Consider the following 221,508-nt stretch of genomic DNA (forward strand, 5'->3'; position numbering starts at 1 on the left):
AGGGCGCTGACTTTTTTAGAATGGGCGAAGGCAGCTGTCTCCCAGTGACCAGAACGATTACTGCCTTTAAAAAGTCGTGAAAATGATCGTGAACTGTACCCCACACCGAGAGCGCCTCTGCCCCCCAAGACGGCGGAGACGCCCCCAGCTTCCACCGCCAGCTCGCGGGGCAAGAGGGGTGCGAGCGACTCTGGCCAGGCCCCAGGGATGGGGACCGGGTGGCGAGGCCCTGACCGACGGGAACCCAGGAACTCACGTGGCGGGGGCGCCCGGGGCTTCAGCACGAAGACCCATCCCGTCTGCCCCTGGACTCCCGCGAGCCCCGCGGGCCTCTCCGCTCGCCCCGCCGCCCACCTGCCAGGGGAAGGAGCGCAGTGCGCGCGCCGCCAGGAAGCGGCGCTCGAAACTCTGCAGCAAGAGTTCGGTCCCCGCGTTCTCCTCGGGCGCCATGACGTAGGCGGGACCACAGGGTTTTCGGGAGACCGGGCGGAAGCCGGGCCTGGACTGAAGAGGGGCGGGCGCAGGGCAGTGCGCGAGGGCAGAGAGTGGGCGGGGCCCGGGGGTAGGGTCAGGAGGAGCGTCCTGGGGGCGGACTCTAGGGCGCGGCCAGGATGAGCGTTATGAGGGCGGGGCCTGGGGTTGGGCCAGGATGAGCGTCATGAGGGCGAGGCCTGGGGTAGGGCCAGGATAAGCGTCGTTGGGGAGGGTCCTGGGGAGAGTCCCGGTTGGCGGGTCCTGGGGCGGGTCCAGGATAAGGCGATCCTGGAAGCGGAGCTTCGGAAGCGTCCAGGTTGGTGGCGTCCTGGAGGCGGGGCCTTGCGTGGTGGCAGGATGAGTCCTGGAGGCGGGCATTAGGGCGGGGATAAACGCCATTGGGTTCAGGAGGCGGGACTCGGAGCAGAGCCCAGGAGACAGGTCTTAGGGCGGGGCTAAGGCCAGACCCAGAGAAGGGCTCAGAAGGCGGGGCCGGGGCGGGGCGTTGACTATGTCGTAGACATGGCCAGGCGCTGCTCGGACTCTGGGAGGCGGAGCTTAGTACACGCCGTCGTGGGGAGGGTCCCAGCGTCTGGGAGGCGTGGCCGAGTCGGGGCTGCGGGCTGCGCTCAGGAGGCGGGCCCTGGGAGGCGGAGCTTAGGGAGGGGCCGGTGTCGGGAGGGACCCAGGGACTCGGAGGCCGGTCGGGGCTGAGCTCAGGGGCCGAGACGGAGCTGGGTTTGGGGCGGGGCCGAGATGGAGCGAGGGGTCCAGGATGTGGGAAACGGGAAGGGGTTTGAGGAGGGGATCGGAGTGTGGCTCAAGTTCGGGACGCGTTACCTGCGGAGGGTTTGTGGCGGGCCCAGGAGCGACGCCACGGTCTGCCGACGCGGGGCCAGGGGCGGGCCCCAGGATCCGGAGCTTCGGGCGGGGCCGAGTCCGGGTTTGGGGCCCGGGAGGCAGGTCCGGTTAGGGCTAGGGTCCCTGGGATTGTCGGGTCAGGCCTTGGGCCAACTTAGGCACTCTCGCAGTTCCTCCGCCTTCAGGAAGGTGTTTTTGGCAGGGGCCTTACGGGTGCGCGCTTCGGTCCTGGAGGCCTTAACCTAGCCTCCTCTCCATCAGCGCCACCCGTCTGGGGCCCAACAGGAGGGAGCTTTCCCTCTGTCTCCCAGCCTTTGGACTGTCACCAAACAAGCCATTCGTTCACCAAATACTTATTAAGCGCCTAGCATGTGCCTGACAAGGGAGATGTAACGGTGAGAAAAACTAGGTGTGGTCCAGGCCCTCCAGGGGCTCAGGGGCTCGTGGAAGAAGTGGACATTGAAGTACTTATCACACAAATGGGTATAAAAGTACAATAGCGGTATCTGCCACGAAGGCGAGCAGACAGCTAGCGGGGCTTCCAGGAGGAGTTTTGATCTTGCAGGGACAGGAAGGAGTTAGCTCCTGTAGGGTGGGATTGGGGGTGGTGGTGATACAGACGTGGGGACAGAGTGGAAAACAAAAATATAATTATTTTAGTTCAAAGTTATTGTGTCTTGAGTTGAAAGGCAGGGCAGTTAGCAACACAGTTCAGATTTCAGTACTGCCCCTGAAATCTGAACTGTGTTCAAAGTCTAAAACGTTTACCTTAGCAAATGCCTCAGAAAACTCCATTTGGAAGAGTCCCGAGAGCTAATTTGTTAAGTATACTTGCAGAAGGTAGATGAGGAGACAGGTTAAATCTTATTATCCCTTTCAGATGAGAGGCACTTGAGCCCTGCTCAGCTGTGAGAATAAGAGAGGGGCATTAATTCTAATTGAATACACTTGTTCTCTCATAGCTGTTGTTCCCCACCAGAACCAAATGAGCGCAAGATCTGAGAAAAAAAAGGGGTTCATCTTTTATTCCCCCAAACACTTTCATTTAAATCGAGAGGGTGGGATGTGGTTCTTGCTGTGTTTTTAGACAGAATCAACGGTTTCTGGGTCTGAGATGTTGCATACACCCTCTCAGTCCCCGTATCCTGAGATGGAGTCGCCTGAGAATCCACAGCAAGTCCTAACCAGGGATGGGTCTGGGTGATTAAGGAAGGTTGGCTTCAGAACTGGGCCAGGGACCCTGCTTTGCTTTTGCTGTTTTGATCACCTCTCTGCCTGCAGGAGACAAGGAAAACCAATGGGAACAGGTTAGTTATAAATCCTGGGCTTATTTTATTAACTCACATAATAGCTATTAATTGCCTTTCCTCCAAGCAGCAAAAGGGCATATATGGTCAATGCTATAATAAGTAACACTGTATTATGTTATACTAAAATATTAATAAATCTAGGTTGGTTCAGTCTTTCCTGAGTCCATAGATTGGAAGCAGATTGAGGAAGGACCCTAGCGGACCACAGAGTTGAGCCATGCACACAGAAGAAATCTTTTTTTCTTTCTTTTTTTTTTTTTTTTGAGACGGAGTTTTGCTCTCTTGTTGCCCATGCTGGAGAGCAACGGCGCGATCTTGGCTCACTGCAACCTCCATCTCCCAGGTTCAAGCGATTCTCCTGCCTCAGCCTCCCGAGTAGCTGGGATTACAGGCATGAGCCACCATGCCGGGCCATTTTTGTATCTTTAGCAGAGACAGGGTTTGAACACGTTGGCCAGGCTGGTCTCAAATTCCTGACCTCAGGTGATCTACTCACCTTTGCCTCCCAAAGTGCTGGGATTACAGGTGTGAGCCACCGCGCCTGGCCAGAAGAAATCTTTATCTTGGTGCGCGGGCTCTGATGAGGGACAAATGTCATCTATCTTGGATCTGAATCTGGAAGGATCAAGGCACTGAAGGGATTTTTTTTTGTTTCAGACAGTCTCCCTCTGTTGCCAGGCTGGAGTGCAGTGACACGATCTCGGCTCACTGCAACCTCTGCCTCCCGGGCTCAAGCTATTCTCCTGCCTCAGCCTCCTGAGTAGCTGGGACTACAGTCATGCGTCACCATGCCCAGCTAATTTTGGTATTTTTACTAGAGACAGGGTTTCACCATGTTGGCCAGGATTGTCTCAGTCTCTTGACCTCATGATCCACCTGCCTTGGCCTCCCAAAGCGCTGGGATTACAGGTGTGAGCCACCATCCCCGGACTCACTGAAGGGATTTTTTTTAATGTCACGGGGCTCTCACAGGTGCGGTGTGTTCGGACGCAAGTGAAGATTAGGACTGATGCTTACAACCAAACGTAAAATTCCAGGTGGTGTTGCTATGGGGAGCAGCATTAGGACAATCTGAGTGGTTTCAGTTGCAAGAGTGTGTGTGTACATGCAAGAACTACAGTCAAGATTCAACTTCTGGCTTTGAGGGTCTCTTTAATAACAGCAATAACAACCTAAGGCAGTTTAACAGTATGGAATGGTTGCCTTTTAGAAGTTAAGCTATGGGCATGGAAGTTCAATCAGTACATTGAAGTTTTTCCTTTATCTCTCCTATGGTTAATGGTTTGTGCAGAAAAGGACCAATTGATTTCTTTCTAAAACGTTGCTTCAGGGTGTAGAGACCTTTATAGGTCATGTTTCAACTTACAGAAAATTTTATAGTTCAAATATAAATTACGTTCAGTGTGGACTTTGTAATAGGATTTAAGGTTAAGTAAAGTTTCCACTTTCCTTAGGCTGTTTGCAGTGCCCAGCAGGCCCCATGATATCGAGATGGAAGTTATGTTAAAGAAGGAGATTGGTCAGGGATGGGCAGAATGAGGAATATGGGCAGCTCAGGCTAATGATACAATGATTGAGATGCAGAAAGTGGTCCAGGCACGGGATAATGCCTGTAATCCCAGTGCTTTGGGAGGCCAAGGCAAGAGGATCGCTTGATGTCAGGAGACCAGCCTGGTCAACAGAGTGAGACCTAACCTGTACAAAAAAAAATAATAATAATAATTAGTTGTGCATGGTGGTGTGCACCTGTAGTCTCAGCCACTTGGAAGGCTGAGGTCAGGGGACCCCTTGAGCCCAGGAGTTTGAGGCTGCAGTGAGCTATAATCACAGAACTGTACTCCAGCCTGGGTGACACGGTGAGGCCCTGACTCAAAAAAAATTGAGTCAGGGAAAAAATTGGAAATCTTAATCCTCCATACCCAGGAATGTGACCTTATCAGGAAATAGGGTATTTGTAGATGTAATCAAGTAACGATGAGTCATACTGGATTGGGGGCTGGTGGTGAGGGGGCAGATGCAATGACTTGTGTCCTTATAAAAGAAGAGAATGAGGGCCGGGCATGGTGGCTCATGCCTGTAATCTCAGCACACTTTGGGAGGGTGAGGTGGGCGGATCACTTGAGGTCAGGAGTTCGAGACCAGCCTGGCCAACATGGTGAAACTCCATCTCTACTAAAAATACAAAATTAGCACTGCGTGGTGGCTGGTGCCTGTAACCCCAGCTACTCAGGAGGCTGAGGTGGGAGAATCACCGGAACCTAGGAGGCGGAGGTTGCAGTGAGCCAAGATTGTGCCACTGCATTTCAGCCTGGGTGACAGAGGGAAACTCCGTCTCAAAAAAATAAAAGAGGAGAATGTGAGGTGAAGACAGAGACACAGGGAGGAGGCAGCCATGTGACGAGGGAGGAGAGATTGGAGCGATGCATCTAAAAGGAACACCAAGCATGGCCGGCAGCCACCAGAAAGCAGAAGAGGCAGGAAGGATTCTGTGTTACATGTTTCAGAGGAAGCGAAGCCCGGCTGACACCTTGATTTTGGGCTTCTAGCATCTAGGCCTGTGAGACAATACATTTCTGTTGTTTTCAGCCACGTTGTTGTTGTGGTTTTTTTTTTTTTTTTTTTTTGGAAACGGATTTTCATTCTTGTGTCCCAGGCCGGAGTGCAATGGTGTGACCTCGGCTCTCTGCAACCTCCTCCTCCCAGGTTCAAGCAATTCTCCTGCCTCAGCCTCCTGAATAGCTGGGATTACAGGCTTGCGCCACCTTGTCCAGCTAATTTTTGTATTTTTAGTAGAGGTGGGGTTTCACCATGTTGGCCGGGCTAGTCTCAAAATCCCGACTTCAAGCGATCCGCCCGCCTCAGCCTCCCAAAGTGCTGGGATTACAGGCATGAGCCACTGCGCCTGGTCTTGTGGTTATTTTTTTAGGCAAGATCCCGCTGTGTCTTCCAGGCTGGAGTGCAGTGGGACAATCTCAGCTCCTGCAGCCTCGACCTCCCTGGGCTCAGGTAATTTTCCCATCTCAGCCTCCAAGTAGCTGGGACTACACGCTTGGCTAATTTTTGTATTTTCTGTAGAGATGGGGTCTTGCTATATTGCCCAGGCTGGCCTCAAACTCCTTGGGCTCAAGCCATCTGCCTGCCTTGGCTTCCCAAAGTGCTAGGACTACAGGCATGAGCCACTATCCCTGGCCACCCTTGTTAAAAAATAAAGAATTTCAAATGGTGATGGCAGATTATGAAACCACAGTGGGGACTCTTCTGTGTGCCTGTGGGGCTGTCCATGTTGCAAGCCCATGAAGCCGGCCCTGGCTGCTGGGTTCTTGGAGTGCTGGACCTCCCGTGGCATGTAGCAAGGAGGTGTCATGGGTTATCACAACATATGATGATGAACTACAGGAGACCCAAAGACCACTCAGTCCTTTTTCCGACGAATGGCTGTGTATGTCACACTAGCAACAAACAGAACTGCAAGAGCTCCTGTGACAATGCTGAGCCCGATCACTGCGCCTTGCAGAGCAGCTGCCCTCTGTACCTACGCTCCTGTTAAGAAGCCAGAGGGTTTTTAATTACCTGATTATTAAGAGGCTGTTCTGGCTGCTCCTGGTTCCCTGGGAAGTTTCCCATCTAGCCACTAGTGAGTATTAATTATGGAAATGAAATGTACATTTAACCCGAGAAAATGCTCACTCTAGAGAAATCTCATAGGGCAAGTCATTGAAAGCCGATTTACTAAATGACCTCTTCGCCAAATGACCCATTTGCCTAATGACCACTTTGTCAAATGATCAATTTGCTGAAAGCCAATTCGCTGAAAATCTGTTTGTGGGATGTCCTGCTTATCAGTAACTGACAGTCAGACGCAGCTTATCCCAGGCTCCCAGTGGGATGTGAGACAGGGGAGGGGCTACAAAATAGTTGTAGCAAAACTTCAAAACTTAAAAAGAAGAAAAATCCTCCATAATTTGGTGAATTGGTCATTCATTTAGTTAGTTTTCTACAAAACAGACTGCTTCCTGTATGTTCACAAGGAGATCATGGGCAGTGGCTTACAAGAAGAGAAAGGATGTGTATCACCCCTGCCCTCCCCTCTTTTCCTTTTTTTTTTTTTAAGGCAGGAATCGGAGTGCCGTAGCACAATCACAGCTCACTGCAGCCTCAAACTCCTGGGTTCCAGCAATCCTCCCACCACAGCCTCCCCAGTAGCTGGGACTACAGGCATGTGACACCACACCCAGCTAATTTATTGTAGAGACAGGGTCTCACTATGTTGTCCAGGCTGGTCTCAAGCTCCTGGCCCCAAGTGATCCTCCTACCTCGTCCTCCCAAAGTCCTGGGATTACAAGTATGAGCCACTGTGGCCAGCCCATTACTTCTTCTTGCATGTAATTGCTTTAAGCCCTCGTTAGATCACTGGACAGTATCCAAGTCTCTCCTGGCAAAAGGAAAGATAGCCAGTGTGCGTAAACAACCCACAAAAGAAGGCAACAGCAAATTCTGAGATGATTTTATTCTTCCTTTGTGTCACCCAGATTGAAGGGGTTTGAAGACTTGAGAATTTGCAGTCTCGTTTCAGACTCTCCCCTCTCCTTTTTTCAGCATCGAGTGAACAGCAGGGTTTTGCTCCTCCCCTATGAAGAGCTTTCTGTGCTATTGAAGGAGGGCTGATTTCCGTATCTGGAAGGGGCATCTTGGGAGCAGACTGTACACAGTGATTTCCTGAGGACTGGAAGGATTACAGCCTGACTTTCTCTAAAAAGCACCTTCCCTCTGCCTAAAAGGCACTATGTAAAATGTTACCAGCAGGTCGAGGGATTCCCTACCTCCCGTGCTATCTGTTTGGAGCTGTTGGCATCTTGTTCCTGCGGCTCCAAAGCTGCTGGGAAACAGGATTGTTCTGCTTGAATTCCCTCCTCCCCACCATGAGACCCCTTTTTGATTCTTTTCTATCTCAGGACAAAGCAGACTATGTTGACAGTTTTCTGGCAGCTGCTTTTGTATCTCACCTGGCTGCTGGTCATAAGAGTTCACGAGCATTTCCTGGGTGACTGCCAGGGAGCCGTTGTGGGTTTGGGGGTGACTCCCAGGAGCTTACACATGAATGGGTAGATGTGGGTGCTGTTAAAAGGCTCGGCCAGGCGATTCCTCTTGAAATCTAGCCCAAAAGCTCTGAATATGGCCTTCGTATCCATGAGGACACTATCAAAGCCATGGCTGCCTTTGTTGAAACACATTATAATTCTCTGAAAAATAATAACGATAAAAAAGCCATTTTAGATTCCAATCCCCTGAAAGAAAACTGTCCCTTAGTTAATGTCATGCTTGTTAGATCCATGAAGTCTTTGAGAATTTAAACTACAAGGACACTGCTCTCTGTGGTGGTGGAGAGAATACCAAGGATTTAAAGGTCTTTAAGAAAGAGAATGTAGAAAGCATAGCCATTGGAAGCAGCAAGATGATGATAATCGTACTGACAGTAATAATAAGCTCAAATATATAGAGCTTTCTATGTATCATGAATTGTTCTGAATGCTTCATAAATATACGTTACCTCCTTTACCCTCATGGCAGCCCAGTAAAGGCGCCATTCCCCATTTTACAGCAGGGGAAACTGAGTTACAGAGCTTGTCTGCACTGAGTCAACAGGAACAAATTCTAGATCAGGTCACTGAAGCCAAGCAATCTGGTTCCAGAGCCAAATAGATGTATTTTTTATGGTATACATACACATGCATACATTTTTAGGGGAAGAGTGGGGGTAGGATGGGATGAGGATTCTGGGTAATTGCTTGGTAAATGCCAAATACCTTTCTTGTCTGTCCCTCTTTTCAAATGATAAAGTAATGTCAATTGCAACACTTTTTTTTTTTTTTGTGACAACGTCTAGCTGGAGTACAGTGATGCAGTCATAGCCCACTGGAGCCTCAAATTCCTGGGCTCAAGCAATCCACCCACATCAGCTTCCCAAGTAGTTGGGACTACAGGCCCACACTACTATGACCAGCTAATTATTTTAATTTTTGTAGAGATAGCAGGTGGTGCTGGGGGTGTCTCGCTATGTTGCCCAGGGTGGTCTCGAACTCTTGACCTCAAGTGAACCTCCTGCCTCAGCCCCACAAAGCTCTGGAATTATAGGTGTGAGCCACTGTGGCTGGCTACAATACTATATATTTTAGACCAACAGATATTCTAGCATATAAGAAATGTGATGCTCTCTGTACATTGAATAGTTGGTCTAATATTTGGCCTGGTGGATACAGAAATTTCCTGTCTGCTCCGCTCTGGTTGAAGAAACCAGTCCGACTGTCTCTGAGGCTATGGAGCAGTCCATCAGGAATGAAAGCCCTCGGCCAGGCACGTTGGCTCACACCTGTAATACCAGCACTTTGGGAGGGCGAGGCAGGTGGATTACTTGAAGTCAGGAGTTGGACACCAGCATGGCCAACATGGTGAAACCCTGTCTCTACAAAAAGTAGAAAAATTAGCTGGGCCTGGTGATGCATGCCTGTAATTCCAGCTACTCAGGAGGCTGAGGCAGGAGAATCACTTGAACCTGGGAGGTTCAGAGGTTGCAGTGGGGGGCTGAGATCACACCACTGCATTCTAGCCTGGGCGACAGAGCGAGACTCTCTCAAAAAAAAAAGAAAAGAATGAATGTCCTCATGATGGCCTCAAGCACGTTGGTCCCTGAAGAGACTCAAGGAAGGCCCACTTTACTCTGCACTGCAAAGCAGGCAGGTGGACAGGAATCTCAGAAGTGGATTCAGTGAGAGGCATTGACCCAAAGGATTTTCTGTCTAATGGTCGGTTCAGCAGAAGATTAAACTGAGCACAGCATCCTGTTCCCTGAAACTATCTGGTTGGCCAGTGGGGAATGTTCTTGTCTCGTTAAATGTCCTCATGCTACTGTCAAGATATCCTGTTACAAAACGTCATAAACCAGGTTTAGAAATAGCCAAGTGACTGTGGAATTTCTCCTTGGCAAGGCCTTAGCTATGGGCGTGCGATTGGTGTGCAGTAATCACAGTGTTCTGGGCCACTTGAAGGATAAAATATACCTTAGATGATAAACTGTTGTATTTTAATGTGAATATTTCCACCAACATTAAACAGTAACCCCATGAGTTTTCTTATACCTGTTACACTCTGGAGTTGCAACAAGCTAACATGAAGCAAGTTGCCAACATAATTATCGCATTTGTCTCCTATTCACAGCAAGGGTTCTTCAAGCTGTACCTGGTGCAGTCTTCCCTCACATGAGGTTTATAGCATCATTTATTTAATTATTTATTTATTTTTTGAGACGGAGTTTCACTCTGTTGCCCAGGCTGGAGTGCAATGGTGCGATCTTGGCTGACTGCAACCTCCACCCCGCCGGGGTTCAAGCGATACTGCTGCCTCAGCCTCCCGAGAAGCTGGGGTTATAGGCGCCTGCTACCATGCCCGGCTAATGTTTGTATTTTTAGTAGAGACGGGGTTTCACCGTGTTGACCGGGCTGGTCTCAAACTCCTGACCTCAGGTGATCCACCTGCCTCAGCCTCCCAAACTGTTGGGATTACTGGCGTGAGCCACGGCCTCTGGCTATAGCATCATTTAAACTTTGTTTCTGCCATGAATTTTTAGTTGGTAGTTAACAAAAAATAGACCACCTCATTTATGTCTCACAGTTAGCATTGGTTTTTGTGTTTTCTTTAGGCTTGTTTTTTAATTGTTTTTAAAATTGTGAAACAGGGTCTTGTTCTGTTGCTGAGGCCAGAGTGCAGTGATACAATCTTGGCTCACTGCAGCCTCAACCTCCTGGGCTCAAGCAATCCTCCCACTTTAGCCTCCTGAGTAGCTGGGACTACAGACACGAGCCACCACCGCTGGCTAATTTTTAATTTTTAATTTTTTTTTTTTTTGAAATGGAGTTTTGCTCTCTCGCCCAGCAGGTTGGAGTGCAGTGATGTAATCTCGGCTCAGTGCAACCTCCACCTCTCGGGTTCAAGCAATTCTCCTGCCTCTGCCTCGGCACTCACCACCATGCCTGGCTAATTTTTAAAAAATTTTTTTAGTAGCGACAGGGTTTCATCATGTTGGCCAGGCTGGTCTTGAACTCCTGACCTCAAGTGATCCACCCACCTCGGCCTCCCAAAGTGCTGGGATTACAGGTGTGAGCCTCCACGCCAAGCCTAATTTTTAAATTTTTTGTAGAGACCAGGTTTTGCCATGTTGTCTAGGCTGGTCTTGAACTCCTGGGCTCAAGTGATCCTCCTGCCTTGGCCTCTCAAAGTGCTGGGGTTACAGGCATGGCACTTATGCCTGGCCCTTAAAGCTGCTTTTAATAACAGCTTTATTGAAAGGTAATTCACATACCGTGCAATTTACCCATTTAAAGTGTACAATTTGGCCGGGCATCGTGGCTCACACTTGTAATCCCAGCACTTTGGGAGGCTGAGGTGGGAGGATCGCTTGAACCCAAGAGTTTGAGATGAGCCCGAGCAAGATGGCAAAACTCTGTCTCGACCAAAAATACAAAAAAAGTTAGCTGGCCATGGTAGTGTGTGTCTGTAGTCCCAGCTACTCAGGAGGCTGAAGTGGGAGGATGCTTTGAGCCCGGGAGGTGGAGGGTGCAGTGAGTTGAGATTGCACCACTGCACTCCAGCCTCGGCAACAGAGCCAGACCCTGTCTCTAAATAAATAGATAAAGTGTATAATTCAGTGGTTTTTAATATATTCACAGAGTTGTGCAGCCATCACCACCATCAATTTTGGAAATTTTAATTATCCCAGAAGAAACCCTGTATCCATTAGCAGTCACCCCTTATTTCCCCCTGACTATCCCCACCCCGGCTCCTGGCAACCATTAATCTACTTTCTGTTTCTTTGGATTTTCATATTCTGGGCATATATATATATATATATATATATATATAATCATCTAATATTTGTCTGGCTTCTTTCACTTAGCCTAATGGTTTCAAGGTGTATCCAGGTTGTAACATGAATCAGCCCTTCATTCCATATTTTGGCTGATTAATATTCCATCCCACGGGTAGACTGTACTTGTTTGCCCATTTATCTGTTGTTGATAGGCATTTGTGTTGTTGCCACCTTTTGACAATTATGAATAATTTTGCTACGAGCATCTGTGTGTGTCTTTGTATGAACAGGCTTGCATATTTTTTGATATGGGCAAGTGAGAACCAGTGGCGGGGGGTCTTTGTGGTGAATTTTTTGGTGATCTTTGTGTACTCTGTATAATGATCAGCCACGCAGGCTTGGGGACAGCACTTAACCTTACATTTCTTTCTTTTTTTAAAGATAGGGTCTGTCTCTCTTTGCCACCCAGGCCAGAGTGCAGTTGATGCAGGGCAGGGGAGCCCCGCAGTGGAGCATAGTGTGTCCGCAGCTGGTGGGTTCTTAGTCTCACTGACTTCAAGAATGAAGCCGCGGACTCTCGCGGAGTCACAGTTCTTAAATGCGGCGTGTCTGGTGTTTCTTCCTTCTGATGCTCGGGTGTGTTCGGTTTCTTCCTTCTGTTGGGTTTGTGGTCGCGCTGGCTTCAGGAGTGAAGCTGCAGACCTTCAAGGTGTGTGTTACAGCTCTTAAGGCTGTGCGTCTGGAGTTGTTTCTTTCTCCCGGTGAGTTCATAGTCTCGCTGGCTTCAGGAGTGAAGCTGCAGACCTTCGTGGTGAGTGTCACAGCTCATAAAGGCAGTGTGGACCCAAAGAGTCATCAGCAGCAAGGTTTATTGCAAAGAGCAAAAGTACAAAGCTTCCACATTGTTGAAAGGCACCCCAACGGGTTGCCACTGCTGGCTGGGGCAGCCTGCTTTTATTCTCTTATCTGGCACCACCCACATCCTGCTGATTGGTCCATTTTACAGAGAGCCGATTGGTCTGTTTTACAGAGAGCTGATTGGTCCGTTTTGACAGGGTGCTGACTGGTGCATTTATAATCCCTGAGCTAGACACAAAATTTCTCCAAGTCCCTACTAGATTAGCTAGATACAGAGTGTCCATTGGTGCATTCACAAACCCTGAGCTAGACACAGGGTGCTGACTGGTGTGTTTACAAACCTTGAGCTAGATACAGAGTGCCCATTGGTGTATTTACAATCCCTTAGCTAGACATAAAGGTTCTCCAAGTCCCCACAAGACTCAGGAGCCCAGTGGTCTTCACCAAGTGGATCCCGCACCAGGGCGGCAGGTGGAGCTGCCGGCCAGTCCCACCCAGCACGCTGGTACTCCTCAGCCCTTGGGTGGTCGATGGGACTGGGCGCCGTGGAGCAGGCTGCGGCACTCATCGGGGGGGCTCGGGCTGAGCAGGAGCCCATGGCGGGTGGGGAGGAGGCTCAGGCATGGCGGGCTGCAGGTCCGGAGCCCTGCCCTGTGGGGAGGCAGCTAAGGCCAGGTGAGAAATTGGGGCCCACCCCGCCCGTGCCCACCCAGAACTGGCACTGGCCCGCAAGGGCTGCGCCCAGCCCCGGTTCCCGCCCATACCTCTCCCTCTACACCACCCTGCAAGCTGAGGGAGCCAGCTCCAGCCTCCGCCAGCCCAGAAAGGGGCTCCCACAGTGCAGCGGCTGGCTGAAGGGTTCCTCAACTCCCACCAAAGTGGGAGCCCAGGCAGAGGAGGTGCCGAGAGTGAGCTCGAGGGCTGCCAGCACGCTGTCACCTCTCAATAGCACTTGAGGGTTCTTGCCTTTGCCCAGGAAAGAATTCAAGGGCAAGCTGGAGGTATAGAAGAAAACAGCTTTATTGAAGAGGCAGTGTTACAGCCCTGTGATTGCTCCTGTTGGTCAGGGTTACCCTGGAGGCAGAGAGTAGCGGCAGAGAGTTTGCAATCACATTTATACCCACTTTTAATTGCATGCAGATTAAAAGGCAGTTTATGCAGGAATTTCTAGAAAATTTGTAGTAACTTTTGAGTCATTGGGTCATTGCCATGGAAAGGGGCAGTAACCCCCGGGTGTTGCCATGGCAATAGTAGACTCACATGGCACACTGGTGGGCATCTCTGATGGAAAGCTTCTTCTGCCCCAGCCCGGTTTTAGCTAGTCCTCAATTTGTTCTGGTGTCCAAGCCCTGCCTGTGGAGTCAAGCCCTGCTTCCTGTCTCACAGTGGCATGATCATGGCTCACTGCAGTCTCGACACCCCCGGGGCTCAAGCAATTCTCCCACCTCAGCCTCCTGAGTTGCTGGGACCACAGGCACGTGCCACTACGCCCAGCTACATTTTTTTTTTGCATTTTTTGTAGAGATGGTGTTTCACTGTGTTGCCTAGGCTGGTCTCAAACTCCTGGGCTGAAGCAATCTACCTACCTTAGCCTTCTAAAGTGCTAGGATTACAGGTGTGAGCCACTGCACCCAGCCCAACCTTACATTTTTAATCTCAAGTCACTTCTGTCTAGGTTTTGATTTCTTCTTTAAAATGGTGGAACTAATAGCATCTATTTTGTAGGGTTGTTGGAAAGGCGAAAATGAAAGAACTGCTATTCAATGTTTAGTGAAGTGCTATGCACAATTTTGAATAATGAAGGTGGTGTTTATTTTTTATTATTTGTTAATTTTTTAGAGACGGGGTCTTGCTCTGTTGCTCAAGCTGGAGTGCAGTGGTGCAATCACAGCTTACTGCAGCCTTGACCTCCTGGGCTCAAGAAATCCTGCCACCTCAGTCTCCTGTGTAGCTGGGACTACAGGCATGTATCGCCGTGTCTGGCTATTTATTTATTTGTTTGTTTTTGTAGAGATGGGGTCTCCCTATGTTGCCCGGGCTTGTCTTGAACTCCTGGCCTTAAGCAATCCTCCTGTCTTGGCCTCCCAAAGCACAGAGATTGCAGGCATGAACCACCATGGCCAGCCTTATTTTTATTTTTAAATCAGCCTTGTCAAGTTGAATTGGTCATTACTTTTGTATAACGGTAATTTGGGGCAGCATTGGTTGGTCGCGGGGTGGGGAACATTTAGGACCCTGTGGGCTACAACTCTTAGTGTGTGCACTTATTTTATTTTGTTTTGTTTTGTTTTATTATATTATATTATATTTTTTTGAGACAGGGTCTCACTCTGTTGCCCAGACTGGAGTGCAGTAGCATGATCTTGGCTCACTGCAACCTCTGCCTCCCAGATTCAAGCGATTCTCCTGCCTCAGCCTCCAGAGTAGCTGGAACTACAGATGCGTGCCACCAGGCTCGGCTAATTTTTGTATTTTTAGTAGAGATGGGGTTTCACCATGTTGGCCAGGCTGGTGTCAAACTCCTGACCTCAGGTGATACACCTGCCTCAGCCTCCCAAAGTCCTGGGATTATAGGCGTGAGCCACCGTGCCCGGCTGTGTACTTATGTTTGATTTTTGCAGAACCACCCTTCCCTAATGGTTGTCTCCTAGATCCAAGGTGACTTTATTCATTTTAGAATGAACTTACCCCATTGATACTGTAACCAGAGTTGGCATACATCATGATTAGTAGAACCTGGTCATGTTTAGAGAGATGGAAGTGTTCTGGAATCTCCTCCTTCTTGTAGCCGTGGAGGTGAGCGTACACATTCTTCATTGCCTGGTAAAGGTCTTCCTCTTGTCCCAGTTTGGGCAGGGGCATCCCAAAGCCACCGTAGCCCACAATATCAAACTTGACCAAGTCCCTGAACTTGATGTAATTGGACAAGGGGATCTTGTTGACATTGGGTCTCTTCTTCACGGTGGTCATCCCATGGTGTCATGTGATGATGACACTGAGGTGCTCTGCAGGCTGTGCTTCTCAGTGGCTCCCACCAGATACCCGATGGTCCTGTCGATTTGCTGAATCATCAACTTCCTGTTCGCTGCCTCTGGCCCAAATCGATGTCCCACGTTATCTGGCTCTCTGTAGTACAGCGTCACAAAGTCAAAGTCTTCCTTGGTGAACCAGTTCACGACAGTATCGATGTTCTCCCTCCGCTCTCTCTCATTGCTGTTTGGGTGAGTGTAGGACTCCACCAGGGACCGCTTGACAGCCTCACCCTCGTATTTAGCACCTCCTCTGGAATAGTGGAATGATGCCACTTTGTTCCCCTGCAAGTACAAGAAGAAAATTCCATCAGGGCTATTTCTCATACCTTTCTCACAATCAGCAAAGCTCGAGTTGTCTACATCTGTGCCCCAGTCCAAAGGCATAAAAAATATGTGGTCTTTGGAGTCAGACAGGGTGGAGCTAGGATTCTGGGCTTCCCCAGGATCTCATAGCATCTACAACACTGTTAGTTACAAGATGTGCTATTATTTTATGGGCTACTGAGCAGAAAAATGCTGCCAACGAGACCGTGACATTCCAGTGATTGTAAGGTGTATTCCAACTTCAGACATGGCAAAATGAAAAATAATTCCTTAGAATAGAGGGAGACAGTAATTTCTGAGTTGTTGGTGGTGAATCTGTGCATGTGTGTTTTTTATATATATATAAACACATATATATACACATATATGTATACACATATATATACACATATATGTATACACATATATACACATATATGTATACACATATATATACACATATATGTATACACATATATATACACATATATGTATACACATATATATACACATATATGTATACACATATATATACACACATGTTTATATAAACACACATATATACACACATATATATACATACATATATATATACACATATATATATGTATATATAGTGATGCATTGGTACAATCATAGCTCATTGCACCCTTGAACTCCTGGGCTTAAGCGATCCTCCCACCTCAGCCCCTTGAGTAGCTGGGGCCACAGGCATGTGCCACCATACCTTTTTTTTTTTTTTTGAGACACGGTCTCACTCTGTCACCTAGGCTGGAGTGCAGTGGCACGATCTCAGCTCACTGCAAACTCTGACTCCTGGGTTCAAGCAATTCTCATGCCTCAGCCTCCCAAGTAGCTGGGATTATAGACACATGCCACTGTGCCCAGCTAAGTTTTGTACTTTTAGTGGAGATAGAGTTTTGTCGTGTTGGCCAGGCTGGTTTCAAACTCCTGAGCTGAAGTGATCCACCTGCCTTGGCCTCCCAAAGTGCTGAGATTACATGTGTAAGCCACGGCGCCTAGCCCTAAGTTTAAAAAAAAAAAAAATTTGTAGAGATGAGGTCTTGCTAATTTGCCCAGGCTGGTCCTGAACTCCTGGGTTCAAGTAATTCTCCTGCCTCAGCCTCTCAAAGTGCTGGGATTACAGGCGTGAGACACCGCACCCGGCTGGTGGTGAGTTGTAAAATCTCCCAGTGTCTCAGTGTTTCTACCTGTAGAATGCCAAAAAGTAGATGGCATCTTTGTGAGGATTAAGCCAGCTAGCTTTTTTTTGGTTTGTTTGTTTGTTTGTTTGTTGAGACAGAATTTCTCTCTTGTCATCCAGGCTGGAGTGCAATGGCATGATCTTGGCTCACTGCAACCTCCGACCCCTGGATTCAAGTGATTCTCCTGCCTCAGCCTCCCAAGTAGCTGGGATTACAAAGTCAGCTAGCTTTAAGATAAAGTGTTGGGCATCACATTTTGGCACGGAGCAGGCACTCTTTTCTTTGCCCGCAGGTGGGACTAAGTCACCACAGGCCTTCCCTGGTGTGTGCAGTGGGTGATGAATGCTTGCCTGCTCAGCACCCACTTCCTGGTGGGCTGGATCACATTACTCTGACTCCCCCTCGAGCTTCAGTCCGCTGCTGGTTCAAGATGTATTGACTCAACCCGAGGATCCAGAGGTGGGATGTGGCTCTGGCCTGGCCAGAGGACCGAGGCTGCTGTATGCCATGGCTACAGCAACTGGTTCAGCTTTGGGCTCATGGGGATGTTTGGAAGAAGGGGAGACTGATGTCTCCTTCTCTCTACAGACATCTGATGAGCTACAGAGCTTGACTAACTTACCCAGAGGCAGAATGATATGGTGGTTAAAAGTGTGCTCTGGGCCGAGATCTTGCCACTGCACTCCAGCCTGGGCGACAGAGTGAGACTCCGTCTCAAAAAAAAAAAAAAAAGTGTGCTCTGGGCTGGGCGCGGGGGCTCACGACTGTAATCCCAGCACTTTGGGAAGCTGAGACAGGAGGATCGCTTGAAGTCAGGAGCTTGGGATCGGACCCTATGTCTAGAAAAATGTTTTTTAAAAATTAGCTGGGTTGGTGGTGAATGCCTGTAGTGCCAGCTACTCGGGAGGCTGAGGCGTGAAGATTGCTGGAGCCTGGGAGTTCAAGGCTGCAGTGAGCTATGATCAGGCCACTGCACTCCAGTTTGAGGGATAGAGAGAGACCCCATCTCCCTAAAGAACAAAAAAGTGTGCTCTGGTGCCGCACTGCCTGGTTAGATCCTTTGTCCACCACTTAGATGCATGTTATATAAATGCTCTCCTCAATTTCCTCGTCTGTAACTTGGGGATGATAATGCTGCCCCATGAAGTGGTTGTGGGGACTAAATGCATGTGGGCACATTGGTAAGTATTCAACAAGCTTGATTTTTCCTGGAGAGGGAGAAAGAGCATGCAGTGAGGTGACATGCTCAGGTGCACTGGGGCAAGGATTATTTCCTCTGGCTTCTGCCTCCTGGGAGGTACTAAGGATGGATCTGAAATGTGTCTGCAGAGCCCAGAGTTGGGGAATGCAGAGGGAAATTGAGATCAGGGACCCCAGTCTGACAGAAATGGCTGTAGCATGGGGCATTGGGTTCCTTCCATCAGAGGCATGGGGTGTGTTGCAGACAGTCATGAAATGTGGCTGAATCTTAAAAGGGAGCCGTGGTCCTAGGGTTGCTGCTTGAGACAAAGACCCCTGTCAGTGGAACCTGGTGACCTTCACCCTTCTGTGTCAGGCTGCAAACAGCAAGAGATGGCAGCAGATTACACCCAACAGGAAAAGGGCCATTGCCATCCCACATGTTGCCATGGGAGGAGATGACATCTCTTCCCTCTACTCCTCCAGCAGTGTCAGCTGGGGAAGAGGTGGGTGGGTGTGCACAAAAGAGTAGACTGCAGACCATGCTCCTTCTCCTCCTGTCTGCTGGGGCCCCGAGAGAGTCTGCAGCCCTTGGCCAGGGACTGGCTGACACAGGAGAACAAAAGACCTTAGGCTGGGATAACATGGTGGTGCAGTTCATCCTCTGGAGCTCCCTGTGAGATCAGACAGGAGCCCGTCTCCAGCTGAGACCACATCTCACTTAGCTCCTTCCCTGCCATATCCTGTTTTCCTTACTCCTATCTCCTGAGGGATCTTCCTGAATGAATTACATGCACTCAATCCCTGCCTCAGGCTCTGCTTTTAGGGAACTTGACCTAAGACAGAGATCTTAGTACTAAATACTTCGCAAGGCCTCAGAAACTCTGCTATCCACAGGCATGTGGGATATTACCTTCCCTACCACCTGGCAGTCATAGTCTATGATGCGATTCAGCTTTGTGGAAGTGCTTCTCTAAAGAACATCCCCCAATTTAAGATGATCTTAATTTACTTACTTGTTTACTGTCCATTTATCTGCTCTAAAATGTGACCTGCAAATCAGGGGGTATGTCTGGTTGGTAACCCATTTCCTGGGACTTAGGCCTAGCTCAGAGCAGGTGTTCACTATTGATGGAATGCATGTTGAAAGACTGCATGAATCTCATCTCCTTTTGTGGGTGAAAAACTCATCCTATTCTCACTCCTGATTAACTTTATTTCTTTTTTTTTTCAAAATGGAGCCGTGATCTGTCACCCAGGCTAGAGTGCAATGGTGCGATCTCAGCTCACTGCAACCTCTGCCTTCTGGATTAAAGCAATTCTCCTGCCTCAGCCTCCCAGGTAGCTCGGATTACAGGTGCACGCCACCATGCCAGGCTAATTTTTTGTATTTTTAATAGAGACAGGGTTTCACCATGTTGGCCAGGCTGGTCTCGAACTCCTGACCTCGTGATCCACCCGCTTTGGCCTCCCAAATTCTGGGATTACAGGCATGAGCCACTGTACCCAGCCACTCTTGATTAACTTAATGGAAATATTTACAGAGATCCTTTCTCTTCTGGGTTCTAGCGTCTTATCTGTAACCTCTGCAGGTAATACATTTTCCTTCCTGATAATAGCATTTCTATGGTTGCTTTAACTTGCAAATCCTCTAATACTTATTTATTTCATTTCTGATTGGCATTAGACATAATTCTCAATTTTTGGTGACAGCACTTTGTTTAACTTACATATAAATTGACTTTGCCTTGAAATGTGACATTGACTAGAAGGATGAAACTTCTAACATGCTGTAGAACACAGTTTGACTGGCTAATTTATTATTTAGAAGAAGCTAATATTGCCATTATGAGGGACTTATGTGGCTCTGAAGAACCAGTTGTTTTTCTGATGTTTGCAATGTTAAATCTCAGATATTGCCAATGTGAAATAGTTTCCGTAGGCTGTGTTCTCAATACACACCTTTTCCAAAGATATCCCAAGCTGTATTCTTAGGAAACTGTGATTTTTCTTATTTGGTCTCATAGGAAGTTGGGGAGTGATGTGGGATATCCATAAAATGAGCTCCAGAAAGACACATGTGTGTACACACACACACTCACACAGGTACCACACCACACTTGACTCTGTTTATTTGGAACCCATGATTATCAGAAGTGCTATTTTCCACAGATAGTTCTGAGAAATAATCTGAACACTTAATTGGATGCAAAAGAGTGGGTATTTACTATTCTACCCTTTAATTAGCATAATCAGTGTTTCCAACAGCAAAAGCAATTGGAAAATCGCTAGTTTTATTAGGTTCATTATTCTCCCTTAGCGTAGTGTGGCATCAGCATGGCTATTGTTCTTCAATAGCCTCTTTTAAACAAGGGCTGGTGCTTCTTACAGGCAATTCCTAACTCTTGGGTTTTGTAGAGAGTCCAAAACTCTTTAGAACCTATAATTCAAGGAAAAGCTACACTTTGGTTTTGCATTTTGTCTGGTCTCTTTGGGTGACAGAATTTATGTCACAAGGTGCACATGTTTGGGGGAGGCTCATGGACAGCCCATCGCGCTTGTGCTTTGGTAGGAAGTATGTGCAGTTAAGGGGAAGGAGTTAGTTACTGATTCTAGGGAACAATTGGGTAGAAAGAGATGGACTCCCTGTATTTGAAATTCAGATCTCAAGCTTGGCTCTAAGTGTTTCCTTGCTTTGCTGTGCTCCAGGAGAGTCACTGAGCAGAAGGAAGCGAGTTGCCTGAGATTCTGCAAAGCCCCAGCCCTTTGGGAGGTTAGATTGTTATTCTCAGAGCCTTTATGATGCATAATAAAGACCTAGCTTGGACCAGTGTTAGGGTGAGTTATCTTGCTATTAACATTCTTTTAGGTAGAAGTTGCTGGTCCCATCTTGCTCACAATCCTCCAAAGTTTGAAAGTTATTTTCCAGGAGACTTGGCTTGCACTGAGAGTTGCCCTCCCACCCCCCCTCCAAATTTCCTCTTGGGGTTAGCCTAACAAGGTGCTGTCACAGACCCTTGCCAGCCACGATGACCCCACCCAGACCATCCCTCTGCTGTTTCACTCTTTGATACTCTCTGGAGCTCTCTGGGGAGGGGTGAGACCTGCCATCTGGTTTGTATGGTTTGCCCAGGTCTTACAGTCATGGCTGGCTGCCTCTCTCTGAGAACTGGGACTCCTGAACTTGGTGAAATACCTCAGCCATCGATCATGTTGAATTATCGGGGACACTCATTTAAAATCCGAGCTTGTTCCAGATGGACTCTCTCTCTTTCTGCCCTGACTGTGAGAGAAGCCCTGCTGGAAGGTGGAGACACTCGTGGGCTGTGAGCAAGGGATGCAAAGACTGCCGGGAATCCTGTCTTTCCAGCATCATCTGCCAAGGCACATCAGTTCCTGGGTATCTTGATGGGTTCTGGCAGCATTACTGTCATCGAAAGAAAACATTTTAGCCATATTAAAGGTTAATGCAGCAATCTCCACACAGCCTGCCTGGAAGGGACACGGGACAAAGGTAGATTTTCCCTGTGATGGACAGGAGGCAGGCGGCCCTCCCACAGCCCTGCCTGGCAATGCAGATGTGTCCCCAAAAGGCACTGAGGGCCAGCTGGAGTGCTGTGCTGAGGCGAGCTGACCCGGGCCGTGGGTTCACTCTGATTGCAGCGGTTTCCTGCCAGCTCCCTGGAGAGCTGACAGATGGCCCAGCCCCACAGCAGGAACCTCGAATGGCAGAACGACATACAACAATTTGATATCCACGTGCCAGAAGAGCCGGGTGTCGTCAGTCGCCTGGCTCTGCGCCCAACCTCTTTTTGCATAAACACTTATGAATTCAGCCAAGAGGAAAAGCACTCTGATTATGAATTGAGCAGAAGGAAACAAAGTTCTGCAGATAAACACCAATGAGACAAAAAACCACGAATAAGAAAAATGATGGAAAAGGAGAACCTTCCCAGAAGCCTCCTGCCAGTGAACGGCCACCATAGCAAGAGCATGGAGGCCCTGGGTTTTGAACTGTGAGATAAGGAAGATGATGAAAACCTCCCTAGCAGCCAGGCAAGCACAAGATTCCTGTGAAATCCGGTCTAAGTGTTTTGACCACAGAAGTAATATTATGTCATAGGTGAGAGCTGTGAGTTGCTGAACCCAAAGTGAGTTCAAATCCGAGTTCTGCCTCCTGCTACCTGTGTGACTTTGAGAAGTTCCAGCACCGCTTTGTGCCTCAGTTTTCTCATCTGTTAAATGGGCATAATCACAGCTCCTGCCTCAGAGTTGCTGTAAATTAATACATGTAAAGCAGTGAAATCAGCCTGGTATACAGTAAGTGTTATGAACGTTATTTTCTTGGAAGGACAGAGCTGATTTTCATGGTCTAAGCCTGAAAATCTAAAAAGTGTGAGAGAAGAGGAAAGAATCTAGAGTCTCACCATGAGGGGGAAAAGTCAACTTGAAGCAGGACAGGGTCATTGACAATTTCCTGTGATTCTGCTGCTGCCTTCTACACTATGGTAGCTCCTAGTCACTTGTGGTTTAGATTTTGTGATTTAGAAATGAATTAAGGCCGGGCATAGTGGCTCACGCCTGTAATCCCAGTACTTTGGGAGGCCAAGGTGGGCAGACAACCTGAGGTCAGGAGTTCAAGATCAGCCTGGCCAGCATGGTGGAATCCAGTCTCTACAAAAATACAAAAATTAGCTGGACATGATGGCGGGTTGCTGTAATCCCAGGTACTCAGGAGGCTGAGGCAGGAGAATTGCTTGAACCTGGGAGATGGAGGTTGCAGTGAGATGAGATTGTGCCACTGCACTCCAGCCTGGGGGATAGAGTGAGACTCTGTCTCAAAAAAAAAAAAAAATTATTTAAAATAAGAGAAAATTGAAAATTCACCTCTACATTCTCACCAGCCACATTTCAAGGGCTCAACAGCCCATGTGGGTGGCGAGCAGCTGCCATGTTGGACAGTGCAGAGTAGAGTAACCTTCCATGGCAGAATGTTTGATTGGACCGGGACTGAATAGTCTATTGCAGTGGTCCCCAATTTTTATTAGCACCAAGGACCAGTTTCCATGGATTTGTGGGGGGAAGTTTTGGGATGATGCAAGTGCATTACATTTATTGTGTACTTTTATTTCTATTATTATTAACATTATAATATATAATGAAATCCTTATACAACTCACCCTAATGCAGAATCAATGGGAGCCCTGAGCTTGTTTTCCTGCAACTAGATAATCCCATCTCAGGGTGGTGGGAGACAGTGACAGATCATCAGGCATTAGATTCTCATAAGGAGCACACAACCTAGATCCCTTCCATATGCAGTTCACAATAGGGTTGGTGCTCCTATGAGAATCTAATGCCACTGCTGATCTGACAGGAGACAGAGCTCAGCCGGGAGATCAGCTGTAAATACAGATGAAGCTTCACTTGCTAGCCTGCTGCTCACCTCCTTCTGTGCAACCCAGTTCCTAACAGGCCACAGACCACTACTGGTCGATGGTTTGGGAGCTGGGGACGTCTGGTCTATTGGATAATACTGGATTGTAGTGTACTGATCAGCCAAAGAAGCACTGAGATGATTTGGCCTCCATTAATAAGAATGATGGACTTTTTTTTTTTTTTTTTGAGACAGAGTTTCACTCTTGTTGCCCAGGCTGGAATGCAGTGGCAGCATCTTGGCTCACTGCAACCTCTGCCTCCCAGGTTGAAGCAATTCTCATGCCTCAGCCTCCCAAGTAGCTGGGATTACAGGTGCCTGCCACCATGCCTGCCTAATTTTTGTATTTTTAGTAGAGTCGGGGTTTTGCCGTGTTGACCAGTCTGGTCTTGAATTCCTGACCTCAAGTGATCCACCTGCCTTAGTCTCCCAAAGTGCTGGGATTACAGGCGTGAGACACCGCACCTGGCCAGATAGACTTTTTGAGCATTTAGTTCCAAGCACCTTCCCTGCATTTTCTCAGTTAATCCTCCCAGTGACTCTTTGAAGCAGGGACTATGACAATCTTCATTTCACAGATGCAGCAACTCAGGCACAGAGAGCAAGTCATTGGCCATGTTCGCCCAGCTGAGGAAGGATGGAGCCGGCTGAGATCCTGTTCTGGGGATCTAACTCTGCAGCCTGCATTCTGGGCTGCTGTATTCTCCCATGTTGCTATCTGATGAGCACAGCATGGGCTCAGAGTACAGAGAGGAGGAACCAGGTAATAAGGATAGGTCTGGGGCGAAGGCTGGTGCCTTGGGGAAGAAGAGAGAGGCCCCATTCTAAAGGGATGCCATTGGAAGCTCATAGTGATAAAGCAAAGCCAGGTTTTGGGTCTGGGAGTTAAACACACAGCTCTGGTTTCTGCCTTTTCACAGTGGTGATGAATGGGCACTGAGACCCTCTCGAGCTAAAGTCTTCATCATTGCTCTTCATAGTCTGAAGGTACATGAAATGGTCAACTCTCTTCCAAAGGGCTTTTATGCCTAAGTCTGTGGTTAGTGTATAAACAGATATTTACTGAAGTCCTGCTGGGTGCAGACACTGTGGCCAGCCCTGAGGCTACAGTCAAGATGAAGCCAGTCTCTGTCCTCATGGAGACCTGTCTATTGATAAGAAAAGAGAAAGCTCCCTGAGCATCGACTCTGTGCCCACTGTTTTGATGCATCTCTCATTTAATCCTTCTATCAAATCTGTGAAATAAACACATCACCATCATCCCTATTTCACATTTAGGGAAACATATGCCTAGAGAGGGTAAGTAACTTGTTCAAGGTTGCACAGCTTCGAACTCTCATCCCACAGGTGCAGGAATGAGAGGCAGCAGCCAGGGAAGCCAGGGTCTCCGGCAGTCCTTGTCTCTGGGCGGTGATCCAGAGAGAGAGAGAACACGATTGTCTCAGCACTGGGTGGTCTTCTGAGTCTTGAAGGAGCACCTCCAGAGCATCTCGGTGTTAAACATCATGTTGCGAATGACCCCGTGAGCTCTGACCCAGTGACCTTGGGGATAAAGGAGGGGAGGTACGGAGAACCTCTTCGAATGGATGTTGCCAGTGTGTCAGTGTTCTTTGAGGGCACAGACTATGTGTCAACAAAGAAAGAGTTCAGTGCCTTTTCTCATTGCTCAAGAGATTGAAGGCATAGGAAGAAAAGATGTTAAGTTATAAACATGTTTCAATTTTGGTACCACTTGAACCAACTTACGTTTTGAAGAGGAAAGAGTCTTGCCTACAAAGTCAGCCCCTGGGTTTTCCTTCTGCTTATGGAATCCAGGCAATGGGCAAAGAGAAAAAGAAAACTAAGCAATCAGCCAGGTGCAGTGGCTCATGCTTGTAATCTTGGCACTTTGAGAGGCTGAGGCAGGTGGACTTCTTGAGTCCAGGAGTTCAAGACCAGCCTGGCCAACATAGTGAGACCCCGTTTGTACAAAAAGTACAGTGAGCGAGGGTGGTCTTGGGAAATGCAACATTTGGGCAGGAAAAGAAAAATGCCTGTCCTCACCTAGTTCCGTGGGCGCAGGCCCTTGGGTGGAGCCCTAGCCAAGGACCGCACCCTCCTCTACCCAGTACTTCCCTTCCTCACTTCCATATCATTTAAAGGGACCACATTCTTCCCTTCTGAGCACTTCCCTTCTGTATCAGAAAGTGCTGGGATTATAGGCATGAGCCACTGGTCCCAGCCAATTCCATTCTTTTAATGCAAACTAGAAAATAGGTGTTCAGAAAGGCCTGCCCTACCCACCTCAGGGAGTTGCTATGAAAATCAAATTAGATTATGTGCAACAGAAGTTTAGAAAAGATTCCAAAAGCACTGCACAATGGGAATGTATTTTTAAACTCCACTGAGTGGACTTAAAACTATGATTTTTTTCTTTCTTTCTTTCTTTTTTTTGTTTGAGACAGTTTCACTCTTGTTGCCTAGGCTGGAGTGCAATGACACCATCTTGGCTCACTGCAACCTCCGCCTCCCAGGTTCAAGTGATTCTCTGCCTCAGCCTCCCGAGTAGCTGGGTTTACAGGCACCCGCCACCATGCCTGGCTAATTTCTTTCTTTCTTTTTTTTTGTCTTTTTAGTAGAGATGGGGTTTCACAGTCAGTGTTGGCCAGGCTGGTCTCAAACTCCTGACCTCAGGTGATCTACCCACCTTGGCCTCCCAAAGTGCTGTGATTACAGGGGTGAGCCACCCTGCCCGGCCAAGACAGTGCTTATTAATGCCTGAGATGCATTCAGGAGCACGTGACCTGGCTGTGACTGTTCTAACAAGGTTCCCCAAATGGGTGGCTCAGGACAACAGAAAGTCATTCTCTCCAGTTCCGGAAGCTTGATGTCTGAAACGGGCAGGGCCGTGCTCCCTCTGAAGCCTCTAGGGATGAATCCCTCCTTGCCTCTTCTGGCTTCTGGTGGTTGTTGGCAATCCTTGGCTTGTGGCCACATCATTCCATTCTCTTCCTTCATTCTCATGTGTGTGTCTCTCCCCTGTGTGTCTCTGTCTCTTCTTCTCTTCCCATGGGGATGCCATTATTACTCCATTTCAGGTCCACACTATTCCAATATGACCTCTTTGTAATTAGATCTGCAGTGACCCTATTTTCTTTTCTTTTTTTTGAGATGGAGTGTTTCTCTGTTGCCCAGGCTGGAGTTCAGTGGCACAATCTCAGCTCGCTGCAACTCTGCCTCCTGGGTTCAAGTGATTCTTCAGCCTCAGCCTCCAAAGTAGCTGGGATTACAGGTGCACACCACCATGCCTAATTTTTGTGTTTTTAGTAGAGACAGGGTTTTGCCATGCTAGCCAGGTTGGTCGCCAACTCCTGACCTCAAGTGATCCTCCTGCCTCAGCCTCCCAAAGTGCTAAGATCACAGGCATGAGCCACCAAGCCCCGCCCCTATTTTCTAATAAGGTCACATTCTGGGACTCCTGGTGAATGTGAATTTTTGGAAGACAGTATTGTGTCTAGCAAAAGGCAGGACACCCTCATTTTGTCCCTAACTCAGAAATAAGGAAGTTATCCTCGACCCCTCTGAGAGAGAGAGGCTTCCTGAGCTCCCAGCAATCAATTATCCAAATATTAGTCACAGAAGAGCACTAAGGGTTGTGCACAGCACATGGCCAGCCCGTTTTCAGAGTCTGTCAAGTTTAAGGTGAACGCTAATCCTGAATGAGTTTTAAAATGTATTTGGCATTTCCTTGTCATTGTAAAATGTTCTCACAACGTGATGGCTGGGGCTTCCCTCTCAGGTGTAATCTGCAAAGTCAGACGTGACACAGCCGGGTTGAGGTGGGCCAAGCTGGGAACTGGGTTAGGAGGGAAGCTGGGGAATGACCTCTAAGGTCTCAGATTCCAAACTGGCTTTAGCCTGATTCACCCAGAGGGACCTCGTAAAAAATGCACATTCCAGGGCCCACCCCAGACCTAATGAATCAGAATTACTTGGGGAAGAGCCTGGGGAGCTCTGTTTTCAAAAGCAGCCCAGCAGAATCCTACCGTCAGAAAGGGCTAGGAAACCGAGCTCAGTCTAAGGTGGTAGTTCCCAAACTTGTCTGTGCTTCAAAAAATACCGATGCTGATGGCCAGGCGTGGTGGCTCATGCGTATAATCCCAGCACTTTGGGAGGCTCAGGTGGGAGGATCGCTTGAGCCCAGGAGTTTGAGACCAGCCTGGAGAACATAGGGAGATACTGTCTCCATAAAAAATTTAAAAATTAGCCAGGCGTGGTGATGCCCGCCTGTGATCCCAGCTACCCTGGAGGTTGAAGTGGGAGGGTTGGTTGAGCCCAGGAGTTGGGGGCTGTAGTGAGTTATGATTTTGCCACTGCACTCCAGCCTGGGTAACAGAGCGACGCTCTGTCCCAAAAACAAAACAAAACAAAAAACCGATGCTATGTCTCATTCCAGAAGTTGAGGTTTAATTGTTCTGGGGAAATGCCAAATACATTTGGCCTGGGTTTTGGAAGATTTAAAAATAACCCCAGGTGACCTTAAAGTGTAGATGCGTTTGGAAACCACACATCTAAGGCACATTTGAGTGGGGGAGCTGTGAGGTGGCGTGGGCTAGCTGGCCAGAACCCAGGGGTGGGGCAGTAGGAACCAGCATTGCAGAGGCCATGAAGGCTGCGAAGCATAGTGTCTGGAGCCCATAACAATGCTTGGACATGAATGCTTTAGACCTAAGACAGTTGGCTCCTAAATATGAAAACTGCAAGGTGGAAATGAATGCATGTTTAATGCTTTGCAACATTGTCAAGTGGTCGGCTGCAACTCCGTTCCGAGGGCATGATGCCTGAGATATGCCTGTAATGGGGGTTGATTTTAATGAATTTAATATGGTGTGGAGTGGGGCCTTCAAGAGTAAAAATGTCAGTTCTAAGTTGGTTGTGGGGGTCTGGGCAAAGGTCTTAAAACCCCATGGTGAGCAGATGGCCAATCCTAAACAACCCAATTTGAAAACAGGGCCTTTTTTCCAAGAGGATTTTGAAAATAGCTCCTATTTTGAGGGGAGGAACCCTGGCGGGAGAGAGCCAGAGTCAAGCCCAGCTGAGAGGGGGTTGGCAGACAGGGGCCTGCCTGGTCCTCACTGAAGCTTGCTACTCAGGGTGAGCTTCCTAAACCAATGCAGATTTGCTGGCCCACTGAGCATCCCAGATGAGAACCTGCATTTCAGCAAGGTCCTCAGTTCAGCAAAGTTTGAGATATACTGGGCTAGAACACCCAGGGGACACAAAGGTTCTCTGAAAACTAAGGAAAATAAGCAGGGTGTGGTGGCTCACACCTGTAATCCTTGTATTTTGGGAAGCCAAGGTGGGCGGATCACTTGATGTCAGGATCTCAAGACCAGCCTGGTCCAACATGGTGAAACACCATCTCTACAAAAAATACAAAAATTAGCTGGGTGTGGCCGGGCACAGTGGCTCATGTCTGTAATCCCAGCAGTTTGGGAGGCCAAGGCAGGCAGACCATGAGGTCAGGAGATCGAGACCATCCTGGCTAACACGGTGAAACCCCGTCTCTACTAAAAATACAAAAAAATCAATCAGGTGTGGTGGCAGGTGCCTGTAGTCCCAGCTACTCGGGAGGCTGAGACAGGAGAATGGCATGAACCTGGGAGGTGGAGCTTGCAGTGAGCCGAGATTGCACCACTGCACACCAGCCTGGGCAACAGAGCCAGACTGTGTCTCAAAAAAAAAAAATTATCTGGGTGAAGTGGCAGGTACCTGTAGTCCCAACTACTAGGGGGGCTGAGGCAGTATAATCACTTGAACCTGGGACCTGGAAGTTGCAGTGAGCTGAGATCACACCACTTCACTCCAGTCTGGTGACAGAGTGAGACTCCATCTCAAAATAAATAAATAAATAAACAAAAAATAAAAATAAATACTGGGCCAGAAGACCCAGGAGACCTGAAGATTCTCTCAAAACGAAGGAAAATAACCTAGGTCACAAATATATTCTCTTTCTCCTTCTCCCCATTGCCCCCCTCGGCCAGCAATCTTTATAGACTCAAATAGAATTGATATTCTACAATCAATTTTAGTCACTTTTATTTATATTTATTTATTTTAGAGATGGGGTCTCACTATGTTGCTCAGGTTGGTCTCAAACTCCTGGGCTCAGTGATGCACCCACCTCGGTCTCCCAAAGTGCTGGGATTAGAGGCATCAGCCGCTGCACCTGGCCGTTACTTTTATTTTTGATGTTCAAATTATCCCTAACACGGCCAGTGGGAGCTCATGCCTGTGAGACATAGATTCTTTTTGTGCACCCAATACACTTTCATTTTTACCTTACATTTTTATTATGGAAAATATTCCGTTTTCTCCACTTGTTTCTATTTGATAATGAACCCCTCCGTGCCTATCTCCAGCCTCAGCCGCCATCGTCTCATTACCAAGCTGGGTTATTTTGAAGCAAATATCTTCTAATATTCAGCCCGTGTTCAAATTTGCCTAATCATTCCAAATGAGTGTTTAGAGTAGTTGTTTCCTTGGAAACAAGGTGAAAACAAGTACATTTTACATTTTTAGGTCAGTCTTGAAAGTAAGTGTAAAATCATATGTGGGGTAGGAGGTGGGACTAGCCTCTCAAGGTGGGGCCTGGATACCAGACCCGATTGAGGACTAGCTAAGACAGATTCCACAATGAATAATACCAGGAGGTGGGAATATTAAGGTCCATTGTGAAGATTGGCTACCACAATTATTTGATCAGCTAGTTATCAACCCTGACTGCAGCTGAGAGATTTGTTTTTGTTTTTGTTTTCAGAGACAGGGTCTTGCTATGTTGTCCAGCTGGACTCAAACTCCTGGGCTCAAGTGATTCTTCTGCTTCAGCCTCCCGAGTAGCTGAGACTACAGGTGTGTGCCACTGTGCCCAGCAAGATTTTAAAAAATACGTATGCCCAGACACCACTCTAAACCAACTAAATCAGAATCAGATATAGTGAAGTCATTAATCATTTTGCTCCTGGGTCTTTATGACAGATTTGCTCCTGGGAAACTTTTGGGAATGTGGTAGAGAGAGAGAAAGAGATGGGAAAATAAGATTTTAGGAAGTGTTGCTATGCATTTTGAAAATAATTTTTCTTTGGTGTTTGTCTTGAGGGACGGCGGTAAACATTTCAGTTGCCTTTAAGTATGCTTGGATGCTGGAATGATGGTTCTTTGAATGTAGCATCGAACTGGGATTGGGCCACATGGCAGCCGGTGTGAGCCTTTATGCCACATTTATAAAACATGAATGTCATGAGCCCCCTCTCAGGGACCTTACAATTTAGAGGGTTAAGTCAGATCCACAAATCTCTTCTATCTCACGGTAAAGGAAACCTGGTGTGTAGCAGGAGATGGCGTGATAACCATAACATATTTCATGATCAATATTTGTATTCTTCTTAGCAATATTAAACTTTTTGACCCCCTCCATTGTGTCATCAATTTGCTTAATATAGTTTCTGCCTCAGCGTTGGTTTTTAGGCCTGGCATAAGCTGTTTGAAACCCAGGCACCTACACCGCCCGTTGTCTTTGGCCTAGTTAACCCCTCCCCTCCCTGCGTGGTGGTTTGGAGAACCTGCTTTTTCCTCATCCCACTGATCCCAAACCCAGTACACCCCACAGCTGCTGACCATGATTAAACCTAATGGAGATTTAATGCCTTTCTTTTGATTCTCAGGGAGTGACATTCATTCAATTAAATACTTGCAGAGTCGGCCAGGTGTGGTGGCTCACACCTGTAATCCCAGCACTTTGGGAGGCCGAGGTGGGTGGATCACGAGGTCAATAGTTTGAGACCAGCCTGGCCAACATGGTGAAACCCCGTCTCTGCTAAAAATACAAAAATTAACTGATATGGCGGTGCGTTCCTGTAATGCCAGCTACTCAGGAGGCTGAGGCAGGGGATTTGCTTGAACCTGGGAGGCGGAGGTTCAGTGAGCCAAGATTATGCCATTGCACTCCAGCCTGGGCAGCAGAGTGAGACTCTGTCTCAAAAAACAAATAAAAAACACAAAAACTTGCAGAGTGAATTTAGGAAACCATGAAGTCCAGAGTTTGATCCTATCCCTTCCTTTTTCTCTTTCTCAAATATTTTGAGCCAGGTATTATCCTAGATTGTCTTGTGATGTTTACAATCTAGGAGAAGGCAGGAGAGAGAATTAAGAACAGAGAGCATGTTCTGAGATGTCTGCTGTATTTGTAGGTACCTTCCCTCAATTTACCTACTCACTGGCCATACTGGAAAGCAGGTCTTGGCGCCATATTTGTACCATGGTACTTCCCTCCCTATACTCTATTGGTTGACCAGAAGCCCAATTGTCATTCTCTCTCTCTCTCTCTCTCCCTCTCTCCCTCCTTCCATCCCTCCCTCTCCAAGATATCCAGCAACTAACAGATCAGCTGGTAGTGGGCTCTGCTGGCTGCCGTGATGGGCCACCAGCAAAAAGGGAAAATTGGTTGTGAGTGAGAGAAGCAGAGATAAGAAAGTGCACAGGGCTGATAAGAAAGACCAGGGGCTGCCAGGCGCAGTGGCTCACACCTGCAATCCCAGAACTTTGGGAGGCCAAGACGGGTGGATCATGAGGTCAGGAGATGGAGACCGTCCTGGCTCACATGGTGAAACCCCATGTCTACTAAAAATACAAAAAATTAGCCAGGTGTGGTGGTGGGTGCCTGTAGTCTCAGCTAATCAGGAGGCTAAGGCAGGAGAATGGCATGAACCCCGGGAGGAGGAGCTTGCAGTGAGCTGAGATCACACCACTGCACTGCAGCCTGGGTGACAGCGAGACTGCGTCTCCAAAAAAAAAAAAAAAGAAAAAAAAAGAGACCATGGGCTTCTGAGAGTCAGAAAGAGGAATTTTGGTTTCTGTAACTGCAGTTTCCGTTCTCTCATGGCCTCTCATTTGTTTCCCATGTCCATGAGTTTGCCTGTTAGAGATAAGGTGTGCTCCTTTCCCTCCAGCTCATGCAAATGGGTTTCTGTTTCTTACAATCATTGTTCCCAGGTACGGATGGTGACTGATGCTCTGCTAAATGCTTAAAAAAAGGCAGAGTGGAAACACAGAAATGAGGGCTTCTCTGAGGAGGTGATGTTAACGGCCAGTTGGAAGGCAGGAGTAAATGTGCACCATGATTTCTTAGGATTAAAGCCAAGTATCTCACTGCTTGGGCACGTGTAGATAGAGGTGATTTAACAGTAAACTGTCCCAGTTGTATCCATTGTCAGTTACCTCACCACAGGGATTATGTAGCCCTGAGTTTGCTTAGTGCTTATTTATTTTTGGTTGTTTTTTATCCAAATCTCCTAAATGATACACGTTTGGAACAAGTGACAGCAGCGTTCATTGATGTTGTGGACAACCCACTATTTTATTACTCACGACTGGGTAATTTTTAAAGAAAAAGAGGTTTAATGGGCTCACAGTTCCATGTGGCTGAAGAAGCCTCAAAATCATGGTGGAAGGCAAAAGACACGTCTTACATGGTGGCAGAAAACTGTGATGAGAGCTATTTTGGTCATTGTTCACTGGCCATAGAATTTCCTTCTGTATTTTGAACTAAGACGAGAGCCAGGCACACAAGACGGTTACAAGTCTGTCTTTTGTTTTTGATGATGATGATGATGATGATGATGATGATGATGATGATGATGATGAAATGACTGACATGTTCATGACTTGCTTTTTCTCATTGTCTCAGGCCTAGATTTTTGGCTGGACTCTTGGCTTGGCATAGATGAAAATCATTCCTTGTATCCCCTGATCTTAAAGTCAAGACTGAACCAGCCTCCAGATGCAAGCCTTCATGGGGCTTCAGATACCATGAGGAATGGGCATCCCTGCAATATTGTTATGGCTGTCAAAAGTGTTATTGGAGCTGGGCAAGTGGGTGCTCTCCTGCCATTCCATCCTGCTTAGATTTCCCATTCAACACCAATCTTATTTCCTTTTTTTTTTTTTGACAGAGTCTCGCTCTGTCTCCTAGGCTGGAGTGCAGTGGTGGGATCTCAGCTCACTACAGTCTCCACCTCCAGGGTTGAAGTGATTCTTGTGCCTCAGCCTCCCATGTAGCTGGGATTGCAGGTGCACAGCATCAAGCCTGGCTCATTTTTTTTGTGTGTGTATTTTTAGTAGAGACAGGTTTCGCCATGTTGGCCAGGCTGGTCTTGAGCCCCCGACCTCAAGTGATGCACCTACCTCGGCCTCCCAAAGTGCTGGGATTACAGGTGTGAGTCACCGCACCTGGCCCCGTTTCCTCTTATACCATAAGTCATTGCCTGCAGATGTGTTTTCTCCATTAGTTTGCAAAAGCTTCCTGAGGGTAGGTCTGTGCCTCATTTATTCTGGAATCTCCCTGGCACAAAGCACAGGGCTTTATCCTCAGTAGGCATTCAACAAATGTTTAATTTCATTCAACAGCTCCTCTTACTGCTGCCCCCACCTTATTTTCAGGTGGCTAAGTACAATCAGAACAAGTAGGTATCATAAGATATAGTCCAGAGTCAATTTGGGAAGAAATTACTTCAGTGATATGAAAAGAAACCATGCTGTTTAGTCAGAATACTTCTGAGAGTATCCCCTGTCCAAGCATTTGCTGAATTTCTATCTACTAATTTTCAGGTGGAACAGTATGGCTGCAGAGAGTCCATTTGGACTAGATACACTTTCATGCCTTCATGTCTTTAACAATAATGTGTGGCCCTACTGTGTTTGTTCACTAACTCCTTCAAACCTATCATATTAGCTATATCTTTATTTTCCTTGTAATGTGGGAGGTCCAATGCTTCATTAAGTTCACACGCCTGAAACTAATGAAGAAAATATCTCGTTAACCAGCTAGTATAAAAGTAGCCACCAAAACAAGTCAATCACCTGCCTTAAATCAGCCCAGTACTCCCATCTTCAGTGGAGAAGCCCATTCTGAATCATAGTCAAGACACTGATGGAAAAGCAACTCTCTCTGGTGATCAAAACCACACTCGCCCCAAATCCTCCTCCCCAGAGTTCTACTCATTGCTCACCCACTGAACCCAGAACAAACCAGAAGTGCTTGAAATGAGGACGGGTAGCTCCGTGTACCAATCGGAATTTAAAACTGTATCAATTCCTGCTATAGACGTGAGGCTTCTCCCCAGGACCAGCATTCCACGAAGGCAGCCCTTTTCTAGATGGAGAAAACAGAACCTGAAGGCACCCGTTTCCCTAAACTGCTCTTGCTCATGTGTAAGTACAAATGAAAAATGCTGATGCTGCTTCTGTTGGCATTGCTTTTTAATTACGGCCATCAAAAAATCATTTTATTCTTGAACAAGACTTGAGAATGGCTCAAAGGCAGAGGCACGATTCCTTAGGAATTAGGCCAACAGAGAATGGGCTATCTCTCTTCCCAGCTCTTCTCTTACTCTGCTGTCAGAAACAGAAACGTTCTCTGTGAGTAGCTGGGAGCAGACGGCCGCACTTGGGTTCCATCTGGGGGTTCTGTTAACACAGTTTTACCCCAGCCTGCCTTCATGGCCACTGCCACACAAGCTGCATCTGTTCTTTCTTCTGCGCCTTTTTGTTACTTCATTGTTTTTCCTCTTTCTAGTGTAGTGAGCTGAATGGTGGCTTTGCACAAGATATATCCAGATCCTTGTGCCTAGAATCTGTGGAGGTGGCATTATTTGGAAAAAGGGTCTTTGCAGATGTAATTAAGTTAAGGATCTTGAGATGAGATTATCCTGGAGTATTTTAGGTAGGCTGTACATCTAAAGACAAGTGTCCCTATAAGAGGACACTTTTATCCGGGCACAGTGGCTCATGCTTGTAATCCCAGCAATTTGGGAGGCCGAGGCGGGTGGAGCACCTGAGGTCAGGAGTTCGAGACCAGCCTGACCAACATGGAGAAACCCCATCTGTACTAAAAATACAAAATTAGCCGGGCATGGTGGCGCATGCTTGCAATCCCAGCTACTGGGAAGGCTGAGGCAAGAGAGTGTCTTGAACCCAGGAGGAGGAGGTGGCAGTGAGCTGAGATCATGCCATTGCACTCCAGCCTGGGCAACAAGAGTGAAACTCCATCTTAAAAAAAAAAAAGGACACACATTTTCATGCGCATCCGTGTGAAGAGACCACCAAACAGGCTTTGTGTGAGCAATAAAGCTGTTTATTTCACCTGGGTGCAGGCGGGCTGAGTCCAATAAGAGAGTCAGCGAAGGGAGATAGGGGTGGGGCTGTTTTATAGGATTTGGTTAGGTAAAGAAAAAAGGGGGTGTTCTCTGGCAGGCAGGAGTGGGGTTCACAAGGTGCTCAGTAGGGGAGCTTTCGAGCCAGGATGAGTCAGGAGAAGGAATTTCACAAGACAATGTCATCAGTTAAGGCAGGAACCGGCCATCTGGATGTGTACGTGCAGGTCACAGGGGATATGATGGCTTAGCTTGGGCTCAGAGGCCTGACGTTCCTGTCTTCTTATATTAATAAGAAAAATAAAATGAAATAGTGGTAAAGTGTTGGGACGGTGAAAATTTTTTTGGGGTGGTATGGAGAGACAATGGGCGATGTTTCTCAGGGCTGCTTCGAGCAGGATTACGGGCGGCGTGGGAACCTAGAGTGGGAGAGATTAAGCTGAAGGAAGATTTTGTGGTAAGGGGTGATATTGTGGGGTTGTTAGAAGGAACATTTGTCATTTAGAATTATTGGTGATGGCTTGGCTACAGTTTTGTATGAATTGAAAAACTAAACGGAATAAGGGAAGGAGAAAAACAGGTATTAAAGGACTACGAATTGGGAGGACCTAGGACATCTAATTAGAGAGTGCCTAAGGAGGTTCAGCATAGCCTTGCCAGCAAAGATTATTTATTTAAGAGTTAAGAGTGGCGGTTTGGGAATAGCACCAGGAGATATCAGCTGTGATGGCTTGGAGAAACAGTGTAAACTGGCAGTGTAAATAAGAGCAGGGCATGTATGAGTAGTTGAGAACAGTGAATAGGAGTATGAGTAGACTGAAGACAGTAGGGATGACAAGTTTTTTGGGGGCACAGTCCAAGTTGGTCTGGTGTCTGGAATGAGACTGGGGCCTAATAAAAAGGAGCGTCTATACAGGAGCTCAAATGGGCTGTACCTTGTAGCATTCCGAGGACAGGCCTGAATTCTGAGAAGGGAAAGTAGTAAAAGTATTGTCCAGTCCTTTTTAAGTTGGTGGCTGAGCTTGGTGAGGTGTGTTTTTAAAAGACCATTAGTCTGTTCTACCTTTCCTGAAGACTGAGGACTGTAAGGGATATAAAGGCTTCACTGAATACTAAGAGCCTGAAAAAATGCTTGGCCGATTTGACTAATAAAGGCCAGTCTGCTATTGGACTGTATAGAGGTGGGAAGGCCAAACTGAGGAATTATGTCTGACAGAAGGGAAGAAATGACAATGGTGGCCTTCTTAGACCCTGCGGGAAAGGCCTTTATCTATCCAGTGAAAGTGTCTACCTAGAACAAGAAGTATTTTAGTTTCCTGACCCAGGGCACGTTGGGTAAAGCTAATTTGCCAGTCCTGGGTGGGTGAGCTTGACGTGTAGGGAAGGGAGGGGGCCTGAATAATCCCTGAAGAGTAGCAGAATAGCAGATGGAACACTGAGAAGTTATTTCCTTGAGGATAGGTTTCCACGATGGAAAGGAAATGAGAGGTTCTAAGAGGCGGGCTAGTGGCTTGTACTATAGCATAGCCTGCCTTTGCTGGTGTGTGGTGATTAGGCCTGGTGGAACTGCCATCAATAAACTAAGTGTGATCAGGGTGAGAAACAGGGAAGAAGGAAATGTGGGGAAATGGGGTGAACGTCAGGTGGATCAGAAAGATGCAGTCATGAGGGCCAGGTGTGGTATTAGGAATAATATGGGAGGCTGGATTGAAGTCTGGGCCAGGAACAATGGTAATTGTGGGAGACTCAACAAAGAGTGAGTACAGCCGAAGGAGCCGGGGAGCAGAGAGTATACACAGCAGGTGTGAGGAAGAAAATAGATTTTGGAAATTATGAGAGCTGTAGAGAGTGAGTTGAGCATAGTTCGTGATTTTAAGGGCCTCTAAAAGTATTAAGGCAGCAGCAGCTGCTGCACGGAGACATAATGGCCAGCCTAAAACAGTAAGGTCAAGTTGTTTGGACAAAAAGGCTACAGGACGCGATCCTGGCCCTTGTGTAAGAATTTCGACTGCACAGCCCTGTACTTCATCTGTGTGTAATGAAAAGGGTTGGGATGAGTCAGGGAGACCTAGGGTTGGGGCAGTCTTTAAAGCTGTCTTCAAGGAACAGAAAGAGGCTTGGGGAAAGGGTTTAGGATCTATGGGGTCAGCTAGGTTTCCTTTTGTGAGTTTATAGAATGGTTTTGTTAGGATGGCAAAACCAGGTATCTAAAGGTGAAAGTATCCAACCATGGCCAGGAAGGAAAGGAGTTGTTGTTTTGTAGAAGGCGTTGGGGTTCGAGAGATTAGTCAGACACAATCGGCAGGGAGAGCACGTGTGATTTTATGAGAATTATGCTGAGATAGGTAACAGATAAGGAAGAAATGTGGGCTTGACTGAAGTAATGGGGTCTGTCTGTGAAGTTTGCGGCAGTACAGCCCGGGTAATTTGCTGAGCCTGATGGGTGTCAGGGTCAGCCCAAGTGAAAGCAAAGAGAGGCTGGGATGAAGGGTGCAAAGGAATAGTAAAGAAAGCATGTTTGAGATCCAGAGCAGAATAATGGTTTGTGGAGGGAGGAATTGAGGATAGGAGAGTATAAACGTTTGCCACCACGGGGTGGATAGGCAAAACAATTTGGTTGATAAGGCGCAGATCCTGAACTAACTTGTAAGGCTTGTCTGGTTTTAGGACAGGTAAAATGGAATTGTAAGGAGAGTTTATAGGCTTTAAAAGGCCATGCTTTAGCAGGCGAGTGATAACAGGCTTTAATCCTTTCAAAGCATGCTGTGGGATGGGATATTGGCATTGAGCGGGGTAAGGGTGATTAGGATTTAATGAGATGGTAAGGGGTGCATGATAGGTCGCCAAGGAGGGAGTAGAGGTATCTCCTACTTGTAGGTTAAGGTGGGTGGCAATGAGATGTAGCTGTAGTCCAGAAATAGTCAGGGAAGCAGATAACTTAGTTAAAGTGCCTCAGCCTAATAAGGGCACTGGGCAGGTGGGGATAACTAAAAAGGGGTGCTTAAAAGACTATGGTCTAAGTTGGCACCAGATTTGGGGAGTTTTAAGAGGTTTAGAAGCCTGGCTATCAATACCCACAACAGTTATGGAGGCAAGGGAAACAGGCCCTTGGAAAGAATGTAATGTGGAGTGGGTAGCCTCCGTATTGATTAAGAAGGGGACGGACTTACCCTCCACTGTGAGAGTTACCTAGAGCATCTGTGATGGTCCTGTAGGCTTCCGAGGCGATTGATCGGGCAGTGTCAGTCTTCAGCTGCTATACCAAGAAGATCTGGGAAGGAGTCAGTCAGAGAGCCTTGGGCCAGAGTTCCAGGGGCTCTGGGAGTGGCTGTCAGGTGAGTTGAACCTTCCGATTTCTAGTGGATCCCCGCACAGATGGGACATGTCTTAGGAGGAATCCCGGGCTGCAGGCATTCCTTGTCCTCGTGGCCAGATTTGTGGCACTTGTAGCAAGCTCCTGGGGGAGGTAGTTCTGGAGGAACACCTGGCCACTGTACTTTAGGTGTTTGGAAGTCCTTGTGTGCTGGAGATGTGGCTGGGGTTTGTCTCACAGTGGAGGCAAGGAATTGCAACTCAGAAATATGTTGCTACTTGGCTGCCTCTACTCTATTATTGTACACCTTGAAGGCGAGGATAATTAAGTCCTGTTGTGGCGTTTGAGGGCCGGAATTTAATATTTGGAATTTTATTTAATGTCGGGAGCAGATTGGGTAATAAAATGTATATTGAGAATAAGACGGCCTTTTGACTTTTCAGGGTCTAGGGCTGAAAAGCATCTCAGGGTTGCTGCCAAATGAGCCATGAACTGGGCTGGATTTTTATATTTGATGAAGAAGAGCTTAAACGCTATCTGATTTGGGATAAAGAAAAAAGAGCATTAACCTTGACTATGCCTTTAGCTCCAGCCATCTTTTTAAGAGGAAATTGCTGGGCAGGTAGGGGAGGGCTAGTCATGAATGAAACTGTAAGCCAGACCTGGTGTGAGGAGGGGAGGTGGTAAAATGAATATAGGGTGGAGGAGCAGAGGCTGAGGAAGAATTGGGACCCAGCTAGGCCTGGCAAGGAGGGGAGAGGTCAGATGGGTGTGTAGAAAAGGAAGATTAGACAGACTCAGTGATGCTTGGGGTTGGGACTGGGGGGACAGGCGGGAGGGAAAGGAGGAAGATTTGGGACAAGTTGCATTGGGAACAGATAGTAGGGAGGGACTGATGTGTAAAAGAATGCCTGGACATCAGGCATCTCAGACCGTTTGCCCATTTTATGACAAGAATTATCTAGATCTTGTAGGATGGAAAAATTGAAAGTGCCATTTTCTGGCTATTTGGAACTACTGTTGAGTATGTATTGGGGTCAAGCAGCATTGTAAAAGAAAATAAGGCATTTAGGTTTTAGGTCAGGTGTGAGTTGAAGAGGTTTTAGGTTTTTAAAAACACAGGCTAAGGGAGAAGAAGGGGGAATGGAGGGTGGAAGCTTGCCCATAGTGAAGGAGGCAAGCCTACAGAAAAGAGAGAGTAGAGACACAGAGAGAAGGGGTGGGGGGTTCTTGCCTTCCAGAAAAGCGGGAAAGGGGTCAGGGTGCAGGAGTAAAGGGTTGTGGTGCAGAGATAAGAGGTTGGGGCACAGAAATAAGGGGTTGGGATGCAGAGATAAGAGGTCAGGTCACGGAAATAAGGGATCGGGTCACAGAGATGAGAGATCGGGGCATGGAAATAAGGGATTGGGGCACAGAGATAACAGGTTGGGGTGCAGAAATGAGGCATCAGGGCACAGAGATAAGAGGGGGTTCCTGCCCCTCCCCCAGAAAAGTGGGACTTGCTGCTAAGTGTGAAGGAGAAGGGGTTGAGGGGTTCTTGCCCCTTCCCCCAGAAAAGCGGGACTTGCTGCTAAGGGTGAAGGACCAAGGCAGGTGTCCCTGCATGGTCTGACAACTCTGAAACCTGGTTGAATAGTCAGAGAGGAGTCCCTGCAATGATTAAACACCAAGAAAAGGCTGCTTTCCATAGTCCGTGACAAGCACTGGAGTTTTGGGTCCATGGATAAAACATGTCTCCTTTGTCTCTACCAGAAAGTGAAAGCAATTGAAATTAAGAGAAGGGAGAGATTGAAGTGTGGTGCCAAGATTGAAAGGATAGAGAGGTTGAGGGATAGTGAGGGACGTTGAAGAAGAGAGTAAAAAGAAGCCACTTACCAGATTTGAAATTGGTGAGATGTTTCTTGGGCTGGTCAGTCTGAGGACCTGAGGTCATAGGTGGATCTTTCTCACAGAGTAAAGAGCAGGAGGACAGGGGATTGACCTCCCAAGGGAGGTCCCCCAGTCTGAGTCATGGCACCAAATTTCACATGCGCCCATGTGAAGAGACCACCAAACAGGCTTTGTGTGAGCAATAAAGCTGTTTATTTCACCTGGGTGCCGGTGGGCTGAGTCTGAAAACAGAGTCAGTGAAGGGAGATGGGGTGGGGCCATTTTATAGGATTTGGGTAGGTAAAGGAAAAAGGGGGGTTGTTCTCTGGCAGGCAGGAGTGGGGGTCACAAGGTGCTCAGTAGGGGAGCTTTTGAGCCAGGATGATCCAGGAGAAGGAATTTTACAAGATAATGTCATCAGTTAAGGCAGGAACTGGCCATCTGGATGTGTACGTGCAGGTCACAGGGGATATAATGGCTTAGCATGGGCTCAGAGGCCTGACACTCTTCCTCAAGAGGAGGAGACCCAGACAGAAGAGGAGAAGAGGAGGAGGCAAGGTGATCACAGAGGCAGAGATTGGATCATGCAGCCACAAGTTGAGGAATTCTAGTAGCCTCTACAAGCTGGAAGAGGCAAGGAATGGATTCTCCCCTAGAACCTCTGAAGGAGCATGGTCCTGCTGACATGTGATTGATTTTGGACTTCTGGCCTCCAGACAGTTTTTTTTTTTTTTAAACAGAGCCTTGTTCTGTTGCCCAGTCTGGAGTGCAACATGATCTCAGTTCACTGCAACCTCCACCTCCCAGGCTGAAGCCATTCTCTTCCCTCAGCCTCCCAAGTAGCTGGGCTACAGGTGCCTGCCACCATGCATGGCTAATTTTTGTATTTTTAGTAGAGACGAGGTTTTGCCATATTGGCCAGGCTGGTCTCGAATTCCTGGCCTCAAGTGATCCACCCACCTCAGCCTCCCAAAGTGCTGAGATTATTTAGGTGTGAGCCACGGCACCCGGCCCAGACATTGTTTGAAGCCAGCCATTTCATGGTTCTTTGCTGCAGTGGTTGTGGAATATGAACGCACTCGTGCTGTTGGTTGGACTTTGCTGACCTTGTGTCTGTTATTCACTGGCAGTTCTACAGGGCCTGGAGCTGGTATGAAAAACGTCCCTTCTTTCCCAAATGGCCCCCAGCTTCCCCGTTCACTGAAGGCCCTGCAGTCAGGAACAGTCAGGACTTTGCACCCAGTTGTTGTGGGTGTTTGGCTGACCCTTCCTCTTGTGTGATTCGTGGACTTGCAGCATTGCATCACCTCTGAGCTTTTGGAATTGAAGACTCAGGGCTCAGCTGGGAGGACCTGCTGGGCCAGAATCTGCACTTTAACAAGATTCCTGGGTGATTTGCGTACACCTTCAGATCTGAGAAGTTCTAGTAAGAGAGGCTTTAAGGTGGTAATTAGATCTTTTCTCCACCTGCAAGAATCTTAGTTTCTCCATGTTAAATCTATTAACTATGGCAATGGCATAGGGGTTATAAAACAAAAAAAATCCTTACATCAAGAATGCACCCTGGTATGTTATGGATGTGGGTGAAATGAAATGTCTGGAATTTGCTTTAAAATATTCTAAAATAGCAAGAAGGAAAAGAAAAGTGGGAACTGGAATGAGATTGGCGAAATGTTGACAAATTCTTGCAGTGGGATGATGGATGCATGGGGGTTCATGGTGCAATTATCTCCCTACTTTTTGTGCATATGGGAAATTTCCATAATGAAAAGTTAGAGGTCGGGCACGGTGGCTCATGCCTGTAATCTCAGCATTTTGGGAGGCTGAGGTGTGTAGATTGCTTGAACCAAGGAGTTCAAGACCATCCTGGACAACATGGCAAAACCCCATCCCTACTAAAAATGCAAAAATTAGCCAGGCATGGTGACAACATGCCTGTAGTCATGTTGAGGCACGAGGTTGAGACATGAGAATCACTTTAATCCAGGAAGTGGAGGTTGCAGTGAGCCGAGATCGCACCATTACACTCCAGCCTGGGTGACAGAGAGAGACTTGGTCTCAAAAAAATTTTTAATTTTCTTTTTTTTTTTTGAGATGGAGTCTTACTGTTTTGCCCAGGCTGGAATGCAGTGGCATGATCTTGGCTCACTGCAAACTCCACCTCCTGAGTTCACTCTATTCCTCTGCCTCAGCCTCCAGAGTAGCTGGGACTACAGGCACCTACCACCATGTCCGGCTAATTGTTTGTATTTTTAGTAGAGATGGGGTTTCACCGTGTTAGCCAGGATGGTCTCGATCTCCTGACCCCCTGATCTGCCCACCTTGGCCTCCCAAAGTGCTGGGATTACAGGCATGAGCCATCGTGCCCGGCCTTAATTTTGTTTAATTTTTTTTCTTTTTTGAGACAGGATCTCACTCTGTAGCCCAGGCTGGAGTGCAGTGGCGTGATCCCGGCTCACTGCAGCCTCTATCTCCTGGGCTTAAGCGATCCTCCCACCTCAGCCTCCCAAGTAGCTGAGACCACAGGCATGTATCACCACACCTGGATAATTTTTTCCCTTTTTCTAGAGGCAATGTCTTGCTGTGTTGCCCAGGCTGGTCTTGAACTCCTGAGCTCAAGCAGTCTTCCTGTCTCAGCCTGGGAGTAATCCCAAAGTGCTGGGATTACAGGTGTGAGTCACTCTACCCAGTCTCAACAGTTTTACGTGACTCCACTTTTTCTCCCCTCTTGGAAATGAGTAGTCTTTGAGGGAATGTCTTTTTTGTCTCAATCTCTGGTTTCTTAGCCCCAAACACAGGTGCACTGAGCATTGTTGATCTCCAGGCCTTTTTCAGCAGCGTCGTCTCTGGAGAGCAGGATGGGAGCTGATGGCTTCTCAGCATCTTTTAACTCAGTTTAAACATGACTATCAACAACATCTAGTCAGCATCTGTTGCTCTCGGCAGCTGGGACTTCATTTCCTTTCTGTTTCTCTACCTCTCTAACCTCTTTAAGACTGTCTTTGTCATGAGTACAGCATCACCTGTGTGGTCCTTAGGCTCTCTTACTTACATGTGATCTGCATATTATGTCTTTACTTGAGAGCTTCTCAAACATGGGGTGATTTTGCCCCCCAGAGAACATGTGCCCATGTCTGGAGACAGTTTTGGTTGTTGCAGCTGGAGGAGGCGGTGCTACTGGCATCTAATGGGTAAAGGCCAGGGATGCTGCTGAACATCCTACAATGCCCCGGACAACTCCCACTAAGACAAAATAATGATGCAGCCCCAAATGTCAATAGTGCTGAAAGTGAGAGACCCTGATTCCATCTTAGAGATCATCCAAGCACACTTGGCCAAATTGTTTTTGCTACTGTCCCATGACGAAAAGGCAGACTCATGACTGATGGCAACATTGATGGGAATTTTGTTTACCTCTTCTTTGTGGACTTTGGGATACGATGACTTACCATTTGTGCAAGTTGTGCATTGCACATCTCCAGGGGGCGCCACCCACATATTTATGAAAATGCCACCCCAGGAATTGCACAGTATATAGTCTACATAGCTATAAGCAGCTGCTCTGGTTTTGGGGTTGCGCTGGTGTGCTCTGGAACCGGGAGGAACTTTATTTCTGGCCATTAGAGGCCCTGAGCATGACACTGAGTATCCTTTCAAGAAAGCAGAAATGTTGAACACAGAGGATCTCATTTTTATAACTCTTGACCATCATCTAGTTACGGAGCATCCACTTTTCAGCCCTGGGCCGTATCCATTTGACGGATGTAAAATCATCAAATTACATCATGGCTTACACTTTTGATAGCTTCTGCCCGGAACATGGTGGTAAGAGCTTCTCATTTTCAATTGATTCATTGGGGGAGAAAATATACACGGCTGCCATAAGACTTTCTATTACACACCATTTTCTTGACAGGATTTCTTTAGTTTCTGTAGCATAACTTATTCTAACTGGTCCTCAATCACTTTGCAATAAAAACTGAGATTGTGAAAATGTTCATTGTCATTACCAGTGACAGAGCAGAAAGTACAGAGTTTTGGAGAGGAAGGGAATCGAGAGATTTAAACTAGCAGAATGAGCCGCTCACCCTCAGAATTGCTTTTAATCTTGGTGAGAACTGAGGGGAACTTCAACAAGGTTCAGGGGACTGCGTGGATGGGGCTGGGAAGTGGCTGTTTGCACATGTGGTCAGCAAATCAAGTTGGGGGTCCATGTACTGTGGGCAGCCCCACAGATGGAGTTGGGATTGACCTGGACTGAGTACTGGGTCATCAGACTGCAAACCCCCATTCTCAAGACATCGAGGCCCAGGCTGGTGCAGGAGATACATTGCAGTGTGTCAGCCTTTCTTCCATCACTCCTCTCCAATGACAGTCCCCGATTTTCCACCGACGAGTCACTAGTCCCCAACGGCATGTGTGCGACTGGCCACTCCCCACCCTGATCTGGGGCTGGGGCATGTGGTCCCAGCCTGGATGTCAGTATCCTTCCACAACCCTGGCCACAGTGATTGGGTCTGAGAAGCAGATTAGCCAAAGGAGAGACAATCCTGGGAATTTCATGTTCATGTTTAAGAAAGTAAAATGGAAAGCAGGGGGAGGGGGAGGGGCCATTCTGATGATATAATTTGAGGACCTGGATGTAGCCACACCTGTAGCTGTCAACTCTGTGCCATAGTAGTGCTTTTTTTTTCTTCCTTCAAATTTAAATACTTTCCAGAGGCAAGGTCTTGCTATGTTGCTTAGGCTGGTTTTGAAAAGTCCCTTTTGGGGGGATGCTTTCACTGCTTCATTTCCTTTCTATGACAGCTCAGGGAATCAGAAGACAAGGGAGATGACTTTTTTTTTTTTTTTTTGAGACAGGGCTTGCTCTATTGCCCAGGCTGGAGTGCATTGGTACAATCACAGCTCGCCACAGCCTTGATCTTCTGGACTCAAGCGACCCTCCTGCTTCAGCCTCCTGAGTAGCTGGGAGTGTAGGCGGGTACCACCATGCCCAGCTAATTAAATTTTTTTTTTTTTTTTTTTTTTTTAAGAAATGAGATCTCTCTATGTCACCCAGGCTGGCCTCAAACTCCTGGGCTCAAGTGATTGCCCTGCTTTAGCTTCCCAAACTTACAGGTGTGAACCCCCACACCAGTCAATGCTGTGGTCTTGTGTACCTGGTGTCCCCCTAGGCCCTGAGCAATGATCCTCCTGCTTCAACCTCCCAAAGTGCTGGGATAACAGATGTGAAGCACCATGTGTGGCCCACATGGTATTCTTATGGGTTAAATTGAGTCCTCCTCAAAAGATGTTGAAATCCTAAATTCTAGTAGCTCAGAATGTGACCTTATTTAGAAATAGAGTTATTGCAGGCCAGGTATGGTGGCTCATGCCTGTAATCCCAGCTCTTTGGGAGGCCGAGGTGGGTTGATCACCTGAGGTCAGGAGTTAGAGACCAGGCTGACCAACATGGAGAAACCCCATCGCTACTAAAAATACAAAATTATCTGGGTGTGGTGGCGCATACCTGTAATCCCAGCTACTCGGGAGGCTGAGGCAGGAGAATCTCTTGAACCCAGGAGGCGGAGGTTGCATTGAGCTGAGATCGCGCCATTGCACTCCAGCCTGGGCAACAAGAGTGAAACTCCATCTCAAAAAAAAGAAAGAAAGAAATAGGGTTATTGTAGATGCTATTGATTAGGATGAAGTCATCCTGGAGCAGGGAGGGCCCTAAGTCAATGACTGGTGTCCTTATAAAAGAGGAGAGGACATGCTGAGTCAGGGAGTCACAGGGAAGAAGGCCATGGATCGGACGGAAGATTGGATTGATGCGTCTGCAAACCAAGGAACACTGAAGACTGCCAGGAGACCACAGGAAGCTAGGACGAGGCAAGGCAGGACTCCCTGACAAGTGCAGGAGGAAGTGTGGCCCTGCTGGAACCTCCATTTCAGATTGCTGGCACCAGAGCCACAAGACAATCAATTTCTCTTGTTTCAAGTCACCCAGCTTGTGGTACTTGGTTGTGGCAGCACTAGGGAATGAATATAATTACTTTCTTTTTTTGAGACGGAGTCTCACTCTGTCGCCCAGGCTGGACTGCAGTGGTACGATCTCGGCTCACTGCAAGCTCTGCCTCCCGGGTTCATGCCATTCTCCTGCCTCAGCCTCCCCAGTAGCTGGGACTACAGGCACCTGCCACCAAGCCCAGCTAATTTTTTGTATTTTTAATAGAGACGGGGTTTCACTGTGTTAGCCAGGATGGTCTCCATCTCCTGACCTCGTGATCCACCTGTTTCAGCCTCCCAAAGTGCTGGGATTACAGGCGTGAGCCACTGCACCCGGCCAAATATAAGTACTTTTAAATTAACTCTCCTCTGCATCTTCTTCTAAATCATCATTTTTGCCTAAGCAACAGCTAGGGTCTAATACGCATGTGATGACTCACTTCAAAGTGGGGGAAGCCAGTCCCCATGTGCGCCGAAAGCTCCTGCTGCCTTGGCCCTGGGCTCAGAGACTGGACCATCATTCTGGGGGCTTGCTGAAGATCTGAGCCAGGGCACCATTCCCTGTTGCCTTTAAACAAAGGCTGGTGCTCGCCCAGGCATGTGAGCTCCACAGAGGATCTATTTGGAAGGCAGAATTCTGAGATGACCCCTTAGGTTCTTGCCCTGGATAAATGCCAGGTGTAATCTCCTCTCCCCTGGAGTGTAGGCAGGACCCGTGGATTGCTTGTAATATATACCTATGGAAAAGTTGAAGGGATTTTGCAGATGTAAATAAGCCCCTAATCCATTCCCTTTGAGTTAATCAAAAGGGAGATTATTTAGGGTGGGCCTGACATCTTCAGGTGAGATCTTCAATGAGGGTCTGGAGGAGAGAGACTCCTCCCTCCTGGTTTTTGGTTTTTGTTTGTTTGTTTTTGAGATGGAGTCTCACTCTGATGCCCAGGCTGGAGTGTAGTGGCACGATCTCGGCTTACTGCAACCTCTGCCTCCCGGGTTCAAGTGATTCTCCTGCCTCAGCCTCCCAAGTAGCTGGGATTACAGGCATGCGCCATCATGCCTGGCTAAGTTTTATATTTTTAGTAGAGACGGGGTTTCACCATATTGGCCAGACTGGTCTCGAACTCCTGACCTCAGGTGATCCACCTGCCTCAGCCTCCGAAAGTGCTGGGATTACAGGCGGGAGCCAACACACCCGGCTGGTTTTGAAGAAGCCAGCTACATGAGTTCCACAGTTGCATGGAAATAAATTCTGCCAACAACCATGTGAGGTTGGGAGAAGACCCCAAGCCTCATATGAGACACTAATTCCAGCCGACACCTTGATCACAACCGTGTAAGAACCTGAGCAGAGGATCCAGCTAAAGCTGCACCCCCAGACTCCTGACCCACAGGAAAGGAGAGGTAATAGATGCGTGTTTCAAGCTGCTAAATTTGTGTTGATTTGTTATGCAGCTTAGAAAATGAATACATCATTCCATTTTTAAAAAATCATAAGCTAATCACACCATTCGATTTTTTTTTTTTTTTTTTTTTTGAGACAGAGTCTCAGTCTGTCGTCCAGGCTGGAGTGCAATGCCACAATCTCAGCTGTCTGTAACCTCTGCCTCCTGGGTTGAAGTGATTCCCTTGCCTCAGCCCCCCAAGTAGCTGGGACTACAGGCATGCATCACCACACGGAGCTAATTTTTGTATTTTTAGTAGAGTTGCAGTTTAACCATCTTGGCCAGGCTGGTCTCGATCTCCTGACCTCAAGTGACCTGCCTGCCTCAGCCTTCCAAATTGCTGGGGTTACTGACATGAGCCACCGCACCTGGCCCAACACACCATTCAATTTTAAGGAACTTCCAGGTGCTGTGGTCAAGCCCCTCTTGTGTGGCATGGTGCTGGGGAGAGATGAGTTGGAAGATGACTGGATGGGGGCATGGAGCTAGGTGGAAAGAGGAAAAGTGTCTTGAAGGAAGTAAGTCCCTTCAGATAAGGGAGGGAGAAGCTTGATCAATATGCAGACTTGCACAGTCCTTCAGTCCTGGGGATACTGGAGGAGAGACAGGTCTTGCCTTGTATTTGAGAGTTACCATCCCAGACAGAGGCCCTACTTCCACCTTCTTGCAGGTGGGGCTGGGGAGCAAATACTTAGAGGAGAAATGAACACCCTTTGTAAGCATGTGAAAAGTTTCTGGAGGGAGAGATGATGAAGCAGGATATTTGGAGTCAACAGCCAATGTTTTTATTTTGTTTTTTATTTTTTATTATACTTTAAGTTTTAGGGTACACGTGCACAACGTGCAGGTTTGTTACATATGTATACATGTGTCATGTTGGTGTGCTGCAACCATTAACTCATCACTTAACATTAGGTATATCTCCTAATGCTATCCCTCCCCCCTCCCCCCACCCCACAACAGGCCCCCGTGTGTGATGTTCCCCTTCCTGTGTCCATGTGTTCTCTTTGTTTAATTCCCAGCTATGAGTTAGCACATGCGGTGTTTGTTTTTTTGTCCTTGTGATAGTTGGCTGAGAATGATGGTTTCCAGCCTCATCCATGTCCCTACAAAGGACATGAAGTCATCATTTTTTATGGCTGCCTAGTATTCTGTGGTGTATATGTGCCAAATTTTGTTGATCCAGTCTATCATTGTTGGACATTTGGGTTGGTTCCAAGTCTTTGCTATTGTGAATAGTGCTGCAATAAACATACGTGTGCATGTGTCTTTATAGCAGCATGATTTGTAATCCTTTGGGTATATACCCAGTAATGGGATGGCTGGGTCAAATGGTGTTTCTAGTTCTAGATCCCTGAGGAATTGCCACAGTGACTTCCACAATGGTTGAACTAGTTTACAGTCCCAACAACAGTGTAAAAGTGTTCCTATTTCTCCACATCCTCTCCAGCACCTGTTGTTTCCTGACTTGTTAATGATCGTCTTTCTAACTGGTGTGAGATGGTATCTCACTGTGATTTTGATTTGCATTTCTCTGATGGCCAGTGATGATGAGCATTTTTTCATGTGTCTTTTGGCTGCATAAATGTCTTCTTTTGAGAAGTGTCTGTTCATATCCTTCGCCCACTTGTTGATAGGTTTGTTTTTTTCTTGTAAATTTGTTTGTGTTCATTGTAGATTCTGGATATTAGCCCTTTGTCAGATGAGTAGATTGGAAAAATTTTCTCCAATTCTGTAGGTTACCTGTTCAATCTGATGGTAGTTTCTTTTGCTGTGCAGAAGCTCTTGAGTTTAATTAGATCCCATTTGTCAATTTTGGCTTCTGTTGCCATTGCTTTTGGTGTTTTAGACATGAAGTCCTTGCCCATGCCGATGTCCTGAATGGTATTGCCTTGGTTCTCTTCTAGGGTTTTTATGGTCTCAGGTCTAACATGTAAGTCTTTAATCCATCTTGAATTAATTTTTGTATAAGGTGTAAGGAAGGGATCCAGTTTCAGCTTTCTACATATGGCTAGCCAGTTTTCCCAGCACCATTTATTAAATAGGGAATCCTTTCCCCGTTGCTTGTTTTTCTCAGGTTTGTCAAAGATCAGATAGTTGTAGATATGTGGCATTATTTCTGAGGGCTCTATTCTGTTCCATTGGTCTATATCTCTGTTTTGGTACCAGTACCATGCTATTTTGGTTACTGTAGACTTGTAGTATAGTTTGAAGTCAGGTAGTGTGATGCCTCCAGCTTTGTTCTTTTGGCTTAGGATTGACTTCACAATGTGGGCTCTTTTTTGGTTGCATATGAACTTTAAAGTAGTTTTTTCCAATTCTGTGAAGAAAGTCATTGGTAACTTGATGGGGATGGCATTGAATCTATAAATTACCTTCTGCCGTATGGCCATTTTCACGATATTGATTCTTCCTACCAATGAGCATGGAATGTTCTTCCGTTTGTTTGTATCCTCTTATTTCATTGAGCAGTGGTTTACAGTTCTCCTTGAAGAGGTCCTTCACGTTCCTTGTAAGTTGGATTCCTAGGTATTTTATTCTCTTTGAAGCAATTGTGAATGGGAGTTCACTCATGATTTGGCTCTCTGTTTGTCTGTTATTGGTGTATTAGAATGCTTGTGATTTTTGCACATTGATTTTGTATCCCGAGACTTTGCTGAAGTTGCCTATCAGCTTAAGGAGATTTTGGGCTGAGATGATGGGGTTTTCTAGATATACAATCATGTCATCTGCAAACAGGGACAATTTGACTTCCTCCTTTCCTAATTGAATGCCATTTATTTCCTTCCCCTGCCTGAGTGCCCTCGCCAGAACTTCCAACACTATGTTGAATAGGAGTGGTGAGAGAGGGCATCCCTGTCTTTTGCCAGTTTTGAAAGGGAATGCTTCCAGTTTTTGCCCATTCAGCATGATATTGGCTGTGTGTTTGTCATAGTTAGCTCTTATTATTTTGAGATACGTCCCATCAATACCTAATTTATTGAGAGTTTTTAGCATGAAGCATTGTTGAATTTTGTCACAGGCCTTTTCTGGATCTAATGAGATAATCATATGGTTTTTGTCAGTGGTTCTGTTTATATGCTGGATTATGTTTATTGATTTGTGTATGTTGAACCAGCCTTGCATCCCAGGGATGAAGCGTACTTGATCATGGTGGATAAGCTTTTTGATGTGCTGCTGGATTCAGTTTGCCGGTATTTTATTGAGGATTTTTGCATCAATTTTCATCAGGGATATTGGTCTAAAATTCTCCTTTTTTGTTTTGTCTCTGCCAGGCTTTGGTATCAGGATGATGCTGGCCTCCTAAAATGAGTTAGGGAGGATTCCCTCTTTTTCTATTGTTTGGAATAGTTTCAGAAGGAATGATAAGAGCTCCTCCTTGTACCTCTGGTAGAATTCGGCTGTGAATCCATCTGGCCTGGACTTTTTTTGGCTGGTAAGCTATTAATTATTGCCTTAATTTCAGAGCCTGTTATTGGTCTATTCAGAGATTCAACTTCTTCCTGGTTTAGTCTTGGGAGGGTGTATGTGTCAAGGAATTTATCCATTTCTTCTAGATTTTCGAGTTCATTTGCGTAGAGGTGTTTATAGTACTCTCTGATGGTAGTTTGTATTTCTGTGGGATTGGTGGTGATATCCCCTTTGTCATTTTTTATTGTGTCTGTTTGATTCTTGTCTCTTTTCTTCTTTATTAGTCTTGCTAGCGGTATATCAATTTTGTTGATCTTTTCAAAAAACCAGCTCCTGGATTCATTGATTTTTTGAAGGGTTTTTTGTGTCTCTATTTCCTTCAGTTCTGCTCAGATCTTAGTTATTTCTTGCCTTCTGCCAGCTTTTGAATGTGTTTGCTCTTTGCTTCTCTAGTTCTTTTAATTGTGATGTTAGGGTGTCAATTTTAGATCTTTCCTGCTTTCTCTTGTGGGCATTTAGTGCTATAAATTTCCCTCTACACACTGCTTTGAATGTGTCCCAGAGATTCTGGTATGTTGTGTCTTTGTTCTCATTGGTTTCAAAGAACTTTATTTCTGCCTTCATTTCGTTATGTACCCAGTAGTCATTCAGGAGCAGGTTGTTCAGTTTCCATGTAGTTGTGTGGTTTTGAGTGAGTCTCTGAATCCTGAGTTCTAGTTTGATTGCGCTGTGGTCTGAGAGACAGTTTGTTATAATTTCCGTTGTTTTACATTTGGTGAGGAGTGCTTCACTTCCAAATATGTGGTCAATTTTGGAATAAGTGTGGTGTGGTGCTGAGAAGAATGTATATTCTGTTGATTGGGGGTGGAGAGTTCTGTAGATGTCTATTAGGTCTGCTTGGTGAAGAGTTGAGTTCAATCCCTGGATATCCTTGTTAACTTTCTGTCTCATTGATCTGTCTAATTTTGACAGTAGGGTGTTAAAATCTCCCATTATTATTGTGTGGGAGTCTAAGTCTCTTTGTAGGTCTCTAAGGACTTGCTTTATGATTCTGGGTGCTCCCGTATTGGGTGCGTATATATTTAGGATAGTTAGCTCTTCTTGTTGAATTGATCCTTTTACCATTATGTAATGGCCTTCTTTGTCTCTTTTGTTCCTTATTGGTTTAAAGTCTGTTTTATCAGAGACTAGGACTGCAACACCTGCCTTTTTTTGTTTTCCATTTGCTTGGTAGATCTTCCTCCATCCCTTTATTTGGAGCCTATGTGTGTCTCTGCACATGAGATGGGTTTCCTGAATAGAGGACATTGATGGGTCTTGACTCTTTATCCAGTTTGCCAGTCTGTGTCTTTTAATCAGAGAATTTAGCCCATTGACATTTAAGGTTAATATTGTTATGTGTGAATTTGATCCTGTCCTTATGATGTTAGCTGGTTGTTTTGCTCGTTAGTTGATGCAGTTTCTTCCAAGCCTCGATGGTCTTTACAATTTGTCATGTTTTTGCAGTGGCTGGTACCAGTTGTTCCTTTCCATGTTTAGTGCTTCCTTCAGGAGCTCTTGTAGGGCAGGCCTGGTGGTGACAAAATCTCTCGGCATTTGCTTGTCTGTTAAGTATTTTATTTCTCCTTCCATTATGAAGCTTAGTTTGGCTGGATATGAGATTCTGGGTTGAAAATTCTTTTCTTTAAGAATGTTGAATATCGGTCGCCACTCTCTTCTGGCTTGTAGAGTTTCTGCTGAGAGATCAGCTGTTAGTCTGATGGGCTTCCCTTTGTTGGTAACCCGACCTTTCTCTCTGGCTGCCCTGAACATTTTTTCCTTCATTTTAACTGACAATTATGTGTCTTGGAGTTGCTCTTCTCGAGGAGTATCTTTGTGGTGTTCTCTGTATTTCCTGAATCTGAATGTTGGCCTGCCTTGCTCGATTGGGGAAGTTCTCCTGCATAATATCCTGCAGTGTTTTCTAACTTGGTTCCATTCTCCCCGTCACCTTCAGGTACACCAATCAGACGTAGATTTGGTCTTTTCACATAGTCCCATATTTCTTGGGTCTTTGTTCTTTTTATTCTTTTTTCTCTAAACTTCTCTTCTCGCTTCATTTCATTCATTTCATCTTCCATCACTGATACCCTTTCTTCCAGTTGTTCAAATCGGCTACTGAGGCTTGTGCATTCATCACATAGTTCTTGTGTCTTGGTTTTCAGCTCTATCAGGTCCTTTAAGGACTTCTCTGCATTGGTTATTCTAGTTAGCCATTCGTCTAATTTTTTTCAGGTTTTTAACTTCTTTGCCATGGGTTTGATCTTCCTCCTTTAGCTCGGAATAGTTTGATGGTCTGAAGCCTTCTTCTCTCAACTCGTCAAAGTCATTCGCTGTCCAGCTTTGCTCCATTGCTGGTGAGGAGCTGCATTCCTTTGGAGGAAGAGAGGCACTCTGATTTTTAGAGCTTCCAGTTTTTCTGCTCCATTTTTTCCCCATCTTTGCGATTTTATCTACCTTTGGTCTTTGATGATGGTGATGTACAGACGGGGTTTTGGTGTTGATGTCCTTTCTGTTTGTTAGTTTTCCTTCTAACAGTCAGGACCCTCAGCTGCAGGTCTGTTGGAGTTTGCTAGAGGTCCACCACTCCAGACTCTGTTTGCCTGGGTATCAGCAGCAGAGGCTGCAGAACAGCGGATATTGGTGAGCGGCAAATGTTGCTGCCTGATCGTTCCTTTGGAAGTTTGGTCTCAGAGGATTACCTGGCCATGTGAGGTGTCAGTCTCCCCCTACTGGGGGGTGCCTCCCAGTTAGGCTACTCGGGGGTCAGGGACCCACTTGAGGAGGCAGTCTGTCCGTTCTTAGATCTCCAGCTGTGTGCTGGGAGAACCACTAATCTCTTCAAAGCTGTCAGACAGGGACATTTAAGTCTGCAGAGGATTCTGCTGCCTTTTGTTTGGCAATGCCATGCCTCCAGAGGTGGAGTGTACAGAGGCCGGCAGGCCTCCTTGAGCTGCGATGGGCTCCACCCAGTTCGAGCTTCCCAGCTGCTATGTTTACCTACTGAAGACTAGGCAATGGTGGGCGCCCCTCCCGCAGCCTTGCTGCCACCTTGCAGTTTGATCTCAGACTGCTGTGCTAGCAATGAGTGAGGCTCTGTGGGCGTAGGACCCTCTGAGCCAGGCACGGGATATAATCTCCTGTTGTGTCGTTTGCTAAGACCATTGGAAAAGTGCAGTATTAGGGTGGGAGTGACCCGATTTTCCAGGTGCCGTCTGTCACCCCTTTCTTTGACTAAGAAAGGGAATTCTCTGACCCCTTGCACTTCCCAGGTGAGGCAATGACTTGCCCTGCTTGGGCTCATGCTTGGTGCACTGCACCCACTGTCCTTCACCCACTTTCTGACACTCCCCAGTGAGATGAACCCAGTACCTCAGTTGGAAATGCAGAAATCACCCGTCTTCTGCGTCGCTCATGCTGGGAGCTGTAGACTGGAGCTGTTCCTATTTGGCAATCTTGGCTTCACCCCTGCTATTATGATTCTTACACAGAGTCCTTTGCTTTCCAGCAGCCTCCTCTCCCTCCTTTTTAGGTCAGAACCCGTCTATTTTAGTGGCCACTGGGATTCTGAAATGACCAGGTCTTTGTCTCAGAGACCTCACACATGCTGTTCCCTCTGCCTGGAACACTTTTCCTTGCTCTGGTCCCCTGAGATATCTTTCAGCTCAGCTGCCCCATGCTCAGAGAGCCCCTTTCTCCCTCCCTAGTTTGAAGCCAGTTTACCCCTGTAGTCTGTGCCTGGAAAACTCATTGTCCTCCTTGGTGCCTCCCGAGTTGTCATGGGAGTATGTGCCTGTTAGGGTGTCTGGTGTTTGCCTCCCCGACTGGACTGCATGCTCCTGGTGAGCTGGAGGGACTAGAATAGCACAGGCCAAGGCCCTGGGGCTGGAGAGAGCAGGGAAGAAGGCATAGGCAAAAGGCCTTTGTGATCTAGAGGGAAGTGAAGGAGAGGGAGAGAGATGAGAGAGGCTGGCAGAAGATGGGCCAGGGGCCAGGCTGCGTGGGATCTTCTGGGCCAGAGAAAGACATTTGAATTCTCATGTAAGAGAACCAGGACACCATTAGAGGGTATGAGTCACCTCATCTAACTGAGCTCTGTAAATGTTAATGTTTTATTATTTTTATACAATTCTTTAAAAGTGATTTTAATTATTTACCTTTTTATTTTTATTACTTTTATTTTTTTTTTGGAGACAAAATCTTGCTCTGTTGCCCAAACTGGAGCGCAATGGCACTTGATCTCAGCTCACTTCAACTTCCACCACCTGGGTTCAAGTGATTCTCCTGTATCAGACTCCCGAGTAGTTGGGGTTACAGGCGTCTGCCACCACGCCTGGCTTATTTTTGTATTTTTAGGAGAGACGACGTTTCACCATGTTGGCGAGGCTGGTCTTGAACTCCTGACCTCAGGTGATCCACCCATCTCAGCCTTCCAAAGTGCTGGGATTGCAGGGGTGAGCCACCATGCCCGGCCTTATTTACTTTTTTAAAAATGATCAGGCCAGGCTCGGTAGCTCATGTCTCTAATCTCAGCACTTTGGGAGGCTGAGGCGGGTTGATCACTTGAGGCCAGGGTTCAAAACCAGCCTAGGAAACATAGTGAGACACCCCCTGCCCCAATCTCTAAAAAAAATGAGAAAATTAGGCACGGTGTCTTGTCTGTATCCCCAGCTACTGGGGAGGCTGAGGTAGGCAGGACTGCTTGAGACCAGGAATTTGAGGCTCCACTGAGCTGTGACTATGTCATTGAGCTACAGCCTGGGCAACAGAGTGAGACCCCAGAGCCGCCTCAGCCTCCGTAGAGCTGACCAAGCTTTTGCTTCTTATTCTGGGGAATGACGGGTGCTGGGGCTTTGATGGGCATCGGGTGAAATGGGCAGAGTGGCGCTTACCCAGGATGGCAGTGAAGTGGGACGGGGAGGTCATCGTGAGAAAGGGTGGCATGAGGTACTTGGCCTTGACGCCCTCCCCGGCCAGACAGTCCAGGTTGGGGAGGTGCACATCCTGATCCTAGTCCCAGCGGAAGCCCTGGAAGGAGATCAGCAGCAGTTGTGAGTGCTCTTCCTCCCTGGGACGGGGTGGCCACCCAGCAGGACAGGCGGCAGCAGCAGCAGCAGCTGGAGGGCCCCGAACCCTGTCATCCCACCAGCACCTGTCATGCATTCCTCACAGTGTTCATGGGCTTCTCCCTCTTTAGTCGATTGTTGAACAAAGTCCACATTAATAATTCAGCCCAGCTCTGTTGTGGGACAAACAACCCGGAGTGTAGCAAGGTGCTGCATGTTTGCAGGACAGGATGAAAGCATTCTGGAGATGGATGGGGGACATGGCTGTACAACGTGGTGGATGCACTTAACACCACTGAAGTTTTCCTTTGAAAATGGCTAAAATAATAGATTTTGTATGTATTTTACCACAATAAAAAAATCAAACTGGCCGGGCGTGGTGGCTTACACCTGTAATCCCAGCACTTTGGAAGGCCGAGGCGGGTAGATCATTTGAGGTCAGGAGCTGAAGACCAGCCTGGCAAACACGGAGAAACCCCATCTCTACTAAAAATGCAAAAATTAGCCTGGCGTGGGTGGTACATGTCTGTAATCCAGCTACTCGGGAGGTTGAGGCAGGAGAATTGCTTGAACCCGGGAGGCAGAGGTTGTAGTGAGCCGAGGTCACACCACTGCACTCCAGCCTGGACAACAGAACCAGACTCTTTCCCCCACCCCTCAAAAAAAAAGTTACTAAGCTAAAGAGAAATGTCAAGCTGGGAACTGCTTAGGGCAAACCTGCCTCCCATTCTATTCAAAGTCACCCCTTTGCTCACTGAGATAAATGTGTATCTAATTGCCTCATTTGGAGAGGCTAATCAGGAACTCAAAAGAATGCAACCATTTGTCTCTTAACTACCTATGACCTGGAAGCACCCTCTCCGCTTCCAGTTGTCTCACCTTCACCTGGCGTTTTCCCACCTTTCCAGACTGGACCAATGTACATCTTTCACATATTGATTGATGTCTCATGTCTCTCTAAAATGTATCAAACCAAGCTGTGTCCCTACCACCTTAGGCACATGTTGTCAGGACCTCCTGAGGCTGTATCACAGGCGTGCGTCCTCAAACTTGGCAAAATAAACTTTCTGAATTAACTGAGACCTCAGATTTTTGGGGTGCATATAGTCTTAGGCCTTGAGAGCCCTCTCGTAGTTTCCATATTTTTGTCCTCTTTGATGCTGGTACCAAGCAAGCCTTGGCTATCCTGCTTAAAGGGCCATTTGGAGAGGGGCTCTGGAGGGCGAGGGGCCACATGGAGGAAAACAAGGTTCCCCGGCTGACAGCCAGCACCAACTGCCAGGAACATGCCTGAGGCTGTCCTGGATGTTCCACCCAGCTGGCCGTCCAGCTGCAGGTAGCCACACAAATGAGGCCAGGTTAAACCAGCCAGGAAGTCCCCATGCAACTCACAGGGTCATGAGCAATAATGACTTGTGGTGGTTTAAAGTTTCTAATTTTAGGTGCAATAGGTAACTGAAATAGCCCACACGGGTGTGAGCCTGTGGAGGGTGCATTTCCCACCTGCTGAAGCTTCTCAATTCCAAGGATCCAATCTGGATAAGACTCTTGTTCTCAGTGTCCTTGATGGAAAGGGCGATGAACTTTTTGCAGATTGGACCATCTCAGGGGAATCCCAAAGATCGGAAACTATTTTCTTTCTTAGAAACTTCCACACAGCATTGAGCCTTAGGAATTTCTCAGAAGGATCTGGAATGAAAAAAATCTTTTGAAAAGGTATTTGTATAGCTTCACTTCAGCAAGATTCATGGTGGGTGTTAGACTAAGTGCTGGTGTTAAGCCAAACCATGTTTCTCAAAGACTCATCTGGCCTCAAGGTTGGCAGGATCAGAGTGGCCTCTCAGGATCTATCACATCCTCAGAAGAGTTGGTTCAACTGGCATGTACCCAGATCTCTTTGAGCTAATATGATACTCCCTTGAGTCAAAGGCTGCCACATCACATCTCCTTTAAGTCCCCCTAAGTACGACTCCAGAAGCGTTGACAAAATGTGCTATTACTGAAGATTTCAGGAGGACATAAATGAAGAGATTGAACTGCAAGCTACCAAAACTTCCGTCTTTGCTAAAGACCCTCATCCAGGCTGGGCGCGGTGGCTCACGCCTGTAATCCCAGCACTTTGGGAGGACAAGGCGGGCAGATCACCTGAGGTCGCGAGTTCAAGACCATTCTGATCAACATGGAGAAACCCCGTCTCTACTAAAAATACAAAATTAGTGGGGCGTGGTGGCACATGCCTGTAATCCCAGCTACTAGGGAGGCTGAGGCAGGAGAATCGCTTGAACCTGGGAGGCATAGGTTGCGGTGAGCTGAGATCATGCCATTGCACTCCAGCCTGGGCAACAAGAGCAAAACTCCATCTCAAAAACAAACAAAAAACCCTTATCCAATGGTCATGCCCCTCTACCTGGCCATGTAATTTCTCCTCCTGGCTTTCTGTAGCAACAGCCTTCTGAGGAACCTCACTCTGCCGTTCGAAAGCCTTTCAACTTGTACCCTTCATCTGCAAAGTATTTAGCTCAACATGTATGCCTCTGGGGAAACTCATCCACATGCCATTTAAAGATATTTCCAGCAACATCATCTTCACTACCCCAGGACAGCGTTTTAGAGTAGATTACACGCCTGGTGGAAGTGTTGTACTTGAGCAAGTTAGAGAAAACGCTACACTTTGAGACAAATTAAGAGTCTGTTTATTTAGTCGGTGGCTAAGAAACGGCTAACGTAGAAGGGGCTAGATTTTCTTTTATACTTTAGTTTAGAAAGGGGAGGGGGATCTAGTTAAAACAATTTTACAGAAGTAAAGTAGGCAAAAAAGTTAAAAGGATAAATTGTTACAGGGAAGTAAACAGTTCTAGGTCTAGAGGCTTTAAGACTATTACAAGGTGATAGACGCGGGGCTTTGGGCGTTATCAATCGGATGAATTCCTGGGAACTGTGGATATTGCTCGCCACAGTATCTTATCAGTTAATTGCATTCTTGGATGTGCTGGGAGTCAGCTTGCACAAGTTAAGTCCTTGAGGAAGGGGCTGCCAGTGAAAGAGCCAAGATGGAGTCTGTGTGGCTCTGTTAGCTAAGGGAGAGTCAATTCAGGTGGAAACAAGGCTAGGTGATTAAAAGAAAGGGAGAGTCTAAGGACAGGGTTAGTAAAAACAAGGTTGGGCATTACATTCCTCAGTTGTGTTTTTGAGCAATGAAATCGTTGATTCTTCAGTTATAAAAACGGGGTTATATTGAGTCTTAAGATACATAAATTTGACAGAAGCTAAGCGTTGTTTTACAAAATTAGGAACCTAATTTAATATACAAGTCCCCAAAATTAGACTTATTAGTAGGATGGGGAGGGGGTCCAGCTAACTTAGTAATTAGAGTAGTTAGCTGTGGGTTCTAGTTGAACATGCTTTGATACTAGGGGATGTTATTTTCTTGTTCTTATTGGCGCTTATCTAGATTTTCTTGCACTTTTTGGAGTGTATCTTTTACGACTAAGAATGGTGGAGGAAGAGTTAAATCAACTTTGTCAGGGTGTTTCTGGAACATAGGGTTACTTAGATCAGTTAAAGGCCTGATTGCCTTGGGTGGGCTTTACGAGACTAGGGTTTTTTTGGATGATGAACATAGTCTTAACATTAAATCCTGGGATACAAAATCTTAATCTTCATGGCATGCCATGATACTATTGAGTTGAATTAAGGTCATGGACGGTTATAGTAAGAGGATTACAATTTTTTCTAGTACATAATTTAGGATGAGAAGCATGACTTATGGAAAGAGTTGAAGATCTGGTTGATCTTTTAGAGTAGGTGGCTAAAGTTACACATGTCTAATCAGGGCAGAAAAACTGAAAAGTATCTTGACAGCTAGCGTCAGGGTGATTTCTTGGACAGAGGTAAAAGTCAATATTTTGGAGTCTTTTTTCTGCACTTTTGGAGCTTCTACACTTAGTTTGGCTCTTTTAGTGTCTGAATCTTGCTGCAAAGTTGACACTTCCTGCACCTGCGACTGGCAGATTGTGTTGCTTTTCGTGGGTGCGGGCTGGATTTGGGAACAGTACACATAAATCAACTGCAAAGGAGACTTCCTTGGAGGTACTGGCCTTCTAGGTGGTGTTTGCAAATACACGTCCTGTTGTGAAAGAGGTGAGGAGAAAGGAGTAGGAAGGCACAGAGGATGTAACGGACAAAAACAAATCAGTGAGGTAGATAAAAAGAATCTAATGGCTTCACCTGTCTTAGGCGCAGTTTTAAGGGGCCTGACTTAGGCCTGGGGACTTATGTTTTTAGCTGGGCTCTGTTGGCCTTTTTGATGTGGGAGTGATGAATCTGAGCAGGAATACCATCTACTTTCAGAGCCGTTGGCGTCGTGAGCATGACGGTGTGAGGTCTTTTCTAAGCAGGAGTGAGTCTTTTTGGAACTTTTTAACAAACACTAGGTCTCCTGGCTGGAATGAATGGCAGGACTTTGTTCAGGAATTGGATTGGGATGGGCTCCTTGAACAAGTGGCAGGATGATCTCTTGTACCTGTTGGAGAGACTATAGGTACTGTAATAAATTAGTTTGTGATATTTCTGCTAATTTGGCATCTCTTAGCTTAGGCAAGATAGGCGGCGCCTTCTTATACATGATTTCAAAAAGTGAGAACTAAGCCTGGTAAGGGGTGTACCTTACTTTAAGTAGAGCTAAAGGAAGGAGACTTACTTAATTTACACTGGTTTTTAAGATTAATTTTTTAAGGGTGTTTTTTACGGTGTGGTTCATGCGTTCTACTTGCCTGGAGCTCTGGGGTTGATAGGCACAATGGAGCTTCTATTGAATGTTTAACGCCTTACTGACTGACTGAGCTACAGGTGAGGTGAACGCTGTTCTATTATCAGACTTTATGGCAGCAGGCAGCCCATATTGAGGGATGATTTCATTGAATAAAAACTTAACTACTGTGTTGGTGGTTTGGTTTTTGGTAGCAAATGCCTTAGTCTATCTGGAGAAGGTGTCTACTAGTACTAGAAGGTATTTGTACTTAGCCTGGTGTGGTTTTACTTCTGTAAAGTCAATTTCTTACTTTTTTCTTGGCGAGTTTTTTCAGAGACAGCGGCCTGGATGGGTTTAGGACTTTGTTTGGCATTTACCTGGGCGCAGGCTGTGCACTTGAGAGCTGCTTAATGTGTTAGGCTTTGAAGATGGGGGATCTTAAAATGGCTCCAGAGGAGCTGAGGTAGCTTTGCTCTTCCTAAATGGGTGGTAGACTGTAGGTGACTGATTAAAGTTTCTTTAAGAGTTCAGGGTTTGAAGATTCTAGAGTCAGGAAGAATCTACTAACTTTTCTGATTTTTATTAGCTCTGAGATCTGAAGCCAGTTTTTTTTGTTGTTGTTGAGTATATTGGATTGTCAGGCAGATCTGGCTGTGGAAAGGAGACTGTGGGCAGCAAGTTTAGAGGTGTGACTGAAAGTCGTGCTGTGACCTGAGCTGCTGAATCAGCTTTCTGGTTACTATGGGCAATGGCCGTGTTTTCTTTTTGGTGTCCTTTACAGTGGATCACAGCTACCTGCTGAGGTGAGTAGCCTGCTTTCCTGGTAGATGGCTTTATGTACATGCACAGTAGCAAAGGTGTACTTGCTGTCAGTGTAAATGTTAATACATTTATTCTTAGTTTATCGGAGAGCCTGAGTGAGGGCGATCAATTCAGACTTTTGTACTGAGGTGTTCGCTGGTAAAGCTTGAGCTTACAACACATCTGTCTCTGTGGTAACAGCTGCACTGGCTTTTCATTCTTCTTGCTTGAGGAAGCTGCTACTGTCTGTGAACACGGTGGCATCTGCCTTTTCTAGGGGCACATCTTGAAGATCAGATCGGCCAGTTTCGATAGTTTCTAACAGTTCTTGACGGTCATGAACAGGAATAGTGGAGTCTGAGTCAAGAAGTAGTGTAGCTGGATTAAAACACTTTGTGGGAGAGAAAGTCAAACGAGGCTGATCTAACAGTAAACTCTGATACTGCAAGATGGGAGCATTTGACATCTATTTGCCAGAAGCACTTCGTAGTAAGGTCTTTACGGCACGAGGAGCTGTAAGGGTTAAATTTTGGCTTAGAGTTAACTTATCATCTTCTTGGACTAGGCTTGCTGTAGCCGCTACGGCTCACAGACAACTTGGCCATCTAGAGGCCACAGGATCTAGCCTCTTAGATAAATAGGCCACTGCGTGTCTTTAGGGTCTTAGAGTCTGAGTAAGCACCTCTTTAGCAACTCCTTGGCTTTTATGGAGCTATTAGGGAGGGCTAAAGCAGGGGCTTCAGTTAATGCTAAATTAACGGGCTATTTCATTCTGCACTTCTTAGATAGCCGCCACTAAGATTTTTGTTTGTCTTTTGAATGCTTTATCAGCGGCCTTTTCAGCTGCCTGTGCCTTGCTTTTTGTTTTTTAAACTTTTGACTGTCAAAAGCTTTTTGGGCTATTTCTAAAAGCTGACTGATATTTATTCTAGCAAATTTTTCTAGTTTTTGGAGTTTCTTTTTAATATCCGGGGCTGCCTGAGCCACAAATGCTAAATTAACAGCACGGCTATTTTCAGGAGCTGCCGAGTCAACAGGGGTGTGAATCCGATAAGCCTCCTGGAGGCGCTCTAAAAACGTTCTTGGTGAATTATCGGGCGCTCTAAAAACGTTCTTGGTGACTTATCGGGCCTTTGGACAACTTCGGTCATCTTAGACAAGTTTATGGGTTTCTGAGCGGCTCTTTTAATACTTGCGAGGAGACACCAGTGAAAATCGTCTAAAGCTCTCTTTCTACTTGAGGAATTTGGGTACCAGTTAGGCCGGGTAGAGGGAAAGACCTCCTCAAGGAGGTCTCTAGATTCTTCTTCTGGTCTATTGGCTGATGTGAGGAAGTATTTTTTGGCTTCTTTTCGGATATGTTCTTTCTTTTCAGAGGTGAAAAGGGTTAAAAGGAGCTGTTGGCAATCATCTTAGGTGGGCGGGTGAGTCCGGAGTATGGACTCTATCAGAGAGGTCAAAGCCTGGGGCTTTTCAGAGAAGGGAGGATTATGGGTTTTCCAATTATATAAGTCAGAAGTAGAAAAAAGGACATAAACTAAGAAGGGGGCTGAGCGCTCGTCACCTGGAGGGACTTGTGCCTCTCTCAGTGGTGGTAGAGGGGCTAGTTCTTCCTGCCAAGGTCGCGACTGAGAGGCAATGGGTGGCGAGCCTACAGGGGACGTCGTCCAGGAGACACGGGCTCACTTTAAGGGAGCAGGCTGGTTGTAAGGCGGCGGGACTGGGTGAGGGAGACTCTCCTCCTCTTCAGAGGGAGGCAGTAAGGGGGAGCCGAACCGGCTGAGGGTCGAGGCGGTAACGCGGTCTGGCTTAGGAGGACCTTGCAGGTGGAATTATGAATGGCGCATGAGTGGAGCCATGGAGGGGGCTCCTCACTAAATTCAGCTATTGATCAATGTAGGGAAACTGATCAGGGTGGCGAGGAGTTTTAGTAACAACCTGCCACACAGCTTGAACAACTGTGAGGTTCAATGACCCTTCAGGGTGCCACTTGACTTTAAACTTTGGCCATTTTATTTCGCAGAGTGTCTGGAGCTTGCCTTTTTAAAGGCAGACTTTATAATCCTCTCAGAAACTGAGAGAAAAATTCTGCAGCATACATTGGAGAGGGCTTTAACTTTTACAAGGCTGGGAGGAAGTGTTTCTTTTTTTTTTTTTTTTGAAGGCAATTTAATAAAATTTGAGCATCGATATTAAACTTAGCATGGACAGAGAAACTTATTTCTTGGGGGACTGGAGCATTGAAAGAACAGAATCAATGTGACTAGAAAGAGCAGAAAAACTACAACAGCTACTACTACTTGCTACATTACTATAGCTTTAAGATTGAGGGAGGAGGATTAGAGCCAGCCTGAGATCTTCTGGGTCAGTTTGATCTAGGCATTCTTCTTCTTCTAGATCTGTACTTTAAATATTTTTGGTGTCTTTATGACTTAAAGGCAAATAGCTTAAATTTAGCTTTTTCTTTTAAGGGTTTACGGAGTGAGAGCAGAGCCAAGTCCTGGAGACACTGAACTTGCTGTCGCACCAGAAAATGAGATGGGTGGGGTAGGGGGCAGGGATACGGCAGAAAAGGACTACTCGGATGATTTTTAAGATGGAAGAGTAGCCACAGAGGAACACAGAATCCAAACGAAGTAAAGCATCTAAACGAAGTAAAGCATCTAAACGAAGTAAAGCATCTAAAGTAAGAATCTAAACGAAGTAAAGCAGTACGGGCATACATTTCTTTACACGGTGTTCTAATTAAGGGCACAGGAAAAGTTACAGAATGACAAAAAAGGTGAGCAAGGAAATCTGCAGGTTGGCTGTTTTGAACTTACTACTGGTTTAGTTTAGAGGAGGTCTAATCACTTGGACGTGGGGTAAGACAATCTAACTACTTACAACTTCCATGGTGCTAGAAATCTTAATGAGGCAAATGTTTTTCTCACTTGTTCTTGTAACAACACTTGACTTGCTTCTGGCAGAAAATACAGGACTGTGGTGGCCAGCCTAAATGACTGATGATAAATTTAACCTCCTGTGACAAAAAATCAGCACTAAGTACTTTGAAGAAGTTTTTACTTAGACGTCTTGGGCAATATCTACGACTTGACATGCAAAACTTTGACAACTACTAACAAGAACAATAGACACTGAACAGAACAATAAACATAAACAAACAATTGACTTTAGGGCATGTAAACAGTTATGACAGTTTCTTCCTTTTTTTTTTTTTTTTAAGACAGACAAGGGGAGGGGGTCCTGTGATGGGATCAGTCAGATGCCTGCCTGGCCGCTCCCCCTGAGGGGACTTCGGCTCCTCTTAGCATTGGCAGGCCGGTATAACCTTCCGTCTCAGATCGAGCTATGCCTGATGCTGCCTTAAGCCTTATGAGGTCACCACGGAACCGCAGGTGAGGGCCCACTTGAACCCTGTAGCTTTCGCCATGGAGCTTCAAACTGGAGGACAAGCGCAAGCCCTTGTCCTCCTTTATTCATTCATTATTCACACAGAGTTTATAACACTTTTTTTTTTCTTTCTTGGAGATTCTTCAAGAAACTTGAAGAAGAGAAAGATGAGAGATGAGAGATAGAAAAAGAGAGAGAGAGAGAAACCGGTCTGCCAGAAACCAGGACTCAGTCCTCCAGCATCCTGGGATGTGGACTGAGTCAAGGGAGGGCCCCTGTCAGGGCCACTTCCTTCCTAGACAGAGACACAGAGGTGCTTGACAGAAAACCAGGGCTCTACCTTCTAGCATCCTAGAGAAACAGACAGAGTCAAAAGAGGGACGCCCTCGTCAGGGCCGCTTCTCTCTTACTAGATCTGAAGTCAAATCTGACCTACCTGACCTCGGGGTCAGAAGCTGAGGATTCAGAGGTAGAATTTTTATGGGCACCCACATGGTAGTCGATCCGCTCTCCTCTGGAAGACGGTCAACTTTCGGGGACCTGAAAATTTTTTTTCAGGTGGCACCCCCCAGAAGCTGGCCATCCTTCCGGGGGAGCCCGGAGTGAGCCTGGATCTCACCTGGTGGCGTTTCTCGCTGCGGTCTCCAAATGTTGTGCTTGAGCGAGTTAGAGAAAATGCCTCACTTTGAGACAAATTAAGAGTCTGTTTATTTAGCCAGCAGCCAAGATACGGCTAACGCTTAAAGTTCTCTCGGCCCCGAAGAACGGGCTAGATTTTCTTTTATACTTTAGTTTAGAAAGGGGAAAGGGGTCTAGTGAAAACAATTTTACAGAAGTAAAGTAAGCAAAAAGTTAAAAGGATAAATTGTTACAGGAAAGTAAACTGTTCTAGGTCTAAGGGCTTTAAGACTATTACAAAGTGATAGACGCGGGCTTTAGACATTATCAATCGGACGAATTCCTAGGAACTGCGGATATTGCTCGCCACAGTATCTTATCAGTTAATTGCATTCTTAGATGTGCTAAGAGTCAGCTTGCACAAGTTAAGTCCTTGAGGAAGGGGCTGCCAGTGAAAAAGCCAAGATAAAGTCTGTCTAGCTCTCTTAGCTAAAAGAAAGACAATTCAGGTAGAAACAAGGCTAAGTGATTCAAAGAAAAGGAAAGTCTAAGAACAAAGTTAATAAAAACAAGGTTAGGCATTACAGATGGTGTCATCTTTATATTCAGCACAGTGTTTCTCCTGAAACTTCAATGGAATGCTCCTACTTTGATAACTTGGGCCGTGCCAAATAAATTGAATTTCTCTTTCTTAACAACAGACATTTGAATACAGCCCCGTGTCCCTCTCTGCTCCTTCCTGCCTTCTTCCTCTCCTCTTCCTTCCCTTCCTTTTCAAGAGCAGGGTTTTCAAACATTTTCTCGAAGGCATCAGATAGTAAATATTTTAGAATTCGTGGGCCATACAGTCTTTTGTAGTAGTTACTCAACTCTGCCACCCATAGCATGAAAGCAGCTGATATAGGTTGAATATGTGTCTCCGCCCAAATCTCATGTTGCAATGTAATCCCCAGTGTTAGAGGTGGGGCTGGTGGCAAGAGATTGGATCATGGGGGTGGATTTCTCATGAATGATTTTGCATCATCCCTTTGGTCCTGTCCTTGCAATAGTGAGTGAGTTCTTGCAAGATCTGGTTGTTTACGAGTGTGTAGCACCTCCCTCCTCACTCTCTTGCCCCCGCTTCCCCTTCTGCCATGATTGTAAGTTTCCTGAGGCCTCCACAGCTCACCAGATGTCAGCATCATGCTCCCTGTACAGCCTGCAAAACTGTGAGCCAATTCAACCTCTTTTCTTTATACATTACCCAGCCTCAGGTATTTCTTTATAGCATGAGAGAAGAGCCTAATCCAGCAGCCAGAGACAGTATGTAGCAAATGGGCATGGCTGTGTTTCAATAAAACTTTATTGACAAAAACATGTGCAGGCAGGTCAGATTTGGCCCATGGGCCATAGTGTTCCAACACCTGCTCTGGAATATTCTCTTCAGCCTGGATGGACATCTGTACATTTTTTTTTTTTTTTTGAGACAAAGTCTCACTGTCTCTCAGGCTGGATTGCAGTGGTGCAATCTTTGCATGCTGCAACCTCTGCCTCCTGGGTTCAAGCAATTCTCCTGCCTCAGCCTCCCAAGAAGCTGGGATTGCAGGCACCTGCCACCACAGCTGGTAATTTTTGTGTTTTTAAATAGAAATAGGGTTTTACCATGTTGGCCAGGCTGGTCTCAAATTCCTGACATCAGGTGATCCACCCAACTCAGCCTCACAAAACGCTGAGATTACAGGTGCCCACCACCACACCTGGCTAATTTTTGTATTTTTAGTAGAGATGTGATTTCACTGTGTTGCCCAGGCTGGTCTCGAACTCCTGATCTCAAGTGATCCACCTGCCTCGGCCTCCCAAAGTGCTGGGATTACAGGTGTGAGCCACTGCAGCTGCCCTCTAGATTTTTTTTTTTTTTTGACCATTGCTTATTTGCTTTGAGTTTCATTTTCTCCCCCATTGTGGTAGCCATTTTCTGAATGCCTGTTAGTTTGCCCGTCTCCCTCCTCTGCAGTCCCTAGAGTCAGATGAACTCCTCTGCAGGTGAAATGGTGTAACACTCTCTAGTGCTGAATTTTGAGCAGGAGAAAGAGAGCAAGAGTGACCAGCACTCTTGGAAATTCTGGCCTCCTGGGAATTTGGTGTCTCCTCTGCAAAGGTTGCAAACCTGTTAACCCACAGGCCAGAGAGAGACAGAGAAGCCAGAAGCATGATCTGTTAAGCTTGAGTTTAATATTTGATGCACAGAGATCACTGAGTTTTTTGATAAGAATTAGAGGGGAAGACACAGCCACAGAGAACAATTTCTATCCCCAGGTGAGGATTCAGGAGATAATTCTGCAAACAGAACTTCCTGAGAACTGAGATGGGGGAAATCGCTGGTATTAGAAGGGTGAAAAGGTCACTAATTAATGCTACGACTATGCTCTGAGAGGCAAAAGAAAATGAGACTGCCAGGCATGAATAATGAGAAATCTTTGATGGAATTAGCCGTGCAGAACAGATACTAAATGCATCCTCATTCTTCTCACAGTCAAAAGTTTTTGCTTAAGCTGGATGGGAAAAAGAGAATCCCATTTCACTAAGTATAAAAGAGGGGATTTTAGAGAAGGTCTCAGAAGAAAGAGATGTGGGGGTTTAGTGGAACTCACCAGAGGCTGAACCCTCTCCAGCATAACACAGGGATTGGGAGGAGGGGGTTGGCATTAGGCCAGGTGCATGGCCCAGTGCTGCTCTCTCTGGACTTTCTGCTCTCTCTGGACTTGTTTGCTAGCTGAACTCATCCATTTGCATAATTTTCGGTGCCATTTCTCAGCTGATGAGTCCTGAACTTTTGTCTTGAGGCTAGACTTCTCCTTCAAACAGCAGTCTTATACACTCAACTTCTTTCTTCTTTTTTCCACTTGTCAACTCATGAACACCTCAGCCTTGTTACATCCAAAGCCAAACTCATGGCTTGGAGTGGTAGGTGATGGCTGTAATCCCAGTGCTATGGGAGGCCGAGGTGGGAGGATTACTTGAGGCCAGGATTTTGAAGCCAGCCTGGAAAACACAGTGAGACTCCCTATCTACAAAAGAAAAAAAAAAAAATAGCTAGGCATGGTGATGTGCATCTGTAGGATCTGTAAGCCTGCTACTTGGGAGGCTGAGGTAGGAGGATCGCTTGAGCCCAGGAGTTTGAGGCTGCAAAGGGCTATGATTGCACCAATGCACCCCAGCCTGGGTGACAGAGCAAGAGACCCTGTCTTAAAAGAAGCCCAAAGCCAAACTCTCTTTTTCCTCCTCCTTCTCCATGGGCTTTGTCCATGCCATCTCTGTTCTGTAAATGGCACCACCCCCTGCTGAGCTGCTCAAGGTGGTCATAACTCATGTGTTGTGCTAACTCTGCTTTTGCCCTCTTCTCCAGTCAGCAAGTCCTGTGATTATAAACTTTATCCAACTTGTCCACTCTCTCTATCTTCACTGTCATTATCTTTGCCTAGGACAGTGCTATCCCAGATGGGCTACAGCAGCAGCCTCCTAACTAGTCTTAGCTGGCCCTCTGCACCTGCTCTCCATGCTCAGCAATCCATTTCCCATCTGGCACCTTCAGTGATCTTAAGGTGTCCATTGAGTTTCATCCCTGCCTTTCCTGCCCATGGCACATAGAATAAAATCGAGACCCCGAGTCTTCTGCCTGTTCCTGCCACGTCTCCAGCCCTCTCCCATCTCCTCCCTTTGGCCTACTCTATTTCAGCCACTCTGGCCTCCTTCTGTCTTCTTGGACTTTCAAACCTTTTTCCACAACAGGGCATTTGCACTTGCTGCTTCAGCCTGGAATGATTTTCCTCTGCACCTCCCCAAATTAGACAATCCTTTAGGCCTCAGCTAAAATGGTGCCCAAATTAGACAATCCTTTAGGCCTCAGCTAAAATGATGCTTCCACAGAGAGCTCTTTCCTGACCCCTTTATAAAGTGGACTTCCCTGCTCTTCTCCACCTTAACCTCTTATTACTTCTTGTTGTGGGAAGTCAGGGACCCCAAATGGAGGGACTGGCCTGAGCCGCAGCAGACGAACATAAATTGTGAAGATTTCATGGACATTTATCAGTTCCCGAATAATACTTTTATAATTTCTTATGCCTGTCTTTAATCTCTTAATCCTGTCATATTCAGAAGCTGAGGATGTACATCACCTCAGGACCACTGTGATAATTGTGTTAAGTGTACAAATTGATTGTAAAACATGTGTGTTTCAACAATATGAAATCAGTGCACCTTGAAAAAGAAGAGAATAAAAGTGATTTTTAGGGAACAAGGGAAGACAACCATAAGGTCTGACTGTCTGCAGGGTCAGACAAAAAGAGCCATATGTTTCTTCTTGCAGAGAGCCTATAAATGGACGTGCAAGTAGGAGAGATACCACTAAATTCTTTTCCTACCAAGGAATATTAATATCCTGGGAAAGGAATGCATTCCTGGGAGGAGGTCTATAAGTGGCCGCTCTGGGAATGTCTGTCTTATGCAGTTGAGATAAGGACTGAGATACGCCCTAGTCTCCTGCAGTACCCAAAGGCTTACTAGGCTGGAGAAAAACTCTGCCCTGGTAAATTTGTGGTCAGACTGGTTCTCTGCTCTCAAACCTGGTTTTCTGTTGTTTAAGATGTTCATCAAGACAATATGTGCACCAATGAACATAGACCCTTATCAGTGGTTCTGCTTTTGCCCTTTGCTTTGTGATCTTTGCTGGACCCTTATCAGTAGTTCTGCTTTTGCCCTTTGTCGTGTTCCCTCAGAAGCATGTGATCTTTGTTAGACCCTTAGTAGTAGTTCTGCTTTTTGCCCTTTGAAACATGTGATCTTTGTACCTACTCCCTGTTCTTACACCCCCTCCCCTTTTGAAACCCTTAATAAAAACTTGCTGGTCTGAGACTCAGGGGGCATCACAGTCCTACTGATATGTAATATCACCCTCAGCTGCCCAGCTGTAAAATTCCTCTCTTTGTAGTGTCTCTCTTTATTTCTCAGCTGGCTGACCCTTATGGAAAATGGAAAGAACCTACATTGAAATACTGGGGACAGGGTCCACCAATAATTCTTTCATGGATTTACTTCTTTTTTGTTTGTCTCCCTCCATATCCTAGAAACTCCTGGAGGGCAGAGCCATGCCTGCCATCTTCATCACTGCATTACCACCACCCAACACAGTGCCTGGCACAAAAGAGTTGCTCAATAAATAAATCAGGATGAATGGATAAATACACGGATAGGCACTTTGAACTACAGATGAGCTTAAATACTTTGTGTTTTTCTTAGTCAAACATGTGTAATGAAGCATGTGATAAATGACCAACCTGTGTTTTTCCTGATGTTCTTTGCAATCACTAAATGAAGTCAATTGTGCCTGTTTTGACAGTTCTGTTTTCAACCTAATGATCTGCTTCTTTTAACTTCTGGCTGTTGGCTTTGTTTGGGTTTGTTAGCCTGACAAAGTGGCAGATATTGGTATTTGCTCTTTTGTTTAAATGTCACGAACTTTAAAAATGCCTTTGCTTTTGGTAAGAAACCCTAGTTAGGACAGTCTAGTGGTCAGGATGATTTGGGTTCTGGTGCAGTAACAACAATCCCCAAATCTCAGTGGCTCCATACAATTAGGTATTTGTTTGTTTGTTTTTGAGACAGGGTCTCACTCTGTCACCCAGAGTAGAGTGCAGTGGCACAATCTCAGCTCACTGCAACCTCTGCCTCTCAGACTCAAGCGATTCTCCTGCCTTCTGAGTAGCTGGGATTACAAGCCTGTGCCACTACTGTCTGGCTAATTTTTGTACTTTGTAGAGACAGGATTTCACCATGTGAGCCAGGCTGGTCTTGAACTCCTGACCTCAAATGATCCACCCACCTTGGCCTCCCAAAGTGCTGGGATGACAGGCATGAGCCACTGTGCCTGGCCACAGTGAGGCTTATTCTTGGTCACGTTGCATGTCTGGGCTGTTAGGGCATTGTGGGGTGGTCTGTTCATTGTGTTCACTCAGGGATCCAGGCTGACAAAAGCCCCATCTCTGCATGTATCCTTGATCACCACTTCAGGGGAAAGGGAACATGGTGGATCACAGAGCCTCTTAACACTTCCTCCTGGAGGTGACTCAAGTTGCTCCTGCTCATGATTCATTGGACAAAACGGATCACAGAGTCATGGGCAACTTCTCTGTGCCTGGAAGGGGAACCAAAATATGAATAGCTACATTGATTTTCCCTAGCTATTACACAGAAGGCCTCATTTAAACACAGTTACTTATTTGTGTTTTGAAGCTAATTGTAGTCCATCAACCTTCCCAGAAGATATGTGCACTTCCAAGATATTATTAAGCACAATTTTTTTTTTTGAGACAGAGTCTCACTGTCTTGCCCAGGCTGGAGTGCAGTGGCATGATCATGGATCACTGCAACATATGCCTCCTGGGTTCAAGTGATTTTCATGCCTCAGCCTCCCAAAATGCTGGGATTACAGAGCCACCACTGTGCCTGGCTAAGTTTTGTATTTTTAGTAGAGACAGGGTTTCACCATGTTGGCCTGGCTGGTCTGGAACTCCTGACCTCAGGTAATCCACCTGCCTCGGTCTCCCAAAGTGCTGAGATGACAGGCGTGAGCCACTGTGCCTGGCCTTGAGTATGATTTTTGATTCGGATTGTCAGAGTTAGGGTTTTAGTCTGAGGACAATGTGATGTGAAGGTGAAAAGCAGAGCTTGGCTGTGAGTTTGCTGGGATTCCTGTGCTGCTTCTACAGCTCTGGCTGTGTGACCGTCACCTTTGGCAAGTCCCTTTACCTTTCTATGTGTCGGTTTCCTCATCAATAAAATGGAAAAAATAATCATAATCATAATATCTCTTGGTGTTGGCATAGCCCAGTGGTTGACACATAAGTACTCAAAGATGGTTTTTTTTTTTTTGAGACGGAGTCTTGCTCAGTTGCCAGGCTGGAGTGCAGTGGTGCAATCTTGGCTCACTGCAACCTCTGCCTCCTGTGTTCAAGTGATTCTCCTGCCTCAGCCTCCCGAGTAGCTGGGATTACAGACGACTGCCACCACTGCCAGGTAATTTTTGTATTTTTAGGAGAGATGGGGTTTCACCATATTGGCTGGGATGCTCTCGAACTCTTGATCTCATGATCCACCCACCACAGCCTCCCAAAATTTTGGGATTACAGGCATGAACCACTGTGCCCGGCTCAAAAATACTATTATTAATTTTGGGGGGTAGTTACTATATTTTGTGAAAATCAGAGTTCAGTACCTTGTAACACTGGGTTGGGATCTATCCCTGAAGGAACAGGCTTCTAAAGAGGAAGGCGTGGAGAGAGGGGCAAAATTTTTGTGGATGTTGTAATGACTTTAGGTATATTGACCTGGGGCTGAGTTCTAGCTGGGGCCACCAGGTAGCAAGGTGGACTTTGCTGAATTCTGTCACTTTCCTGGGCCTCAGACTCAATTGTTACAAATGGGGTTAAAGCATCCCTCTTTCAGGGCTAAGATAGAGATGATTAAGTAAGAGGAAATGAAAGCAACTTCCATCAATGGTCAAAAGTATTCATTTAACTTCATTTTTTTTTTTTTTTTTGAGACAGAGTCTCTTTCTGTTGCCCAGGTTGGAGTGCAGTGGCACGGTCCCAAGTCACTGCAACTTCCACCTCCTGGGTTCAAATGATTCTCCTGCCTCAGCCTCCTGAGTAGCTGGGACTACAGATGAATGCCACCATGCCTGGCTAATTTTTGTATTTTTAGTAGCGACACGGTTTTACCATGTTGTCCAGGATGGTCTCGATCTCTTGACCTTGTGATCCACGCTCCTTAGCCTCTCAAAGTCTTGGGATTACAGGCATGAGCCACCACATCTGGCCAATTTAACTTCTATATTACTTTCCTGTTGGTGGATTTACCAGTGCAAACTGAGCAGCTTAAAACACCACCCAGTTATCTGTTTTCATGAGCCAAGGGCCTGGGCAGGGTTTAACTGGGTCTTCTATTCAGGGTCACAATACTGCAACCAGAGTGTCAGCTGGAGCTGGGGTCTCATTGGATGCTCACTGTCCTCTTCCAAGCTTATTCAGTTTGTGGACTGGATTCAATTTCTTGCAATTGCTGAACGAAGGACCTCAGCTCCTAGAGCTGCCACCTCCAAAGACAGCTCCCAGCATGACCATTTGTTTCTCCTTGGAGGCTAAGGGTTGACTCTCTGAAACTTCACCTTGAAAAGGCTCACCTGATTAGGTCTGTCCCACCTAAGATCATCCTGCTTTGGATGAACTCAAAGTCAGGTGAGCAAATGTGCTTAACAAAGCAAGTGTGACCATAATCACATTTGCAAAATTCCTTCCCCTTGGCCAAATCACAAGCTCTGCACACACTCAAGAAGAGATGATACAAGGAGCAGATATAAGGGAGTGGGTCTCTTGGGGGCTGTCCTAGAATTCTGCCCATTACAACTTCCTTTCTCGAGGAACAGCAGGCCTGGGGAGAGATTATCAGGGATGAGCGCAGCCCACAGGAGGTGAGTGCATGGTGCTGGGGTAGGATGCAGAAGGCTGAGAAGCAAGTATGAAAAGCCTTCTCTGGGCCAGGTGCAGTGGCTCATACCTGTAATCCCAGCACTTTGGGAGGCCGAGGTGGGTGGATCAGGAGGTCAAGAGATCAAGACTATCCTGGCCATCCAACATAGTGAAACCCGGTCTCTACTGAAAATACAAAAATTAGCTGGGCATGATGGCACATGTCTCTAACAACCCAGCTCCCCAAGTGAGCAATTCCTGTCACTTTTAAGGGCTCACAACTCTAAGGGGGTCCATGTGAGAGGGTCGTGATTGTGAGAGGGTCGTGATCGATTGACCAAGCAGGGGGTACGTGACTTGGGGCTGCATTCAGCAAACCCCATCTCTACTAAAAATACCAAAATTCAGCAAAGTCTCAGGATAAAAAATCAATGTGCAAAAATCACAACCACTCTTATACACCAATAACAGACAAACAGAGAGCCAAATCATGAGTGAACTCCCATTCACAATTGCTTCAAAGAATAAAATACCTAAGAATCCAACTTACAAGGGACGTGAAGGACCTCTTCAAGGAGAACTACAAACCACTGATCAACGAAATAAAAGAGGATACAAACAAAAGGAAGAACATTCCATGCTGATGGGTAGGAAGAATCAATATCGTGAAAATGACCATACTGCCCAAGGTAATTTGTAGATTCAATGCCACACCCATCAAGTTACCAATGACTTTCTTCACAGAATTGGAAAAAACTACTTTAACGTCCATATGGAACCGAAAAAGAGCCCGCATTACCAAGTCAATTCTAAGCCAAAAGAAGAAAGCTGGAGGCATGATGCTAGCTGACTTCAAACTATACTGCAAGGCTACAGTAACCAAAACAGCATTGTACTGGTAGAAAAACAGAGATATAGACCCATGGAACAGAACAGAGCCCTCAGAAATAATGCCACACATCTACAACTATCTGATCTTTGACAAACCTGACAAAAACAAGAAATGGGGAAAGGATTCCCTATTTAATAAATGGTGCTGGGAAAACTGGCTTAGCCTTATGGAGAAAGCTGAAACTGGATCCCTTCCTTACACCTTATACAAAAATTAATTCAAAATGGATTAAAGACTTAAATATTAGACCTAAAACCATAAAAACTAGAAGAAAACCTAGGCAATACCATTCAGGACATAGGCATGGGCAAGGACTTCATGTCTAAAACACCAAAAGCAATGGCAACAAAAGCCAAAATTGAGAAATGGGATCTAATTAAACTCAAGAGCTTCTGCACAGCAAAAGAAACTACCATCAGAGTGAACAGGCAACCTACAGAATGGGAGAAAACTTTTGCAATCTACTCATCTGACAAAGGGACCTATGACTTTCTTATAACCAAGAGAATATGGCAGAGGTGAAGGGGATGTAGTGATTATGTTAGATAGGATGTTAAGTTGTCTTGCTAGGAGGCTGTCTGTCTTGCTGGCTTTGAAGATGCGAGCTGCCATGTCATGAGTGGCCTATGTGGCAAGAAGCTGAGGGCAGCAAGAAACTGGGGCCCTGAGTCCCGCAGCCTGCAAGGAACTGAATGCTGCCAACAAACAGATGAACCGGGAAGCAGATCAATCACCAGTCAAGCCTCCAGATGAGAACCGAGCCCTGGCTGACACTATGGCTACAGCCTTGCACTGAACCCAGCTGAGTCACGCCTGGATTCCTGACCCACAGAAACCGTGTAGTGATAACTGTGTGCTGTCTCAAGTCACAAAGTTTGCAGTAATATTGTTGTACAGCAATAGATAACTAATATAAAAACTTTCTTAAATCGTGTACATTACTGAGGGAAATGTAGAACTTGGATTTAAGCTCTGATTTTAGAGTTGTGGTCTCAGTCTCCCCAGGGAGACCTGTCCTGGGAGACAGTTATGCCGGGGTGTGATGCTGTGATGACTGTTCTCTTCCTACCCAGAAGCTTTCAATAGGCATATCAAGCATGTGACCCCAGCTACATATACCAAATGTATTTCTGACAAATGCCAGGACATCGTGAGGTTTCTTGTTTTACTGAGAGCTCCATAGAGGAAGGACCATCTCTGTCTTTTTTTTTTTTTTAAGAGTCTCACTCTGTCACCAAGGCTGGAGTGCAATTGTGCGATCTCAGCTCATTGCAGTCTCTGCCTCCTGGGCTCAAGGGATTCTCCAGCCTCAGCCTCCTGAGTAGCTGGGATCAAAGGCATGCATCGCCACACCCAGCTAATTTCGTATTTTTGGTAGAGACGGGGTTTTGTTATGTTGGCCAGGCAGATCTTGAACTCCTGGTCTCAAGTGATTCGCCTACCTCGGCCTCTCAAAGTGCTGGGATTACAGGCAAGAGCCACTGCTCCTGGCCTGTCTTTTTTATGGTATGTCCACGTGCAACAACCCAGTGGTCAGCACACAAAGGGGTCCTAATGTGAAAGGAAAGGGCAAACACAGGGGAAACATAGGGGTGTTCAGAAATAGTTCCCCGGTCACTGCCTGTTTCAATATGTACAGTCCTGGGCCCCACCCACAAGATTCTGACTTGGCAGGTCAGAGTTGGAGATGGGGAACTACCTGGTTAAGAGGGATCCCAGTGCATCTTGAGGCAGCTGGTTGTTACACTGCATTGTAAAAATTACACCCCAAAGATGTGAAGGGAAACAGAAAGGCATAGGCAGGCTAGAAAAGAACACAAGTAAAACATGAACAAGTTCATTCCAGAAGGAGATTCTCAACCACAGCTGCATGTCAGAATCAGCTGGGGAGATTTTAAAACCAGTACCCAGGCTCTGCAGAAACAGTATTTTTTGTTTGTGTGTGTGTGTGTGGTTTTTTTTTTTTTTTTTTTGAGACGGAATCTTGTTCTGTCACCCAGGCTGGAGTGCAGTGGTGCGATCTCAGCTCACTGCAACTCTGCCTCTCAGGTTCAACCCATTTTCCTAACTCAGCCTCCTGAGTAGCTGGGATTACAGGCGTGCACCACCACGCCTGGCTAATTTTTGTATTTTTCATAGAGATAGGGTTTCACCATGTTGTCCAGGCAGGTCTCGAATTCCCAGCCTCAGGTGATCCACCCGCCTTGGTCTCCCAAAAGGCTGGGATTACAGGCATGAGCCATTGCTCCTAGCAGTATTTTTTTAATGAGGCAAAATTCACATAACATACAAGTCCCTGTATGAAACCATAGACTTCAGTATCATTAAATACATTCACAATGTTTAACAATCATGATCTCTGTCTAGTTCTAAAACATTTTCATTAACACCCCCGCCCCCCCAAAAAATAACCCTGTATCCTCAAGCACTCTCCATCCCCTCCCCTTTCCCCCAGCTCCTGGCAACCACTTACCTGCTTTCTGCCTCTAAAGATTTGCCTATTCTGGACCTTTCACATAAATGGAATCATGTAATATATATAATAACTAAAAGGTAGCAACAACCAAGATGGCCATTTGGTTGATGAATGAATAAACGAAATGTGCTGTATCCATACAATGGAAGTACTGGTGCCTACTACATGTGGATGGACCTTGGAAACATCATGCTGAGTGAGAGGGAGACTTGGTATTGTCTCATCTCCCCAGGAGATTCCAAGGTGCAGCCAAGGTTGAGACCCACTGACAAGCAATGGATATGGTTGGGTGCAGATGAAATAAGGCAGCCAGGGGCAGGAGGGCTGTCTCATTGAAGATGACTATTTGTGGATGCCTAGCAGGGGTGGGGATGAGGTGTAATAAGAGCAACCCCAATCTCAACACAGCGTGACCTATGTTATCTTCAGCCAGCTGATACGCTTCATGGGGTTTGGACACATGACACCTCTGCCTCCCAGGTTCAAGCGATAACTCCTGCCTCAGCCTCCCAAGTAGCTGGGGTGACAGGCATGTACCACCACGCCTGGCTAATTTTTGTATTTTTAGAAGAAACGAGGTCTCGTCATGTTGCCCAGGTTGGTCTCGAACTTCTGGCCTCAAATGATCCACCCACCTCAGCCTCCCAAAGTACTGGGATTACAGGCATGAGCCACAGTGCCCAGCCTCCAAATTGTACTTAAAGTTTGACCTTCCACCTCCAGAAAATCCAAACCTTTGCCCAACTCACAGTGGGACACCCCGGAATTAATTGGAGAGAAATGTGCTTTTAAAAACAACTCCGGGCCAGGCGCAGTGGCTCACGCCTATAATGCTAGCACTTTGGGAGGCCGAGACGGACAGATCACGGGGTGAGGAGATCAAGACCATCCTGGCTAACACGGTGAAACCCCGTCTCTACTAAAAATACAAAAAATTAGCCGGGCGTGGTGGCACATGTCTGTAAGCCCAGCTACTCGGAAGGCTGAGGTAGGAGAATCGGTTGAACCAGGGAGTCAGGGGTTGCAGTGAGCCGAGATCGCGCCACTGCACTCCAGCCTGGTGACAGAGAGAGATTCTGTCTCAGAATAAATAAATAAATAAAACCCTCCGATATGGACACCAAACTAGAATCACTCCATTGACTTCCCTCTTTCAATCTGGGGGAGTGATGGTGATGGTGCATGAGTGTGTATTTGCATTGAGTCTTAATGGAAAATAAGGTTGTGTCACTCAAAGGAAAAGCAAATCACAGCCCAGACTGGAGCTGTGGATTAATAACATGGCTGAGTGTTGGTACAGGCTTTCCACAGCAATATTAAAACTGAAAAAATCAGCAGTGAAGCTCCCAGCCACATTTCTGCCAAATGATTTGGGGGAAAACAACAGAGGCACTCCTCAACTTTTCCTTCGCTGACAAAGTTGGTTTGGCTGGAAATGCCAAATGTGCTTGTTGCTGAGATCTTTCCAATGAAAGCAAGCTGGGAGTCAACCTCCTGCAACCGCAGGCCAGAAATGGGTTTAGACCAAACTATTAAAGTAACACTGGTGCACATCTAAACAGATTTAACTCCCTCACAGCAATCCAGATTAATTTAATATGCTTTCTTAATGGAATTCTGCATTTCTCATTAAAGCAAATGAACGTCCATCCCTCTGTGATAAATTAGGGCAAAGAAAATTCATATGTTTAGGGCATAGGGAAGGAGGAGTTGTTGGCTGTTAAAAAGAAAAAAAAGTACTACAAATGGCCTTTGAAAGTTTGGACATCTTCATCATAAACACAAACATTCCTCTTCACAAAGGGACCTCAAGTAACCTTAAGCTGGAGGGCCCACTTGAGTATTTTTCTTCTCATTCTTTCTTACCTTCCCTCCAGCCCACCCAACCCACATTCAGTGACCAAGTCACGTGGGTTTTACCTCCTAAATCTTTCTCAGATCCGTTCACTGCTCAGCCACTCTCCTGACACCACCATAAAGCCAGCCACCATCACCTCCAGCTGTTTGCAAATGCCTCCTGACTGGCCTCTGCCTTCCCCTGGCCCTGTGACAATCTGCACTCCTCACAGGGACCAAAGCAATCACTTCAGAAGGTGCATCCAAACTGATCAGTCACTTTCAATGGCTCTCACTGCTCTGTGGGTTAACAATGATAAAAGCTCAGCCGGGCGCGGGGGCTCACGCCTGTAATCCCAGCACTTTGGGAGGCCGAGGCGGGTGGACCACGACGTTAGGAGATCCAGACCATTCTCGCTAGCACGGTGAAACCCCGTCTCTACCAAAAATATAAAAAAATTAGCCAGGCGTGGTGGCGGGTGCCTGTAGTCCCTGCTACTCGGGAGGCTGAGGCAGGAGAACGGCGTGAACCCGGGAGGTGGAGGTTGCAGTGAGCCGAGATCGCGCCACTGTACTCCAGCCCGGGCGACAGAGTGAGACTCCATCTCAAAACACACAAACAAACAAACAAACAATAAACGATGATAAAAGCTCACCTTTACTGAGCACACACTATCTCAGTCCATCCCTACATCAGCCCTTGATTTCACCAGTGGGGAAGCTGGGACATAGAGTAGTTACGTGGGATGCCCAAGGTGGGACCACTCGTGTGAAGTTTCCACACCCTAATGTGAGACCCTCCATGACCTAGCCCCTCTCTTTCTCCAGCCTCATTTCCTGATTCTCTCGCTTGCCCTGCAGGCTTCAGCCACACAAACTTCTTGAAAGTCCCTTAAATCTGGCTGAGCACAGTGGCTCACGCCTGTAATCCCCGCACTTTGGGATGTTGTGGCGGGTTGATCACGTGAGATCAGGAGTTCGAGACCAGCCTGGTCAACATGGTGAAACCTCATCTCTACTAAATATCCAAAAATTAGCCAGGTGTGGTGGAGGGCGCCTGTAATCCCAGCTACTCGGGAGACTGAGGCAGGAAAATCGCTTGAAGTCAGGAGGCAGAGGTTGCCGTGAGCCAAGATCACACCACTCCACTCCAGCCTGGGCATCAAGAGCGAAAGTCTGTCTCAAAAAAAAAAAGTCTCTTAAATCTGCTCTATGCCCATCAACCTCAGGGACTTCACTATGTTGTTCCTCACCCTGAAATGCTGTCCCTCATTTCTCCACCTAGCGAACTCATCCCACCCCCTAGGCCTCTCCTGAAGTGTCATCTCTTCAAGGAAGATTTTACTTTTTAAATGTAACTATTAAAATATAATTCAGGTACCATATGATATGCCCATTTAAAGTGAAGAAATCCATAGTTTCAGTGCATTCACAGACCTTGGCAGCCACCATCATCAATTTTAATACATTTTCATCACCCCAAGAAGAAACCCTGTATCCATTAGCAGGTACCTGCCACTTCCTCTTCCCACTAAGCCCTGACAATCTACTTTTTTCAGATAGAGTCTATCACAGGCTGGAGTGCAGTGGCACAATCTCGGCTCACAGCAACCTCCGCCTCACGGGTTCAAGCAATTCTCCTGCCTCCTGAGTAGCTGGGATTACAGGCATGTGCCACCACGCCCATCTAATTTTGTATTTTTAGTAGAGACAGGGTTTCTGTCTTCATAGATTTGCGTGTTCTGGACATTTCATATAAATGAAATCTTATAATATGTGACGTTTTGTGACTGGTTTCTTCCACTTAGCTTAATATTCTCATGATTCACCCATGTTGTAGCACGTGTTAGTACTTCATTCCTTTTGATGACTGAATAATATTCCATTGCATGGTCAAACCATGTTCTGTTTCTCCACTCATCAGTAGACAAGCACTTGTGTTGTTTTCACTTTGGCACTATTATGAATAATGCTGCTATGAGCATTTGTGTGCAAGTTTCTGCACGGACATATATTTTCATTTCTTTCATAAACTGGAGTGGAAGTGCTGGGTCATAGAACTTGCATTTAAGCTTTTGAAGAAGTGCCAGACTGTGTAAGAAAGAAAGCCTTTCCTCGCCCTGTGAGACTGAGCTCCCTCTCTCCATTTATACGTTCTCTTTATGCCCTTTGCTACTCTTTCAGAGCAATTCAGGCTGACCTGGGTCACCCTCAACTTAAGGCTCACAACTCCCTTAGACCCTCAGGGTCTACACTAAATGTGATGAAATATGATGCCAGACACATATTTTGCATTTTGTAGTAACCACATTTTAAAAGGTAAAACAAAAGAAGTGAAGGTAATTGGAATAATATCAGAGATTTAAACAAATCTATCCAAAATACCAGGTCTACATGTAGAAAATATTTTAACATTAACAAAATACTTTGTTGTCTTTTTATATTAACGCTTCACAATCTAATGTGTATTTGACACTTCTCACACATCTCAGTATGATGGTAGCACGCCATATGGGGGACCTTCCCATCATGCCATTGATAGGCCCTCCTCCTCCTGGGATGACGCCAGTGGGACCTGCTCCTGGAATGACGCCGCCAATGGGAGGCCACATGCCCATGATGTCTGGGTGCCCAATGAAGAGACCTCCTGCCCGTCTCATGATGGTGCCCAGTCAGCCCAGAATGACTCGACCAGACAGATAAAGATAGAGGGGAGGCCTCATTACATCAGTGTTGTTTTTTTGTTATTGTTATGTGTTTTTTGTTTTGTTTTGTTTTGTTTTTGAGACAGAGTCTTCCTCTGTTGCCCAGGCTGGAGGGCAGTGGCATGATCTCAGCTCACTGAAACCTCCACTTCCTGGGTTCAAGTGATTCCCCTTCCTCAGCCTCCTGAGTAGCTGAGACTACCGGCGTGCGCACCATGCCTGGCTAATTTTTTTTATTTTAGTAGAGACAGGGTTTCACCATGTTAGCCGGGATGGTCTCAATCTCCTGACCTCGTGACCCGCTTGCCTCAGCCTCCCAAAGTGCTGGGATTACAGGCCTGAGCCACTGCGCCCGGCCTGTATGAGTTTTATATTTACCTGCTCCCTTCACCAGGAGATCATGCTGCTGTGATGCTGGCTTTTCCTAGCAGCATAATGAAGACTTGCCCCCTTAACCTATCAAAGACAATAGTTTTGGAGGGGAGAAGTGGGACCAAATAAGATGCAGTTTTCATTTGTATTGGGAAATGTGAAAATAAAATAGTCAACTCTTTTAGTTAAAAACAAAAAAGAAAAGGAAACAAGATGTGGGGCTGCCATATGCATTACCGTGGATTACAAGGATCTTCTACTCTGGAGGCAAATATTATCTTTGCTGAAGCCAGACCAACCTGACACAAAGACCTTTTGTTTTTTTAATATGACTGTGTTTTATTTTACAATGTGTAATTCACTTTAGAAGGGCAAAGTACCTGTCTGGGGAAGACTATTTGATTTCCTGCATTTATTTAGAATGTTGGCTGATGTTATTATGAAGGGAAACAGCTGTAACAAGTGAGTGCCCCCCACATAGACACAGCTCATGAGTTCACAGGGCAAAGGAATTTAACAGCAGCCTCCTAATAGCTGGCCACCTTTGTGGTATGGAAATAATTATCAGCATGTAAAAGACTATATATATATTCAACAATTCTGACCCCCTGCAAAATTCAAATCTACAACTGATTTGCTTCCTGGGCTCCTGAAAACAACTTAGTCAAAACTGTTCAGAAATGAAATCAGCCAATCGTTGCCCCTTGGGGACGCAGGACAAAGCAAGTCAGCCATGACCAATGTGGAGTCGGCCGTACACAATTACATGCAGACCTGCAGGACATCGAGTCCCTGCTATGGTCCCTCCCCAGTCAGGCCCCCATTGCCTGGGCTGCAGCCAGAAGCATTCAGGCACAAGTGCATTCAACAAATACTTATTTAATTGTATTGGTGGTTAGAGGGTTGCGGTTGATGAAGGTACATTAATGGATCCATGTCCTCCCTGGATCCAAGACTCTGCCATTTGTCTCTGCAGTTCCTCCCACTGAAGAATCGGAGTATATTTCTCCAGCCCCTAATGTTGGGTTTAGTCATGTGTCTAGCTTTGGTCACTGGAATTTTAATCTGCATGACCAAAAACTTAGAAAGTGTGCATTCATTTGTGCTCGCTCACTCTTGCTATCACCATGACAACAAGCCCAGGCCAGACTGCTGCTTCCATCAGAAGATAAGAGACAGCAACAGCAAAGTCAAGCTTCCCAGACATGCTCATGTCAGGTTAACCAATCCTCAGCTGACCCATAGATCCATGAAAATAAACGATTGTTGTATTAAGCCACTGAGATTTGGAGTGATTTGTTATGCAACATTTTTTGACAACAACTAACTGATAAAAGGGTCACCGTCCTTTATCTCTGTAGAATTTAACCAATTTTTAATAGCTAGATGGAGATCTTCTAGTTGTCTTTATTTATAATGAATAAGACTGTAGGGCTAGTTTGGCCTGACACTACCAGTTACCTACCCAGAAATTCAGAAATACTTTCTTTTCCAACCCGCCCCAACCAACTTTTGTTTCTGTTTTTTGTTTGTTTTTGGGGTCTCCCTCTTTGCCTAGGCTAGAATACAAGTGGTACAGTCAGAGCTCACTGTAACCTCAAAATCCTGGGCTCAAGTGATCTTCCCCTTCAGCCTCCTATGTAGCTAAGACTACAGACATGTGCCAGCATGCCTGGCTAATTTTTTTATTCTTTGCAAGACAGGGTCTCACTGTATTGCCCAAGTTGGTTTCAAGCTCCTGACCTCAAGCAGTCCTCCTGCCTCATCCTCCCAAAGTGCTAGGATTATAGGCATGAGCCACCACACCCAGCCTCTTCTTCTTTTTAAATAGAAACCCTATTTTATTCTGACAGTGGGTTGCTTTCTTTTTTTTTTTTTAAGAAAATGTTGGCCCAGCCCCAGGGAATAAATTGTGACTGGTCTAAACAGGGTTGGCAAACTATAGACCACGGGCTAAATTTGGCCCTCTGACTGTATAAATTAAGTTTTATTGGAATAAAACCAGGTCCATTGATTTATGCATTGTCTACATATGCTTTTAGGCTACAATGGCACCACTGCATCACTGCAACAGAGGTTATCTAGACCAAAAGCCTAAAATATTACCGTTTGCCTCTTTATGGAAAAAGTTTGCCATTCCCCAGTCTAAGGTTTAGATTCTGAGCTTATCATTTTAGCCTACCCCCCCTTACGAGTGACTGGCTCAAAACAAGTCTGTGATTCCATTCTGACTGTTCTACTGAGGGAATTCCCCCTTCTTCTCATGCAGAGCTGATGAGGGTAAGTTGTGTTAATAGGACATATGCTCAGGTTTTCTGAAAAATACTTTTTTCTAGAAATACATAGGAATATGCTGGTGCCTGAATGTACCATCTGGGGGCCTGCAGATTGACTCATCCTGCCTCCAGAGCTAGTGCTCACACTTACTATTGAGAGGCCTGAGGAAATGCCTGCCTACCCACCACCAGAACCTGCACACATCACCTAGAGAACTAGAGATCAGACTGCCACACACACCACCCAGGAGCCCAGTGGTGCACCTGCACACCTGGCCCAGTGCTGCCACTGCCAGCAACCAAAGAAGCCACCTGGAGGCCCAGGGATTGGCCCATACAGACAGGCTATCTTCAGTGCCCACATACACTGCCCATGGTCCCTAGTATTGACACACCTGTTCCACCACCACTACCACTGATGCTGAAAGACAAGACTTTCTGGCATCCCCATCCTCAGCAAAGCCTCACTACAGCCTCCAATAACAACTGCAGTCTGGCCAGGCATTGTGGCTCACGCCTGTAATCCCAGCACTTTGAGAGGCCGAGGCAGGTACATCATGAGGTTAGGAGTTCAAGACCAGCCTGGCCAACATGGTGAAACCCCGTCTCTACTAAAAATACAAAAATTAGCTGGGCATGGTTGCACGTGCCTATAGTCCCAGCTACCCAGGAGGCTGAGGCAGGAGAATTGCTTGAACCCAGGAGGCAGAGGTTGCAGTGAGCTGAGATTGTGTCACTGCACTCCAGCCTGTTGACAGAGCTAGACTCCATCTCAACAACCACACACACACACACAAAAAAACAAAAAAACCCCACTGCAGTCTAAGCCACTGAATGACTCAAAGACACCACTCATGTTAATTACAGCTGAAGGAATCATATGCAGAATATACCACTGTACCCACCCAGAATCAAAGCTAAAGTGTGATATCCAATGAATATTGTAGACACAGCTATAAGAAAAGGTCTTTCCCATATAAAAGCCAATCCATAAAATTGGAAGAAATGACTGTTATGTCAGAGGCACAGATAGTCACATAAGGATGGAAGAAATATGAAAAAGGAAACATGACATCTCCAAAGAAACACAATAATTCTCCAGCAACAGATTCCAATGAAAAGAAAATCTATGAAATGCCTGAAAAAAATTCAGAATAATGTTATTAAAGAAACTCAGGGAGATACAAGAGAACACAGATAATGAATACAAAAAAATCAGGAAATCAATTCATGATCTGAATGAGAAATTCAACAGAGAGTGACAGCATAACAAAGAACCGAACACAAATCCTGGAAGAGAAGAAATCATTGAAAGAAATACAGAAGATAATTGACAGCTTTAACAATAGACTAGATCAAGCAAAACAAAGAATTTCTGAACCTGAAGACTAGTCTTTTAAAATAATCCAGTCAGACAAAAAGAAAGAAAAAAGATTGAAACAAGGCTACATGACATATGGGACACATAGGTGACCAAAAACTGAAATTCTGGGAGTTCTGGATGGAAGTGAGATGGGTAAAGGCATAGAAAACCTATTTAATGAAATAATAACTGAAAACTTCCTGAAAGCTTCCTAATACAGGAAGCTCAAAGATTACCAAATTGATACAACTCAAAAAGGTCTTCTCCAAGGCACATTATGGTAAAATTGTCAAAAGACAAAGAGAAAATGCTAAAAATAGCAAGAGAAAAGCATCAAATCACTTATAAGAGAATCTCCATCAGACTAACAGGGGATTTCTCAGCAGAAACCTTACAGGCTAGGAGAAAAGGGGATGTATACTACAAGTTAAAAAAAAAAAAAGCCAAAAATACTATACCCAGCAAAGCTATCCTTCACACATGAAGGAGCCTGGCACAGTGGCTCACATCTGCAATTCCAGAGACTCAGAAGGCTGAGGCAGGAGGTTCATTTGAGCCCAGGAGTTCAAGGCTGCAGTGAGCTATGATCATGCCACTGTACTCCAGCCTGGGTGAGAGAGTGAGACTCCATTGCTAAAAAAAAATAATAATAATAATAAAAGAGAAAAAAGTATTTCCCAGATAAGCAAAAGACTGTTTGTTTGTGTCTTGTTTGTTGTGGTCCTACAAGAAATGCTTAAGGGTGTCCTACGTTGGGAAGCAAAAGAACAATATGTACCATCATGAAAATACATGAAAGTATAAAACTCACTGGTAGCGCAGACACACAAAGAAGAAAGGATTCAAACATCACCTCTAAAGAAAACCACCAAACTGCAACCATAAATAATGAGAGAAAAAAGGAACAATGGTGTATTAGTCTGTTTTCACACTGCTGATAAAGACATACCTGACTGAGACTGGGCAATTTACAAAAGAAAGAGGTTTAATGGACTTACACTTCCACATAACTGAGGAAGCCTCACAATCACGTCGGAAGGCAAGAAAAAGCAAGTCATGTCACACATGGATGGCAGCAGGCAAAGAGAGAACTTCTGCAGAGAAACTACCCTTTTTAAAACCATCAGACCTTGTGAGACATATTCACTATCATGAGAACAGCATGGGAAAGACCTGCCCCCATGACTCAATTACTTCCCACCAAGTCCCTCCCACAATATGTGGGAATTCAAGATGAGATTTGGGTGGGGACACAACCAAACCATAGCATTCTGCCCCTGTCCCTTCCCAAATCTCATATCCTCACATTTCAAAACCAATCATGCCTTCCCAACAGTCCCCCAAAGTCTTCACTAAGTTCAGCATTAACTCAAAAATCCACAGTCCAAAGTCTCATGTGAGACAAGGCAAATCCCTTCTGTCTATGAGGATGTAAAATCAAAAACAAGTTAGTTACTTCCTAGATACAATGGGGGTATAGGCATTAGGTAAACACAGTCATTCCAAATGGCAGAAAATTGCCAAAACAAAGGGGCTACAGGCCCCATGCAAGCCCAAAATCCAGTGGGGCAGTCAAATCTCAAAGCTCCAAAATGATCTCTTTTGACTCCATGTCTCACATGCAGCTCATGCTGATGTAACAGGTGGGCTCCCATGGCCTTGGGAGAAAAAAGGCCACAGCTCCACTCCTGTGGCTTTGTAGGGTACAAACCCCCTCCTGGCTCCTTTTATGGGCTGGCATTGAGTCTCTGCAGCTTTTCCAGGCACACAGTGCAAGCTGTCAGTGAATCCACTATTCTGGGGTCTGGAGGATGGTGGCCCTCTTCTCACAGCTCCACTAGGTGGCGCTGCAGTAGGGACTCTATGTGGGGGCTCTGACCCCACATTTTCCTTCCGCCCTCCCCTAGTAGAGGTTCTCCATGAGTGCTCTACCCCTGCAGCAATCTCCTGCCTGGACATCTAGGCATTTCCATACATCTTCTGAAATCTAGGCAGCAGTTCCCAAATCTCATTTTTGACTTCTGTGCACCTATAGGCTCAACACTATGTGGAAGCTGCTAAGGCTTGGGGCTTGCACCCCCTGAAGCCACAGCCCACATTGCACCTTGGCTCCTTTTAGCTGCAGCTGGAGTGGCTAGGACTCAGGGACCCTCGGCTGCTCACAGCAGAGGGGCCCTGGGTCCAGCCCACAAAACCATCTTTTCTTCCTAGGCCTCTGGGCCTTTGATGGGAGGCGCTGCCATGAAGACCTGTGACATGCCCTGGAGACATTTTCGCCATTGTCTTGGGGATTCACATCTGACTCCTCGTTACTTAAACTTCTGCAGCCAGATCGAATTTTTCTTGAGAAAATGGGATTTTCTTTTCTATTGCATTGTCAGGCTGTGAATTTTCCAAACTTTCATGCTCTTCTTCCCTTATAAAACTGATGGCCTTTAACAGCACCCAAGTCATCTCTTGAATGCTTTGCTGCTTAGAAATTTCTTCTGCCAGATACCCTAAATCATCTCTCTCAAGTTCAAAATTCCACAAATCTCTACAGCAGGGGCAAAAGGCCACCAGTCTCTTTACTAAAACATAACAGGAGTCACCATTGTGCCAGTTCCCAACAAGTTCCTCATTTCCATCTGAGACAACCTAAGCCTAGACTTTATTGTCCATATAACCATCAGCATTTTGGGCAAGTCTCTAGGAAATCTCTTCCAAATTTTCCCACATTTTCCTGTCTCCTTCTGAGCCCTCCAAACTGTTCCAACCTCTGCCTGTTTCCCAGTTCCAAAGTCACTTCCACATATTCAGGTATCTTTTAGCAACACCCCACTTCTGGTACTAATTTACTGTATTGGTCTATTTTCACACAGCTGATAAAGACACATTCAAGACTGGGAAATATAAAAAAGAAAGGTTTAATGGACTTACAGTTCTACATTGCTGGGGAGGCTTCAAAATCGTTGCAGAAGTCAAGGAGAGGCAAGTCACATCTTACAGGGATGGCAGCAGGCAAAGAGAGAGCTAGAGCAGGGAAACTCCTCCTTCTAAAACCATCAGATCTCCTGAGACTTACTCACTATCAAAAGAATAGCATGGGAAATACCTGCCTCCATGATTCAACTACTTCCCACTGGGTCCCTCCCACAACACATGGGAATTCAAGATGAGATCTGAGTGGGGACACAGCCAAACCATATCAAAAGGATATACAAAATAACCAGAAAACAATGAACAAAATGACAGGAATAAGTCCTCACCTATCAATAATAACTTCGAATATGGGTTAAATTACCTACCTAAAAGATAGAGACAGGGTTAATGGATAAAAAATGACCCAACAACGTCTACAAGAAACTCACTTCACTTGTAAAGACACACACAGACTGAAAGTGAAGGGATTGAAAAAGATATACCACACAAACAGAAATCAAAAGTAATCAGGAGTAGCTAAACTTACATCAGATAAAACAGACTTTAAGCAAAAAACTGTAAAAAGGACAAAGAAGGTCATTATATGGTAATAAAGGGATCAATTCACAACAAAGTATAACAATTCTAAATATGCATGCAACCAACATAAGAGCATCCAGACACACATAGCAAATATTATTAAATCTACAGGGAGAGATAGAGTCCAATACAATGATAGTTGAGAACTTCAATATCCTACTCTCAGCATTGGACAGTTCATCTAGACATAAAATCAACAAAGAAACATTAGATTTAAGCTGCACTTTAGACCAAATGGACCCAACAGATATTTTCAGAATATTTCATCCAGCAGCAGCAGAATATGCAATCATCTCATCAACACATGGAACATTCTTCAGGATAGACCATATGTTAGGACACAGAACAAGGCTCAACAAAATTTTAAAAATTAAAATCATATCAAGTATCTTCTCAGACCATAATGGAATAAAACTTGAAATCAATAAGAAGAAGAAATTTGGAAACTGTACAAATACATGGACATTAAACATGCTATTGAATGATCATTGGGTCAATGAAGAAGTTAAGATGGACATCAAAATCGTTTTTTAAACAGAAAATGGAAACACATCTTGCAAAACCTACGGGATACAGCAAAAGCAGTACTAGGAAGAAAGTTTATAGCAATAAATGCCTACACCAAAAAAGTAGAAAGATTTCAAATTAACAACCTAATGATGAACCTCAAGGAACTCAAAAAGCAAGAACAAACCAAACACAAAATTGGTAGAAAGAAAAAATAATAAATAACATAGCAGAACCAAATGCAACAGAGATAAAAAAGAAATGCAAAGAATCAACAAGATAAAAGTTGGTTTTTTGAAAAGTTAAACAAAATTGATAAACCACTAGTGAGGCTAACCAAAAAAAAAAAAAAAAAAAAAAAAAAGGAGATCCAAATAAATACAATCAGAAATGAAAAAGGAGACATTACAACTGTTACCAAAGAAACAAAAAGGATCATTAGAGGCTACTATGAAGAACCATATGCTAACAAATTGGAAAACCTAGAGGAAAGGGATAAATTCCCAGACATACACAGCCTACCAAGATTGAACTAGGAAGAAACAGAAAACCTGAACTGACCCAAAACGAATAGCAGGTTTGAATCAGTAACAAAAAGTCTCCCAAAAGAGAAAAGCCCTAGACTAGGCTTTTATGCTGGTTTCTACCCAATTTATAAAGAAAAACAAACACCAATTCTTCTCAAACTATTCCCAAAAATTGAAGAGGAGGGAATTCTTCCTAACTCACTGTATAAGGCCAGCATTACCCTGATATCCGATCAAGACAAGGTCACAACAAAAAGAGAAAACTACAGGTCAATATTCCTAATGAACATAGATGGAAAAATTCTCAGCATAATTCTACCAAGCCAAATCTAATGATGAATGAAAAAGATAATATACCATGATTAAGTGGGATTTATCCCAGCAATGCAAAGATGGCTCAACATACACAAATCAATACATGTGATACATCACATCAACAAGATGAAAGGCAAAAACTATCTGATCATCTCAGCAGATGCAGAAAAATCACTCAGTAAAACTTACCATTCCTTCGTGATGAAAACTCTCAACAAATTAGGCATAGAAGGAACACTTCAACATAAGAAAAGGCATATATAACAGATCTACAGCTAACATCCTACTCACTGGGAAAAATTGAAAAGACTTTCCTCTAAGAACTGGAACAAGACAAGGATGCCCACTTTCCCCACTCTTATTCAACACAGTATGGGACATCCAAGCCAGAGTAATCAGACAAGATAAAGAAATAAAAGGCATCCAAGATGGACAAGAGGAAGTCAAATTGTCTCACTTTGCAGATGACATAATCTTATACTTGTAAACACAAAAACCTAAAGACTCCACCAAAAAACTCTTAAAATGCATAAATTAGGCTGGGCGTGGTAGCTCATGCCTGTAATCCCAGCACTTTGGGATGCCAAGGTGGGTGGATCACTTGAGGTTGGTAGTTTGAGACCAGCCAGGCCAACAAGGTGAAACCCTGTCTCTACTAAAAATACAATTAGCCAGGCATGGTGGTAGGTGCCTATAACCCCAGCTACTTGGGAGGCTGAAGCAGGTGAATCGCTTGAACCCGAGAGGTGGAGGATGCAGTGAGCCAAGATTGCACCACTGCACTCCAGCCTGGGCAACAGCGTGAGACTCTATCTCAAAAAATAAAAAATAAAAAATAAAAAAAAATTTAAAAAACGGATGTATAATTCAGTAAAGCTTCAGGACACAAAACCAACAGACAAAACTCAGTAATGTTTCTATATACCAGTAACAAACCAGCTAAAATAGAAATCAAGGAAGAAATTCTATTTACAATAGCTACAAAAATAAAATACCTAGGAATAAACTTAACCAAGGATGGGGGAAAAAAAACCCAAAAAACCTCTACAATGAAAACCACAAAACACTGATAAAATAAATTAAGAAGGACACAAACAAATGGAAAGGCATCTCATGTTCGTGGGTTGGAATAACTAATACTGTTAAAATGACAATACTACCCGAAGCAATCTAGAGATTCAATATAATCCCTATCAATTATATTCTTCACAGAAACAGGAAAAAAAACCCCTGAAATTCACATGGAACCACAGAAGACCCCAAATAGCCAAAGCAATACTGAGAAAAAGAACAAAGCTAGAAGCCTCACACTACCTGATTTAAAAATACACTGCAAAGAGACCGGGTGCAGTGGCTCAAGCCTATAATTGCAGCACTTTGGGAGGCCGATGTGGGCAGATCACAAGGTGAGGAGTTCGAGACCAGCCTGGCCAACATGGTGAAGCCCTGTCTCTACTAAAAAAATACAAAAATTAGCCAGGCCTGGTGGCAGGTGCCTATAATCCCAGCTACTTGGGAGGCTGAGGCAGGAGAGTAACTTGAACCTGGGAGGCAGAGGTTGCAGTGAGCCAATGTTGTGCCACTGCACTCCAGCCTGGGTGACAGAGCAAGACTTCATCTCAAAAAAAAAAAAATACAGAAAATAACAAGTGTTGGTGAGGATGCAGAGAAACTAGAACCTTCATACACTGCTGGTGGGAATTAAAATGGTGTAGCCACTGTGAGAAACAGTTTGACAACTTCCCAAACAATTCTACATCGACTTGCCAAATGACCCAGCAATTGTACTCCTAGGTATAGGCCCAACTTGGGCTCTTTTAATGTATGGAAAATGAACTATGGGTACTTGGCAAGAACAAAGAGGGAGAGAGGCAGAAATGCTGCCATGAGGGCACATTGATTGGTCTCTAGTACACATGGCTCCCACTGCAAATGGCCTCTAAGTGACTTCATCAGTTGCTCATTAAAAAATCACCCTCTGTTCCAATCGTGGCAGAAGAAATGTGGATTGGACCTGGTGAGCCACGGTAAGATTGACTGCTAAGCTTTATGAATGATGAGGGGAGTTGCACATGTAATCTTGACTATACTAGATTTTTTATTTTATCCACTGTCTTGAAAACCTAACTCTTGACTAACAACTGACTTTCCTGTACTTGTTGTTGACTCTAAGTAAATTTCCAATTCCGACTCTAAGTAAATTTTCAATTCCACATAGTCCAAAGATGATGTGCTGAAAAATCTCTCAAAAGAAAAATGCTAAGAATATAGGGGCATAGTTATACGGCAAATTTTGTAGAATTAACACAAATTGCACTTGTTGGTATAAAGCACAAAACATTTTCATGGGTAAAGAAAAAAGTGTTCTTCATTCTAGTAGAGGCTGCAGGATGAAGCCGATCAAGGTGCTTGCCCAGCCAGACCTTGGGCTCTTACCAAATTTGTGTTAGAGTCAACTCTGATGGAGTCTGTATCTCAGTCATCGTTTTTTTTTGACATGGAATCTCGGTCTGTCTCCCAGGCTGGAATGCAGCAGTGTGATGTCAGCTCACTGCAACATCTGCCTCCTGGGTTCAAGCGATTCTCCTGCCTCAGCTTCCCAAGTAGCTGGGACTACATGTGCGTGCCACCATGCCCGGCTAATTTTTGTATTTTAGTACAGACATTTCATCATGTTGGCCAGGCTGTGCTCAAACTCCTGACCTCAAGTGATCCGCCTGTCTTGGCCTCCCAAAGTGCTGGGATTACAGGAATGAGTCACCTTGTCCAACCTCAGTCATCTTTTTATCCTCCACACCTGGCAAGTTCTAGACGCACTGTGGTTCCATACAAGTTTGTTGAATAAATAGGGGACAGATAGAAAGTGGGAACTCTGTAAGTAGAGAAGATTCCAGAAATTGTGCATATTTCCCAGAGACTGTGGCCAAATCCCTCAGTCCTGCCAGAGTTTCTCTATCTGAACTCAAACCTTACGTGTGGGCCCAGGCGCAGTGGCTCACACCTGCAATCCCAACACTTTAGGAGGCTGAGGTGGGGAGATCACTTGAGCCCAGGAGTTTGAGACCAGCCTGGCCAACATGGTAAAACCGTGTCTCTACTAAAAATACAAAAATTAGCCAGGCATGGTGATATGCACTTGTAGACCCAGCTACTCGGGGGGCTGAGGCACAAGCATTGCTTGAACCCAGGAGGCGGAGGTTGCAGTGAGTCAAGAGTATGCCACTGTACTCTAGCCTGGGCAATAAAGCAAGACTGTCTCAAAAGAAAAAAAAAAAACCCCGTATGTGTGGACCCTGTTACAGAATTAATGTTTATATGGACAATATGTACATGGGTGTATGTTAAGAGCATGAGTCATCCACAAGATTTTAGCAAAGTCCATTTAGAAAGCTGAATGCTTTGGGCTTCCACTTGCCTTGCTGCCTCTGTCCTCAGAAGGAGGCTTCATCCTTCCATGTAACCAGCAAATCCTTTATGCAGAGATGTACACAACACACTCTTCTCCTTGGCTATGATGCCTTGAAGGGCTACTCTTGGTGGCCCCTGGTGCTCATTTCAGAGTAGTTCAAATTAAGGTGATCAGCTTTCATGCCAATCACTCTACAAATCACTCCTATTATGACCAATTATTCTAAATGATTTATTGAACAATTACTTAAAGAAATGTGCACAAAGAAGAGGTCAGCACAGTACTTTTCTTACAAACTGAACATACTGGCCAGGCACAGTGGCTCATGCCTCTCATCCCTGCACTTTGGGAGGCCGAGGTGAGTAGATTGCTTGAGCCCTGGAGCTCGAGACCAGCCTGGGCAACATAGTGAGACCCCCCTCTCTACAAAAAAATAAATAAATACAAAAATTAGGCAACAGTGGTGGCACATGCCTGTAGTTCCAGCTACTTGGGAGGGCTGAGGTGGGAGGACTGCTTGAGCCCAGGAGGCAGAGGCTGCAGTGAGCCATGACGGTGCCACTGTGCTCCAGCCTGGGTCACAGAGCAAGATCCTGCCTCAAAAAAAAACAAAACAAAACAAAACAAAAAAACAGAACATCTCCATATTACCGACACCCAATTCAAGAAACAAAATATTACAGCCCCTTCCAGGATATTCCTGGGGTCTCTTCCATCTCTACTAATCCCTGACTACAAACAGCCTCCACCTATTTCACTGACATTGTACTTTATGAAAGCAGCAGTTCTCAGATGGGGCTATTTTGCCCCCCTGGGGACATTAGGCAATATCTGGAGACACTGGGGGTTGTCTGTACTTGGGGGGAGTTGTGTTACTGCATCCAGTGAGTCCAGGGATCCAGGGATGCCGCTCAATATCCTAAAATGCACAGGGAACCCCCACACATACAACAGAGAAATTGCTGAGCCAAAATGTCAGCAGTGTCACAGCTGAAACCCTGACACACACAGAATCACACAGTATCTGCTCTTTCGTGCTCAGGATCTCTTTCATTCTAATCATCTCATAGGAAACAGAAATGTCATTTGGAGGCAGGTAGAGTCCAAAAAGAAGATACAGAGTGTTTTTTTTTTAATCAGCCTGGTGCCTTTAGAGCTAGGATTTGGTTTTCATTCTTTCTGTCTCATTTTCAAGTGATTTTTCTTCAAATGGCATCAGCTGGGCTCAAGACCTGGCGATCCCCACAAAACTGAGATTCACATGGGAATTTTGTACACACCCACACAGGTATACACTGCCATTTACATGCAGAAATCCACCCACAGATACACACATCCGGAGACCAAGACAGAAAGCAAACTCCACCATAAAAGCACAGTCCCCTGAACAGGAGAAATGCACCACTCACTCCAGGGAGGTATCTATTTGTTTAATTCAGCCTCTGATAGTCAGGCTGTTGCCAAGCCCAGCTCTGAAAGTCTTCCCCTCTAGGAAAGACAGATGGATTTTTTCTTTACTCAAGAATATAGACCTAAAAAAACAAACACTTCTGCATCTCAAAGCAGGCTCTACCTCCTGAGCTACACATATTGATCAGCATTTTAGTGTCAATTTTCTTTTATTTGAACTGGAGAAAAATATAACCTAATTATGTTCTTACTGACAGTTTCAAATCTGTCACACTAAATCCAATTCTCTGGGTTCTCATGATTAAAGTGTTTAATTTGGGGGACAAAAAAGCAAAAGCATTGGTCGTGTTTTAATGTAATTAGTACCGAATATATCTAAGGGGTTCAAGTATCACTGTAGCAAGAAGCTCATTCTGCAGTAAAAAGGGGATTCTGCCACTAGGATTGAGTTAGGGTGGTTCATTGCTGCACCGTTTTATCAATGTCTCTTTAAGAGTCCATGGAATGTGGAATGGGAAAGACTGAAATAGTCCAAGTCTTGGCTAAGCTTCTATTAAGGGGTGTTAGGAGCTGATAAAATAACCTGGTCTTTACAGACATCCCACATTGTAGTTCTCTAAGCTACAGAATCTCAGATTTTTCTATTTTATAAACCAGTAAAAATATTTTTTTTAATTTGAGAACCAACATAAAGTTGCTATTTTTTTTTCTTTTTGGTAAGAAGGAACTTTTTTAAACTACCAGTTTCACACACACACACACAGAAATTCCACCATGATTGGTCAGAATAGGTGAGGTTTTGCTGCAATAACAAACAACTCCTAAATCTTGGTAACTTCAAACATCAGAAGTTGTTTTTCTCACTCATGCTACATCTGAAGGGAGGTGTGGGGTCTCTGTTTTCCATCAAACTTGCCCTAAGACTAAGGCTAATGGGGGTTGCATTACCTCGAGTATCACCAAGCAGGGAACAGAGGGAGAAGAATGCTAGAGAGCCCTGTACTAAGAATTAAATGCTCCAGGCTAGAAGTCTCACACTGCACCTCTGCCCCAGCCTACTGGCCAGTACTAGCCACATCCCCTCCCCCACCACAGGGCAATGAATGAAGACAGGAGAATTGGATACATTACAAATTTCTACCCCATGGCATTTCATAAAGGAGAAAAAATGCAAATACAAAAATGTTTTAATAGAATAGAATATATACATTTTTAGAATAAAGAACAATCCTCCAAAAAGGACAGCTGGTGGTCTTTCACCAATGGGCACATTTCTGTGACATTGTCTCTGTTTTTCTATTTTATCCTTGACCCGTGAACATTTTATACAGACGGTCCAAAGAACACAATTTGGGGACCACTGCTCTAATCAGGTGATGAAAACGGCCCCAAGAACAGAGCACATTCTCCTTAGCAGGGCCAGGGTGACCACGTTCTCACCATTAATGCACAGACATCCACCTGCAGCATCCTCACATCCCAACATCAAACGGTGGCTCTCTATAGCTTGATTCTAATGCCCCTTGATCTTCATCATCACTGTAAAGCTCTCTGGCCCCAAGATCTAACATCGCCACTCTAGCTACATCCTGCAACTGTTCCCCTCTCCTGCCTCCTCATCCCTCTAAACTTGTCTTCACAACCTCATGTTTCCTTCTTGTTTTACCTTCCTGCTCAGCCTGGACCTTACAGTCACCTTCTTCTTGTAATGTTCTCCTAAACTCGTTCTTCCCTGCCTTCTGCCACACCCACCTGGAAAATTTCCATACCCCATTGATGACTTGCCTTGCAACTGCCCAATGGCTGCTGAATGATACTGGAAAGAATCACAACATGGATCTGGTAGTTCCACTAAATAATCTCACCATCCAACTCTAGGGTAGACTTCACTTCTGTTCAGCAATATTTTTAAGCATCACAAATAAATTCCAAACAATATTTGCTAGAACAATTGACTTTAAACCTCTTCCGTATCTCAAAGCCCCCCAAACCCATCCCTAGGGGTTTCAGAGCCCACTCAGAGTTGAGTTCTCTCAACTCACTTCCATCTCACCCCTAGATCACTGTATCTTGACCCTCTTCTTCTGCGTTTCCCATCTCATAAGGAGAAGCATCCTTCTCCTTTCCCAAGCTACTTTCTCCACTTGCGCCTCATTTGAGACGTCCCTTTATCACCCGTTCCCTTGGAACTCCCATGACTCACCACCTTCACTCATTTCACTCATATTTTGCACCACGTATGTGCCAGGCGTTTAACATATAATCATGCTTAAGTCTCCACATGCTAACAAGAAAAACCTTGATTATCCCTGCTATGCCCTCAAGTCATTACCCTCCCCGCTCCCTTCCTGTGTTCCCAAACTTTGTTGATCTTCATCAATCCCTGTGATGCAGATGGCTCCGAAGTTTGCATCCTATTAGGTTGGTGCAAAAGTAATTGCGGATTTTGTCATTAAAAGTAATGGCAAATATAGCAATTATTTTTGTACCAGCCTAGTATCTTTTCTCCTTCTACCAGACTTTGTCCCTGAGCCATCTCATCACTCATAACTACCTCCTCCATGCAGTTGATTCCCAGATCTGTATTATTCTACCGAAAGTCCATTCCCCAGCTTTCTCAGCTAGAATAACAGAAGCCGAATTAGAATTCATGCTACCTGTTTACCACCACCACCATCACCACCACCATCGCGCTGCCATTGTTAGCAAAACCATCTCTTGAGTGGAGCTCAAAGATTTGTAATCTCCCACTCCCCAGAAAGATAACTTCAGACTCAGCCTAGAAGTAAAGATCATCCAGATATGGCCTCAACTACCCTCCAACCCATGTCCCCAGTGCATCCCTTTGATGCCCCCTTCAGTGGAGTTAAAATGGTGTGAGTCTTTTTCTTTTCACATACTCCTGGTGTTCTTCCACAAATACAATTTTCACCTCTTGAGTATTTTCAAGGATTCTCCATGCTACACACAGTGAAATCCAAACTCCCCATCAGGACCCCAGTCTTCCCAAACCCTCTTTGCACTTTTCTGCCTCCATGCTTTTCCTTGGGCCGTCCTCTTCTCTAATATAACCTTGTATATTACTGTAGGTTCTCCAGAGAAAGAGCAGAGAGATAGAGGTAGAGCTATACACATAGAGAGAGACAGATTGGTTTGTTGTAAAGGATGGCTCACATGGTTATGGAGGCTAAGGAGCCCTGGAGTCTGCAGCCAGCAAGCTGGAGACCCAGGACAGCCAATGATACAGTTCCAACTCGAGTCCACATCTAAAGTCAGGAGAAGATTGATGTCCCAGCTCAAATATAATCAGGTAAAAAGAGCAAATTCTCTGTGACTCTACCTTTTTGTTTTGTTCAGGCCTTCAGTGGATTGGATGAGGCTCACCCACATTGGGGAGGACAATCTGCTTTATTCAGTCTACCAATTAAGTGTTATCCTCATCGAGAATACCTCAGAGACACACCCAGAATAATGTGTAGTCAAATATCTGGGCACCCCACAACCCAGTCAAATTGATACATAACATTAACCATCATGTCTTGCTTCTACTCTCTCCCCATTACTGCATGTCCAAATCCTTCCCTTATTACAAGACTTAGTTCAAATGTTGCCTCTTAACTAAGCCTTCCCTGCTAACCCCAAATATTAATAGAATTGGTCTCTCCCTTCTCTGATGTCTCAAAACATGTTGTGTGTTTCTCTTTTACTGTATTTATTACAAACTCCCTTATAAATCAAGATAGTGACTCCCAGACAAATTACCAAAAGAGTATAAAAGAAGTCTTCTTTGAGTGTGAAATATCTCATGGAATATAGCATATGACCTCTTCATGAAGAAACTACTGGGAGAGAAGAAGACAAGCTGGAAGAGGCCAGGGAAAGGGGGTTAGTACAAAGCACAATAAGGCTGGGCTCATACAGTGGTTCACACCTGTAATCCCAGCACTTTGGGAGGCCGAGGCCAGCGGATCACGAAGTCAGGAGATCGAGACCATCCTGGCTAACACGGTGAAACCCTGTCTCTACTAAAAATACAAAAAAGTTAGCCAAGCATGGAGGTGGGCACCTGTAGTCCCAGCTACTCAGGAGGCTGAGGCAGGAGAATGGCGTGAACCCGGGAGGCAGTGCTTGCAGTGAGCCGAGATCACACCACTGCACTGAAGCCTGGGTGACAGAGCAAGACTCCATCTCAAAAAAAAAAAAAAAAAAAAAGAAACACAATGAAATGTCAGTGGATGGGTGCCTATAATTTCTAAGGGAAATAGAGTATAATCCAAGAATTTTATAGCCAGCTAAATTATTGCCCAATCAAAATAGGCAAAAGACACTATCACATGTTCAAGAACTTACAGAATACAGTATTTCTGAGCTCTTTTTTTAAAAAAAAGCCTTCATAATAAAATTTAGTCAGCCAAGAAATTAAAAAATAAGCAACTTGTGAATTGAATGACCATGACAAAAGGCTAGTGATGAGAGCTGAATCCATTTAAAAATAGGACTATGATTGCAGAACAGAAAGAAATGGTTGTCAACCTTAACAACATAAAACAACCTAAAAATAACTAATTTCCAGGGGTAAAGGGAGAGACTGTAGGAAGTAGAAGTGGTAATGCCCTTTATTAAGTCAGTTAATCAGGTCTAAAATTGAAACTTGGTTTTAAATATATAACTTCTTGTTTATTTTCCTCCCTAACTACCTGAGGATCAACCACCATGATGAACGACACAGGAACTACCTGGACCAGGAAGTTCATGACCAATAAACCGCTCCAGAGGAAACAAATGATCACCAAAGTCCTTCACCCCGGGAAGGCAAGAACATGTAGAAGACCACAATGGATGTCATCTTCATATTAATAGTTGGACTCAGAACCCACTTTGGTGGTGGTTAAACAATGGGCTTTGGCATGCTATCGGGTTCTTTGAATTATGCAAAGAAAAATGAACTGAAACATAGACTTGCAAGACACGGCTGGCATGAGAAGAAGACGACCTCAAGAAAACAGCAAAAGGAATGCAAGGGCAGAATGAAGTCAAGAGGCTGCAAGGCCAATGTCAGTGCTGGCAAAAAGGAAAAGGAGTAAAGATTTTGCAATGACTTTATTTGCAGTGACTGTACGAATTTTTCATGAGATGGTCAACCAACTGTAAAGACTTCTACATATATATAAAACATCTTAAAGTTTTTCATCATCTTTGATTTCTTAGATGTTCTAGAAACTGATTTTTGGTAAGAAAAAAACTACATTTATTTGAGTTGACCAGTTCCTTCAGTTTCACTTCCACTTCTTTTTCTTCTGATAAATTTAAACAGCATTCAATTTGCTACTTCTTGTTTTTAAAATCTCATTTTGTGTGATCGCTGTTCACTTAATATTAAGGAGGTTTATTTCTTGAGGTCATGAGATTTGACGTGACTTCTCTCCCTTTTTGTACTTTTCAGTATCCATTAATTTTTTTGAGACAATGTCACCAATGTCCTTCATATTAATATTTGGACTCAGAACCCATTTTGGTGGTGGTTAAACAATCATCACCCTCATTGGAGTGCAGTGGTACGATCTCAGCTCACCAAACCTCCGCCTCCCAGGCTTAAGCGATTCTCCTGCCTCAGCCTCCCCAGTAGCTGGGATTACAGGCACGCACCACTACCGCCTGGCTAATTTTTGTATTTTTAGTAGAGATGGGGTTTCACCTTGTTGGCCAGGCTGGTCTTGAACTCCTGACCTCAAATGATCCACCTGCCTTGGCCTCCCAAAGTGCTAGGATTACAGGCACGAGCCACCGTGCCCAGCCTTTTCTGTATTAAATTTTTAAAAACACAACATTTAAAGTAAATCATTCTTTTTGAATCTACTTTGTATTATAGGTATCCAAATACTCACCTATTCTCTCTTATGTAATGACAGACTTGTTGAAATGTCATTTCATTTTGTGGCTCCAGCCCCAGGGATTCTGACTCTGATTCTAAAGGGTCTGCAAGCAGAATGAGCAAGCCGCCTGGATGATTTTCTTACAGGTGTTTTAAGGGCAGGAGTTGGAGACACCCTGATGCAAAAGAACGAACCCTCAAGGAAGTTGGCCGTACATGTATTTTCCTTCCTAGCACTGGAAATGACAGAAAGATTATCCAATCAGTACCACTCATAGCACCTGATTATATGTGTATGAGGAATTCAGAAATGGTTTGATCAAGGCGGAAGACCTAAAAAGAGGCTCTTCTCGGACGCCAAGTCCCCATCTCATGCGTGGTTGAGTTAGCAGAAACTGAGGATGATGCTTCTTCCTCCAGCATTGGTATCCCTTGGATTTTGTTCAGTAGATGAAGTACCTCCATCCCCCAACATCCCCAAGCTCAATCCCAGTTTCCTCACATACACTTTTTTTTTTTTTTTTTTGAGATGGAGTCTCGCTCTGTCACCCAGGCTGGAGTGCAGTGCAGTTTTGCAACCTCAGCTCACTGCAACCTACACCTCCCAGGTTCAAGTGATTCCCCTGCCTCAGCCTCCCAAGTAGCTGGGATTATAGGCATGCACCATCATGCCTGGCTAATTTTTGTATTTTTAGTACAGACAGGGTTTCACCACGTTGGCCAGGCTGGTCTCAAACTCCTGGCCTCAAGTGATCTGACCACCTCAGCCTTCCAAATGCTAAGATTACAGGTGTGAGCCACCGTGCCCAGCCTCCTCACTTACACTTTTACAGAAGATCTGATCACACCCACTCCGCAGAAGTCAGAATGGCCTCCACGTGGTGTTAAACGGGAGTGAAAACTTGAGTTCAATCAACTGAGGGTGACACAGAAACATGTCCCCCAAAATGCTTTTGGCAGCTCTGCTGATCCATAACCTGGCTCCATTTCAGGGCAACACCTCCACTTAAGCTGCACTGGCTTCCACTAGAGTAAATCGCATTAACTCATGGTAAACATAACTGAAGGGCAAAAAGATTCCTTTTAAAATGATTTTTGTCTCTCACTTACCAACACACGCTGGCCTCCCTAGAGCCTGACTCCATTCGGCACCTGTTCCACTGAGCACCCACTGAAAGCTCAGCTCATGAGCTGAGAGGACCCAGACATCAAAGAGTTTACAATCCAAGGAAAGAACACACCTGAATACAAGTGATGACAATACAAGACAGAGTCAAAGAGGCCAACTTGAAGTTTCGGCAGATTAGCACCAAAGACTAATTCCCAACCCAGCTCCCAGAGCCAGAGCCAGAGCCAGAGCCAGGCTAGCTGCATGAGCTCAGCTGGGAGCTTTTGCAAACATAGGTCCTAGCTGAGCCCCTAATCATCAGACTGGGAGTCACTGGGAGTGAGTTCCAGGAATTGGTTAATAAGCACCCACACACATGATTCTGATGTTTTTAAGGGTTGTAGAAACATGGAACTGTGGAAAACACTAAAAAAAAAGGCACTAAATAAACCTATAAATATTCACTACCATCCCAGGCATCATGAGGACGCTCCACGTGCCCTATTTACAATACTTAGAATAACCTGCAAGGGAAGCATTCATTCATGACGATGGGCTTTATTGGGATCAGAACCAGCCCTGGGAATGCTTGAACCTGCGCTTAAAGTCACCCCTCCTCCCCACAGGAGGGGGCTCACATTAAGGAGCAGGGGCCAGATGGGAATTGGGGTGTCGTTTTATTATGAGACCGCAGTGACAGACTTTTTTTTTTCCCCAGAGTCTCATTCTTGCCACCCAGGCTGGTGTGCAGTGGTGCAATCTCAGCTCATTGCAACTTCCACTTCCCAGGTTCAAGCGATTCTCCAGCCTCAGCCTCCCGAGTAGCAGGGACTATAGGCGCCTGCCACCACACCTGGCTAATTTTTGTATTTTTAAAAGAGACAGGGTTTCACCATGTTGGTCAGGATGGTCTTGAGCTCTTGACCTCACGATCCGCCTACCTTGGCCTCCCAAAGTGCTGGGATTACAAGTGGGAGCCACCACGCCTAGCCTGAGACTTTCAAGTAAAGCCACAATGGACCACAGAGCTTAGACATCAGAGCTAATATGGAATCTCTGTCATTAAATCTTGAGATCTTATTATCTTTGCTCAAAGAAAAAAAATCACAATTGACATTGTGAGGACAAGACATCTGAATGTAAACTTGATCTTAGAGGATATTAAGGAATTACTGGTAATTTGATTGGGTATGACAATGACCATATAAAAAATGCCATCACGTTTTTAGAGGGAAAGTAAATTACGTAGGGGTGAATCTCATGATGCAATGACATAACTACTGTAAACTATTTTTCAAATACTTCAGAAAAACAAATGGAGTAAATATTGCAAATGTTAATAGTTTTTAAACCTATGTGATGGGTATATGATAGCTCATTAAACCGGTCTATTTTTATGTGTATTAAAAATTTTTCATAATAATAATAAAAAGAAAACCTTGGCCAGGCACAGCATCTCATGCCTGTAATCCCAGCACTTTGGAAGGCCGAGGTGGATGGAGGACTGCTTGAGCCTAGGAGTTTGAGGCCGGCCTAGGCAACATGGTGAAACCTCATCTCCACAAAAAATAGACAAATTAGTCAGGCATGGTGGTGTGCACCTGCAGTCCCAGCTACTCAGGAGGCTGAGGTGGGAGGATCACCTGAGCCCAGAAGGTCAAGGCTGCAGTGAGCCAAGGTCATGCCACTGCACTCCAGCCTGGGTGACAGACCCTGTCTCAAACAAACAAACAAGCAAACAAAAACCCTCTTGATCCCATTTCCCCAAAAAATGATTTTTTTGAGATCTTACCATCTCCTGCCACGGTGCAGAGTACAGGAAATCAAGACAAAGTACAGCACACAAGGGATAAGGAGGGAGGGAAGCATGGGGGAGGCTGACACTGTGGACTCTCCCAGCTCAGTCGACCCATGCACCTGCTTCATGGAAGAAAGGAAAGAAGATGAGTCATGCCTTTAACACAAAGTGACCGTCCTCACTAGTAAATGTGCCTCCAGAAGTGTCCAAGAACTCAGTGCCAGAGCCAGGGTGGCTGCATGAGAATCACCAGGGAACTTTTGCAAACATAGGCCCCTACTGGGTCCAAATGTATTTATCTCTTGAAGAGGAGGAGAGAGACAGAACAAGGAAAAGGATGGGAAGAAACCAGCCTTGTGCACAGAAGGATGCTGGGATTCCTCCTGCACGTTTAGTGCAATGCATCCAATTTCACAAGGTCACAGAAGCTCAGAGAGGTAAACCTGCCCAAGTTCTCATAATTTGTAACTGGCAAAACCTGCCCAAATCTCTGTCTCTAGAGATATTTCCACCTGCTTCAACTCTGGAGCTGTCTTAGTTGTAAAGATGACAGATTCCACTCATCACTCACTTTTGTTTGCAGGTATTGCCTAAAGTCCCTTGTGAATATTTAGGTCAGGGCTGTTTTTTTGAGTTTTCTGTTTGTTTGTTTGTTTCTTGTTTTTTTTACAAAGCAATCTTGTGGAAAGAACCCAAAGTGGCTCCCCCATTTAAGACCCTGTAAACAGGGAGACCAGAGTCTAGAGTCCTAGTCTGGTTTCCACATCTTCCTTAGATTTCCCTGTGTGTAAAATCCAACAATAATCTTTGATGAATTGCCTCCCCTAGAGGACAGATGGAGGAAGTGTTAACTTTGTTTTTTTTTTTTTTTTCTTTTTTCCGACAGAGCCTCGATCTGTCACCCAGGCTGGAGTGCAGGGGTGCCATCTCAGCTCACTGCAACCTCTGCCTCCTCAGCTCAAATGATTCTTGTGCCTCAGCCTCCCGAGTAGCTGGGACTACAGGCAGATGCCACCACACCTAGCTAATTTTTGTATTTTTAGTAGAGATTGGGTTTCACATATTGGCCAGGCTGGTATCGAACCCCTGGCCTCAAGTGATCCACCCCCTTCAGCCTCTCAAAGTGCTAGGACTACAGGCATGAGCCACCATGCCCAGCCACTTTGCTATTTTATTTTAATAGACAGCTTCGAGGTCCAGTGTGAGTTCACAGATTAGGGAACATCACAGGCAAAGAAGAATACTTTGCATTCAAATAGTAGAATGTTTTCATTTTCAAAGAGCTCTCACCTGCCATCTAATCTTGTCTTCCTAGGAGTCCTGGGGGAAAAGCAGATGTGGTTTCCAATCCCACTTTCCAGAAGAGGAGACTGAGGCAGAGGCTTTGCAGATACACAGAATACATGTGAGGACAGGTGAAGGTCATGATCATTGTCAGTCCCCTCCCTCAACTTGACATTCCCAGATCTGGTGGACTTCCAGCCAGAGGAGACAGAAGGACTGGATCACTCAACTCTGCCATGGGTGCCGGGACCCAATTTTTCCCTGGCAACTCAGTCACATCCTGTCTGGGATCTCCAACTACTACCCTCCCACAAGTCTCAGCTAAAACAGCAATTCAATGCGGAACTTTTTTCTGAGGCTCCAGGATTGGGCCAGGCCCTCTCCATGGCTCTCTGCACTTCCCCTACTGCAGAACTTAGCACCCGTATGTCACTACTTGTTCAAACATGTGTCTTTTGTATGCTCTCCACGTTATCTGCAGCATCTGCCAAAAATAATAACGAACGGTAAAACCTAATCTCGATTGAGTGTCGATGATGCACTTTGAATGTGACATCTTATTTAATCCTCACTATATCTGCAAGAGTAGAAGCTATTAATAGCCAATTTTCAGATAAGAAAATCAAAGCACAGTTTCTATAACTTACCCAAGCAGCTAGCTAGGAGGCAGATCAGTTTGAGCCCAGGGAATCAGATTCCAGACACCATGTTCTCAATTACTAAAGCAGATACCTCCCCAGAATCTAGTAGGTGGTTAGTGAGTCTTTGTGGAATAAATGAACAGAAGGACAAGCAGATGGATGGATACACAGGTGGATGGGTGGATAGATGGGTGGATGGAAAGATGGGTGGGTGGGAAGTTGGATGAATGAATGGATGGTTGAGTAGGTGAAGGGATGGCTGAGTGGGTGGAGAAATGGATGAGTGGGTCAATGGGTGGAGGGATAGATAAATGGATGGACGGGTGGGTGGAAAGATGGGTGAATGAGTGAATGGGTGGATAGATTCATGGGTGGGTGTATGGATAGATGGGTTGGTGGGTGGGTAGGTGGATGATAGCTGGGTGCATAAGAGAGTGGGTTGGATGGATAGATGGGTGGGTGGGTGGATAGATGGGTAGGTGGATGGATGGATGTATGCATGTCTGGATGGATGGATGGATGGATGGATGGACAGAAGGGTGGACGGATGGACAGACAGATGAACAGATGGACTTGAGCATTTATTCGGGGTCCTCCAAAGAATTGAGTGATTTCCCTATGGTGTGTCCTCACCTGCAGGTGGGTGGGCAAGGGGGCTTACCTCTGTAATACTCATGATTATGGGTAGTGCTCTGCCTTAGTCGCCACTCTCAGAACACTTTATTGACTAGGAAAGTCAAAACTGGCATTGATAACTAATGCAAGTTACAGCTATAACTAACAGAAGGTGTTGAGTGATGACAGCTGGGCAACCAACAATCAGTAACTTGGCTGTGTTATGTTACTGCCATGCTGGGCAGGCAGAGCCAGGGTTTCCTTAATCCCTCCATCACATTAAGAATGCTTCTCAAGATTTCCCCAACCATGGGGACAGGGATCTTATCAAATACTTGCAGTTCACCCCAAAAGTCTCACCCTCTTCCTTCCACCTGCAGATGACCTTCGGCTCAAAGACATTTCCAGTCCTCCAGGTCAGCCCTTCTTCCAGCCTTTGAATTAACCCTGATGACCGCCTGCCCATTGGGTATCTTCACCTTTCATCACACGGCCTTTTCCAAGACTATCCTTCAATCCAGCCCTCACTAAACGCTGGAACTGTTGTTGACAAAATCCAGAACAAGCTGGGTGGGGGATGCAGGTGGGAAGCAGGCTGTAGTAATGGGGAAAATTTCTAAGCAATCTCGAACACAGAAAAGAAACTGAACAGGTAAGAGAGAGGCAGTCAAGACAAGAAGTGTTAATTTTACATAACTGAACCTGAAGATCAGGGCGGCATGGCAGACCACAAGATAAATATGATATAGACTCCTTTTTAAAAAAAGGATAAACATCCACCCTTTCCTACTGACAGCTGTGCTTCACATATTGCTAAGGTCTTTACTAAAGGCGAGTCAGAAAAACTGGGTATTTTATGCAATACAGTAAGAAGGCCCATAAGCAAGTCTGTTCCTGACACCACCTTCTAGGATAACCCCTGGGATTCTGGTTACACCTGTCCTAAAGTTGTCTCTCACTCCTGCCGTTGGAGGACTACCATGAGAGAAGAACCATAGTGAAGTGGTTAAGAGTGTGCACCCAGGGAGCAGCCAGATGGCTTCAAACCATCACTATCTAATACCGAGCAAGTTACATAATGTTCCTGAGCCTCAACTTTCTCATCTGCAAAGTGGGTATGACGTCATCCATTAATCAAATTCTAGGTGAGCATATACTAAACACCAGAGACACAAATGACAATCAGGAACAGGCATGGCCCTGGCCCTCATGGTGACTACCGTCTTGAAGGGGAAGGATGACACGCACAGAAATAGGAAGCCGTAGCTGAGCTAGTGTCTACCACAGAGAGGCACGTGGTGTCATGAGAGCAGATAACGGGGTTGCTGTGACTGAATCAGTGTGGCCAGGCATCCCTGAGGATGTAGTGACTCCACTGTCAGATGAGACTGTGACCAGGTGAAGAGGCAGAGAGAGGGAAAATCTTTCCAGGCAGAAAGAGCAGGATGTGCAAAGGCCCTGTGGCAGGAAAAGAGGAAAAGAAGTGCAAGAGCCTGAAAGAGTCCCGAGAGAGCAAGTGAATATGTGGATAATCACAGCACCCACATCATACAGGACTTGCAAGAAATTGAGACCCTGTCTGTAACAGATTCAGCAATGACTAAATAGAAACTATCTCCTAAAAGCACAGGATGAGGCTCCTTGGTGGTATTTCCCATGTGAGGCTGCCATGGACTCAGAGGCCAAGTTCAACCTGCCTGTAGACAACCTCCAAGCCAGCTGGACACACATACACCCTCAGGCTCAGAATACCCCTGACAGAGTCCTGGATGCTTGAAGTCATGATAAGTATCCAGAATGACATAGAATTCTAGCCAGGCATGGTGGCTCACACCTGTAATCCCAGCACTTTTGGAGGATGAGGTGGATCATCTGAGGTCAGGAGTTCGAGACCAGCCTGGCCAACATGGTGAAACTCCCTCTCTACTAAGAATATAAAAAAATTAGCCGGGTGTGGTTGTGGGTGCCTGCAGTCCCAGCTACTCAGGAGGCTGAGGCAGGAGAATCGCTTGAACCTGGGAGGCAGAGACTGCAGTGAACCGAGATTGCACCATTGGACTCCAGCCCGGGCAACAGAAGTGAAACTCCGTCTCAAAAAGGAAGAAAGAAAAAAAAAAAGAATGACACAGAATTTGCTAAAGAGGGAGAAAGGGCTTTCTTCCAAAGCTGGGCCTGGTTTCTACAGAGAGTCTTTCAGATGAAAATTAAGCAGCTCTTTGCAAGCACCTCAGAGGAGAACCCCTCACCCTGATGAATCAGGCACAAGGGCAGAACCGAGACAATTGGCTGCGTGCATGTGAACAAGCTTATGGTGGAAATGCAGTGCTTTATTTGTTTGGGGTGGTTTAATCACCAGGAGGGAGAAGCTTCTAAAGCAGCATTCAGAGGTGGCTGTTGCCTGGGTTTTCTGGAAGGGGGAGGCAGTGAGGATGAGGGTTTCCATTTCATCTGCAGGCCCCTTGCAGAAGGAGCTGGGGAAAGCTTTGCAGCCATCTGCACACTGTTTGCCATCTTGTCTGGCTGGGCAGCTGAGCTCCAGATGGGGGCGGATGGAATAGCTCTTGCCACCGTATTTGGAGAGAGATGGCAGGGAATTCAGCCCCCGTGGAGAAGACAGGAGCAGGCAGGTGCTGGACAGTTCTGCCCAGGCCCCTGGAGGTGAAGTGTCCAACCCGACAGCCTCTAGGTGCCACTAAAGCAGCCCAAGAGGATCTTCTCTGTCCATCTCCGTCCTGGCACCTATAGACACTTGGAGAGGTCCTTCACATGGGAACTCACAAATGCACACTGATAACCCCCACACGGAACTCTCATATGTAGCAAGTGAAAAGACAGGATGCCAGTTAAACTTGAATTTCAGATAAACAACAAATCATTTTTTAGGGTAAGCAGGTCCCAAATATTGCATGGGATATATTTGCACCAAAAAAAGAAAAAAAAAAGGTTAATGAAAAATTCAGGTTTAATTGGACCTCCTGTATTTTACCTGGCAAGCCTAACCCTGCGTAAACACAACCTCGAGCTTGAAACTCACAGAGAAGCCATGGCCGTGCTCACACACGTGCACAAACCCATATGCCTTACAGAGGCAAGGGCTGTGATGACGGTCCCCACCCTTGCATACTTCTCTGTCCTCTGTCTGGGCTCAGAGTAAACAGGGGGTCACCTGGCATCCACGTCTAAGCTGGGCTTGGAGGTGTCCTAATCAAGCAGGATGCTGACCTGCACTTTCCCAGCTCAGCCAGGGCTGCAGCCAGGCCTAGCTTCCAGTCTCGGGCCTAGAACACACAGCACAGCCCCAAACCTTGGAAGAAGGCTTCATCTCAAGGGCCACTGGTTCAGGACCTATTAGAAGCCCCACTTCTTTCCTCTGTTTCTGCTGCCATTGCCCCAGTCTCTGACCCTGCCACTCAATCACTCTATAAACACAGCAGGTACTAGGGGTGGCTCTGGGCTCGGCACTCAAGACAATGCCCCTGGTAAAGCCACAGTCTAGCAATGACAGTCAACAACGTATCAGCAACAGCCCTGCCCCACAGGTGCTGAGTGCGCACAAGGCCGGCGCTGTGAACGTGCTCTCAACAGTGATCTCACTGAACCGTCATGGCAGCTCTAGGATGCAGACAGCAGCATCACATTATCCCCATTTTACTTACGAGAAAACTGAGGCCTGAAGAAGGCAAACACAGGCCTCAGGATTTGCAGTAACATTGCCAGGAATGTTTGAGAAAGCAAACTTCTCAGAGTGAGGCAGTCTGCCAGAGCTCAGAAGCCAGAGCTCCTGTTAGCAGGGGCTGGGGGGACTGTGGGGTGGGGGCAGACAAGCGGGTAGGGGCTGGACCCCCCCAGGACACCAGGGTGCAGACTGGTTTGAGTAAAAGAAAGAGAGGCGGTCGTGCCATCATCTGCAGAAGATGATGTCTACAGAGGACAGCACCATGTGAGCCCTTGGGGAGTCGGATGACTGGATGGAATTTTGCACAGGATGCCAATTAAGCACAGATCCCTCTCTGACCTAGACAGCCCACCTCCAGGAACATCTCACAGAAATGCAGGCACAGAGCACCAAGTGATGTCTGTGAGGAAATTCATCAGAACACCGTCTGAGATTGGGAAAAGGCAGAAACCATCCAAAGACGAATCGGTGCAGGGCTGGTTAAACGAAGCCTGGTGCATCCACACGTCAGAATAACTGCTGGGAGAAGAAGGTGGCACCCTGGTTCCAACGTGAGACAATGTCAAAGACATGCTGCCTGAAAAGCAGGCTTCTCCAAAGAATATATATAGCATTATTCCATTTTTACTTTTTAAAAAAGATTACAATAAACACTTATGTGCAAATGCATGTGCATGTGTGCACAGAGGAAAAAGGTGCGGACAGGAAAAGAAAACCAAACTCTGCGTGTTCTCACTCATAAGTGGGAGTTGAACAATGAGAACGCATGGACACAGGGAGGGGAACACCACAAACTGGGGCCCGTCGAGGGTGGGGGACAAGGGGAGGCAGAGTGTTAGGACAAATACCTAATGCATGCGGGGCTTAAAACCTAGATGATGGGTGAATAGGTGCAGTAAAGCACCATGGCACATGTACACCTATGTAACAAGCCTGCACACTCAGCACAGGCATCTCAGAACATAGAATAAAAAATAAAAAGAAATCAAAGAAAAAGGTGTGTAGAGGTATACCCCAACCCTTCCCAGTGTTAACTCTGAGAAGCAAGATCAAGAAAAGCAAATCAAAAGGAAGTTTTGTTTTTTGTTTTCTATATAAATTTTTTTTTTGTTTTTTTTTTTGTTTTTTTGTTTTTGGAGACATAGTCTCGCTGTATTGCCCAGGCTGGAGTCCAGGGACACAATCTCGGCTCACTGCAACCTCCTCCAAACTGCAACCTCCTCCTCACTGCAACCTCCTCCTCAAAGCAACCTCCTCCTCACCACAACCTCCTCCTCACTGCAACCTGCTTCTTCTGGGTTCAAGTGATTCTCTTGCCTCAGCCTCACAAATATCTGGGATTACAGGTGCGCACCACCAAGCCCAGCTAACTTTTGTATTTTTTGTAGAGACAGGGTTTCACTACTTTGGCCAAGCTGGTCTCGAACTCCTGGCCTGCCCGCCTTGGCCTCCCACAGAGCTGGGATTGCAGGTGTGAGCCACCACGCCTGGCCTGCATTGCTTGAATTCTCAGACCACATGGACCCTCTCATCTGGCCCAATTGCAAGAGTCCAAGGCAGGAAAGGCAGAAAGCAGGGGCTTACCCCTCCATCGGGACAACGTAGAACAGAGTCAAAAAAGAAAAACATGAATGGATCAGTCAAGAGGGCCATGAATGTGCCCTCCCAGGCACCTACACCTTGCAACTTAAGCCGACAGGCTTCCAAGCTACAGAGTCTTCCTCCCCAGAGACTAGCAAGGACACAAGCCCTGGCCAGGCCCCTCCAGGAAAATGGTCTGAGGGACAAGGTGGGGTGCACAGTCAGGGGTGGCAGAAGGAAAGGGAGACACAAAGCCAAGGAAACCAGGGCACTCCATGCTTCCTGAAGGCCACCAGAACAGGGCGCTAGACATAGCCCCTGTGTACCTGTTTCTACAACAGCCTGAACACAAGGAAAAGGAAAACAAGGAAAATACACAAAGCCCAGCCTCACCTGGAGCAGGTTAAATAAAGGTGTGTGACATTGTCTTCATGTCCTTTGGAATTGGAAATCCAAGCTTCCTCTTCTGTGCCTTTAAGGTCCTGGCTGCTGCCCCACAGCTCCTTTCTCCTCCTCCCTCTTCCTCTTGTTCTGACTCTTTTTTTTTTTTTTTTTTTTGAGGTGGAATCTTGCTCTGTTGCCCAGGCTGGAGTGCAGTGGCACAATCTCAGCTCACTGCAACCTCCACCTTCTGGATTCAAGCAATTCCTGTGGATCAGCTGCCCGAGTAGCTGGGATTATAGGTGTCACCACGTCTGGCTAATTATTGTATTTTTAGTAGAGACAGGTTTTCACCATGTTGGCCAGGCTGGTCTCAAAGTCCTGGCCTCAGGTGATCCGCCCACCTCGGCCTCCCAAAGTGCTGGCATTACAGGTGTTAGCCACCATGCCCGGCCCTCTTGTCCTAACTCTGCCATCTCTTTGCAGTCTCCGCCAAGCAGCTTTTCCTGGGCCTGCCCTGCCCCCCTCCAGAGCTGCACTCTCAAACCACCCCCCAATGCCCCCTGGCCCTGGCTCCTGCCCCGGGGCTCTGATCCTCAGATGGTGAGGTCTAGAGGGTCACAGTGAGCCAGACTCCCTAGAGAAGCTAAGGCAGAAGCCCTGTGCTAGGCTGTGGGTAACCTGCCTCCTTCCAGCTGGGGCTGAATAGAAGGGGAAAGGCTGCCCCCAGAATACAGGGCTCTCAGAGGCCCTGGGGATCTGTGCTGGCAGTCAGGAGGACTGTCACCTCAGCGCAGTTGCCTGCAAGGAGGGCTGTGCAGGCAGCTGCATGTTGCTCAGAGAATAAAAAAAGGAAATTAAATGCACCATCTGGTTATTAGCAAGAGCTTTTGAGGCAGACACTTAAATATGCATGCCTAGATGTTATAAAACTTGGGGGAAATGTTAATTCCAATAACGCCAGTTCTTGTGCTCGCAGAAATCATTCTTTTATCTCCCTTCCCAGTAATTTGGGGGCTCCATCCCTCAGAGTGGCAGCACCAAGACAGCTGGCCTCACTGGGTTTTGTAATCTGTGCAAGGTGAGATCCCAAGCCCTTGCCTGGAGATCCATCTGAGGAAAATGTTAGAACAGGGCAACAAGTTGCCATTTCCTCCCCCCTTTCTCTTCCCCATACAAAAATCAGAAAGCACACTAGCCCAGTGCCCAGCCACAGTTGTGAGGAAACCCTACTCAAAATCCTGGGTTGTGCCCCTGATACCAAAGACCTGCAAAATTGGGACTCACCTGTTGCAACCCTAGCCCAGACTTGTGTACATTTCAAGGGTGGCTGGACCCATGGCCCCCTGGGACGTCAGGGTGGTACAAAGTCCTCTTAACCTAAGACTGTCAGGGTACAAGGATCAGCATTTTTTTTCCTTTTTCTTGAGGGCCAGATGGTAAATAGTGCAGCTTTGCAAGCCATAGGTCTTTGTCCCAACTATTTAACTCTCCATAGTGGCAGGAAAGCAGCCACAGACAATATGCACTGAAATGGGTGTGGCTGTGTTCCAATAAAACTTTATTTGTATGAACAGGCAAGGGGCTGGTTCTGGCCTGGGGGCTACAGCCTGCCTCCTCTGCTACAGGTGATCTCCAAGGGCCCATCCATCTCGTAGACCAGCAGCTGGCACACAGGAGCTGCTCAGATACTTGAAGGAGGAATGGAGAAGGCAAACAGCCCCCAGTTTGCAGAAGTGAGGGTCTCCCAGCGGCACCATCCTTTGCCATCTCATGCCGAGGGACAAAGCCAGAGCAGGGCTCTCCACCAAGGCTGGGTTCTCCTCCAAGGAAATGTGGTAACAGGACAGAAAGCATCGTGGAAGGATGGGGGCTTTGGAGTCCCATAAACCACAGTTTGCAAGACCAGGAGCATCCTGCACTTCCTTGCACACATCCTGGGTGGATGCTGGAGCATCTAGTCTTAAAGTGAATCTTTTCCCACTCCTCCCCCAGCTGGCCTCCATTACACTTCCAGCAACAATGTGGTGTATGTACACAATGGAATACTATTCGGCCTTCAAAAAGAAGGAAATCCTGCCATTTGAGACGACATGGAAGAGCCTGGAGGATATTACGTTAAGTGAAATAAGCCAGGCACAGAACGACAAATACCACCTGATCTCACCTATATGTGGAATCTAAAAAAGTTGAACTCGGCCAGGCATGGTGGCTCATGCCTGTAATCCCAGCACTTTGGGAGGCTGAGGCCAGCAGATTGCTTGAGCCCAGGAGTTCGAGACCAGCCTGCATAACACAGCAAGACCTCATCTCTACAAAAAATACAAAAATTAGTGGAGCGTGGTGGTGCATGCCTGTACTCCCAGATACTCAGGAGGCCGAGGTGGGAGGATTGATTGATCTTGGGAGGTCAAGGCTGCAGTGAGCCAAGATCACACCCCTGCTCTACAGCCTGGGCAACAGAATGCGATTGTCTCAAAAAAAAGAAAGAAAAAGTGAAGAAAAAAGTTGAATTCACAGAAGCAGAGTAGAATGATGGCTGCCAGGGTGGGGACATGGACAGATGCCAAAGGACACAGAATGTCATTTTTAGAGAGGAAGAATAAGTTCAGGAGATCCATGGGACAACATGGTACCTATAGTTAATAACAACATATCATACACTTGGAAATCACTAAGAGAGTAGATTTTTTAAGTGTTCTCACCACAAAAAAATAAGTCTGGGAGGTGATATGTTATTTAGCTTGATTTAGCCATTACATAATGTATACATACTTCAATCACATCATGTTGTATACTCTCTTGTACATAATTTTTGTCAATTCAATAAATTCAACAACTCCAAAAAACAAGACATTTTCTTTACAAAAATAATTATTAAAAATAAAATTCAGAATTCTATTTTATTTATTTATTTATTTTTGAAAGAGAGTCTCGCCCTGTCACCCAGGCTGGCTGAAGTGCAGTGGTGCGATCTCGGCTGACTGCAACCTCTGTCTCCCAAGTTCAAATGATTCTCCTGCCTCAGCCTCCCAAGTAGCTGGGATTACAGGTGTGTGCCATCACACCTGGCTAATTTCTGTATTTTTAGTAGAGACAGTTTCGCCGTGTTGGCCAGGCTGGTCTCGAACTCCTGACCTTAGGTGATCCAGCAGCCTCGGCCTCCCAAAGTGCTGGGATTACAAATGTGAGCCGCTGCACCTGGACAGAATATAAAAGATTGTTTAATTCAACTAAAACATTAAAACAGATTATTTCTATAAGTGGTAATTTTTCTAACATGTTTTGGTCAAAATAGTCTCCTTACCCATCCACAATTAAATGGTTAATTGACATTTGATTGGATTTTGATAAAGTTTTCAAAGCATGATTGACTTTTCCAATGTACAGTAAAATGTGTTTGAAAATATTTCATAAAAATTAATATTTAAAAATGGTCAGGCATGGTGGCTCATGCCTGTAATCCCAGCACTTTGGCAGGCCAAGGTGGGCCGATCACTTGAGGTCAGGAGTTTGAGACCAGCCTGGCCAAACCTCATCTCTACTAAAAATACAAAAGTTAGTCGGGCACGGTGGCACGCACCTGCATTCCCAGCTACTTGGGAGGCTGAGGCAGGAGAATCCCTTGAACCTGGGAGGTGGGTTCCCCAGGCTTAGAGCAAAACCCCCATCTTGTCTGTCTCCACTCTCATCCCAGGCAATCGCGGTCATTTCCACAGCCTCAACCACTGTCTACCCGGGATGCCTCCCAAGCCCGAGTCTCCAGCCCAAACCTGCCTTCCTAGCCCCAGACCCATCTGTCCTGGCACACATTGCCCCCTGGCTCCCAAGCAACCTCAGCCAATGAGCCCAGCGTCAACTTCCTGTCCTTGCCTGACACTGTCAGCCCTGAGATCAGACTTGACCATTCACCTCCGGTACCTGATAGGTCCGTCAGTCCTTTGGCACATATCCCGCGAACATTCCCCAAACCAGGCACCGGACTCCACACATCAACACCGTCATGTGAGTCACCAGCATCCCTGACAGGGACCCCTGTCCCAGCCTCCAACTCATCTCCTTCCTGTCCCTTTGAGTTCTGTGTCACATACCAGAGGCCACAAGAAGAAAAATGACCACCTTAATGAAATTAAAAGAATTGAGAAGACATTTCCCTATGGTCCAAAGTCTTTCCAACTGAGAAACACATATCAAGATCCAGCCTGCCGGCCCTGCGGTTAAATGTTCCTGAAATAATTAAAGCCCAGGGCAAGACAGCCCCCACTCCACAAGTACTCCCAGCACAGCAAGACTTGCTTCTCCGCAGGGGTTTGAAATGTTCAGTGTGTACCCTGCCCCTCTCTGTCGTAGCTAACAGGAATGTGCTCCGTGTCTTCTTCCTGCTCAAAGGACCGTCCACCAACCTGCGCAGGCAGCACTTTCAGCCGGGGGGATGCGAGAACTTCCCACCATTTCCCACTTACGCACTGCATTCCTCAGGAGCCTGCCTCACAAATTACAAGAGCGCCACGGCAGACACACCACGTTCCAGCGGGTGGACAGGTCTTCATGTCAGCTTGAAATATCGTTGCCAGGGAAATATCTATATCTCCGGAGAGAGAGCTTCAGCCTGTGTAGTCCAGCTGTGCTCAAACGGAAATCCAGAAACCCAGATGTTGATCCAAACACCCTGACTCAGACAGCCAGCTCTGCAGGTCCCCAGCATGGGAATGAACTGGGTGGGCCACTTGCCCTGCCTGCCCACATCCCTGCCTCCAGGAATCATGGACCCTGAGAACCAGGGGGATGTGGTGGGGAACAGGCAAGTCTTGTGCAGAAAGCCAAGTTGCCACCCAAATCCACTCTGCAGTCCAGGTGGGTGATATTCTGGTCTGCACCACAGCAGTGCATGAGGGGATGGAGGATGGAGTCTAGACAAGCCAAATGTAAAAAGATATTGCCCAAGTATTTTGTGCTTTGTCTGTGTTACAATGCTATGCCCAGGCCAGCGTGGTGGCTCACACCTGTGATCTCAGCACTTTGGGAGGCCGAGGCAGGCAGATCACCTTAGGTCAGGCGTTTGAGACCAACCTGGCCAACATGGTGAAACCCCATCTCTACTAAAAATACAAAAATTAGCTGGGTGTGCTGTTGGGCACCTGTAATCCCACCTACTCAGGGGGCTGAGGCAGGAGAATCACTTGAGCCCAGGAGGTGGAGGTTGCAGTGAGCGGAGGTCATGCCACTGCACTCCAGACTGGGCAACAGAGTAAGATTCCATCTTTAAAAAAAAATAAAAATAAATAAATGTTATGCGCAGCATTTTCCATGTACTGTCTTATTAGCTCAGTAAATCCCATATAACCTTCCTATGAAAGTGTATCTCATTTATCTCCATTTTATAGATGAGAAAACTGAGGCCCCTGGAGTAGTAGTAATTTTCCAAGACCGCATTGCTCATAAAGGGTACAGCAGGGACCCAAGCTCCACACTCTCACCCTCAAACATTTCCACAAGCGTAGACCAATGGCTCTCAACTGGGGTGGTTTTGCTCACGTACCACTCCCTTGCTCCATGGCATTTGAAACCACCTGGAGACATCTGGGGTAGCCAGAGCTGGGAGGGTAGAAGGCACCTAGAGGATGGAGAGCAGAGATGCTGCTAACCCTCCTACAATACCCAGGACGGCCCCGCCACCACCACCACTAATGGTCTCACCCCAAGTGTTGTCACTGTGCCAAAGCTGAGAAATCCAGGTTTCTCCTCAGCAAGAAGGGAAAATACCTGCAACGTGGATGCACCTCTACAGGAGGCCCAGGCTGACAATAACCTTCCTCATCTGGATTCAACCCTGGATGCTTTTACCTGGTGCATCCATCAGGGATTTCAGGGACTCCGATGAGTTATTACCCTTGAATGCTCGGTTCCGACTGACAACCCAGAAATCTCTGCCAAGGTGCCTGGTCTTGGGGAAGACTCAGCAAATGGTTGAGGTAGATAACCAGATACCTAGGAGAGACATTTCTCTCCCTCCAGGAGGAGCTGGGGGTCAGACACACCCTGGGATCATTCACAAGCAGTCAATAAAGGCTTGGGGAGGGCCAGGTTTTCTAGGCCTTCTCAATGGGGTGGGTGTTTGTGGATACACAAGAAGCCTGTGAAACTTCTGATATTGGCAGGAAATCAATGCCTCCCACCCCCCACCCTCCACCCCCCCATCTCTCCACCATAAACACATGCCCTGCAACAGGACTTGGCACTTAGGGGCTCTTGGGGGACCGATTTATGTGCTAAAACATCCTCTAGCCACCAGCGAATAAAGCAACCCGTTGCCACCCAACCACAAGAGCACACCCTGGGAGCCAGTCCAAGGGACAACCAGTCCCACTAAAACCTCAGCCATCCAGAGCACCAGGCCTGGTGATGAGAAAGAACATTTTATCCTTAAAAGCATCTGAACGCCCATGCTGCTTCTTGCAGAGAAAAGTCCAAAATAATCTGCCATTAAAGAACGAGGATGGTTTTGACATTTTTGCCAAGCTAATGGTCTACACAGACAAAATCTCATAAAAGGGCACTCTGTTCTTCTTGATCCACTCAGACATGGCCTGAGAGTGAAGAAACGGGCTCTCCTCCTCAAAGAAATCACTGCTGATCCTCACACCAGCCTGACACAGCTTCATGGGTTCTTCAAAGAGAGTATTCCCATAGAAACTAAAAAGGAAGAGGAATGTGTCTGGCGGGCATTGTGGGCAGCAGTGGGCTTTGGGCCAAATTTTAAGTTTGAAAATCAAGATTCCCTCTTTTCGAGGGGCCGCCGGACTGAGCAGATAGAGGCACCGTGAAAAGAGGGTACCATGTTCAGATGCGGGAAACAAGGATGGTTTGTGTTCAGTTCCTCCATCATCCTTCACATCATGGGATTCCCATTTCCCTCTGTGGACCAGAAAATTCAGTGGGGTTTCTGCCTTTTAAATATTTCTTTATCAATATAACATCCTTCTAGCCTCCAGAAAGCATTTTAACATGGAGATTCTGGCTTAAGATTCTTGTGGGTCTGTCTGTCTCTCTCTCTGTCTTTTCCTTGAAACAGGGTCTCATTTTGTCACCCAGGCTGGAGTGCAGTGGCATGACCACAGCTCACTGCAGCCCGACCTTCCAGGCTCTAGCAATCCTCCCACATCAGCCTTCCAAGTAGTTAGGACTATAGGCACACATCACCATACCTGGCTTTTTTTTTTTTTTTTCTTTTTTTTTTTTTTGGTAGATATGAGGCTTCACCACGTTGCCCAGGCTGGTCTTAAACTCCTGAGCTCAAGCGATCCTCCCCTTTAGGCCTCTCAAAGTGTTGGGATTATTGGCTTGAGCCACCACGCCTGGCCAAGAACCTTGTCTCTTGTGATGCGCCCCAGAACAAATCATCACTGCAAAAACACACCAAGGCATAAGTTTCAGTCCTAAGTCCCATTTATTCACCATACACTATGTGCCAGGTACAACGCTAAGAGCTTCTATGGACGAGCTTCCCTTAATCTCAGCAGTAACAGCCCCAGGCAATGTGGCCTGTTGACAGATCCATTTGCCACTGAAGACAGTAAGGCTCACGGAGGGTAAGTGGCGTGTGCCATGTCAGGCATCTAAGGAGTGGCAGAACCAGGATGCAAACCCCAGCTGCCTGGCTCCAGATTCACGTTCCCAAGGTCCCACTACACTTGGTCACTCCGCTGCATTCTGGTATCCTGGTCTTTGGCAGAGTCCACGTAAAAGAGGGAGGTAGAGGGAGTGAGTGGGACTTCACGCAATAAAGTTTCCCGGCGTTACACTGCCACTGTAATTGTGTCCCCAGCCAGGACCTCTCCCTTCTCATCCTTTCTGAGATCGGCCCTGGAAAACCTTCCAGAGAACTGTCCTCCTTCTCCCGGGATCTCAGAGAAAATTCACCTGAGTTCAGTGTCCAGGTGACCCAAGCTCTGAATGCGGTAACGTGCACGGGGAGATGAGGATGTCACCATGAGCAAGCCTCCCAGACAGCATCCGCGAGCAACCCCAAGACTGGACAAGTAGGGCTCTGATGCCGGCCACAGTGAGGAGGGCTGCCCGTGCTGCCTAAATGGGTTCAGAATGAAGGTCACCCTCTCTCCATGTGGGGCTCATTAACCACGAATCAAATTATTAAGACAAGCTCAGCTGAGCAAATGGTCAAACATAAAAACATGTGGAAGGAACAAAGAGGTCAACCCCATTATCCATCAAAAACCATCAAGGTGGCGGCCCTCACTGAGGGGTACAGCTCTCCAGCAGGCCCTCATCTGCCCTCCAAACCCATGTGCCTCCCTAGAGGAAGGCCAGCAAAGCCACACAGGAAGAGCTGGTGTAGGAAAGCAGAAAGTGAACCCCACAAGGCCAGGCTGGCCACGGAGACAAATCCCACACACACAGGCCGGGTGACTCAGGGGCCCACGTGTGCAGGACACCCGGAGCTCACAGGGACAGCGCCCCAGGGGATGCAAGGAACTTTGCCTCTCTGTCCCTCTCTGTAGGGGTGGAAAGAGGAGAGCGATTTCTGGGATGGAAGCCATCTGCCTCCTCTGAACTGTCGCTGCCCAACCAGAAAGGGAAGAAAAACAGGCAGATGCGGGGCAGGTGAGGAGCTGGGTGAGCGCCGCCAGCCCGCAGCCCAGCAGAGCAGGGCTTGGCCAAGCCTTGCACCAGGGACTTCCCCACTACCCCCACCACAAGCCCCACGCCGGGTGGGACCGACAGAGTCGCAGACAGATGCCCCAGACAGGATGCCCAGCGCAACCTCCGACCCTTCCCCTGCTGGGGGCCCCCAGGACGCGGGGCTCCCCTCCCCTTTTGGCCAGCCGCAGAGTCCAGCGGTTCTCTCGCCCAGGGACGTCGTGGGAGAATCAGGAAGTCGAAGCCACACAGCCAAGAAGGGACAGCTGGCGTCTGGGAGGCCGTCACGAGCTGTCACTCCGCGCCCGCCGAAGTTGCCGCTCAGTTACCAACTTCAACCCGAGGCCGGCCACGGAGCCTCCCGCCGCCCCTACCCCGCGCCCCCGGCACCCCCGGACCCCCGCGCCCGCGTCACTTACTCCTCTGCCGTCGCCACCTGTCTGGGTGCCGGTCTCCTCCCTGCCCGGCCGCGGCGCGTCCTCCCCGTCCTCGCAGTCCTCGGGCTGTGCGCTTCCCCCCTCCAGCCCCAGGCGCAGCCTCTTCTCCTCGGGAGGGACGTCGTCCTCCTCCCTCCTGGGCCGGCCATCCCTGCCTCGGGGCTTGCCAGTGGCTTCGGAGCTGCCGGAAGGGCTGGCCATGGCTCCGGGGGCTCTGCCTGCACTTGGGGAAGAGGAAGGACCCGGCGCGAGCGGCCTCTCGGCGGAGCTGGAGCGTCTGAGCGCGGGCTCGGTGGGTCCGCGCGGCGCGCAGCTGGGCATCGGGGCCGGCGCGGGCTCCTCTGCGGGCCTCTCTTGGCTCTCTGCCGCCCTCTGCTGGCCGCTCGTGCGCACCGCGGACACGGCGGGCCGGGGCCTGCGCCGCGCTCACCTGCCCCCGTCCAGGCGGTCGCTGTCCCTTGCCCGTGGCCAGGCCCGCTCTGGCCAGGCCCTGCACCTCCTCCCCGCCCCAGCCAGGTTGCACCCCGATGGTCTCCCTGCCCAAGGAGGAGAGAAGAGAAGGGACGTCCCGAGAGGGTGGACATCGGCCACAGCCACCTTGTCTTTGCTCTTACCCTGTGTCTTGCATGATTTGGAGGTGGTGGGAAAACCGACGCTGCTCAAAACTCGTGGAGAATTCCGCCTGCAGGATGGCATGAATGCACCTTCGCATTGCCTACCAACAGATCTTTTTTGAGCATCACTGTGGACCAGGTGTGGTGATGGGGGAGGGGATATTGCGGTGAACATGACAGGCATTGCCTTCACCCAGTGGGGCTCAGCGCTGGGTGACAAGGCATTGAGAATGGACATTGTCAACTGGGCAAAAGGAGGCCAGGGAGAAGTGCTGGGTGCATGAGAATTGAAAAAGACAGGAGGCTCAGCAGGTTTTGGAGCTGGGAGAGGGACAGCAGCAGCGGCTGTTCCAAAGGAAGCAACAGCTGAGAGAGGTCTCAGAGAGTTGTTCTCAGCCCCGTGGAGCGTGTTCAGGCAGAGGGAACAGCGTGTGCAAAAGCCCAGAGGCTGGGAAAGAAGCAGAAAGAGGACTGTGGGGCTGGAGCGTGCTGGGCAAAGGGAGAGAGGTGTGGTGGGCTGACAGATTGCCTGGGACCCAGCCGTGCAGGGACAGAGGAGATAGGGGATCCTTGCAGGCCCCCAGTCGGGGTTCAGGCACAGAGACAATGCAAGTGGGCAAAGGGAGGAGACGTGGAGAAATATTTTGGAGGCATGCCCTGATGAATGAGCCCAGGATGCACCCTTAGTGTCAGTGTGGAGCTCCTTCCTTGGCTGTGTGATGAGCTGAACCCGGGGGTATTTTCTGGATATCGAGGTGCTACACCCAGAGTCCAGGACAGGCTAAGTGAGCACCAGCAGCTCCCGGCCTACCTCAAAAGCAGGAGAGACAGGGGAGACTGGGGAGGCCGGGGAGACAGGGGAAGGCAGGAGAAGCCAGGGATGCAGAGGAGGCCAGGGAGGCATTGGAGGCAGGAGAGGCTGGGGAGGCTGTGTCCTTTCCATGATTCTGCCCAGGATCCTAGGCCCCTGTAGTCCCTGAGCTTCCCCACCCCAAGCGCTGGAAACATGTTGCACAATGGTCTCCCCACTAAGCTCCTGGTGGCGGCCCCTACCCTGCTGTGCTCCCTATTTCAACCCTAACAGCTCTCACAGTGGGCAGCACATAGTAGGTGCTCAGGAAAAACTGGTGGGAGAGCACATGGGTGTGCTCAGCACCTTCCTCTCTCTTCCAACTGTCCCCTGTCACGAAATAATTCTGCTAACGACACATGGGCTTTGAGACCCTCTTCTATTACTTTCCATATGCTAATCCATCTATACCTCACAGCAGCCCTGAAGGTGGGTGCTATTAGGATGCCCATTTTACAGAGGAGGAGACTGAGGTATAAAGAGGGTAAGTGACATAGGCACACTACAGGGGCCAGGGCCAAGTGACCGCAGCACTCAATCCCCAAAGGCAAGGTGGACGCAGTTACCACAAAGGACAGCAGAGTTAAAGCTGCAACCAGAATAGCCTGACTCACAGAGACCTATGGTGCCAGCTGATCGTGGCATTGCTAGAAGTGAAATAGATAGGAAGCCTGCCACATTTTTACTTGATCTGTGTTTGTAGAAGAGTTCTAGGTCAGGTGAGCGGAAGTCTAATCTGAATCATAAAAGCAGAGTCACAGTCCCCAGTCAATTCCCAGACATAAGCCAGTTCACAGACCCACAGGCCCTTGTCCGAATGGGAAGCCAGGTCGCCTCCAGAAAGGACTCTGCTCCACTGCCAAAAATTTATACTGTCAATCTTTCTCCCAGCCTGCCCCCAAAGGAATACACAGCCTTTTACCAGGATGACTGAACAGCGGAAAAGGAACTAATGAGACCTGTGCAGGATCACTGGACACAGGCTCTGAACTGGCACTAGGGCGAGACTAGGGTCTACCCGTCAGAATAGGCATTTTGGAGGTCAGGGGAATGTTGGTGCAAGTTCCTGTCATGCTACATCCATTGGGTCCCCAAATCCATCCTCTGCTTATATACAAAGTGGCAATGCTGAGATTCCAATTCAGGGCATCCAACGTAGAGGCTGTGCTCTTCCTCATGAAACATTCTGACACTAGTAACCAATTTAAAAATGCAAACACCTCCTGGGGCTAGCCAGGGTCCTCCAAACAGTCATGTAAATTGGTTCTGTCAAGGATTTCCTCCTACCCCCTTCCCGCTGAGAGCCAGTTGTAAGGAGAGACTAGGGAAGGGCATTGGGTAACTTTGTTGCTAAAAGCTCTTCTGGATAAAGACGTTTGGGAAAAGCAGCAAATAGAGTTCAGCAGAAGAGGTAAGAAAGCAAGTTTATGTTTGACCAGGCACGGTGGCTCACGCCTGTAATCCTAGCACTTTGGGAGGCTGAGGCGGGCAGATCACGAGGTCAAGAGATCAGACCATCCTGGCCAACATGGTGAAGCCCCGTCTCTATTAAAAATTAGCAGGTCATGATGGCACACGCCTGTAGTCCCAGCTACTCGGGAGCCTGAGGCAGGAGAATCACTTGAACCCAGGAGGCAGAGGTTGCAGTGGGCGACAGAACAAGACTCCGTCTCATAAAACAAAACAAAACAAACAAAAAAAGTAAGCTTATTTTTAAGTCTGAACAAATATAGTGGTTTAGGGGTTCTGCAAACACGGCCCCAATCAGGCTACAAGATGTTGTGGCAGCAACTTTTACACCCAGTCACTCCTGGCTGGCTGAGCCACTTTTCAAAATACCCTTGTAAGCTGTACAGAGCAGCTGGCTCCACTGGCAGCTGGCAGGGCCATAACTCACACTGTCACTACTCCCTTCAAACTCCTTCAATACACACTTTTTTTTTTTCTTTTTGAGACGGAGTCTTGCTCTGTCATCCAGGCTGGTGTGCAGTGGCGCAATCTCAGCTCACTGCAAGCTCCGCCTCCTGGGTTCATGCCGTTCTCCTGCCTCAGCCTCCCAAGTAGCTGGGACTACAGGCGCCCTCCACCATACCCGGCTGATTTTTTGTATTTTTAGTAGAGACGGGGTTTCACCGTGTTAGCCAGGATGGTCTCAATCTCCTGACCTTGGGATCTCCCCCCCTCGGCCTCCCAAAGTGCTGGGATTACAGGTGTGAGCCACCGCGCCTGGCCTGGTAAGCACTCTTAATCAATGCAACAGGAACAAACATTTGCTGCAGAGCGGCAACGTGCAGGGAGGAACATGGTTCCACTCAGGCTCAGAAAGCAAAACCTCTTGGCTCTTTGCATCTATGCGAGAGCTCGCAGGAAAAGCCCTCTCTGTGGCTGCCAGCCTCACACACTCCCCCCAAGGGGTGAGTTTCTCTTTCCATGTTAATCTATGCTCTGATGTGCCATCTGTCAACCACCACACCATTCTCAGTTGACATTTCAAAGCATCTTTGCTCTGTGAATGGTCACCAGCCCTGCCCTGCAAGCCCCCAGGTGACATTGAACTTAGAGAGAAAACAGGTTTCGGGGTGGATTTCAGTTCAGCATCTTGGAGTGTCTGTGTGGACATGAAATCTGTCTCCCCAGCTGTGGGCTGCATCCTTGTTTGTCATCTGGTTTGGTTGATTGGGTCTTGGAAACTCGTGGGTCCCTTTGCAATTTGTGAAGAAGCTGCATGGCCCTTCCAACGAAAGCAAGCAATAGGAACAGAAGCCCAAGACTTCAGATCAAGGTGCAACTTAAAGCAGCCTCAGTGTAAAAGCAAACAGGAGTCAGAGGGATTTCTAAGGCAGAATCTAGTCCCCAGGGCAGCTATAAGGCAAAGAGAAAGAGAGAGAGAGACAGAGACAGAAAGACAGAGAGAGATGGGAGGAGACACGAGGCACCCAGGCCTCTGCATCAAAATCCCTACAAGAGGGGATTCCTAAAAATGCAGGAGGCTGAGGTGGGTGCACACAGAAGTTCAAGACTAGCCTGGGCAACATAGCAAGACCATGTCTTTACAAACAATACAAAAATCAGCCGGGTGTGGTGGTGTATGCCTGTGGTCCCAGCTACCCAGGAGGCTGAAGTGGGAGGATGGCTTGAGCCCAGGAGGTAGAGGCTGCAGCGAGCCGAGATAGCACCACTGCACTCCAGCCTGGGCGACAGAGTGAGACTTCATCTCAAAAAAATTTAAAAACATTTTTAAAATGGATCACCCTGGCTACCTGAATGGATGGTAAGAAGGTAAGAGCAGAAGCAAGGAGACCAGCAGGGAGATTCTGCAGTGGGAATCCACAGTGGCTCAGACCAGGCTGCCGCTGAAGACCGGCTGGATTATGTATATATTTTGATGATGAAGCAGCTCACTGACTCTTGAAGAGTGGGCTCTAGGAGACTGTATATTTAACAAGCTCTCAGAGGATTCCAATGCAGGCTGAAGTTGAAGAACTCCTAATTTAGGGGAAGCTTCTGTTTCATCCTTCAGGAAGTACCTACTGACTTTTCTCCAAGCCACCTCAAAAGAGGTGCTAGACAAGATGTGCTCCAGTGTCTGAACATGTGTGCACAGCTGTAGAGCAGACCTCAGGACACTGAGTCAAAGGTTAGGAGTACAACAGTGAACAACCACCATCCTCTTTTCAATGAGCTTTGCATTTAATGAGAGAAATAGAAAGCAAAAAAAAAAAAAATCATTTTCAACTCAGAATGGTAAGAGTTATGGTGACAGTATTCCTGGGGCAATGGGGGCACATAGAAGGGGCAGCCAATCAGCCAGTTGCAATTGTTCATGCCTGTAATCCCAGCACTTTGGGAGGCCAAGGTGGGTGAATCACTTGAGGCCAGGAGTTCAAAAACAGCCTGGCCAACATGGTGAAATCCTGTCTTTACTAAAAATACAAAAAAATTAGCTGGGTGTGGTGGCAGGCACCTGTAATTTCAGATACTCAGAAGGCTGAGGGGGGAGAATTGCTTGAACCCGGGAGGCAGAGATTGCAGTGAGCCAAGATCGTGCCACTGCACTCCAGCCTGGATGGCCAGAGTGAGACTCCATCAAAAAAAAAAAAAAAAAAAAAGCCAGGAGGTGGGTGGGCATCCAATCTATATCAGGTGGTCAGAAATACTTCTCCATCACAGGACTCCTAAGTTGAAGACTAGAAAATGGTAGGACTTAGCCAGGTCGATAGGAGAGGTATGGAAGATCATTCCCAGCAGAGGGAAGAGCATGTGCAAAAATTGAGAAGTGAGAGGGTGCGGAGCTGAGAGATGTTCATATAATTGTAAAAAGTGACTAATGTAGAGGTAAGTTGGAGCCAAATCATAAAGGCTGTTTGTCATGTTTGTCCTGTAGACAAAGCGAGACAGTAGATGTTTGTAGGCAGGGGAGTAATGATCCACTTTGTGCTTTAAAAAGGGCAGTCTGGCTGGAGGAGAGTGGGAGCTGAGTAGACCAGGTAGGAGGCTGAAATACACCCAGTGAGACAAGATTGTTGGCTGGACCAAGGCTGTGGCAGTGAAGATGGAGAGGAGAAGGTAGACTAACTTGACTGAGAAAGAGGGAGGAATGCAGGATGAGGCCCAGGTGTTTTGGAAGCTTGGTGGATGGTGGTGAGCCCAGGCAGAAGAGGAAATCAGGAGAGGAAAGGTAAGATGAGGTCAATGCAAGACACACAGCCAAGTGGAGATAACAACTGGGCAGTCGGATTCATCAGAATGGAGTTACACAGAGAGCTCTGGAATGGAAATAAAGAGGAAAGGACTGTGCGAATAGGTGAATCCTCCCTGAATAATGTGTAGAGAAAGGAGAATAGAACACAGGGGACAGAAAAAGGGAAGAGATTTGTTATTAAAACCAACCATCCATCGGACATCTTCCAATAAAACACTTGTTAGAGGTTTCCTCAGTGTGAGTTATTCAGGACCAGAGCTAAAGACCATATTCACAATAAAATAACTGCTGGGAAGGTCTTAATGAAAACATCTAATGCTGCTTTTAAAACAACAACATCAAAAAGGCTTTAGCTACTGCACAGACCCTGGAGCAATTTTTCAGCAAGAGTCTATCAAACACGAATCTGATCTGACTCAAGGAGGTGTCATATCAAGTATAAAAATCCAATTCCAATGTCCATAAGAGCCTTTCTGCCAGGTACAGGAACCTAATCCAGTTGAAGTGATTTTCTACTGATTAATAGGCTGGGAATACACAGGTTGTTGGTTTTTGAGATTTCCTTTCCTGTGCCTTCATGCCAGCTGTGAAAGAGTCAAAAGGCTCCCAACTGTCAAAATAAAAATGACACTTGGTCACAGAGGAAACAGATTACAGGTCAATCACCTTGAAGACTTTTTAACTATGAGGAGCCATTAATGTTACTAAATAAGCAAATCTGTTTGCATAACCAGATTTTTGTAGGCTACTGGGAATAAAGGTTTTCCTAAGTGGGTGATTTGTGCAACGATGGCCTTAGGGTCTCTGATGGAACAGCTCTGATGAGGAAATGTTCCTTTAATTATGTGGAAGGCCAATTACCATGTTATAGCCACATTGTTTTGCAGATTGCATATAATTTCACCATTTCCATAGCTTCAGCACTATAATTCTGGAGAAAATTCAGGCACCAAGAAGACACTTGAGGCACATTATGCTGGAGATAAAGATGTTTTAGTGAATTCAATTTAAGCTACAACATTAAAGTTATTTTGTTGAATAAAACATAATGCAATAATGAGCTTGTGTATGTCAACTCTATAGTGGAGGTAATAATAGCTAAAGAGAGCATGTCCCATCTCCTCTTTTTCATGCTCATTAGAGTAATAGATAATGCTATAGAGAGAACCTTTCTCTAATATGTGCTTCATCTCAGGCTAAGCGTGTTTTGTGCAACTGCGCTTCATGAAAGAAAAAAAAAAAGGTAAAGGAACTAATTTGGGAGCCATTCACAAAGCGCTACCACTTGATGTTATTTTATACTCTGAGATTTCTTATTCCCAGTGCCTACCAGGAATGGACTTTCTGGAGAAGCTCAGATTAATCACTCCTTATGAGTGGTGACAGCCTGCTGGCAGCCCTCACAGCCCTCGCTCTCTCTTGGCGCCTCCTCTGCCTGGGCTCCCACTTTGGCGGCACTTGAGGAACTCTTCAGCCCGCGGCTGCACCGTGGGAGCCCCTTTCTGGGCTGGCCAATGTTGGAGCTGGCTCCCCCAGCTTGCCGGGAGGTGTGGAGGGAGAGGCGCGAGCCGGAACCGGGGCTGCGCGCGGCGCTTGCCAGCCGGCTGGAGTTCCAGTTGGGCGTGGGCTTGGCGGCCCCGCACTAGGACCTGCGGGCCGGCCCTGTCGGCCCCGGGGAGAGAGGGGCTTAGCACCTGGGCCAGCAGCTGCTGTGATCGACTTCCCGCCGGGCCTTAGCTGCCTCCCCGCGGGGCAGGGCTCGGGAACTGCAGCCCGCCATTCCTGAGCCTCTCCGCTCCGCGGGCTCCTGTGCGGCCAGAGCCTCCCGGACAAGCGCCGCCCCCTGCTCCAAGGCTCCCAGTCCCATTGACCACCCAAGGGCTGAGGAGTGCGGGCGCACGGCGCGGGACTGGCAGGCAGCTCCACCTGCGGCCCCTGTGTGTGATCCACTGGGTGAAGCCAGCGGGGCTCCTGAGTCTAGTGGGGACTTGTAGAACCTTTGTGTCTAGCTGAGGGATTGTAAATACAGCAGTTGGCACTCTGTATCTAGCTCAAGGTTTGTGAACACACCAATCAGCACCCTGTGTCTAGCTCAGGGTTTGTGAATGCACCAATCGACATTCGTATCTAGCTACTCTGGTGGGGACTTGGAGATCCTTTATGTCTAGCTAAGGGATTGTAAATACACCAGTTGGAACTCTGTATCTAGCTCAAGGTTTGTGAATACACCAATCAGCACCCTGTGTCTAGCTCAGGGTTTGTGAATGCACCAATCGACACTCTGTATCTGGCTACTCTGATGGGAACTTGGAGAACCTTTGTGTGGACACTCTGTATCTAGCTAATCTAGTGGGAACGTGGAGAACCTTTGTGTCTAGCTCAGGGATTGTAAACGCACCAGTCAGCGCCCTGTCAAAACAGACCACTCGGCTCTCTGTAAAATGGACCAATCAGCAGAATGTGGGTGGGGCCAGGTAAGAGAATAAAAGCAGGCTGCCCGAGCCAGCAGTGGCAACCCGTAGGGGTCCCCTTCCACACTGTGGAAACTTTGTTCTTTCCCTCGTTGCAATAAATCTTGCTGCTGCTCACTCTTTGGGTCCACACTGCCTTTATGAGCTGTAACACTCACGGGGAAGGTCTGCAGCTTCACTCCTGAAGCCAGCGAGACCACGTACCCACCGGGAGGAATGAACAACTCCAGACGTGCCACCTTAAGAGCTGTAACACTCACCGCGAAGGTCCTTAGCTTCACTCCTGAGCCAGCGAGACCACAAACCCCACCAGAAGGAAGAAACTTCAAACACATTCGAACATCAGAAGGAACAAACTCCAGACACGCCACCTTTAAGAACTGTAACACTCACCATGAGGGTCTGTGGCTTCGTTCTTGAAGTCAGCGAGACCAAGAACCCGCCAATTCCGGACACACTTATATACTTGGCACTGGGAGGTCTGTATGGAGCAAGTGAAGAAATCAGCAGAGTGAAAATAGAGGGAGAATAACATGATGGGGGAAAGGCAAAGTTACTGCCATGTTGGTTTCAATTCTGCCACTCATGAATGAGACCTATGACCTCCTCTCTCTAGGACTCTGTTGTTCTTATCTGTAGAGTGGAGGAATAGCAGGGCCTTTTAAAGTATTAACATTTCCTGACCTATCTGTAAAACACTTTCGTTCAAACTGATGGGAATCTTGACTACTTTGCTAAGAGGACATAATAATCATCAAGCTGAATGCACCAAACAACATTGCCTGAAACTATCTAAGCAAAAACTGAGAAAGTTACACAGGACAGACAAACCTCCTATAAGAGTAAGAACTCTTTAGCACATGCATAGTGTGCCAAAGACAATGCTGTGTTCACACCATTCTGCTTCCTGGACAGGCAGAAAGACTACATTTCCCAGCCTCCCTTGCAGTTAGTTTGGAACTATGTGACTGCATTTCCACAAATAGGAATGTAAGAAATCACTTCTGGGCCAAGGTTATCAAAGGTAAGTGTGAGCTATGTTCCCTCTCTTCCTATCCATATAGCAACAAGAGAAAAACTCTGAGATAGCAGAATGAAAAGACGGAAACCTCCAGAATCTCTAAATCACTGTTGGACAAGGGCCCCCAAGGAGAATCCCCTGCCCTGCACCAGACTATGCTATGGGTGCCAACACACTAAGAGTTCAGGGTTTATTTGTCTCAGCAGCATTGTCTGGTGTTACACTGACTAATATCCTAAGGTTTGAGAGATCTAGCATGTTGTTAATTGAAGCTAGATTTCAATTACACTGAGAACCTTATCTATTTAAAAATAAAAACTCTCCTGAAAAAACAAATAATCCATATTCCTTTTAACCACATGTGGCACATTTGCCAAAAAACAAACAAACAAACAAACAAAAAACCCAAAAGAACTGGCCACATATTAGGCCATAAATAAGTTTCAGAAAAATCCACTATACTATTGACATTACCCAGACCACGTTTTCCTGACCATAATGCAATAAAATTAGAAGTCAACAGCAAGAAGATAGCTAACCATAAGCATACATGTGGAAAATTAAAAATATCCTTTCATGAGTTAAAGGAAAAATCACAATAGAAATTACTAAATATTCTCAACAGAACGAAAACAAAACTTTATATATATATATATGTATATAAATATTTTTGTGAGTCTTCCAACTTTGTTCTTCTTTTATAAGGTTATTTGGGAAATTCTGGGTCTCCTGAAATTCCTCATACAGTTTTATGCTGTTTGTCAATTTCTGTGGCTGGGATGAACTGGTGGTAGTTGTCATAGACCGGGGTCTGCGTGTCGCTGTCTAGAGCCAGGATCTGCCGCACCATGTCCATCTCACTGTCCATCAGCTGGGCCAGAGGGCACTCTCTATGCAGCTTGTCTAGGTAAACTTCCGGGTCCAAGTGCGCCCCGTTCAGATCAGTGGGGTCCAGGGGGTCGGACCCGGCGGGGAGTCCCACCGCCTCCCCTTCCGAGAGGCCGTAATAAACCTTTAGCATCCTGTGGGCCTTCCGCCGACGCTCCGTGAACCTCCCCCTCGGGCCCTTCTGGGGGTCCCCAGGTCCACACCCCGGGCTAGGCCCAGCGGCAGCTGCCACAGCCATAGCTCCAACTGCAGCCCACGGGCCTAAATTTTTATATTTTTAAGGTGGATACATGGAGCTACTTGGCTTCTGCTTTCATCACATCATTGAGGAAAGAGGTGGTTGCTTATTGTACCCCTGTTTCTACTGCAACCTGTAATGGATGAGAACCTCCCTGTTGCTGAGAGCAAAACAATGAACTAAGTTGTGCTGTAACACAGCCCTGTGTTGGGGGATTGGGAGTGATCATGCAAACGCTTGCAAATTTGCACAGTGACAGAGACAATTGTTTGGGCAGCTGTTCACTATATGAAAAGGCACCTGACCAAAAGTCAGTTACTGAGCTATCTCAATACTTTCATTTTATTTAAACTTTTGGCAGCAGGGTGCAATTAAAGGAGAGAAAGGAAGCAAAGTGGTAAGCGTAAGATAAGGTACACACATGTGTAACAGAAAATGACAAGACAGGATGACTATTTGTCTCTTGGTTAGATCCTTGGGCTCTATGTCTCCTTCCGCAGAGAACCTCGTTTTCCTTTGTCCAGATTTGTTAGGGTGGATAATCCAGGCGCCTGCTCCCTCATGATGCAAGCCAAAGACATCCCTGGAGCCGCCTCCCGCTGCATCCTTTCCTGCACTGCGCACATGGACACAACTCAGCCGATTAGGTTTCCTCTCAGAACTTTAGTCTTGAGCAAAGGGATTAAAGGGTGAAGTGACTGAAGGTATGCCCTTCCAAAGTGGTACGTGAGCTAATGGTTAAAGTTTGCCAAGCCCATCCAAGCACTTTTTTTTGTAATTTTTATTTATTTATTTTTTTGGCACAGAGTCTTGCTCTGTCGCCCAGGCTGGAGTGCAGTGGAGTGGTCTCGGCTCACTGCAACCTCTGTCTCCCGGCTTCAAAGGAGTCTCCTGCCTCAGCCTCCGCAGTAGCTGGGATTACAGGCATAAGACACCATGCCTGGTTATTTTTTCTTTTTTTTTGTATTTTTAGTAGAGACAGAGTTTCACCATGTTGGCCAGGCTGGTCTCGAAATCCTGAACTTGTGATTCGCCTGCCTCAGCCTCCCAAAGGGCTGGGATTACAGGTGTGAGCCACCGCGTCCAGCTTCCAAAAGTTTTCAGAAGAGCTCAGAGGTTTTAACCACAGGCACGTCGGAGGAGCATTTTTGAAACACTTTCATGCTTCCTCAATAGGAATGGAAGCCAAACCCCGAATTGATGACTCCTTTGAGGAAGTCGAGAGCTGTAAGGAAAGCCAGGAACAGGGGGAAAGGAGAGATGCGTCCCGAATGATCCTGTGCCCATTCTTTCTGGAATCCTTGATGTGATCTCAGCTGTCTTTTCTATACTTGACACAGTGATTGTTTCACCCACTGGTCTAGCTGTGGTCTAAAAGGAACCCCCAAAGAGAAGGGCACAGTGAGCAGGGGCATCGGCCTGAGTGACAAGGATTTGAGAGGGCAGGTTGGATTGAGGGAGAGGACTGGCCAAATGCCATGTGTCTGGACTTAGACTGCCCGGTTCAAATTGGACTTCACCCTTTTTGACTTCGTGATCTGGTACAAGCTATATGAAAATGCGTTGCTCCTTTTATAGTCTGTAAAATCACCATGAAATATGCACTAATAACGTGGAGACTACACAGATGAAATGAAAGAAGCTGCATAGAGCAGAGAGCTCAGAGCATGGCCTTTAGGAAGCCTCAGTAAGGGTTCATGATGCCATGGTGTCTGTCGTCATCCTCTTTATCTTCATCATCACCTTCATAAACTTTTTGTCGTTCTTAGGGAATAGTTTAGAGGGGCTGATTCCCTGCTATCATGGGTGAGATGTCTATGAAAAGGACAACCAATGGGGGAGGAAAGCAAAACTTTGAATAAGATTTCTGAGACCCCCAGCACAACCAAGAACAGAAACTCCACAGTCTGCTGAGCGGACAGTTTGCACATTGGTCTCCTCACATCTGCCCACCGCACTCTCCCGTTTGTCCTGAGGAGGAGGAAGGAAAACAAGGCTCCCGATAATCCCAGCACTCGCTTGAAGGAGTCGCCTTCCCCTCCACACCTGTGGGTATTTCTAGTCAGATGGGATGAGAGACTGAGAAAAGAAATAAGACACAGAGACAAAGTATAGAGAAACAACAGTGGGCCCAGGAGACCGGTGCTCAGCATACCAAGGACCTGCACCGGCACCAGCCTGTGAGTTCCCTCAGTTTTTATTGATTATTATTTTTATTATTTTAGCAAAAAGGAATGTAGTAGGAGGGCAGAGTGATAAGAAGGAGAAGGTCAGCAACGAACATGTGAGCAATAGAATCTATGTCATAAGGAAGTTCCAGGGAAGCTACTGTGACTGGAGATGCACGTAAGCCAGATTTATGTTTCTCTCCACCCAAACATCTCAGTGGAGTAAAGAATAACAAGGCAGCATTGCTGCAAACATGTCTCGCCTCCCACCATAAGGCGGATTTTCCCACATCTCAGAATTGAACAAGTGTACAATCAGGCTTTATACCGAGACATTCAGTTCCCAGGGGTAGGCAGGAGACAGTGGCCTTCCTCTCTCTCAATGGCAAGAGGCTTTCCTCTTTGACTAATCCACCTCAGCACAGACCCTTTACGGGTGTAGGGCTCGGGGACGGTCAGGTCTTTCTCATCCCACGAGGCCACATTTCAGACTATCACATGGGGAGAAACCTTGGACAATATGCCGCTTTCAAAGGCAGAGGTCCCTGCGGCTTTCCACAGTGTATTGTGCCCCTGGTTTATGGAGAGTAGAGAATGGCGATGACTTTTACCAAGTATACTCCTTGTAAACATTTTGTTAACAAGGCACGTCCTGCACAGCCCTAGATCCCTTAAACCTTGATTTCATACAACACATGTTTTTGTGAGCTTCAGGTCGGGTCAAAGTGGCTGGGGCAAAGCTACACATTAACAACATCTCAGCAAAGCAATTGTTGAAAGTACGGGTCTTTTTCAAAATGGAGTCTCTTATGTCTTTCCTTTCTACATAGACACAGTAACAGTCTGATCTCTCTTTCTTTTGCCTACACTCACTGAACTGCCCTTCCCCTCTACTGGGCCATGACCACGGAGGACAGGTCCACTGTACTCCCTGCATGGTGCCCGATGGAGGCTCAGACTCCGTCCTCGAGGCTGGCAAGAAGACAGGGTGAGACATGAGCCTCCTGATACAGGTGACAGGTGTGGGACCCACAGGACTGGACCCTCACACTGCAGGGCTGGAGGCACAGACTATTTACTATTCTGTGGTCTGGGGAGTTCAAGGCACAGAGCTCCTCATTAGCCAGAGTCGCCCAAGTTCCCCAGCCTCTGAGGATTTCCTCATAATAATTCAAGAAGGAGAGGAGAGAAGTGAGTGTCCATAGAGGCTTTGGGGCTCTTCCTCTAATCAGGAGAAAGCTGGTGTGTATTCTACACTTCTTTCTTTTCTTTGTAAAGATCCAACAGCTATAATTTTCATCTTTTATTATGGGAAAATATACCACATATAAGTATTGAAAATTATAAATATATATTAGATTATATAGAATGGCCGTATAAACATTTACAATTTCCATTCTTTTTCAGTTTACAGTTTAATGACATTAAGTACTTTCACATTGTTTAGCAACCGTCACTGCCATCGTCTCCGGAACAGTTTTATCTTTCAAAATGGAAATTGCACCCATTCACCAAACTCTCCACTCCTCTCTGTCGCCCACCCATGGGGGCCACCTTTCTAGTTTGCAACTCTATGAGTTTAACTACTCTACACATTTGATAGATAAGTGGAATCATACCGTGTTTAATTAGTTTGGTTTGGAGACAGAGTCTTTCTCTGTCGTCCAGGCTGGAGTGCAGTGGTGTGATCTCGGCTCGCTGCAACCTCCACATCGTGGGTTCAAGCGATTCTTGTGTTTCAGTCTCACGAGTAGCTAGGATTACAGGCGTACGCCACCACGCCCAGCTAATTTTTGTATTTTTAATAAAGACGAGCCTTCACCATATGGGCCAGGCTGGTCTCGAACTCCTGACCTTAAGTCATCCACCTGGCTCAGCCTCCCAAAGGGCTGGGGTTACAGGTGCGAGCCACTGAGCCTGGGCGTGTTTAACCTTTTGGGATTTATTTATTTCACTGATGATAATGTCTTCAAGGTTCATCCATGTTGCGGTCTGCGTCAGAAGTGCCTGTCCTTTTTTTTGTTTGTTTGTTTGACTTTGTTTTGTTTTGCATTTCCATGGAGTCTCACTCTGTCGCCCAGGCTGGAGAGCAGCGGCACAATCTGGGCTCACTGCAACCTCCGCCTCCCAGGTTCCAGCGATTCTTGAGCCTCAGCCTCCCGAGTAGCTGGGACTATAGGCACACGCCACCACGCTCGTCTCATTTTTTGCATTTTCACTACAGACAGGGTTTCACCAAGATGGCCAGGCTTGTCTTGAATTCCTGACCTCAGGTGATCCGCCCACCTCGTTCTTCCAAGATGCTGCGATTACAGGCGTGAGCTGCCGCACCGGCTAAAAGTGCCTGCCTTTTTAAGGCTGGATAGTCTTCCATTATATGAAGGAACTGCAGTGTGCTTTCTCATTCATCTGTCCACGAACCCTTGGGTTGCTTCCACATTTTGGCTGTTGCGAATAATGCTGCTATGAATATGTGTGTACAAATCTGTCTTCCACTCCTGGCTTCTAATTCTTTTTGGTAGGTACCCACAAATGCAACTGCGGGAACATCTGATCATTCTGTTTCTAATTTTACCAGTGCACGCCATACTATTTTCTCCGTTCCTTCACGGTTTTACATTCCCTCTGATCGTATTCGAGCATTCCTATTTCCTTCTAGTCTGACCAATGCTTGTTTGTTTATCATATCCATCCTAATGTGTGGTATCTCATTCTTTGTTTGACTTGCGCTTCCCTATGATTAGTGATTTTGAACATCATTTTAGATGCTTATTGGCCATTGCTATATCTTCTTTAGGAACACGTCTACTCGAGTCTTCTGACCATTGTTGATGGAATGCTTTGGGTTTCTTGTTGTTTAGTTCTAGCTGTTCTTTATATGTTATCTATATCAGCCTCTTTTCAGATATATGATTTGCAAATATTTTTCCTAATCCACGGGTTATCTTTTCACTCAGTTCACAGTATTTTTCGCTGCACAAAAGTGTCTGTCATTTAGATGTAATCCAAGGAATCTAATTTTCTTTTGTTGCCTATGCTTTTGGTGTCATATCCCAGAGAGCATTGTCCAATCTGATGTCATGAAAGTGTGGCCAATGTTTTCTTTTAGGCATATGATACTTTTAGCCCTTGGGGTTAGGTCTTTGATCCAGTTTGTGTTAATTTTTGCACCTGGTGTGACATGGGGTCCACCTTCATTCTTCCGCATGTGGAAATCAAGTTTCTCCGACTCCATTTCTTGAAAAGGCTGCTTTTCCACCGATGAGTTTTCTTAGCACTCATGTTAAAAATCATTTGAACATATAGGTGAGAAGTTATTTCTGGGCTCAAAAACAAACAAACAACCACCGACAACACATAAGGATACAGCATGGGCCGGGCGCGGTCGCTCACGTCTGTAATCCCAGCACTTTGGGAGGCCGAGGCGGGCGGATCACCTGAGGTCAGGAGTTGAAGGCCAGCCTGACCGACAGGGAGAAACCCCCGTGTCTACTAGAAATACAACATTAGCTGGGCGTGCTGGCTCATGCCTGTAATCCCAGCCTCTTGGGAGGTGGAGGCAGGAGAATCGCTTGAACCCAGGAGGCAGAGGTTGCGGTGAGCGAAGATTGCACCATGATACTCCAGCCTGGGCCACAAGAGCGAAATTCCATCACAAAAGAAAAAACGAAAAACAAAAAACCAGCATGATTTCAAGTGTAGAAAGGGAAGAGCTTAAAAACCAGCATAATGAGAAAGGAAGCTTCTTACCAAAGCATCTGAAAATATGCAAGCAATTCTCGTGAATTAAAATGTTCATACCGTACTAACAATCACTAGAACTCACTTATTCTATCTTCCTGTATTTTGGGACCCAGTTGTCCACTTGTCTTCATTCCCCATCCCACTCCTTTTCTTCCTAGCGTCTGCTAACCCCCTTTATACTCTCCACCTTCCTGAGATTCCTTTTGTGTGTAGGTGTGTGTGGGATGGAGTCTCTTTCTGTTGCCCAGGTTGGAGTACACAGGCACAGTCCAGGCTCCCTGCAACCTCCACCTCTCGAGTTCAAGCGCTTCCTGGGCCTCAGCTCTCCGAGTAGCTGAGACTACAGGCACCCATCACCACGCCCGGCTAATTGTTTGTGTTTTCCGTACAGACGGGGTTTCACCATGTTGGCTAGACGGGTCTCGAACTCCTGGACTCATGTGATCCGTGCGACTCGGCCTCCCACAGCGCTGGGATTACAGGCCTGAGACACCACACCTGGCCAAGGTTTCCTTTTTTCTTCCTACATAGAAGTGAGGACACGAAATAATTGTCATTCTGTGCCTGGCTTAATTCATTTAATATACAGACCTGCAATCTCACACATTTCGTCCGCAGCGGAGAGGATTTTCTTCCTTTTTAGGCTGAATAATACTTCATTGGGTGTGTATACCACAGTTTCTTAATTGAAATAAATTTCAAGAGAGCAAGTATTTTTAAAATGTCTTGGAATGTGAAACTTCAGGGATACTGTGCCCATTTTATTCTTTTCTATTTCACCTCTTATGTATATGCAAGTGTATAACAAAGCAGCAATCAATGTGTGTATAAATCTATAACTTCAACAAATGTGAAATGTAAATTCTAAGTGGTGGCAGGGCGGGGTCGCTCATGCCTGTAATCCCAGCACTTTGGGAGGCGGAAGCGGGTGGATCACCTGAGGTCGGGAGTTCAAGACAAGCCTGGCCAAAATGGAGAAACACTGTCTCTACTAACAGTAAAACAATAAATAAATAAATAAAACTAGCCAGGCATGGCAGCGCATGCCTGTAATCCCAGCTACCTGGAAGACTGAGGCAGGAGAATTGCTTGAATACAGGAGGCAGAGGTTGCAGTGAGCCGAGACCGTGCCATTGAACTCCAGCCTGGGCAACAAAGGTGAAAATCTTACTCAAAAAAAAAAAAAAAGGAAAAGAAAGAAATAGAAAATACGAAATGGTAAGAAAAAACAGCATAATAAACATTTGTATGGTGTTGATAGACAATGCATTTGAAGATAATATTTGAAGAAATCATGTTACAATTAATTTTTGTTCTTACACATTGGAGCTTGACGTCTCTAAAAACTTCGTCTTTGGAAACATCTCTGGTGTTTATAAGAAAAAAAAAAGTCCACATACTCACACAGGTGCAAGGAAATCCGAATCTCAGGTGTTGAGACCCAGGCCTCATCATTTGTAAGCTCCCCAGGTGATTTGACTCAAAGCCAAGATTGAGGAACGGCGACTGGATCTCTACACGTAACCTGCCTAAGTAGATTCTCTAGAAGCAGTTTATAAAGAAATTCCACATGAACTGTGGAAGAGGATATGAATTTGATGTACAGTATGTCCTCACTTAACATCTTTGAAAGTCTCCTGGAAACTTCACCTCGAAGCAAAATTATGTATAGTGAAACCACTTATTTTTCATCAACAGTATAACTACACAACTTTGAACAACCAACGATGTTGGAGGAGCTCCTGTACATTGTTTCCATAAAGTCAGTTTTCAGGGAATTCCAAAGTGAAGTGAAGACTTCGTGTATATAAAAAGATGGTTGTGATTCCACCTGGATGACAGGATTATTGCTCAGAAACTAAAAGGGGCCGCCTAGGCATAGAGGATTCTGTCATGAGGTTTCTGCTAAACAAAGGATCCCAGAATACTCACCCATTCCAGTTAAAGGCACAACGAAGAAAGCAATATTCACAAAGGAAATGCGGAAAGGAATAAAAGCCATCAAGCCACAAAAATAATGTGACTAAGGGGCAGGATTTGCAGATGTAGAGATTGAATGTGGTTGCCCTTTCTCACCCACACAAGAAAAAGGATGGAACAGATCATGAGATTCGACTGTTCTGCTGCGCAGCCTCCACAGGGCACTTTGTATGTCCCCGTTTCTCAGGCTGTAGATGAAAAGGTTCAGCATGGGGGTGAGCACAGCGTACATCACTGATGCCACCACACCATTCCTGGGGGGTGGTGACACAGCTGAATTCAGGTACATGCCAATGCCTGTTCCGTCAAATCAGGAAACAACTGCTAGGTGAGAGCCGCAGGTGGAGAAGGCTTCCTACTTCCCATCTGACGATGAAATCCTTAGAATGGAGGGGACAATTTTATAGTAAGACAAAACGATCCCTGAAATGGCAAGAAAACCCAACATAGTACTATGAAATCTATGAATATGCTATCGATGACGCTGTCAGAACAGGCAAGTTTGAGAAGTTGAGAGGGGTCACAGACAAAATGAGAGATTTCCACATTCTTGATGATGGTGAATTGTAACACAATCCAACTGGGCAGCTGGCAATCCAACAGGCTAAGGAAAAAGGACACCAAAACGAAGAAGACACAGAGGTGAGGATTCACGATGACTGGGTAGTGCAGAGGGCGACAGATGGCTACAAAGCAGTCATAGGCCATCACAGGCAGAAGCATGTCTTCTATACATGCAAAAAGGACCAAGAAAGACATCTGTGTCAGGCAGCCCGCATGAGAGATGACTCTGCTATGCGACTACATGTGCACAATCATCTTGGGAACCGTGGCCGAGGTGAAACCCATGTCAGCCCAGCACAGGTTGGAGAGGAAGAAGTACATGGGGGTGTGGAGGGGGGAGTCAGAGCTGACAGTCAGGATGCTGAGTAGGTTCCTCAGCACCGTGACCAGATACATGGACAGGGACAGGGAGAGCAAAGCGAGGACCGACTGCAGTTCTGGATCCTCTGAGAGTCCCAGGAGGAGGAATTCTCAGACACCTGTAAGATTCCGTGGCTCTGTGTGTCTTGGACACCTTGAGAAGGAAAGAGGATTGGAAAAATAAAAGAGAAAAACCAGCCCTTAATGCTGGACGCAAGGAATTCACAGGGAACATTTTCACACTTGCGGACCATACACCGCCAGCAATGTTTCTCAGCTGTGACAATTCCAAAAATCTCAGAATTATTACGTGGTTTACTTTTTTGCTATACAAGTCTTTCTGTACATACCACTTTAGAGAAAATCCACTGAAGAATATTAGAAGACCAAAACGTCATATATAACAAATCCGTGATCTCAGTAAAATACGGCCTACTCTTTTCAGAAAAAATACAATGCAATGAAAATGTCCTTCTCTCTTTAAGAAAAAGATCTCATCTAATTGAAAGAAATTAAGAAGCCGTGAAATACACTCTATTTTATTCTGACACCGTGCTGCAAGTTCCTGTGATGTAGAATATGTAAAAGGACGACACAAGAGCTAGGACCCCATTATCTAAAACCGAAATCGAAGCTTATAGTTCTCAATCGGAGGACCTTTTCACGTGCCTGTTACTTTTCATAGTTATTATCATCCTTAGGTTTTCTGACATCATTTCTTCATAAAAGTACACGCACACTCAAATATGGGAGCTGTGTTTCCAAATGAATTGAATATAAAACTCTTGGCCCAGCACCATGCCTCACACCTGTAATCCCAGCACTTTGGGCGGCCGAGGCTGATGGATCACCTGAGGTCAGGACTTCCAGAACAGCCTGGCCCACGTGGTGAAACCCCGTCTCCAGTGAAAATAAAAAAAAATTAGCCGGGTGTGGTGGCGCGTAACCCTAGCTACTCGGGAGGCTGAAGCAGGAGAATCCCTTCGAACCTGGAAGGCAGAGATTGGACACCCCGTGATAGGATTTTTGATATCCTAGGGAGATATTGCTCCTGACAGCAGAGTGGGCGTACACCCTGTGATATTATCTGTAATATCCTAGAAAGATATTGCTCCTAATATCAGGGTGGCTGTACACCGTGTGATATTAATTGTAATGTCCTACAGAGATATGACTCCTAATAATACAGTGGGTGTACAACCTGTGATATTATTCATAATATATTACAGAGATACGACTCCTGGTATCACAGTGAGTGTACACCATGTTTCTACACCCTGTGATCTTATTTGTAACAACTTAGAGGAATATTACAGCTAATATCAAAGTGGGGGTACACCCTGCGATGTTATTTGTTATCTACTAGGTAGATGTTACTCCTAATATCACAGTGAGTGTACATTATGTGTGTAGAGACTGTGAAATTATTCATAATACCCTAGGAAGATATTACTCGTAATACCACAGTGGGTGTACACCCTGTGATATTACTTGTAATCACCTAGGGAGATACGATTCCTAATATTACAGTGGGTGTACACTCTGTGATGTTATTTGTAATGTCCTAGGAAGAGATTACTCCTAATATCAAAGTGGATGTACACCATGTGTGTACACTCTGTGATCTAATTCGTAATATCACAGAGAGATATTTCTCCTATTATCACAGTGGGTGTACATTCTGATATGATTCGTAGTATCCTAGAGAGATATTGCTCCCAGTATCACAGTGGGGGTACACCCTGTGATATTATTCATAATATCCTAGAGAGATATTACCTCTAATATCACAGTTTCTGTACACCCTGCGGTATTATTCATAATATCCTAGGGAGTTATTATCCCTAACATCACAGAGCATGTACACCATGGGTGGACACCCGGTGATGTTATTGGTAATATCCTAGGGGGATATTACCCTTAATGTCACAGTGGGTGTTCACCATGTGTGTATGCACTGAGATGTTACTCGTAATATCGTAGGGAGAAATTACACCTAAGGTTACAGTTGGTGTACACCATGTGTTTCTGTTGTGTGATGCCACTGGTAATATCTCAGAAAGTTATTAGTCCTAGTGCCACGGTGGGTGTATACCATGTGTGTCCACTCTGTGATGTTATTCGTATTATCCTAGGGAGGTAGTTCTCATAACATCGCTGTGGGTGTACATCAGGTATGTACTCCCTGTGGTCTTATTGACTATGTCCTGCGTTGATAGTACTCCTAATATCACCGTGCGTGCGCACCATGTGTGTACATTCTGTGATGGTGTTCGTAGTATCCTAGGGAGATATCACTCCCGATGTCATAGTGGGTGTACAGCCTTGTGATATTCTTGGTAGTATCCTTGGGATGTATTATTACTTCTGTTATCATAGTGGGTGTACAGCCTTGTGATATTCTTGGTAGTATCCTTGGGATGTATTATTACTTCTGTTATCACAGAGGGTGTACACCCTGTGATAGTATTTGTAATATCCTAGGGAAATATCATTGTATACCCTGTGATATTGTTTGGGACATTTGAGGGAGCTATTTCTCTTAAAGTCAGAGTGGGTGTACACCCTGTAATATTCTTCCTAATATCACAGTGGGTGTACACCGTGAGTGATATTTTTTTCTAATATCCAGCGGGGGAGAGGATGATATTGCTTCCAGTATCACAGAAGGTGTACACCCCCCTGTGATATTGTTCCTAATATCCAGGGAAGGAGAGGATGACATTATTCGCAATATCACTGGGGGTGTACCACCTCCCGCCGGGATATTGTTCTTAATATCCGGAGGTGGGGAGAATGATGTTACTCCCAATATCACAGGGGTGTACACCACCCCTGTTTGTAAACACCCCCTGTTGTATTGTTCCAAATGGCCTGTGAAAGAGTAAATATGACTCCCATTATCGCGGGGGGTGTTGAGCCCTGATGATACTGTTTTCTAACATCCAGGGAAGGAGAGTATGCTATTACTCCCAAGATCGCAGGGGTTGTACACCCTTTTGTGTTTTTGTGCCCAATATCCAGGAAAATAGAGGATGATATTACTCCCAATATCGAAGTAATTGTACAGCACCCCTGTGATATGCTTCCTCATATCCAGACAGGAAAAGAATGAGATTACTGCCAACAGCGTAGGGAACGTATACCCGCGCTGTGATATCTTTCCCAGTATCCAGGTGGGGAGACGATCATATTCCTTCCAATGTCGCAGGGTGTGTACACCCCCTCTGTGATCTCGTTGCTAACATCCAGGTTTGGGGAGGATGACATTACTCCCAATATCGCAGGGGGTGTACACACCCCTGTGAAAATCTTCCTCTATTCAGAGGGAGAGAGGATGATATTACTCCCAGTACCGCAGGGGGTTTACACAGCCCTGTGATACTCTTCCTAATATCCACAGGGAGAGAGGATGATAGTACTCCCAATATCGCAGGGGGTGTACACAACCCTGGGATATTGTTCCTAAGATCCAGAGCGAAAGAGGATGATACGACTCTCAATATCGCAGTTGGCGTACACCCCTCCTGTCCTATTGTTCTGAATACCCTGGGAGGGAGAGGATGAAGTTACCTTGAATATGGCAGGGAATGCACACCCTCCCCCTCTGATACCCTTCCTGATGTCCAGGGGAAGAGAGGAAAATTTTACCCCCAATATCGCAGAGGCAGTACACCCCACCTGTGATGTTGTTCCCAATATGCAAGGGGGGAGAGGATGATACTATTCTCAATATCGCAGGGCTGTTCACATCCCCAGTGACATTTTTCCTAATATCTAGGGGAGAGACAATTGTATGACAGCAAAGGTCGCAGGGTCTCTACGTCCCTTCCTGATATTGTTCCTAATATCCAGGGGGGAAGAGGATGGTATCAAATATGAAAGGGGGTGTACACCCCCCACCCCTATGATTTTGTTCTTAATAATCGTGAGGGGAGACGATGATATCACTCCAAGTATCGCAGGGGTTGTTCGCCACCACCTGTGATATCGTTTCTGATATCCACGGGGGGAGAAAATCATATTACTTCCAATATTGCAGGTGGCGTATACCCCACCTGAAATACGGCACCGAATATCCAAAGAGGGAGAGGATGGTATTAATACCAATATCGAAGTGTCTGTACACGCCCCTTGTGATATGGTTTTTAATATCCAGTGGGCGGGAGGACGATATTAGTGCCAACATGCCAGAGGGTGTACACTACCCCTGTGTTATTGTCCCTAACTTCCAGAGGGGAGAGGATGATATCACTCCCAATATCTCAGAAGCTGTACATCCCCTGTGATATTGTTCATCATATCCAGGGAGGCGAAGGATGACATTCCATTGAATTTCACGACAGTACTACACGCACAGTGTGATATTGTTCCTAATATCCGAGAAGGGAGAGGATGATATTATTCCCAATCAAGTAGTGGGTGTACGTTACGCCTGTGTTATTGTCTCTAATATCCGGGGCCGGGGGAGTGGGGGAGAGGATAATATTCCCTCAAATTTAGCAGGTGGTTTGACGCCCCTTGTGGTGTTGTTTTAAATATCTCGCGGGGAAGACAATAGTATTATTTTTGATAGTCCGATTCATCTGCTCCACCTTTCTGGGACTCTGAGGCCGGGAGGCGCCATGCAGTTTCCGTGGGATCCCCAATACCTTTGCCGTCTTCTGTACCAAGGGAGCCTAAAACGCAGGCCCGTTTATCTGAGCCGATCCGTAAGGGCAGTCGAAATCTAGGTATCAGATCTCGAAGAAGCACACGGGTTACTTCACGAGCTTTCTCAGTTGGTGTTGGATAGGCCGCCACCCACCCAGAGTAGGTACGCACGCCCAAGAACTAGTAAATACTTGTTACCTCCACACTTTGGCATCTCTGTGAAGTCTACCTGGAGATCTTCAAAGGGGGCTGCTCCATAAGCTCGTATGCCGGGCGGAACGGCTGGACCTTGCCTCGCATCATGCTGTCGGCAGGTAACACACCGCTGCCTCACCGTTTTGGCAAGGGCTGACAAAGGCGAGATGTAGAAATACCGGCCTAACAACTCTTCCAGTGACTCCTGACCTCGATGGGTGGTTTCTTGCACAGCCAGTACAACTGCAACTCCTAGCAGCTGTGGCACAGCTACGCTCCCATCTGGTAACCGAATCCATCCTTCCTCCATCACTTGTCCTTCCCTCTACCTGGAGAATGTCCTTTTCTTTTTTAGAAGAAGTAGGTCCAAGATCAGGTACTTGAGGGAGCACTGATGCCCAGAAGGGGGCAGATGCTGCTTTTCGAGCCTCTGAGTCAGCGCGGGAATTCCCCAAACCCACCGAGGTGGAAGCTCGCTGGTGTCCTCTGCAATGCCTAACTGCCACCTTGTGGGGTTTCCATACTGCTTCTAATCATTGCAAGGTTTCTTGTTGATATTTTCTGTCTTTTCCCTCAGAGTTCAATAGGCCCTTTTCTTTCTATCACGCTCCATGCACTCGAAGGGTTAAAAAGACACCGAGAATCAGTGTAAATGTTTACAGTCTCACCCTCACTGAGTCCTAAGGCCCGAATTAAAGCAATGAGTTCAGCTTTCTGGGCTGAAGTGGCCTGGGGCAACGATCTGGCTTCAACAAGAGTGTCCAGGGTTACCACTGCATACCCTGCACCTCTCTCTCCTTGGGGGTTGAAGAAGCTGCTCCCATCCACGTATAGTTCCCAGTCTACTGATGCCCAAGTCCGGTCCCGGAGGTCAGGTCTGCCAGAGTCGACTGAGTCCAAGACTTCCACACAATCAGGCTCGACAGGGCTCTCTGATACCGGGAGCAAGGTGGCGGGTGTAGGGTGTTACAAACTTCAATGGTTATACGAGGATTTTCACAGAGCCAAGTTTGGTACTTGGTGAGTCTGGCATTCGGTAGCCGACGATGTCCTTTAGCGTTCATGAAAGTCACCACAGCATGGGGGCCCTTTGTGTTCAGGTTTTGCCCAAGAGTCAGCTTATTTGCTTCTTGTTCTAGCAGGGCAGTTGCTGCCAAGGCCCTCAAACAGGGGGCCATCCTTTAGTAGACCCGTCTAGTTGTTTAGAGAGGTAGGCCGCCGGCCTTGGCCGGAGCCCAACCGTTTGGGTTCAAAGTCCAGCTGCCATCTTTTCTCTCTCTGATGCATAGAATGGAAAAGGCTTTGTCAGATCGAGTAGCCCCAGGGCTAGGGCTGCCAGAAGTTTTTCCTTTAACTCATGAAAGACTTGCTGTTGTTGGGATCTGCATTCCAAAGGTTCCCGGTCCCCGCCCCCTTTGGGACCTCATACAAAGGCTTGGCTAATACTGCAAAGTTTGGGATCCACAGTCTACAAAACCCCACAGCTCCTAAGAATTGTCTCACCTGCTTTCTGCTCTTGGGCTCCACTAGATTGCAAATGACCTGCTTTCTTTCTGATCCCGGGCTGCGTTCCGAGCCCTGTCAGATAGTAAATCCCAAGTCACGTACCTGCTGTCGGCAGATCTGAGCTTTCTTCTTGGACATCTTATACCCACAGTCCTCCAGGTGCCGGTGTAGGGCATCCGTTCCCTTGGCACACCCGACTGCCGTGGGGTGTCCCAGCAGAAGGTCATCAACCTACTGGAGCAACACACAGCCTAGGTCTCTGGTGGGAAACTTCTGGAGGTCTCGAGCCAACGCCTCCCCGAAGGTGGTGGGGGAGTTCTTGAACCCTTGGGGAAGCGCGGTCCAAGTGTACTGAGTAGTGACACCTGACTCCGGATCTTCCCACTGAAAGGCAAACAGCCTCTGCCTCTCAGGGGCTAATCTGATAGGAAAGAAAGCATCTTTCAGGTCCAAGCAGGTGAAGCAGCTGTCCTCAGCTGGCAGCAACCCCAACAATGTGGACGGGTTAGGTACTGTTGGATGTCAAGTCAGTGTAGCTTGATGAAGCAAGCGCAAATCCTGTACCGGCCGGTAGTCCTTGGTCCGTGGCTTGGGAACAGGCAGGAGGGGAGTGTTCCATGGAGACTGACAAGGAACAAGAATTGCAACAGTTCTTAGGTGCTTGAGACGGACCTGGATACCTTGAAGAGCTTCTCTGGAGACCGGGTCCTGTTTTTGCCTAACCCGCTGGGCCCCAGTCTTAACTGGCCAATCCCGGAGGGTTGTCTTCTGCCCGTACTCTTGGCCACCGCTTAGCCAGAGCTGGCCTTCTCTCTTGGCCCGGCTCAGTTCAGAAAAGTCTCCATTCCTCCTCTCGGGGGACCATAAGGGTCACAATGACTCCCGTTCCGGGTAACTTTAGCAGCAAAGAGCCGTGCTCTGTCAGAGAGATAGTGGCTCTCAGCTTGCTGAGCAAGTCCCTTCCCCAAAAGGTCAAGGGACAGTCAGGCATGTACCATAACTGATGAATGACTTTATGTCCTCCTACAGTACAAGTCCGAGGCAAGCCTACAGCTTGCTTTGCTGAAACCCCCGTGGCTCCGATGACGTCAATAGTCTTTTTGGATAAGGGGGCGACCGGGGCGGTTACTAGCGAATGTTCAGCACCGCTATCTCCAAGAAAGTCAATGTCTCCACCCCCGACTGTCATTCTGACCAGTGGCTCTTTGGGGACACTTGAGCCCGGTCTCCCTCAGTCCAAGAACCCTCCTGCCAGGTTGAGCAGGGCCCCTTCCTCCTTGTCCGGGGCCTCCTGCTCTGAGTCATCTTGTTTTCTTTTGAGTTGAGGGCATTTGTTCTTCCACCGTCCTATTTCTTTACCATCAGCACACTGGTTACGCTGCAAACTCTGACAGCCAAGCTGAGTTCCTTTCCCAGGGCCCCCCTTCCCTTGCCTCTTTGTGGGGGCCCCTGTGATTGCTGCAGCTAGCAAACAGGTCGGTGTTTCGCCGGGCCTGACCTCCATTGTCTTCGCCGTTTTCCTGACGGCTTACTGCATCCCTGTTTACAGACACCTGGCTGGCTATTTCTAGTAATTGTGATGTGTTCATCCCTGCAAGTCCAGCGTGTTTCTGCAGTTTTCTTCTCATGTCTTCTGCGCTTTGACGGACTAAAGCCATGTGAATCAAGCGCTGATTTTCAGGGCTATCGGGATGAAAGGGAGTATACATAGCATAGGCCTCACACAGTCTCTGGTAGAATTGTGCCGGACTTTCTTCTTTTCCCTGAATGACCTCAGAGACCTTGTTAACGTTTGTGGCCTTCTGAGCTCCCCTCATTAATCCTTCCAAGAGAGCTTCCCCGTCTCGGTTTAGCCTTTGCATATTCTCTCTTTCATGTGGGTCCAACTGGGGGTCGGTTCCTGGCAACTGGGTCCTTCCATACTCTTTGGGGTTTTGATAATCAGCAGGTGCATGCTCCTCTAGCCACTTAGTTGCTGCTTGGAGGACTCTCCGCCTTTCTTCGCTGTTAAAGAGGAACATGAGCAACTGGTGCCAATCAGCCCAGGTGTGGTTGTGGGTCTGGATAACAGTTTGGAGCAAATCAATTAGGGCTGGCGGCTTTTCGCTATAGGGCGGTGTATTGTTTTTCCAGTTGAGAAGGTCGACGGAGGTGAAGGGCTGGTATCCAAAAACACGCCTCCCCGCCACGTGACCATCCTCATCTATCCCAGTATACCGCTGCTCTCTCAGGGGCATTTGTACCCCCGTTTTGGGTCGTACACGAGCTGCCGAGGAAGGGGTGGAAGGGCGCAATGTGACTTACCGCAATTAATCATCTCAATTATTAATTGACACTAATAATTATCAATATTAATGATTGATAATATAATTTTTAAATCAATACCGATAACAAGGATAATGAATATTCAATAGTTATACTAACGATAACAATAAATGATTAATATTAATGATTAATGACGCCTGATATTAATAGCTGATATTGATCTTATTCGTTAGAAAACAGTAATACTAGCTCCTAGTAATTAATATTAATATTAATAATCTGAAAATTATTAGCCATTATTTTTTAATATTAATATCAATATCGGTTATTCATATTTATGTTAATAATCAATGAGGAATAATTCCTACTACTATTACGCCTAATACCTCAGTGGGTGTACACCCACCGCTGATATTGCTCCTAATGTCCAGGGAGGGAGAAAGCATGATGTTACGTTCAATATCGCACTAGGTGTACACCCAGACGGTGATATTGACCCGAATATAATCTCCAGGGGGTGGAGTATGACGTTACTCCCAATATAGCACTGGCTGTGCATCCACCTGGTGATTTTGCTCCTAATATTCACGGAAGAAGGGAATGCCATTACTCCCAGAATCGCAGGAAGTGTACACGCCCGTGTGAGATGGTCCGTAACAATACTCCAAGGCGGAGGAGGTGATATGACTACACATATGGCAGAAAGTGGACACCCCGCAGGGACATTGTTCCCATGATCCTGGAGGGAAGAGGATGATATTACTTTAAATGTCACAGAAGGTGGACACGCCCCCACTGATATTGTTTCCAATGGCAACGTGGGGGAGGAGGATATGACACGCGATATCTCAGGGAGTAGAAACACCAGTGTGATACCGTTCTTAACATTGAAGGAGGAAGAGGATGATATTACTCCCAATAGAGACGGATGCACACCCTCTGTACATCGTGGGAGTGCACACGTCTGTGAAACAGTTCATAATCTCTCGAGGGGGAGATGATATTACTGACAATATGGTAAACAGGCTGTGAGGCCACCGCGGATCCTAAGAGCCCAGGGGGGCAAGAGGGGCTGGCTCTCAGTCCCCGCCTCGCGGGGGGTGCCTCACCCCCCTGCGAGGGGGGTCCTAAGAGCCCAGGGGGGCAAGAGGGGCTGGCTCTCAGTCCCCGCCTCGCGGGGGGTGCCTCACCCCCCTGCGAGGGGGGTCCTAAGAGCCCAGGGGGGCAAGAGGGGCTGGCTCTCAGTCCCCGCCTCGCGGGGGGTGCCTCACCCCCCTGCGAGGGGGGTCCTAAGAGCCCAGGGGGGCAAGAGGGGCTGGCTCTCAGTCCCCGCCTCGCGGGGGGTGCCTCACCCCCCTGCGAGGGGGGTCCTAAGAGCCCAGGGGGGCAAGAGGGGCTGGCTCTCAGTCCCCGCCTCGCGGGGGGTGCCTCACCCCCCTGCGAGGGGGGTCCTAAGAGCCCAGGGGGGCAAGAGGGGCTGGCTCTCAGTCCCCGCCTCGCGGGGGGTGCCTCACCCCCCTGCGAGGGGGGTCCTAAGAGCCCAGGGGGGCAAGAGGGGCTGGCTCTCAGTCCCCGCCTCGCGGGGGGTGCCTCACCCCCCTGCGAGGGGGGTCCTAAGAGCCCAGGGGGGCAAGAGGGGCTGGCTCTCAGTCCCCGCCTCGCGGGGGGTGCCTCACCCCCCTGCGAGGGGCGTCCTAAGAGCCCAGGGGGGCAAGAGGGGCTGGCTCTCAGTCCCCGCCTCGCGGGGGGTGCCTCACCCCCCTGCGAGGGGGGTCCTAAGAGCCCAGGGGGGCAAGAGGGGCTGGCTCTCAGTCCCCGCCTCGCGGGGGGTGCCTCACCCCCCTGCGAGGGGGGTCCTAAGAGCCCAGGGGGGCAAGAGGGGCTGGCTCTCTGTCCCCGCCTCGCGGGGGGTGCCTCACCCCCCTGCGAGGGGGGTCCTAAGAGCCCAGGGGGGCAAGAGGGGCTGGCTCTCAGTCCCCGCCTCGCGGGGGGTGCCTCACCCCCCTGCGAGGGGGGTCCTAAGAGCCCAGGGGGGCAAGAGGGGCTGGCTCTCAGTCCCCGCCTCGCGGGGGGTGCCTCACCCCCCTGCGAGGGGGGTCCTAAGAGCCCAGGGGGGCAAGAGGGGCTGGCTCTCAGTCCCCGCCTCGCGGGGGGTGCCTCAGCCCCCTGCGAGGGGGGTCCTAAGAGCCCAGGGGGGCAAGAGGGGCTGGCTCTCAGTCCCCGCCTCGCGGGGGGTGCCTCAGCCCCCTGCGAGGGGGGTCCTAAGAGCCCAGGGGGGCAAGAGGGGCTGGCTCTCAGTCCCCGCCTCGCGGGGGGTGCCTCAGCCCCCTGCGAGGGGGGTCCTAAGAGCCCAGGGGGGCAAGAGGGGCTGGCTCTCAGTCCCCGCCTCGCGGGGGGTGCCTCAGCCCCCTGCGAGGGGGGTCCTAAGAGCCCAGGGGGGCAAGAGGGGCTGGCTCTCAGTCCCCGCCTCGCGGGGGGTGCCTCAGCCCCCTGCGAGGGGGGTCCTAAGAGCCCAGGGGGGCAAGAGGGGCTGGCTCTCAGTCCCCGCCTCGCGGGGGGTGCCTCAGCCCCCTGCGAGGGGGGTCCTAAGAGCCCAGGGGGGCAAGAGGGGCTGGCTCTCAGTCCCCGCCTCGCGGGGGGTGCCTCAGCCCCCTGCGAGGGGGGTCCTAAGAGCCCAGGGGGGCAAGAGGGGTTGGCTCTCAGTCCCCGCCTCGCGGGGGGTGCCTCAGCCCCCTGCGAGGGGGGTCCTAAGAGCCCAGGGGGGCAAGAGGGGCTGGCTCTCAGTCCCCGCCTCGCGGGGGGTGCCTCAGCCCCCTGCGAGGGGGGTCCTAAGAGCCCAGGGGGGCAAGAGGGGCTGGCTCTCAGTCCCCGCCTCGCGGGGGGTGCCTCACCCCCCTGCGAGGGGGGTCCTAAGAGCCCAGGGGGGCAAGAGGGGCTGGCTCTCAGTCCCCGCCTCGCGGGGGGTGCCTCACCCCCCTGCGAGGGGGGTCCTAAGAGCCCAGGGGGGCAAGAGGGGCTGGCTCTCAGTCCCCGCCTCGCGGGGGGTGCCTCACCCCCCTGCGAGGGGGGTCCTAAGAGCCCAGGGGGGCAAGAGGGGCTGGCTCTCAGTCCCTCCCTCGCGGCGTGTGCCTGCTTCTCCCCCCTGTGATCTGGATCGTCATATGCAGCTGGGGAGTGAGGGGTGGTATTACTCCTCGCCTGCGTGGGTCCCCAGCCCCCCTGCCCTGTGGGTCGTCGTATCCAGGGTGGGAATAGCGGGTGACCTTAGTCTTCTCTTCGAGGGGGTTCGTCCGTGCCCTTGCGATGTGGCTCGTAATAGCCCGTGGGGGAGTCTGTGGTGATATTACTCCCCGCATCGCTGGGGGCGCCCTCAACTCCCTGCGATGTGGCTCGCAATATCCAGGCGGGAAGACGGCGTGATATTTCTCCCTTTCTCCTCGGGTGTTTTCTCTGCTGCCGCACTTTGTTAACACCCTGGGACATTATTTTCCATATTGTAGGAGGATGCCACTGCTTAAGTCCCAGGGGGTATACACCCTGTGATATTATTCGTGATATTGTAGCGAAATGTGAATCCTGATGTCACAAGTCTCTACACACTCTGATATTATTCGCAATACCATAGCGAGACGTTAATAATAATGTCACAATGTGTGTACAGCTGGTGCTATTATTCTTAATCTCCTAAGGGGACGTTGGTTTTATTGTCACACGGGGTATTTTCCCTTTTCTATGATTCGGAATATCCTGGAGGGATGTCACTCCTTATGACACAGGGTTTGTACACCTTGTCAAATTACTCGTATTACCCTTATAAGACGTCACTCCTCATATCACCGAGGGTGTACACTGTGTGATATTATCGTCATATTCTAGGGAAATGTTACTTTCAATGTCACAGATGTTGCAAACCTTGTGAAATTATTCATTATAGTTTTGTTGGATGGGACTCCTATCCTCACACGGGGTGTACACACAGTGATATTACGTGTAATCTTCTCTAGAAATATTACTCGTAAATCACAGGTCCTGTACACACTTTAATATTCTTCGTCATATTTTAGGACAACGTGACTACTATTGTCACAGGGCGTGTAGACCCTGTCATAAAATTCGTAATATCCCAGCGGGAGTTCACTCCTAATTTCACATTGCATGTACACCCTTTGATATTGTTCGTATTATCCTAAAGAGATGTTACTAGTCATGTCCCAGGGCATGTACATTCTCTGATATTGTTCGTTATATCCTTGGGGGATGTTACTTCTAATATCACACGGCGTGTACTCCCTGTGTTCTATTTCCTAATATCCTAGGGCAATTTTACTCTTAATGACACAAGGGGTGTACACATTGTGATATTATTCATGATATTCTAGAAGGATGTTACTCCTAATGTCACCGGGGTGTACGCCCTTTGATAGTAGTCATAATTTCCCGGGGGTCTATACCCCTCATGTCACAGAAGATAACACCTTGTGGCATTATTCGTAATATTCTGGTGAGATGATTCTCCTAATATCACAGGAGGTGTACACCGTGTGATATTATTCTTACTATTCTAGGGGGATGTCACTCTTAATGTCACAGGTGTGTTCCTTCTGTGATAGTGTGGAAAATATGCTACCTGAATATTACTCCTAATGTCACAATGCGAGTACACCTTGTGATATTATTAGTAATATTCTGAGGGAATGTTACCCCTAAAGTTACAGGGGTGTACCTCGTGCAATATTGCTCCCAATATTGTAAGGGGATGTTACTCCTGATGTCACAGGGGGTGTATAGCCTCCGATATTATTTGTAATCTTATAGAGAGATACTACTTTAATGATGACAGTGGGTGTACACACATGGGGTACACCCACTGGGATATTCTTTGCAATATCTTAGGGAGATATAACTCCTAATGTCACAGTGGGTGTACCCCATGTGTGTACACCCTGTGATATTATTTGTAACATCCATGGTAAACATTACTTCTAGTATCCCACAGAGGGTACACCCTGTGATATTTTTCCTAATATCATAGGGAGATATTGCTTCTAATAACACAGTGGGTGTACACCATGTGTGTACACTCTGTGATGTGATAGCTTATGTCCTAGGGAGGTATTCCTTCTAATATCACAGTGAGTGTACACCCTGTGATATCATTCGTAATCTCCTAGAAAGATGTTGCTGCTAATATCACAGAGGGTGTGCCCCCAGTGACATCATTTGAAATATCCTAGGGAGGTGTTACTCCTAAAGTCACAGGGGGTGTACACCCTGTTATATTATTGTAATATTCTAGGGGGGTGTTACTTTTAAAGTCACAGGGGTGTACACCCTGTGATGTTATTCATAATATCCCTAGGAGGGGTTGTTACTTTTAATGTCACAGGGGTGTAAACCCTGTGATGTTATTCGTAATATCCTAGGAAGGGGTTACTCCTAATATCACATGGGTTATCCTAGGAAGAGGTGATAGCATTCGGAATATCTAAAAGGGATGTCACTTTTAATGTCACATGGGGTGTACACCCTTTGATAACAGTCGTAAGATCCTAGGGACGTATGACTTCAAATATCACATTGGGTGTACACACATGGTGTACACGTTGTGTGTGAACACCTCCTGTGATATTATCCATAATATCCTAGGAAAATGGGACTCCTAATATCATGGTCAGTGTACACCCTGTGATATTATTTGTAATATCCTAAAGAGATGTTACCGCTAGGGTCACAATGCATGTACGCCCCCTGATATTATTCGTTATATCCTCGGGGGATGTTACTCCCAATGTCACACGGGGTGTACTCCCTGTGATATTATTCATACTATCTTAGGGGGATGTTACTTTTCATGTCATCGGGGGTGTATATCATGCGTATTCAACGCCTGTGATACTATTCCTAATATCCTAGGGGCATGTTCCTCCTAATATCACATGGGGTGAACACCATATGTGTACACCTGCTGTGATAGTATTCGTAATATCCTAGGGGAATATTACTCCTGATGGCACAGGAGATGTACACCATGGGTGTCAACCGCCTGTGTTATTATTCGTAATATCCTAGGGGGATGTTTCCTTGAATGGCACAAAGTGTGTGCAAAAGGCCACAGAAGGTGTACACCTTGTGATGTTATCTGTAATACCCTAGAAGGATGTTACTCCTAATATGTCACATGGGTGCACACACTTTCATATTATTTGTAATCTCGTAGAGAGATATGATATCAAACATCACAGTGGATGTTCACACATAGTGTATACCCTGTGATATTATTTGTAATATCCTAGGGAGATGCAACTCCCGATATCACAGTGCGTGTAGCCTGTGTGTGTACACCCGTGATATGAGTCATAATATTCAGGGTAAATATGACTCCTCGTATCACACAGTGTGCACACCCTGTGCTATTTTTCATCATATTTCAGGGAGATACTGCTTCTAATATCACCACGGGTGTACCCCATGTGTGTGTACTCTGTGACAGTATTTTTTCTATCCTAGGGAGGTATTACTCGTAATGTGACAGTGGGTGTGCACCCTGTGATATCATTCTTATTTGACCTTGCCGTCTTTTTTAACCCACCTACAAAAGGAATGGAACAGATAAGAAGATATTGAGATTAGACTGTGCTGTCGTGCGGCCGCCGCAGGACACCTTTCATATCCCTGTTTCTCAGGCTGTAGATGAAGGGGTTCAGCATGGGGGTGACCACCGTGTACATCACTGAGGCCACTGCACCTTTTCTCGGGGAGGATGACACATCTGAACCCAGCTACCCTCCAACGCCTGTTCCGTAAAATCAGCAAACAACTGACAGGTGAGACCCACAGGTGGAGAAGGTTGATACTTCCCACCTGATGACGAAACCCTCAGAATGGAGGAAACAATTTTACCGTAAGAGAAAAGGGCCCCCGAGATGGGAAGAAAACCAAATACGGCAGCAGGGAAATACATGTGGATGTTACTGGTGAAGGTGTCACAAAATGTAAGATGGGGGAGTTGAGAAGGTTCCCAGAAGAAATTAGGAATTTCCACATCCTTGAAGCAGGTCATGCGTAAGGCAATCAAGTTGTGCAGCTGGGAGTCTAAAAGACTGAGGAAAAAGAAAACAAAGACCACAAATCTAGGAAGCCACAGAAACACGGGTTCAAGATGGCTGAACGATATAGAGGGTGACAGAGGGCTACAAACCGCTCATAGGCCATCACACTCAGGAGCATGTCTCTCTTCCATGCCTCCAAAAATGGCCAGGAGACACATCTGAGTCAGGCAGCCTGCATAGGAGATGACTCTGCTGTGAGATTGGATGTCCACAATCATCTTGGGGACCGTGGTGGAGGTGAAACCGATGTCAGGCAAGGACAGGTTGGAGAGGAAGAAGTACATGGGGGTGTGGAGGTGGGAGTCAGGGCTGACGGCCAGGATGATGAGCCGGTTCCCCAGCACCATGACCAGGCACATGGACAGGAACAGCCCAGCGACGACCGGCTGCAGTTCTGGATCCTCTGAGAGTTCGAGGAGGAGGAATATAGAGACATCTGTTAGATTCTGTGGGTCTGTATCGTTTGGACATCTTTTGCCTAGAAAAGAGGGTTGAAAAATCGGAAACAAGTAAACCAACAGCCGGCATTGCGTCTGCATTTTGGATACAAGGAATTCAGAAGTAATGTTTGCAGATTTCAGAGCAATCCACACTCAGCAACATTTGGTAGTTCTGACAAACTCAATTGCCATATAATGCTTTCAACATCGATTGCTGTGTTATTCACGTCTTGCTGTACACACCTGCCTTAGAGACACTAGCTTCAAGAACATTCCAGGAACCAGATCATCGTATATAACAAATTCGTTATTGCTAGAAAATACAGCCTATGTTTTCCGAAGAAAGAGATGTAATAAAACCATTGTCTTCACTTTAAGGAAAAGGTTATCCTAATTAAAGGAAATTAGGAACTCAAATATTTTGTTTATTCTTCTAGATTGATATAAATTCCCTTGATGTAGACCATTCGTAAACACTGTATAACAGCTGAGACCATGCCATCTGGAAATGAAATGATAGTTGAGAGTTCATAAGCAGGAAATAGTTCCACAGGCCAGTTAGGTCCTAGTGATTTCATCATTGTGTTTTCTGACTTTTCTCCTTCAAGAGAGTAATTGCTTCCTCAAATCGGTGGGTCTTGTTTTAAAATTCATGGAAGCTCTAACTCCTGTCCTTAGCTTAGGTGGACTTAGAGTATTCATCAGAAAGTTGGCTGGATGCGGTGGCTCACGCCTGTAATCCCAGCACTTTGGGAGGCCGAGGAGGGCGGATCACGGGGTCAGGAGATCAAGACCATCCTGGCCAACATGGTGAAACCCCGCCTCTGCTAAAAGTACAAAAACTTCTCCCGGTATGGCGGCACGCGCCTGTAGTCCCAGCTACTCGGGAGGCTGAGGCAGGAGAATGGCTTGAACCTGGGAGGCAGAGACTACAGTGAGCCGAGATCACACCCCTGCCCGCCAGCCTGGGCAACGAGAGCAAAACTCCGTCTCAAAAAACAAAAAACAAAAAGAAGTAAGTCAAAGTCACGCTGATGACAGCCAATTTTGGTGAAGCAAGGAAGTGTCAGTTCAATCATCAACATAGATGTTTGCTTTTGCTGCCTCCTATGTGCCAAGCAAGATATCGGCTCTGGGGAATCAGAAACCAAAGAGACTCACTTGTTCCTCTCACAGTACTCAGTACTTACTGAGAGAAGGACGAAACAAAATGTCCTGTCTGGAATGCAGGGAAACCAGAACTTCAGGTCAGGGGATATTTACGTTGAATTGTGTGGAGTTGAAGCTGAAAATCTTAAGGAATGTATCTAAAATCCACTTTGCCTTTACTTTATGCATCCGTCAGCTAGAGATCACGCAGCGGGCACCCACGATCGGCTTAATCATCGCTCACTTCCATTGGATCAACTGGAAATCAAGTCAGATGAGAGTGCTGAGTCTCAGAGGACGGACATCTCACCCCTTGCCACACAGAGAAGTAGAAAGGGCGGTATTCAAAATTCATGGCCAGACTCTAAGTCCCGGGTACTATACTTCCTGGTCTTCTAACTCCCAAAAATTGTGGGTTTTTTGGGTTTTGGTTTTGTTTTCGTTGTTTTGAGACAGAGTCTCATTCTGTTGCCCAGGCTGGAGTGCGGTGGAGTGATCTCGGCTCACTGCAACCTCTGCATCCCGGGTTCAAGCTATTCTCCTGTCTCAACCTGCCGAGTAGCTGAGATGACAGGCGCCCGCCACTACACCCGGCTAATTTTTTTCTATTTTGAATAGAGACGGGGTTTCACCATGTTGGCCAGGCTGGTCTTGAACCCCTGACCTTGTGATTCACCTGCCTCAGCCTCCCAAAGGGCTGGGATTACAGGCGTGAGCCACCGCACCCCGCTTCCAAAAGTTTTCAGCAGAGCTCAGAGTTCTTAACCACAGGCACATCGGAGGAGCATTTTTGAAACGCTTTCCAGCTTCCTCAATAGGAATGGAAGCCAAACTCCGAATTGATGACTCCTTTGAGGAAGTCGAGAGCTGTAAGGAAAGCCAGGAACAGGGGAAAGGGAGAGATGCATCCCGAATGATCCTGTGCCCATTCTTTCTGGAATCCTTGATGTGATCTCAGCTGCCCTTTCTATACTTGACACAGTGATTGTGGCACCCACTGGTCTAGCTGTGGTCTTACAAGGAGCCCCCAAAGGGAAGGGCACAGTGAGCAGGGGCACCCACCTGAGTGACAAGGATTTGAGAGGGCAGGTTGGTTGCAGGGAGAGGACTGGCCAAATGCCATGTGTCTGGACTTAGACTGCCCGGTTCAAATTGGACCTCGCCCTTTTTGACTTCATGATCTAGTACGAGTTCTATGAAAAGGCGTTGATCCTTTTCTAGTCTGTAAAATCATCATGAAATGTGCACTAATAAAGTGGAGACTACGCAGATGAGATGAAACAAACTGCATAGAGCATAGAGCTCAGAGCCTGGCCTTCAGGAAGCCCTCAATAACGGTTCATGATGCCATGGTGTCTGTCGTCATCCTCTTTGTCCTCATCATCACCTTCATAATCTTTTTGTCGTTCTTAGGGAATAGTTTAGAGGGACTGATTCCCTGCTATCATGGGTGAGATGTCTATGAAAAGGACAACCAGTGGGGGAGGAAAGCAAAATTTTGAATAAGATGTCTGAGACCCCCATCACAACCAAGAACAGAAACTCCACAGTCTGCTGAGCGCACAGTTTGCATATTGGTCTCCTCCCATCTGCCCACCGCACTCTCCTGTTTGTGCTGAGGAGGAGGAAGGAAACCAAGGCTCCGGACCGTCCCTCAGCACTCACTTGAAGGGGTGGCCTGCCCCTCCACACCTGTGGGTATTTCTAGTCGGGTGGGATGAGAGACTGAGGAAAGAAATAAGACACAGGGACAAAGTAGAGAGAAACAACAGTGAGCCCAGGGGAGCGGCGCTCAGCATACCAAGGATCTGCAGAGGCACCGGCCTCTGAGCTCCCTCAGTTTTTATTGATTATTAGTTTTATTATTTTAGCAAAAAAAAAAAATGTAGTAGGAGGGCAGGGTGATAAGAAGGAGAAGGTCAGCAACGAACAGGTGAGCAACAGAATCTATGTCATAAGGAAGTTCCAGGGAAGCTACCGTGACTGGAGATGCACGTAAGCCAGATTTATGTTTCTCTCCACCCAAACATCTCAGTGGAGTAAAGAATAACAAGGCAGCATTGCTGCAAACGTGTCTCGCCTCCCACCATAGGGCGGTTTTTCCCCCATCTCAGAATTGAACAAATGTACGATCGGGTTTTATACCGAGACATTCAGTTCCCAGGGGCAGGCAGGAGACAGTGGCCTTCCTCTCTCTCAACTGCAAGAGGCTTTCCTCTTTGACTAATCCACCTCAGCACAGACCCTTTACGGGTGTAGGGCTCGGGGACGGTCAGGTCTTTCTCATCCCACGAGGCCACATTTCAGACTATCACATGGGGAGAATCCTTGGACAACACGCCGCTTTCAAGGGCAGAGGTCCCTGCGGCTTTCCACAGTGTATTGTGCCCCTGGTTTATTGAGACTAGAGAATGGCGATGATTTCTACCAAGTATACTTCATGGAAACATCTTGTTAACAAGGCACGTCCTGCACAGCCCTAGATCCCTTAAACCTTGATTTCATACAACACATGTTTTTGTGAGCTTCAGGTTGGGTCAAAGTGGCTGGGGCAAAGCTACACATTAAAAACATCTCAGGAAAGCAATTGTTGAAAATACAGGTCTTTTTCAAAATGAAGTCTCTTATGTCTTTCCTTTCTACATAGACACAGGAACAGTCTGATCTCTCTTTCTTTTGCCTACACTCACTGAACTGCCCTTCCCCTCTGCTGGGCCATGACCGCGGAGAACAGGTCCAGTGTCCTCCCTGTGTGTAGCACGGTGGAGGCTCAGACTCCGTCCTCGAGGCTGGCAAGAAGACAGGGTGAGACATGAGCCTCCTGATACAGGTGACAGGTGTGGAACCCACAGGACTGGAACCTCACACTGCAGGGCTGGAGGCACAGACTATTTACTATTCTGTGGTCTGGGGAGCTCAAGGCACAGAGCTCCTCATTAGCCAGAGTCGCCCAAGTTCCCCAGCCTCTAAGGATTTCCTCACAATAATTCAAGAAGGATAGGAGAACAGTGAGTGTCCATAGACGCTTTGGGGCTCTTCCTCTCATCAGGAGAAAGCTGGTGTGTATTCTTCGCTTCTTTCTTTTCTTTTGAAAGATCCAACTGCTTTAATTTTCATCTTTAATTATGGGCAAATATACCACGTATAAATATTAAAAATTGTGAATATATATTAGTTCATATAGAATGGCCAGTATAAACATTTACAATTTCCACTCTTTTTCAGTTTACAGTTTAATGACATTAATTACGTTCACATTGTTCAGCAGCCATCACCGCCACCGTCTCCGGAACAGTTTTATCTTTCAAAATGGAAATTGCACCCATTTAGCAAGCTCTCCACTCCTCTCTCTCGCCCACCCCTGGGGGCCACCTTTCTAGTTTGCAACTCTATGAGTTTAACGACTCCAGACACTTGATAGAAAAGTGGAATCATACCGTGTTTAATTTTTTTGGTTTGGAGACAGAGTCTTTCTCTGTCGTTCAGGCTGGAGTGCGGTGGTGTGATCTCGGCTCACTGCAACCTCCACATCGTGGGTTCAAGCGATTCTTGTGTCTCAGTCTCACGAGTAGCTGGGATTACAGGCGTCCGCCACCACGCCCAGCTAATTTTTGTATTTTTAATAGAGACGAGCTTTCACCATATTGACCAGGCTGGTCTCGAACTCCTGACCTTAAGTGATCCACCTGGCTCAGCCTCCCAAAGTGCTGGGGTCACAGGTGCGAGCCACTGAGCCTGGGCGTGTTTATCCTTTTGGGATTGATTTATTTCACTGACGATAATGTCTTCGAGGTTCATCCATGCTGCGGTCTGAGTCAGAAGTGCCTGTCCTTTTTTTTGTTTGTTTGTTTGACTTTGTTTTGTTTTGCGTTTCCATGCAGTCTCACTCTGTCGCCCAGGCTGGAGTGCTGCGGCACAATCTGGGCTCAGTGCAACCTCCGCCTCCCGGGTTCCAGCGATTCTTGTGCCTCAGCCTCCCGAGTAGCTGGGACTATAGGCACACGCCACCACGCTCGTCTCATTTTTTGCATTTTCACTAGAGACAGGGTTTCACCAAGATGGCCAGGCTTGTCTTGAATTCCTGACCTCAGGTGATCCGCCCACCTCGTTCTTCCAAGATGTTGCGATTACAGGCGTGAGCCGCCGCACCGGCCAAAAGTGCCTGCCTTTTTAAGGCTGGAGAGTCTTCCATTGTATGAAGGAACTGCAGTGCGCTTTTTCATTCATCTGTCCACGAACCCTTGGGTTGCTTCCACATTTTGGCTGTTGCGAATAATGCTGCTATGAGCGTGTGTGTACAAATCTGTCTTCCACTCCTGGCTTCTAGTTCTTTTTGGTAGGTACCCACAAATGCAACTGCGGGAACATCTGAGCATACTGTTTCTAATTTTTCCAGTGCACGCCATACTACTTTCCCCGTTCCTTCACGGTTTTACATTCCCTCCGATCGTATTGGAGCATTCCTATTTCCTTCTAGTCTCACCAATGCTTGTTTGTTGATCGTATCCATCCTAATGTGTGGTATCTCATTCTTTGTTTGATTTGCGCTTCCCTATGGTTAGTGATTTTGAACATCATTTTAGATGCTTATTGGCCATTGCTATATCTTCTTTAGGGACACGTCTACTCGAGTCTTCTGACCATTGTTGATGGAATGCTTTGGGTTTCTTGTTGTTTAGTTCTAGCTGTTCTTTATATATGATGGATATCAGCCTCTTTTGAGATATATGATTTGCAAATATTTTTCCTAATCCACGGGTTATCTTTTCACTCAGTTCACAGTGTTTTTCGCTGCACAAAAGTGTCTGTCATTTAGATGTAATCCAAGGAATCTAATTTTCTTTTGTTGCCTATGCTTTTGGTGTCATATCCCAGAGAGCATTGCCCAATCTGATGTCATGAAAGTGTGGCCAATGATTTCTTTTAGGCATATGATACTTTTAGCCCTTGGGGTTAGGTCTTTGATCCAGTTTGTGTTAATTTTTGCACCTGGTGTGACACGGGGTCCACCTTCATTCTTCTGCATGTGGAAATCAAGTTTCTCCGACACCATTTCTTGAAAAGGCTGCTTTTCCAGCAATGAGCTTTCTTAGTACTCATGTTAAAAATCATTTGAACCTATAGGTGAGAAGTTATTTCTGGGCTCAAAAACAAACGAACAACAACCGACAACAGATAAGGATACAGCATGGGCTGGGCGCGGTCGCTCACGCCTGTAATCCCAGCAGTTTGGGAGGCCGAGGCGGGCGGATCACCGGAGGTCAGGAGTTGAAGACCAGCCTGAGCGACAGCGAGAAACCCCCATCTCTACCAGAAATACAACATTAGCTGGGCAGCTGGCGCATGCCTGTAATCCCAGCTACTCGGGAGTTGGAGGCAGGAGAATCGCTTGAACGCAGGAGGCAGAGGTTGCGGTGAGCCAAGATTGCACCATGACACTCCAGCCTGGGCAACAAGAGCGAAATTCCATCTCAAAACAAAAAACAAAAAACAAAAAACCAGCATGATATCAAGAGCAGAAAGAGAAGAGCTTAAAAACCAGCATAATGAGAAAGTTAGGAAGCTTCTTACCAAAGCATCTGGAAATATGCAAGCAATTCTTGTGAACTAAAATGTTCATACTGTACTATCAAACACTAGAACTCACTCATTCCATCTTTCTGTATTTTGGGACCCAATTATCCACTTGTCTTCATTCCCCATCCCACCGCTTTTCTTCCTAGCATCTGCTAACCACCTTTATACTTTCCACCTTCCTGAGATTCCTTTTGTGTGTAGGTGTGTGTGGGATGGAGTCTCTTTCTGTTGCCCAGGTTGGAGTACACAGGCACAGTCCGGGCTCACTGCAACCTCCGCCTCCCGAGTTCAAGCGCTTCTTGGGCCTCAGTCCTCCGAGTAGCTGAGACTACAGACACCCATCACCACGCCTGGCAAATCGTTTCTGTTTTCTATAGAGACGGGGTTTCACCATGTTGGCCAGGCTGGTCTCAAATTCCTGGACTGAAGTGATCCGTGCGACTCGGCCTCCCACAGCGCTGGGATTACAGGCTTGAGCCACCACATCTGGCCAAGGTTTCCTTTTTTCTTCCTACATAGAAGTGAGGACACGAAATATTTGTCATCCTCTGCCTGGCTTATTTCATTTAATATACAGACCTGCAATCTCACCCATTTTGTCCGCAGCGGAGAGGATTTTCTTCCTTTTTAGGCCGAATAATACTTCATTGGGTGTGTATGCCACAGTTTCTTAATTGAAACAAATTTCTAAGAGCAAATATTTTTAAAATAGCAGGAATGTGAAACTTCAGGGATACTGTGCCCATTTTATTCTTTTCTATTTCCCATCTTATGTATACGCAAGTGTATAACAAAGCAGCAATCAATGTGTGTATACATCTATAACTTCAACAAATGTGAAATGTAAATGCTAAGCGGTGGCTGGGCGCAGTCGCTCATGCCTGTAATCCCAGCACTTTGGGAGGCGGAAGCGGGTGGATCACCTGTGGTGGGGAGTTCAAGACCAGCCTGACCAAAATGGAGAAACACTGTCTCTACTAACAATACAAAAAAAAAAAAAAAAATTAGCCAGGCATGGTAGCGCATGCCTGTAATCCCAGCTACTTGGAAGGCTGAGGCAGGAGAATTGCTTGAATACGGGAGGCAGAGGTTGCAGTGAGCCAGACCGTGCCATTGAACTCCAGCCTGGGCAACAAGGGTGAAACTCTGACTCAAAAAAAAAAAAAAAAAAAAAAAAAAAACGAAAAGAAAGAAATAGAAAATGCGAAAATGCGAAATGGTAAGAAAAAACAGCATAATAAACATTTGTGTGGTGTTGATGGACAATGCATTTGAAGATAATATTTGAAGAAATTATAATTAATTTCTGTTCTTACTCATTGGAGCTTGATGCCTCTAAAAACTTCGTCATTGGAACCACCTCTGGTGCTTTAAAAGAAAAAAAAACAAAAATCCGCGTACTCACACAGGTGCAAGGAAATCCGAATCTTAGGTGTTGAGACCCAGGCCTCATCATGTGTTAGCTCCCCAGGTGATTTGACTCAAAGCCAAGATTGAGGAACGGCGACATTTATCTCTACACATAACCTGCCTAAATAGATTCTCTAGAAGCAGTTTATGAAGAAATTCCACATAAACTGTGGAAGAGGATATGAATTTGATGTACAGTATGTCCTCACTTAACATCTTTGAAAGTCTCTTGGAAACTTCACCTCGAAGCAAAATTATGTATAGTGAAACCACTTATTTTTCATCAACAGTATAACTACACAACTTTGAATAACCAATGGTGTTGGAGGACCTCCTGTACATTGTTTCCATAAAGTCAGTTTTCAGGGAATTCCAAAAGGAAGTGAGGACTTCGTGTATATAAAAAGATGGTGGTGATTCCACCTGGATGACCGGGTTATTGCTCAGAAACTAAAAGGGGCCGCCTAGGTATAGAGGATTCTGTCATGAGGTTTCTGCTAAACAAAGGATCCCAGAATACTCACCCATTCCAGTTAAAGGCATAACGAAGAAAGCAATATTCACAAAGGAAATGCGGAAAGGAATAAAAGCCATCAAGCCACAAAAATAATGTGACTAAGGGGCAGGATTTGCAGATGTAGAGATTGAATGTGGTTGCCCTTTCTCACCCACACAAGAAAAAGGATGGAACAGATCATGAGATTCGACTGTTCTGCTGCGCAGCCTCCGCAGGGCACTTTGTATGTCCCTGTTTCTCAGGCTGTAGATGAAAAGGTTCAGCATGGGGGTGAGCACAGCGTACATCACTGATGCCACCACACCATTCCTGGGGGGTGGTGACACAGCTGAAGTCAGGTACATGCCAATGCCTGTTCCGTCAAATCAGCAAACAACTGCTAGGTGAGAGCCACAGGTGGAGAAGGCTTCCTACTTCCCATCTGACGATGAAATCCTTAGAATGGAGGGGACAATTTTATAGTAAGACAAAAGGATCCCTGAAACGACAAGAAAACCCAACATAGTACTACCGAAATCTATGAATATGCTATCGATGACGCTGTCAGAACAGGCAAGTTTGAGAAGTTGAGAGGGGTCACAGACAAAATGAGAGATTTCCACATTCTTGATGATGGTGAATTGTAACACAATCCAACTGGGCAGCTGGCAATCCAACAGGCTAAGGAAAAAGGACACCAAAACGAAGAAGACACAGAGGTGAGGATTCACGATGACTGGGTAGTGCAGAGGGCGACAGATGGCTACAAAGCAGTCATAGGCCATCACAGGCAGAAGCATGTCTTCTATACATGCAAAAAGGACCAAGAAAGACATCTGTGTCAGGCAGCCCGCATGAGAGATGACTCTGCTATGTGACTGCATGTCCACAATCATCTTGGGAACCGTGGCCGAGGTGAAACCCATGTCAGCCCAGCACAGGTTGGAGAGGAAGAAGTACATGGGGGTGTGGAGGGGGGAGTCAGAGCTGACAGCCAGGATGCTGAGCAGGTTCCTCAGCACCGTGACCAGATACGTGGACAGGGACAGGGAGAGCAAAGCGAGGACGGGCTGCAGTTCTGGATCCTCTGAGAGTCCCAGGAGGAGGAATTCTCAGACACCTGTGAGATTCCGTGGCTCTGTGTGTCTTGGACACCTTGAGAAGGAAAGAGGATTGGAAAAATAAAAGAGAAAAACCAGCCCTTAATGCTGGATGCAAGCAATTCACAAGGAACACTTTCACACTTGGGGACCATACACCGCCAGCAATGTTTCTCAGCTGTGACAATTCCAAAAATCTCAGAATTATTACGTGGTTTACTTTTTTGCTATACAAGTCTTTCTGTACATACCACTTTAGAGAAAATCCACTGAAGAATATTAGAAGACCAAAACGTCATATATAACAAATCCGTGATCTCAGTAAAATACGGCCTACTCTTTTCAGAAAAAATACAATGCAATGAAAATGTCCTTCTCTCTTTAAGAAAAAGATCTCATCTAATTGAAAGAAATTAAGAAGCCGTGAAATACACTCTATTTTATTCTGACACCGTGCTGCAAGTTCCTGTGATGTAGAATATGTAAAAGGACGACACAAGAGCTAGGACCCCATTATCTAAAACCGAAATCAAAGCTTATAGTTCTCAATCGGAGGACCTTTTCACGTGCCTGTTACTTTTCATAGTTATTATCATCCTTAGGTTTTCTGACATCATTTCTTCATAAAAGTACACGCACACTCAAATATGGGAGCTGTGTTTCCAAATGAATTGAATATATAACTCTTGGCTCAGCACCATGCCTCACACCTGTAATCCCAGCACTTTGGGCGGCCGAGGCTGATGGATCACCTGAGGTCAGGACTTCCAGAACAGCCTGGCCCACGTGGTGAAACCCCGTCTCCAGTGAAAATAAAAAAAAATTAGCCGGGTGTGGTGGCGCGTAAACCTAGCTACTCGGGAGGCTGAAGCAGGAGAATCCCTTCGAACCTGGAAGGCAGAGATTGGACACCCCGTGATAGGATTTTTGATATCCTAGGGAGATATTGCTCCTGACAGCAGAGTGGGCGTACACCCTGTGATATTATCTGTAATATCCTAGAAAGATATTGCTCCTAATATCAGGGTGGCTGTACACCGTGTGATATTAATTGTAATGTCCTACAGAGATATGACTCCTAATAATACAGTGGGTGTACAACCTGTGATATTATTCATAATATATTACAGAGATACGACTCCTGGTATCACAGTGAGTGTACACCATGTTTCTACACCCTGTGATCTTATTTGTAACAACTTAGAGGAATATTACAGCTAATATCAAAGTGGGGGTCCACCCTGCGATGTTATTTGTTATCTACTAGGTAGATGTTACTCCTAATATCACAGTGAGTGTACATTATGTGTGGAGAGACTGTGAAATTCTTCATAATACCCTAGGAAGATATTACTCCTAATATCACAGTGGGTGTACACCCTGTGATATTACTTGTAATCACCTAGGGAGATACGATTCCTAATATTACAGTGGGTGTACACTCTGTGATGTTATTTGTAATGTCCTAGGAAGAGATTACTCCTAATATCAAAGTGGATGTACACCATGTGTGTACACTCTGTGATCTAATTCGTAATATCACAGAGAGATATTTCTCCTATGATCACAGTGGGTGTACATTCTGATATGATTCGTAGTATCCTAGAGAGATATTGCTCCCAGTATCACAGTGGGGGTACACCCTGTGATATTATTCATAATATCCTAGAGAGATATTACCTCTAATATCAGAGTTTCTGTACACCCTGCGGTATTATTCATAATATCCTAGGGAGTTATTATCCCTAACATCACAGAGCATGTACACCATGGGTGGACACCCGGTGATGTTATTGGTAATATCCTAGGGGGATATTACCCTTAATGTCACAGTGGGTGTTCACCATGTGTGTATGCACTGAGATGTTACTCGTAATATCGTAGGGAGAAATTACACCTAAGGTTACAGTGGGTGTACACCATGTGTTTCTGTTGTGTGATGCTACTGGTAATATCTCAGAAAGTTATTAGTCCTAGTGCCACGGTGGGTGTATACCATGTGTGTCCACTCTGTGATGTTATTCGTATTATCCTAGGGAGGTAGTTCTCATAACATCGCCGTGGGTGTACATCAGGTATGTACTCCCTGTGGTCTTATTGACTATGTCCTGCGTTGATAGTACTCCTAATATCACCGTGCGTGCGCACCATGTGTGTACATTCTCTGATGGTGTTCGTAGTATCCTAGGGAGATATCACTCCCGATGTCATAGTGGGTGTACAGCCTTGTGATATTCTTGGTAGTATCCTTGGGATGTATTATTACTCGTGTTATCACAGTGGGTGTACACCCTGTGATAGTATTTGTAATATCCTAGGGAAATATCATTGTATACCCTGTGATATTGTTTGGGACATTTGAGGGAGCTATTTCTCTTAAAGTCAGAGTGGGTGTACACCCTGTAATATTCTTCCTAATATCACAGTGGGTGTACACCGTGAGTGATATTTTTTTCTAATATCCAGCGGGGGAGAGGATGATATTGCTTCCAGTATCACAGAAGGTGTACACCCCCCTGTGATATTGTTCCTAATATCCAGGGAAGGAGAGGATGACATTATTCGCAATATCACTGGGGGTGTACCACCTCCCGCCGGGATATTGTTCTTAATATCCGGAGGTGGGGAGAATGATGTTACTCCCAATATCACAGGGGTGTACACCACCCCTGTTTGTAAACACCCCCTGTTGTATTGTTCCAAATGGCCTGTGAAAGAGTAAATATGACTCCCATTATCGCGGGGGGTGTTGAGCCCTGATGATACTGTTTTCTAACATCCAGGGAAGGAGAGTATGCTATTACTCCCAAGATCGCAGGGGTTGTACACCCTTTTGTGTTTTTGTGCCCAATATCCAGGAAAATAGAGGATGATATTACTCCCAATATCGAAGTAATTGTACAGCTCCCCTGTGATATGCTTCCTCATATCCAGACAGGAAAAGAATGAGATTACTGCCAACAGCGTAGGGAACGTATACCCGCGCTGTGATATCTTTCTTTCCCAGTATCCAGGTGGGGAGACGATCATATTCCTTCCAATGTCGCAGGGTGTGTACACCCCCTCTGTGATCTCGTTGCTAACATCCAGGTTTGGGGAGGATGACATTACTCCCAATATTGCAGGGGGTGTACACACCCCTGTGAAAATCTTCCTCTATTCAGAGGGAGAGAGGATGATATTACTCCCAGTACCGCAGGGGGTTTACACAGCCCTGTGATACTCTTCCTAATATCCACAGGGAGAGAGGATGATAGTACTCCCAATATCGCAGGGGGTGTACACAACCCTGTGATATTGTTCCTAAGATCCAGAGCGAAAGAGGATGATACGACTCTCAATATCGCAGTTGGCGTACACCCCTCCTGTCCTATTGTTCTGAATACCCTGGGAGGGAGAGGATGAAGTTACGTTGAATATGGCAGGGAATGCACACCCTTCCCCTCTGATACCCTTCCTGATGTCCAGGGGAAGAGAGGAAAATTTTACCCCCAATATCGCAGAGGCAGTACACCCCACCTGTGATGTTGTTCCCAATATGCAAGGGGGGAGAGGATGATACTATTCTCAATATCGCAGGGCTGTTCACATCCCCAGTGACATTTTTCCTAATATCTAGGGGAGAGACAATTGTATGACAGCAAAGGTCGCAGGGTCTCTACGTCCCTTCCTGATATTGTTCCTAATATCCAGGGGGGAAGAGGATGGTATCAAATATGAAAGGGGGTGTACACCCCCCACCCCTACGATATTGTTCTTAATCATCGTGAGGGGAGACGATGATATCACTCCAAGTATCGCAGGGGTTGTTCGCCACCCCCTGTGATATCGTTTCTGATATCCACGGGGGGAGAAAATCATATTACTTCCAATATTGCAGGTGGCGTATACCCCACCTGAAATACGGCACCGAATATCCAAAGAGGGAGAGGATGGTATTAATACCAATATCGAAGTGTCTGTACACGCCCCTTGTGATATGGTTTTTAATATCCAGTGGGCGGGAGGATGATATTAGTGCCAACATGCCAGAGGGTGTACACTACCCCTGTGATATTGTCCCTAACTTCCAGAGGGGAGAGGATGATATCACTCCCAATATCTCAGAAGCTGTACATCCCCTGTGATATTGTTCATCATATCCAGGGAGGCGAAGGATGACATTCCATTGAATTTCACGACAGTACTACACGCACAGTGTGATATTGTTCCTAATATCCGAGAAGGGAGAGGATGATATTATTCCCAATCAAGTAGTGGGTGTACGTTACGCCTGTGTTATTGTCTCTAATATCCGGGGCCGGGGGAGTGGGGGAGAGGATAATATTCCCTCAAATTTAGCAGGTGGTTTGACGCCCCTTGTGGTGTTGTTTTAAATATCTCGCGGGGAAGACAATAGTATTATTTTTGATAGTCCGATTCATCTGCTCCACCTTTCTGGGACTCTGAGGCCGGGAGGCGCCATGCAGTTTCCGTGGGATCCCCAATACCTTTGCCGTCTTCTGTACCAAGGGAGCCTAAAACGCAGGCCCGTTTATCTGAGCCGATCCGTAAGGGCAGTCGAAATCTAGGTATCAGATCTCGAAGAAGCACACGGGTTACTTCACGAGCTTTCTCAGTTGGTGTTGGATAGGCCGCCACCCACCCAGAGTAGGTACGCACGCCCAAGAACTAGTAAATACTTGTTACCTCCACACTTTGGCATCTCTGTGAAGTCTACCTGGAGATCTTCAAAGGGGGCTGCTCCATAAGCTCGTATGCCGGGCGGAACGGCTGGACCTTGCCTCGCATCATGCTGTCGGCAGGTAACACACCGCTGCCTCACCGTTTTGGCAAGGGCTGCCAAAGGCGAGATGTAGAAATACCGGCCTAACAACTCTTCCAGTGACTCCTGACCTCGATGGGTGGTTTCTTGCACAGCCAGTACAACTGCAACTCCTAGCAGCTGTGGCACAGCTACGCTCCCATCTGGTAACCGAATCCATCCTTCCTCCATCACTTGTCCTTCCCTCTACCTGGAGAATGTCCTTTTCTTTTTTAGAAGAAGTAGGTCCAAGATCAGGTACTTGAGGGAGCACTGATGCCCAGAAGGGGGCAGATGCTGCTTTTCGAGCCTCTGAGTCAGCGCGGGAATTCCCCAAACCCACCGAGGTGGAAGCTCGCTGGTGTCCTCTGCAATGCCTAACTGCCACCTTGTGGGGTTTCCATACTGCTTCTAATCATTGCAAGGTTTCTTGTTGATATTTTCTGTCTTTTCCCTCAGAGTTCAATAGGCCCTTTTCTTTCTATCACGCTCCATGCACTCGAAGGGTTAAAAAGACACCGAGAATCAGTGTAAATGTTTACAGTCTCACCCTCACTGAGTCCTAAGGCCCGAATTAAAGCAATGAGTTCAGCTTTCTGGGCTGAAGTGGCCTGGGGCAACGATCTGGCTTCAACAAGAGTGTCCAGGGTTACCACTGCATACCCTGCACCTCTCTCTCCTTGGGGGTTGAAGAAGCTGCTCCCATCCACGTATAGTTCCCAGTCTACTGATGCCCAAGTCCGGTCCCGGAGGTCAGGTCTGCCAGAGTCGACTGAGTCCAAGACTTCCACACAATCAGGCTCGACAGGGCTCTCTGATACCGGGAGCAAGGTGGCGGGTGTAGGGTGTTACAAACTTCAATGGTTATACGAGGATTTTCACAGAGCCAAGTTTGGTACTTGGTGAGTCTGGCATTCGGTAGCCGACGATGTCCTTTAGCGTTCATGAAAGTCACCACAGCATGGGGGCCCTTTATGTTCAGGTTTTGCCCAAGAGTCAGCTTATTTGCTTCTTGTTCTAGCAGGGCAGTTGCTGCCAAGGCCCTCAAACAGGGGGCCATCCTTTAGTAGACCCGTCTAGTTGTTTAGAGAGGTAGGCCGCCGGCCTTGGCCGGAGCCCAACCGTTTGGGTTCAAAGTCCAGCTGCCATCTTTTCTCTCTCTGATGCATAGAATGGAAAAGGCTTTGTCAGATCGAGTAGCCCCAGGGCTAGGGCTGCCAGAAGTTTTTCCTTTAACTCATGAAAGACTTGCTGTTGTTGGGATCTGCATTCCAAAGGTTCCCGGTCCCCGCCCCCTTTGGGACCTCATACAAAGGCTTGGCTAATACTGCAAAGTTTGGGATCCACAGTCTACAAAACCCCACAGCTCCTAAGAATTGTCTCACCTGCTTTCTGCTCTTGGGCTCCACTAGATTGCAAATGACCTGCTTTCTTTCTGATCCCGGGCTGCGTTCCGAGCCCTGTCAGATAGTAAATCCCAAGTCACGTACCTGCTGTCGGCAGATCTGAGCTTTCTTCTTGGACATCTTATACCCACAGTCCTCCAGGTGCCGGTGTAGGGCATCTGTTCCCTTGGCACACCCGACTGCCGTGGGGTGTCCCAGCAGAAGGTCATCAACCTACTGGAGCAACACACAGCCTAGGTCTCTGGTGGGAAACTTCTGGAGGTCTCGAGCCAACGCCTCCCCGAAGGTGGTGGGGGAGTTCTTGAACCCTTGGGGAAGCCCGGTCCAAGTGTACTGAGTAGTGACACCTGACTCCGGATCTTCCCACTGAAAGGCAAACAGCCTCTGCCTCTCAGGGGCTAATCTGATAGGAAAGAAAGCATCTTTCAGGTCCAAGCAGGTGAAGCAGCTGTCCTCAGCTGGCAGCAACCCCAACAATGTGGACGGGTTAGGTACTGTTGGATGTCAAGTCAGTGTAGCTTGATGAAGCAAGCGCAAATCCTGTACCGGCCGGTAGTCCTTGGTCCGTGGCTTGGGAACAGGCAGGAGGGGAGTGTTCCATGGAGACTGACAAGGAACAAGAATTGCAACAGTTCTTAGGTGCTTGAGACGGACCTGGATACCTTGAAGAGCTTCTCTGGAGACCGGGTCCTGTTTTTGCCTAACCCGCTGGGCCCCAGTCTTAACTGGCCAATCCCGGAGGGTTGTCTTCTGCCCGTACTCTTGGCCACCGCTTAGCCAGAGCTGGCCTTCTCTCTTGGCCCGGCTCAGTTCAGAAAAGTCTCCATTCCTCCTCTCGGGGGACCATAAGGGTCACAATGACTCCCGTTCCGGGTAACTTTAGCAGCAAAGAGCCGTGCTCTGTCAGAGAGATCGTGGCTCTCAGCTTGCTGAGCAAGTCCCTTCCCCAAAAGGTCAAGGGACAGTCAGGCATGTACCATAACTGATGAATGACTTTATGTCCTCCTACAGTACAAGTCCGAGGCAAGCCTACAGCTTGCTTTGCTGAAACCCCCGTGGCTCCGATGACGTCAATAGTCTTTTTGGATAAGGGGGCGACCGGGGCGGTTACTAGCGAATGTTCAGCACCGCTATCTCCAAGAAAGTCAATGTCTCCACCCCCGACTGTCATTCTGACCAGTGGCTCTTTGGGGACACTTGAGCCCGGTCTCCCTCAGTCCAAGAACCCTCCTGCCGGGTTGAGCAGGGCCCCTTCCTCCTTGTCCGGGGCCTCCTGCTCTGAGTCATCTTGTTTTCTTTTGAGTTGAGGGCATTTGTTCTTCCACCGTCCTATTTCTTTACCATCAGCACACTGGTTACGCTGCAAACTCTGACAGCCAAGCTGAGTTCCTTTCCCAGGGCCCCCCTTCCCTTGCCTCTTTGTGGGGGCCCCTGTGATTGCTGCAGCTAGCAAACAGGTCGGTGTTTCGCCGGGCCTGACCTCCATTCTCTTCGCCGTTTTCCTGATGGCTTACTGCATCCCTGTTTACAAACACCTGGCTAGCTATTTCTAGTAATTGTGATGTGTTCATCCCCGCAAGTCCAGCGTGTTTCTGCAGTTTTCTTCTCATGTCTTCTGCGCTTTGACGGACTAAAGCCATGTGAATCATGCGCTGATTTTCAGGGCTATCGGGATGAAAGGGAGTATACATAGCATAGGCCTCACACAGTCTCTGGTAGAATTGTGCCGGACTTTCTTCTTTTCCCTGAATGACCTCAGAGACCTTGTTAACGTTTGTGGCCTTCTGAGCTCCCCTCATTAATCCTTCCAAGAGAGCTTCCCCGTCTCGGTTTAGCCTTTGCATATTCTCTCTTTCATGTGGGTCCAACTGGGGGTCGGTTCCTGGCAACTGGGTCCTTCCATACTCTTTGGGGTTTTGATAATCAGCAGGTGCATGCTCCTCTAGCCACTTAGTTGCTGCTTGGAGGACTCTCCGCCTTTCTTCGCTGTTAAAGAGGAACATGAGCAACTGGTGCCAATCAGCCCAGGTGTGGTTGTGGGTCTGGATAACAGTTTGGAGCAAATCAATTAGGGCTGGCGGCTTTTCGCTATAGGGCGGTGTATTGTTTTTCCAGTTGAGAAGGTCGACGGAGGTGAAGGGCTGGTATCCAAAAACACGCCTCCCCGCCACGTGACCATCCTCATCTATCCCAGTATACCGCTGCTCTCTCAGGGGCATTTGTACCCCCGTTTTGGGTCGTACACGAGCTGCCGAGGAAGGGGTGGAAGGGCGCAATGTGACTTACCGCAATTAATCATCTCAATTATTAATTGACACTAATAATTATCAATATTAATGATTGATAATATAATTTTTAAATCAATACCGATAACAAGGATAATGAATATTCAATAGTTATACTAACGATAACAATAAATGATTAATATTAATGATTAATGACGCCTGATATTAATAGCTGATATTGATCTTATTCGTTAGAAAACAGTAATACTAGCTCCTAATAATTAATATTAATATTAATAATCTGAAAATTATTAGCCAATATTTTTTAATATTAATATCAATATCGGTTATTCATATTTATGTTAAGAATCAATGAGGAATAATTCCTACTACTATTACGCCTAATACCTCAGTGGGTGTACACCCACCGCTGATATTGCTCCTAATGTCCAGGGAGGGAGAAAGCATGATGTTACGTTCAATATCGCACTAGGTGTACACCCAGACGGTGATATTGACCCGAATATAATCTCCAGGGGGTGGAGTATGACGTTACTCCCAATATAGCACTGGCTGTGCATCCACCTGGTGATTTTGCTCCTAATATTCACGGAAGAAGGGAATGCCATTACTCCCAGAATCGCAGGAAGTGTACACGCCCGTGTGAGATGGTCCGTAACAATACTCCAAGGCGGAGGAGGTGATATGACTACACATATGGCAGAAAGTGGACAACCCGCAGGGACATTGTTCCCATGATCCTGGAGGGAAGAGGATGATATTACTTTAAATGTCACAGAAGGTGGACACGCCCCCACTGATATTGTTTCCAAAGGCAACGTGGGGGAGGAGGATATGACACGCGATATCTCAGGGAGTAGAAACACCCGTGTGATACCGTTCTTAACATTCAAGGAGGAAGAGGATGATATTACTCCCAATAGAGACGGATGCACACCCTCTGTACATCGTGGGAGTGCACACGTCTGTGAAACAGCTCATAATCTCTCGAGGGGGAGATGATATTACTGACAATATGGTAAACAGGCTGTGAGGCCACCGCGGATCCTAAGAGCCCAGGGGGGCAAGAGGGGCTGGCTCTCAGCCCCCGCCTCGCGGGGGGTGCCTCACCCCCCTGCGAGGGGGGTCCTAAGAGCCCAGGGGGGCAAGAGGGGCTGGCTCTCAGCCCCCGCCTCGCGGGGGGTGCCTCACCCCCCTGCGAGGGGGGTCCTAAGAGCCCAGGGGGGCAAGAGGGGCTGGCTCTCAGCCCCCGCCTCGCGGGGGGTGCCTCACCCCCCTGCGAGGGGGGTCCTAAGAGCCCAGGGGGGCAAGAGGGGCTGGCTCTCAGCCCCCGCCTCGCGGGGGGTGCCTCACCCCCCTGCGAGGGGGGTCCTAAGAGCCCAGGGGGGCAAGAGGGGCTGGCTCTCAGCCCCCGCCTCGCGGGGGGTGCCTCACCCCCCTGCGAGGGGGGTCCTAAGAGCCCAGGGGGGCAAGAGGGGCTGGCTCTCAGCCCCCGCCTCGCGGGGGGTGCCTCACCCCCCTGCCCTAAGAGCCCAGGGGGGCAAGAGGGGCTGGCTCTCAGCCCCCGCCTCGCGGGGGGTGCCTCACCCCCCTGCGAGGGGGGTCCTAAGAGCCCAGGGGGGCAAGAGGGGCTGGCTCTCAGCCCCCGCCTCGCGGGGGGTGCCTCACCCCCCTGCGAGGGGGGTCCTAAGAGCCCAGGGGGGCAAGAGGGGCTGGCTCTCAGCCCCCGCCTCGCGGGGGGTGCCTCACCCCCCTGCGAGGGGGGTCCTAAGAGCCCAGGGGGGCAAGAGGGGCTGGCTCTCAGCCCCCGCCTCGCGGGGGGTGCCTCACCCCCCTGCGAGGGGGGTCCTAAGAGCCCAGGGGGGCAAGAGGGGCTGGCTCTCAGCCCCCGCCTCGCGGGGGGTGCCTCACCCCCCTGCGAGGGGGGTCCTAAGAGCCCAGGGGGGCAAGAGGGGCTGGCTCTCAGCCCCCGCCTCGCGGGGGGTGCCTCACCCCCCTGCGAGGGGGGTCCTAAGAGCCCAGGGGGGCAAGAGGGGCTGGCTCTCAGCCCCCGCCTCGCGGGGGGTGCCTCACCCCCCTGCGAGGGGGGTCCTAAGAGCCCAGGGGGGCAAGAGGGGCTGGCTCTCAGCCCCCGCCTCGCGGGGGGTGCCTCACCCCCCTGCGAGGGGGGTCCTAAGAGCCCAGGGGGGCAAGAGGGGCTGGCTCTCAGCCCCCGCCTCGCGGGGGGTGCCTCACCCCCCTGCGAGGGGGGTCCTAAGAGCCCAGGGGGGCAAGAGGGGCTGGCTCTCAGCCCCCGCCTCGCGGGGGGTGCCTCACCCCCCTGCGAGGGGGGTCCTAAGAGCCCAGGGGGGCAAGAGGGGCTGGCTCTCAGCCCCCGCCTCGCGGGGGGTGCCTCACCCCCCTGCGAGGGGGGTCCTAAGAGCCCAGGGGGGCAAGAGGGGCTGGCTCTCAGCCCCCGCCTCGCGGGGGGTGCCTCACCCCCCTGCGAGGGGGGTCCTAAGAGCCCAGGGGGGCAAGAGGGGCTGGCTCTCAGCCCCCGCCTCGCGGGGGGTGCCTCACCCCCCTGCGAGGGGGGTCCTAAGAGCCCAGGGGGGCAAGAGGGGCTGGCTCTCAGCCCCCGCCTCGCGGGGGGTGCCTCACCCCCCTGCGAGGGGGGTCCTAAGAGCCCAGGGGGGCAAGAGGGGCTGGCTCTCAGCCCCCGCCTCGCGGGGGGTGCCTCACCCCCCTGCGAGGGGGGTCCTAAGAGCCCAGGGGGGCAAGAGGGGCTGGCTCTCAGCCCCCGCCTCGCGGGGGGTGCCTCACCCCCCTGCGAGGGGGGTCCTAAGAGCCCAGGGGGGCAAGAGGGGCTGGCTCTCAGCCCCCGCCTCGCGGGGGGTGCCTCACCCCCCTGCGAGGGGGGTCCTAAGAGCCCAGGGGGGCAAGAGGGGCTGGCTCTCAGCCCCCGCCTCGCGGGGGGTGCCTCACCCCCCTGCGAGGGGGGTCCTAAGAGCCCAGGGGGGCAAGAGGGGCTGGCTCTCAGCCCCCGCCTCGCGGGGGGTGCCTCACCCCCCTGCGAGGGGGGTCCTAAGAGCCCAGGGGGGCAAGAGGGGCTGGCTCTCAGCCCCCGCCTCGCGGGGGGTGCCTCACCCCCCTGCGAGGGGGGTCCTAAGAGCCCAGGGGGGCAAGAGGGGCTGGCTCTCAGCCCCCGCCTCGCGGGGGGTGCCTCACCCCCCTGCGAGGGGGGTCCTAAGAGCCCAGGGGGGCAAGAGGGGCTGGCTCTCAGCCCCCGCCTCGCGGGGGGTGCCTCACCCCCCTGCGAGGGGGGTCCTAAGAGCCCAGGGGGGCAAGAGGGGCTGGCTCTCAGCCCCCGCCTCGCGGGGGGTGCCTCACCCCCCTGCGAGGGGGGTCCTAAGAGCCCAGGGGGGCAAGAGGGGCTGGCTCTCAGCCCCCGCCTCGCGGGGGGTGCCTCACCCCCCTGCGAGGGGGGTCCTAAGAGCCCAGGGGGGCAAGAGGGGCTGGCTCTCAGCCCCCGCCTCGCGGGGGGTGCCTCACCCCCCTGCGAGGGGGGTCCTAAGAGCCCAGGGGGGCAAGAGGGGCTGGCTCTCAGCCCCCGCCTCGCGGGGGGTGCCTCACCCCCCTGCGAGGGGGGTCCTAAGAGCCCAGGGGGGCAAGAGGGGCTGGCTCTCAGCCCCCGCCTCGCGGGGGGTGCCTCACCCCCCTGCGAGGGGGGTCCTAAGAGCCCAGGGGGGCAAGAGGGGCTGGCTCTCAGCCCCCGCCTCGCGGGGGGTGCCTCACCCCCCTGCGAGGGGGGTCCTAAGAGCCCAGGGGGGCAAGAGGGGCTGGCTCTCAGCCCCCGCCTCGCGGGGGGTGCCTCACCCCCCTGCGAGGGGGGTCCTAAGAGCCCAGGGGGGCAAGAGGGGCTGGCTCTCAGCCCCCGCCTCGCGGGGGGTGCCTCACCCCCCTGCGAGGGGGGTCCTAAGAGCCCAGGGGGGCAAGAGGGGCTGGCTCTCAGCCCCCGCCTCGCGGGGGGTGCCTCACCCCCCTGCGAGGGGGGTCCTAAGAGCCCAGGGGGGCAAGAGGGGCTGGCTCTCAGCCCCCGCCTCGCGGGGGGTGCCTCACCCCCCTGCGAGGGGGGTCCTAAGAGCCCAGGGGGGCAAGAGGGGCTGGCTCTCAGCCCCCGCCTCGCGGGGGGTGCCTCACCCCCCTGCGAGGGGGGTCCTAAGAGCCCAGGGGGGCAAGAGGGGCTGGCTCTCAGCCCCCGCCTCGCGGGGGGTGCCTCACCCCCCTGCGAGGGGGGTCCTAAGAGCCCAGGGGGGCAAGAGGGGCTGGCTCTCAGCCCCCGCCTCGCGGGGGGTGCCTCACCCCCCTGCGAGGGGGGTCCTAAGAGCCCAGGGGGGCAAGAGGGGCTGGCTCTCAGCCCCCGCCTCGCGGGGGGTGCCTCACCCCCCTGCGAGGGGGGTCCTAAGAGCCCAGGGGGGCAAGAGGGGCTGGCTCTCAGCCCCCGCCTCGCGGGGGGTGCCTCACCCCCCTGCGAGGGGGGTCCTAAGAGCCCAGGGGGGCAAGAGGGGCTGGCTCTCAGCCCCCGCCTCGCGGGGGGTGCCTCACCCCCCTGCGAGGGGGGTCCTAAGAGCCCAGGGGGGCAAGAGGGGCTGGCTCTCAGCCCCCGCCTCGCGGGGGGTGCCTCACCCCCCTGCGAGGGGGGTCCTAAGAGCCCAGGGGGGCAAGAGGGGCTGGCTCTCAGCCCCCGCCTCGCGGGGGGTGCCTCACCCCCCTGCGAGGGGGGTCCTAAGAGCCCAGGGGGGCAAGAGGGGCTGGCTCTCAGCCCCCGCCTCGCGGGGGGTGCCTCACCCCCCTGCGAGGGGGGTCCTAAGAGCCCAGGGGGGCAAGAGGGGCTGGCTCTCAGCCCCCGCCTCGCGGGGGGTGCCTCACCCCCCTGCGAGGGGGGTCCTAAGAGCCCAGGGGGGCAAGAGGGGCTGGCTCTCAGCCCCCGCCTCGCGGGGGGTGCCTCACCCCCCTGCGAGGGGGGTCCTAAGAGCCCAGGGGGGCAAGAGGGGCTGGCTCTCAGCCCCCGCCTCGCGGGGGGTGCCTCACCCCCCTGCGAGGGGGGTCCTAAGAGCCCAGGGGGGCAAGAGGGGCTGGCTCTCAGCCCCCGCCTCGCGGGGGGTGCCTCACCCCCCTGCGAGGGGGGTCCTAAGAGCCCAGGGGGGCAAGAGGGGCTGGCTCTCATTCCCCCCCTCGCGGCCTGTGCCTGCTTCTCCCCCCTGCGATCTGGATCGTCATATGCCGCTGGGGAGTGAGGGGTGGTATTACTCCCCGCCTGCGTGGGTCCCCCGCCCCCCTGCCCTGTGGGTCGTCGTATCCAGGGTGGGAATAGCGGGTGACATTAGTCTTCTCTTTGAGGGGGTTCGTCCGTGCCCTTGCGATGTGGCTCGTAATAGCCCGTGGGGGAGTCTGTGGTGATATTACTCCCCGCATCGCTGGGGGCGCCCTCACCTCCCTGGGATGTGGCTCGCAATATCCAGGCGGGAAGACGGCATGATATTTCTCCCTTTCTCCTCGGGTGTTTTCTCTGCTGCCGCACTTTGTTAACACCCTGGGACATTATTTTCCATATTGTAGGAGGATGCCACTGCTTAAGTCCCAGGGGGTATACACCCTGTGATATTATTCGTGATATTGTAGCGAAATGTGAATCCTGATGTCACAAGTCTCTACACACTCTGATATTATTCGCAATACCATAGCGAGACGTTAATAATAATGTCACAATGTGTGTACAGCTGGTGCTATTATTCTTAATCTCCTAAGTGGACGTTGATTTTATTGTCACACGGGGAATTTTCCCTTTTCTATGATTCAGAATATCCTGGAGGGATGTCACTCCTTATGTCACAGGGTTTGTACACCTTGTCAAATTACTCGTATTACCCTTATAAGACGTCACTCCTCATATCACCGAGGGTGTACACTGTGTGATATTATCGTCATATTCTAGGGAAATGTTACTTTCAATGTCACAGATGTTGCAAACCTTGTGAAATTATTCATTATAGTTTTGTTGGATGGGACTCCTATCCTCACACGGGGTGTACACACAGTGATATTACGTGTAATCTTCTCTAGAAATGTTACTCGTAAATCACAGGTCCTGTACACACTTTAATATTCTTCGTCATATTTTAGGACAACGTGACTACTATTGTCACAGGGCGTGTAGACCCTGTCATAAAATTGGTAATATCCCAGCGGGAGTTCACTCCTAATTTCACATTGCATGTACACCCTTTGATATTGTTCGTATTATCCTAAAGAGATGTTACTAGTCATGTCCCAGGGCATGTACATTCTCTGATATTGTTCGTTATATCCTTGGGGGATGTTACTTCTAATATCACACGGCGTGTACTCCCTGTGTTCTATTTCCTAATATCCTAGGGCAATTTTACTCTTAATGACACAAGGGGTGTACACATTGTGATATTATTCATGATATTCTAGAAGGATGTTACTCCTAATGTCACAGGGGTGTACGCCCTTTGATAGTAGTCATAATTTCCCGGGGGTCTATACCCCTCATGTCACAGAAGATAACAGCTTGTGGCATTATTCGTAATATTCTGGTGAGATGATTCTCCTAATATCACAGGAGGTGTACACCGTGTGATAGTATTCTTACTATTCTAGGGGGATGTCACTCTTAATGTCACAGGTGTGTTCCTTCTGTGATAGTGTGGAAAATATGCTACCTGAATATTACTCCTAATGTCACAATGCGTGTACACCTTGTGATATTATTAGTAATATTCTGTGGGAATGTTACCCCTAAAGTTACAGGGGTGTACCTCGTGCAATATTGCTCCCAATATTGTAAGGGGATGTTACTCCTGATGTCACAGGGGGTGTATAGCCTCCGATATTATTTGTAATCTTATAGAGAGATAGTACTTTAATGATGACAGTGGGTGTACACACATGGGGTACACCCACTGGGATATTCTTTGCAATATCTTAGGGAGATATAACTCCTAATGTCACAGTGGGTGTACCCCATGTGTGTACACCCTGTGATATTATTTGTAACATCCATGGTAAACATTACTTCTAGTATCCCACAGAGGGTACACCCTGTGATATTTTTCCTAATATCATAGGGAGATATTGCTTCTAATAACACAGTGGGTGTACACCATGTGTGTACACTCTGTGATGTGATAGCTTATGTCCTAGGGAGGTATTCCTTCTAATATCACAGTGAGTGTACACCCTGTGATATCATTCGTAATCTCCTAGAAAGATGTTGCTGCTAATATCACAGAGGGTGTGCCCCCAGTGACATCATTTGAAATATCCTAGGGAGGTGTTTCTCCTAAAGTCACAGGGGGTGTACACCCTGTTATATTATTGTAATATTCTAGGGGGGTGTTACTTTTAAAGTCACAGGGGTGTACACCCTGTGATGTTATTCATAATATCCCTAGGAGGGGTTGTTACTTTTAATGTCACAGGGGTGTAAACCCTGTGATGTTATTCGTAATATCCTAGGAAGGGGTTACTCCTAATATCACATGGGTTATCCTAGGAAGAGGTGATAGCATTCGGAATATCTAAAAGGGATGTCACTTTTAATGTCACATGGGGTGTACACCCTTTGATAATATTCGTAAGATCCTAGGGACGTATGACTTCAAATATCACATTGGGTGTACACACATGGTGTACACGTTGTGTGTGAACACCTCCTGTGATATTATCCATAATATCCTAGGAAAATGGGACTCCTAATATCATGGTCAGTGTACATCCTGTGATATTATTTGTAATATCCTAAAGAGATGTTACCGCTAGGGTCACAATGCATGTACGCCCCCTGATATTATTCGTTATATCCTCGGGGGATGTTACTCCCAATGTCACACGGGGTGTACTCCCTGTGATATTATTCATAATATCTTAGGGGGATGTTACTTTTCATGTCATCGGGGGTGTATATCATGCGTATTCAACGCCTGTGATACTATTCCTAATATCCTAGGGGCATGTTCCTCCTAATATCACATGGGGTGAACACCCTATGTGTACACCTGCTGTGATAGTATTCGTAATATCCTAGGGGAATATTACTCCTGATGGCACAGGAGATGTACACCATGGGTGTCAACCGCCTGTGTTATTATTCGTCATATCCTAGGGGGATGTTTCCTTGAATGGCACAAAGTGTGTGCAAAAGGCCACAGAAGGTGTACACCTTGTGATGTTATCTGTAATACCCTAGAAGGATGTTACTCCTAATATGTCACATGGGTGCACACACTTTCATATTATTTGTAATCTCGTAGAGAGATATGATATCAAACATCACAGTGGATGTTCACACATAGTGTATACCCTGTGATATTATTTGTAATATCCTAGGGAGATGCAACTCCCGATATCACAGTGCGTGTAGCCTGTGTGTGTACACCCGTGATATGAGTCATAATATTCAGGGTAAATATGACTCCTCGTATCACACAGTGTGCACACCCTGTGCTATTTTTCATCATATTTCAGGGAGATACTGCTTCTAATATCACCACGGGTGTACCCCATGTGTGTGTACTCTGTGACAGTATTTTTTCTATCCTAGGGAGGTATTACTCGTAATGTGACAGTGGGTGTGCACCCTGTGATATCATTCTTATTTGACCTTGCTGTCTTTTTTAACCCACCCTACAAAAGGAATGGAACAGATAAGAAGATATTGAGATTAGACTGTGCTGCCGTGCGGCCGCCGCAGGACACCTTTCATATCCCTGTTTCTCAGGCTGTAGATGAAGGGGTTCAGCATGGGGGTGACCACCGTGTACATCACTGAGGCCACTGCACCCTTTCTCGGGGAGGATGACGCATCTGAACCCAGCTACCCTCCAACGCCTGTTCCGTAAAATCAGCAAACAACTGACAGGTGAGACCCACAGGTGGAGAAGGTTGATACTTCCCACCTGATGATGAAACCCTCAGAATGGAGGAAACAATTTTACCGTAAGAGAAAAGGGCCCCCGAGATGGGAAGAAAACCAAATACGGCAGCAGGGAAATACATGTGGATGTTACTGGTGAAGGTGTCACAAAATGTAAGATGGGGGAGTTGAGAAGGTTCCCAGAAGAAATTAGGAATTTCCACATCCTTGAAGCAGGTCATGCGTAAGGCAATCAAGTTGCGCAGCTGGGAGTCTAAAAGACTGAGGAAAAAGAAAACAAAGACCACAAATCTAGGAAGCCACAGAAACACGGGTTCAAGATGGCTGAACAATATAGAGGGTGACAGAGGGCTACAAACCGCTCATAGGCCATCACACTCAGGAGCATGTCTCTCTTCCATGCCTCCAAAAATGGCCAGGAGACACATCTGAGTCAGGCAGCCTGCATAGGAGATGACTCTGCTGTGAGATTGGATGTCCACAATCATCTTGGGGACCGTGGTGGAGGTGAAACCGATGTCAGGCAAGGACAGGTTGGAGAGGAAGAAGTACATGGGGGTGTGGAGGTGGGAGTCAGGGCTGACGGCCAGGATGATGAGCCCGTTCCCCAGCACCATGACCAGGCACATGGACAGGAACAGCCCAGCGACGACCGGCTGCAGTTCTGGATCCTCTGAGAGTTCGAGGAGGAGGAATATAGAGACATCTGTTAGATTCTGTGGGTCTGTATCGTTTGGACATCTTTTGCCTAGAAAAGAGGGTTGAAAAATCGGAAACAAGTAAACCAACAGCCGGCATTGCGTCTGCATTTTGGATACAAGGAATTCAGAAGTAATGTTTGCAGATTTCAGAGCAATCCACACTCAGCAACATTTGGTAGTTCTGACAAACTCAATTGCCATATAATGCTTTCAACATCGATTGCTGTGTTATTCACGTCTTGCTGTACACACCTGCCTTAGAGACACTAGCTTCAAGAACATTCCAGGAACCAGATCATCGTATATAACAAATTCGTTATTGCTAGAAAATACAGCCTATGTTTTCCGAAGAAAGAGATGTAATAAAACCATTGTCTTCACTTTAAGGAAAAGGTTATCCTAATTAAAGGAAATTAGGAACTCAAATATTTTGTTTATTCTTCTAGATTGATATAAATTCCCTTGATGTAGACCATTCGTAAACACTGTATAACAGCTGAGACCATGCCATCTGGAAATGAAATGATAGTTGAGAGTTCATAAGCAGGAAATAGTTCCACAGGCCAGTTAGGTCCTAGTGATTTCATCATTGTGTTTTCTGACTTTTCTCCTTCAAGAGAGTAATTGCTTCCTCAAATCGGTGGGTCTTGTTTTAAAATTCATGGAAGCTCTAACTCCTGTCCTTAGCTTAGGTGGACTTAGAGTATTCATCAGAAAGTTGGCTGGATGCGGTGGCTCACGCCTGTAATCCCAGCACTTTGGGAGGCCGAGGAGGGCGGATCACGGGGTCAGGAGATCAAGACCATCCTGGCCAACATGGTGAAACCCCGCCTCTGCTAAAAGTACAAAAACTTCTCCCGGTATGGCGGCACGCGCCTGTAGTCCCAGCTACTCGGGAGGCTGAGGCAGGAGAATGGCTTGAACCTGGGAGGCAGAGACTACAGTGAGCCGAGATCACACCCCTGCCCGCCAGCCTGGGCAACGAGAGCAAAACTCCGTCTCAAAAAACAAAAAACAAAAAGAAGTAAGTCAAAGTCACGCTGATGACAGCCAATTTTGGTGAAGCAAGGAAGTGTCAGTTCAATCATCAACATAGATGTTTGCTTTTGCTGCCTCCTATGTGCCAAGCAAGATATCGGCTCTGGGGAATCAGAAACCAAAGAGACTCACTTGTTCCTCTCACAGTACTCAGTACTTACTGAGAGAAGGACGAAACAAAATGTCCTGTCTGGAATGCAGGGAAACCAGAACTTCAGGTCAGGGGATATTTACGTTGAATTGTGTGGAGTTGAAGCTGAAAATCTTAAGGAATGTATCTAAAATCCACTTTGCCTTTACTTTATGCATCCGTCAGCTAGAGATCACGCAGCGGGCACCCACGATCGGCTTAATCATCGCTCACTTCCATTGGATCAACTGGAAATCAAGTCAGATGAGAGTGCTGAGTCTCAGAGGACGGACATCTCACCCCTTGCCACACAGAGAAGTAGAAAGGGCGGTATTCAAAATTCATGGCCAGACTCTAAGTCCCGGGTACTATACTTCCTGGTCTTCTAACTCCCAAAAATTGTGGGTTTTTTGGGTTTTGGTTTTGTTTTCGTTGTTTTGAGACAGAGTCTCATTCTGTTGCCCAGGCTGGAGTGCGGTGGAGGGATCTCGGCTCACTGCAACTTCTGCATCCCGGGTTCAAGCTATTCTCCTGTCTCAACCTGCCGAGTAGCTGAGATGACAGGCGCCCGCCACTACACCCGGCTAATTTTTTTCTATTTTGAATAGAGACGGGGTTTCACCATGTTGGCCAGGCTGGTCTTGAACCCCTGACCTTGTGATTCACCTGCCTCAGCCTCCCAAAGGGCTGGGATTACAGGCGTGAGCCACCGCACCCCGCTTCCAAAAGTTTTCAGCAGAGCTCAGAGTTCTTAACCACAGGCACATCGGAGGAGCATTTTTGAAACGCTTTCCAGCTTCCTCAATAGGAATGGAAGCCAAACTCCGAATTGATGACTCCTTTGAAGAAGTCGAGAGCTGTAAGGAAAGCCAGGAACAGGGGAAAGGGAGAGATGCATCCCGAATGATCCTGTGCCCATTCTTTCTGGAATCCTTGATGTGATCTCAGCTGCCCTTTCTATACTTGACACAGTGATTGTGGCACCCACTGGTCTAGCTGTGGTCTTACAAGGAGCCCCCAAAGGGAAGGGCACAGTGAGCAGGGGCACCCACCTGAGTGACAAGGATTTGAGAGGGCAGGTTGGTTGCAGGGAGAGGACTGGCCAAATGCCATGTGTCTGGACTTAGACTGCCCGGTTCAAATTGGACCTCGCCCTTTTTGACTTCATGATCTAGTACGAGTTCTATGAAAAGGCGTTGATCCTTTTCTAGTCTGTAAAATCATCATGAAATGTGCACTAATAAAGTGGAGACTACGCAGATGAGATGAAACAAACTGCATAGAGCATAGAGCTCAGAGCCTGGCCTTCAGGAAGCCCTCAATAACGGTTCATGATGCCATGGTGTCTGTCGTCATCCTCTTTGTCCTCATCATCACCTTCATAATCTTTTTGTCGTTCTTAGGGAATAGTTTAGAGGGACTGATTCCCTGCTATCATGGGTGAGATGTCTATGAAAAGGACAACCAGTGGGGGAGGAAAGCAAAATTTTGAATAAGATGTCTGAGACCCCCATCACAACCAAGAACAGAAACTCCACAGTCTGCTGAGCGCACAGTTTGCATATTGGTCTCCTCCCATCTGCCCACCGCACTCTCCTGTTTGTGCTGAGGAGGAGGAAGGAAACCAAGGCTCCGGACCGTCCCTCAGCACTCACTTGAAGGGGTGGCCTGCCCCTCCACACCTGTGGGTATTTCTAGTCGGGTGGGATGAGAGACTGAGGAAAGAAATAAGACACAGGGACAAAGTAGAGAGAAACAACAGTGAGCCCAGGGGAGCGGCGCTCAGCATACCAAGGATCTGCAGAGGCACCGGCCTCTGAGCTCCCTCAGTTTTTATTGATTATTAGTTTTATTATTTTAGCAAAAAAAAAATGTAGTAGGAGGGCAGGGTGATAAGAAGGAGAAGGTCAGCAACGAACAGGTGAGCAACAGAATCTATGTCATAAGGAAGTTCCAGGGAAGCTACCGTGACTGGAGATGCACGTAAGCCAGATTTATGTTTCTCTCCACCCAAACATCTCAGTGGAGTAAAGAATAACAAGGCAGCATTGCTGCAAACGTGTCTCGCCTCCCACCATAGGGCGGTTTTTCCCCCATCTCAGAATTGAACAAATGTACGATCGGGTTTTATACCGAGACATTCAGTTCCCAGGGGCAGGCAGGAGACAGTGGCCTTCCTCTCTCTCAACTGCAAGAGGCTTTCCTCTTTGACTAATCCACCTCAGCACAGACCCTTTACTGGTGTAGGGCTCGGGGACGGTCAGGTCTTTCTCATCCCACGAGGCCACATTTCAGACTATCACATGGGGAGAATCCTTGGACAACACGCCGCTTTCAAGGGCAGAGGTCCCTGCGGCTTTCCACAGTGTATTGTGCCCCTGGTTTATTGAGACTAGAGAATGGCGATGATTTCTACCAAGTATACTTCATGGAAACATCTTGTTAACAAGGCACGTCCTGCACAGCCCTAGATCCCTTAAACCTTGATTTCATACAACACATGTTTTTGTGAGCTTCAGGTTGGGTCAAAGTGGCTGGGGCAAAGCTACACATTAAAAACATCTCAGGAAAGCAATTGTTGAAAATACAGGTCTTTTTCAAAATGAAGTCTCTTATGTCTTTCCTTTCTACATAGACACAGGAACAGTCTGATCTCTCTTTCTTTTGCCTACACTCACTGAACTGCCCTTCCCCTCTGCTGGGCCATGACCGCGGAGAACAGGTCCAGTGTCCTCCCTGTGTGTAGCACGGTGGAGGCTCAGACTCCGTCCTCGAGGCTGGCAAGAAGACAGGGTGAGACATGAGCCTCCTGATACAGGTGACAGGTGTGGAACCCACAGGACTGGAACCTCACACTGCAGGGCTGGAGGCACAGACTATTTACTATTCTGTGGTCTGGGGAGCTCAAGGCACAGAGCTCCTCATTAGCCAGAGTCGCCCAAGTTCCCCAGCCTCTAAGGATTTCCTCACAATAATTCAAGAAGGATAGGAGAACAGTGAGTGTCCATAGACGCTTTGGGGCTCTTCCTCTCATCAGGAGAAAGCTGGTGTGTATTCTTCGCTTCTTTCTTTTCTTTTGAAAGATCCAACTGCTTTAATTTTCATCTTTAATTATGGGCAAATATACCACGTATAAATATTAAAAATTGTGAATATATATTAGTTCATATAGAATGGCCAGTATAAACATTTACAATTTCCACTCTTTTTCAGTTTACAGTTTAATGACATTAATTACGTTCACATTGTTCAGCAGCCATCACCGCCACCGTCTCCGGAACAGTTTTATCTTTCAAAATGGAAATTGCACCCATTTAGCAAGCTCTCCACTCCTCTCTCTCGCCCACCCCTGGGGGCCACCTTTCTAGTTTGCAACTCTATGAGTTTAACGACTCCAGACACTTGATAGAAAAGTGGAATCATACCGTGTTTAATTTTTTTGGTTTGGAGACAGAGTCTTTCTCTGTCGTTCAGGCTGGAGTGCGGTGGTGTGATCTCGGCTCACTGCAACCTCCACATCGTGGGTTCAAGCGATTCTTGTGTCTCAGTCTCACGAGTAGCTGGGATTACAGGCGTCCGCCACCACGCCCAGCTAATTTTTGTATTTTTAATAGAGACGAGCTTTCACCATATTGACCAGGCTGGTCTCGAACTCCTGACCTTAAGTGATCCACCTGGCTCAGCCTCCCAAAGTGCTGGGGTCACAGGTGCGAGCCACTGAGCCTGGGCGTGTTTATCCTTTTGGGATTGATTTATTTCACTGACGATAATGTCTTCGAGGTTCATCCATGCTGCGGTCTGAGTCAGAAGTGCCTGTCCTTTTTTTTGTTTGTTTGTTTGACTTTGTTTTGTTTTGCGTTTCCATGCAGTCTCACTCTGTCGCCCAGGCTGGAGTGCTGCGGCACAATCTGGGCTCAGTGCAACCTCCGCCTCCCGGGTTCCAGCGATTCTTGTGCCTCAGCCTCCCGAGTAGCTGGGACTATAGGCACACGCCACCACGCTCGTCTCATGTTTTGCATTTTCACTAGAGACAGGGTTTCACCAAGATGGCCAGGCTTGTCTTGAATTCCTGACCTCAGGTGATCCGCCCACCTCGTTCTTCCAAGATGTTGCGATTACAGGCGTGAGCCGCCGCACCGGCCAAAAGTGCCTGCCTTTTTAAGGCTGGAGAGTCTTCCATTGTATGAAGGAACTGCAGTGCGCTTTTTCATTCATCTGTCCACGAACCCTTGGGTTGCTTCCACATTTTGGCTGTTGCGAATAATGCTGCTATGAGCGTGTGTGTACAAATCTGTCTTCCACTCCTGGCTTCTAGTTCTTTTTGGTAGGTACCCACAAATGCAACTGCGGGAACATCTGAGCATACTGTTTCTAATTTTTCCAGTGCACGCCATACTACTTTCCCCGTTCCTTCACGGTTTTACATTCCCTCCGATCGTATTGGAGCATTCCTATTTCCTTCTAGTCTCACCAATGCTTGTTTGTTGATCGTATCCATCCTAATGTGTGGTATCTCATTCTTTGTTTGATTTGCGCTTCCCTATGGTTAGTGATTTTGAACATCATTTTAGATGCTTATTGGCCATTGCTATATCTTCTTTAGGGACACGTCTACTCGAGTCTTCTGACCATTGTTGATGGAATGCTTTGGGTTTCTTGTTGTTTAGTTCTAGCTGTTCTTTATATATGATGGATATCAGCCTCTTTTGAGATATATGATTTGCAAATATTTTTCCTAATCCACGGGTTATCTTTTCACTCAGTTCACAGTGTTTTTCGCTGCACAAAAGTGTCTGTCATTTAGATGTAATCCAAGGAATCTAATTTTCTTTTGTTGCCTATGCTTTTGGTGTCATATCCCAGAGAGCATTGCCCAATCTGATGTCATGAAAGTGTGGCCAATGATTTCTTTTAGGCATATGATACTTTTAGCCCTTGGGGTTAGGTCTTTGATCCAGTTTGTGTTAATTTTTGCACCTGGTGTGACACGGGGTCCACCTTCATTCTTCTGCATGTGGAAATCAAGTTTCTCCGACACCATTTCTTGAAAAGGCTGCTTTTCCAGCAATGAGCTTTCTTAGTACTCATGTTAAAAATCATTTGAACCTATAGGTGAGAAGTTATTTCTGGGCTCAAAAACAAACGAACAACAACCGACAACAGATAAGGATACAGCATGGGCTGGGCGCGGTCGCTCACGCCTGTAATCCCAGCAGTTTGGGAGGCCGAGGCGGGCGGATCACCGGAGGTCAGGAGTTGAAGACCAGCCTGAGCGACAGCGAGAAACCCCCATCTCTACCAGAAATACAACATTAGCTGGGCAGCTGGCGCATGCCTGTAATCCCAGCTACTCGGGAGTTGGAGGCAGGAGAATCGCTTGAACGCAGGAGGCAGAGGTTGCGGTGAGCCAAGATTGCACCATGACACTCCAGCCTGGGCAACAAGAGCGAAATTCCATCTCAAAACAAAAAACAAAAAACAAAAAACCAGCATGATATCAAGAGCAGAAAGAGAAGAGCTTAAAAACCAGCATAATGAGAAAGTTAGGAAGCTTCTTACCAAAGCATCTGGAAATATGCAAGCAATTCTTGTGAACTAAAATGTTCATACTGTACTATCAAACACTAGAACTCACTCATTCCATCTTTCTGTATTTTGGGACCCAATTATCCACTTGTCTTCATTCCCCATCCCACCGCTTTTCTTCCTAGCATCTGCTAACCACCTTTATACTTTCCACCTTCCTGAGATTCCTTTTGTGTGTAGGTGTGTGTGGGATGGAGTCTCTTTCTGTTGCCCAGGTTGGAGTACACAGGCACAGTCCGGGCTCACTGCAACCTCCGCCTCCCGAGTTCAAGCGCTTCTTGGGCCTCAGTCCTCCGAGTAGCTGAGACTACAGACACCCATCACCACGCCTGGCAAATTGTTTCTGTTTTCTATAGAGACGGGGTTTCACCATGTTGGCCAGGCTGGTCTCAAATTCCTGGACTGAAGTGATCCGTGCGACTCGGCCTCCCACAGCGCTGGGATTACAGGCTTGAGCCACCACATCTGGCCAAGGTTTCCTTTTTTCTTCCTACATAGAGGTGAGGACACGAAATATTTGTCATCCTCTGCCTGGCTTATTTCATTTAATATACAGACCTGCAATCTCACCCATTTTGTCCGCAGCGGAGAGGATTTTCTTCCTTTTTAGGCTGAATAATACTTCATTGGGTGTGTATGCCACAGTTTCTTAATTGAAACAAATTTCTAAGAGCAAATATTTTTAAAATAGCAGGAATGTGAAACTTCAGGGATACTGTGCCCATTTTATTCTTTTCTATTTCCCATCTTATGTATACGCAAGTGTATAACAAAGCAGCAATCAATGTGTGTATACATCTATAACTTCAACAAATGTGAAATGTAAATGCTAAGCGGTGGCTGGGCGCAGTCGCTCATGCCTGTAATCCCAGCACTTTGGGAGGCGGAAGCGGGTGGATCACCTGTGGTGGGGAGTTCAAGACCAGCCTGACCAAAATGGAGAAACACTGTCTCTACTAACAATACAAAAAAAAAAAAAAAAAAAAATTAGCCAGGCATGGTAGCGCATGCCTGTAATCCCAGCTACTTGGAAGGCTGAGGCAGGAGAATTGCTTGAATACGGGAGGCAGAGGTTGCAGTGAGCCAGACCGTGCCATTGAACTCCAGCCTGGGCAACAAGGGTGAAACTCTGACTCAAAAAAAAAAAAAAAAAAAAAAAAACGAAAAGAAAGAAATAGAAAATGCGAAAATGCGAAATGGTAAGAAAAAACAGCATAATAAACATTTGTGTGGTGTTGATGGACAATGCATTTGAAGATAATATTTGAAGAAATTATAATTAATTTCTGTTCTTACTCATTGGAGCTTGATGCCTCTAAAAACTTCGTCATTGGAACCACCTCTGGTGCTTTAAAAGAAAAAAAAACAAAAATCCGCGTACTCACACAGGTGCAAGGAAATCCGAATGTTAGGTGTTGAGACCCAGGCCTCATCATGTGTTAGCTCCCCAGGTGATTTGACTCAAAGCCAAGATTGAGGAACGGCGACATTTATCTCTACACATAACCTGCCTAAATAGATTCTCTAGAAGCAGTTTATGAAGAAATTCCACATAAACTGTGGAAGAGGATATGAATTTGATGTACAGTATGTCCTCACTTAACATCTTTGAAAGTCTCTTGGAAACTTCACCTCGAAGCAAAATTATGTATAGTGAAACCACTTATTTTTCATCAACAGTATAACTACACAACTTTGAATAACCAATGGTGTTGGAGGACCTCCTGTACATTGTTTCCATAAAGTCAGTTTTCAGGGAATTCCAAAATGAAGTGAGGACTTCGTGTATATAAAAAGATGGTGGTGATTCCACCTGGATGACCGGGTTATTGCTCAGAAACTAAAAGGGGCCGCCTAGGTATAGAGGATTCTGTCATGAGGTTTCTGCTAAACAAAGGATCCCAGAATACTCACCCATTCCAGTTAAAGGCATAACGAAGAAAGCAATATTCACAAAGGAAATGCGGAAAGGAATAAAAGCCATCAAGCCACAAAAATAATGTGACTAAGGGGCAGGATTTGCAGATGTAGAGATTGAATGTGGTTGCCCTTTCTCACCCACACAAGAAAAAGGATGGAACAGATCATGAGATTCGACTGTTCTGCTGCGCAGCCTCCGCAGGGCACTTTGTATGTCCCTGTTTCTCAGGCTGTAGATGAAAAGGTTCAGCATGGGGGTGAGCACAGCGTACATCACTGATGCCACCACACCATTCCTGGGGGGTGGTGACACAGCTGAAGTCAGGTACATGCCAATGCCTGTTCCGTCAAATCAGCAAACAACTGCTAGGTGAGAGCCGCAGGTGGAGAAGGCTTCCTACTTCCCATCTGACGATGAAATCCTTAGAATGGAGGGGACAATTTTATAGTAAGACAAAAGGATCCCCGAAACGACAAGAAAACCCAACATAGTACTACCGAAATCTATGAATATGCTATCGATGACGCTGTCAGAACAGGCAAGTTTGAGAAGTTGAGAGGGGTCACAGACAAAATGAGAGATTTCCACATTCTTGATGATGGTGAATTGTAACACAATCCAACTGGGCAGCTGGCAATCCAACAGGCTAAGGAAAAAGGACACCAAAACGAAGAAGACACAGAGGTGAGGATTCACGATGACTGGGTAGTGCAGAGGGCGACAGATGGCTACAAAGCAGTCATAGGCCATCACAGGCAGAAGCATGTCTTCTATACATGCAAAAAGGACCAAGAAAGACATCTGTGTCAGGCAGCCCGCATGAGAGATGACTCTGCTATGTGACTGCATGTCCACAATCATCTTGGGAACCGTGGCCGAGGTGAAACCCATGTCAGCCCAGCACAGGTTGGAGAGGAAGAAGTACATGGGGGTGTGGAGGGGGGAGTCAGAGCTGACAGCCAGGATGCTGAGCAGGTTCCTCAGCACCGTGACCAGATACGTGGACAGGGACAGGGAGAGCAAAGCGAGGACGGGCTGCAGTTCTGGATCCTCTGAGAGTCCCAGGAGGAGGAATTCTCAGACACCTGTGAGATTCCGTGGCTCTGTGTGTCTTGGACACCTTGAGAAGGAAAGAGGATTGGAAAAATAAAAGAGAAAAACCAGCCCTTAATGCTGGATGCAAGCAATTCACAAGGAACACTTTCACACTTGGGGACCATACACCGCCAGCAATGTTTCTCAGCTGTGACAATTCCAAAAATCTCAGAATTATTACGTGGTTTACTTTTTTGCTATACAAGTCTTTCTGTACATACCACTTTAGAGAAAATCCACTGAAGAATATTAGAAGACCAAAACGTCATATATAACAAATCCGTGATCTCAGTAAAATACGGCCTACTCTTTTCAGAAAAAATACAATGCAATGAAAATGTCCTTCTCTCTTTAAGAAAAAGATCTCATCTAATTGAAAGAAATTAAGAAGCCGTGAAATACACTCTATTTTATTCTGACACCGTGCTGCAAGTTCCTGTGATGTAGAATATGTAAAAGGACGACACAAGAGCTAGGACCCCATTATCTAAAACCGAAATCGAAGCTTATAGTTCTCAATCGGAGGACCTTTTCACGTGCCTGTTACTTTTCATAGTTATTATCATCCTTAGGTTTTCTGACATCATTTCTTCATAAAAGTACACGCACACTCAAATATGGGAGCTGTGTTTCCAAATGAATTGAATATATAACTCTTGGCTCAGCACCATGCCTCACACCTGTAATCCCAGCACTTTGGGCGGCCGAGGCTGATGGATCACCTGAGGTCAGGACTTCCAGAACAGCCTGGCCCACGTGGTGAAACCCCGTCTCCAGTGAAAATAAAAAAAAATTAGCCGGGTGTGGTGGCGCGTAAACCTAGCTACTCGGGAGGCTGAAGCAGGAGAATCCCTTCGAACCTGGAAGGCAGAGATTGGACACCCCGTGATAGGATTTTTGATATCCTAGGGAGATATTGCTCCTGACAGCAGAGTGGGCGTACACCCTGTGATATTATCTGTAATATCCTAGAAAGATATTGCTCCTAATATCAGGGTGGCTGTACACCGTGTGATATTAATTGTAATGTCCTACAGAGATATGACTCCTAATAATACAGTGGGTGTACAACCTGTGATATTATTCATAATATATTACAGAGATACGACTCCTGGTATCACAGTGAGTGTACACCATGTTTCTACACCCTGTGATCTTATTTGTAACAACTTAGAGGAATATTACAGCTAATATCAAAGTGGGGGTACACCCTGCGATGTTATTTGTTATCTACTAGGTAGATGTTACTCCTAATATCACAGTGAGTGTACATTATGTGTGTAGAGACTGTGAAATTCTTCATAATACCCTAGGAAGATATTACTCGTAATACCACAGTGGGTGTACACCCTGTGATATTACTTGTAATCACCTAGGGAGATACGATTCCTAATATTACAGTGGGTGTACACTCTGTGATGTTATTTGTAATGTCCTAGGAAGAGATTACTCCTAATATCAAAGTGGATGTACACCATGTGTGTACACTCTGTGATCTAATTCGTAATATCACAGAGAGATATTTCTCCTATGATCACAGTGGGTGTACATTCTGATATGATTCGTAGTATCCTAGAGAGATATTGCTCCCAGTATCACAGTGGGGGTACACCCTGTGATATTATTCATAATATCCTAGAGAGATATTACCTCTAATATCAGAGTTTCTGTACACCCTGCGGTATTATTCATAATATCCTAGGGAGTTATTATCCCTAACATCACAGAGCATGTACACCATGGGTGGACACCCGGTGATGTTATTGGTAATATCCTAGGGGGATATTACCCTTAATGTCACAGTGGGTGTTCACCATGTGTGTATGCACTGAGATGTTACTCGTAATATCGTAGGGAGAAATTACACCTAAGGTTACAGTGGGTGTACACCATGTGTTTCTGTTGTGTGATGCTACTGGTAATATCTCAGAAAGTTATTAGTCCTAGTGCCACGGTGGGTGTATACCATGTGTGTCCACTCTGTGATGTTATTCGTATTATCCTAGGGAGGTAGTTCTCATAACATCGCCGTGGGTGTACATCAGGTATGTACTCCCTGTGGTCTTATTGACTATGTCCTGCGTTGATAGTACTCCTAATATCACCGTGCGTGCGCACCATGTGTGTACATTCTCTGATGGTGTTCGTAGTATCCTAGGGAGATATCACTCCCGATGTCATAGTGGGTGTACAGCCTTGTGATATTCTTGGTAGTATCCTTGGGATGTATTATTACTCGTGTTATCACAGTGGGTGTACACCCTGTGATAGTATTTGTAATATCCTAGGGAAATATCATTGTATACCCTGTGATATTGTTTGGGACACTTGAGGGAGCTATTTCTCTTAAAGTCAGAGTGGGTGTACACCCTGTAATATTCTTCCTAATATCACAGCGGGTGTACACCGTGAGTGATATTTTTTTCTAATATCCAGCGGGGGAGAGGATGATATTGCTTCCAGTATCACAGAAGGTGTACACCCCCCTGTGATATTGTTCCTAATATCCAGGGAAGGAGAGGATGACATTATTCGCAATATCACTGGGGGTGTACCACCTCCCGCCGGGATATTGTTCTTAATATCCGGAGGTGGGGAGAATGATGTTACTCCCAATATCACAGGGGTGTACACCACCCCTGTTTGTAAACACCCCCTGTTGTATTGTTCCAAATGGCCTGTGAAAGAGTAAATATGACTCCCATTATCGCGGGGGGTGTTGAGCCCTGATGATACTGTTTTCTAACATCCAGGGAAGGAGAGTATGCTATTACTCCCAAGATCGCAGGGGTTGTACACCCTTTTGTGTTTTTGTGCCCAATATCCAGGAAAATAGAGGATGATATTACTCCCAATATCGAAGTAATTGTACAGCTCCCCTGTGATATGCTTCCTCATATCCAGACAGGAAAAGAATGAGATTACTGCCAACAGCGTAGGGAACGTATACCCGCGCTGTGATATCTTTCTTTCCCAGTATCCAGGTGGGGAGACGATCATATTCCTTCCAATGTCGCAGGGTGTGTACACCCCCTCTGTGATCTCGTTGCTAACATCCAGGTTTGGGGAGGATGACATTACTCCCAATATCGCAGGGGGTGTACACACCCCTGTGAAAATCTTCCTCTATTCAGAGGGAGAGAGGATGATATTACTCCCAGTACCGCAGGGGGTTTACACAGCCCTGTGATACTCTTCCTAATATCCACAGGGAGAGAGGATGATAGTACTCCCAATATCGCAGGGGGTGTACACAACCCTGTGATATTGTTCCTAAGATCCAGAGCGAAAGAGGATGATACGACTCTCAATATCGCAGTTGGCGTACACCCCTCCTGTCCTATTGTTCTGAATACCCTGGGAGGGAGAGGATGAAGTTACGTTGAATATGGCAGGGAATGCACACCCTTCCCCTCTGATACCCTTCCTGATGTCCAGGGGAAGAGAGGAAAATTTTACCCCCAATATCGCAGAGGCAGTACACCCCACCTGTGATGTTGTTCCCAATATGCAAGGGGGGAGAGGATGATACTATTCTCAATATCGCAGGGCTGTTCACATCCCCAGTGACATTTTTCCTAATATCTAGGGGAGAGACAATTGTATGACAGCAAAGGTCGCAGGGTCTCTACGTCCCTTCCTGATATTGTTCCTAATATCCAGGGGGGAAGAGGATGGTATCAAATATGAAAGGGGGTGTACACCCCCCACCCCTACGATATTGTTCTTAATCATCGTGAGGGGAGACGATGATATCACTCCAAGTATCGCAGGGGTTGTTCGCCACCCCCTGTGATATCGTTTCTGATATCCACGGGGGGAGAAAATCATATTACTTCCAATATTGCAGGTGGCGTATACCCCACCTGAAATACGGCACCGAATATCCAAAGAGGGAGAGGATGGTATTAATACCAATATCGAAGTGTCTGTACACGCCCCTTGTGATATGGTTTTTAATATCCAGTGGGCGGGAGGATGATATTAGTGCCAACATGCCAGAGGGTGTACACTACCCCTGTGATATTGTCCCTAACTTCCAGAGGGGAGAGGATGATATCACTCCCAATATCTCAGAAGCTGTACATCCCCTGTGATATTGTTCATCATATCCAGGGAGGCGAAGGATGACATTCCATTGAATTTCACGACAGTACTACACGCACAGTGTGATATTGTTCCTAATATCCGAGAAGGGAGAGGATGATATTATTCCCAATCAAGTAGTGGGTGTACGTTACGCCTGTGTTATTGTCTCTAATATCCGGGGCCGGGGGAGTGGGGGAGAGGATAATATTCCCTCAAATTTAGCAGGTGGTTTGACGCCCCTTGTGGTGTTGTTTTAAATATCTCGCGGGGAAGACAATAGTATTATTTTTGATAGTCCGATTCATCTGCTCCACCTTTCTGGGACTCTGAGGCCGGGAGGCGCCATGCAGTTTCCGTGGGATCCCCAATACCTTTGCCGTCTTCTGTACCAAGGGAGCCTAAAACGCAGGCCCGTTTATCTGAGCCGATCCGTAAGGGCAGTCGAAATCTAGGTATCAGATCTCGAAGAAGCACACGGGTTACTTCACGAGCTTTCTCAGTTGGTGTTGGATAGGCCGCCACCCACCCAGAGTAGGTACGCACGCCCAAGAACTAGTAAATACTTGTTACCTCCACACTTTGGCATCTCTGTGAAGTCTACCTGGAGATCTTCAAAGGGGGCTGCTCCATAAGCTCGTATGCCGGGCGGAACGGCTGGACCTTGCCTCGCATCATGCTGTCGGCAGGTAACACACCGCTGCCTCACCGTTTTGGCAAGGGCTGCCAAAGGCGAGATGTAGAAATACCGGCCTAACAACTCTTCCAGTGACTCCTGACCTCGATGGGTGGTTTCTTGCACAGCCAGTACAACTGCAACTCCTAGCAGCTGTGGCACAGCTACGCTCCCATCTGGTAACCGAATCCATCCTTCCTCCATCACTTGTCCTTCCCTCTACCTGGAGAATGTCCTTTTCTTTTTTAGAAGAAGTAGGTCCAAGATCAGGTACTTGAGGGAGCACTGATGCCCAGAAGGGGGCAGATGCTGCTTTTCGAGCCTCTGAGTCAGCGCGGGAATTCCCCAAACCCACCGAGGTGGAAGCTCGCTGGTGTCCTCTGCAATGCCTAACTGCCACCTTGTGGGGTTTCCATACTGCTTCTAATCATTGCAAGGTTTCTTGTTGATATTTTCTGTCTTTTCCCTCAGAGTTCAATAGGCCCTTTTCTTTCTATCACGCTCCATGCACTCGAAGGGTTAAAAAGACACCGAGAATCAGTGTAAATGTTTACAGTCTCACCCTCACTGAGTCCTAAGGCCCGAATTAAAGCAATGAGTTCAGCTTTCTGGGCTGAAGTGGCCTGGGGCAACGATCTGGCTTCAACAAGAGTGTCCAGGGTTACCACTGCATACCCTGCACCTCTCTCTCCTTGGGGGTTGAAGAAGCTGCTCCCATCCACGTATAGTTCCCAGTCTACTGATGCCCAAGTCCGGTCCCGGAGGTCAGGTCTGCCAGAGTCGACTGAGTCCAAGACTTCCACACAATCAGGCTCGACAGGGCTCTCTGATACCGGGAGCAAGGTGGCGGGTGTAGGGTGTTACAAACTTCAATGGTTATACGAGGATTTTCACAGAGCCAAGTTTGGTACTTGGTGAGTCTGGCATTCGGTAGCCGACGATGTCCTTTAGCGTTCATGAAAGTCACCACAGCATGGGGGCCCTTTATGTTCAGGTTTTGCCCAAGAGTCAGCTTATTTGCTTCTTGTTCTAGCAGGGCAGTTGCTGCCAAGGCCCTCAAACAGGGGGCCATCCTTTAGTAGACCCGTCTAGTTGTTTAGAGAGGTAGGCCGCCGGCCTTGGCCGGAGCCCAACCGTTTGGGTTCAAAGTCCAGCTGCCATCTTTTCTCTCTCTGATGCATAGAATGGAAAAGGCTTTGTCAGATCGAGTAGCCCCAGGGCTAGGGCTGCCAGAAGTTTTTCCTTTAACTCATGAAAGACTTGCTGTTGTTGGGATCTGCATTCCAAAGGTTCCCGGTCCCCGCCCCCTTTGGGACCTCATACAAAGGCTTGGCTAATACTGCAAAGTTTGGGATCCACAGTCTACAAAACCCCACAGCTCCTAAGAATTGTCTCACCTGCTTTCTGCTCTTGGGCTCCACTAGATTGCAAATGACCTGCTTTCTTTCTGATCCCGGGCTGCGTTCCGAGCCCTGTCAGATAGTAAATCCCAAGTCACGTACCTGCTGTCGGCAGATCTGAGCTTTCTTCTTGGACATCTTATACCCACAGTCCTCCAGGTGCCGGTGTAGGGCATCTGTTCCCTTGGCACACCCGACTGCCGTGGGGTGTCCCAGCAGAAGGTCATCAACCTACTGGAGCAACACACAGCCTAGGTCTCTGGTGGGAAACTTCTGGAGGTCTCGAGCCAACGCCTCCCCGAAGGTGGTGGGGGAGTTCTTGAACCCTTGGGGAAGCCCGGTCCAAGTGTACTGAGTAGTGACACCTGACTCCGGATCTTCCCACTGAAAGGCAAACAGCCTCTGCCTCTCAGGGGCTAATCTGATAGGAAAGAAAGCATCTTTCAGGTCCAAGCAGGTGAAGCAGCTGTCCTCAGCTGGCAGCAACCCCAACAATGTGGACGGGTTAGGTACTGTTGGATGTCAAGTCAGTGTAGCTTGATGAAGCAAGCGCAAATCCTGTACCGGCCGGTAGTCCTTGGTCCGTGGCTTGGGAACAGGCAGGAGGGGAGTGTTCCATGGAGACTGACAAGGAACAAGAATTGCAACAGTTCTTAGGTGCTTGAGACGGACCTGGATACCTTGAAGAGCTTCTCTGGAGACCGGGTCCTGTTTTTGCCTAACCCGCTGGGCCCCAGTCTTAACTGGCCAATCCCGGAGGGTTGTCTTCTGCCCGTACTCTTGGCCACCGCTTAGCCAGAGCTGGCCTTCTCTCTTGGCCCGGCTCAGTTCAGAAAAGTCTCCATTCCTCCTCTCGGGGGACCATAAGGGTCACAATGACTCCCGTTCCGGGTAACTTTAGCAGCAAAGAGCCGTGCTCTGTCAGAGAGATCGTGGCTCTCAGCTTGCTGAGCAAGTCCCTTCCCCAAAAGGTCAAGGGACAGTCAGGCATGTACCATAACTGATGAATGACTTTATGTCCTCCTACAGTACAAGTCCGAGGCAAGCCTACAGCTTGCTTTGCTGAAACCCCCGTGGCTCCGATGACGTCAATAGTCTTTTTGGATAAGGGGGCGACCGGGGCGGTTACTAGCGAATGTTCAGCACCGCTATCTCCAAGAAAGTCAATGTCTCCACCCCCGACTGTCATTCTGACCAGTGGCTCTTTGGGGACACTTGAGCCCGGTCTCCCTCAGTCCAAGAACCCTCCTGCCGGGTTGAGCAGGGCCCCTTCCTCCTTGTCCGGGGCCTCCTGCTCTGAGTCATCTTGTTTTCTTTTGAGTTGAGGGCATTTGTTCTTCCACCGTCCTATTTCTTTACCATCAGCACACTGGTTACGCTGCAAACTCTGACAGCCAAGCTGAGTTCCTTTCCCAGGGCCCCCCTTCCCTTGCCTCTTTGTGGGGGCCCCTGTGATTGCTGCAGCTAGCAAACAGGTCGGTGTTTCGCCGGGCCTGACCTCCATTCTCTTCGCCGTTTTCCTGACGGCTTACTGCATCCCTGTTTACAAACACCTGGCTAGCTATTTCTAGTAATTGTGATGTGTTCATCCCCGCAAGTCCAGCGTGTTTCTGCAGTTTTCTTCTCATGTCTTCTGCGCTTTGACGGACTAAAGCCATGTGAATCATGCGCTGATTTTCAGGGCTATCGGGATGAAAGGGAGTATACATAGCATAGGCCTCACACAGTCTCTGGTAGAATTGTGCCGGACTTTCTTCTTTTCCCTGAATGACCTCAGAGACCTTGTTAACGTTTGTGGCCTTCTGAGCTCCCCTCATTAATCCTTCCAAGAGAGCTTCCCCGTCTCGGTTTAGCCTTTGCATATTCTCTCTTTCATGTGGGTCCAACTGGGGGTCGGTTCCTGGCAACTGGGTCCTTCCATACTCTTTGGGGTTTTGATAATCAGCAGGTGCATGCTCCTCTAGCCACTTAGTTGCTGCTTGGAGGACTCTCCGCCTTTCTTCGCTGTTAAAGAGGAACATGAGCAACTGGTGCCAATCAGCCCAGGTGTGGTTGTGGGTCTGGATAACAGTTTGGAGCAAATCAATTAGGGCTGGCGGCTTTTCGCTATAGGGCGGTGTATTGTTTTTCCAGTTGAGAAGGTCGACGGAGGTGAAGGGCTGGTATCCAAAAACACGCCTCCCCGCCACGTGACCATCCTCATCTATCCCAGTATACCGCTGCTCTCTCAGGGGCATTTGTACCCCCGTTTTGGGTCGTACACGAGCTGCCGAGGAAGGGGTGGAAGGGCGCAATGTGACTTACCGCAATTAATCATCTCAATTATTAATTGACACTAATAATTATCAATATTAATGATTGATAATATAATTTTTAAATCAATACCGATAACAAGGATAATGAATATTCAATAGTTATACTAACGATAACAATAAATGATTAATATTAATGATTAATGACGCCTGATATTAATAGCTGATATTGATCTTATTCGTTAGAAAACAGTAATACTAGCTCCTAATAATTAATATTAATATTAATAATCTGAAAATTATTAGCCAATATTTTTTAATATTAATATCAATATCGGTTATTCATATTTATGTTAAGAATCAATGAGGAATAATTCCTACTACTATTACGCCTAATACCTCAGTGGGTGTACACCCACCGCTGATATTGCTCCTAATGTCCAGGGAGGGAGAAAGCATGATGTTACGTTCAATATCGCACTAGGTGTACACCCAGACGGTGATATTGACCCGAATATAATCTCCAGGGGGTGGAGTATGACGTTACTCCCAATATAGCACTGGCTGTGCATCCACCTGGTGATTTTGCTCCTAATATTCACGGAAGAAGGGAATGCCATTACTCCCAGAATCGCAGGAAGTGTACACGCCCGTGTGAGATGGTCCGTAACAATACTCCAAGGCGGAGGAGGTGATATGACTACACATATGGCAGAAAGTGGACAACCCGCAGGGACATTGTTCCCATGATCCTGGAGGGAAGAGGATGATATTACTTTAAATGTCACAGAAGGTGGACACGCCCCCACTGATATTGTTTCCAAAGGCAACGTGGGGGAGGAGGATATGACACGCGATATCTCAGGGAGTAGAAACACCCGTGTGATACCGTTCTTAACATTCAAGGAGGAAGAGGATGATATTACTCCCAATAGAGACGGATGCACACCCTCTGTACATCGTGGGAGTGCACACGTCTGTGAAACAGCTCATAATCTCTCGAGGGGGAGATGATATTACTGACAATATGGTAAACAGGCTGTGAGGCCACCGCGGATCCTAAGAGCCCAGGGGGGCAAGAGGGGCTGGCTCTCAGCCCCCGCCTCGCGGGGGGTGCCTCACCCCCCTGCGAGGGGGGTCCTAAGAGCCCAGGGGGGCAAGAGGGGCTGGCTCTCAGCCCCCGCCTCGCGGGGGGTGCCTCACCCCCCTGCGAGGGGGGTCCTAAGAGCCCAGGGGGGCAAGAGGGGCTGGCTCTCAGCCCCCGCCTCGCGGGGGGTGCCTCACCCCCCTGCGAGGGGGGTCCTAAGAGCCCAGGGGGGCAAGAGGGGCTGGCTCTCAGCCCCCGCCTCGCGGGGGGTGCCTCACCCCCCTGCGAGGGGGGTCCTAAGAGCCCAGGGGGGCAAGAGGGGCTGGCTCTCAGCCCCCGCCTCGCGGGGGGTGCCTCACCCCCCTGCGAGGGGGGTCCTAAGAGCCCAGGGGGGCAAGAGGGGCTGGCTCTCAGCCCCCGCCTCGCGGGGGGTGCCTCACCCCCCTGCGAGGGGGGTCCTAAGAGCCCAGGGGGGCAAGAGGGGCTGGCTCTCAGCCCCCGCCTCGCGGGGGGTGCCTCACCCCCCTGCGAGGGGGGTCCTAAGAGCCCAGGGGGGCAAGAGGGGCTGGCTCTCAGCCCCCGCCTCGCGGGGGGTGCCTCACCCCCCTGCGAGGGGGGTCCTAAGAGCCCAGGGGGGCAAGAGGGGCTGGCTCTCAGCCCCCGCCTCGCGGGGGGTGCCTCACCCCCCTGCGAGGGGGGTCCTAAGAGCCCAGGGGGGCAAGAGGGGCTGGCTCTCAGCCCCCGCCTCGCGGGGGGTGCCTCACCCCCCTGCGAGGGGGGTCCTAAGAGCCCAGGGGGGCAAGAGGGGCTGGCTCTCAGCCCCCGCCTCGCGGGGGGTGCCTCACCCCCCTGCGAGGGGGGTCCTAAGAGCCCAGGGGGGCAAGAGGGGCTGGCTCTCAGCCCCCGCCTCGCGGGGGGTGCCTCACCCCCCTGCGAGGGGGGTCCTAAGAGCCCAGGGGGGCAAGAGGGGCTGGCTCTCAGCCCCCGCCTCGCGGGGGGTGCCTCACCCCCCTGCGAGGGGGGTCCTAAGAGCCCAGGGGGGCAAGAGGGGCTGGCTCTCAGCCCCCGCCTCGCGGGGGGTGCCTCACCCCCCTGCGAGGGGGGTCCTAAGAGCCCAGGGGGGCAAGAGGGGCTGGCTCTCAGCCCCCGCCTCGCGGGGGGTGCCTCACCCCCCTGCGAGGGGGGTCCTAAGAGCCCAGGGGGGCAAGAGGGGCTGGCTCTCAGCCCCCGCCTCGCGGGGGGTGCCTCACCCCCCTGCGAGGGGGGTCCTAAGAGCCCAGGGGGGCAAGAGGGGCTGGCTCTCAGCCCCCGCCTCGCGGGGGGTGCCTCACCCCCCTGCGAGGGGGGTCCTAAGAGCCCAGGGGGGCAAGAGGGGCTGGCTCTCAGCCCCCGCCTCGCGGGGGGTGCCTCACCCCCCTGCGAGGGGGGTCCTAAGAGCCCAGGGGGGCAAGAGGGGCTGGCTCTCAGCCCCCGCCTCGCGGGGGGTGCCTCACCCCCCTGCGAGGGGGGTCCTAAGAGCCCAGGGGGGCAAGAGGGGCTGGCTCTCAGCCCCCGCCTCGCGGGGGGTGCCTCACCCCCCTGCGAGGGGGGTCCTAAGAGCCCAGGGGGGCAAGAGGGGCTGGCTCTCAGCCCCCGCCTCGCGGGGGGTGCCTCACCCCCCTGCGAGGGGGGTCCTAAGAGCCCAGGGGGGCAAGAGGGGCTGGCTCTCAGCCCCCGCCTCGCGGGGGGTGCCTCACCCCCCTGCGAGGGGGGTCCTAAGAGCCCAGGGGGGCAAGAGGGGCTGGCTCTCAGCCCCCGCCTCGCGGGGGGTGCCTCACCCCCCTGCGAGGGGGGTCCTAAGAGCCCAGGGGGGCAAGAGGGGCTGGCTCTCAGCCCCCGCCTCGCGGGGGGTGCCTCACCCCCCTGCGAGGGGGGTCCTAAGAGCCCAGGGGGGCAAGAGGGGCTGGCTCTCAGCCCCCGCCTCGCGGGGGGTGCCTCACCCCCCTGCGAGGGGGGTCCTAAGAGCCCAGGGGGGCAAGAGGGGCTGGCTCTCAGCCCCCGCCTCGCGGGGGGTGCCTCACCCCCCTGCGAGGGGGGTCCTAAGAGCCCAGGGGGGCAAGAGGGGCTGGCTCTCAGCCCCCGCCTCGCGGGGGGTGCCTCACCCCCCTGCGAGGGGGGTCCTAAGAGCCCAGGGGGGCAAGAGGGGCTGGCTCTCAGCCCCCGCCTCGCGGGGGGTGCCTCACCCCCCTGCGAGGGGGGTCCTAAGAGCCCAGGGGGGCAAGAGGGGCTGGCTCTCAGCCCCCGCCTCGCGGGGGGTGCCTCACCCCCCTGCGAGGGGGGTCCTAAGAGCCCAGGGGGGCAAGAGGGGCTGGCTCTCAGCCCCCGCCTCGCGGGGGGTGCCTCACCCCCCTGCGAGGGGGGTCCTAAGAGCCCAGGGGGGCAAGAGGGGCTGGCTCTCAGCCCCCGCCTCGCGGGGGGTGCCTCACCCCCCTGCGAGGGGGGTCCTAAGAGCCCAGGGGGGCAAGAGGGGCTGGCTCTCAGCCCCCGCCTCGCGGGGGGTGCCTCACCCCCCTGCGAGGGGGGTCCTAAGAGCCCAGGGGGGCAAGAGGGGCTGGCTCTCAGCCCCCGCCTCGCGGGGGGTGCCTCACCCCCCTGCGAGGGGGGTCCTAAGAGCCCAGGGGGGCAAGAGGGGCTGGCTCTCAGCCCCCGCCTCGCGGGGGGTGCCTCACCCCCCTGCGAGGGGGGTCCTAAGAGCCCAGGGGGGCAAGAGGGGCTGGCTCTCAGCCCCCGCCTCGCGGGGGGTGCCTCACCCCCCTGCGAGGGGGGTCCTAAGAGCCCAGGGGGGCAAGAGGGGCTGGCTCTCAGCCCCCGCCTCGCGGGGGGTGCCTCACCCCCCTGCGAGGGGGGTCCTAAGAGCCCAGGGGGGCAAGAGGGGCTGGCTCTCAGCCCCCGCCTCGCGGGGGGTGCCTCACCCCCCTGCGAGGGGGGTCCTAAGAGCCCAGGGGGGCAAGAGGGGCTGGCTCTCAGCCCCCGCCTCGCGGGGGGTGCCTCACCCCCCTGCGAGGGGGGTCCTAAGAGCCCAGGGGGGCAAGAGGGGCTGGCTCTCAGCCCCCGCCTCGCGGGGGGTGCCTCACCCCCCTGCGAGGGGGGTCCTAAGAGCCCAGGGGGGCAAGAGGGGCTGGCTCTCAGCCCCCGCCTCGCGGGGGGTGCCTCACCCCCCTGCGAGGGGGGTCCTAAGAGCCCAGGGGGGCAAGAGGGGCTGGCTCTCAGCCCCCGCCTCGCGGGGGGTGCCTCACCCCCCTGCGAGGGGGGTCCTAAGAGCCCAGGGGGGCAAGAGGGGCTGGCTCTCAGCCCCCGCCTCGCGGGGGGTGCCTCACCCCCCTGCGAGGGGGGTCCTAAGAGCCCAGGGGGGCAAGAGGGGCTGGCTCTCAGCCCCCGCCTCGCGGGGGGTGCCTCACCCCCCTGCGAGGGGGGTCCTAAGAGCCCAGGGGGGCAAGAGGGGCTGGCTCTCAGCCCCCGCCTCGCGGGGGGTGCCTCACCCCCCTGCGAGGGGGGTCCTAAGAGCCCAGGGGGGCAAGAGGGGCTGGCTCTCAGCCCCCGCCTCGCGGGGGGTGCCTCACCCCCCTGCGAGGGGGGTCCTAAGAGCCCAGGGGGGCAAGAGGGGCTGGCTCTCAGCCCCCGCCTCGCGGGGGGTGCCTCACCCCCCTGCGAGGGGGGTCCTAAGAGCCCAGGGGGGCAAGAGGGGCTGGCTCTCAGCCCCCGCCTCGCGGGGGGTGCCTCACCCCCCTGCGAGGGGGGTCCTAAGAGCCCAGGGGGGCAAGAGGGGCTGGCTCTCAGCCCCCGCCTCGCGGGGGGTGCCTCACCCCCCTGCGAGGGGGGTCCTAAGAGCCCAGGGGGGCAAGAGGGGCTGGCTCTCAGCCCCCGCCTCGCGGGGGGTGCCTCACCCCCCTGCGAGGGGGGTCCTAAGAGCCCAGGGGGGCAAGAGGGGCTGGCTCTCAGCCCCCGCCTCGCGGGGGGTGCCTCACCCCCCTGCGAGGGGGGTCCTAAGAGCCCAGGGGGGCAAGAGGGGCTGGCTCTCAGCCCCCGCCTCGCGGGGGGTGCCTCACCCCCCTGCGAGGGGGGTCCTAAGAGCCCAGGGGGGCAAGAGGGGCTGGCTCTCAGCCCCCGCCTCGCGGGGGGTGCCTCACCCCCCTGCGAGGGGGGTCCTAAGAGCCCAGGGGGGCAAGAGGGGCTGGCTCTCAGCCCCCGCCTCGCGGGGGGTGCCTCACCCCCCTGCGAGGGGGGTCCTAAGAGCCCAGGGGGGCAAGAGGGGCTGGCTCTCAGCCCCCGCCTCGCGGGGGGTGCCTCACCCCCCTGCGAGGGGGGTCCTAAGAGCCCAGGGGGGCAAGAGGGGCTGGCTCTCAGCCCCCGCCTCGCGGGGGGTGCCTCACCCCCCTGCGAGGGGGGTCCTAAGAGCCCAGGGGGGCAAGAGGGGCTGGCTCTCAGCCCCCGCCTCGCGGGGGGTGCCTCACCCCCCTGCGAGGGGGGTCCTAAGAGCCCAGGGGGGCAAGAGGGGCTGGCTCTCAGCCCCCGCCTCGCGGGGGGTGCCTCACCCCCCTGCGAGGGGGGTCCTAAGAGCCCAGGGGGGCAAGAGGGGCTGGCTCTCAGCCCCCGCCTCGCGGGGGGTGCCTCACCCCCCTGCGAGGGGGGTCCTAAGAGCCCAGGGGGGCAAGAGGGGCTGGCTCTCAGCCCCCGCCTCGCGGGGGGTGCCTCACCCCCCTGCGAGGGGGGTCCTAAGAGCCCAGGGGGGCAAGAGGGGCTGGCTCTCAGCCCCCGCCTCGCGGGGGGTGCCTCACCCCCCTGCGAGGGGGGTCCTAAGAGCCCAGGGGGGCAAGAGGGGCTGGCTCTCAGCCCCCGCCTCGCGGGGGGTGCCTCACCCCCCTGCGAGGGGGGTCCTAAGAGCCCAGGGGGGCAAGAGGGGCTGGCTCTCAGCCCCCGCCTCGCGGGGGGTGCCTCACCCCCCTGCGAGGGGGGTCCTAAGAGCCCAGGGGGGCAAGAGGGGCTGGCTCTCAGCCCCCGCCTCGCGGGGGGTGCCTCACCCCCCTGCGAGGGGGGTCCTAAGAGCCCAGGGGGGCAAGAGGGGCTGGCTCTCAGCCCCCGCCTCGCGGGGGGTGCCTCACCCCCCTGCGAGGGGGGTCCTAAGAGCCCAGGGGGGCAAGAGGGGCTGGCTCTCAGCCCCCGCCTCGCGGGGGGTGCCTCACCCCCCTGCGAGGGGGGTCCTAAGAGCCCAGGGGGGCAAGAGGGGCTGGCTCTCAGCCCCCGCCTCGCGGGGGGTGCCTCACCCCCCTGCGAGGGGGGTCCTAAGAGCCCAGGGGGGCAAGAGGGGCTGGCTCTCAGCCCCCGCCTCGCGGGGGGTGCCTCACCCCCCTGCGAGGGGGGTCCTAAGAGCCCAGGGGGGCAAGAGGGGCTGGCTCTCAGCCCCCGCCTCGCGGGGGGTGCCTCACCCCCCTGCGAGGGGGGTCCTAAGAGCCCAGGGGGGCAAGAGGGGCTGGCTCTCAGCCCCCGCCTCGCGGGGGGTGCCTCACCCCCCTGCGAGGGGGGTCCTAAGAGCCCAGGGGGGCAAGAGGGGCTGGCTCTCAGCCCCCGCCTCGCGGGGGGTGCCTCACCCCCCTGCGAGGGGGGTCCTAAGAGCCCAGGGGGGCAAGAGGGGCTGGCTCTCAGCCCCCGCCTCGCGGGGGGTGCCTCACCCCCCTGCGAGGGGGGTCCTAAGAGCCCAGGGGGGCAAGAGGGGCTGGCTCTCAGCCCCCGCCTCGCGGGGGGTGCCTCACCCCCCTGCGAGGGGGGTCCTAAGAGCCCAGGGGGGCAAGAGGGGCTGGCTCTCAGCCCCCGCCTCGCGGGGGGTGCCTCACCCCCCTGCGAGGGGGGTCCTAAGAGCCCAGGGGGGCAAGAGGGGCTGGCTCTCAGCCCCCGCCTCGCGGGGGGTGCCTCACCCCCCTGCGAGGGGGGTCCTAAGAGCCCAGGGGGGCAAGAGGGGCTGGCTCTCAGCCCCCGCCTCGCGGGGGGTGCCTCACCCCCCTGCGAGGGGGGTCCTAAGAGCCCAGGGGGGCAAGAGGGGCTGGCTCTCAGCCCCCGCCTCGCGGGGGGTGCCTCACCCCCCTGCGAGGGGGGTCCTAAGAGCCCAGGGGGGCAAGAGGGGCTGGCTCTCAGCCCCCGCCTCGCGGGGGGTGCCTCACCCCCCTGCGAGGGGGGTCCTAAGAGCCCAGGGGGGCAAGAGGGGCTGGCTCTCAGCCCCCGCCTCGCGGGGGGTGCCTCACCCCCCTGCGAGGGGGGTCCTAAGAGCCCAGGGGGGCAAGAGGGGCTGGCTCTCAGCCCCCGCCTCGCGGGGGGTGCCTCACCCCCCTGCGAGGGGGGTCCTAAGAGCCCAGGGGGGCAAGAGGGGCTGGCTCTCAGCCCCCGCCTCGCGGGGGGTGCCTCACCCCCCTGCGAGGGGGGTCCTAAGAGCCCAGGGGGGCAAGAGGGGCTGGCTCTCAGCCCCCGCCTCGCGGGGGGTGCCTCACCCCCCTGCGAGGGGGGTCCTAAGAGCCCAGGGGGGCAAGAGGGGCTGGCTCTCAGCCCCCGCCTCGCGGGGGGTGCCTCACCCCCCTGCGAGGGGGGTCCTAAGAGCCCAGGGGGGCAAGAGGGGCTGGCTCTCAGCCCCCGCCTCGCGGGGGGTGCCTCACCCCCCTGCGAGGGGGGTCCTAAGAGCCCAGGGGGGCAAGAGGGGCTGGCTCTCAGCCCCCGCCTCGCGGGGGGTGCCTCACCCCCCTGCGAGGGGGGTCCTAAGAGCCCAGGGGGGCAAGAGGGGCTGGCTCTCAGCCCCCGCCTCGCGGGGGGTGCCTCACCCCCCTGCGAGGGGGGTCCTAAGAGCCCAGGGGGGCAAGAGGGGCTGGCTCTCAGCCCCCGCCTCGCGGGGGGTGCCTCACCCCCCTGCGAGGGGGGTCCTAAGAGCCCAGGGGGGCAAGAGGGGCTGGCTCTCAGCCCCCGCCTCGCGGGGGGTGCCTCACCCCCCTGCGAGGGGGGTCCTAAGAGCCCAGGGGGGCAAGAGGGGCTGGCTCTCAGCCCCCGCCTCGCGGGGGGTGCCTCACCCCCCTGCGAGGGGGGTCCTAAGAGCCCAGGGGGGCAAGAGGGGCTGGCTCTCAGCCCCCGCCTCGCGGGGGGTGCCTCACCCCCCTGCGAGGGGGGTCCTAAGAGCCCAGGGGGGCAAGAGGGGCTGGCTCTCAGCCCCCGCCTCGCGGGGGGTGCCTCACCCCCCTGCGAGGGGGGTCCTAAGAGCCCAGGGGGGCAAGAGGGGCTGGCTCTCAGCCCCCGCCTCGCGGGGGGTGCCTCACCCCCCTGCGAGGGGGGTCCTAAGAGCCCAGGGGGGCAAGAGGGGCTGGCTCTCAGCCCCCGCCTCGCGGGGGGTGCCTCACCCCCCTGCGAGGGGGGTCCTAAGAGCCCAGGGGGGCAAGAGGGGCTGGCTCTCAGCCCCCGCCTCGCGGGGGGTGCCTCACCCCCCTGCGAGGGGGGTCCTAAGAGCCCAGGGGGGCAAGAGGGGCTGGCTCTCAGCCCCCGCCTCGCGGGGGGTGCCTCACCCCCCTGCGAGGGGGGTCCTAAGAGCCCAGGGGGGCAAGAGGGGCTGGCTCTCAGCCCCCGCCTCGCGGGGGGTGCCTCACCCCCCTGCGAGGGGGGTCCTAAGAGCCCAGGGGGGCAAGAGGGGCTGGCTCTCAGCCCCCGCCTCGCGGGGGGTGCCTCACCCCCCTGCGAGGGGGGTCCTAAGAGCCCAGGGGGGCAAGAGGGGCTGGCTCTCAGCCCCCGCCTCGCGGGGGGTGCCTCACCCCCCTGCGAGGGGGGTCCTAAGAGCCCAGGGGGGCAAGAGGGGCTGGCTCTCAGCCCCCGCCTCGCGGGGGGTGCCTCACCCCCCTGCGAGGGGGGTCCTAAGAGCCCAGGGGGGCAAGAGGGGCTGGCTCTCAGCCCCCGCCTCGCGGGGGGTGCCTCACCCCCCTGCGAGGGGGGTCCTAAGAGCCCAGGGGGGCAAGAGGGGCTGGCTCTCAGCCCCCGCCTCGCGGGGGGTGCCTCACCCCCCTGCGAGGGGGGTCCTAAGAGCCCAGGGGGGCAAGAGGGGCTGGCTCTCAGCCCCCGCCTCGCGGGGGGTGCCTCACCCCCCTGCGAGGGGGGTCCTAAGAGCCCAGGGGGGCAAGAGGGGCTGGCTCTCAGCCCCCGCCTCGCGGGGGGTGCCTCACCCCCCTGCGAGGGGGGTCCTAAGAGCCCAGGGGGGCAAGAGGGGCTGGCTCTCAGCCCCCGCCTCGCGGGGGGTGCCTCACCCCCCTGCGAGGGGGGTCCTAAGAGCCCAGGGGGGCAAGAGGGGCTGGCTCTCAGCCCCCGCCTCGCGGGGGGTGCCTCACCCCCCTGCGAGGGGGGTCCTAAGAGCCCAGGGGGGCAAGAGGGGCTGGCTCTCAGCCCCCGCCTCGCGGGGGGTGCCTCACCCCCCTGCGAGGGGGGTCCTAAGAGCCCAGGGGGGCAAGAGGGGCTGGCTCTCAGCCCCCGCCTCGCGGGGGGTGCCTCACCCCCCTGCGAGGGGGGTCCTAAGAGCCCAGGGGGGCAAGAGGGGCTGGCTCTCAGCCCCCGCCTCGCGGGGGGTGCCTCACCCCCCTGCGAGGGGGGTCCTAAGAGCCCAGGGGGGCAAGAGGGGCTGGCTCTCAGCCCCCGCCTCGCGGGGGGTGCCTCACCCCCCTGCGAGGGGGGTCCTAAGAGCCCAGGGGGGCAAGAGGGGCTGGCTCTCAGCCCCCGCCTCGCGGGGGGTGCCTCACCCCCCTGCGAGGGGGGTCCTAAGAGCCCAGGGGGGCAAGAGGGGCTGGCTCTCAGCCCCCGCCTCGCGGGGGGTGCCTCACCCCCCTGCGAGGGGGGTCCTAAGAGCCCAGGGGGGCAAGAGGGGCTGGCTCTCAGCCCCCGCCTCGCGGGGGGTGCCTCACCCCCCTGCGAGGGGGGTCCTAAGAGCCCAGGGGGGCAAGAGGGGCTGGCTCTCAGCCCCCGCCTCGCGGGGGGTGCCTCACCCCCCTGCGAGGGGGGTCCTAAGAGCCCAGGGGGGCAAGAGGGGCTGGCTCTCAGCCCCCGCCTCGCGGGGGGTGCCTCACCCCCCTGCGAGGGGGGTCCTAAGAGCCCAGGGGGGCAAGAGGGGCTGGCTCTCAGCCCCCGCCTCGCGGGGGGTGCCTCACCCCCCTGCGAGGGGGGTCCTAAGAGCCCAGGGGGGCAAGAGGGGCTGGCTCTCAGCCCCCGCCTCGCGGGGGGTGCCTCACCCCCCTGCGAGGGGGGTCCTAAGAGCCCAGGGGGGCAAGAGGGGCTGGCTCTCATTCCCCCCCTCGCGGCGTGTGCCTGCTTCTCCCCCCTGCGATCTGGATCGTCATATGCAGCTGGGGAGTGAGGGGTGGTATTACTCCCCGCCTGCGTGGGTCCCCCGCCCCCCTGCCCTGTGGGTCGTCGTATCCAGGGTGGGAATAGCCGGTGACATTACTCTTCTCTTCGAGGGGGTTCGTCCGTGCCCTTGCGATGTGGCTCGTAATAGCCCGTGGGGGAGTCTGTGGTGATATTACTCCCCGCATCGCTAGGGGCGCCCTCACCTCCCTGCGATGTGGCTCGCAATATCCAGGCGGGAAGACGGCATGATATTTCTCCCTTTCTCCTCGGGTGTTTTCTCTGCTGCCGCACTTTGTTAACACCCTGGGACATTATTTTCCATATTGTAGGAGGATGCCACTGCTTAAGTCCCAGGGGGTATACACCCTGTGATATTATTCGTGATATTGTAGCGAAATGTGAATCCTGATGTCACAAGTCTCTACACACTCTGATATTATTCGCAATACCATAGCGAGACGTTAACAATAATGTCACAATGTGTGTACAGCTGGTGCTATTATTCTTAATCTCCTAAGGGGACGTTGATTTTATTGTCACACGGGGTATTTTCCCTTTTCTATGATTCGGAATATCCTGGAGGGATGTCACTCCTTATGTCACAGGGTTTGTACACCTTGTCAAATTACTCGTATTACCCTTATAAGACGTCACTCCTCATATCACCGAGGGTGTACACTGTGTGATATTATCGTCATATTCTCGGGAAATGTTACTTTCAATGTCACAGATGTTGGAAACCTTGTGAAATTATTCATTATAGTTTTGTTGGATGGGACTCCTATCCTCACACGGGGTGTACACACAGTGATATTACGTGTAATCTTCTCTAGAAATGTTACTCGTAAATCACAGGTCCTGTACACACTTTAATATTCTTCGTCATATTTTAGGACAACGTGACTACTATTGTCACAGGGCGTGTAGACCCTGTCATAAAATTCGTAATATCCCAGCGGGAGTTCACTCCTAATTTCACATTGCATGTACACCCTTTGATATTGTTCGTATTATCCTAAAGAGATGTTACTAGTCATGTCCCAGGGCATGTACATTCTCTGATATTGTTCGTTATATCCTTGGGGGATGTTACTTCTAATATCACACGGCGTGTACTCCCTGTGTTCTATTTCCTAATATCCTAGGGCAATTTTACTCTTAATGACACAGGGGGTGTACACATTGTGATATTCTTCATGATATTCTAGAAGGATGTTACTCCTAATGTCACAGGGGTGTACGCCCTTTGATAGTAGTCATAATTTCCCGGGGGTCTATACCCCTCATGTCACAGAAGATAACACCTTGTGGCATTATTCGTAATATTCTGGTGAGATGATTCTCCTAATATCACAGGAGGTGTACACCGTGTGATAGTATTCTTACTATTCTAGGGGGATGTCACTCTTAATGTCACAGGTGTGTTCCTTCTGTGATAGTGTGGAAAATATGCTACCTGAATATTACTCCTAATGTCACAATGCGAGTACACCTTGTGATATGATTAGTAATATTCTGTGGGAATGTTACCCCTAAAGTTACAGGGGTGTACCTCGTGCAATATTGCTCCCAATATTGTAAGGGGATGTTACTCCTGATGTCACAGGGGGTGTATAGCCTCCGATATTATTTGTAATCTTATAGAGAGATACTACTTTAATGATGACAGTGGGTGTACACACATGGGGTACACCCACTGGGATATTCTTTGCAATATCTTAGGGAGATATAACTCCTAATGTCACAGTGGGTGTACCCCATGTGTGTACACCCTGTGATATTATTTGTAACATCCATGGTAAACATTACTTCTAGTATCCCACAGAGGGTACACCCTGTGATATTTTTCCTAATATCATAGGGAGATATTGCTTCTAATAACACAGTGGGTGTACACCATGTGTGTACACTCTGTGATGTGATAGCTTATGTCCTAGGGAGGTATTCCTTCTAATATCACAGTGAGTGTACACCCTGTGATATCATTCGTAATCTCCTAGAAAGATGTTGCTGCTAATATCACAGAGGGTGTGCCCCCAGTGACATCATTTGAAATATCCTAGGGAGGTGTTTCTCCTAAAGTCACAGGGGGTGTACACCCTGTTATATTATTGTAATATTCTAGGGGGGTGTTACTTTTAAAGTCACAGGGGTGTACACCCTGTGATGTTATTCATAATATCCCTAGGAGGGGTTGTTACTTTTAATGTCACAGGGGTGTAAACCCTGTGATGTTATTCGTAATATCCTAGGAAGGGGTTACTCCTAATATCACATGGGTTATCCTAGGAAGAGGTGATAGCATTCGGAATATCTAAAAGGGATGTCATTTTTAATGTCACATGGGGTGTTCACCCTTTGATAATATTCGTAAGATCCTAGGGACGTATGACTTCAAATATCACATTGGGTGTACACACATGGTGTACACGTTGTGTGTGAACACCTCCTGTGATATTATCCATAATATCCTAGGAAAATGGGACTCCTAATATCATGGTCAGTGTACACCCTGTGATATTATTTGTAATATCCTAAAGAGATGTTACCGCTAGGGTCACAATGCATGTACGCCCCCTGATATTATTCGTTATATCCTCGGGGGATGTTACTCCCAATGTCACACGGGGTGTACTCCCTGTGATATTATTCATACTATCTTAGGGGGATGTTACTTTTCATGTCATCGGGGGTGTATATCATGCGTATTCAACGCCTGTGATACTATTCCTAATATCCTAGGGGCATGTTCCTCCTAATATCACATGGGGTGAACACCATATGTGTACACCTGCTGTGATAGTATTCGTAATATCCTAGGGGAATATTACTCCTGATGGCACAGGAGATGTACACCATGGGTGTCAACCGCCTGTGTTATTATTCGTAATATCCTAGGGGGATGTTTCCTTGAATGGCACAAAGTGTGTGCAAAAGGCCACAGAAGGTGTACACCTTGTGATGTTATCTGTAATACCCTAGAAGGATGTTACTCCTAATATGTCACATGGGTGCACACACTTTCATATTATTTGTAATCTCGTAGAGAGATATGATATCAAACATCACAGTGGATGTTCACACATAGTGTATACCCTGTGATATTATTTGTAATATCCTAGGGAGATGCAACTCCCGATATCACAGTGCGTGTAGCCTGTGTGTGTACACCCGTGATATGAGTCATAATATTCAGGGTAAATATGACTCCTCGTATCACACAGTGTGCACACCCTGTGCTATTTTTCATCATATTTCAGGGAGATACTGCTTCTAATATCACCACGGGTGTACCCCATGTGTGTGTACTCTGTGACAGTATTTTTTCTATCCTAGGGAGGTATTACTCGTAATGTGACAGTGGGTGTGCACCCTGTGATATCATTCTTATTTGACCTTGCTGTCTTTTTTAACCCACCCTACAAAAGGAATGGAACAGATAAGAAGATATTGAGATTAGACTGTGCTGCCGTGCGGCCGCCGCAGGACACCTTTCATATCCCTGTTTCTCAGGCTGTAGATGAAGGGGTTCAGCATGGGGGTGACCACCGTGTACATCACTGAGGCCACTGCACCCTTTCTCGGGGAGGATGACACATCTGAACCCAGCTACCCTCCAACGCCTGTTCCGTAAAATCAGCAAACAACTGACAGGTGAGACCCACAGGTGGAGAAGGTTGATACTTCCCACCTGATGACGAAACCCTCAGAATGGAGGAAACAATTTTACCGTAAGAGAAAAGGGCCCCCGAGATGGGAAGAAAACCAAATACGGCAGCAGGGAAATACATGTGGATGTTACTGGTGAAGGTGTCACAAAATGTAAGATGGGGGAGTTGAGAAGGTTCCCAGAAGAAATTAGGAATTTCCACATCCTTGAAGCAGGTCATGCGTAAGGCAATCAAGTTGTGCAGCTGGGAGTCTAAAAGACTGAGGAAAAAGAAAACAAAGACCACAAATCTAGGAAGCCACAGAAACACGGGTTCAAGATGGCTGAACGATATAGAGGGTGACAGAGGGCTACAAACCGCTCATAGGCCATGACACTCAGGAGCATGTCTCTCTTCCATGCCTCCAAAAATGGCCAGGAGACACATCTGAGTCAGGCAGCCTGCATAGGAGATGACTCTGCTGTGAGATTGGATGTCCACAATCATCTTGGGGACCGTGGTGGAGGTGAAACCGATGTCAGGCAAGGACAGGTTGGAGAGGAAGAAGTACATGGGGGTGTGGAGGTGGGAGTCAGGGCTGACGGCCAGGATGATGAGCCGGTTCCCCAGCACCATGACCAGGCACATGGACAGGAACAGCCCAGCGACGACCGGCTGCAGTTCTGGATCCTCTGAGAGTTCGAGGAGGAGGAATATAGAGACATCTGTTAGATTCTGTGGGTCTGTATCGTTTGGACATCTTTTGCCTAGAAAAGAGGGTTGAAAAATCGGAAACAAGTAAACCAACAGCCGGCATTGCGTCTGCATTTTGGATACAAGGAATTCAGAAGTAATGTTTGCAGATTTCAGAGCAATCCACACTCAGCAACATTTGGTAGTTCTGACAAACTCAATTGCCATATAATGCTTTCAACATCGATTGCTGTGTTATTCACGTCTTGCTGTACACACCTGCCTTAGAGACACTAGCTTCAAGAACATTCCAGGAACCAGATCATCGTATATAACAAATTCGTTATTGCTAGAAAATACAGCCTATGTTTTCCGAAGAAAGAGATGTAATAAAACCATTGTCTTCACTTTAAGGAAAAGGTTATCCTAATTAAAGGAAATTAGGAACTCAAATATTTTGTTTATTCTTCTAGATTGATATAAATTCCCTTGATGTAGACCATTCGTAAACACTGTATAACAGCTGAGACCATGCCATCTGGAAATGAAATGATAGTTGAGAGTTCATAAGCAGGAAATAGTTCCACAGGCCAGTTAGGTCCTAGTGATTTCATCATTGTGTTTTCTGACTTTTCTCCTTCAAGAGAGTAATTGCTTCCTCAAATCGGTGGGTCTTGTTTTAAAATTCATGGAAGCTCTAACTCCTGTCCTTAGCTTAGGTGGACTTAGAGTATTCATCAGAAAGTTTGGCTGGATGCGGTGGCTCACGCCTGTAATCCCAGCACTTTGGGAGGCCGAGGAGGGCGGATCACGGGGTCAGGAGATCAAGACCATCCTGGCCAACATGGTGAAACCCCGCCTCTGCTAAAAGTACAAAAACTTCTCCCGGTATGGCGGCACGCGCCTGTAGTCCCAGCTACTCGGGAGGCTGAGGCAGGAGAATGGCTTGAACCTGGGAGGCAGAGACTACAGTGAGCCGAGATCACACCCCTGCCCGCCAGCCTGGGCAACGAGAGCAAAACTCCGTCTCAAAAAACAAAAAACAAAAAGAAGTAAGTCAAAGTCACGCTGATGACAGCCAATTTTGGTGAAGCAAGGAAGTGTCAGTTCAATCATCAACATAGATGTTTGCTTTTGCTGCCTCCTATGTGCCAAGCAAGATATCGGCTCTGGGGAATCAGAAACCAAAGAGACTCACTTGTTCCTCTCACAGTACTCAGTACTTACTGAGAGAAGGACGAAACAAAATGTCCTGTCTGGAATGCAGGGAAACCAGAACTTCAGGTCAGGGGATATTTACGTTGAATTGTGTGGAGTTGAAGCTGAAAATCTTAAGGAATGTATCTAAAATCCACTTTGCCTTTACTTTATGCATCCGTCAGCTAGAGATCACGCAGCGGGCACCCACGATCGGCTTAATCATCGCTCACTTCCATTGGATCAACTGGAAATCAAGTCAGATGAGAGTGCTGAGTCTCAGAGGACGGACATCTCACCCCTTGCCACACAGAGAAGTAGAAAGGGGCGGTATTCAAAATTCATGGCCAGACTCTAAGTCCCGGGTACTATACTTCCTGGTCTTCTAACTCCCAAAAATTGTGGGTTTTTTGGGTTTTGGTTTTGTTTTCGTTGTTTTGAGACAGAGTCTCATTCTGTTGCCCAGGCTGGAGTGCGGTGGAGGGATCTCGGCTCACTGCAACTTCTGCATCCCGGGTTCAAGCTATTCTCCTGTCTCAACCTGCCGAGTAGCTGAGATGACAGGCGCCCGCCACTACACCCGGCTAATTTTTTTCTATTTTGAATAGAGACGGGGTTTCACCATGTTGGCCAGGCTGGTCTTGAACCCCTGACCTTGTGATTCACCTGCCTCAGCCTCCCAAAGGGCTGGGATTACAGGCGTGAGCCACCGCACCCCGCTTCCAAAAGTTTCAGCAGAGCTCAGAGTTCTTAACCACAGGCACATCGGAGGAGCATTTTTGAAACGCTTTCCAGCTTCCTCAATAGGGAATGGAAGCCAAACTCCGAATTGATGACTCCTTTGAAGAAGTCGAGAGCTGTAAGGAAAGCCAGGAACAGGGGAAAGGGAGAGATGCATCCCGGAATGATTCCTGTGCCCATTCTTTCTGGAATCCTTGATGTGATCTCAGCTGCCCTTTCTATACTTGACACAGTGATTGTGGCACCCACTGGTCTAGCTGTGGTCTTACAAGGAGCCCCCAAAGGGAAGGGCACAGTGAGCAGGGGCACCCACCTGAGTGACAGGATTTGAGAGGGCAGGTTGGTTGCAGGGAGAGGACTGGCCAAATGCCATGTGTCTGGACTTAGACTGCCCGGTTCAAATTGGACCTCGCCCTTTTTGACTTTCATGATC

At 48.5% G+C, this 221,508-nt stretch overlaps 1 long non-coding RNA gene and 5 pseudogenes across 1 annotated transcript; 1 reads left to right on the forward strand and 5 right to left on the reverse strand.

The window, feature by feature from the left end:
- The first annotated feature begins 663 nt into the window (after positions 1-663).
- Positions 664-105,944, forward strand: LOC129053942 (small ribosomal subunit protein eS24-like; annotated as a pseudogene).
- Positions 105,945-113,601: 7,657 nt separating this feature from the next.
- On the reverse strand, positions 113,602-119,610 carry LOC134761236 (uncharacterized). The gene is made up of 2 exons (XR_010139563.1): positions 117,078-119,610; positions 113,602-116,465 (listed from the first exon to the last, which is right to left on the reverse strand). It is a non-coding gene; the product is annotated as an uncharacterized LOC134761236 (long non-coding RNA).
- A 14,884-nt stretch (positions 119,611-134,494) lies between these two features.
- Positions 134,495-145,657, reverse strand: LOC129053935 (olfactory receptor 7E24-like; annotated as a pseudogene).
- A 10,012-nt stretch (positions 145,658-155,669) lies between these two features.
- On the reverse strand, positions 155,670-159,010 carry LOC129053937 (olfactory receptor 7E24-like; annotated as a pseudogene).
- A 7,249-nt stretch (positions 159,011-166,259) lies between these two features.
- On the reverse strand, positions 166,260-172,835 carry LOC129053938 (olfactory receptor 7E24-like; annotated as a pseudogene).
- Positions 172,836-194,094: 21,259 nt separating this feature from the next.
- On the reverse strand, positions 194,095-204,418 carry LOC129053939 (olfactory receptor 7E24-like; annotated as a pseudogene).
- Positions 204,419-221,508: the final 17,090 nt, after the last annotated feature.

This window comes from Pongo abelii (assembly GCF_028885655.2).
Source record: "Pongo abelii isolate AG06213 chromosome 18 unlocalized genomic scaffold, NHGRI_mPonAbe1-v2.0_pri chr18_hap1_hsa16_random_utig4-1074, whole genome shotgun sequence".
NCBI lineage: Eukaryota > Metazoa > Chordata > Mammalia > Primates > Hominidae > Pongo > Pongo abelii.